A 288,358-nucleotide genomic window follows, 5' to 3' on the forward strand; every position below is an offset into this window, starting at 1 on the left:
CTGCTCTAAAGATATAAACCAAATTTTTCAAAGATCATTTGTGCATATATACACAGCCATAAGAATTATTGGGAACTATATTTCATTGTATATAGATTCAGTAGCTTATCTGGCTACTTCCTGAAAGGGAGGCTGTTGCTTTGGAAAAAAAATTGGAACGATAGCCTTCTCTAACCAAAAGCTGACCAACCAGAATCAAGAATTTTCCAATGCTACTATAGATCATCTCTGTAAATACTGGTTGACACAGACCCAAGTGGTTTCAAACCTGCAGTTAAAAAGGCAATTGACCCTAACTTTAGAGAAAAAATAATCAACAAAACCCCATTCAGCTCTGTAATATAACGCTGAGGTTACATCTTGTTTCCCCTGTTTAAATGAAAAATCTCAGTTGATAAATGATTTATTACATAAATGCTGCTGCAGTGTAAAACATAAAATACATGTACATCACAAGAAAATAGGCAGAAAAAATCTAAAAAATATATTGGTCTCTATACTATGAACATTAATTTGACAGCCATTTTATTAAGAAGAAATAAGACTATTAACTATAACATTATAAAGTAAAATGAAAAGCACTCATATTTCTTTGCAAAAATTTGGATGGAAATATAAAACTTTATAATTTGGTCATGTTTTAGTCACTGTACCTGCTAAGTCTATCACAAATGTAGTGTCGTTGCATTAATGAACAAAAGGAGATTCTTGTTAAACATCAATGAGACAGAAACCCAACAAAAAAACATAGATTGAACTCATCTAAGTCTCAAATTATACTTATAAAAATTTGTTTTTACATCTTTCAGTCATAATGTAGTTCTTGCCTGATTTGACCAACTGGTTAAAAAAGAAAGTAAATGGCTGGGATGGAAGTCAAAAATACTATAAAATACAGAAACAATAATGGTAAAATCTTGATTGGAAATGCAGAAAGAAATCAGGTCTGATAATGGAAAAAGGTTTTTACTATTTGTAAAAACAGTATATTATATTATGTTTTCTAAATTTACTTAGTTAGCATGAATATGTTCTAAGTCTTCTCGTTACAAAATATGGCACTTGCACATAAATTTTAACATATATGCAAACAGAATTGCGTAACAGTTTGTTTTACACCATAGTTAGACAATCAATCGTAAATTTAACTAATCACTGTTCAAATTTAACATTTCCATTCTCACATTTGAAATTATCAAAAATGATGCCCCACTCGCACTATCATTTTCTATGTTCAGTGGACCATGAAATTGGGGTCTAAACTCTAATTTGGCATTAAAATTATAAAGATCATATCATAGGGAACATGTGTACTAAGTTTCAAGTTGATTGGACTTCAACTTCATCAAAAACTACCTTGACCAAAAACTTTAACCTGAAGCGGGACAAACGGACGAAAGAACGAATGAACGAACAGACTCACAGACGGAAAAATCATAATGCCCCTCTACTATCGTAGGTGGGGCATAAAAATTAACTCTATTATCTAATGATTAACTACATCACAGTTTATATTTGTTATGCAGTCTTTTGTAAAAATAAAACAAGCACTAAACATTTCATATATACAAACAAAAATATAGAAAATAATCACAATTATTATCAAAGCACCTTACAACAATATAATTCTTTAATATACATCAACAATATTGTTCCTCTTTGGTGTTATTATGTTTGAGCAGTCAGTATTTTTGGTATCATAATTTTTATATTAACTTCACCATTATGATACCATTTGGACGTATACAAAATAATCATTCTCAAAAAGATGCTGCCCTACTATAATAGTTTGAAACTGTGGAATGTGTATTCTATGTATTGTACCAGTTTAAAATTGTGGCTGTTTCTCCAAAATATTCTTTTTTATCTCAAGAAAGTATATATCTATACCTTTTAAACATAGCTAATGCTAATATAAACAGCTACACATCATTTCTATATTCACAAGCATGAAAAATTCTGAAGAAGTAAAGTATACAAATGTTCATAAAGTATAATCTGAATCCACTAATGAAATCCTAGGCCTGTAAATATATCTGTTTGTAAAACGATAAAATAAAAGAAATAGTTTTATGGAAAGTACATTTAATTTTTTTTTTAAAACCCACTAATGAAAGCTGTTGTTAGAAAATATAGTGTTCAGAAAACCAGTCTGTTTGTCATTTCATGCATACTAATTTCAATGATAATTTCTACTAAAAGCAGAAATTGAAACACATCAGACAGGACCTAACAAACAGTTTTGTGATCTATAAATATATAGAAAACATGATTAAACTGTATGATTGATTTCTCTTAGAAAATATTTTCTTTCCTTTAGAAAATTTAGTTTTTGCATATACTTTGTAAACAAACAGCACAGTATATGTTAAAAATATCAGTGGTATAATATCAGAGGTACTTTTAAAGTACATCAACATTCTTGTCAAATTAAGACAATATTAACTCTTGTCTGAAATGCTGTCATTCTGAGCTTTCTCACTCCACATCTTCTGGCAAGGATTTCAGATACTCTTTTTCAATATACTGGCATAACCTCACAAGTTCAAACAACCTTTTACTGAGTAAAGTCAAACCCTCACAGTACAGACTTATATTTGCAAGCAAACATAATCCAAGTCGCACATGCTGATTCTGGATATGGGTAAATTTTGACACGAACAGCAAGTCTGACGTGATCTCCTCGACAGTTTACAATTTCTTCACAAACAGGTGATCTAAAATAGGAAAGTACATTTGTTTAATTTCTACAAAAAAGTTCTCATAGTAGTCTTATCCGAAAAATTATACCACATCTCCTTATTTTCATGTTTACAAGTATTTTATGTCAGTTACTGCTAGTAGTCTGTCGTTATTTATGTATTATTGTCATTTTGTTTATTTTCTTTTGTTTCCTATTCTGACATCGGACTCAGACTGTTCTTAAACTGAGTTTTACTGTGCGTACTGTTGTACGTTTGTTTTTTCTACATTGGCTAGAGGTATAGGGGGATGGTTAAGATCTCAAAAAAACATGTTTAACCCTGCCGCATTTTTGCACCTGTCCCAAGTCAGGAGCCTCTGGCCTTTGTTAGTCTTGTATCATTTTTAATTTTAGTTTCTTGTGTATAAATTGGAGTTTAGTATGACGTCCATTATCACTGAATTAGTATACATATTTGTTTAGGGGCCAGCTGAAGGACGCCTCCAGGTGTGGGAGTTTCTCGCTGCATTGAAGACTCATTCGTGGCCTTCGGCTGTTGTCTGCTCTATGGTCGGGTTGTTGTCTCTTTGACACATTCCCCATTTCCATTCTCAATTTTAAATATAAAAAAGTTTTATCAATACCACTAATAAACAGCTATGTCAGTCAGCTGTGCATGTTTCCCCAATTATCACAAATCAGTGAGCATGAACATTGTATGTAGATTAAATATGTATGACAGTGTCTAAAATATCACAAATTAGACATGCATAAACATAACTTCTTAAATAAACTGTTATCACAGAGATATGTCTCGCCTTTTTGTAATTTTGATAATACACCTTATCGCTATTTGTCCGCCATTACTGGACATCACACAGGTTCACGTAAAATTTTGACGTCACAATACAAAATATCTGACACCACAATGGAAAAGTGATTGTTGTATGACGTCAAAAGTTCAAGCGGGACAGATTCTCGGGTCAGCCGGGAATAGCGATAAGGTGTATACAAATGTTGAAATTAAAATAGCAATACTTTAACATGTAAGTTATGCAAATATTCAAAGTCGATGAACCATGACTGAAGGTACATGGCTAAACAATCTCCATGAAATGCTAATACAACTGCATACCAAATACCATTGACTTATTATAAGTCGTTCCTTTTAAACAAACCTTAAAACACAAACATTACATTAAACTATGTAAACTATGTAAAAGTTTCAAAGTCAATGAACCATGATCAGGGGTGGGGCTATATAATCTCCATGGAAACATAACTTGCAAAATGCCAATAAATTTGCATACCAAATATCATTGACTTAACATTAGCAGTTCATCTTAACTGATCTAATCACAAACTAATACATGTAAAGTAAGCAAAAGTTTCAAAGTAAATAGACCATGACTGAGGGGGTGGGGCCAAATATTCTCCATGGAAATGAAATGTGCTAATGCTTATACAACTGAACACCAATTAACATTTGCCTACCACTAATGGTTCCCCTTGAACTGATCTAATCACAAACTAATACATGTTAACTTAGCAAAATTTTCAAAGTCTATAGACCATGACTAAGGGGGCGGAGCCAAATAATCTCCATGGAAATGAGATATTCCAATGCTTATACAACTGCATACCAAATATCATTGACCTATCACTAGTGGTTCCCCATAAATTGACCTAATCACAAACTAATACATGTAAACTATGAAAAGTTTCAAAGTCAATAGACCTTGACTGAGGGGGCAGGGCCAAATAATCTCCATGGTAATGAGATGTGCCAATGCTAATACAACTGCATACCAAATATCATTGACCTACCACTAGTGGTTTACCATGAATAAGACCTAATCACAAACTAATACATTGTTGACGCCGCCGTCACCGGAAAGAGCATACCTATGTCTCACTTTTTGACTCCGTCAAGGCGAGACAAAAATGTAGATAACTTATCCAAATGTAAACTTGTTGTCCCTTTGTGTAATGAAACCCAAATATGAACACGTTCTGCTTATAACTCTTTTTTTTCAATTTTAAACATATTTTAATGATAATCACCTGTTACATTGACCAGGAAAGCAGCTTAGGGATCCCCTCGTTATTATATAATCTTATTTGTTGGGGGAAAATGCAAAGAAAGAGATAAAAAACTCCCATTATAAATAATATATATATTTATACATCACACCAATTATTTGGACAAAGTATTCATTTTATCTGTATATATACATTTTTTTTTTCTTCTTAAAAGCTACCTGTATATTAAACAATTCTGATTTCTGCTTATAACTTAAATCTATAATTTCTTACCTAAGGCAGGTAGCAAAAGCTCGTCTAGCATTTCGATGGGAAAACTGTATAGGATATCCCTTAAATGTGTGGCCATCAGGCACACACTGCTTCATAGAATCCTGGAACTCTTCATTTCCAGCAGTTATCCCTGAATAACAAAATATTACATTGTGCTTTTACTACGTCAACAGTACTAGTGTTGTGGACTAATGTGATGCACCTAAGGTTTAGAATTATTGTGCCTGATTATAGAATCCCCTGACACCTAATGTTTGCAGGATTAAATCAGGATAAATGTGTTATCCTTTGAAATTTTTTGTACCTTTTATTTTATATCAAAAATTTAGATATGTTCTTGAGGATGACACATCCCCCATTTTACAGACTTTCAGATAGTAGACTATTTTGACAAACCTGTTGGATTTACAAATCTTGTGGATAAACAACATGTACAGAATTTGTCCAACTACATATTTTGATCATTTTTTTATGACAGAAAGTCCTGTTTTTTTCCGTGTTAGTAATGTGGCACTTGCTTAACCAGTAACAGACTTTTCCTTTTGGACAAAGTTATATATAATGTGGCACTTACTTGACCAACCACAAACTGGGATGTGTAAAATGTGACAATAGAGAGTAGGTAGTCACTACATAAAAATTGTATCTCTTTACCCTACTACTTCAGGAATGATTGAGAAAAGTACACTGAGAATTAAACTGATGTATAGCAGAGTCCATAACAGGGGTTGGAACCAGAGACAATGTACATCATACCTGTTACTCTCTCTAATTCATAAGCAGCTAGGGCTGGTGTAAGTAGATAACTTAATTGGTCATCCCAAACTGTTGTCAATCCTAGATCCTGAATAAGATTTTATAAATATCAGATATTTTATTATTATAACAAGTTTTATAATAAATCTTAATCTAAGTATAATCAATGGTTTTTTCTCACTAATTCATTTTATGTCTTATTTGACAGTCAGGGGCATTACTTAAACAAGTAACTTTTAAAATTACCTATACAAGTAATTTTGAAAACGATGGCTATTTCAAAAATTACTTATATAAGTAACTTTTCTAAATATTATTTTTATAGGTGTCCAATTATACAGATTTTACTAGTTTTAACAAATTTTTACAGTCATCTGGTTATTTTTCCCATGAAATATAAAATCTTATTCTTCTGAAACACTAATTGCCTTTCTGGCGCACTTATCTTTCAAATCGACGCTTCTGGGTCAAAGATTGATCTCTTGGGACTATTAAAATATCGTTTTCCTTAAGCTTGAAAATCTTGAAGGTAGACAGATATAAAGAGATAGAAACTTGTGAATTAATTAAGACTTGAAGTTATTTATAATCTGTAACCCAAAACAACTACATATGTTCCTTAAATAAGTGTTATTACTTATTCTTTCAAAGATGTATAAAATAACTTATTCAAGTAACATTTTTGTCATTATTTTTAAAGTATCCCTTTATGTCTATACTCCTCTCAAATCTAATAAATTCTTAATTTTATGATATAAAATGATGTAAAAATTCATGAAAACTACATTTAGTCCATGCTTCTATTGAAATTTAAAAATAACTCTATTGAGTAATTTTATATTTTTTTAAAACAAAAATTACCTATATAAGTAACTAAAAAAAGTTACTTGTTTAAGTAACTCCCCTGACTGTTTGATGAATTAGATATTTGGCATGGCACATATGCCCTGCTTTAAATCATTAAAATTAGGGCAGGTGTAATTTCCAAAAAAAAAAAACAACAACAATTGTTGACTTTTGGTATGATCTTATAATGCAGTTATTAAGTAACAAGTTACAGATAGAGTTTGCATTTTTTTCATATTTCCTTTTTGTTAAGAAATTAGAACGAAAGTCAAGTCAAAGTAAATGACAACTTAATTTATGAACTTCACATTTTATTGTAAATATAAGAAATCAACTCAATATTGCAGGCAAAGTAAACTTATGTGCTGTAAAAAAAATCAAAAGTAGATCAATAGAAACAAAATGAAAACTGGATCAACAAATGTAGTGGGAATTCATACCCTTCTGTGTTCAAACAGTAGAACTCTCAACTGTTGTTCTAAATCATTGCTGACTAATGTAGGATCTAATGTGGAGGAACAGAGTGGAGGTAGAGTTGGCCATGATGGGCTTGCTCCAAGACCACACACAGACAGAACAGCATCCTGGGACATTGGTTTCCATCGAGATTCATTTCCAAGTTCAAAATGGCTGACATCTACATGTTCTGAAGGCTGAATCAAAAGACATAAGTTAGTTCTGAGCTTTTTAGTTTATATCTATAAAAAAAAACATTTTTTCATATTAACAAAATAATATATATTTCAATGAACACATATATTTTTGTTTGCAGAAAATGCATAAGGGTCCACTTATTTTTCATTAAATGTAAGCGACTGATATGTGATAGAATTCAGCATCAATTAGAGCATCCACATTCCAGATGAGCATATTGATGTCATTTAAAATAATCTTCTTTGTAGTTTGTAATTCATACTGAGTCAGATTTAAAAACAAGAATGTGTCCATAGTACATGGATGCTCCACTCGCACTATCATTTTCTATGTTCAGTGGACCGTGAAATTGGGGTAAAAACTCTAATTTGGCATTAAAATTAGAAAAATCATATCATAGGGAACATGTGTACTAAGTTTCAAGTTGATTGGACTTCAACTTCATCAAAAACTACCTTGACCAAAAACTTTAACCTGAAGCAGGACAGACGGATGAATGAACAGACGCACAGAATGAAAAACATAATGCCCCTAGGTGGGGCATAAAAACTTTAACCTGAAGCTGGACAGACGGACAGACGAATAAATGGAAGGACAAATGTACAGACGCACAGACCTAAAAACATAATGCCCCTAGGTGGGGCATAAAAACTACCTCAAAAGGCTACTGTTTGTAGAAAGTAATTTTATAGTACCTAGTATCATTGTCATGATCATAATGAATCTACGCCTGTATTCAATTTTACTCATAAATGCTGCATACAAGGGAAACACACTGCATTAAGACAACTGAGACAGTTTGTCTATTTTTATTTACAAGAATTGTAGATGATTATATAGCTGTTACCTTATACAACCAAGTTACATGATTGCAGTCACTAAACAATTGTTACATACTTCTGCATTTTATTGAACTCACATTGAACAGGGACATAATGCTTACTTGATTATTGCCATAAAATGACTGATGATTAAATACACAGCCGATGGTTTTATAAGGATATTTTGGTCGGTGAATTTTGTCCATTGGTGGCATGTCTGGATCTATGGGTTCATGGATATATCTGGAAAGAAAAATTGTCTATCAACTTTTTATGTCATAATAAAACCTATGTCTGAAAATACAGTATGTATGAGTGTTATATTTTTTCAAATATATAGTTAACTTAGTAAAAAGTAGATATTTTTAAATGAGACAAATTATTCATCAATATCTCTTCAAATTATAGTTTCTTTGTACATGAAGTTTGTCTAAGGCAGTGGACTACAAAGAAACATGTAATCTGTATTTCTTTATCAAATGATAGTGCAATCAAAGTTTTGGAAAATCTGCAGATATCAATATTTCGATCTGCAAGATCTTCTTAATACAACATAATTAAGGTCTCCAATTTCCATGATCAGAATTACTCTATCAAATATTTCATACTGTGTCCTAGCTTCGACCTGAGTTAAACTTTTTGAAATTGTGAAATTGAAGATGTTGGTATTGATGGAGTATTTGGTAGTCTATATTAAATTTATTCACAGCTGATGTAGGCTCAGGGTGATTAAGAGCCTCAGATATGGCATGGACAATTGTGTATTGTTGTAGACTGCTTTACCTTTGGAAGTAGTTTTTGGTTTGCCATCACAAATCATAATTTTTTTTATTTTAATGAGTGACATTTCCATTTTGCTTTGAAGTCTTAATAGAAATAAAATGCATTTAAACGTATTTGTCCATTTTGACTGCTACATCGATATATTTCTTTTATCATGCAAAATATATTCTAAATAGTTTTACCTCTCATTGAAGAAAGAACAAGTGAAACTGCGAGCTACTGCTCACTGATGATACCCCCCGCCGCAAGTGGATAATTTTAATAGTGTAAAAACATATAAGTGTTTGGTAAACAGGAAGTTGTTGAGTGATGAATCTGAAAACGCATCACACGGTATAGCTGACTTATATAAACCCTGAAACCAAATTTCAAAAATCCTTGTATTGTAGTTCCTGAGAAAAATTGGACGAAAATTTTCAACTCGGCTATCATGTGTAAAATGATACCAGTGTTCGGTAAACAGGACATTGTTGAGTGATGATTCTGAAAATGCATCACTTGGTATAGCTGACTCGTATAAACCCTGAAACCAAATTTCAGAAATCCTTGTAATGTAGTTCCTGAGAAAGATGCGACGAAAAGTATTCATGGGACGGACAGATGGATAGACGGATGGATAGACAGAGGTAAAACAATATACCCCCCCTTTTTTAAAGCGGGGTTATAAAAAAATTGTAATTTTTTAAATTGTCTTTACCCAAGGATCAAGCACTAGTTAGTTAAGCATATACACTTGTCAGCAGAATTTACAACTTTGATCATTCTAATTTTTGTTGAGATATCAATTTAAAGTTCCTTTCTGAAAAATCATATTTTGTTCAAATTGATGTCATAATACATTTTTCCATGAAAGGATAAAACTGGAATTCAAACTGTGAAATATCCATACCTGTGACCATTAAGACTTTCCCAGAAAGTAACTAAACCATCTACAGTAATGGTCATCACCCACGCATGGACCGATCCTTTAGATTTAGTCCCAATACAGACGTAAGCATCTAGACCAAACCCTAATAGTAAACTGCATAGTAATATAGCATGGTCTTCACAGTCCTGTAAATAACTAAATCCTTTTAGTAAATTGTGTAATACAGTAGTAGTAGTTTCACATGGTCCCCTACAGTATAATAAACATCTAGATTTAATTCAAGCACAAACATAGGTATCAAGACGAATCACTAAGAGTAAACTGCAGAGAAATACAGTAGGAACCTAAGTTACAAAACAGTCCTGTAATACAAAATATAATCTGGAACTGGTGGAGTGAACTCTGATATCATTTATTTTTATTGGTTGGTGAGTTGCTGTCTCATTGACATATACCCTCATCTCCCTGGAATTAGTCCCTAACATTAACAAAATCATCTGGAATTAGTCCCTGGCATTAACAACAGCATCTGTAATTAGTCCCTAGCATTAACAAATCCATCTGAAATAAAATTTAATGTCAGACTGTATAGTAGTATTGGTATTGTCTTCAATGTTATATGATATATAAATAAGGCCACACCAATTTGATTTGTAGTTCTTCGGACAAAAGCTCCAAAAAATATGGGGCGAGCGAGCGAAATTTTTTTGATTGTATTTTTTTCTTGAAAATGAGTTTTTATGAGGCGGGTGCTCTACAAGTAAACCGAGCGGTTTAACATTTTTTTAAATTGTGCGATTTAGAATTTATGTACATGTTAAAATAAAATGCTCCGCTGGGGCGCAGCTTGATACGACCGCAGAGGTCAAACCCTGAACAGTTGGGGCAAGTATGGACACAACATTCAAGCTTGATACAGCACGGAATTTGGATTGTAATTAAATATTTGACACAGCATAGGTTTCTGACACAGAATGAATGTGGTCTAAGAACTTAACATTTTTCAATTCCAGCTTTTCTTTTGTGATATGGAACCTTGTAGTACAATTTCATAAAGATCCATACACTTGAACACAAGTTATTGTCACGAAACTAGAAAAATGCTTATTTTTTGCCCCTTTTTGGCCCCTTATTCCTAAAATTTGGAGGCAATTACCCCCAAAATCAATCCCAGCATTCCCTTTGTGATATGGAACCTTGTAGTACAATGTCAGAGAGATCCATACACTTACACACAAGTTATTGTCATGAAACTAGAAAAATGCTTGTTTTTTGCCCCTTTTTTGCCCCTCATTTCTACAATTTGGAGGCAATTACCCCCAAAATCAATCCCTGCATTCCCTTTGTGATATGGAACCTTGTGGTACAATTTCAGAGAGATCCATACACTAACACACAAGTTATGTCTGGAAGTTACAAAAATGCTTATTTTTGGCCGCTTTTTGGCCCCTAATTCCTTAACTGTTGGTACCATAACCCCCAAAATCAATCCCCACCTTTCTTTTGTGGTATTGAACCTTATGGTAAAATTTCATAGAGATCCATTCACTTAAACTAAAGTTAGATTGCGAAAACCAATGTGTCTTCGGATGACGACGACGACGACGCCAACGTCATACCAATATACGACCTCAAAATTTTTTTGCGGTCGTATAACTAGGTTACTTCATACAAAAAGAAGAAGAAACATGCTCTAATGCATATAATTTGATGGATTGGCGCATGAACCATACCCAACTTTCTTGTCTAGCTGGGGTTTAGTTAATTTTGATTATTTTCATCAAATAAGCTTTGTCTGTGTAAATTTTCATTAAAATTCATACATGTGTATATATTAAGGAAGCATAGCAGATGCAGTTTAACAAGAGGAATTGTGTTAGTTAGGTAAATGACATATGTTGAAAAAAATTTAAATATGTGTATGTATCCAAAAAAATGCCCCTGCAAAATATTAAATATTTTTTTATATAGTTGTTTTCATTATATCAATATATGGTAATGATTGTTTATTGGCTACTTGATGTCCACTTTGAAACTATTTATCCATAAAAAGGATCAACATTCAACATAATGAGTGAGGTGAATATTTCAACAACATCATGAGTAAGATAGTTATATTGCTATGCATGTAGATCTCAATGTATTAATTTATTCCCTTAAAATACATGTCACAACATTCACATGCATTATTCTGACAGCAAAATACTCTTTCCTTTTACTCCTAAAAGCTGCAATGCATTTTAAACTCTTAAACTTGACTAGAAGTGGTTGAACCAATTACACATCCTTAATTGTTATGAGCATGCCAATCACAATACCATCACTTTGGTCTCGAACGTTGGAACTCTTAAATTTTCCCTTACAAAAGATTTGTCTCCTAGAACAGGTCTTCGTAGATAAAACAAGATGCATTTCGGATAACTGTGTGTTCAGTAACTATTTGTCCACGGCAATGAGCTGACACAACTACATGTTGGCATCCCGATTTTTGACCTTTTATTTACAATTCGATTTATCACACGTGCGTTTGAATCGAATGGAGCAATATATGCACAAGAAAAACGTCTATGTGAAAAAAAAAAAAAATCCAAGGAGAAACAAAATTTGGAGGGGCATGCGGCCCACAAATTTGCGGAAGCGGTAATTATTTTTTTTCATTGAAAAGTCAATTTCTCCAAAACAGGAGCGGGAAAATCCAAAGAACTATTTATCAAATTGGTGTGGCCTAAATGGAGAATGTGTCCCCATGGACACAGATGATGCCCCCGCTTGCATACAACATTATAAAGGGACATAACTCAAAAACAATAAAAGTGATGCTATCCAAATTTGTACTTGATTTTAGTTTTGTGGTAATAAGTATTGTGTATAGGTTTCATGTTTGGTTGGGGCAAACTTAAGTTACAGAACAGAAACTAAAAATTTTGCAATTTTTCGATTTATAAAGGGGCATAACTCAATAATGGTTAAAGTGACACTACCCAAATTCAACTTGATCTGCGTTTTATCAGTGGAAGGCAAAATTAAACGTTGCATTGCATAAAGCATTGATTGTAGTTGATTCAACTATAATCATGGACAAAGGAAGATAACTCCAATTTTAAAAATTACTTGAACAATGACATCATTTATATTTTTAGAAAAAAAATGAAAAATTTAGCAATTTTTCCATTTGAAAAGGGGCATTACTCTAGAACAGTAAAAGTGATGCCACCAAAATTCAAACTTGATCTGTGTATTGTGGTAATAAGCATTGTGTATAAGTTTCATAACATTTGGTTGAGGCAAACTTAAGTTAGAGAAAGGAAATGAAAAATTTTGCAATTTTTCCATTTATAAAGGGGCATAACTCTAGAACGGTTAAAGTGACACCACCAAAATTCAAACTTGATCTGTGTTTTGTGGTAATAAGCATTGTGTATAAGTTTGATAACATTTGGTTGAGGCAAACTTAAGTTAGAGAATGGAAACCAATTTTGGGACGTACGGACGTATGGACAGACAGACAAGGGTAAAACTTAATGCCCCCTCGGTTTCGGCGGGGGCATAAATTCAACAAATCAATTTTGTATTCTTTCATATATCATGTATATATTCATAAGAACTAATTGACAATAGCATGCCAATTATGAACCAGTTAATATTAAATTTTCAATCACAGTTTTTCTTGTTAATTGACTTTTGTTCTGAATATTAAAGAACTTCCATATCTATTTTAAATTAAATATTTATGAAAGATTTTTGAAAATAACATCAACAATTGAACACAAAACTGTATTTAAGATGCATGTATGATAAGATAATAAACCGTATTAAACAGAAAACTTGCTAACCAGTAAAAGTCATCATAGTTTAAAACATCATACGTATGTATTTTCTGGTGCATTCATACCAAAAAGATCATTTAACATTTCTTACATGTAATATGAATACATACCCCTCTATTGCGACATAAAAATCCATGTAGTGTTGTCCATTGTTCTAGTTTATTACCTCCTCCCACTGACTCCATTTTTTTATGATGCATTAGACTGACAAATCTGGCAGCATGTCGAGCAGAATCTAACAACCTTCCAGCACGTAATGGTTTAACAAAAGAACAAACTGGACGGGTCACTGAATTCTCATCCTGACAAAAATTGTACAAATAAATAGTACAAAATACACATCTAATAAGCAAATAATATATTGATTGCAATTAACCAAATGAATTTATGAAAGTGATATTGAAAGATGAAATCTGTAAAATTTAAATGACTAAAGTGGCTATTAATGGGACTTAAACTAGGCCTGTGTACTGTATAGAGGAATTTTGGATGGTGTATTTAAATACTTTTGATATAATTGAGGACTGTGTGGTTTCATAGGATAACATTTTAGAGAAAAGGGTTACAATTGAACAACATATTCCAGTGTTATTGTAACATGCTGACTCCATATTTCTTATTTCTTTTTATTAACACCCTAATTATTAACATAATTAAAGCTGGAAATTTAATGTTTCTGTCATTTTGCCATAATCCCCTAAAACATGAAGAGTAATATAGTAATGATATACCAATAACAGAGGTCTCTAAACACAGTAGCTCCAAATGGAAGGTTTGTTATTGGAAGCTGTGTTAATTATGTGAATCAGCGGAAAAAAATATGTAGCATATAAAATATAGGATATATGCCAAAACACATAATTAACAGCTCCTGGTGATGATTCATAGCTATAAAAACATTAAATTAGGAATATCAGCAATTTCTTTTAATACAGCAAGACTACATTCTGACTGTAATTAACATAATAAAGACACCATTAATTTTACCAGGCATAAAATCATATACTTGTGATCAAAATGCAGCATGAAAGATTCAAGTTATAACTACCTGAGCAAATATTTTGACTAGACGTTCCTGATTTGCTGGTCTTATCTGTAAATATTCCTTCCACCATTGTTTAGCATAGACAAGGAACAGTCTCTCTTTCTCTGACTGTCGGTTACGTTCCATATTGAGCTGTGTAGTCAGTACTTCCTGGCCAATGATCTTTACTGGTTTAGGAAACAACTCTAACTGGATTTCTATTACACCAGCTGGAATCTTACTCTCATCGCCTTAGGAAAAAAATAATATTAAAATAACTTTTAAACCATTCATTTATTTGTTATTGCAAATTTATGCTACCTTTACTACTTATTTTAAATAAATGCTTTTTTCAACACGCTTTTAAAATTTTATTCTAGAATAGGAAGCAAATAATTCTATTTGCATGATAAATATCATACAATATATTGTTTGCTTATTTGTATTATTATTTGTGCACCACCAATGTATCTTTTATAATTTGTTATGCTAAAATCATTGTGAAGTTATTATATTTTGAGTAAATGCCCCTTGAGGGTCCATGATTGGTCAATAAAAATCTTGAATTTTGATTGAGACAAAGGAAGGCCAGGTGACAAACTTTCAAATGCTGATTCAGCAGTTATCACATTCATTCATCACAAAATTATAATTCTTCAAAACGTACTATTGATAATTAGTTGGTTGGTTTATAAATGTTCATATAATACTTTCATCAAAGCTTGATATTGAGCATAAAGAACAAACCAAATTGAAAAAATGAAATGTTGTTTGTTTCGAAATACAGGTACCTTTAATTTTTATAATAGGTGAAATATACACTGTAGTCAGAAGATTTGTTGGCTGCCATCTTTTATTCAAAACATGGTAATGATTTAGGGTACCTGCCAAAACATGGTAATGATTTAGGGTAACTGCCCAAACATGGTAATGATTTAGGGTAACTGCACAAACATGGTAATGATTTAGGGTAACTACCCAAACATGGTAATGATTTAGGGTAACTGCCCAAACATGGTAATGATTTAGGGTAACTGCCCAAACTTGGTAATGATTTAGGGTAACTGCCCAAACATGGTTATGATTTAAGGTAACTGCCCAAACAAACATGGGTTCATTTTTTCCTAAGTTTAATAGTATACTGCATATGCAAGCAGAATTAATATTCTATGATTGATAATATTTTCAAGTAAATTTTGGTTACAAGCTAATGGATATAAGGGACATAACTCCTTAAATTTACTGGGGTGTTTGTGGCAACCATTTTCATGAAGATATGCTATGCTTATTAGTAACATGACTGCTTCGGTGGTCTCGTGGTAGTGTCTATGCCTCAAGTGTAGGAGATCATGGGTTTGAATCCGGGCAGGGTCAAACCAAATACTTTCAAATTGGTATTTGCTGCTTCTCCGCTAAGCACGCAGCATTAAAGAGTAAGAGCAAATACTGGTTGTCTCTTAGTCAAGAATAATGTGTCCGGGAAGGTGACATGTCTTCCTACAGACTGTTACCTTGTGAACTAGCACGTTTAAAATCCAGCTCAGCGTGTTGGTCTAGTTCAAAACAGAGTTAACAATATTCATATTAAATTAACAATCTTCACGTCCTGAATATGCATATTAATTTGCTGCTGGACATTAAGCAGCCATCCATCATCATCATATTACTAACACAGGATTATTTTTGTCTGTTTCACATGAATGCTGAATTAAAGAACAGAGTTCCAATGTCCCCTATGTTGCACATATTCTACCATGAACTTGAGGTCAAGGTCAGATGAACAGTGTTAGACCTTACAATCAGTAAATATGTCCAATAAAGTTGACCTGTTACTTATTGAATCTAAAAAACAGACCTAATAAAAAATAAATGTGGAATGTGTCCATGGGACACAGATGATGCCCCCGCTTGCATATCATATAAAATTATAAACAGACATAACTGAAGAACGCTAAAAGTGACCCTACCCAAATTTTAACTTGATCTGAGTTTTGTGGTAATAAGTATTGTGTATAAGTTTCATAAAATTTGGTTGAGGCAAACTTAAGTTATAGAACGGAAACGAAAAATTCGGCAATTTATCCATTTGTAAAGGGGCATAACTCTAGAACAGTTAGAGTGATACCACCATAATTCAAACTTGATCTGTATTTTGTGGTAATAAGCATTTTGTATAAGTTTCATTGCATTTGGTTGAGGCAAACTAAAGTTAGAAAACAGAAATGAAAAATTCAACAATTTTTCCCCTTGTAAAGAGGCATAACTCTAGAACGGTTAAAGTGACACCACCAAAAATTCAAACTTGATCTGTATTTTGTGGTTTTAAGCATTGTGTATAAGTTTCATAGCATTTGTTTGAGGAAAAACTAAAGTTAGAGAACGGAAACGAAAAATTCATCAATTTTTCCATTTGTAAAGGGGCATAAATCTGGAACAGTTAAAGTGACACCACCATAATTCAAACTTGATCTGTATTTTGTGGTAATAAGCATTGTGTATAAGTTTCATAGCATTTGGTTGAGGCAAACTAAAGTTTGAGAACGGAAACCAACTTTGGGACATATGGACGGACGGACGTACGTACGTACGTACGTACAGACGGACAAGGGTAAAACTTAATGCCCCCTCTGATGATGCACACCTTACAATCATTTTATACATCTGATATACACTGATATAGTTGACATAATACTTATAGTGTCTGAGAAACGGATTTAATCATGAAAACTTAACAATGACCAATGAATCTTGAAATGAGGTCACAGTTATATTGAATATAGTTGACCTACTTTTTATATCATCTGAGAAATGGACCTTGATATCTATATCTTTAATGGGAAGCTTAATACCAAAATTTATGATAAAAGAGATGATTTTTTCATTTCCTATTGTTAATTATCCATTTTTAGATGGTGACATTCCCTTGTCACCAACTTATGGTGTTTATATATCTCAACTTGCTCGACTCGCTCGTGTATGTAACAACGTATTTGATTTTAACGATAGAAACCTCTGTATTACTGAAAAATGATTACACCAGGGTTTTCGATATCACAAACTAGTCAAAACATTTACTAAATTTTATCATCAGTACAAGGACATCATTCGTAAATATAAATCAACATGCAGACATCTTATACGCTCTGGCCTTTGTTTGTCTTGTATGTTTTTTAATTTTAGTTAATTTATATGTTTTGGAGTTTAGTGTGACATCCATTTTCATTGAACTATTACACATTTTTGTTTAGGGGCCAGCTGAAGCCTGCCTCCGGGTTCGGGATTTTCTCGCTGTGTTGAAGACCCATTGGTGGCCTTGGGCTGTTGTTGTCTCTTTGACACATTCCCCATTTCCATTCTCAATTTTACTTATCATGTAAATTTAAGGTTGATCACTGAACTATGAAATAAGGTAAGATCTGGTGAACTCTGTCTGATTGACATACATACCATGTAATGAATCTATATACCAAAATACAGTTGTCCAATAATACAAAATCATCCAAAAAAATCTATTGATAAACAAAATATCCTTTTCTCAAGTGGTCATTTAACCTGGAAAATGAGATCAACGGCAATGGACATACGACAGAAACCTCAGACAATAAAGCATCTGTATAACAGACAGGGATTATGTACCTTCTGAAATTTGAAGTTTTATACAAAGTTGTTGCCGTATTAGAATCCCTATGTCTCTAAGGCAAGACAAAACAACAATTAAGTTTTTTCTAACCTGTTCCTTTCAGTTCTATGGATGTCTGAAATCTCCCAGTTTTGGCAGTTAAAACAGGTCTCCATTCTAGGAAATGTGATGACACCAGAGTTGTCTCCCCTGTTACATCTGTTTTTATCAAGGCTATATGTAGCTTGTCACAGATGGATAACATCCCAGATTCATCAACCATTTTAGCAGCTTCACCTAAGAATGACAGATAACAAGAAATCAATTCTCTTTGTAATAATTTTCAGTAAATAACATGATCAGTGTTCTTTATACAAATTTCATATTGCATCCTGGTAAAAAAGACTGAAATATCAACATGTTTCTATAAATGATAGCGTTACATCCATAATACAATTTATAAGAAATAATTTCCAAAAGCATCACATTCAAGCAATATAGCATCAGAATACCATGATGTTGAAGGAACCGGGGAAGGACATGATAATTGCTTTAAGTATATTAAACAATTGTAATTTAAAGAATCTCCCATCTTCATAAAAAATAATAATTTTTTTCAGCTTTAAAATCCTAGGTTACAGAAAATTGGATTATGGTTATTAAAATGTTGATTTTTGAAAATCCAAGAAATTCTTTACTTTCTATTTAGGTCAAACAACTAAAAAGTAGATTAATTCAGAAGATAATATTTTTTTTTTCAATCTGTGGTTTTTTTCTATGTGGAAAATTTCAAAGTATTGGCAAACAGGAGGTAGGTGTCAGACATATTTCACAAGTGATCACACTTTATAACTCATCATTGTCAAGCTGTTCATAATATGAGTTTGACGAAAAATATTAAGTTCATTCAACATATTGAAAATTTCAAAGTATTGGCAAACAGGAAGTAGGTGTTTGACTGACCTGAAAAGTGGTTACATGTTCCAACTCATCATTGTCAAGCTACTCACCAAATATGAAGTTATTATGTTTAGTAGTACATTAGAGAAGTTTGACTGAAGTATTTGTAGGATGAATGAACTAACAAAACAACAGACAAGGTGAATGAAATATAGCCCCTACTCGTTTAATTTTCATCTTACTAGAATTATATTAAATCACCAGTGGTATACTTTAGAGAGGAGTTTTAAAACAAATATGATTGTTAATAAAATAATAAACTGTTGCATACTGAATATCATTGACTAAACATTAGTGGTTCATCTTAAACTGACTTAATCACAAACTAATACATGTAAGCTAAGCAAAAGTTTCAAAGTCAATAAACCATGACTGAGGGGTAAGGACCAAATATTCTCCATGGAAATGAGATGTGCTAATGCTTTATATACAACTGCATACCAATTATCATTGACCTTCCACTAACAGTTCCCCTTAAACTGAACTAATCACACAAACTAATACATGAAAACTAAGCAAAAGTTTCAAAGTCAATCGACCATGAATGAGGGGGCGGGGCAAAATAACCTCCATGGAAATGAGATATGTCAATGCTCATACAACTGCATACCAATTATCATTGACCTACCACTAGTGGTTCCCCATAAACTGACCTAATCACAAACTAATACATGTAAACTAAGCAAAGTTTTTAAAGTCAATAGACCTTGACTGAGGGGGCAGGGCCAAATAATCTCCATGGTAATGAGATGTGCCAATGCTCATACAACTGCATACCAAATATCATTGACCTATCACTAGTGGTTCCCCATAAACTGACATAATCACAAACTAATACATGTAAACTAAGCAAAGTTTAAAAGTCAATAGACCTTGACTGAGGGGGCGGGGCCAAATAATCTCCATGGTAATGAGATGTGCCAATGCTAATACAACTGCATACCAAATATCATTGACCTATCACTAGTGGTTCACCATGAACTAGACCTAATCACAAACTAATACATTGTTGACGCCGCCGTCGCCACCATCGCCGCAGACGCCAGAAACAGCATACCTTTGTCTCGCTTTTTGACTCAGTCAAGGCGAGACAAAAATGTATCTAATTAAAAACTGTTCTTAGTGAAAGTGGGACCAATTAAACACTAACTGAAAATTCTGAAATTGATCACATGAAGAGTCATCATAAATGCATTAATACTTCATTATGTAATAACAATTATTCAAATTTTGTTCTACATGAATTACAATGGCCAGTTTGGGTAAATAAAACCTGAATTTACCTGACGACTCTTTATGAACTTCTAACAGAAACCCTTCATCAACATCTGGTTCACAGGCACATGGAACTGGTCGAGATTTGAACCTTTGTCCACGGAAATGTATGTGGAAGGTGAAATATGAACTGACTTGCCCTGGCATCGGGTCAGAGTTCTCAATGTGTTCCAGGAATGCTTTACCATTCTTTATATTGAAGTATAAGTATCTTCGTGTAGGATCAATGTTGGCTAAATTTAAAATAGAAAATAAATATATTTAATTATAATAAAAAACACAAAAAGAAATTTTCTATCAATCATTTCATTTCGATTCATGAAACAGCTTAAAAGTATGTGTAAAATTATTACTCAAATATATTTTTTCATAATCATATGCAGTAAATACTGCAGAACTATATATCTGGAGTAGTTCAAACCTTTCACAGGGTCAAATAAACTGTTGTGTTTTTAGTTTTCTGAATGACCTTCTTTTTAACCCCCTACTTGAATTGTTTGAGATACTGCAAATCTTAAATGAAAAAAAAATGAAAAAAAAATGCCAATAAATTGTCCAACCTTCCAATACTGAATCCCTTTTTGTTTGTTATAACTTCTAGCATTTAATTCCAAACCTTCCAGTTAGAATTCTATGAAGATGCTGCTATATACCCCTATTATATAACCTTTCACAAAGTTGTATGATTGTAGGTCACCTAGTATCTGAACTCTAATTAATGTAAACTTAATGTAAGTCAGTAAAGCATAAATGTAACTCAAAGTGAAATACGTTGTGTGTGTAGCTTACACTAAGATATGACTCTTGGTTTTTTAAGTATCTGAGATTAGAACTGGAACTATTGCTTACATGTATTGTCGGTAAAACTTAAAACATAGGTCAAAGTACCTGTTTTAGTTTTAGTATGATGCTGCTATACCTCCACAGATGCATCCTTAAAACTAAATTATAAAATTGTATGTCACATAAGTAGTATCGTGCAATCTTAACCCTATTAAACAAAGGAATATTAAAAGTTTCGAAGTTTCACAGTTGATAAGAAATGTACTCAAAGACTCATTTTGACTCTGGTGGATAGGTGTCTCATTGGCAATTGTAACCCATTTTTTATTTTATAGTTAAAGATAAACTAGCTATATATATATATAGTGTTACTGAATTCAACAATTACCAGTCTTATTAACACAATATATAAACCTTAAGCTAAGACAAGACAGCCAGATAAATCTAAGGACAACAAAAATAGACAGCCTTCAACAACTGACATAAATCAACAACCATAACAACATTTACTGACAATACAATAACATATAAGCTATATATATATATATATATTATTTCAAATGCTGAACATGTCAATATTTAAAAAATATTCTAATTAGAATTATTTTGATTTATTCTTATATTCTCATACCTCTTTTGACTGGAAGATTGGTGACCTTGTCATCTTGGTCAAGGAAATGTGTTGCTGGACGTCTCAGACTTTGTCCATCTCCTTGACTTTGAAACTGTAAATTCTGCATTAAATCATCCACCAAACCTCGTTCTTTTAACTTCTGCATAATTTCTTGTTCAGACACCTGTCCATTACTGTAATCTTCTGTGATAACCTCACTCATAACATCACGAATACGACTCTGCATGCCAATCTGTCAACAAATTATATAACAAGGAAATACAGGAAATAATATGAATAATACCAGGCAGATTTAGCATATTTGTCACTGAAACAGCAACTCAACAATTGAAGAAATCAAAGATCCATCTAGGTCAACATTTTGTCATACCAGAGTTTTTATCATATTTATAGCTTATTCTTATACGGTACAGTATGGAAGAGTACATGTAGCAAATTAAAAGCATATACTGAACAAGAACATGATTATTTGATATGAATATAAACCCTGCGTTGTACTAGACTAATATGCTAAGCCGTATTTTTAACACTGTGCTAGTCCACAGTCTGAAGGAATACATGTCACCCTACTGGACACATTATTCCGACTCCAAGCCAACCTGTCTTTACTCTTACTCCTAAATGCTAAATTGAAATCCTTGATCTCCTGAACTCGTAGCAAGCACACAACCACAAGACCACAGAGGTGGTACTACATGTATTGTACAGGTTTTCCCTTTGTTACATGCTGCAGTGTTTACATGCTTGACTTTTGGTCACTGGTGATATTTGTTAATAAACTGCAACATAATGATTTTCTTTAAACAAATTTATTTGTTTTAATAGTATGTAAACTTTCTTTACACTAAACTTTCTTCTTGTCACTAATAAGGACAACGACTCTATTTCACTATCTGCAGATCTCATTTATCCATCTATATCACTCTCTTCCTCTTTCTCTGATCTCATGGTCACTCTGGCATTCTATATCCTCTCTCTTAGCACTCTCAGTCTGCTTATAACCTAATTCAACATCTGTCTCACTCATTCTATCATCATTTCTCCTCTTTATGCTAGGTTTGATTGAGAAATGAAATTTGTATAGACCAAGAGGCCATGATGTTGTTGTTATCAGTCTGCACCAAAACTTTTCCAACTACTAGTTTGAAGACCAATAATCCGACACTTTTCTTATAAGTGTTTAAACAAAGTTTTGCAAATATTTACTAATCGGAATAAAATGTTACTACAAAAATGTAATCTAGGGCATCGGACTAGCGGCTAATGGTGCAGAGTGTGATATGCCGACCAGAATTTCCTGACAATATAAACTGAACCTGACTGAGAAGAAAATTCTTACTGAAAGTCCAGCCAAAAAAATGGCCTGCATTATGACGTTGTAGGAAGGCATCACAGCAAAAAATAAAATAGCTTTGAAGGCGGTACAGTGACCTATAGTTGTTAACTTTTATGTCATTTGAACTCTGATGGAGAGTAGTCACTTTGGCAATTATACTACACCTTCTGATTTTTATATTTCAAGACCTCATAACTAATTTTTCATTTGTCAAACCAAAACTTTTCAAGAACTGGAATCTGGGTGAACTGACTTCTTCTTTCCTCTATATCTTCCTCCAATAGATGATTATCGTAATATTATACTTCAGGAACTGTATTATATATATCACTAAATATTTTCGTAATAAAGTGTTTTTCTTTAAAATTTGCCATGCAGTGATGATAAGTACAGTTACTATGAATAAAATAGCAGACGAAATATTCACAGAAGTGACAATTACGTAAGTAATGGGAGTGGGCGGGTTTACCGGACGCGCGGAATTACCGGACACTACTGTACTATTTACAGGGCATGCTTTAGAATAAAAAATCTTTACATTCAATAAAAAATGAGGGAAACAGTGAAACAACTCTGGATGCAAACGGGAATCAGAAAAAAAAAAAAAACAGGATTCCTGCTAAGCAGCCACTACCATACAAAATAAATAAAAAATATGAGAATGATGAATTTGGTGTAGAAACAAATTAAAGCCATTGTAAGAGTAAAATACAAAAATGTACTGTGCATGCACAAATAGTTTTCGTTTCACGAGATATGCTTCTATTTGTATTTCGAGTTGCTTAATACAATTATAATGAAAACAAGATATAAACATTTATAAAATTTACATGTATCAGCACGTTTTAAGTTTTATTCTGTTGCTTGTTCTCCTTTATGTATATATTTACCTGAGACAATTGTCCATGGATAATTTGCTTTAATTCTGCGATTTTTTCAGGTGGAACAGACATTTTATTATGTTGTCTGAATTATACCTCGTTCAGGAAAAGCTATATTTTCGTTCTAGTAGAGCTTGTCACCATGCGGAATGTTTGAAAATGGCAGAGGGATATTCCGAATGTCATTAAACGGCCTTCCAAATTGAAGGTCATGTTATTATTTTTTCGGAATCCTGTGAGTTTTTCCTTATAGTATATTATAAGTTATGGGTGGTGGAGAAAGCAAAGCAGAGAGAAGAATTTTTAACGAGACTGAACAATCATATGTTAAACAATACTACGATTTATTAGTTAGTCAGGTAAACTGTTACGTGAATAGATTTAGATGAGTAAAATAGACTGTATCCTGATTTACAATCATATGACAATGCAATGACTAGTAATACAATTATAACATTGTTCACTCAAATACTTTTCTCTGTTTAAAATCACCAGATCACAGCATTATATGCAATTACGACTTTCTTGGGAAGTGGACATCAAGAAAAGATGAGTTTCCAATCTCAAATTTATGAATGAACTACCCCAGTTGATCTTGGGGGGAAAATGAGTCACAGGACATAATTTGTGACATGAAGATATTTGCATTGTAACGACAAATTTTTCTGTGAAAAAGCACCAGTTTGAAGATTTTGTATCGTCAACTAAAAAATTAAGGTTGTAAACCCAGGTTTTTAAGTCTGACTTAAGATAACTCTTGACAAGCTGACATTTCTTGATGTCCATCAACTAGATATATAATTATTTCACTAAACTGAACAAACCATGACCAGAATTTAAGAAAATCTGGGAAGAAAGCAGGAATGTGACTATCAGACATCTAAAATTTTATAAAAGTGACAAGCAATTAACGAGTGACATTGAACTTTGAGGAAAGGGATGAATATCTTCATGATCTTATTTGGGGTACATACAGCATGTACAGAGGCAGATTAAGAGGGTTTTTCAGGGGCCCGGGCACACCCCCCCCCCCCCTTTTGTGGGAAAAATTTTGTTGATTATATAGGGAATCACTGAAGCATGACTGGAGCGGCCCAACCCTTATGAAAATATCTGGATCCGCCACTGACATATACATATAGTTCCCATACAGCAACACAGATAAATGTGTACTTGTGGGGCCTTTGCATCAGAATTGGACATATTTATTCTAAGCTAAGGCCAGTTGTTGGCATGACACAGGTTGTGTTCTTCTCATATATTTTGTGATGTGTGATGCTAGACCCCAACAGGAGGGATTGTGCCTGATATTCATATGATGAAGACATAATCTTTCAATCAGTTTAATTGAGGTCTGGAGCTGGCATGTCAGTAACTGCTAGTAGTCTGTTGTTAATGTTATTTATGTATTATTGTCATTTTGTTTATTTTCTTTTGTTTCCTATTCTAACATCGGACTCGGACTTCTCTTAAACTGAGTTTTACTGTGCGTACTGTTGTACGTTTGTTTTTTCTACATTGGCTAGAGGTATAGGGGGAGGGTTGAGATCTCAAAAAACATGTTTAACCCCGCCGCATTTTTGCGCCTGTCCCAAGTCAGGAGCCTCTGGCCTTTGCTAGTCTTGTATCATTTTAAATTTTAGTTTCTTGTGTATAATTTGGAGTTTAGTATGACGTCCATTATCACTGAACTTGTATACATATTTGTTTAGGGGCCAGCTGAAGGATGCCTCCGGGTGCAGGAGTTTCTCGCTGCATTGAAGACCCATTGGTGGCCTTCGGCTGTTGTCTGCTCTGTGGTCGGGTTGTTGTCTCTTTGACACATTCCTCATTTCCATTCTCAATTTTATTGATTAAATTGATATAATTCTGTAGGTCATGTAGGTATAGGGTTGACCAGATTACGTAAGTAAAGTTTTTTGGCCAATTTCAGAATTGACCCAGTAATGACAGATCTATTTGTTCAAGTTGTTTCCCTTAGGAAGGTCATTCATTTGTATAATTGACATTGAAGAGCTTGCAAAAAGAGAAAATTTGTCTCTGTTAAATTTGGGTTATCTTTAAGTTTTTTTAAATATTTAATTACATTTAATCTTTTGTTAAGCTAAAAAGTTTTGATATCAGCGGTTATTTATCATTAAAAATTGGTGAACATGTCGTCTATAGATATATCACTTCAAAGTTATCATGCTTTGCATGGCAGCAGTTCTTTTTGTCCACTTTAGAACTAGTGTGCAATTGGCAAAGGGAACCATCTAAAAGTGTGTAATAATGGGATCAAACCGGCAAATAGACAATTCAGATGGATGCAGAGAGATCCAATTTCCCCATCAATAGTAATAAGATATGACATCAGAAATCAGTGAATGGTAAAAGAGATTTTATGCCCTCGCAACTACAAGTTGGGGGGCATATTGTTTTACCCCTGTCCATCAGTCGGTCTTTCTGTCCGCCCGTCCTGTCCGTCTGTCCGTCTGTCCGTCCATCCCACTATGGGTATATAGCTATTCCACATAACTCCTCCTACAGTTTGAATGCTAGGAAGTTTTCACTTTGCTGACTGTTTGTACATATATTGAAGGTGTGCATGGGGTCGGGGTTTTGATTATTATTGATATTTGCTCTTTTGGGAGATAGTTGAACTTTGTGTCATTTTTGGAGTATAAGAGGTGCATAGCGTTATAGTTATTCCGCATAACTCCTCCTACAGTTTGAATGCTAGGAAGTTTTATCTTTGCTGGCTGTTTATACATATATTGAAGGTGTGCATGTGATCAGGGTTTTTTATTAATATTTGCTCTTTTGGGAGATTGTTGAACTTTGTCATTTTTGGAGTATATACTTGCATAAGACATGTAAGAGGTGCATAGCGTTTCCGGATAACTCCTCCTACAGTGAACCATAGACCTATGTGCTCCCATGCTCAACTTTGTGTATTTTAAAATAGCACTATGCATCTGCGAGGTCATCATTTGTGTCTCCCAGACACAATTATATCTCAAAGAAAGTCCTACATTGACTTTGTTATAATAGAATTACTTCAGAGTGGAGTGCGGGGGCATCACTTTGTCTAGTTTTGGTAACGGAAATGATGTGAATCAAACATATTGTCAATGTCATGTGATAGTAATTTGGACCAAACAGAAGGATATTCTGCAGCAATTTATCTGTAGATTTCTTTCGTTTTTTGCTTGCATTATAAATTATCAAAACTGAATTATCTTTGATCACATTCGTGTTCAAAGCTACAGTTTGCATGTTTATTTACAAAATTTCAAGTGTCTATCCAATTTGTCAAACTCTAAATCAATCCCAGTCTAGTAAAATTGAATATAAATTAAATAGAGACTGTCCAAAATCTACCACCAATACAAAATGTACTTCTCACTTAGGTGAGTATCAATATTGTAAAATATTGTATCAACTCAGCCCAGATCTCATCATTTTATAGCAAGAGTTTAAAAATTAATCTAAATATGATGTTGTTCCTTGCTCTGTTTTGTCTTCAAGACTTGAATAATAAATTAGGCCTTCTTTTACTCTACATGCTCTAGGGCTTCCAACACATATAGAGATATACTTAATTAAATAGCAATATCATTTCCTATTCTTACTGTTGGACTCGCCATGGCCAAAAATAGCAAGTGCATGGACTCCCTTACAAAAGTTCTAAGTGAGAAACATGAATACCAAATTCCTTAAATTATTAAAAACATTTAGAATACCCATGTATGATAAAATACAGCCACTGACATTAGGTTCCTGACTTGGGAAAGGCACATAAAAATATTGTGGGGTTAAACTACAAATGTAGTTATTTAAAATCTCAACCCTTACACTTTTATACTCTATCAGGGGCCTCGGTGGCCGAGTGGTCTAAGTAGTACAACTACTGTATCACTAGCCTGTCAACACTGAGGTTGTGAGTTCGAATCCCACACATGGCAGGTGCGCTCAACTCCAATCGTAATTGACTAGGAATGTCAATTTTCCTACCGAAAGTTGGTAGTTCTCTCTGGGCACTCCAGCTTCCTCCAATAAAAACTGACTGCCACGAAATAGCACAATAGTGCTGAAAGTGGTGTTGAACACCAATCAATCAATCAATTAATCTCAATCATAACTGTTTTTAGTTTATTGTGTTGTTCATTTTAGAAGACCTTATGATGAGCTGTAGTTATTAACCACCTTGTCTTTGATCTTTCATGGATAGCTGTCTCATTGACAATCATACTACATAGCCATATTTTTTATAATGTTTGTACAAAGTGTATATTTATTGTTGACATGAAAGATCATTCACTTATTACTTGACCATAGAGTAATTAAGTAATTTTTCAAGTAAGATTTTTTTCTCATCTGTCACTGAATTATTTATTTTCCTTTCAGAAACCATTGAGATTCATTCCTGCAACATTAACTAACAGAATTTTTGAACATCTGAAGAACAGTCATAAAGAAAAAGTCAAAGGACATGTAGCTTTTTCACATTCTTCCTTTGAAGTATTTCTGGAGAGCACAGTCAGGGGTACAGTAACAGATAAATCCAACATTTTATTTAACTTGAGCAGCCCCAAAGATGATACAGTTAATGCCCAGAATTTATATCAAGTAGGTTTACAATATAAGTCTTGGGTATCTGTTAATCCATATGAGACGGGATTACATCATTGGATGTTATGTTTTTAAGTTGATGTTTATGGTCATGCCTAACCTGAATAATAATTCAGTTATTATATTCAGATGTTCTAAGATGGCTACATTAACAAGTAGGAGAGATCAATTACTGGAAGGGACTGAATTATTCAGATTAGCAGGTAGGTAATGTCAAGATTAATCCTACTTATTTTTGGATTGAAAAATAAACAAAAACTTTTGCTTAATCAAGTGAACATTATGAAAATTATTTCAGATTTTAACTGTCTTACCCTATGGTGTCTGCAAACTGTGTACTGTCTTACCTTATGGTGTCTGAGAATTGTGTACTGTTCTACCCTATAGTGTCTGAAAGTTGTGTACTGTCTTACCCTATGATGTCTGGGAATTGTGTACTGTCCTACCCTATATGGTGTCTGAGAATTGTGGACTGTCTTACCCTATTGTGTCTGAGAATCATGTACTGTCTTACCCTTTGGTGTCTGAGAATTGTGTACTGTCTTACCCTATGATGTCTGAAAATTGTGTACTGTCTTACCCTATGGTATCTGAGAATCATGTACTGTCTTACCTCATGGTACCTGAAAATTGTGTACTGTCCTACCCTATAGCTATGGTGTCTGAGAATTGTGTACTGTCTTACCTAATGGTGTCTGAGAATTGTGTACTGTCCTACCCTATGGTGTCTGAAAACTGTGTACTGTCCTACCCTATGGTGTTTGAGAATTGTGTACTGTCTTTCCCTATGGTGTCTGAGAATTGTGTACTGTCTTACCCTATGGTGTCTGAGAATTGTATACTGTCATACCCTATGGTGTCTCAAAACTGTGTACTGTCCTACCCTATGGTGTCTGAGAACTGTACTGTCTTACCCTATGGTGTCTGAGAATTGTGTACTGTCTTACCCTATAGTATCTGAGAACTTAGTACTGTCTTACCTTTTGGTGTCTGAGAATTGTGTACTGTCTAACCCTATGGAATCTGAGAACTGTGTTCTGTCTTACCTTATGGTTTCTGAAAACTGTGTACTGTCTTACCTTATGGTATCTGAGAACTGTGTACTGTCTTACCTTATGATATCTGAGAACTGTGTACTGTCTAACCCTATGGTATCTGAAAATTGTGTACTGTCTTACCTAATGGTGTCTGAGAATTGCGTACTGTCCTCCCCTATGGTGTCTGAAAACTGTGTACTGTCCTACCCTATGGTGTCTGAGAATTGTGTACTGTCTTACCCTATGGTATCTGAGAACTTAGTACTGTCTTACCTTTTGGTGTCTGAGAATTGTGTACTGTCTAACCCTATGGAATCTGAGAACTGTGTACTGTCTTACCTTATGGTTTCTGAGAACTGTATACTGTCTTACCTTATGGTGTCTGAGAAATGTGTACTGTCTTACCCTATAGTATCTGAGAACTGTGTACTGTCTTAACTTATGGTATCTAAGAACTGTGTACTGTCTTACCTTATGGTATCTGAGAACTGTGTACTGTCTTACCTTATGATATCTGAGAACTGTGTACTGTCTAACCCTATGGTATCTGAAAATTGTGTACTGTCTTACCTAATGGTGTCTGAGAATTGTGTACTGTCCTACCCTATGGTGTCTGAAAACTGTGTACTGTCCTACCCTATGGTGTTTGAGAATTGTGTACTGTCTTTCCCTATGGTGTCTGAGAATTGTGTACTGTCTTACCCTATGGTGTCTGAGAATTGTATACTGTCATACCCTATGGTGTCTGAAAACTGTGTACTGTCCTACCCTATGGTGTCTGAGAACTGTACTGTCTTACCCTATGATGTCTGAGAATTGTGTACTGTCTTACCCTATATATGGTATCTGAGAACTTAGTACTGTCTTACCTTTTGGTATCTGAGAACTGTGTACTGTCTTACCTTATGGTATCTGAGAACTGTGTACTGTCTTACCTTATGATATCTGAGAACTGTGTACTGTCTAACCCTATGGTATCTGAAAATTGTGTACTGTCTTACCTTATGGTGTCTGAGAATTGTGTACTGTTTAACCCTATAGTTTCTGAGAACTGTGTACAGTCTTACCTAATGGTATCTGAGAACCGTGTACTGTCTTACCTTATGGTGTCTGAGAAAGCATACTGTCTTACCCTATAGTATCTGAGAACTGTGTACTGTCTTAACTTATGGTATCTGAGAACTGTGTACTGTCTTAACTTATGGTATCTGAGAACTGTGTACTGTCTAACCCTATGGTATCTGAAAATTGTGTACTGTCTTTCCTTATGGTGTCTTAGAACTGTGTATGGTCTTACCCTATGATATCTGAGAATTGTGTTCTGTCTTACCCTATGGTGTCTGATAATCGTGTACTGCCTCATCCTGTGATGTCTGAAAATCGAGTACTGTCTTACCCTATGATATCTGAGAAATGTGTTCTGTCTTACCCTATGGTGTCTGATAATCGTGTACTGTCTCACCCTATGGTGTCTGAAAATCGTGTACTGTCTTACCCTATGATATCTGAGAATTGTGGACGGTCTTACCCTATGGTGTCTGAAAATCGTGTACTGTTTTACCCTATGGTGTCTGATAATCGTGTACTGTGTTAATTTATGGTGTCTGAGAATTGTGGACTGTCTTCCTATGGAGTCTGAGAATCGTGTACTGTCTTACCCTATGGTGTCTGATAATCATGTACTGTCTTACCCTATGATATCTGAAAATTGTGGACTGTCTTCCTATGGAGTCTGAGAATCATGAACTGTCTCAACCATGGTGTTTGGTGCTAAAAGATTATCACATCCTTGGAAACAAGGTGATAGTTAACCAATAACAGCATCAGAAACTGAACTTAGTTTCCCCCGTTTATAAAAAATTCTGTTTCCAACAAAGGTCCATCAAATTACAATAGTACATATATATGTTTTGTCCATTTTCCCCTGCTTTTACAATGTTTGTAGCTCATCATTCTTATGAAATGGTTAGTTTTTAATGTTTTAAATGGTAGAAAATGAATTTTAATGTTAATGAGATAAAAACAGAAAATATCAGAATGTAAGCTCTTTATTATTAGATTAACATTTTAATTGTAAAATTTTGTTAAGTTAATTTATTTAACTTGGTACACCCCAGATAATAATACTTACAACATAAACACACGTTTTAATGTAAATTTACACTTAAACTGAGCATCCAACTGTGTGAACATGGGGCTGCCATCTTGTATTCTTTAATATTATAACATTGTAAGTCAATACCATATGTTCTTAAAATTTCTAGTTTTTATATAATTTTATAATTTTTTTTGTCATATTTAATTTTTGTATGACACATTTCTTTTCTTTCAGACAGTTTATGAGTTTGTGTTAGGGTTCAAGGATATAATAAAAGATTTACCACAATGGAAGTATTGGCAGACAACAGATTACAAAGAACAGGGCACAGAAAGATTTGTTCTGAGTTTGTTTTTTGAACTTTATGCCAAAGGTGAGATTTTGAATAGTAAATACAATCTTAAGCAAATACATGTACTTTTTTTGGTATGGGAATTTAAATTGCCAATCCAAATTCACATTTGATTAATGTTAAAAATGTTCTGAAATCTGACAATATTTTGTCATCATGAATGTAACCTAAAATTATTTATTAATAAAAGGGATGTGGGGTATGCATCAATGAGACGCCAACCTGGCAAGTAAGAAAACAGAAAGTTATCTAGAATTCAACATAATGATGGGTGGGTACTTGTATATATCAATTAGACAGCAGCCAAGAAACACTGTCAAACAAAACAAAATTTCTCTTGGTGATCATTTCAATGATAGACTATTGTCTTTACAATATGTCAAGCTCTAAATCATCTGTAGTCTAGACAAGAATAAACTAGACAGAGTCTACCAAAGGGTCTATATATATATTGCTTGAATAATTGAATGGTTAAAATTTTTGTTATGGTTATTCAAAGATTTATATAGACATGTTTCAGTTCTTTGTACTCTTTCAAATATTGATGAAAACCATCAAAATGATTATATAATAGGGTGAAGTATAATGCAATTGTAAGTAAAAATGTATGTCATTTTCATGTAGAAATGCATATTATCACTTTAAAAGTACAGCTGTATGCTTTTTTTAGGAATAAGTAAAAAGTTAGCAGTTCCTACGCTTTGTGTTCCTAAAGACACAAGTTATACTGTGATAGATATAGAAGAATGGTTAACAAAGACTTCCATGATGATCTGGATATTAGATGTGGTTTTTATCAACAATTTTTGTTTGGATGAGGTAAAATTAACTTGCACATGCTTAGGATTAATATATTGGCTCGACATAGGGATAGTGATCCGCCGGCGGTGGCAACGTTAGCTTACTATTTAAAAGCTTTATATTTTAGAAGCTAGAAGACCTGGATGCTTCATACTTTGTATATGAATGCCTTATGTTACGAAGTTTCCGTCTGTCATATGTCCATTGTCCTTGACCTCATTTTCATGGTTCAGTGACTTCTTGAAAAAAAAGTCAACATTTTTTGTAATGTTAATTTCTTTCTTATTATGAGTAATAGGATAACTATATTTAGTATGTGCGTACCTTGCAAGGTCCTCATGCCCATCAGACAATTTTCATTTGACCTCGACCTCATGTCATGGATCAGTGAACAAGGTTAAGTTTTCGTGGTCAAGTCCATATATCAGATACTATAAGCAGTAGGTCTACTATATTTGGTATATGTACTGATTGTAAGGTGAACATGTCCAACTGGTAGGTGTCATCTGACCTTGACCTCATTTTCATGGTTCAGTGGTCAAAGTTAAGTTTTTGAGTTTTGGTCTTTTTTTCTAATACTATATGCAATAGGTCATTTATATTTGGTGTATGGAAATATTTTATGATGTACATGTCAGTCTCGCAGGTTTTATTTGACCTTGATCTCATTTTCACGGTTCATTTCTCAGAGTTAAGTTTTTGTGTTTTGGTCTTTTATTCTTCAACTATAAGCAAAAGATCAACTATATTTGTTGCACGGAAGGATTGTAAGGTGTATATGTCTGTCTGGCAGGTATCATCTGACCTTGACCTCATTTTCATGGTTCATTGGTCAATGTTAAGTTTTCTTGGTTAAGACTGTTTCTTAGAAACTATAAGCAATAGGTCAACTATGTTTGGTTAATTGAATGATTGTAAGGTGTACATGTATTTCTCGTTTGGTTTATCTGACCTTGACCTCATTTTCTTGGATCATATTAAGTTTATGTGTTACTTGTAGTAAAGGTTTATATTTAGGACTATCAACATAAAATCAATGGTTAGTGAAGAAGGCGAGACATTTCAGCGTGTGCACTCTTGTTAAGTAATTCACTGTGTATTTAAAAAATTCAAGAAATGTTTTAAATGCATGCCGCCTTGAAAGACAATTTTTCATGACAAAGCTTAATTTTGGTGGCATATACTAAAACATTATCATTGGCTTTGAAATATTACTTTGATTTTAATATAAAGTTATCCTTATCACATCTTTATTATTATATCCATGGCATACTCAAAGACAGCGAAAAACAAACTGGTACTGAAAGAACATAGCATTAACACATTATATCTAAAATAGAGTTGTTTCCCCTTTTATGTTAAGCAAAAATTGTAAAAGCTATAATATAGAGAACAGCCATTGCCCCAAAAGTTATTTACACAGTAATTGTATTTTGTATAAAACCAGGTTTAATCCACCATTTTCTACATTAGAAAATGCCTGTACCAAGTCAGGAATATGACAGTTGTTATCCATTCGTTTGATGTGTTTGAGCTTTTGATTTTGCCATTAGATTAGGGACTTTCCGTTTTGAATTTTTCTCGGAGTTTGGTATTTTTTTGATTTTACTTTTTTTGTATATTTATATTCAGTGGCAAAAATTGTTTTGGGCAACACTTGTGCAATATGTTATTTTAGTCAAAATAACCTTAAATTATATTATTTTGCTAAATATCAGAAAAATCTCACTTATGATGTCACTTTAATGAAGTCCCAGTCATATTGTAATAACTAAACTTGGATTATATTAACATTTTTTGAAAGTCTTTCTACTGAAATTAGAAAATATGATTAATATATAGTGTCATACAATTTTTTTTTTTTTTTGTGAATTTATAAGGCCAAATTAGTAGGGTGCCCAATGTCCAAAAAGTCCTCTAGTTAACGAGTTTAAGTTAACAGATAACACATGGCTGATTTTTTTGCACATTATAGGAAAATCTTTAACATGAAAAATAGAATTATTGTGTTTTTTGTTGGTAATTAAAGCAGTACCTATAATATAGTTTATATATTAAATATATCATATAAAGAAATGGGAAAGTATTTATGTGATTTTGATACAAGTATTTCAGCATTTTAGTAAGAGTAAAATTTTACCAGAAATTTACCCTATTTTCATCGAAAGCAAAATTATTAGGTAAAATTGAGAATGGAAATGGGGAATGTGTCAAAGAGACAACAACCCGACCATAGAACAGACAACAGCAGAAGGTCACCAACAGGTCTTCAATGCAGCGAGAAATTCCCGCACCCGGAGGCGTCCTTCAGCTGGCCCCTAAACAAATATATATACTAGTGATAATGAACGTATCATCACAATATTTTTTACTCTGATTTAAGCAATAAGACACAGTGCATGTGTGTGCCAAATTGCATGCGTGAAATAAAAATGGTTTTGAAGAAATTAGCAATTAAAAACACAAATTAAGTCAACATTTTGGTATTGATTAAACATAGATTATCTCGTGCCATGAATCATTTTGTTGCTTACACTATTAGGTCATTAACAAGGACAGAGGTCACTCAAAACATTTGTCTTTTTTGCTTGTTGTGTGGTTGATTTATTTGTTGTCAATAGCCAGCTAACTTTGTAGATTGTCACTTTGTTTGGAGAAATCTGTTTTGTGTCTGTTTTTCAAAACTTTAAACTTTTTATTGAATGCATATTTTGTTATAATTGTAGTATAAGAATCAAATCGGTCAGTTTTGTTTCACACCCGAAATATGGCACATCAAAAGTCTTGTATGATGTTTTAGACCTAAATCCCTGTCGGTGGGAACGACAACAAAAATATACCACCGTTCGTGCAACAAAAAAAAACACAGATACAACAGACAGCAACCAACGACAACCACTTAATTGCAGGCTCCTGATTTTGGACAGACATATACAGAATTTGGAGGGGATAAACATGTTTGTGATCCTTCAACCCTCCCCTGACCTGGACAATGGTATAACAACACAGCATAAGAAAAATCTGCCGAAAAAACAGTTTGAAATGGCTTGACTTGTCAAAATAGCATGAAGCACAAAAACAACTAACATGAAGACAAAAAAGACAAAGTACCGATATAATAATACTCGCCGTTAGGGTAGAACATTTTATATTATGAAGAAAGGGAGAGGGCTGGCAGTGCGAAAATTTATTTTCACTTTTGTACACTTTTGCCGCCACCACCATCAGATTGTATTCTGTATGCCTCGCATTCTGCTACTTGCGCCAAATGCGATTTAAAAAAGAACAACTGAAATTAGTTCTCTTACCTAAACCTAGTCGGTGGGCTTTCAACTTAACAGTAGACAATGAAACGTAATAGCTACTACTAGCTTCGGCAATTTTTCTATGTTGTTTCGCACTTATTAAAATTCTGATCTTTTTTAACTTGTGTGCTCTTATATATAAGCTCAAATAAAGATAAAGAAATCAGAGATCTATATTTTAATTAGATTGATGTTGTTTACAAGTGTTTGTAAGGGAGCCACCATTTGATTTTTATGGGGGGGGGGGGGGGGGGGCTAGGATGAAAAATTTTGTCCTGCCTTTTTTTTTAGTTGTAATCTCAGTCCTGCCTTTTTATTTTTCACTCTGGTCGGTCCTACCTTTTTTTATTAGTTTATCCTGACTTTTTTTACATAAATTGTCATCCTTTTTTTTTTTTATGCCAAAATACTCATCCTGCCTATTTTTTTTAACTCAAAACTCCTGTCCTGCCTTTTTTTCAAATTTCATCTTAACCCCCCATAAAAATCAAATGGTAGCTCCCTAAAATACAGCGATGCTGTACAAAACTTTCTTTTTGTAGATAATCTTTAACTTCATGTGTAGGCCAATTTATGTTCGATAAGTCATGTACATTACACTTGATATAAGTGTGTAAGATGGAGTGATTAGCCTGCTGTTTCTAATTCTCATTTTGTTTTCATAACTTGTAACATAAACCCTCCCCCTTTTTCACCATTTGCAGTTTTTTTTTTTTTATTTCTGTAAAGCAAATATATACTCAGACCTGCTAACTCAATAAATTCTGCGTTCATATTCATCAGTTTTGGAACTAAGTACTATTTTTACGTGCTTCCGCGTTCACCAAAAGAATATTGGATATTTACCCAGAAAATCATGACGAACACCTTCTATCAAAAGACGGAAAAAATAACATTTTGGGAGGACAATTTATAAATGTTAATATCTAAAAAACATCTCTAAAGATCACTTGTATCGAATCTTATGTAAAAATTCTGATTTTGGAACTTTTAAAAGGTCAAGGTCACTGTTATTTAACAGCTGAATGAAAATTGCAAATGTGCACCCTATAAGTACAAATGTCAATCTCTAACCATATTTGGCAACAGAAACATCAAATTAGTCCTAAATATAGAAACTATAGATATAATCATTTGAATTATTCATATTTATTTTGCTATAAACGCAAATATGTAGGGGTGGCCAGCTTTCTAAACATGACTCTACATTTTCCTTGAAATTTTAGATTTGACCTTTGACCCAAATTTAAGAAAATCATGACCACTGTAGACAATGATGACATCAATATTTCTACGAGGCTTGTTCTCCTCTTTCCAGTGATATAAAATATAGCCGTGTGTTATTTCGTTAACCCAAATCGATCAAATTTGTTGACTGGGCACCCTACTTAATATGCCCCAAAATGTACCCTCCTCTTTACCAGGTTGTGACAAACCTAATGAGCTCTTTGTAAGTCTTATTGATAAGAAAATAAATTTTATATTTCCTAAAAATGAAAAGAAGACAACAAAAAATAGACTTCATACAAATCAAAACAAACATTTAGAAATTTAAAGCACTTAAACTACAATAATAATAAAAAAAAATGGTTTATAAAGAAAATGTAGAGAGAATGGATAGGGAAGGTATTGCAAGTACGTAAATGTAGTAGTGTGATATTCAAAGCCTTTTTTTCATGCTTTATCAAATTTTGCAGGAGAATAGCAGAAAAGATGTTCTCCATTCATCTGTACACATTCCAGTGATAACAAATTCCAAGACTCTACCAATATCAACAATACTAGACAGAAATGCATTAGTTTATCTTAATAATTATAACTTACCAAAACATTTGACATCTGAATGGAGACTTTTGTTTTGTAATTCATTGTATGGTGACAGTTTTTCACAACTTGTGGGTCATATTGTTAACAAGGGACCTTCTATTATAATTGTTAAAGACAAAGACGGGTATATTTTTGGTGGATATTCCAGTCAAGGCTGGGAGTTAGGACCAAAGTTTTATGGTGAGTGTAAACACATCTTTATATTTCCACAAATAATGTGACTTGGATTTAATAGTTATGGGTAAACAATGTGAGTTTTTTCATCAGAATTTATCAGTCGTGAAAGTTAAGCTTGAATGTTTGAAAAGGTAAATATAATTGCCTTATTTAAGTCAATAACATAAAACGAAAAACAAATATCAAATTAAGACAATGACAACCATTAAAATACAGGCTCCTGACTTTGGACAGGAACATTAAATATGAAACAGGGTTATACATATTTATGAGTGCTGAACTCTCAATTAACCTAGATCAATAATGTTAAACCAAAGAAATTTAACAAATTTTAAAATCTTAATAGTACCAATATATGTATGTATCTTTTTAACATTAGATATGAAAAGTACTAATATCATTTTTACTGGATTCATTCAATTTGAGCAGTTAAAATATGTTGACTTTATAAAATTATTTTAACCAACACAACAAAGTTGCGTAGGGTATAATGCTTTTGACCCATCTGTCCGTCTGTCCATCCGTCAGTCAGTCCGACAGTCATTCCTGTCTTGTCATTGAAACATCTCTGTATAAATTATTGCATAATCTATAATTAGCCCCACTGTTTCATCTAACTGACTTCAACCATACACATTTTGAAACGTAACAAATTTATACTGCCATAGTAAAGGGCCTTTTAAACTCTGAAGCTTTAAAAACAGTTCTAGAAATATTTAAAAAGAACAAAATCAAAACACTAAATGGTTTTTGGTGACTTTGGCAAAACCACAAAATCTAATATCCATGAAAATACAATTTTTCCTTCAATCCATGAAAATAAATGAATCCACTGTATGATAAGTGTTTTTCAAGATAAACTTATTATCTGATTACAGGATCTGCTGACTGTTTCCTGTTTACAATAGCTCCACAGTATGGTGTATACACAGCCACAGGTTACAATGATAACTTTATGTATTTAAATCAAGGCCAAGAAACTTTACCCAATGGTTTGGTAGGTAGCAAACAGTCGAACTCAGAAAGGCTGCAAAAATCATTTCCACTTATATGATCAAGATATAGATTTAGATTTTTAAGTCCTGATAACTTTATGAATCATTATATGATCCATTAAAATCATTATATGGTCTGTTATTCTCTGTGAGAAACCACAGGGTAAACTTATTGACATAAAATGCTATAAAGGAGAGACAGAGTTATCAGGTTTTTACTTCTCCTTTTTGTGTTCATTGTAAAGATAAGCTGAACAATGTCTCTTTTACCAAGACTGTTTTAAATTAGTATGAATTTTTGCGTCCTTTTGAAAATTGAATCTATACATTGCAGTTTTACACTGTAATCCTAATCATGTAAATACCATCAAGTTGTCGATTTCATCAGACAATCAGGTTACCATTGATCATTGATAAATTTAGACACCATGGAATAAAATTGTCATTTTCAATCATGAAATAGATTCCAGGTCCCTTAGTGATAATTCTGTGAAGTACATTTTCCTATTTTTTGCAGGGTATGGGAGGTCAGTTCAACTATTTCGGGTTTTGGATTGACCACAGTTTTAATCATGGTCATAGTAAAGCTGGGCCTAGATGTACAACATATGGAAGCCCACAGCTGTCAAAATCTCCTGAATTCACTGTAGAAATGGTAGAAGTATGGGGAGTTGGTCCAGAACCAAAGTCTGAGGACAGTGATGATGAAGATAAGGATAAGGTATTAATGACGGACTGTAACTAACTTTAGAGATTGATGTGCATTTTATTTTTCATTATTTTATGGCTTGGCAGGGTGAATTTTGATTTATTCTAAGCTGTGGCAGGGTGGATTTTGATTAATTTATGGCTTGACATGGAACATAAAAGCTTGTTTGACTTTCAAAGTGCATAATTTTTATGCCCCCGCTGTAGCGGAGGGGACATTAAGTTTTACCCTTGTTATTCATAATACTGATATTATATGAACTGACACCAAATTAAATTCATGTTTTCCTTGGACATCTCCTGATAAATTAAATACTCTTTATTTTTGGGAATGATTTGTCACCTCTTGATAAATAAATTCTTGGTTTCCATGTTATGGTTGGTCACCACTTGATAAATAAATTCTTGGTTTCCATGATATGGTTTGTCACCACTTGATAAATAAATTCCTGGTTTCCATGTTATGGTTGGTCACTTCTTGATAAATAAATTCCTGGTTTCCATGTTATGGTTGGTCACTTCTTGATAAATAAATTCTTGTTTTCCATGTTATGGTTGGTCACCACTTGATAAATAAATTCCTGGTTTCCATGTTATGGTTGGTCACTTCTTGATAAATAAATTCTTGTTTTCCATGTTATGGTTGGTCACCACTTGATAAATAAATTCCTGGTTTCCATGTTATGGTTGGTCACTTCTTGATAAATAAATTCCTGGTTTCCATGTTATGGTTGGTCACTTCTTGATAAATAAATTCTTGTTTTCCATGTTATGGTTGGTCACCACTTGATAAATAAATTCCTGGTTTCCATGTTATGGTTGGTCACCACTTCATAAATAAATTCTTGTTTTCCATGTTATGGTTGGTCACCACTTGATAAATAAATTCTTGGTTTCCATGTAATGGTTGGTCACCTCTTGATAATTATACCCAAATGAGGGGTATACTGTATGACCCCTGTCACCCCTGTCCATTCATCCAATAAAATATTGTATTTTCTCAGGAACTGCAAATCACAGTTTCCTGAAATTTAGTGTCAAGTTTAAAAGAGCATGCTTTACTGTTTGATGGATACATTTTTACATCCATTGCTCATCTTTACACTATACGACCCTGTATGAAATATTTGTGATATGTACTTCAGAAGTCTTATATTTTAGAAACAGAAAAGTGTTTTACAAGACACAGAATCTAAAGCGATGTTAGAAATCCTAGGAAAACACCAGTACAGTGAAGGATTTAAGGAAAGAGAAGAAGATGAAATAATGTCAGAAGAAATGAAAAAGAAAATGAACGCTATACCAAAGATGTTGTGATATTTTAGTTCTATAAGTAGATTATATAAAGAGGAAATCCAGCTTTTTAAAAATAAGGCAATAAGATATGATTGCCAATGAGACAACTTTCCACCAGAGACTAAATGATGTAGAAAATTGACAGCTGTAAGTTGCTGTACAGCCTTTGTTTTTCTTAGGGCAATACACATGCAAGATGATGTTGTTCCTTGTATCTTTCATAGCATGGTTGTCAAATATTTATTTGTTGAGACAGAAATTGATAATGAATAAAAGACACCATTTGCAATGCTTATTTTTCAGTATACATACTTGGACAGTATTTCATATTTGTATGATATTTTGTATGCACTGAGGACACTTTGAACTGCATTTGAATATACAAAATATATAAAGTGTTTATATTTCCAGGGATACAATATAATCAATTAATAATTTTGTGGAACAGATCTTTAAATATATGGAATAGAATAGAAGTATCTAGCAAAAAAATGCATTTTATCATTTGACTGTTGATTTGTTATTTTACATTGGACACCTATTTTTGTGGATTTCGTGGGTATAGATTAACCATTAAATGATCAACAAGTTGTAGATTATTAATAGGATTATAAGGAAACTTTGGCTTAACCATCAAATCAAGTATCAACAAAAATATATTTTTTCATCAATACACGAAAATTGGTAACCACAGTATGCCATTTCTTGAAAACAGGTCTACAGATTTATTAAGTATTAAGTTTGATATGACAAGAAATTATGTGACTTATGAATATGTGTGTAATATTGAAAGAGCCTATACAAAGGAATATGTGTGTAATATTGAAAGAGCATATACAAATGAATATGTGTGTAATTTTGAAAGTGCCTATACCCAGTCAGGAATATTACAGTTGTAATCCAGACATTTTCTCTGAGGTATGTGTGTATTTTCCAAATAAAGCTAGTGAATTTGTACTTTAAGTTTTGAAATTATCTTCTGTTTGTTATTTCCAATAGTTAATTATTTATTTCAGCAAAATTTACCATTCATGGGAAAAGTTCAGTTTTTTATAATAACAAATTACTGTGACTTGACTGTAAGTGTTGCTCTCCACCTATTGCGACTTATACAAAATTCTGACCAATTTTGTTTTATAAAACCAAACTGTTCAACTGGTCAGAAATTTAAACAAATTGCTGTAGAAAACCACAGCCAAGTCATGAAAGTGCAAGATGATAAAATAAAGCATACTTACAATCCTTTAAGACTTTATTCCACTTCATTGATATTATGAAAAATCAGTCTAACAATTTTTATACTAATTTCATTGTCATTGTCATGCTAAAGGTGATAGATAGTAATTTTGAATTGCTATAAAAATGTCCAAACTAAGCTTTCATAAAATTTTCTTTTGAAAAGTCTTCTATATTCATAAGAATCAGACATCATTTGAATTAAAACATCTTACCTTGCACTTTCAAGTTTTTACTGCGGATTTTTACAGCAGTGTTCAAATTTCTGACCAGTTAAACAGTTTGGTTCTATATTGAAATTAACAAATTGCAATTTGGTCAGAATTTTGAATAAATTGCAATAGGTAGAGTACTATATACGTGCAACGTACACTAACAGTCAAGTCACAGTAAAACTTATAAAATTTGTATTTTGGTCAGTAATGAGACTTTTTTCAAACTATAATGTGCAATATTTACATTGAAACCATCTACTAAAGGGAATCTGAATGACTAATTGCAAATACCTATCAACAGTATTTTAAAATCTTAATTCTCTTTTGGTAATCTTTATTTCTTCATTCAGTACATCATCACTTTGAAAAAAAAACATGTATACAGTCCAAAATACTATACCAATGATCTTGTTTTATACACCAGAAAGATATAACATCTGTAGTTACTAAATAATTTGTATGGCTTTTGATAGCTTGTTATCTTTATTGAAATACTTCTTCCAAAAGTAAAGGATCATTGGTTCTTGATTTAGTTGTTGTGAATCATAGTTAATGGACCTAAAAATAGAGGGCTCTACCTAACTGGATTGGTTATTTAAGCATATCACCAACATAGTAGGGGTAAAATTAGGATTCCAATCACCTACAAAATATGAGGTACATTTGATCTACTGGTAGTTTCCTTTAACAATAGAACGGACTTCATCAAATGATATGAATGAATAGGAAGTAGGATTTAACACCAACAAACAATCAGTTTTAGTCAACCACATAATCATCAATACATTTTGTAATTGTATTTTTTTATATAAGTTACTTTACAATTATAGATATTTATAATTATATATTTTATTTCTGTTGTTTCTAAATAGAAATCCTATTTTGCATTTACCTAGAATTCCAAAAAAATTATTATAGTAAAATTTTACTTGTAAATTTTAAAATTGTTGACTTAATCTCATTTTATAATTGTGCACAATTCATTCCTTATTTTTTGCATTTTTGCCTTTATATTTTAAAAATTATAATAGATAGATAGAAACTTAAATAAGCAAAAATGATCAGCAAGACAAGATCTATAATTAAAACAATAATGAGGAAATGGTTAAATGACTCCTTATTGGAATTATTGCCCTTTGATGACAATTTTTACCGTTTTTTTTTTTTTGTGTTTTGCCATATATGTTGAAAATAATAATATATAAATAGACACTTAAATCGCAAAAATGATCAACAAAGCAAGTTCTTCTAACAAGTCAAATTTAGCCGATATAGTTAGTAGACTGTCACTCTTTGTAGGAGTGATTGCCCTTAAATTGAGAATTTTTTTACCCTCTTTTGTGTTTTGAGCAAAAACATAAGGAGAAAAAGGGACACTAAACAAACTAAACGATCAGCAATACAAGATCAACAAAACAGATTTTTGTCATGAATTCTGTTCTCGTCTACAATGTTGGAAAGTGTCCCTTGTTGAATATGCACATAGACCAAGGTGAGCGACACAGGCTCTTTAGAGCCTCTAGTTTGTTTTTATTTGTGTAGTAATATTTAGGTATAGAACTGTCTTTATTCTTAAGATTATTCAAACTTTAAATATAGATTCCTTTTAAATGAAAATAACATTACATTATGTGATTTTAGGAGAACTGAAATGTTATCATTGAGTGTAACGCTGGAGTTGGTGCAGAACTGTAGCTCTTATGTCTTTGTGATATTTTTGATTCAGACATGCTGGATCTTTGCGATCACTCTGGTTTTGGAGATGGTGCAGAATACTAAGTTGAAGACATATCATGAAACTAATTATGTGTTTTAATGACTTGCAGAAACTTTCTACACCATTTTAATCATCAACTGCCAACTTTTGACATGTTTTTTATTTGCCCTTAAATTAAGAAAAGATTGGTCGAACAACCCTTTTATTTTTGATATACACTTGCATAAAGTTTCTTTGTAAATCAAAATTTATAATGATTTACTATATATGAATTAATTTGAAAACGTATTTGTACATCAATTGAATCAGTTGATAAGAATTTTGAAAGTATTATATTAGTATCTTATGCTTGTGTACGTTGTTGTTCAATGAAATGTAGGTCAACATGTGTATTAATATATTTAAGTTGATTCCCACACTTTTTTGAAATGGTATTACTCCAATTCTTTCCATAGGCCAGTAAGAGTCAGTATGATTATCAACTGTCATGATTTTCAAATAATTACAATCAAAAGTGTAAGTATTAATTGGAAACAACCCCAGGCTTAATTCACCACAGTTAATATCTCATGACCTGTTACATAGTTAAATAGACACAATTTATTACACACCTAACTGAATACACAAATTCTTGACCTCAATAGTAAACCTACAAATGTATTATTTATTTTAATCTACACTACACTAAAAGATTCTGTTAATTTTGCTAGCTAGCTGAATGATTAATCAGATGTTGGTTTTTTTTTTTCAAAGAAAAGACAAAAAATTTAAAAAAATATGTATAAAAAATGCAAGCAAATTTTATTTCACTTGTGTCATTATCATCTGACATAAGTCAATAATCAAGTTCTAATTAATAAGTTATAATATTATCAGAAATTTGATTGAAATAATATACAAAAAAATTGCATAACTCTTACCTGAGCATTTTCTGCAATAAAATTTATTTGTTTGTTCTACATTTATATCCCATTATATTGCTATTTAACAGTAATTGGAAATATCTCATCATTAGGTATTTGTACATTTAAATTTGAATACAGGACATGTATTTTTTCTTAATGAAGAATGAACACCAATTTAGATAAAAAATAGTTATTATCTTTTTTAATTTTTGTTGTTGAGAATGTGCATTTCTAAGGCCTCTTTTTGGAAATGATTAAGCCAGTTATTATTAATGTCATATAAAAAAAAATATCACTTATTTGAAGATTTCCCTTTCCATTCTTGTAAAATTATCTCATGATTAATATCTCATGACCTGTTACATAATTAAATAGACACAATTCATGAGGTCAAAACACAGGTCATAGACACAATTCTTGAGGTCAAAACACCGGTCATGAGATATTAATCATGAGATAATACATGTCCTGTATTCAAATTTAACCAATCTTTTCTTAATATAAGGGTAAAAAAAAAATCTAAAATTGAAATATCTATATATATATATATATATATATCAATATTTGCATTAATATTCGGAAATTCCCTACCTTTGGACAATAACATAGAAATTTTACAGTAAGATTGGAAATGAAAAGAGAAAAAAATATTGAAAAAAGTATGGTCAGAAAGAATATCAGACTAGCTATAAATATGGCTGGATCACAACATCAACAATGCTTTGATTTGACAATTTGGGACCATTGGCTGCAAATTGTCAAAAAATATCATACTGACCTAAGAGCTAATGCTGAGGTACATGCAATCATTAAAGGCTTCACTTGTTGTTACATTCATTTCTAGTTATACAACTTTGTAATAAATGGAGAAAAAAAAAATGATATTTTTAGAATTAAAAGTATTTTTATTTATTCAAGCTCATTGTGTCTGGAGCGTACTGATCAATATTCTTGCACATCATCACATGTTATGACTAAAGTTGCTTATCTAAAGACAAGTACAGACACCAAAACCAGTTTAAAAATAAAAAAAGAATGTGTCTGAGGATACGGATGCTATTGCTCAAGCTTCGAAATTTTCCAAGTTTAAAAGGGGCATTACTCTAGAATGGTTGATGAGATACTGCCAAAATTAAATTCTGTCTACATGTTGTGGTTCTTAGCATTGTGTATGAGTTTATAAAATTTGGATGAGGAAAACTTAAGTTAGAGTGCGGAAACTAAAAACATTTGCAATATTTCAAGTTATAAAGGGGCAGAACTTTAGAACGATAAGTGACTCACTACCCAAATCGAACTCTGTCTGCGAGTTCTGGTTCTAAGCATTGTGTATGAGTTTCATTAAATTTGGATGATGAATACTAAAGTTAAGGAAAACTTAAGTTAGAGTGCGGAAACAAAAATTGGACAAACAGAAGGACAGCCAACACTTAATGCCCCCATTGCCTACGGAATAAAAATGAATAAATAACTAAAAAACTAACATGTCAGGTCCACTTGCACTTTTTTGTGTGAGGCACAGAAATTTTTTTTTTTAAACTGATACAAACAAAGCAAAACATGTTAATGAGGTATCAATTTTTCTAATTTTGACACCAAGAAATGAATCGGGATATCTTTCAGGTAAGTATCAAGTTTAAGTGCTTGGATTTGAACCAATCTATATATGGAAATATAAACTGTTGACACAGAGATGTGTCATGCTTTTCATAATTGAACCGAATAACTGTAGTCAAAGAACTTAAAATTGGTTATATGATTTGATATCATTTGAATTTATATTCAATTTTTTGCTTTTGTGCAATACACTATGCTGTTGCAAATTGACCCCTTGTGAAATACACCATGCTGTTGCGTAATGACCCCCCCCCCCCTTTTTTGGCAAAAAAAAAATATTTGAAGAAATTTTCTGAAATCTGAAATGAAAAAAAAAATTGCCCCCCACAAATTCTTTTTTAACCCCACTCCCCCCCCCCCCTTTTCCAAAAAAAAAAATCTTTCCCTCAAGATATGATCATTATCTCAATTCAAATTTCCAATGGAGTTTGCAACCATAATTACCAATTTAAATACACATCATAAAAGTCTTAAATAGATCATTTAAAAGCAGTGTAAGGGAGGTAATCTAACATTGTACAACATTGTACAATTTTGTTTTTGGATTACCTCCCTTATACTGCTTTTAAATTGTCCATTAACCAGGAAACCCTTGTTTTTTCCCCTTTGCCCCTAATTCCTAAACGGTTTAAGCCATTTCCCCCCCAAAGCCAATCCTAACCATCCCTTTGTTGTATGGAAACTTTTGGTATAATTTCAGAGAGTTCCATACACTTAAACACAAGTTATTGTCTGGAAGTTACAAAAATGCGTATTTTTGGCCCTTTTTTGGCCCCTAATTCCTTAACTGTTGGTACCATAACCCCCAAAATCAATCCCAACCTTCCTTTTGTGGTATTGAACCTTATGGTTAAACTTCATAGAGATCCATTCACTTAAACTTAAGTTATTGTGCGAAAACCAATGTGTCTTTGGACGACGATGCCAATGTCTAACCAATATACGACTGCAAAATTTTTTTGCGGTCACATAATAAAACCTGCCAGACTGATTTCTACATCGTAAAATATTTCCATACACCAAATATAGTTGACCTTTGCATACAGTATTAGAAAAACAGACCAAAACACAAAAACTTAACATTGAGCAATGAACCATGAAAATGAGGTCAAGGACAAATAAAACCTGCCAGACTGACATGTACATTGTAAAATATTTCCATACAGCAAATATACTTGACCTTTTCCATACAGTATTAAAAAAACACACCAAAACACAAAAACTTAACATTGAGCAATGAACCGTGAAAATGAGCTCAAGGTCAAATAAAACCTGCCAGACTGACATGTACGTCGTAAAATATTTCCATACACCAAAAATAGTTGCATACAGTAATAGAAAAACAGACCAAAACACAAAAACTAAACTTTAACCACTGAACCATGCATGAAAATGAGGTCAAGGTCAGATGACACCTGCCAGTTGGACATGTACTCCTTACAATCATTACATATACCAAATATACTAGACCTATTGCTTATAGTATCTGCGATATGGACTTGACCATGAAAACTTAACCTCGTTCACTGATCCATGAAATGAGGTCGAGGTCAAGTGAAAACTGTCTGACAGACATGAACTATAGTTATCCTATTACTCATAATAAGAGATAAATTAACATTACAAAAAATGTTAACTTTTTTCTCAAGAAGTCACTGAACCATGAAAATGAGGTCAAGGACAAAGGACATATGACAGACGGAAACTTCATAACATAAGGCATCTATATACAAGGTATGAAGCATCCAGGTCTTCTACCTTCCACCGGATCACTATCCCCATGTCGAGTTTTCTGCGACAAAAGTCGCAGGCTCGACAAAAACTAGAGGCTCTCTAGAGCCTGTGTTGCTCACCTGTATCTACTGTGGTTTTGGAAATCATGTAAAATAAGGTTAAAATCATAATAAATAGTATTGGATACCCTTATTAATAATGATTGAGACCAAGTTTGGTTTAATTTGGCCCAGTAGTTAAATTTATAAAAGCAGGTCAACCCATTGTAGTCTTACAATAGTTACTGAAGACCCCTTATAAATTTGTTTTCAAGTTGTGACCATTTGAAATTGTTTTTTTAGGCAGTTAAGCTGCCTTATGCGAGCACCCTAGATTTGTGTTCTACCCATTAAATGCTGAAATACGTGCCATTGTTATTATCTAGCTGGATATAATGTTATTTATAACTAATTGAATAGTTTTTTCATACTTTTAATTCTGGATTACAAAAATATGACCAGAAAAAACCTTAAATGATCGTCGAACCACCCAAAAGTTTTGAAGTTGCACATAGGAAGTAGAGCACATTAGGAATCCTTATGTAGTTTATTATCCCCTGTGCTTTTGGCTAAGATGTCAAAGAACAATTGTATGAAATATTTAATCGCCGAAAATCTTTAAAGACAAGTAGTTTAGATTTCCCAAATGGCAAAAGTCGTAGGAATATTGTTTGTCGTCAATACGTGTTACAACTACGTCAGTAGTCTATTAATAAGTTCCACTGTTCATGCTGTTGGCGGCAATTTCAAATTAGAAGACGAAATTTTCGTATCTTTTCAATTTGGAGGCAGGGATTCAAATTAGCGGTGGTCCGAGGTCCGCGACCTTCCACTTTTGCAATCGGACTCTCGACTTGGTTACTAGCTACGCCCGACGGACCTTTCACTTGAAAGAAAATTAAAAATAACTTTGCAAACCTTTTTACCAAAGTCTCTAAATAAACGATCTCAAAACGTATTTTCATCTTTATTATTCATGACAGCGATGTTCATTTTGTTCAACCGCTAGCTTTATACAGATAATCGCCTACAAGTAATGTGTAAATTCGAGTAAAATCGTATCTGACTGACAAAAACAACATTGAAAAACAATGGATGCCGTGTAGACAATTACAATATCGGGTCCGATTCCGGAAGCGGATAAGGGTAATTCCGGGTTTTGGAGATCAACTACAAAAAAAAATTTCAGGCAGGTGACAAAATACATCTATGCATGGTAAATAAATATAAACACTAGAAATGGAAACCAAAAGATATATGTAAAAGAAAGAAAAAGCAAAAAATATTTGATACAGAAACTCAAAATTACTTTTTGACAAATTTTAATGTCAAAATCCAATACAATGTGACAGCTGGGAACAGTATATCTAACAATATATATGTTCCTGGTGACAGTATAAATCTTCTTTATCAGTGATAAATGTTGATAATGCATGTAAGATGCTTTTAAAGTGTAAACATATTACTTTAATTTTTTTCTCAATTTTGAAGGGTCAGTTAACATAGCTGGAAGTTTCTTACTTTGTTTTCGCAAATAGTGCAACTAGATTTTATGATACCTGAATGTAAGCAAATCATATGATATATAGGTGGAATCCTTTGGGTCACTCTACCCCCTCCTGTTTGATAACTTTGAAACGGATGAGATCCCCACCCCTAAACCATATATATTCATGTATGGGACTATATAACTAATCAAATGAAATATAGGGGGAAGTCCCTAGGGTTACCCCACCCCTCCTGTTTGAGAACTTGGAAACAGTCGAGATCCCCACCCCTAAACCATTTATATACATGTATGGGACAATATAACTAATCAAATGAAATACAGGGGAGTCCCTGGGGTCACCCCAACCCTCCTGTTTGGGAACTTTGAAATGGTCGAGATCCCCACCCCTAAACCAAATATATTCATGTATGGGACAATATAATAAATCAAATGAAATATAGAGGGAGTCCCTGCGGTCACCCCACCCCTCCTGTTTGAGAATTTGGAAACGGTCAAGATCCCAAGACAAGACAAGACAATTTATTTAAACTTAAGCACACGTATGGTGCTACATGAGGATAACAATTATACATTAACAATTACATATATACTTATACATTTACAAGCAAGACACACAATAAATAAATAAGTGATATCATACAATAAAATTGAAATAAACCATAGTTTAAAATGTTAAAATTCTTAATTGCAACGTGGATATGAAGTTATTGTAACATGCTTTGTATTATGAAAATATTTTTTCAATATGTCTTAGAAACATGCACACTTTTGCTAGCAGTGGCACGTTACAGTGTGATAATAGACCAGTAAGTTTCAATTGGGAAGGATTTTGTGTGTAATATGTAGGTATATATCTTTCTCTTAAAGACATAATTTGTTCATTGGAGCATACAAAAAAATAATGATCCCATAAACCAGACCTATTCATGTATGTGACAATATAACAAATGAAATGAAATATAGGGAGAGTCCTAAGTTCACCCTACCCCCTCCTGTTTGATAACTTGGAAACAGATGAGATCCCCACCCCTAACCATATATATATTCATGTATGGGACAACATAAAAAATCAAATGAAATATAGGGTTAGTCCCTAAGGTCACCCCATCCCCTCTCGTGTGTGTTTTAAGAACTTGTAAAAGTTTGAGATACCAACTCCTAAACCATATTCATTCTTGTTCGTCATTTCAAACAGATTTGAATGACATACAAGGTCAATCTCATAGGCATCACATATGCATATCACTTTACTAGACCTAATCAATGTGTACTAGACTTTGCCCAATGTCAGGCGACCATGGGAATGAATAATTTTGGCAGCTTTGTTTGGGAGACTTCGTAACAGCATTCTGTTACAATTATTTCTTGTTTATTATAAAATTTTATTGATGCAAAAATGAGTAGGTTTAAAGAATTTACCTTACCGGTAATTATATTTTGAATAATTTCTGGTTCTATAAAAAATTTCATTTTAATATGGCTCATTTTAAAGAAAACATATCTTTCAAGCCCAAGAGTGTTTGACCAACTTTATTATAATCACCTGTCATTTTATTCCAAACTTAGACATCATGGACTTGGGGTGAAGGCGGGGGTCATTTACATTTACTATGGGCAGGTCAGTCAGACCTCACCTTTGATCCCCGTAGTAGTAAACATTTGTCTGATTTGTGTCTCATAACTTTTGCACTGTAGAACACAAACTCAGTTTTCTTTCCAGGGAAGCAAGTCCATGCATACTATTACAAGCTCGTACTAAGTCAACTTGAACTACTAACAGTCAACTAATACCAACGTTAACTATCAACTAGAACAACTGCAATCATTTCGAACTTGTACCACTGCAGACACATGACCATTAAAAATATACTTGATATATGCGTTGCTTTTGAAAACCTTGATAAAATATGAATTATTTGCCTTAATAATTAATTCATTAAATGAACATAAATGCACAATATATGAATGTTTAATGTTTATTCTTTTAAATCTTAAAACAAATGAAGCAACATAGCCACAGTTTTCATAATTATGTTTGCCTTGGTTTTTGGTTAACTGCCTACAGCGCTTACAGTGCTTTGATTACTGTTTTCCCATAGACTTCTATAGTAAACCCCTATGTTCTATTTTTAGCCATGGCGGCCATATTGACTTATTTGTAGATCGAACTTTGCTGAAAATTGTTGCTGTTTACAGTTTATCTCTATCTATAATAATATTTAAGATAATAACAAAAAATTGCAAAATTTCCTTAAAAATTACCAATTCAGGGGCAGCAACCCAACAACAGGTTGTCTGATTTGTCTGAAAATTTCAGAGCAGATAGATCTTAACCTGATAAACATTTTCACCCATTGTCAGATTTGCTCTAAATGCTTTTGTTTCAGAAATATAAGCCAAAAAAATGCTCCGCTGGGGGTGCAGCTTGATACGACCGCTGAGGTCGAACCCTGAACAGTTAGGGCAAGTATGGACACAACATTCAAGCTTGATACAGCACTGAATTTGGACTGTAATTAAATATTTGACACAGCATAGGTTTCTGACACAGAATGAATGTAGTCTAAGAACTTAACAAATTTTAATTTGCCTATTCAAACCATATCATTATTATTTGCTTTTATATATAAATCAGAAATAACCAATTTAAAATGGAAAATTTTAAAGAAAAAAAAGGAAAAAAAAAATCCCCCCCCCAAATTTTTTGAACCCCCTTATGATTCATCACCCCCAGCCTTCCCTTTGTGGTATGGTACCTTGCAGTACAATTTCAGAGAGATCGATACACTTGAACACAAGTTATTGTCTGGAAACTAGAAAAATGTTTGTTTTTTGGCCCCAAATTCTTAAACGTTTCGGGCAATTACCCCCAAACTCAAACCCAGCTTTCCCTTACCGATATGGAACCTTGCAGTACAATTTCATAAAGATCCATACACTTACACACAAGTTATTGTCCTGAAACTAGAAAAAGGCTTGTTTTTTTGCCCCTTTATGGCCCCTAACTCCTAAAATTTTGAGGCAATTACCCCCAAAATCAATCCCAGCCTTCCCTTTGTGGTATGGTTCCTTGCAGTACAATTTCAGAGAGATCCATACACTTGAACACAAGTTATTGTCTGGAAACTAGAAAAATGCTTATTTTTGGCCCCTTTTTGGCCCCTTATTCCTAAATGTTTTGGGCAATTACCCCCAAACTCAATTCCAGCTTACTCTTTGTGACATGGAACCTTGTTGTACAATTTCATAAAGATCCATACACTTACACACAAGTTGTGGTCATGAAACTAGAAAAATGCTTGTTTTTTGCCCCTTTTTTGTCCCTAATTCCTAAAATTTGGAGGCAATTACCCCCAAAATTAATCCCAGCATTCCCTTTGTGATATGGAACCTTGTGGTACAATGTCAGAGAGATCCATACACTTACACACAAGTTATTGTCATGAAACTAGAAAAATGCTTGTTTTTTGCCCCTTTTTGGCCCCTAATTCCTAAAATTTGGAGGCAATTACCCCCAAAATCAATCCTAGCATTCACTTTGTGATATGGAACCTTGTGGTACAATGTCAGAGAGATCCATACACTAACACACAAGTTATGTCTGGAAGTTACAAAAATGCTTATTTTTGGCCTCTTTTTGGCCCCTAATTCCTTAACTGTTGGTACCATAACCCCCAAAATCGATCCCCACCTTCCTTTTGTGGTATTGAACCTTATCGTATTAGAGATCCATTCACTTAAACTAAAGTTAGAGTGCGAAAACCAATGTGTCTTCGGACGACGACGACGACGACGACAACGACGCCAACGTCATACCAATATACGACCGCAAATTTTTTTTGCGGTCGTATAAAAACTGCATTTTACCCGTATGTTCTATTTTTATCCATGTCCGCTATGTTGGTTGGAATCTGGGTCATCGGACACATTTTTTAAACTAGATACCCTAATGATGATTGCGGGTTTGGTTAAATTTGTCTCAGTAGTTTCAGAGGAGAAGATTTTTGTAAAAGATAACAAAAATTTACGAAAAAATTGTTAAAAATTATCTCTAAAGGATTATAACTCCATAAGGGTCAATTGACAATTTTGGTCAAGTTTACTTATTTGTAGATCTTACTTTGCTGAACATTTAATCTGTTCACAGTTTATCTCTACCTATAATAATATTCAAGATAACATTGAAGACACATTGGTTTTCGCACTCTCACTTTAGTTTAAGTGAATGGATTTCTTTGAAATTTTACCATAAGGTTAAATACCACAAAAGGAAGGTTGGGATTGATTTTGGGGGCTATGGTACCAACAGTTAAGGAATTAGGGGCCAAAAAGAGGCCAAAAATAAGCATTTTCTAGCTTCCAGACAATAACTGTGGAACGGTGTATGGATCTCTCTGAAATTATACTACAAGTTTCCATACCACAAAGGGATAGTTAGGATTTGCTTTGGGGGGTTATGGCTCAAACCTTTTAGGAATTAGGGGCAAAAAAAGGGGAAAAACAAGGTTGTATTGGTTAATGGACAAAGACTTTAGTACAAAACATAATTTAAAGCAGTGTAAGGGAGATGAATCAAATACATCATTGAAATTACCTCCCTTACACTGCTTTTAAATAATGTATAAAGTAATGGTTAATGAACAATTAAGATAAATTAAAACAGTGTAAGGGAGGTAATCCAAATACAACGTTTTGGTTACTTACCTTACACTGCTTTTAAATTATGTTTAAAGAAATGCATATTTATAAAGGAAGACCAGTAAAAATATCTGCAAATGTTGCATCTTTTTTTTTACAAAAAAAATCCATATGAAAGATTTGACACTATATTTTAAATTCTATTATAAAATAGATTAAGTTAGCACTATGGTAAATTTAAATGGGTAATTATGGTTGCAAACTCCATTGGAAATTTGAATTGAGATTATGACCATATCTTGAGGGAAAGAATTTTTGGGGGAAAAAAGGGGGGGGGGGGGGGTAAAAAGAAATTGAGGGGGGTCAATTTTTTCTCATTTCGGATTTCAGAAATTAAAAAGAATTATTCTTCAAATATTATTTTTTTTTCAAATTTCAAATAATGAAAAATTTCAAGAAGTAATGTTTAATTGCACAGTATGGCGCATTAGATTTGTAAAATCTTTGACCACATTTATTTATTTGTTATGCCGAATCTAACCGTGTATTTAGATTTATAATTTTGGGTCCAGTTTTCAAATTGGTCTACATTAAGGTCCAAAGGGTCCAAAATTAAACTTTGTTTGATTTTAACAAAAATTGAATATATGGGGTTTTTTGATATGCTGAATATAAACATGTATTTAGATTTTTGATTTTGGGCCCAGTTTTCAAGTTGGTCCAAATTGGGGTCCAAAATTAAACTTTGTTTGATTTCAACAAATATTGAATATATGGGGTTCTTTGATATGCTGAATCTAACCATGTGTTTAGATTTTTTATTTGTGGACCCCGCTATCAAATTGGTTCATATTGAGGTCAAAAGGGTCCAAAATTAAACTTTGTTTGATTTCATCAAAAATTGAATTATTGGGGTTCTTTGATATGCCAAATCTAACCGTGTTTTTAGATTTTTAATTTTGGGTCCCGTTTTTTAAATTGGTCTACATTAAGGTCCAAAGGGTCCAAAATTAAATTTAGTTTGATTTTAACAAAACTTGAATTCTTGGGGTTCTTTGATATGCTAAATCTAAACATGTGTTTAGATTTTTGATTATTGGCCCAGTTTTCAAGTTGGTCCAAGTTGGGGTCCAAAACTAAACTTTTTTTTATTTCAACAAAAATTGAATATATGGGGTTCTTTGATATGCTGAATCTAACCATGTATCTAGATTTTTTATTTGTGGGTCCCGCTATCAAATTGGTTCATATTGAGTCAAAAGGGTCCAAAATTAAACTTTGTTTGATTTCATCAAAAATTGAATTATTGGGGTTCTTTGATATTTCAAATCTAACTGTGTATTTAGATTTTTAATTTTGGGTCCCGTTTTTTAAATTGGTCTACATTAAGGCCCAAAGGGTCCAAATTTAACTTAGTTTGATTTTAACAAAAATTGAATTCTTGGGGTTCTTTGATATGCTGAATCTAAACGTGTGTTTAGATTTTTGATTATGGGCCCAGTTTTCAAGTTTGTCTAAGTTTGGGTCCAAAATTAAACTTTGTTTGATTTCAACAAAAATTGAATATATGGGGTTATTTGATATGTTGAATCTAACCATGTATTTTGATTTTGGACATTGGACCATAATAGGTAAATTAAAAAAAATCAAGTTCTTAGACCACATTCTTTCTGTGTCAGAAACCTATGCTGTGTCAAATATTTAATCACAATCCAAATTCAGAGCTGTATCAAGCTTGAATGTTGTGTCCATACTTGCCCCAACTGTTCAGGGTTCGACATCTGCGGTCGTATCAAGCTGCGCCCAGCGAAGCATTTTATTTAAACTTGTTAACATAATGATGACTGTGGCCAAGTTTGGTTAAATTTATGGCTCAGTAGTTTCAGAGGAGAAGATTTTTGTAAAAGTCAACGGACGACGGACGCCAAGTGATGAGAAAATCTCACTTGGCCCATTGGGCCAGGTGAGCTAATAAAAATTAACATATCTAAGGCTAAAATATGATTGGGGGAGGAGCAAGGAAATAAAATGTGCCAATGCTAATACATCTGCATACTAAATACCATTGACCTACCACTTATGGTTCCCCTTATATATTTCCTAATCATGAAATTATACATGTAAACTTAGCAAAACATTCAAAGTCAATAGGCCATGACTGAGGGGTCGGGCCCAAATAATTTCCATGGAAATTGATGTGTCAATGCTAATACAACTGCATACTAAATACCATTGACATACCACTAGTGGTTCCCCCAATAACTGACCTGGCAAAAGTTTCAAAATCAATAGATAGACCATTACATAGGGGGCAGGTCAAATAATCTCCATGGAAATGAGATGTGCCAATTCTAATACAACTGAATACCAAATGTCATGGGCTACCACTAATGGTTCCCCATAATCTGACCTAATTACAAATTAATACATTGTTGATACCATTGCCAGAAACAACACGCCTAAGTATTGCTTTTTTAACTTCATAGAAGCAAGACAATAAAAGAGAAAATGGAAAAAAAACTTTAAACAACTTAAAACAAGTCTAATGAAAGGTGCACAAATTCAATAGCTTTGCAAAGTTTGAAGGTTCTAAGATCTGGGTATAACACAATAAAATGCTCCACAGGGCGCAGCTTGATACGACCGCAGAGGTCGAACCCTGAACAGTTGGGGCAAGTATGGACACAACATTCAAGCTTGATACAGCTTTGCATTTGGATTGTGATTAAATATTTGACACAGCATAGGTTTCTGACACAGAATGAATGTGGTCTAAGAACTTAAAAATTTTAAATTGGACATTCACCTATTACGGTCTAATATCCAAAATCTAAATACATGGTTAGATTCAGCATATCAAAGAACCCCAAGAATTCAATTTTTGGTGAAATCAAACAAAGTTTAATTTTGGACCCTTTTGACCTCAATGTGGACAAAGTTGATAACGGGGCCCAAAAATCAAAAATCTATATACATGGTTAGATTCAGCATATCAAAGAACCCCATATATTCAATTTTTGTTGAAATCAAACAAAGTTTAATTTTGGACCCCGATTTGGACCAACTTGAAAACTGGGCCCATAATCAAAAATCTAAATGTTTAGATTCAGCATATCAAAGAACCCTAAGAATTCAATTTTTGTTAAAATCAAACTAAGTTTAATTTCGGACCCTTTGGACCTTAATGTAGACCAATTTGAAAACGGAACCAAAAATTAAGAATCTAAATACACGGTTAGATTCGGCATATCAAAGAACCCCAATAATTCAATTTTTGATGAAATCAAACAAAGTTTAATTTTGGACCCTTTGGACCTCAATATGGATCAATTTAAAAACGGGGCCCAAAATCCATAAACTAAATACATGGTTAGATTCAGCATATTAAAGAACCCCCAGATTTCAAGAATAAAACCCCATTGAAATTGGTCAAGAAATAAGCAATTTATACGAAGTATCTTCTTTTGCACAATACTGTGCAATTAAATATTTCTTGCTATTGCGCAATACTGTACAATTGACAATTTCTTGCTATTGCGCAATATTGTGCTATTGGATATTTCTTGCTATTGTGCAATACTGTGCAATTGAAGATTTCTTGCTATTGCGCAATACTGTGCAATTGAGGATTTCTTGCTATTGTGCAATACTGTGCAATTGAAAATTTCTTGCTATTGCACAATACTTATTATATAATAATTTACACATCCTATTTGGTGTGTATCTCCTACCATATCATTATTATTTGCTTTTAAATATAAATCAGAAATAACCAACTTAAAATGGAAAATTTTTAAAGAAAAAAAAAAAAGGAAAAAAAGAAAAAAAATCACCCCCCCCCCCCCCAAATTATTTGAACTCCCTTATGATTCATCACCCCCAAACTCAATCCCAGCCTTCCCTTTGTGGTATGGTACCTTGCAGTACAATTTCAGAGAGATCTATACACTTGAACACAAGTTATTGTCTGGAAACTAGAAAAATGCTTATTTTTGGCCCTTTTTTGGCCCCCAATTCCTAAACGTTTCGGCAGTTACCCCCAAACTCAATTCCAGCTTTCCCTTTGTGATATGGAACCTTGTAGTACAATTTCAAAAAGATCCATACACTTAAACACAAGTTATTGTCATGAAACTAGAAAAATGTTTGTTTTTTGCCCCTTTTTTGGCCCCTAATTCCTAAAATTTTGAGGCAATTACCCCCAAAATCAATCCCAGCATTCCTTTTGTGATATGGAACCTTGTGGTACAATGTCAGAGAGATCCATACACTAACACACACGTAATGTCTGGAAGTTACAAAAATGATTATTTTTGGCCCCTAATTCCTTTACTGTTGGTACCATAACCCCCAAAATCAATCCCAACCTTCCTTTTGTGGTATTGAACCTTGTGGTAAAATTTCATAGAGATCCATTCACTTAAACTAAAGTTAGAGTGCGAAAACCAATGTGTCTTCGGACGACGCCGGACAACGACGACGACGACAACGACGACGACGACGACGATGCCAACGTCATACCAATATACGACCACAAAATTTTTTTTGCGGTCGTATAAAAATTGTTCCCATTTTTTGAAAACTTTACTGAAGAAATGACTAAGTTCCGAAGTCTTGAAAAATGGGAAACAATTCTGTAATTGCAGGTACCCACTTGCAATCTATGTGCAATCACTCTGTGAAGTTTCAATGATCTGGGTTGATAACGCAGAAGTTAATTACACACAATTGGCACTGTCTTGTGTAACTTTGCTGTAAAATGACTAAGTTTTTTTAAAAGATATGTATGATATGTAATTGTCTAAGTCACAAAGGACCATTTTGGTATTTACAGTAGTAATCAAAGTGCTGGATAGCACCTGTGCAAAGTTTGCAACGGTAGATGTGTATTATTTCAAATAGGTTGTAGATGTGTATTATTTCAAATATGTATTTAACCACAGCTTTGATGTTTTTTACTAAACCATTGTCTCATCAGCAATTATCAAAAATCACTTTTTTTCATACGTTTGTCATGTAAAATTTTGATAATTTCTATTGCAACCTTCAACTGTAGATTTAGAATAATCTAATATACAGAAAGCTCTGTTAATTTCTTTCTGTGCCCATCCCATGTAAAGGGCCTGTGATTAAGTATTTTTTATTGATTTAGGTCCTTAATTCATATTTGTTTTTAGTAATTTGTATTATTACAAATTAAGCAGTTAGTTTTCTTGTTTGAATTGTTCCACATTTTTTTTATATCAGGGCCTTTTATAGCTTACTATATGGTATGACTTTTTCTCATGGTTGACAACCGTATGGTGACCTATAATTGTTTATATATCTTTCTCCTTTGAGCTCTTTTGGATAGCTGGTTCATTCGCAAAAAATACCACATTTCTTAATTTAAATAAAACAGCAAACTTAAATCAATACAACTGTAATGAAAGTGAATTTATACGTATATGTAGACAGGAATAAAAACTTAACATACACATGATTCATAGAGGTACTTAAGTTTATAACCAAGAAATACATTTTAGTTGCTGCTGTGAAATTCAGCATTGAGGCGATGACATTATGAGATTTTTGGTTTTCAGCCATTCATTTGATATAATCTTTGCCTCTGTGTTGAGTTGACACATTGTTAATTACATGTATATGTCAATCTTAAAGAATCATACTGACCCAGGAACAAAGTGTGAGGTTCATACTGTAAATTCTGAAATTGAATGTCAAGGTCAGTATGATGCTTCTGCGTACAACTTTTTGTCAATGAAAGGGCTACAGTTCAAAACGTATAAACCAAACACAAACCAGACACTGTTTAACTATCAAAGGGGTCAAATGATATATGATACACCCCAAGCCCAAAATGCAACAGCATTTTAAGGTACAAAAGATATGACCCAGACACGAATTATACAAGGTTTTATTATCATAGGTATCCAAGGACAAAGTCAAGGTCAAATTGATCCGACTTTGGGATATGACATGTCCAAAGACCATGATGCAAATGCCTACTGATTTTGATAACCCAAAGTTTAAAGCACAAACTTTATGAAACGGGCGCACATTGGATAAAAGTCAACTATCATGACTATCATAATCATTTCAGATTCTATGACTTAACCTTTTCTTTGATTACTTATAATTAAATTAGAGAAAATTTAAGTATAGTGTTTTATTCATGCATCCATCTGTTTTATTAGTATGCAATGTCAAAAGCATAGATATACATGTATATAAAAAATTATTTGCTATACATATTTAAAACGTTATAAGTGAAGAAACTAACAATAATCAAAGTTGTGTATGGTTTTTAAGAAAGTAATTTTACTGGATAACTTAAATTAACTCATTGTGTTAAACACTTTGAAATATATTAGGTAAAGCCTGTGACTATTATACTAATAGTATAATAGTCCCAGGTAAAGCACTGTCTATATTATGGACACATGTTATTTAATAATTTCTACAGCACTTGTCTTGACACACTGGGTTATTCAAAGAAGTAGAAGCTGACTTGGCTGCTTTTAATACACTTGGCTGTACTAAAGTTATCCTTATCCTTGTAACAATTTGTGTAGTTGTTAATCCTAACACTTATAATTAGGAGGCTGTGAACTGTCGTTTAGGCAATGTTTTTCTGTTGTTATTTGGATCCACTTAGTCCTTCTATCTGCACTGAAATGTTAAATAGCTAGTATTTCTTTGCTGAATTGAAAGTTTATAAATGTTTTTTGTCATCAAAACCTTCCGATCTATGTTTTGACAATTTTCTATCAAAACCGGTATTTACCTTTACTCATCCTTGACCTGTGACATAGACAGAAGCAATATGAGTATCGAGTATTTAATTATCCTGTCACCTGTTTATTGTTCAATCAAACTATTATTACTTGTTAATTTATAGCCTTCGGCCTGGTCGGGGGGTCTTCATTTCTGTATTCTTTATTTTTTTATGCCATTTTTCTCCATTCTTTATATTTTAACACCTCATTTTTCTCAATTCTTTATTTTTTGGTCAATATTTCTCTTAACAAATATTCTTCATCTTTTTTGTCCATTATTCTCTATTCTATATAAACGACCTCATAAACCCCTGTCAACACCCTTCTTCACTTTCCGTAATTTTGTTTGAAATATAAACAAGAGGTTCTCAAGAGCCTGAATCGCTCACCTGAATTTTTTTGCTTAAATCTTTCATCAATGATTATTTTTCCTTTTTAATATATATTAATGAGTGGCTTCAAAATTCCATTGAGATGTTGTTTGTATCGGTCATATTTTCCCCAAAAGCAAAGAAATACATTTTACCCCTATGTGCCATTTTAGCCATAGTGGCTATGTTTCTTGACGTACAAAAAAATAAAATACAAATTTATACTAGATACTCTGAAACTCATTCAGCCCAAGTTTGGCGGAAATTGATTCAGCAGTTTCAAAGGAGAAGATTTTTTAAAGTTAGAAAACATGATAAACTAATTGTGTAAAATTGTCCTCAAAGGGCAATATTCCTTAAGGGGTCAATTGACAATTTTGGTCATATAAACTTATTTGTAGATCTTACTTTGCTGAACATATTTGCTGTTTACAGTTTATCTTAATCATTAATACTATTCAAGATAATAACCAATAAAATGCTCCGCTGGGGGCAGCTTGATACGACTGCAGAGGTCGAACCCTGAACAGTTGGGGCAAGTATGGACACAACATTTAAGCTTGATACAGCTCTGAATTTGGATTGTGATTAAATATTTGACACAGCATAGGTTTCTGACACAGAATGAATGTGGTCTAAGAACTTAAAATTTTTTAATTTACCTATTATGGTCCAATATCCAAAATCTAAATACATGGTTAGATTCAGCATATCAAAGAATCCGATGAATTCAATTTTTGATGAAATCAAACAAAGTTTAATTTTGGACCCTTTTGACCTCAATGTGGACCAATTTGATAACGGGGCCCAAAAATCAAAATACATGGTTAGATTCAGCATATCAAAGAACCCCATATATTCAATTTTTGTTGAAATCAAACAAAGTTTAATTTTGGACTCCAACTTGGACCAACTTGAAAACTGGGCCCATAATAAATAAAATGCTCCGCAGGGCGCAGCTTGATACGACCACAGAGGTCGAACCCTGAACAGTTGGGGGAAGTATAATCACAACATTCAAGCTTGATACAGCTTTGCATTTGGATTGTGATTAAATATTTGACACAGCATAGGTTTCTAACACAGAATGAATGTGGTCTAAGAACTTAAAAATTTTAAATTGGACATTCACCTATTATGGTCCAATATCCAAAATCTAAATACATGGTTAGATTCAGCATATCAAAGAACCCCAAGATTTCAATTTTTGATGAAATCAAACAAAGTTTAATTTTGGACCCTTTTGACCTCAATGTGGACAAAGTTGATAACGGGGCCCAAAAATCAAAAATCTAAATACATGGTTAGATTCAGCATATCAAAGAACCCCATATATTGGATTTTTGTTGAAATCAAACAAAGTTTAATTTTGGACCCCGATTTGGACCAACTTGAAAACTGGGCCCATAATCAAAAATCTAAATACATGTTTAGATTCAGCATATCAAAGAACCCTAAGAATTCAATTTTTGTTAAAATCAAACTAAGTTTAATTTTGGACCCTTTGGACCTTAATGTAGACCAATTTGAAAACGGAACCAAAAATTAAGAATCTAAATACACGGTAAGATTCGGCATATCAAAGAACCCCAATAATTCAATTTTTGATGAAATCAAACAAAGTTTAATTTTGGACCCTTTTGACCTCAATGTGGACAAAGTTGATAACGGGGCCCAAAAATCAAAAATCTAAATACATGGTTAGATTCAGCATATCAAAGAACCCCATATATTCAATTTTTGTTGAAATCAAACAAAGTTTAATTTTGGACCCCGATTTGGACCAACTTGAAAACTGGGCCCATAATCAAAAATCTAAATGTTTAGATTCAGCATATCAAAGAACCCTAAGAATTCAATTTTTGTTAAAATCAAACTAAGTTTAATTTTGGACCCTTTGGACCTTAATGTAGACCAATTTGAAAACGGAACCAAAAATTAAGAATCTAAATACACGGTTAGATTCGGCATATCAAAGAACCCCAATAATTCAATTTTTGATGAAATCAAACAAAGTTTAATTTTGGACCCTTTGGACCTCAATGTGGACCAATTTAAAAACGGGGCCCAAAATCCAAAACCTAAATACATGGTTAGATTCAGCATATTAAAGAACCCCATGAAATCAAGAATAAAACCCCATTGAAATTGGTCAAGAAATAAGCAATTTATAGGAAGTATCTTCTTTTGCACAATCCTGTGCTATTAAATATTTCTTGCTATTGCGCAATACTGTACAATTGACAATTTCTTGCTATTGCGCAATATTGTGCTATTGGATATTTCTTGCTATTGCACAATACTGTGCAATTGAAGATTTCTTGCTATTGCGCAATACTGTGCAATTGAAAATTTCTTGCTATTGTGTAATACTGTGCAATCGAAAATTTCTTGCTATTGCACAATACTTATCATATAATAATTTACACATCCTGTTTGGTGTGTATCTCCTACCATATCATTATTATTTGATTTTAAATATAAATCAGAAATAACCAACTAAAAATGGAAAATTTTAAAAGAAACAAAAAAGGAAAAAAAGAAAAAAAAGGAAAAAAAAAAAAATTCTACCCCCCAAATTTTTTGAACCCCCTTATGATTCATCACCCCCAAACTCAATCCCAGCCTTCCCTTTGTGGTATGGTACCTTGCAGTACAATTTCAGAGAGATCCATACACTTGAACACAAGTTATTGTCTGGAAACTAGAAAAATGTGTTTTTTGGCCCCTTTTTGGCCCCAAATTCCTAAACGTTTAGGGCAATTACCCCCAAACTCAAACCCAGCTTTCCCTTTGTGATATGGAACCTTGTAGTACAATTTCAGAAAGATCCATACACTTACACACAAGTTATTGTCCTGAAACTAGAAAAATGCTTGTTTTTGGCCCCTTTTTGGCCCCAAATTCCTAAAATATTGAGGCAATTACCCCCATCATCAATCCCAGCCTTTTCTTTGTGGTATGGTACCTTGCAGTACAATTTCAGAGAGATCCATACACTTGAACACAAGTTATTGTCTGGAAACTAGAAAAATGTGTTTTTTGGCCCCTTTTTGGCCCCCAATTCCTAAACGTTTCGGCAATTACCCCCAAACTCAATTCCAGCTTTCCCTTTGTGATATGGAACCTTGTAGTACAATTTCAGAAAGATCCATACACTTACACACAAGTTATTGTCATGAAACTAGAAAAATGCTTGTTTTTTGCCCCTTTTTTGGCCCCTAATTCCTAAAATTTTGAGGCAATTACCCCCAAAATCAATCCCAGCATTCCTTTAGTGATATGGAACCTTGTGGTACAATATCAGAGAGATCCATACACTAACACACAAGTTATATCTGGAAGTTACAAAAATGCTTATTTTTAGCCCCTTTTGGCCCCTAATTCCTTTACTGTTGGTACCATAACCCCCAAAATCAATCCCAACCTTCCTTTTGTGGTATTGAACCTTGTGGTAAAATTTCATAAAGATCCATTCACTTAAACTAAAGTTAGAGTGCGAAAACCAATGTGTCTTCGGACGACGACGACAACAACGACGACGCCTACGTCATACCAATATACGACCACAAAAATTTTTTTGCGGTCATATAAAAATCTAAACACATGTTTAGATTCAGCATATCAAAGAACCCCAAGAATTCAATTTTTGTTAAAATCAAACTAAGTTTAATTTTGGATCCTTTGGACCTTAATGTAGACCAATTTAAAAAACGGGACCCAGAATTAAAAATCTTAATACAGGGTTAGATTTGGCATATCAAAGAACCCAAATAATTCAATTTTTGATGAAATCAAACAAAGTTTAATTTTGGACCCCAATTTGGACCTTGAAACTTGAACTTGAAAACTGGGCCCAATTAAAAATCTAAATACATGTTTAGATTCAGCATATCAAAGAACCCCATATATTCAATATTTGTTAAAATCAAACTAAGTTTAATTTTGGACCCTTTGGACCTTAATGTAGACCAATTTGAAAACTGGACCCAAAATTAAAAATCTAAATACACGGTCAGATTTGGCATAACAAATAAATAAATGTGGTCAAAGATTTTACAAATCTAATGCGCCATACTGTGCAATTAGAGATTACTTCTTGAAATTTTTCAATATTTGAAATTTGAAGAATAATTCTTTTTAATTTCTGAAATCTGAAATGAGAAAAAATTGACCCCCACAATTTTTTTTTACCCCCCCCCCCCCCTTTTTTCCCCCAAAAAATTCTTTCCCTCAAGATATGGTCATAATCTCAATTCAAATTTCCTATGGAATTTGCAACCATAATTTCCCATTTAAATCTACCATAGTGCTAACTTAATCTATTTTATAATAGAATTTAAAATATGGTGTCAAATCTTTCATATGGATTTTTCTGTAAAAAAAAAAAGATGCAACATTTGCAGATATTTTTACTGGTCTTCCTTTATAAATATGCATTTCTTTAAACATAATTTAAAAGCAGTGTAAGGGAAGTAATCAAAATGTTGTATTTGAATTACCTCCCTTACACTGTTTTAAATTGTCTTAATTGTTCATTAACAATTACTTTATACATAATTTAAAAGCAGTGTAAGGGAAGTAATTCAAATGATGTATTTGATTTATCTCCCTTACACTGCTTTAAATTATGTTTTGTACTAAAGTATTTGTCCATTAACCAGGACAACCTTGTTTTTCCCCCTTTTTTTACCCTAATTCCTAAACGGTTTGAGCCATAACCCCCAAAGCAAATCCTAACCATCCCTTTGTGGTATGGAAACTTGTGGTATAATTTCAGAGAGATCCATACACTGTTCCACAAGTTATTTTCTGGAAACTAGAAAATGCTTATTTTTGGCCCCTTTTTGGCCTTAACTGTTGGTACCATAACCCCCAAAATCAATCCCAACCTTGCTTTTGTGGTATTTAACCTTATGGTAAAATTTCATAGAGATCAATTCACTTAAACTAAAGTTATAGTGCGAAAACCATTGTGTCTTCGGACAACGACAAGGACGACGCCAACATCATACCAATATATGACCGCAAAAATTGCAAAAATTTTTTGCGGTCGTATAAAAACTGCAAAATTTCCTTAAAATTACCAATTTAGTGGCAGCAACCCAACAATGGGTTATTAGATTCATCTGAAAATTTCAGGGCTGATAGAACTTCACCTAATGAACATTTTTACCCCATTTCACCCCTAACTCCTTTGGATTTTAGATATAAGTCAAAACTGCATTTTACCCCTATGTTCTATTTTTAGCCATGGTGGCCATGTTTTTTGACGAAACAGAAAATTAAACACAAACTTTATTCTAGATACACTAAGGATCATTCAGCTTAAGTTTGGTTGGAATTGGTTCAGTGGTTTCAGAGGAGAAGATTTTTTAAAGTTAGAAAACATAAACAAATTGTGTAAAATTGTCCTTAAAGGGCAATCACTCTTAAAGGGGTCAATTGACAATTTTGGTCATATAAAACTTATTTGTAGATCTTACTTTGCTGAACATATTTGCTGTTTACAGTTTATCTTTATCATTAATACTTTTCTTTTTTTGTTTATTCTAGATACCCTAAAGATCATTCAGCTTAAGTTTGGTTGGAATTGGTTCAGTAGTTTCAGAGGATACATAACATAACAATGTGTACCCCCCAAATAGATGGCCAGAAATACAAGTTTTATTTTTATTTATGCATTTCTTTATTTTCTGAAGCAGGATACAACAACACATTTTATTAATAGAAACTACAGAAATGTTTAAAACATACGTCAATTATTACCAACAGGTACTTTAATGATACAAAAACAATGAAAATCAAAACAGTATACTATTTGTTTCAAGTAATTTTCAGCAGTTTGATGAAAGATGAAAATGACTAGAATATGATCAAACTTAATAGAAATAACTATGTATTAATTGTTCTGTTAACAGATCTAAGGTGTTTACAGTCAATATTATGTGATATATACTAAATCATACTTAACACTAAAACAGATGCTTCTAGTTCTATTTCTTCAACATATTTGGATATCCAAACCAGAAACAAAATGGTGGTCAAATATCAACAATTTATAAGAAGAAAATCATAAGTTAATAATTTTTTTTGACAAATGTATTGTTCATGAGTAAGAAAACTTTATAAATAAATTATTGACAGAGACTTGTCTCACCTGAGGTAATTTTGATAGTTAAATGCAAAAGTTGAAATTAAAATGGCAACTCTTTAATATGTAAACTATGCAAAGCTTTCAAAGTCATTGAAAAATGTCTGAGGCTGCAAGACAAGATAATATCCATGGAAATGAGATGTGCTAATGCTAATGCAACTTCATACTAAATATCATTGACTTATCATTAGTGGCTCAATAGCGGTTCCCCTTTAATTAACCTCATCACAAACTATAACAAATTGTTGATGATGCCGCTAAAACAGCATGCCTAAGTCACCCTTTAAAGACTTTGTCACAGGTGAGACTTTTAAAAACACTACACCTTATTCTTGCTTCTACAATTCTATGTTAGGCGAGACAAAAACCTGCTTAAATCTTCAAAGATTATTACCAGATCATATGGGTTTCTGAAGTTGTCCAATGTTTGCTGGAATCATAATATTTGCTAAAAAATTGCATAAAACATCCAGGTCTTTTTAAAAATCATATGGTCCAAATACCTTCACAGGGCAAACATTAAACAAACTGTCATCACTTTCAAAGTGAACACACATAAATATTTCTTGTTCCACAAATATTATAAATTATCATGTCTAAATTACTAATTACTACAACATACACGAATATATGAACTAGGCTAAACTTTTTAATAATATCCTCTTGAACAATATTGTCAATAACAAGTCTTTTTAAAATAGCCTATTTGTCGATTACTAATTTAATTCTGTTATAGCACACTTCTAAAACAAGTTGTTTCCCTTTGTAAGTTGTAGACTGGTTGTAAAACAGACTAAACGGGATGCTGACCATACGAAGCATTACAGGTTAAAAGTGATGTACAGGCAATTTAACCAATTTTGAATGAAAATAACTATTTATATCAGAAGATTTTACCTCGGCAAAAGATTAAATGTTATTAAAAGATTTAAATATCTTGGATTACACACAATATGCACTGATAAATTTCCTCTTTTCACTACCTCTTCATATATGTTGAAAGTTATGTCCCTCTTTCTTAAGGGAAACAACTTTTACAAATAGATCTCAAATAACAGGGTCAATAACCATTGGCAAATAGGCTATTTACATGTGATCACATTCAAAATTCAAAACAAACATAGATAACAAACACTTCTAACATTGATGTATATGCCAGCATAGATGTATATGCCAGAATAGATGTATATGGCAGAACAGATGTATATGCCAGCATAGATGTATATGCCAGAATAGATGTATATGGCAGAACCGATGTATATGCCAGCATAGATGTATATGCCAGCATAGATGTATATGCCAGAATAGATGTATATGCCCGAATAGATGTATATGCCAGAATAGATGTATACGGCAGAAAAGATGTATATGCCAGAATAGATGTATGTATATGGCAGAAAAAATGTATATGACAAAATAGATATATATGCCAGCATAGATGTAAATAATAATACAGCAAATATAAAACAACAACAACAAGAAAGCTGATTTACTTTTCACTCAAAATATCCATATCTTCCAAAAATTGGAATAAACATGTAATTGACACTGTTAATAGTGGCCCTAAAATAATTCCATTATATTTAATGGCAGTAATAATATTAAATATTTGAACACAAAATATTTTAAAATATCTGACAAATACAAAATCAAATGACACATTAGAACATTTATGATTCTATAATGACATCATAATTGTGCAATGTTGTGAAGTAAATCATAATTTGACTAATGTTCTGCATTAATTTCAATAGTTATTGCAACATGCATGAAACACCAAAAAATGTTTAGGTGTGCATCTGTATCTTTTTATAACCATTTGTTTTTTATTGAAGGATAAATGGCCAGTGTTTTTCAGAAGAAAACAGACCTTAAGATGAAAAATAAACGAGGAATGTGTCCATGTGACACAGATGATGCCCCAGCTTGCATATAATGTTAGAAAGGGACATAACTCAAGAACTGTAATATTGACACTACCCACATTCGTACTAGATCTGAGTTTTGTGGTAATAAGCATTGTGTATAAGTTTCAAAACATTTGGTTGAGGGAAACTTAAGTCTGAGAATGGAAACAAAAAATTCAGCATTTTTTCCATTTGTAAAGGGGAATAACTCTAGAAAGGTAAAAGTGACGCCACCCAAATTCAAATTTGATCTGTGTTTTGTGGTAATAAGCATTGTGTATAAGTTTCATAACATTTGGTTGAAGCAAACTAAAGTTAGAGAACGGAAAATAATTTCAGGACGTACCGATGTACGGATGTACAGATGGACGTACAGATGTACAGACAGACGTAAGGACTTACGTACAGACAGACAAGGGTAAAACTTAATGCCCCCTCCGCTACATCGGGGCATAAAAAGGAAGCTAAAAACTTGTAAATTATAATACTCTTGAAGCTGTCAACACTGTTGAAACAAACTGCATACAGGAAAAGGGTCTAGTTTATCTAAATTTGCATATTTAAGATCATAAAGATACTGTGAAAGTACTTTTATTCGTTGGTATCAATTTGCGTGGTTTGAGCAAAAGTAACATGTTTGTGGGTTCTTAAATTCATCGATTTTAGTTTTCTGAAAAATATTCAAAAACAACAAGATTTATGCCAGACACTTACTGTAATAAGTATTAATGTATAAAAATAACCTCTTATTTCAGTTTCAAATTTAAAGCTAGAATGACATACAGTGAAAAATTTGGCATTATATTTCTTAAGTTTAAGTTTAATAATACACCTTCAATATATTATGCAAAATTAACAGTGCATATTTTATCAGGGAAAACACTTAAAATTTAAAAACTGTATTGGCAAAAATTCTTGCCAATATACATAACACTGACTTTCTATAATTCTAGTAGATCAATCATTCCCTCTAAATGTCAATGATTTATATATTAGTAGTGTATAAGAACTAGTAATTTTATAATACACATTAGCTTAACTGATTATAAATTCATAAATAAAAGTAAGCACCATTATGGTATATTTTTTGTTAATAACAAATGAACAATAAATTATTAGCTACTAATAAGTATAAGTAAATATAGACATGCATCATATATCAGATTTTAAATCTGAATGTAACAATCATCCGAAAAAACCCCTGATTTTTAACATCTATATTTCATATTTTAACATGCGCCATTGTACGTAATTGTTATATAAAAATAAAATGATCACAATGAAGTCATATATTTTAATCAATACAAAAGAGTCCATAACTACAAATGTAATAAAGCAATATTATTGTTTCTCAACATAAGAAACTGGAACTAACAATTTGACATTACAACAATTCAAAGTTCTAAATACAGGAGTAAATTTTGATAACAACTGTGTTATATAGATAGATAATAACTGATATCGTTCTGGATGATGGTAATACTTTTAGGAACTTGATGAACTAGTGTTAATTTTTTTATTGTTCATTTGTTTTAATCTGGTATGGCAATTGGAGACAATTGAAAAACAGGAATTGAGAGCTGTTCTGTAGTTAGTGAAAAAACCATTGCCTCAATTTTTATATAAATAGATATTAAACAAAACAAATGTTAAACTTTCAATATATTAGACAAACTTGTTTACCATATAACAAATTTGGTAGTCAGATACATTCTCTTAAATATTTTGGACCAAAGTTCTTTTTAATGCCTTATTCTGTATTTTGAACCTTATATGTTCTACAAGACTTTTTAGTTAAAAAGAAATCAGTAACTTAATTTTTCATATAGTTCTGAACTAAATGATTTAAAATGAGGCAGGATAGGTACATTTGTAATTATTTCATTTTGGTATTTTTACCACAGTTGCAGAACACTTGTGATCATATTTCAGCTATAACATACCCTAAATAAAAAATGTCTGAATAAATAAAACTTTTATTCAAGGTTTAGACATGTGTGGAAAGGGAAATCATTTGATAAACAATAGATTTTCCAAGAAAATTATCCTACAGAACCTATTCCATTACTCTGATAGATTTAGATCACATTTTATTATATTTTGGCACGTCTTTGTTCTCAAGGTTAAATGTCTATTGATCTTTGTTCAAGAAGCAAAAATCACATGATTTCTTTCTTTAAAATTAAATGAATTTTTGACATATAATTTTTTATCTTTCAATCTAATAATGTAAAATGCCTTTTGCTAATTAGTTTTCTACAAAATTACAATATCTGCTCTCATAAAGGAGAAATTTTCATAACAACAAATAGAAATAAGGATTACACATGTACAGCGTAGATATAAATGTATTTCTATTTACAAACATCAATGACACATCATGCACACTTTTTTCACTACATTTCTATATAAAGCTTAAATATAAAGTCGAAAAACAGTATACTACTTGTTTCTAGATTGAAATGTTAGTTTCCCTTGTTCCCGTTGAAATAGTTGTAACAAATAAGTCGGAAGTCTAAATAAACATACAGGGTAACTACGCTGATTAAGTGGTGGATTCGGTGATATACAGTGCCATATACCAGTATGTATATTGTAAGCTCTTACACAATGGAAAGTACCTTCCATGTCCAAATCCCCAACAACCAGTATTTCCTCTCCATCATAAAGAGCCCCATATACCTGTGATGAGTCTGACATTGTACAAAGCCCTGTTCCACGAGTAGGTAACTGTGCCCAATAGTCATTTCTAGTAGAGTATAATTCTGTTCCACAGAATTTTATATTGTGTCCCCCATGCATTGCACTTGGACATTCAATTCTTCTAAAACCACCTAAAACATAAATATCTTTATTCACAGCAACAGCTCGAGCATCACATCTCTTTTCCCTCATTGGAGAAACTGAGGTCCAAGTTTCTGTGCGAGTGTCAAAGCATTCTACAGCTTCAAATAACTTTCCGACAGCTCCACCTGCCATAACATAGATCTTCTTGTCAACATTACAATATGATGACCACACCCTTTTTAGATTCATGTCCGGGAGTGCTGACCATTTGTTGGTATATATGTTATAGACTTCCATAGATGTTAATGGTTCAGTCATGTCATTGCTTCCTCCTATGGCATAAATGTTGTGATCGATAGCCAACAGTCCAAAGCCAACACGACCATGATTCATTCTAGGAATCTCACACCATTTATTAGCCAAGGGATCATACTTTTCACAAGTGTTAAGAATGACACAGTTCTGATCTCGTCCCCCACAAGCATAGAGACATCCTCCTATAAGAAATAATAAACAACTTGAAATGACTAGTTTACATCTCATACTGAAACAATTTAACCACTATTACCATATTTACCTTTCCTTAAATAATTCCAAACTGTATGTTGTATTTTTCAGTTTTGACATGATTTATCATTAATATGGTCATAACTATAAATTAACCGTTTGAAAAACTTAAAAAATTTTGAAATACTACTATTTTTCTACCCCAGGAATAGATTACCTTAGCTGTATTAATAAAACCTTTTGTACTTTGGGGTCCTCAATGATATTCAACTTTGTACTTTATTTGGTCCATTCAACTTTTTTTATTAGAGCGTCACTGATGAGCCTTTTGTAGACAAAATGGGCGTCTGGCGTACAAAATTTTAATCCTGGTATCTATGATTTTATTCATTGATTGACTTTATTCCTGAATGACAAGTTTTCATATAAATAATATATCAATATTTAATTATTATATTATATATTATGAATGCAGAGGACATCTACCATCATCTAATTAGCATAGAAAATGTATTTCATCCTGAATATGCATGAAATATTTGCCACTGAACATTATAGAAACAACAATAAATCAGTATTTTATACCCTGAATAATCACATTAATCTTTTCCATTTATACATGTTCAACATGGTTATATAAGCTTTTGATCAAAAGTATATGCCTCTAACATCATTTAAGAGTTTAAAACATATTTATGAACATTTTATAGGACCCAGGGATATTCAAATCCAAATTGGGGCAAAATTAGATTTTGTTGATATATCACAAAAAAAAAGATAATGTAAAAATTTCCCAGTTTACAGTATACATATGTATTTATAAGAGATGTATCACTATGAGAATAAGCAAAGATAAATAAATAATATATTTTAAATATATACTACAATGGTGTGCAATACATACTATTTTTGTCCAGAAATTTGCATTTCAACCAATTTCAATTGTAATTTTTTGTTAATCCATGCCCAAATTCGAACTCTGTCTGCAAGCTTCAGTTCTTAGCATTTTGTATGAGTTTCATAAAATTTGGATGAGGATAACTTAAGTTAGATTGGTAAAACGAAAATGGGATGGAAAAAAGGACAGACAGAAAGACAGACTGATGGTAAAAGGTAAGACTTAATGCCCAAATCCCCTAGTGGCAGGGGCATAAGGTCAGGTGTTCAAAGTAGCAGTGGTCCGAGGTCCGTGACCTTCCACTGTTGCAATCAGACTTTTGTTTTGGTTACTAGCTACGCCCGACGGACCTTCGATTTTAAAGGAAATACAAAATTATTTTTGCTGACCTTTTTAACCATCTGTATCGTCATTTTTAAGTCATATTATTATTGAAATTGAGATAAAAATATGTTTCATCCCTGACCTTGCCGACGAGTGATAAAAGTTATTTTTAACCTTGTATTTCTTGGAAACACAAGGTTATAAATAGTTGCGAGAAGTCACGTGACAAATCATTTAATCGAACAAAATGAATCCGTTTCACTTTGGTGTCACATCTTCCAAGAGAAAGCCTGAAGATTATGAACGGTCTTCAACCACAAACACTTGTTTCTATCCATGGGAAGGTCGACCATCCATAAATATAGAAGGATATTCAACCTTCCCATGGATAGAAACAAGTGCCTGTGTCTTCAACGTCTTCAAAAGAAATCAAATGAAGATCTCACTATATACCAACAATGCGATCGTGAAAAACCGGAACGGACATTTAAGCCCCAGTGGAAAATCGAGCAAACCGTGGCTATATTTTGATGAATCAACTGGCCTAATGTCATGCACATACTGCCTGAAGTTTCCCACCCATTCAGAAAAAGAAAATTTGTAATGGGAACACAAAATCTTAAAATAGACCCAATAAAAATATACGAAGTGACACCCCAGCATTTATCTTGTTTAAAGCAGTGGATCCATGAAAGTGACCCAAATTTTAAGTCTAAAGATTAATTGTCAGACACTAAACTTGGACAATGTATTCTCAAGCAGCAATGCAAGCCTGATCAGTTAAATAGATATAAGGTTCTTTTCACCACTGCATACAGTATTGCAAAAAAGGGAAACCCTTCAGTGACTATGAATTTATTCTTGAAATCCAGTGCAAAAATGGTGTTGATGTGTAAGCAGTAGTTCAATATTGAAGGTTGTAAACTGTTTATTCGCTGGATAGCCCATTATATGAGAAACGAAACATCACATGCAGTTCAAATATGATGAAACAAACTAACCTTACTCCAAAAGTACATTAATTTTGTATCTTATTGAGTTATGCAATATTTCATATAAAAGTAGGACCTGGGATTTAGGTTGTGGACCTTTCAGTTTGGAGTGTCAAAGGTCCTGGACCTTCCAGTACCAAATGTTAATTTGAACCCCTGAAAGTTAAAGAAAACACTTAATGCCCCCATCCAATCGCCTAGCAGCGGGGGCGGGGGGCAGAAAAAATCAAAGCATCATTGGTGATGTGATCCAGCCATTTTTTAGCTTATGGTAGTCGGACATAACTTTTATCTCATTTTCAATATTTTTTTCTTTATACAAACTTCTGTAAGACATTTATATTGAAACAACCATCAGAACTTTGGATAATTGATTTTAGCCCAAAATGTTAACATGTGTTTAAACACTTTTCACAGAGAAGAAACCAAGGGACAATCAAAATCATAAGTTTGAAACAAAATTTGACTTGTTAGTAGATCTTGCCTTGCTTATCATTTTTGTGATTGAAAGTGTTTATTTATCTATTATAATTTTTATCATATAAGGCGAAACCCAAAAAAATTGGTAAAATTCGTCATTAAAAGGCAATAACTCCAATAAGGAAACGTTGGACAATTTTCAACATTTGCCTTAATTGTAGATTTTGTCTTGCCGATCATATTTGCTTATTTTAATTTCTATCTATCTATTATAATTTTTAAGATATGAGGAAAAAACGCAAAAAATTGGTAAAAATCGTCATCAAAGGGCAACAACTCTAATAAGGAATCGACTGACGATTTCGACCATGCAGACCTATTGGTAGAACTTGTCTTGGTGATCATTTTTGCATTTTAAAGTTTCCCTCTATCTATTATAATCTTTAAGATAATAGACAAAAATGAAAATAAACTGTTATCACAGAGATATGTCTCGCCTTTTTGTAATTTTGATAATGCAAATGTTGAAATTAAAATAGCAATACTTTATCATGCAAGTTATGCAAATATTCAAAGTCGATGAACCATAACTGAAGGTACATGGCTAAACAATCTCCATGGAATGAGATGTGCCAATGCTAATACAACTGCATACCAAATACCACTGACTTATTATAAGTTGTTCCCTTTAAACAAACCTAAACACAAACATTAACTTGTAAACTATGTAAAAGTTTCAAAGTCAATGAATCATGATCAGGGGTGGGGCTATATAATCTCCATGGAAACGATATTTGCAAATGCCAATACATTTGCATACCAAATATCATTGACTTAACATTAGCAGTTCATCTTAAACTGATCTAATCACAAACTAATACATGTAAACTAAGCAAAAGTTTCAAAGTCAATAGACCATGACTGAGGGGGCGGGGCCAAATATTCTCCATGGAAATGAGATGTGCTAATGCTTATACAACTGAACACAAATTAACATTGGCCTTCCACTAATGGTTCCCCTTGAACTGACCTAATCACAAACTAATACATGTTAACTTAGCAAAATTTTCAAAGTCTATAGACCATGACTAAGGGGGTGGAGCCAAATAATCTCCATGGAAATGAGATATGCCAATGCTTATACAACTGCATACCAAATATTATTGACCTACCACTAGTGGTTCCCCATAAATTGACCTAATCACAAACTAATACATGTAAACTATGAAAAGTTTCAAAGTCAATAGACCTTGACTGAGGGGGCGGGGCCAAATAATCTCCATGGTAATGAGATGTACCAATGCTAATACAACTGCATACTAAATATCATTGACCTACCACAAGTGGTTCCCCATAAATTGACCTAATCACAAACTAATACATGTAAACTATGAAAAGTTTCAAAGTCAATAGACCTTGACTGAGGGGGCGGGGCCAAATAATCTCCATGGTAATGAGATGTGCCAATGCTAATACAACTGCATACCAAATATCATTGATCTACCACTAGTGGATCACCATGAACTACACCTAATCACAAACTAATACATTGTTGACGTGGTCATTGATGCCGGAAACAGAATACCTATGTCTCGCTTTTTGACTCCGTCAAGGCGAGACAAAAAATGGTAAAATTTGTCATTTTAGGGCAATAACTCCTGAAAGAAGTCGTCTAACAGTTTTGAAGTATAATTGACAATTGGTAGAGCTCAACATTCTGAACATTTTCGCCCTGTCAGATTTTCTCTATTTATAACGGTTTTCAAAATAATAGACAAAACTTGCATTTTACCCCTATGTTCTATTTTTAACCATGTCGACCATCTTGGTTGGCAGGGGGGTCATCTGCCATATTTTAAAAACTAGATACCCCTATGATGATTGTGGCCAAGTTTGGTTAAATTTGGCCCAGTAGTTTCAGAGGAGAGGATTTTTGTAAAAGTTAACAGAAGATGACGGACGATGACAGACAACGGACAACGGAATCCAAGTGATGAGAAAAGCTCACTTGGCCCTTTTGGCCATGTGAGCTAAAAAGTGTGGGAATCAACTTTGATATCAATACATATATTGTACCAAATTTTAATCCATAATTTACACAAGCATAAAATACTTATAAAATACTTTCATAATTCTTTTCAAATGATTAAATATTATATATATTATTTTTTCACATTAATTCATAAAAGTAATTTAACATACATTTTGATTTACAAAGGAGCTATATGTAAATGTATATCTTAAGAAGCGGTTCGACCAATATTTTCTTAAATAACATTTTTACAAGTTAACAGTAGATGATTAAAAAGTGTCTGCGAATCATAAAAAAATAAATAATTAGTTTCATGATATGTCTTCAACTTAGAATTCTGCACCATTACTAAATCTGGAGTGATAACATAGATCCAGCATGGCTGAATCAAGATTGAATCAAAAACTGAAGACAAAATTATGAACAAATAAGTAAATATACTTTAGACAATTCTGCTTCTATAGGCACCAAGTTAATTAAAATCTAACCATAACTGCCTTCAAAATATTTTTTTGAAAATACCTAGTTTGTATATGACATATATAGCAAAAAAAAAAAGGATTGTGAGTAATACTTATTGCATAACACTGTATATTCCTCAGCATTTTTCAGTTTTTTATACATATATATATATATACAGGAAGAGTTGACCTGGGATAACCTTTGTATGACATTCAGTAATGAGTACAAAGATTGCTACCTATTTTGATACTAGGAACCCAGTCTGGTGGAAAGTGTAAGATATTGATTTCTTGATAATGAAACTTTTGTGAAAAATTTACAGCAATATTAACAGCATAGTATGATATGTATCTTACATGCAGTTCCCCCTCAATATCCTTATAATACTACTACAGAAAATATTTCAATCTTTCAAATATGTTCCATACATAAATTTGTGATACAGTTTCTCTTCTAACCAATCACATTTCTTATCATTCTTTGCTGTTTGGTATTTAGAAAGATGATTTTTTTTAATTTAATACTGTATTTTAAACTGTATATAAACAAATGTGTAAGTATTTAATTCTCTCCCCTTACCAACATCTACAACGCCATGGCCTGTCCTTCTCCCATTCAAACACGGAAGATCTATCCAAACACCTTCTCCTTTTTGGTCCAAAAAGTTTGGTAAAAGACATCTAACACATGATTTAATTTCTACATCTTCTTGTTTTCTGAAATAGTAAAAAACAAATGTCTATGGACATGAATGCCATAGCTAACCACAAATGACTGGCTTCAGTAAACCATTGCAAACTGAGCAATTTCATACTTAAATAAAAGAATAATGTGTCTGAGGACACGAATGCCCACACTAAAGCTTTGCAATTTTCCAAGTGAAAAAGAGACATAACTCTAGACCAGTAAGTGACTCCCTGCCCAAATTTGATCTCTTTCTGCTTGTTGCGGTTCATAGCATTGTGTATCAGTTTCATAAAATTTACATGAGGCACTGAAGTTCGAGTGTGGAAGCAAAACAATTTGCAATTTTCCAAGTTTAAAAGGGGCATAACTCTAGAACGGTAAGTGACTCACTGCCCAAAATTGACTTTCAACAGATTTTTATAGTTTGTTCTTATGTTGTGCTGTTACAACACTGTCCAAGGTTAGGGGAGGGTTGAGCGCTTACAAACATGTTTAACCCCCGCCACATTCTTTATGTGCCTGTCCCAAGTTAGGAGCCTGTAGTTCAGTGGTTGTCATTGGTTCATGTCTGTCATACTGTAAACCAACTTATTTTCGCGGATACTTTATTTCGCATTTAGCCATTTCTCTCCTACTTTGCGGTGATTAAATTTTACGATTTTCAAAAATATTTGATGTAGTTAAAAAGGAAAGATCCAAGTTTTGCGTATTTGAGGTGATTTATATTCGCGTTATTTTTCTTCTCACGAAAGTCGTCAAAATAAATCGCAAGCGAAAATTAGTTGGTTTACAGTATTTGTTTTTCTTAAATTATTAGTTTCTCAATTGAACTGTTTCATTTTTTTCTTGTCTGGGCCTTTTATAGCCAACTGTAGGGTATGGATTTTTCTCATTGTTGAAGGCTATAGGGTTGCCTTTAATTGTTTACATCCACTTCATTTGAACTTTGGTGGCTAGTTGTCTCATTGGCAATCATATCACATCTCCTTATTTTTATATCTGTCTGCATGTTTTGGTTTTAAGTATTGTGTATGAGTTTCATAAAATTTGAATGAGGCAAACTTAAGTTAGAGAGTGGAAACAAAAAAATTTGCAATTTTCCAAGTTATAAAGGGGCATAACTCTGAAACAGTAAGTGACTCACTACCCAAATTTGAACTGTCTGGGAATTTTGGTTCTTAGCATTGTGTATGAGTTTCATAAAATTTGGATGAGGAAAACTAAGTTGGAGTGTGGAACCAAAATGGGACAGAGAAATAGAAGGAAGGACAACCAAGGGTAACACTTAATGACCCCTATACCTGCTGGTGGGGGAATAAAAGCACAAAAATATTACATTAAAGAGGGAATCACTCAGGAATGACATATGATTGTACAATGTACCATGATATCTTGTGTTATACAGTCCACAACATTGTGATAAACTATATTCATTTAATCATACTCATGCTTTATCATGTTTATTGGAAATCTCAAAGAAGAAATTTCTTTTTTTTTCAATAATATACATGTATTTTCAATCTGTTCAAAATAAACACCGAGTTAATCACAAAAAGTTGATTTCTGACAAAATTTTTAGCATTGTTTTGTTGAAATTTGCATTTTTTTGTGTGTTTGATAAGTCATAAAATACATTTAATAGGGCCTTAATTTAAACATTGTCATTTTCCAGTTTTTATTTGTCAAACACACAAAAAAACAAATTTCACTAGGAACAATGTCAAAAATTTTGTCAAAAATCAATTTTTTAATATTTGAATCAAGTGTTTATATTGAACATACTGAAAATACATTATTGATATTGAATAAAAACAACATCACATGCAGTTTTGTGAGTTGATACATGTATTTTCATTTACTTTTTTCTTCAGGTTAATTAAGCATTGAGTGTTGGATTTCTCTTTAAACAATGTTTAAGAAATTTCAAGGTCCTAGTGAATAAACTACACAGATACAATAGCTATTATATTTATTCAATGGGACAATAGAACTGACAAAAGTTTAAATACCTTGACCAAGAGGAGATTACTCAAAAAAGTTTCATTTGGTTCACAATAATTGATTGATTGATTGATTGTTGGTTGCTTAACGTCCAGTGGCAAATATTTCATGCATATTCCGGACGAGACACAATAATTGAAATAAATTATTTTTAAAAATAGATAAAAATAACATTGAAAAAAAATATTTGGAAACAACTAACAGTCAGGGGTACTACTTGTACAAGTAATCTTTATTTACTTGAAGAAGTAAATAATAATATACTCATATGAGTAAATTATAATGTTTGAATAATCTCCCCTTAATTTTCTCAAAAATTTAAAATTTACTTTTTTTACAATCCCGAAAAATTCTCAAGTTTTGAGATGTAAAAACAAGCCTTTAACAATTTTTCTCAGGTTAGCTCATAATTTTTTATTAGAGTTCAATGTTTCATCTCATTAATTCAACAAAGAAACTAATTGCGCAAAGATCTTAAGTATTTGCCCATGGCCAAGGCCTTCAAAAATTGCCCCTTGGGGGCTTATAAATGAGCAGTGTTCTGAAGATAACAGACAAATGAGATTTTCATTGTCCATGAAATTACACTTAAATGATTAGTAAAGACATCTGCAAAAGACAGACGATTAAAAATTCTATTAGAACAAAGAAGTCCTAAGAAATTCAAGAAAAGAAGATAGGATGACTTTTTTACTTGTATAAGTAAAAAATCTGAATGTTTTTATATAAGGGACATAAATAAGCCAAAATTTTTTTACCTATACAAGTAAATAAAATACACTTGTATAAGTATCCTACAAATATACTTATATAAGTATATTAATATTTACTTCTTCAAGTAAATAAAAATTACTTGTACAAGTACAAGTAGTACCCCTGACCATAGATGTATAAACCCATAGATAAAGCTCGTCAAAAGTTCCCTACTGTTCTCTTTTCTTAGATAAAAAGAACCATGACCAAATTGACTGTCTTTGATGTTTCATGTGTGTTGTCCTCAATCAAGTAACTCTAGCTACATTTCTTATCTGTTGATCTGTATTGACCAGTACAGCAGAATAGATTTTCTTAATTGTCTTCTCGAGTTATGTCCCTTCTGTTGTGAGAGTATGTCTAATTTTATCGCACTGGACAGACAAATAAAATGGTGAAAAAATGGATGAAATCGGTCAGAAAATGCGCATTTTACAAGGGAAATATTGAACTAAATTAAAAAATGTTTTTTTAAGGCTTGTATCTTTATATTTTATAAAAACTATGTTTCTGTTAGTTCCTGAAAATGGGAATAGCACGTTGTTGAACTTCTAAAATAAACCTTTTCTTTGATATGCTTCAATAAGGTGTCGAACTGCGTCGAATTTGGGAAAAAATTAATAAGAAAGTACATTTTTTTCTTTATTTCATCAGTTTTTCTACATTTTTAGAAGAGATATTGTCTTTTTAAATCATTTAGGCCTATATATTTTTACGTATAAGTTACTAAATCAAAGATGTATTTTATACATCTATGGCTAAATTAGTAATAGTTTCATTCATGATCTTTATTAAATAAGTTTAAGCAGCTTTATACATCCATGGTTTAAGTAAAGAGTTTTAGTTTACTACCAAAACATTCCATGTAAAGCATGGTAAATAAATATTATGGAGAATATATTCAACTTTTTCTATGTTTTCTATTAATTATATTTTTAATAGACTTGTTTATAATAGTAAACATACATGTACATTGTTTAAATAAAGTTAAATTGTGATAAAAGATATAAAATCTAAAAATGTAAATATGTAAATATGATGAAAAATATTAGTTCTGGCTAAAAAAAATAATATCCGCATTTATTAATTTCTTTTCGAGAATAATTTGTAATATTGTATTACCTACAAGAACATTATTTTTTCATAACCAAGTCATTCTAAAATATATAATTTGATTTTATTTATTTCCTATTTTTTAGCATGTTTAACTGCTAAGTAGCATTTGATTGTCAGTTTTCTATTGTCTAGATTGTCAATTGCCATCTCAATGACCAACTGGTTCATGTCATTGTCAGATAAGTGTGAAAGCCATTACAACGCACATAGAACCTTTGAAGTCAGTGTTGAGCTTCATCTATGGGTTTATACATCTATGCCCTGACTGACTAAAGAATAAAATAGCACTGAAAATGTAATCATGGTAATCAAGTGTTAACGGTCAATGACAGTAGCTAATTCTCTACAAGTTTGCAACATACAGGTATTTTAGCCATCCTAGTTGCCAGAGCCAAACAAATAAAAAAAGGAGACCAGACATGAGGATCACTGTATAACCTGTGTTGCCATATATGGGAACAAAAAGGGTAAAGGGTAAAACAGTTCCTGCTAATTTAAAAAAAAAATGGTTGTGATTCAGTTTTGCCAGTATGCACTATATAAGTTAAGCTACATTGAAATTACAAAGGTTGACAGGGATGTCAGGTTGAAATTGCAGGGGTTGACACGGTCAACACAACAATTTAAAAGGGGTCCACAGGTTAATAGGGTTGACAAGTTCTGCAGGGTTGACATGGGTGATAGAAATTTCCATGGTCGACAGGAATGACAAATAGAAAGGGTCCACAAGTTTAACAATATTGATGTAAATTCTAACATTTCATGGATGGTTTTTCTAAAATACATAAAATGTATCAACCCAGTTAATCCTGTTGACCCAGTCAACCTGTCCATCCAGTTAATCCTGTTGACCCAGTCAACCTGTCCATCCAGTTAATCCTGTCAACCTGCCAACCAAGTGAATCTAACCAGTCAACCTGTCAACTCTGTCAACCTTTCAAACTGGTCAACCCATAGACCTTTTCAACAAGAAGGCCCAGCTCCATGTCTATATATACTATAAAATCCCTTAGAGATAATTGGCGTAGTAATCTAATTCGATACCCAGCAACTTTTTTTGGTCTATATCCTACTTGAGCCTTCCTTTAATAAATTTTAAGCAAAAAGTAATACTGATGTGATTCAAATATCTTTCCAAATAAATTCTTTCTGTGCCTAGACTACTAATATTAAGTTTTACCAATGCAAAAAATAAGCATTCAGTTATTTTATTAAAAAAATAAAATGCCAATAATGGCACCTACATAATCTACTGAATTTTTTTAAAGCAGTAATAAAATAGACAGATTTTATCTAAGCATCCACTTAGCATACTTAGCAACCTTATTCTCATATTAAATTTGTTTTTAATTCTCTTGTTATTCTAAAGGTCCAATAAAGACTTTGACTTTTCTACATGCTATAATTTTTTCATCCACATGGTGACTGACAACTTGTATGTTTACTTACATAGAAATAGGACCTTCCCCTCCAGCAGCCAAAATGACATCAGTAAATCCACGACAACGGTCATCCTCCTCTTTCTTTTCTTGACTCTGATTATGTGTACTAAGACAAGCATAAAACTCTGGATCAGATGTACAAATTCTTTGGAGGTAATTGTCTGGTAACTGCTTCACTCTTATACAATCCCTGATAATCACCTTTGAATCTTCTTTCCTGCTTTTCTCATCAAATTTATTCCATCTAAGAATGCTGTTGAAGATATCCTCTTCAGATCTTACAATCAAGGTGTCCCTTTTTAATATCTCCCTCAAATCTTTGGCATGTAGTCTTAAGAATTCTTCACAGTGACTGATATCTCTGTCGAAACACAATAAAAATGTGGTCTTGATATTTTTTTTTTATTCTTTTATACGTTGAACTTCAAATGAAATCGGAAAAATAGTACATTTATTGCGAACAAAATGAAACTTTTCCACAGAGTCATCTCCTACATTGTCCTATTGGTCAATCTATTAAAACTTTTGTCAGTTCTATTGTCCCATTTAATAAATACAATAGCTATTGTTCTATGTGTAGTTTATTCACAATGTTTAAATTAAGGCCTTCTTTAATGTATTCTATAATTAAACAAAAAATAAAAAAATGCAAAATTTCAATAGGAATAATGATAAAAAATCTGTCAGAAATATCAACTTTTTATGATTAAATCAGTGTTTATATTGAACAGATTGAAAATATATTATTGATATTGAAAAAATACAACATCACACACAGTTTTTTGAGTTGAAACATGTATTTTCATCTATTTAGAAGATATTTTTTTTTACTCTGGTAAATTAATCCATGAGTGATGGATTTCTCTAAGAAAACATTTAAAGGTCCCAATGAATAAAGTTAAAAACTACACAGAAAACAATAGCTATTATTATACCTTACATTGTATAGTAATTATTTGATTGGCTGATACGGAATCAAGTGTTATAGTTTAATTTGGATGGTTTTTCAAAAATTGGCAGGAGCGATGAATAACCCAGATAAATTGAAGCCTCCATCAAACAAACCTATTATTCCCTGTGAATAACCTTTTCAGCCCTTTGATTTTTTCAAGAGTTATCTCCCATAAAAATGACACCATTGACATCCGTAAACAAAATGGCAACGGCCAGGTAACAAGCCCATCAAGTTACAAGGAAACAAGATCAAACAAGGCTTGGAAAATCATCTAGTTCCAAGGATATTTCTCATAAACTGCCCTTTACAGGGCCATCAATATTTTACAGAAAGAGTCTACCTTTGTTGTACATACCAGAAATTCTAAGACACAAAATAATTACCTATTGTTAGTGTTTTGACAATCTTATTCACTCCGGTAAGGCAATATTTTACTTTTAATAATTGTTTCTTCGGTATGACAAAACAGTTATGGCCCATTGAGTCGGTGAATACCCAAAATTGTTAACCCAAGTATGGGTTGACAATTTTGGATATTCAACTCCTCAGCGGACCATAATTGTATATTGTATTTATTCACTGGGACAATAGAACTGACAAATGTTTAAATAAATTGACCAATAGGTGATGACTGTGGAAAAGTTTCATTTTCATAAAGCCGATTTTCTTATTGTTGTCGCCCGTGCATTTTATTAAATGGCATATTATCAATTTATTGTAATATTATTATAACAAAGGTTACATATTATTAGATATGGAGCAGGAGGAGTATCAGGCGATTTTGAATTAAATAAACCTGAATAGAAGGTGTGAAATTGTTGTTTTGAACCAAAGTTTTCATATTCAGAGATTATCATTCACAAATGTATAGAAAAGTTGAAAAAAAACTAAATTTTTGCAAATACTATGGACTCATAATAGAGTAATTAAATAAAAGCTAAAGGAATCATAAAAAATACCAAACAATCATTTTGTTACAGGAAATAATATCACAGATGGTAATTGTAAAATATTTAAAACTAAAAATTTTAATTTCATAATCACAATATCCATGATATCAAAAAGGAAAACAATTATCATAAAAAATATGTAACAAAACCAGAAATAATTTCACAGATCAATAAGAAATTTAAAAAAGTAAAGGTAGAAATACAAAATGTCTAGTTACATGACTACAGTGATGGAGGAATCAGAGTATGATGAATATATTTCACAACTGGATAATGTGTAATAATGGTAATTTTTTATAAACCTGTGAAATATTTTCTGTTTCTAATTAAACATGTTAAAGTCATCAGTTTATACTTAATAAATTAAGAAATAAAATGCTTCGCTGGGGCGCAGCTTGATACGACCGCAGAGGTCGAACCCTGAACAGTTGGGGCAAGTATGGACACAACATTCAAGCTTGATACAGCTCTGAATTTGGATTGTTATTAAATATTTGACACAGCATAGGTTTCTGACACAGAAAGAATGTGGTCTGAGAACTTGATTTTTTTTAATTTACCTATTATGGTCCAATGTCCAAAATCAAAATACATGGTTAGATTCAGCATATCAAAGAACCCCATATATTCAATTTTTGTTAAAATCAAACAAAGTTTAATTTTGGACCCCAACTTGGACAAACTTGAAAACTGGGCCCATAATCAAAAATCTAAACACATGTTTAGATTCAGCATATCAAAGAACCCCAAGAATTCAATTTTTGCTAAAATCAAACTAAGTTTAATTTTGGACCCTTTGGACCTTAATGTAGACCAATTTGAAAAACGGGACTTAAAATTAAAAATCTAAATACACGGTTAGATTTGGAATATCAAAGAACCCCAATAATTCAATTTTTGATGAAATCAAACAAAGTTTAATTTTGGACCCTTTTGACCTCAATATGAACCAATTTGATAGCGGGGCCCACAAATAAAAAATCTAAATTCATGGTTAGATTCAGCATATCAAAGAACCCCATATATTCAATTTTTGTTGAAATCAAACAAAGTTTAATTTTGGACCCCAACTTGGACCAACTTGAAAACTGGGCCCATAATCAAAAATCTAAACACATGTTTAGATTCAGCATATCAAAGAACCCCAAAAATTCAATTTTTGTTAAAATCAAACTAAGTTTAATTTTGGACCCTTTGGACCTTAATGTAGACCAATTTGATAACAGGGTCCACAAATAAAAAATCTAAATACATGGTTAGATTCAGCATATCAAAGAACCCCATATATTCAATTTTTGTTGAAATCAAACAAAGTTTAATTTTGGACCCCAATTTGGACCAACTTGAAAACTGGGCCAAAAATCAAAAATCTAAATACATGTTTAGATTCAGCATATCAAAGAACCTCATATATTCAATTTTTGCTAAAATCAAACAAAGTTTAATTTTGGACCCTTTGGACCTTAATGTAGACCAATTTGAAAACTGGACCCAAAATTAAAAATCTAAATACACTGTCAGATTCGGCATAACAAATAAATAAATGTGATCAAAGATTTTACAAATCTAATGCGCCATACTGTGCAATTAAAGATTACTTCTTGAAATTTTTCAATATTTGAAATTTGAAAAAAAAATAATATTTGAAGAACAATTCTTTTTAATTTCTGAAATCTGAAATGAGAAAAAATTGACTCCCCACAATTTCTTTTTATCCCCCCGCCCTTTTTTCCCCAAAAAAAAACTTTCCCTCAAGATATGGTCATAATCTCAATTCAAATTTCCAATGGAGTTGGCAACCATAATTACCCATTTAAATTTACCATAGTGCTAACTTAATCTATTTTATAATAGAATTAAAAATATAGTGTCAAATCTTTCAAATGGATTTTTTTGTAAAAAAAAAAGATGCAACATTTGCAGATATTTTTACTGGTCTTCCTTTATAAATATGCATTTCTTTAAACATAATTTTAAAGCAGTGTAAGGGAAGTAACCAAAACATTGTATTTGGATTACCTCCCTTACACTGTTTTAAATTATCTTTATTGTTCATTAACCATTACTTTATACATAATTTAAAAGCAGTGTAAGGGAGATAATTTCAATGATGTATTTGATTTATCTCCCTTACACTGCTTTAAATTATGTTTTGTACTAAAGTATTTGTCCATTAACCAGGACAACCTTGTTTTTCCCCCTTTTTTGCCCCTAATTCCTAAACGGTTTGAGCCATAACCCCCCAAAGCAAATCCTAACCATCCCTTTGTGGTATGGAAACTTGTAGTATAATTTCAGAGAGATCCATACACCATTCCACAGTTATTGTCTGGAAACTAGAAAATGCTTATTTTTGGCCCCTTTTTGGCCACTAATTCCTTAACGGTTGGTACCATAACCCCCAAAATCAATCCCAACCTTCCTTTTGTGGTATTTAACCTTATGGTCAAATTTCAAAAAGATCCATTCACTTAAACTAAAGTTAGAGTGCGAAAACCAATGTGTCTTCGGACGACGACGACGACGACGCCAACGTCATACCAATATACGACCACAAAATTTTTTTGCGGTCGTATAAAAAGGAAACAATTTCACTATGAAATTTATTCCGGAATATAGTATCCATAAAATGGAAATCTCTCATAAGTATCTCCCTTTGATTGATAAATGATGATGATGATGATGATGATGATGGATGGCTGCTTAACATCCAGTGGCAAATTAATATGCATATTCAAGACGAGAACATGTTAATGTTATATGAATATTTACCCTGCTTAGTACTAGACCGACATGCTGAGCTGAATTTTTAACATGCTAGTTCACAGGGTAACAGTCCGCAGGAAGAAATGTCACCTTACCCAGACACATTTTTCTGACTCCGAGCTGACCACTCTTCGCTCTTACTCCTTAATGCTGCGTGCTTAGAGAAGAAGCAGCAAATACCAGTTTTAAAGTCTTTGGTTTGACCCTGCCAGGGTTTGAACCCATGACCTCCCGTACTCAAGGAGAACAAGCTACCACGAGACCACCAAGGCTGTGATAAATTATGCAAATATGTTCTACCTTGGTGACACATTTATCATAATAATTAGGTATATATAGATTTTGAAAACCTTATATGATGGATAGTGGAATTGTCTTTTCACAAGCTTATGTGAAATTTTAATCTGAAATGATTTACTGAAAAGAGTGTTTTGGATACACATCTAACATAAGGGTTATAATTTACACTAGGCTTGGAAAAAGTATCCTAGTGCATTAATTCCTCTGGAAATTATACTCTAGTGTAACTTGCCCTCTGGAAAAAATACAGTGGTGGAAGGAATACACTGTGTACATATTATACTACATCTTTTTATCCTTATATATGTATGTACCTAGCAGCCAATAATTCAGTTGTTGTCTTTTGTTGCTGGTCTGTCATATTTGTTTTTCGTATATTTTGTACATAAATCGGGCTGTTGGTTTTCCTGTATGAATTGTTTTACATTTTGTCTAGTCGTGGCAATTTGTAGCTTTCTTTGTGTTATGGGTTTTGCTCATTGTTGAAGGTCGTATGGTGACCTATAGTTGCTAACATATACGTCATTTGGTCTCTGGTGGATAGTTGTATCATTGGTAATAATACCACATCTCCTTGGTCTCTGGTTGATAGTTGTATCATTGGTAATAATACCACATCTCCTTGGTCTCTGGTGGATAGTTGTATCATTGGTAATAATACCACATCTCCTTGGTCTCTGGTGGATAGTTGTATCATTGGTAATAATACCACATCTCCTTGGTCTCTGGTGGATAGTTGTATCATTGGTAATAATACCACATCTCCTTGGTCTCTGGTGGATAGCTGTATCATTGGTAATAATACCACATCTCCTTGGTCTCTGGTTGATAGTTGTATCATTGGTAATAATACCACATCTCCTTGGTCTCTGGTAGATAGTTGTATCATTGGTAATAATACCACATCTCCTTATTTTGTATTGCTAGATTTTCTTACCATAATGTTACATGCAGCGGCAAACAATATCTAAAACAGGTGATAGGTGTACCAATACATATATCTAGCATATAAGCATTCAAATCAAATCCAGAAATTACTGTATTGTATTTCAATATTTTCCACCTTATCAAAACGTACAAGTACTAAAAATCTGTTTTGCTACTCTGCTAAGAAAATATAATCACAATATAAAAAAAAAGGTTAAATTAATAATGATTGAAATCATTTTTCTTTATACCTGTAGTGTTCATCCAAGTAACTGGAAGCTTTGTGGTGTACCCATGGACAGGCATACAGAGCTGAAAATTCTCTAATGCCAATACAATTCTGTGGACTGATACATTGTTCTATATATTCACAACAGAGTGCCTTTAGATCTATCAGTAGAAGTAGATCTGATGCTTGTAATATATCTTGTATGTTTTCATCACACAAACTGATGTTTGAAGTGTAAATATAGTCTAGAATTGTGCCAAATGTTTCCTCACTGATACCTAGAGATGTTAAATCCACAACAGAGGGGTCTGTAGTGTGAGTATGTGTAGAGTCATCATAATTAAAGACCAATCTGAAACAACAGGAAATTTCATTCTACTATGTGCAAATTTAAGTGAGACTGAAATCAGTAATTCTAAAAAATAATTTTAGCTTGCAGGAAGTAGCATTCATCATTACACATTACCAGTCTTTCACAACTCTACCAAATGAGCTTTACTAATTTTTAAACTGTTTGTAATTACCAAGCTTCTCACAAACGATATCAAAGTTATTCAATTTTATTATATACAATACAAATAAGTTTCTCAACAATAAATTTCAAATGTGAGCACTGCGAATGCCAAAACAAAGAAATATATATAAAACTCAAATATTTCATGTATGGTTTGAACTATATATACAACATATCCACAAACTTTTGGTTTCCTTTCACTAAGTGTTTTATTCATAACTTGCTTTATGCTATGGTTTCTATATTTTTTTTAAAATTAATTATTTTTTAATTATTAATTATCAGTATGCATGTTTATATTTTTGCTTTGTTGATCATTTAAAAGCGTTTGATTCAGTTGATCGTCTATGTTTGTGGTACAAGATTTCTATATAAGAATTCAGCAGAAAATTGCTTACCGGTACTATTTTAAAATCCATGTATAGCAATGTTAGATCTTGTATTAGAATTATCGAGAAATTCAGGACATAGCACTTTGTTTATTAATGTATGCCGATGAAATGATATTGATGTCAGAATCAATCCAAGGCTTGCAAAATATGTTTATAAATATTTTATCAGGTTATACTGAGAAATGGGGTCTTTCAGTTAACACAAAGAAAACCAAGATAAAGGTAGAAAAATCAGACTAAATGAGACATGGATTTATAATGGTAAAACATTAGATCATTTCTGTTATCTTAGTGTGTTATTTCATTATAACTGTAAATTTTATATTACTCAAAAACACTTGTGCTAAACAAGGCAGGAAAGCTATGTTTAGTATGAGGAAAAGGACGTCATCCTTATACCTGAACACGTTCTTTCTATTAGTTTTTTTGACACATATGTATGTAGTATCTAATGTTTGGGGTGTTCATAAAGCACCAAATGTAGAAAAAGTTCACTTGGACTATTGTAAAACATAACTAGAGGTCAAGGGGTTGAATTCTTATGTAATGGTATATTATGAATTAGGAAGACTTCCATTGTTATATGAGCAAAATTTGTCCGATACCAGAGGAAAAAAAGTTCGGACAAGTAAATGCCATACCAAGCTTGTCCAACGGGACAAATAGAATTATTTTGTAGAAAATAACTTAAATCCAACTTTGATGATCAAAGTCCATAATAAACAAATAAAAAAGAAAAGAAGATAAAAACAAATATTAATTTGACATGTTTACTTGCGATCGATACTTTAAAACTGGTTCTTTGTCAGATACTTTATAACAAATAAAAGGCATACTTTTCTAGGGAACAAGTCTTACCAATCAGAATCAGCGGTGCGCTTTGTATATTAGGTAACAAGACAGTTTGGCACCGGCACGGAAACAAATCGGCTCCATGTTTAATAGATAGTTCGGCACTGTTGGAGACATTTCGGGACCAAGACAAACCAGTACCTGTTTCCCTACCTTATTCTGTTGCTTTATAATAAATATATGATAAATTTTATGTAACAAAAATATTTTAAAAATGAAAAGAAGAAACTATTGACCATAGAATTCAGAAAATCATATTTGATCATGTTTACTATTTAGACAAACAATATTTGAGTGTGTTTGAATAAACATTTTAATATATTTAAAACAAAGCTGATAGTAGTAAGACATTAATAATAATAATCAATATTTTATCAACATAAAAGACCAGGATACAAACCAAATGAGTGTAGACTGACCGGCCTACCAGACTGTGCCTGATATGCAGAATCTGATGAGACTTTGGCTTTGATGAAAACTAGAACCTTAGTCCTGTGACTAGAAATGACTAGATTTAGTTGTTCTTGACTCATATTTTTGAAAAGGATACCAAGAGATATAAATCAAATTCTGTTCTATTGTTTTAATTCATTTTGTTCATTGAATCAACATAAAATGAAAAAAAGTTTCTCGCTGCATTGAAGACCCATTGGTGGCCTTCGGCTGTTGTCTGCTCTATGGTCGGGTTGTTGTCTCTTTGACACATTCCCCATTTCCATTCTCAATTTTATAATATAAAGGATTTTTTTTTTGACAAGTTACAATTCCATTCGGACAAGTAAATTTTGGTATGTACTTGTCCTATTGGGGAAGTTGAAAAATCAGTTATTGTAGAGGCCTGACCGTGTTAGATTGCATGTGGTGTTTGTGAGGATATTGTATGAACATGATGAACTTTGTGATTTGTATTTATGTATATGCTCTATAAGGGTCCTTTAATTAGGAATAAAGAAATTTGATTATTTGACCATAATGTTACTAATGTCAGGGTAACTGAGTTAATAATAGTCCATTGACTCTGGTATTAATTACAAATTGATTGAAAATTTATGTTATCTTTTCTTATCATCTAACTTTGTTTTGCTTATCTACAGGGCCTAATCTAGGATTTTGAAGAGGGAGAAGTGACTTCTCCTTCCATGAGAGAGAAGGGAGAAGTGGTCAATTTCTTGGAGAAGTGAGATTCCATTACCGTTTCGGTTGCATTCGTGTTCTTAGACTAAATAAAATTTGTTGATTGGGACATAAGGGAGTAGCCTAGTAATATTATCACGATTTTGATGCATTAAATTCATGTGCATCTGCCTCAATTTATTTTTAAAAGTACAGAAAAATATGACTCCCAGTTTACCTGATGAATTTCACATGACTGGGAATTTAATTCATATCACCATTTGTCATTATTTTGTAAAACATTATTGAATGTCCAGGACATTATGTTAGTTGTAAATTGAGATTATCGTTAAAAATTGTAAGTCTATAAATGAAAAAATCTTTCAATCGCATATTAATTATCCAATAAACATGATAAAGAGTTAATTTCTATCATTTTTTAAAAATATCATCCATATCAACGAAATGGTCGTGAGAAAAAAATCCACTGCTGATCACAAATTATCTGGTCGAGTGTCGTATGTTTGCAATCACATTATCCATCAGCTGTCTTTCTACCTTTTATATTTCAATTTTTATTCAATCAATATAATAAATCTACCGTGAATTCCAACCCTTTACCTACCGAATAGTAAAATTGATCGACTCGTGTAAGTAATAAAAATAAAACAAATCAGCTGAGTGATTACGCAACATCCTCAGATGAAAATTATCGTAAAATGATAACTTAACCAGACGGTCAGTTTTCCGTTTGAATAGTTTTGAATGTTATATCCGAGGATGTTCAAAGTCGCCGTTGTATTTATTTAATTTGATCGTTGACAGTATAAGTCCTGGGTCGTTTCGAAAAATCTCGATTTTTCCTTGTCAGCCGCCATTTTTTTACCTGTGAGATTTGTCAATTACAAGTTGTCTCCCTTTTTCCTATTTTGATAGCGATTTGACTTCGCTATGAAGTCAGTCGGCCGGCGAGATTTAGCGATTTTCTAAATTCTTTGGTGACTTAAATCGTCATTTCGCCGGCAAGAATATGGCCTGTATCTATTATTTTTTTTTTTTGCTACCGTTATTTATGTTCATATCCGTCATGAAACCGGGTCCCTTCGCCCAAAATCATGTTCGCTCCCATTCACGTTCGCCCCATTTCACGTTCGCACTTCACACATTCGCAACCCTGGGTCCGTTCGCAACCTTTATTAGTTTAATGTTGAATACATTTATAATCATGTTTAAGTAAGTGTATTGCTATAAATAAGTTTTTTTTCTATTGTTTCCTCAAAATAAAGTCAAGAAAGTGACATTCTTATGATGTAAACAGGTTTCCTTTAGTGTTTTATATGGGACTATTCTGCAGACTAAGGTTAGTATTTATTTTGACAAAATGAATCATGAATAAAAGATTGTCATGAAGATTTAGGCAGAGTTCATTCATCTAAGACTTGTATTTTAAAAAGAAAGGCGGTAGATACCAAATCTTCATTGAGTTTACTCATACCAAGCTAACTGCATGCAGTATTTACATCAAAGCTAGTTACAACAACAATCATGATTTTCAAACTCAGAACAATTATAACAAATTTGGCTTTGTAAATACCAATTAACAGTAATTACACGAAATTAACATTTAATAACTAATCATTAAATCACAAAAAAAAAGTTTTTCATTTAAAAATTATCGAATTTTATTGATGAAAATTTAGATATTTTGATAAAACACCTTAAAACATCTAATAAATGAACCAGTATTTGAAAAAAAAATAGGGTGCTAACGAACCCAGGGGGCGAAAGTGTAGGGTGTGAAAGTGTATTGGGAGCTCGAGATTGTGAGCAAACGGACCTGATACCATCCAGGGCTGCCAAGTCTCACGCATTTTCATGCTTCTTTGGCGGCATTTTCTTTGATCTATTGTTTTTTCTCTTTGATCTTTACGATTTTAGCCAAATCTCACGCATTTGCATTATTAAAAGTTGGCAAGACTGTACCATCCATCATTTAAACTTCATGTGAAGTGACTATGCATGTTGAAAAACAACACAAACCAATCATTCTTTTGAGTACTTTAGGTGACAAATGCTTATCTATTCTCTGGAATGTTGGGGAGATACAAATTTATAAAAAAAAGTACCGAAAATAGTGACTTGCTGCAGCAAGAACATTCTTTTGAACAGGTATTTCTGAACCATTCAAAACAACAGTGCCATCACAGAATCGTAGTAACTTTCTATTTTCATTTAAAGCTGCTAAAATTTTCTTTGCATGACGGTCAGTTGAAAAGCTATGTGAAGTATTTGTCGAAGTTCCAGCTTCGATATCCATTTCTTCTCAGCAGTTACAAAGCTGGTTTCACTATATTATAGACGATTGGCTATCTACGATAATCAGTTATTTACAAACCGAAAACCAGTTTAAGGTTTTTCTACAGTAAAGTGATCAAACAAATCGGCAAAGTTAAAAACCTCAAGACGACGGTGTTGGTGATAATACGGGATTTGCTTCCCAGTTCGCCTTTATTGTACTTGTTCGAAGTTTTGGAATCAATAACAATTAAATGTATATATCAAAATGTACGTAATTAAAAGTAGAAATGGAACTATGATATGCCTAAAAATCAATACTTTTTACATTTTGTAACTCCGCCTCTCGAATGATCCCTTATAACACTGATTTTGCGCGTGTGGACAAGTAACACCGTACCATATGACCAGCGTTGTGTTCAAGCTATTCTCGTCTTTGTTGAAGCTTTAAAAAAAAGAGGTATTCATAGAAAGAGCCGTCTTCGGTGTTAATGACGTATGTTTTATTCATGACGTCATCGTTAACTTGACAGAATTGTATACTATCACAGGCACTTGTATTAGAATTTTTTCCCCCCTATATACCTTAATATAACATTTCTGAGACAAGTGCCTGTGTATACTATGTACTGATTTATCTGACATGTACAAGAATAGGGATCATTCGTAATATTTCTTCCTGTAGACGTCGCTGGTGTTCCATAAGTGGTTGTCGGAAACGTTTTAATCAATTTGACGCTTGAATCGCATTACGTAGCACATGTTTACATTAGTAACCACAATCGACACTCGCTAATTTCACCAAACTAAGCTCCAAAATTGTTGTGTCCCCGGCTGCAATTATTCTGAAGGGGGACCACAGATTCCCAAAAGACCATGAAATTCTTTTAAAATGGAGAGAAGGCACCAAGAGAGTTGATCCACCCATCAAAAATATCTAGGGAAACCCGGCGGAAAATATTCGACCAAGTTTGCCATAACCAGGTCATGCCAGGAGATTATATAACAACAGGATTAGGTTATTATATGTATTTATATTTTTCTTATATTTAGTACAGTATTTAACCTCTTTGTTTTATTTTTTCTCGATTAAACAGCCCAATAATTTGACAGGTTATTATTTATTAAAATAGGGGGATGACACAGGGATGTATTTTATTCTTCAAATATACCCTCACACTTTGTAAGTTTTTTCCTAGTCTTCACATTTTTTTCACCCTTTTACCTTTGTTTGCATTGTAAATAAGAAATTATAATTATGTTGTGCACTTAATTATAGCAAGTGAAATATATTTCCCTGACAAAACAATGCATGAAAGGAAGAGAACTACATGTATTGGGAAATATGACAATCCCTATACATGTATTGCATTCTAAAAAAAACCATGGTACATATGAGCATAATTTTTCTATTTGTTTGTCGCAATAAAGTCTGAATTTTCTAAGGACTTTACATTAAACTTATGGCAAAAGCTGTCAGAACAATTTTTTTTAATTCTTCAAAGTTGGAAATCAAGAGTATTTTTGTGAGAAAAAAACATCACACACATCCCCGCATTAAACGCTTGTCCTTTATGAATGATAAGAAAAATTTCTGAACCTGCAGTTTATTAAATAACATGATGCTTTGTGTTTTCTTGTTTTAATATTTCAGAAGCCATCATGGATAACAGACTTTTTACCCAACCATGAAGTGATGAATGGGATACATCTTTATGTTTGAAATGAATTCATGATTAAAATCCAAGTGGCTGCAAGTGCGAGGATCAATACTTCTGTCAGAACCAGATGTAAAAAAAAATTTGACAAAGGTGACAACAAATGGCAAATAGTGGAATTATGGAACAGGATTTATTTACTAGCCAAGACAGTTCCTTATATTAACACACAAACTTTTCTGAAAGGGAAATTCCAACTAGATCAGAAGAAAGTAGTTTGTGATAGAAAAGTGTCGTCCAACCGAATTCACATTAAAAGAGTCCTTGTATTGTCTAAAAGTTACACAAGGGTAAAACTTAATGCCCCTCCTCCGCTGTGGCAGGGGAATAAACAATCTGAAACATGTAATTCCACGTGAAAACTTCTAATTCAACTTGGTTCCAGAATTATCTGTGTTTGCTGTGTTCTTTCTAATTTCATAAAAATACATTGTAAATAAATATGCATAAAAGATGAAATGGATTTACATGCAATTGATTTTATTATTTGTTCTAATGTGGTGCTGTTTCACCACTGCTTTCCCAGTTAGCACCAAAAAAAATAGAAAAATGTTGAAAAAATATTGTAGAAAAATATCAAAATCATGCACAAATGTATGGCGTTAAAAATATTTTCAAAACATTTTCATGATACTTTTAAAACATCATTAAAATGTTACTGAATTTTGACGACAATGTTTGTAAAATGTCTTATAAATGATTTGAATGTGTTTGTTAATCAAATATCCCTGAAACATTTTTAAAACATATAAAAATTCATTTCTGCAGGATAAAATGTTTTGAAAAAGTTCAAAAAATATTTTTTAACAAAATGTTTTAATAATCTTCATATTCTCAAAAATCATTAAAAAATCATTTAAATGTTCTTCGAAATATCATTATAAAAATGTTTTCTAACATAATCTGTCAAGTCTTTTTATAAAATATTCAGAAACATATAAACAATGTTTAATATCAGAGACAGATTTAGGAGTGGGGTGCCTGGGTCCCCCCTTTATGGCCCTTATGGAGCTACATTTATGGTAAATCCAGATTTTTTTATTACTCTCAAAACTTTGTCTAGTTTGGGGCCTGATGACCCCTTTTAATGCCCCCGCAACTGAAAGCTGGGGGCATATTATTTTACCCCTGTCTGTCCTTCTGTCTGTCTGTCCGTTCGTCCCATTATGGGTATATAGTTATTCAGCACAACTCCTCCTACAGTTAGAATCCTAGGAAGTTTTCACTTTGCTGTCTGTTTGTACATATATTGAAGATGTGCATGTGGTTATGGTTTTCATTTTTATTGATATTTGCCCTTTTGGGAGATAGTTGAACTTTGTCATTTTTGGGGTATAAGCGGTTAAATGTTATAGTTATTTTAAAATAACACTTTGCATCTACGGGGGCATCAATTGTGTCTCCCAGACACAATAATATCTCAAAGAAAGTCCTACATTAACTGTTTTAATACAGTTACTTCAGAATGGAGTGGGGGGGGGGGGGGGGGGTCACTTTATCTATATTCAAAATCCTGGATCCACATTTGAGAAAACAACCGCCGTAATACTGATCTTTACCCCACATCTCCTTTTACATTTGTCTGCATGCTGTTGATGCCTGCTTAATCTATATATATTTTGTCTATTTTTGTCGGGTTAATGTCTCATTGACAACCCCAATATTTCCTGTCTTAGATATAAATTTTATTGAATAGTCCCTTTTTTTGTATTTAGCACTGAACACATATGAAAAAGAAGATGTGGTATGATATATTTCCTGTCTTTGATATAAATTTTATTGAATAGTCCATTTTTTTGTATTTTGCACTGAACACATATGAAAAAGAAGATGTGGTATGATTGCCAATGAGACAACTCTCCACAAGAGACCAAATGACACAGAAATAATTACAACTATAGGTCACCGTACAGCCTTCAACAATGAGCAAAGCCCATACCGCATAATTTGTTTCACTTACATATAGGTATTAATTTTTATACGACCGCAAAAATTTTTTTGGGATCGAATAATGGTATGATGTCGTCGTCGTCTGCGTCGTCGTCCGAAGTCACATAGGTTTCCGGACAATAACTTTAGTTTAAGTGAATGGATCTTTATGAAATTTTTTAAGAAGGTTCAATATCACAAAAGGAAGGTTGGGATTGAGTTTGGGGATGATGGTCCCAACCGTTTAGGAATTTGGGGCCCAAAAAGGGGCCCAAAACAAGCATTTTTCTAGTTTCAGGATAATAACTTGTGTATAAGTATATCGACTGCTCTGAAATTGTACCACACTGTTTAATACCACAAGTAGAAGGTTGGGATTCATTTTAGGGGTTATAGGGCCAACAGTTTAGGAATTAAGGGCCAAAAACAAGCATTTTTCTAGTTTCCAGACAATAACGTGTGTGTAAGTATGGATCTCTCTTGACATTGTACCACAAGGTTCCATATAACAAAGGGAAGGCTGGGATTGAGTTTGGGGTTAATTGCCCCAAACATGTAGGAATTAGGGGTCAAAAACAAGCATTTTTCTAGTTTCCAGACAATAACTTGTGTGTAAGTGTATGGATCTCTCTGAAATTGTACTACAAGGTTCCATACTACAAAAGAAAGGCTGGGTTTGAGTTTTGGGGTTATTGCTCTAAGGGGGGGTTCAAAAAGTTGGGCCGGGGGGGGGGGGGGGGGGGGGCGGGAATTTTTTTCACAATTCTTTTTAAGGGATTCATATTTTTTTTCAAAATTTTTTAAATTTCGAATTTTTGAAGTTTCAAAAAGAAATCTTCAATTGCACAGTATTGCGCAATGGATTTATAAGATCTTTGACCACATTTATTTTGTGTCAGAAACCTATATTATGTCAAAAATTTGATTACAATCCAAATTCAGTATCAAGCTTGAATATTGTGTCCAAATTTGCCCCAACTGTATAGGGTTCGACCTCTGCGGTCGTATCAGGCTGCGCTCAGCAAAGCATTTTATTTCAGATTATAAATATCCTCATGCATTTCATTTGGTCCAGCATTGAACAAATTTGTTCTTAGAAGTGTTTTTTTATCTTTTGTTTGATCATGTGTAGCATCTGTCATTTTCTGTCTGAACAGCTTTTCGATGGTTTTCTCTGCTGTCTTGGTCAACAATACACAAGATACAATGGAACAACAATAAGAAATGCAAAATTTTTATTTAATTTTGTCATTTCACTGTTCTTTTCAATTTTTCTTTTGTTCCATTCTTTTTATTTCTCTTGACTTCTGCTGGCTTCTGTAAAGATAATGTTAACAGATTAGTCCTGTTGTTTAGTGAGTAAACTAGTGGAGATAATTTAAATTTCAACAAATTACACAAGAAAATTTTATTTTAATCCAGTCTGGATTCATAAAAATTTATATTGAAAAGCGACATCTAATGAGTGTGGCTGGATTCGGAAGATATACACGTACATCTGTGGAGTTTCAAGTGTATTATTATCATACGAGTCTGTAACGGTAGAGTTCACCAGTACTAAAATAAAACTGTACAGTACCATTCTCCCAACTGAGATTAGGACCTGTAACCTTTACTTGGTCTTACAAAAAATCAACTCTCTCAATGGTAATTGTATATTTTAACACAAATACATTTTTGTGATATAGATTGAGGCTATAAAAGGATAAATACCTTCACACAATCTGCTCCTCCAGAATGTCTTGAATCTAAGCTTATAAATTTTGGCTCTTCTAATTGATTCTACAAAAGATAAAAAAAAGTCAAAATATTGAATAAAATACAGTCAAGAAAAAATCACATACTAGTACTAGTCAGCTACAAAGGTCACAGTGTTATATTAAGGTATATAGGAAATTTTTTTTTGAGACAAGTGCCTGTGCGATTAATCATGAAAACTGTATAATGAATATATTGTCTTTCATGGTTACAAATATCTACCAGTAGAAAATGTCTGCAATATTTCACTATTTTATATTACTTTACTAACTAATACATTGTTGATGACGCTGAAAACAGCATACCTAATATATGCTATGTCTTGCTTTTGGACTCTGTCAAGGCAAGACAAAAAGGAAAGAAATCAATGTTCAAGTTCAAATATATTGATTGATTGTTGGAATCTTAATGTCCAGTGACAAATATTTAATGCATGTTCCAGCCAAAGTTTAATTAAACAAGCTAAGGAATGGTTTGAATTTTTTTAAAACATGTAGGTAAAGATTTTTTTAAAGTACTATTACATAGATTAAATTCTGCTTGCCATGAAATATTTGAAAAACAAGATATCATGTGGATTTAATGGTATAACTAATGAAATTTTGAAAAATTTTTGTATGCTGAATGTTGGGCATGATATGTATATAAAATTATAAAACATTACTTTTTTCTTAAGGGCCTTTATATTTTTTTTACAGTGTATTTTTTTAAGTTGAAGCTGAGACATATTAAAAGATTTAAAGCTTAAAAATGTAGAATCATGTCTTAATTAACTTTAAAAGTGGTATTGGGAGGATTTAATACTTTCCTTGTGTAATTGTCCCATTTTCAAAAGTAATAAATTGTTTATATATAACTGGGACTAATAGACTATTAGTATCGATAATAGTCCCAGTATATAACAAGTTAAATTTAATTTTCCCTTGCCCAGTCTGCATGGTTTGTATCACATTTCATGGCCAACAGATAATATCTGTATAGAACCCCTATTTTTAATTATCTAGATTATGTTTTATATTAAAAAATAGCATTTAACTCTTCAACGTGATTCTGGAAAAGGATAGACAATTTATGAATATGACGAATACATAATCTTTCAATCAGTTTAATTGAAGTGTGGAGCTGGCATGTCAGTTATTGCTGTAGTAGTCCTTTTAGTTAATTTATCATGTATCATTGCCATTTTGCTAAGTGTCTTAAAAGACTTTAATTATCTATTCTGACATCGGACTCGGACTTCTTTTAAACTGAGTTTTACTGTGCGTATTGCTGTGTTTTGTTTATTCTACATAGGCTAGAGGTATAGAGGGAGGGTTGAAATCTCATAAAACATATAAATAAAAGCTACAGAAGGCAATATCATAAATATGACAAGATGTACATTTTTTTACTGTCAATTTTATTTTATATGGGTAGGTCACATGTATTCGACATTGACATTGTATAAGCCAGATGTATACTCCATGCTGAATTTTATTTGATCTAGGTAACACGTAAACTCATTAACACCTGTGGAGGAAATTGTAATATTTTCCTGTCCTCTAGGAACATAAAACTTACATAATTCACTACCCTTAATTAGACATAGATATCAGTAAATAAAACCGCAGACTTTCTCCTTAAAGTTTAGTGGTTTGTACATATATTGAAGGTGTGCATGTGGTCATGGTTTAATATTTGCTCTTTTGGGAGATAGTTGAAGTTATTTTAAAATAACACTTTGCATCTGCGGGAGCATCATTTGTTTCTCCCAGACACAATTAAATCTCAGATAAAGTTCTACATTGTCTTTGTTATGATACAGTTACTTCAGAGTGAAGTGCGGGGCATCACTTTGTCTAGTTAATTTTATAATTATTTTTTTGTTGTAAATAATCTTATTTGAAAATATTCGTTCATATTTCAACCGTATCTCAATTTTTTTTTACTTTATAAAATTAGTTTATATGTATTATCCTATATTCTTATGTGTAGAATACTCTTAAACATTTAAACATAAGAATAGAGGGTAAATACATAAATTATTATTGTTAAATCGCATTGATAAGAGTTTGAACACTTAAGACAAGGTAAAAAAGTTGATGTGAAAAGACTATTTTCAAATTATAAATTAACTGCAAAAAATTAAAAAAGGGGGTCTCCCAACAATCTCTTTTGCATGGACTACTATATTTTCAATATAATACTTCAATGATAAGATAAAATAGTAACATATGGTATTGAATAGTGATACCGCACCGGAAAGGATTTGCCGTGGCACCATGGGACGCTTAAACAATATATACTTTATAGTACAGCCCGAAGAATGCCCTCAGATTTGAGGGAATCTCAAATTTCACAACTGATTAGCTTCACAGTTTGAAGTACTTGTAATTTATATATCACTCTTCCCAATAAACTGACCACAGATGTTACACATAGGTTATCTGATAAGAAAGTCAACATTTTGGCATTTTCTGTCTTTACTTGAAATATAAATATAAATATTCTTCATAAGATTTTGACAATCTAGTCAGTGTTTTTTTTTATTAATCATGTTCAGATACAGTTAAAGGAATGTAATATAAAGTTATGATTTTTTTTTATTAATTTTCCATTTTTTTAAAATTTAGAATAGATCCATAATCTGTTGTCATTTTGAAGATTAATTTTCATTAGAAATGAATATTTTTTGTAATTTTCACATTTATTTTGATTAAATGTCATTAAATGATAAAAGGAAATTTCCTAAATATTTAAAAGAAATTCTTAATAGAATATTCATTAGGCAAAGTTTAAGACAATTTGGAAAAAGAACCCTCCTTTTTATACGCCCGTTTATGAGAGGTATTATGGTATACCGTTGTCCATCCGTCCATCTGTCTGTCTCTCTGTCGTCAACATGTTGATATAATTTGAATATGAACTCAAAAACGCTTAAACCAATTTGCATGAAACTTTGGTAAATTGTTTATATCTATTGACGTGAGCTCCATTTAGTCTTTTTTATAAATTTTAGATTTTACATTTCCGAGTTATGGGGTTTTATTCATAAAAAAAGTGATTTTCTTATTTTCGGACTGTAACTCAAAAATGCTTTCACCAATTTGCATAAACTTTGGTGAAATGTTAATATCTATTGACATGAGCTCACATTCGATTTTTATAAATTTTAGATTTTACGTTTCCGAGTTATGGGGTTTTATTCATTAAAAAAAGGTGATTTTCAAGTTTTTGGACAATAACTCAAAAATGCTTTTAGCAGTTCTCATGAAGCTTTGGTGAATGGTTATATCTATAGACGTAAGCTCCCTTTCAATTTTTTATTGATTGTATATTTTACATTTCCCAGTTAAAAAGGGGTTGATTTTCCAGTTTTCGGACAATATCTTTAAAGTGCTTTGAGCAGTTTTCATTAAACTTTAATGACTGGTTTATATCTATTAGGATAACCTCCTTTTACTTTTTCATAAATTTCTGATACGACATTTAGAAGTTTATATTAAACGTGACAGGCGCAGCTGTTTATTATTTTTGTGTTTAATTTTCATTTCATATTTCAACTTATTTTCTCTTATTCTAAGCATTTGATCTCACTCTTTTCAATGCGATATAACAAAAAAGTGTTTTATATACATATTGCCCCTATATTCAGTTGAAAATAAGGGGGAGGGTCCACTCCTCATTTGCATATGAATAGAAGTAGGTAATATTTGAACCTTAAAATTGAGAATGGAAATGGGGAATATGTCAAAGAGACAACAACCCGACAAAAGAGCAGACAACAGCCGAAGGCCACCAATGGGTCTTCAATGCAGCGAGAAAATCCCGCACTTAGTTTAAAAGAAGTCAGAGTCCGATGTCAGAATAGGTAACAAGAGAAACCAAGCAAAATGACAATGATACATAAATGAACAAAGGACTTCTAGCAGATACTGACATGCCAGCTCCAGACCTCAATTAAACTGATTGAAAGATTATGTCTTCATCATATGAAAATCAAGTACAATCCCTCCCGTTAGGGTTTTAGTATCATACCATCATAAAATATATGAGATATGAGAAGAACATAACCCGTATCATGGTTTTAGAATAAATGTGTTTATTTCCGATGCAAAGACCCTATGAGTGAATCAATATTAATACCAAAATATGCAATCCTTAATGACTTGACAACAGTATCGTAACTATATCCTTTCCGAATAAGTCTGTTATATACTGAAAAAATGCTGAATATATATACAGTTTATATATGGATTGGTCCTGGACCCAATTGATTTTAATATAGTTATTTGAGTATCCCTATAAGTGAAATCAAATTCGAACCATTCTAAGTATAACTAACCCGAATAATTCAGTCGTTATATTCCGCTGATCTACGAAGGCTACATTAACGTGTGGGAGAAAATCGGACACGGAAAGGGCTTGAATTATTCGAGTTAAAGTATAACAAGAAAGGAAACATATAGGCTAGGGATACCTGATGAGGATAGTTCCAATTCTACTTGACCGAAATACAGACCAGATTTGGATTTCTAGTCTAAAAATACACACACAATAATTATACTACAAGCATGCAAGTCGGAAATTCTAAAAAAAAAAAAATTAAGTTAAATACTGAAAAATGTATTCCATAACAATAAATATTTATCCAACACCAAAATGCCAGCTCTAAATATATGCACATAAAAAAATGGAATTAAATACAAAGGGTTATAATAAGATACAATGGATTGGTCCTGGACCCGTTTGATTTTAATATAATTACATTGACACGTTTTATTAAAACATATAAAATTTGCTAAATGAGCAAATCTAAAATTTTTATCATAGCATTTCCAAATAAGCAGCAGAAATCCTATTTTCATCAATATTCAAAGAAACATTAAAATTATATATTTTTTAATTGAATTTTTTATGAAAACATTGCAAAAATGAGAAGAAAAAAAAATAAAAGCACCTTGTCTAAGAGAATATTTCGTAGATAAGAATATATAATGTATTTAGTGTAGGTGATATTGAAATTAAATAATCTTGACCAGCTAACCATCTGTGTTTATTTGATAACATCAGTGGACACCAACTGTGAGAGAAGCACTTAACCTAATCATTTAATTGCTTGTATAAACAATCAATTACAGGGTTTCAATGCTGAATATCAGGAAAATCGGGGCTGTTCTATAAAGTATATATACTATGTAAATATTGACACATTCGTGTTTATATGTTAGCTGAGATCGATAATTATGGAGCTTTTCTTAAAAAGGACTTCCATGTTTTTCGTCATTTGTATTATTAAACGACATTTTATGAATATACTAAACAAGGATTTGTATAGTACTATACAAATCCTTGTACTAAACAATAAGATTAATGTATGACGGAGAACATAAAGATAGCATATCCTAACAATGATTTTGATGCTATGATATCTTACTGTATACATTCAAAATACTTGCATTTACTTCTCTGATCATTTCTTATAATGATAAGAATAATATTCCCTATACCTTTTCATTATACAAAACTTGTATAAAATTTTGTATGTTTTGAATAACATTAAAAATTGCACGTTGTCATCTTTTCTATTTCAATTTAGTTTTTCAGATTTCGTAGACATTTTTTTTCAATAATACAATCATGCAATTTCGTATTCAAATATTTGATAATAATAATATAATTACTCAAATCAAAATAAGATTAATTAGACAGAGCCTTTAAAAAAACGAAAACAAAACCAACACTTTTTGCATATTTTTCTTTAAGATGTCAACAAAACCACACTACTTTTAAAATTTTGATGTTTAAAGAACTCTTTGGTATAATAGAAATTAATATATTGTTTAAAACCTAACTAGATATTTAAAATGATGGATGTAATTAGAAAAGAAGTTCACATCATAAAAATGAGAATTCAACTAAATAACAAGACCAATTTGTCTTTGAATACGGTCAATCTTAGTTGAATGAATATACATCGTATTCATAAATAATGAAGTTTCACTTTCAAATGCTTAGGGACAACAGTAAACATTACTTTAAAATGACGATTCTTATACCATTTGATAGGAAAATTATTTGCCAATACTGTATAATTTGTTAATTTGATTTACAATAAAAAATGAATTTAATATGATTTTTTTATAAAATATGTATACCTCGTAATTTAACATATCTCAACCAAAAGAGAACCCGACGTTTAACATGATAGGGACACCAGTAAATATCAAGATAAAGTGGATTTTATTACACCATTTCAAAGCTAAAAAATTGGTGAGATCTCTATAATTTATTAATTTTATATGAGATTTATAAAATAGACATAGTAATCGTTTAATTAGCTAGTGGTCATAATTCCCCATAGACAATAACGTTAAAAAAATTTCAATGATTACGGTTCTCTGTGTGGTAGCTGATAAAGCCATCCAGCTGAGCTGTCCGCAATTCTTGTGTATGATAAAACTTAGTATTTCAGTTTAAACTAACCGGACGCGCCTTAATATTACCATGACGAAACGTTCACTTTGTTTTGTGGACAGGCCTGAAAAAGTAAAAAACTGATATGGATAGGGGAGAAGGTAAGAGTAAATTTTAAAAATAATTCAAATATATTATTTCGAAATTGATATATAATTTTATTCCGTATATATGACAAGGGAAAAAAAAAGTTTGTTACAATATTTCAAAAGATCGTCGCAGAATTTACGAATATTTGAAATTTTTATTTCTGTCACAAAACCCAATTTTCTCATTTTATAAAGCGCTCTTAAAAATTCGAATGAATGTTGCAGACACAAATCACAATTTACCTATCCACCTTTCTTTTCCTGTTTCAAAATTATACAATAAATATATTATAACTTTCTATGTCTTCCAGTGGAAAATATTGTTTAAATTATGTCATATGCTGTTCAATAGATTAAATCCGTTGAAATGTCACACTTGCAGTTTTTGACGTTTTCGGCGTTTTAGTTTAGTGTCTAACGAAAAACAATAAGCATTTGCGGTCTTTTTTACAATCTTAAATTTTATATAAACATGAAAAGATGTCTTTTTAAAGTGTATGAAAGCAAATATGTAGAAGTTGCAAGGGAGAATATTAAAAAGAAAAAAACACTATCTTTTTGATTGTGTCTAGTGAAAATGTCACAAAACACCGTTTTTTTACATTTTAGTTTATAGTATGATAATTCAAATAAAACCGTTTGTGAGGGGGGGGGGTTGAAATTATGGCACAAAAAATACTACATAACATAAATATCTACATTTCAGGGATTTATTTGAACCCATTTTCGACTATATGTCGAAAATATTAACGACACAGTCAGCGACTACTTTTGTCTAGTCATAATGTCACATCATGCCTTTTTACTTGTTTTGACGTTATACGTTCTGTATAACTTGACATGTATTTTTCTCTGATTATTTCATGCAAAACCATGATTTTTACTGATCCGTTTACTTGTTCTTAGTTGAGATTAAATTTCCTTTTATTTGCAGTTTGCAAATTAGATTTAATTATTTTTGTTGTTGTGAATTTTGAATTTGCTTTCAACAATTGATACTTAACGTTTAATACAGGTGATGAAATAATCTCTTCAACTCAGTGGTAATGTTATCCAGAAACTATCAAAAACAGATAAAAGACAACAGCAGAAAAGAGAGTGGTTTGAAAAAAATAGAAATAAACTGTTACAATCAAAGAAATTTGAAAAAAGGCAGGACAGAAGTTTTGAGTAAAAAAAAAAGGCAGGATGAGTAACTTGGCAAAAAAAAAAGGGCAGGGTGACAAATTATGTATAAAAACTCAGGATAAACTAATAAAAAGGCAGGACCGAATAAATTGAAAAATAAAAAGGCAGGACCGAGATTACAACTAAAAAAAAAAAAATGCAGGACACAATTTTTCATCCTAGCTCCCCCCCCCCCCCCATAAAAATCAAATGGTAGCTCCCTTACAAAAAATCGGTAATCCCGCGTCACGCTTAGACCCCAAATGAGCCCCCACCTAGCAGTGTATCAAACATGCTCAATACACTCAACTGGCCACAATTAACACAACGCAGATTACGTGCACGCCTGGTTATGATGTACAAGATCACCCATCATCTTGTTGCTATACCATCTAGCACAATTCTCAGTCATCCCATCAGACCCAAGAACCAGAAAACATCATACTCACACATTCAGACATATTCATACATCTAAAGACTCGTACAAATTGTCATTTTTCCCATACACAATAACGCAATGGAATCTATTACCAACTACAGTTGTTAATACACAGACAGTCGACTCTTTCAGAGAGCAGCTTACATATGCTGTTCTCTTCACTCTCATTTAAATAGCTTCATCTCCTATACATAGTTTTAATCACTACGTCTGTTCTCTGTACCGTTTTTAGATATAACAAAAATATTATTTTGTTTTAAATAAATAGGCCTCGTATGCACCAGCTATTAATCATCTTTATTTATAGATGGAAGACTGGAAAACTTAAAGAAAAAAAAAAGAGAAAAAGGTAACATTAATGAATGCGAAAACACAAACATTATAGGAAAATTTTCTCCTATACCAATTGTCTCGGAAATCGGAGCGGTTGACGACGACCGAAATGATGACACTGATATCGAAGTTTCAATTTATGAACTAGTATCTAAATCTACCATAGTTGCTGTCCTTTGTGAATATATTTGATTTTAAAAGTTCAAACTGAATTGACCAATTACAGAGTCGTGAAACAGATAGTTGGAGATAGTCCGAGATTATTCTGACTAAGTTGGGGAGTTTCTTATCAACCTGGAACTAAAGTTATCAAATGGAACTATTTTATGCAAGATGAAAATCCACTACATTTCAAATTGATTTAAAGAAAGTATTAGGGTAGCAATGCCCTTTACCGTCAGGCGTCAAACGGTCATTTTCGGCTACCGTTAGGGTTAAAATTTTACCGTGATTCGTCAAAATATCCGGCCTTAAATTATCGTGATTCGTCAGAGGTCTCAAATAATTATCGTTACCGTTATTTTTGGAAAAATATTAACGTGATTCGTCAAAATCAATCGATTTTTTTATCGTCTATAAGAAAGTGTACATTTTATCGTCATGAACCAAAAATTACCATTAATAATTAACGTCATTTGGCAAGAATTTTTACCGTTATTCGTCTTGAAGGTACCCCCATTACGACCCTCAAGTATGGCCTCGTTCCTTCAAATTCATTCTTATATATATGCACTGATATTTGTGTACGTAGTGGTGAAGTTAAACTTCCTGAAGATATTCAACAGAATATACTTATTTATGTCGCTTCTTATTTTATTTTGCCTGCGAATATGACACTTTATGACGCTGTAACGACGTTGCTGCAGCTGTGACATGTAATCAACACTTCAATGTTAGAAATTCCGGCACTGGTTCTCTTTTTGGACCCGATGATTAAGTATGCGGTTTCTTGTAACTTAAATGTTTACTCTTGTTCTAATTTATTTTTAGAGTTGATAATCAAAGCAGAGCAAAGACAAGACACGTTTACTAAAACCTATCAAGGTGCCTATTAATGGCATACTTTATGATGTTGCAAAACCAAAGAAAGATTGTCTAATACCGCCTTATATACTGATATTTAAGATCATATAACTGGGGACAGTGTTTTCTCCGTAATGCATAACAGATCTTATTTGTACACATTCTTCTAGTAATGGACTTCTGATACATGTAGTACTAAAAAAATCCATGTTTTGATCACTGAATTTGGTACTCTGTACTCTGTCTGGCTATCCTATACACCTTATCGCTTTTTTGGAAATCAGTTGACCTGAGAATCTGCGTCAGTTGAACTTTTGACGTCATACAACAATCAATTTTCCATTGTGGCGTCAGATATTTTCTATTGTGACATCAAATTTTACGGGAACCTTTGTGATGTCCAGTAATGGCGGACAAATAGCAATAAGGTGTATTAAATGTATGGCCAGATCATATGTATTAGTATGTCATATGAATTCGTACTATGCATGCTTTTTCAATGGAAATTGTGACGTCACAATGCATTCTTAATGGCACAAAAACCCATGAGACGAGGATAAATATACATTTAATTTCTGACCTGCAGACATTTTAACACATAAAATATATAATACAGAAGTGCCGACTTGTACCTCTTTACTTATTAAATTATAATACAAATACTTATCTATTTTAATAAGTGCCTACCTATTTTCAAACATATAAGAAAGAGAGTAAATTACACTCAATTGCAGAGTCTGGCTTGTAACGGGGAAGAAGAATTATTACACCCACTTTAATACAGTTAAGTGACGATCTTCCAACCCGTCAACCAAAGTATAACAGCTAACAGACTGACTACAATATTTGATAAATCCAACTAGTTTACTTTATATTTTTGTGCATACAATATTTTAAAAACATTTGAGTGTACAAATTTTTAATCATAAAGGAACTATTTGTCCCTATATCCGTGATATCCTACTTGAGCCGAAAAACAAAAATCAAGAAGAACAGACAACACAATGGCCCCATATACCTTATCGCTATTTACTCACCTTAACTGGACATCACAAAGGGTCCTGTAAAATTTTGACATGACAATAAAAAAATGTCGTCGTAATACATCATCAATAATTCAAGTGTCGCAAATTCTCAGGTCAAGTGTCACAGATTCTCAAGTAGCAATAAGGTTCTGTAGAAAAAACAACAAAAAGACTGTTCACAAACACAGCAGAGAAAATTTAGACTGAGCAACACAAATTTATCCAAAATGGGGATGAATAATCACCAGTCTATTTGATAGAATACCAAAAACCCTAAAAGAAGAATAAAAATATGTTAACAAAAATACCAAAGGCCAACATAAACTAAAAATAGTCAATAAGACCTGACAAAACCAAATACTTGACTATATCAAACAATTGGAAAACAACTGTCTTGTTCCTGACTTAGCATGCTTAAGTACAAGCCTCAATATACAACACCCAAATTTGACCACAAAGCCTAGGGCTAGGGTTAAAAGCTTTTGCAACTACAATTTGCTTAACAGGAAAATTCAAAATTTGTATTACCACGACTTTATTTGCTTGTGATCATGACTGTCAGGATTCAGGAGGCTGCACATATATGAGTTATTTAGCTATATGATATTCACATGATATTAGGGAGCAACCATTTAACTTCAAAGGGGGGGTTATGGTTTTTTGTCAGAGACAGAAAAACATTTTTATTTAGTTTTTCTACACTATCAATCAAATTATTTTTTTCAAAATTTAACACTATAAGGTATGGGGAAAATCTGGATTCAGAATATTTTTCTTTGTCATCTACTTGACCACAATTTTTTTTTTCATCAAATTGGGGATCAGAATGTTTTTTTAGGAAAAAAACATAACCCCCCTTGAAGTTAAATGGTCGTTCCCTTAGACAATAGTTCTGTTTGTCCCATAAGTCTGTTCTTTAGACAATGGCAAAATAAAGAAAGGATTTTCTAGAAAAAAAATTGTACTTAGTATGTCTGTACTTACAAGTGTTATAATTAAAATTTTGACATTTGGATTGTTTTATCAGCACAAAAAAAAGTACCAGTATTTACTTTTCCACTAAACTGCCCGTATCAAAAATCCAAATTTTAAAAATCTTTCTTATTTTTAGCTCACCTGACCTGAAAGGTCAAGTGAGCTTTTCTCATCACTTTGCGTCCGTCGTCCGTCGTCCGTCGTCCGTAAACTTTTACAAAAATCTTCTCCTCTGAAACTACTGGGCCAAATTTAACCAAACTTGGCCACAATCATCATTGGGGTATCTAGTTTTAAAAATGTGTGGCGTGACCCGGTCAACCAACCAAGATGGCCGCCACGGCTAAAAATAGAACATAGGGGTAAAATGCAGTTTTTAGCTTATAACTCAAAAACCAAAGCATTAAGAGCAAATCTGACATGGGGTAAAATTGTTCATCAGGTCAAGATCTATCTGCCCTGAAATTTTCAGATGAATCTGACAACCCCGTTATTGGGTTGCTGCCCCTGAATTGGTAATTTTAAGGAAATTTTGCTGTTTTTGGTTATTATCTTGAATATTATTATAGATAGAGATAAACTGTAAACAGCAATAATGTTCAGCAAAGTAAGATTTACAAATAAGTCAATATAACCGAAATGGTCAGTTGACCCCTTTAGGAGTAATTGCCCTTTATAGTCAATTTTTAACCATTTTTCGTAAATCTTAGTAATCTTTTACAAAAATCTTCTCCTCTGAAACAACTGGGCCAAATTAAACCAAACTTGGCCACAATCATCATTGGGGTATCTAGTTTTAAAAATGTGTGGCGTGACCCGGCCAACCAACCAAGATGGCCGCCACAGCTAAAATAAAAAAAAGGGGTAAAATGCAGTTTTTGGCTTATAACTCAAAAACCAAAGCATTTAGAGCAAATCTGACACGAAGTAAAATTGTTTATCAGGTCAAGATCTATCTGCCCTGAAATTTTCAGATGAATCGAACAACCTGTTGTTGGGTTGCTGCCCCTGAATTGGTAATTTTAAGGAAATTTTGCTGTTTTTGGTTATTATCTTGAATATTATTATAGATAGAGATAAACTGTAAACAGCAATAATGTTCAGCAAAGTAAGATTAACAAATAAGTCAACATGACTGAAATGGTCAGTTGACCCCTTTAGGAGTTATTGCCCTTTATAGTCAATTTTTAACAATTTTTCGTAAATCTTAGTAATCTTTTACAAAAATCTTCTCCTCTGAAACTCCGTGGCCAAATTAAACCAAACTTGGCCACAATCATCATTTGGTTATCTAGTTTTGAAAATGTGTGACGTGACCTGGTCAACCAACCAAGATGGCCGCCACGGCTAAAAATAGAACATAGGGGTAAAATTCAGTTTTTGGCTTTTAACTCAAAAACCAAAGCATTTAAAGCAAATCTGACATGAAGTAAAATTGTTTATCAGGTCAAGATCTATCTGCCCTGAAATTTTCAGATGAATCTGACAACCCGTTATTGGGTTGCTGCCCCTGAATTGGTAATTTTAAGGAAATTTTGCTGTTTTTGGTTATTATCTTGAATATTATTATAGATAGAGATAAACTGTAAACAGCAATAAAGTTCAGCAAAATAAGATTTACAAATAAGTCAATATAACCGAAATGGTCAGTTGACCCCTTTAGGAGTAATTGCCCTTTATAGTCAATTTTTAACCATTTTTCGTAAATCTTAGTAATCTTTTACAAAAATCTTCTCCTCTGAAACAACTGGGCCAAATTAAACCAAACTTGGCCACAATCATCATTTGGTTATCTAGTTTTGAAAATGTGTGACGTGACCTGGTCAACCAACCAAGATGGCCGCCACGGCTAAAAATAGAACATAGGGGTAAAATTCAGTTTTTGGCTTTTAACTCAAAAACCAAAGCATTTAAAGCAAATCTGACATGAAGTAAAATTGTTTATCAGGTCAAGATCTATCTGCCCTGAAATTTTCAGATGAATCGGACAACCCGTTGTTGGGTTGCTGCCCCTGAATTGGTAATTTTAAGGTGATTTTGCTGTTTTTGGTTTTTATCTTGAATATTATTATAGATAGAGATAAACTATAAAAAACAATAAATGTCGGCAAAGTAAGATCTACAAATAAGTCAACATGACCGAAATTGTCAGTTGACCCCTTTAGGAGTTATTGCCCTTTATAGTCAATTTTTAACCATTTTTTCGTAAATCTTAGTAATCTTTTACAAAAATCTTCTCCTCTGAAACTACTTGGCCAAGTTAATTATAGATAGAGATAATTGTAAGCAGGAAAAATGTTCAGTAAATTAAGATGTACAAACACATCACCATCACCAAAACACAATTTTGTCATGAATCCATCTGCGTCCTTTGTTTAATATTCACATAGACCAAGGTGAGCGACACAGGCTCTTTAGAGCCTCTAGTTTTAGTAAACAATTGGTCACAGCAAATTTTCTATTGAAAAATTTGTCCTCTTCTTTTGAAAATGTGGAATTTCTTTAATTTGATCTGTTTAGAGTCATACCTCATTCTATAAGATTATTGTCATTATATTTGATGTCTCACTAACTTTCAAATGAATTTTGATGTTAACATTTAATCATCAGTTTCAAGATACTAAATATGATAAAAAATAAATTATTTTTTCATGTCATGCTCTATATATGCATGACATAAACATGATATTAGTTTGGTTCTTATTTGAAAAGCCTGAACTTTTTAGTTTGAATGAACCAAAAAAGTCAGCAAAACCAACTGTTCTATTTAAAGATGAACAAAAACATGAAAAACAAACATAGTTATTTTTTTGAAGATTTAATTGAATTTCATGACGAACAAATGTACATTTTTTTCAGTTGAAGAATGGTTGCTGCTACTTTAAAGTTTGGAGGGATTCTGACTCCTTCAGACCCACAAAAAAATTCAGTACTGATTATTGGACAGCCTAGATATTTATCAAAGATAAAATATAGTGATGTGAAAGTAAAGTTAGAACCAAGAGTTGATGAAGAGGTATAAATTGTACAATGTAAAACATTAAAACCAATGTAAACTGTAAACCAACTAATTTTCACGACTTTAGCGAGAAGAAAAAAAACGCGAATATAAATAGTCGCCAAAAGTTAAAACTTTAATCTTTCCTTGTCTAACAACATCAAGTAAATTTGAAAATCCCAAATTTAAATCGCCGCGAATTGGGATAGAAAAGGCTAAACGCGAAATAAAGTATCTGCGAAAATAAGTTGGTTTACAGAATATCAATTAGCCGTAGACAACAACTCAACAACAAAAATATCTAAAAAGACATCTAGAGGGCACATACAGTACAATAAACAGGTGTCTAAGCTATATTGCAAGCTCTAAATCATTACAAAGGGCCATTGTGAGCTATTTTTATACGACCGCAAAAATTAAAAATTTTTTGGTCGTATATTGGTAACACGTTGTCGTCGTCGTCAGCGTCATCTGAAGACAAATGGTTTCGGTATAATAACTTAAGTATAGGTGAATGGAAATCAATAAAATTTTAACACAAGGTTTATAACCACTAAAGGAAGGTTGGGATTGATTTTGGGGGTTATGGTCCCAACTGTTTAGGAATTAGGGGCCAAAAAGGGGCCCAAATAAGCATTTTTGTAGTTTCCAGACAATTACTTGTGTTAAAGTGTATGAATCTCTCTGAAATTATACCACAAGTTTACATACTACAAAGGGATGGTTAGGATTGATCTTTGGGGGGTTATGGCTCAAACCAATTAGTAATTACGGGCAAAAAAGGGGAAAACAAGGGTTTTTCTGGTTAAAGGACAATTGAGAAAATTTAAAAGCAGTGTAAGGGAGGTAATCCAAATCAATTAAAAGAACACTGTGTTATTACCTCCCTTACACTGCTTGTAAATTATGTATTAAGAAATGATGATTGTCTTGAGCTGTCAATTTATTTTTAGCAGTTACTATTAATTAATATTAATTTTAGCCATGACTATGTATGTCATTTTATATTTTAAAACTTTTATGATGTATTTAAATGGGTATTTATGGTTGCAAACTCCATTAGAAATTTGAATTGAGATACTGACCATATCTTGAGGGAAAGATTTTTTTTGGGGGAATAAGGGAAAGAAGGGAGGTGAAAAAAATTGGAGGGGGGGACAATTTTTCTCATTTCAGATATCAGAAATTAAAAGAAAATTTCTTCAAATACTTTTTTTTGGGGGTTAATATTCAACAGCATAGTGTATTGCACAAAAGCAAAAAACCAGGTAAATTTATTTTTTTTGGGGGGAGGGGGGTGTCAATTCGCAACAGTATAGTGTATTGCACAAATGCAAAAAATTGAATATAAATTCAAATCATATAACCAATTTGAAGTTCTTTGACTACAGATATTCTGTGTCAGAAACTTATTATGTGTCAAAAAATTAGTTACAATCCAAATTCAGACCTGTATCAAGCATGAATATTGTGTCCATTTTGGCCCCAACTTTTCAGGGTTGGACATCTGCGGTCGTATCCAGCTGCGCTCAGCGAAGTAATTTATTGTCACTTGGCGTCTGTCGTCTGTTGTCGTCAATTGCATCATCCTTTATTTTTACAAAGATCATCTCCTCAGAAACTACTGGGTCAAATTTTACGAAACTTGGCTACAATCATCAATGGGATATGTAGTTCAAAAATTGTGTCTGATAACCCTGCCTGTCAAGATGGCTAACATGGCTAAAAATAGAACATAGGGGTAAAATGCATTTTTTGTCTATTATCTTGAAAACTGCTATAGATAGAGAAAATCTGATGGAGCAAATGTGTTTGGAATGATAAGAACTATTTTTTGTCTATTGCTATCAAAACTGTCTTACAACTTCTTATAGGAGTTATTGCCCTTTAAAGCATTTTTTTTTGCATTTTTGCCTATTATCTCTAAAATTATAATAGATAGACAGAAACTTTGAGTAGCAAAATTGAGCAGTTAGATAAGATTTGCAAATTAGTTAACATGACCGAAATCATCAGTTGATACCTTATTGAGGATATTGCCGTTTAATGAATATTTTTTGCGTCTTTTTTTGCATTTTTGCCTATTATCTTGAACACTATAATAGATAGATAAAAACTTTAAATAGCAAAAATGATCAGCAAGACAAGACTTACAAATAAGCCATCATGGTGGAAATCTTCAGTTGACTCGTTATTGGAGTTATTGCCATTTAATGATAATTTTTACCATTTATTGTGTTTTTTCCTGTTATCTTGAAAACTATAATAGATAGATAGAAACGTTATAAAGGAAAAATTATCAGCAGGATTAGATCATCAGCATGACTGAAACTATCAGTTAACTCTTAATAGAGTAATTCTCCTTTAATGATAATTTTTACTAAAAAGTGGCCATTGTTGAAGATGGAGATGAGGGAAACAGGTTCTTTAGACTTTAGAAATCTCAGCCCTCCCCTTTTTATACGCCCGTTTACGGGACGTATTATGGTATACCATTGTCCATCTGTCCGTCCGTCCGTCGTCAACATGTTGGACATTAACTCAAAAACCCTTTAACCAATTTGCATAAAACTTTGGTGAATTTTTTATATCTATTGACGTGAGCTCCCTTTTGTTTTTTATAAATTTTAGATTTTACGTTTCCGAGCTATGGGGTTTTATTCATTAAAAAAAGGGGGATTTTCCAGTTTTCGGACAATAACTCAAGAATGCTTTCACCAACTTGCAAGAAATTGTGGTGAATTGTTTATATCTATTGACATGAGCTTCCTTTCGATTTTTATTTATTTTAGATTTTACGTTTCCGAGTTACAGGATTTTATTCATAAAAAAGGGGGGTTTTCCAGTTTTCGGAGAAAAAATCAAAAATGCTTTCAAACTTTGGTGAATTGTATATATCTATTGATGTAAGCTCCGTTTAGAATTTTATAAATTTTTCATTTATCATTTCTGAGTTATGGGGTTTTATTCATTAAAAAAGGGGTGATTTTCCAGTTTTCGGACTAGAATTTCAGCAGTTCTTATGAATCTTTGGTGAATTGTTTATATCTATTGATGTAAGCTCTGTTTAGAATTTTATAAATTTTTCATTTATCATTTCTGAGATATGGTGTTTTATTCATTAAAAAAGGGGTGATTTTCCAGTTTTCGGACAATAACTTCAGCAGTTCTTATGAAACTTTGGTGAATTGTTTATATCTATTGATGTAAGCTCCTTTAAGAATTTTATAAATCTATTGATGTAAGCTCTCTTTACATTTTCATAAATTTCTTATATGACATTGAGAATTAATTGAACTTTATTTGTTTATAGTCTGACAACAGATTTGCTAAGTATTGTGCAACAGCACAGTGTATTGCACAACAGCAAGAAATCTTTAATTAAGTCTCCCAAACGAAGTTTGGGAAGACTTATTGTTTTTGCTCAGTTCTTATTATTATTATTATTCTTCTTCCTCTTCCTCTTCCTCTTCCTCTTCCGCCGCTTTTAAAGTTGAACTTGTCCGCACCCGTTCTCCAAAACCGCTTGTCAGATGAACTTGGGGTTTCACAATATGTTAGACTAACATGTCTAGTGGTGCAATCAGGGTTTTGTTTGTGCAATGGGGTTTATTAAGGGGTACTTTGTGGGGCAAAAAGAAAAGAGGGTTTTACTATAGAACCCTATGGGATTTTATTTTTTTAAATTTTCAAATGATTATAAATTGAAAACCGTTTGTAATAGACACAATCTTTTTAATTGAAAATGTTCTAAATGATAAAACCCATTAAATGAAATACAGGGTTAGTCCCCAAGGGTCATCCCCACCCCCTGCCATTTAAGAAAGTTCTAATACCTTGTAAGTGGTCAAGATCCCCACCCCTAAACCATATATATTCTGGTTTGTCATGCTAAGATGGTTTGAATGATATACAGGGTTAGTCCCCAGGGGTCATCCCAACCCCCTGCCATTTGAGAAAGTTCTTATATCTTGTAAATGGTCGAGATCCCCACCCCTAAACCATATATATTCTGGTTTGTCATGCTAAGATGGTTTGAATGATATACAGGGTTAGTCCCCAGGGGTCATCCCGACACCCCTGCCATTTGAGAAAGTTCTAATATCTTGTAAATGGTCGAGATCCCCACCCCTAAACTATATATATTCTGGTTTGTCATGCTAAGATGGTTTGAATGATATACAGGGTTAGTCCCCAGGGGTCATCCCGACCCCCTGCCATTTGAGAAAGTTCTAATATCTTGTAAGTGGTCAAGATCCCCACCCCTAAACCATATATATTCTCGTTTGTCATGCTAAGATGGTTTGAATAATATACAGGGTTAGTCCCCAGGGGTCATCCCGACCCTCTGCCATTTGAGAAAGGTCTAATATCTTGTAAATGGTCGAGATCCCAACCCCTAAACCATATATATTCTGGTTTGTCATGATAAAGCACATGAAATGAAATACAGGGTTAGTCCCCAGGGGTCACCCCCACCCCATGCCATTTAAGAAAGTTCTAATATCTTGTAAGTGGTCAAGATCCCCACCCCTAAACCATATATATTCTCGTTTGTCATGCTAAGATGGTTTGAATAATATACAGGGTTAGTCCCCAGGGGTCATCCCGACCCCCTGCCATTTGAGAAAGTTCTAATATCTTGTAAATGGTCGAGATCCCAACCCCTAAACCATATATATTCTGGTTTGTCATGATAAAGCAAATCAAATGAAATACAGGGTTAGTCCCCAGGGGTCACCCCCACCCCATGCCATTTAAGAAAGTTCTCATATCTTGTAAGTGGTCAAGATTCCCACCCCTAAACCATATATATTCTGGTTTGTCATGCTAAGATGGTTTGAATAATATACAGGGTTAGTCCCCAGGGGTCATCCCGACCCCCTGCCATTTGAGAAAGTTATAATATCTTGTAAGTGGTCGAGATCCCCACCCCTAAACCATATATATTCTGGTTTGTCATGCCAAGATGATTTGAATGATATACAGGGTTAGTCCCCAGGCATCACTAATGCATATAACTTTACTGGACCAAACTAATTTTCACTGGACTTTGCCCAATGTCAGGCGACCCTGGGAATTACGAATTATGGGAGCTTCGTTTGGGAGACTTCGTAACAGCATCCTGTTACAATCATTTCTTGTTGAATATAAATTCAATTCATATAACCAATTTCAAGTTCTTTGACTACATTTATTCAGAAACCTATAGTATGTCAAATATTTAATTACAATCCAAATTCAGACCTGTAAGGCTGTATCAAGCTTGAATATTGTGTCCATCTTTGCCCCAACTGTTCAGGGTTGGACCTCTGGGGGCGTATCCAGCTGCGATCAGCGAAGCAGTTTATTAACTTTGTTTTTGAAACTACAATATAAAATTAAGAAGATGTGATATGATTGTCAATGAGACCACTCTCCACTAGAGACCAAATGAAGTAGAAAGTAAGCAGCTATATATCACTGTTCTGCAAGCACTTTCATAAGTCAGGGGAATTCCTGAAATAAGTGATTTTTAGATCACCTGTTTAAGTAGAAAAAATCGAAATGCAGTGATTGTGTAGTTTTACCTAAATTTAAAAAATACAGGTTTAGATTATATCTAATTATTAGTAAAACTGAAAAAAAAATGGACCTTTTTCTTTTAAGTAGCAAGGTTTATGCCTTTGATGCAGTCATTCATCTGTAAATTCTAAATTTGTTGAAAAAAATGCTATAATGAAGGCTTTACATAATGATCTAATACTTTCTTAATAGATTTTTCCCAGCAGTGGGAGTATTTTTCTGTAAAATTCTTGGTTTCAGCTTACATATAGGTGTAATACCACCAAATCATAGTACCTCACATATGGTTGCATACGAAAAAGGGTTGAAAAAAAATATTCCCTTGAATTTGACAGTTGTAGGAAATTAATCCTACATTTCATTGCAGTAAAAAAATTTTGAGTCATGAACATATATCTTGGGTGTTTCAAAGCACCATTCTTTTTAGTCCCCTACCGACGAAGTTTTCACTCCGTCTGTCTGTCTGTCTGTCTGTCTGTCTGTCAGTCCGGCAAATCAGTTTTCCAGACTTTTTTTCTTCGTGCTTGAAGATATTGATTTGATATTTGGTTTATTATGACAAGTTACAGGTCAAGTTCAATTTTCACGATTTTAGCTTTTCTCTTTGTTCAGTTAAAGCCCTTTCCCTAGAATTAAATTTTTGATGAAATATTTATTAATTAGTAGATTTCTGTTCAAAGGGAAATAACTCATTTTTTAAAAGATTTTTGAAAGACAAAATGACATTTTGGATTTTTTCCTTTTCTTTGGTAAATTGTTTGACGAATTTAGTGGTAGGTTTGTTTGTCATTCTTGAAGATATTGATTTGATAATAAGTATATAGTTTTATCATGACAAGTTACAGATCAAGTTGGAATTTTGTTCCAGTCTGATAATTTTGTGCAGAGTTATGGTCTTTGGACATAAGAAAATTAGATAATCAGTTTTCAACAGTTTTTTCATCATGCTTGAAGATTTTGACTTGATATTTTTATGTAGTTTACACCATGACAAGTTATAGATCAAGTTAGAATTTCATTCCATTACAATGAATTTGTAACCGGTAGGGGACTATGTATTGCCATGCAAAACTCACAGAATGCTTGTTTGATTTGGTTTTTCTATGAAATATTTTGGAAACTTGAGGTTACATGGTTACTAAAGCTTGTAAACAGGAAAGAAATGGGTCGAAATTTGATTGGTTAATTTCCAGTGATGGTTATTTTCTTATATGCAATTAAATGTTATGTGAAATTTTGTCTGTAGTACTGGACAGGATAAAACTTTACTCATGCCAAGTATTTCTTTATTTGAAACAAAGATAACTTCTGCACAATTTTTTGAAAAGTGAAAAGGCAAATTTTACAAAGACTAATAGGGGAAAAACAATAGTGGTATTACACCTACAGATTATGTAATAAAATTTTACTGTTCGGGGGTATTGAAAATATTTGGGGGTAGATACAAATGTGATTTTTTGAAGAAAATGGAGGTTTGATACTTAAACAAGTGATTTTCATGTTATTATTCAAGATTCAATACAGGGTCATCACCTGACATGACTGGTGACTTGATGTTGGTTCTGATAATTTTAGCATCATAATTAGTCCCAGGATCATTGATTTTATATATCATGTATATTTAAAGCTACAATAAAATTTAATCACTTAGTCTAGTGATAGATTTGTACTACTTAAAAAGGTGATTATTAAAGAAAGACTACTCTTACATGCAACACTAATATTTCAGGACAAAATGTTACTTGAATAAGTGATTTAAGTAATCACTTATTTAAGTAATTCCCCTGACTGTTCATGTTTACATTTTTTCATGTATTGTAACTATACAACATGTAGCAAAAAAATGAAATAAACAACTTCTTTAAGGTGTAATACCACCATTGATTTTCCCCTATTAGTCTTTGTTAAATTTGCACTTTTCAAAAAATTGTGCAGAATTTATCTTTGTTTCAAATAAAGAAATACTTGGCATGAGTAAAGTTTTATCCTGTCCAGTACTATAGAAAAAATTTCACATAACATTTCATTGCATATAAGAAAATAAACATCACTGGAAGTTAACCAATCAAATTTTCCCCCTTTTTTAACCTGTGTACAAGCTTTAGTAACCATGTAACCTCAAGTTTCCAAAATATTCTATAGAAACCCCAAATAAAGAAATAATGGTGCTTTGAAATACCCAAGATATATGTTTATGACTCAGAAATGTTTTACTGCAATGAAATGTAGGATCAATTACCTACAACTGTCAAATTCAAGGGAATATTTTTTTTCGACCTATTTTCGTATGCAACCGGATGTGACGTACTATGATTTGGTGGTATTACACCTTAAGTTAGCTGGGGTGTCTTAATAACAGAAGATAGATTTTTCTTATACTCTCTTTAAAGGCTTCTGGGTCAATGTACTTTTAAATTTCAGTATAAAAACCTGGGGTCACGGATCTCATTTTTTCTTGGAAATACATTGAAATGAACAAAATCACAGTTACCGGTATTTTATTTAGGTTATGTAGGGGAAACTTTAATTTTTCTTACTGAAAACACATTACAAGATAGAATTGGTTAAGATACAATGAGAGAATTGCTTTTGGTAACTCTTCCTAAATATCAACTAAAAATGGTCACAGGCCTTAATTTCTTCAAAATTTAAAAAACACAAATTTTCCTATCGAATTCAGTATATTGATCTGACCTTGATTGTTTAGGGTTTTTTTTCGAAAATTTTTATTACACTAAACTTTTTTTTTTTTATAGTTTAATCTTTGAATTTCAAGATTTAGATGTTTCTGTTGTGTATTGAATGATACTTGGTAAAATATTTTTGAATATAAAAAGTATATTTGCAACATGCCCAGAAGGGATTCTCAGAAAAAGTCACCTGATCTACCTTAAGCATGATATCAGTTTATTTCACAAATAGATTCTGCTGCAACATTATGAGGGTAGGAATGCCCATTACCGTCAGGCGTCAAACATTCATTTTTAGCTCACCTGACCTGAAAGGTCAAGTGAGCTTTTCTCATCACTTTGCGTCCGTCGTCCGTCGTCCGTCGTCCGTCGTCCGTAAACTTTTACAAAAATCTTCTCCTCTGAAACTACTGGGCCAAATTTAACCAAACTTGGCCACAATCATCATTGGGGTATCTAGTTTTAAAAATGTGTGGCGTGACCCTGTCAACCAACCAAGATGGCCGCCACAGCTAAAAATAGAACATAGGGGTAAAATGCAGTTTTTAGCTTATAACTCAAAAACCAAAGCATTAAGAGCAAATCTGACATGGGGTAAAATTGTTCATCAGGTCAAGATCTATCTGCCCTGAAATTTTCAGATCAATCGGACAACCCGTTATTGGGTTGCTGCCCCTGAATTGGTAATTTTAAGGAAATTTTGCTGTTTTTGGTTATTATCTTGAATATTATTATAGATAGAGATAAACTGTAAACAGCAATAATGTTCAGCAAAGTAAGATTTACAAATAAGTCAATATAACCGAAATGGTCAGTTGACCCCTTTAGGAAAAATTGCCCTTTATAGTCAATTTTTAACCATTTTTCGTAAATCTTAGTAATCTTTTACAAAAATCTTCTCCTCTGAAACAACTGGGCCAAATTAAACCAAACTTGGCCACAATCATCATTGGGGTATCTAGTTTAAAAAATGTGTGGCGTGACCCGGCCAACCAACCAAGATGGCCGCCACAGCTAAAAATAAAACATAGGGGTAAAATGCAGTTTTTGGCTTATAACTCAAAAACCAAAGCATTTAGAGCAAATCTGACATGAAGTAAAATTGTTTATCAGGTCAAGATCTATCTGCCCTAAAATTTTCAGATGAATCGAACAACCTGTTGTTGGGTTGCTGCCCCTGAATTGGTAATTTTAAGGAAATTTTGCTGTTTTTGGTTATTATCTTGAATATTATTATAGATAGAGATAAACTGTAAACAGCAATAATGTTCAGCAAAGTAAGATTAACAAATAAGTCAACATGACTGAAATGGTCAGTTGACCCCTTTAGGAGTTATTGCCCTTTATAGTCAATTTTTAACAATTTTTCGTAAATCTTAGTAATCTTTTACAAAAATCTTCTCCTCTGAAACTACGTGGCCAAATTAAACCAAACTTGGCAACAATCATCATTTGGTTATCTAGTTTTAAAAATGTGTGGCGTGACCTGGTCAACCAACCAAGATGGCCGCCACGGCTAAAAATAGAACATAGGGGTAAAATTCAGTTTTTGGCTTTTAACTCAAAAACCAAAGCATTTAAAGCAAATCTGACATTGGGTAAAATTGTTCATCAGGTCAAGATCTATCTGCCCTGAAATTTTCAGATGAATCGGACAACCCGTTATTGGGTTGCTGCCCCTGAATTGGTAATTTTAAGGAAATTTTGCTGTTTTTGGTTATTATCTTGAATATTATTATAGATAGAGATAAACTGTAAACAGCAATAATGTTCAGCAAAGTAAGATTTACAAATAAGTCAATATAACCGAAATGGTCAGTTGACCCCTTTAGGAGAAATTGCCCTTTATAGTCAATTTTTAACCATTTTTCGTAAATCTTAGTAATCTTTTACAAAAATCTTCTCCTCTGAAACAACTGGGCCAAATTAAACCAAACTTGGCCACAATCATCATTGGGGTATCTAGTTTAAAAAATGTGTGGCGTGACCCGGCCAACCAACCAAGATGGCCGCCACAGCTAAAAATAAAACATAGGGGTAAAATGCAGTTTTTGGCTTATAACTCAAAAACCAAAGCATTTAGAGCAAATCTGACATGAAGTAAAATTGTTTATCAGGTCAAGATCTATCTGCCTTAAAATTTTCAGATGAATCGAACAACCTGTTGTTGGGTTGCTGCCCCTGAATTGGTAATTTTAAGGAAATTTTGCTGTTTTTATACGACCGCAAAAAAATTTTGTGGTCGTATATTGGTATGACGTTGGCGTCGTCGTCGTCGTCGTCGTCGTCGTCGTCCGGCGTCCGGCGTCGTCGTCGTCGTCGTCCGGCGTCGTCGTCCGAATACACATTGGTTTTCGCACTCTTACTTTAGTTTAAGTGAATGGATCTTTTTGAAATTTGACCATAAGGTTAAATACCACAAAAGGAAGGTTGGGATTGATTTTGGGGGTTATGGTACCAACAGTTAAGGAATTAGGGGCCAAAAAGGGGCCAAAAATGAGCATTTTCTAGTTTCCAGACAATAACTGTGGAACGGTGTATGGATCTCTCTGAAATTATACTTCAAGTTTCCATACCACAAAGGGATGGTTAGGATTTGCTTTGGGGGGTTATGGCTCAAACCGTTTAGGAATTAGGGGCAAAAAAGGGGGAAAAACAAGGTTGTCCTGGTTAATGGACAAATACTTTAGTACAAAACATAATTTAAAGCAGTGTAAGGGAGATAAATCAAATACATCATTGAAATTATCTCCCTTACACTGCTTTTAAATTATGTATAAAGTAATGGTTAATGAACAATAAAGATAATCTAAAACAGTGTAAGGGAGGTAATCCAAATACAACGTTTTGGTTACTTCCCTTACACTGCTTTTAAATTATGTTTAAAGAAATGCATATTTATAAAGGAAGACCAGTAAAAATATCTGCAAATGTTGCATCTTTTTTTTTTACAAAAAAATCCATATGAAAGATTTGACACTATATTTTTATTAATTCTATTATAAAATAGATTAAGTTAGCACTATGGTAAATTTAAATGGGTAATTATGGTTGCCAACTCCATTGGAAATTTGAATTGAGATTATGACCATATCTTGAGGGAAAGAATTTTTTGGGGGAAAAAGGGGGGGGGGGGATAAAAAGAAATTATGGGGGGCCAATTTTTTCTCATTTCAGATTTCAGAAATTAAAAAGAATTATTCTTCAAATTTCAAATATTGAAAAATTTCAAGAAGTAATCTTTAATTGCACAATATGGCGCATTAGATTTGTAAAATCTTTGATCACATTTATTTATTTGTTATGATGAATCTTAGCATAGTCAAGATCTATCTGCCCTGAAATTTTCAGATGAATCGGACAACCCGTTGTTGGGTTGCTGCCCCTGAATTGGTAATTTTAAGGTAATTTTGCTGTTTTTGGTTATTATCTTGAATATTATTATAGATAGAGATAAACTGTAAAAAACGATAAATGTCGGCAAAGTAAGATCAACAAATAAGTCAACATGACCGAAATTGTCAGTTGACCCCTTTAGGAGTTATTGCCCTTTATAGTCAATTTTTAACCATTTTTTCGTAAATCTTAGTAATCTTTTACAAAAATCTTCTCCTCTGAAACTACTGGGCCAAGTTAATTATAGATAGAGATAATTGTAAGCAGGAAAAATGTTCAGTAAATTAAGATGTACAAACACATCACCATCACCAAAACACAATTTTGTCATGAATCCATCTGCGTCCTTTGTTTAATATTCACATAGACCAAGGTGAGCGACACAGGCTCTTTAGAGCCTCTAGTTTCGGCTACAGTTAGCGTCAAATTGGTTAAAATTTTACCGTGATTCGTCAAAATATTGTTAACGTGATTCATCAGAGGTCTGTAATAATTATCGTTACTGTTATTTTTGGAAAAAAAATTAACATGATTTGTCGAAATCAGTCAATTTTTTCATTGTCTTAAAGAAAGTGTACATTTTATCGTCACGTAATTACCGTTTCGTCATTTGGCAAGATTTTTTTACCGTTATTCGTCATGAAGGTACCCCCATTACACCCTCCATTATGGCTATGTTTATTTAGATATTATTAATCTTATGCAATTTATATTTTCCATTCTATTTAATACATATACCGGTACCAATTGTGAGCGTATTATATTTCTCAAAAATTTGTAAAAATGCAGTTTTACTTTTCCTCTTAAATGTAAAAATTAGAAGATGTGGTATGATTGCCAATGAGACAACTATCTACCAAATTCAAATGAAGTGAATGTAAGCAATCATAGGCAACTATATGGCCTTCAACAATGAGATAAACCCATGCCATATAGTCAGCTATAAAAGGCCTGACATGAAAAATATTAAACAATTCAATTGAGAAAACTAACTGCCTAATTTATAACAAAACATTTTACGAAAAACTAATATGATAGACATTCACCAATGACAACCACTGAACTACAGGCTGCTGACTTGGGACAGGCACATTAGAATGTTAAGGGTTAAACTGGTTTGAAGGCGCCAACCCTCCCTTAACCTGGGACAGTGGTGTAACAGTACAACATAAGAACAAACTGTAAAAATCAGTTGAAAAGGGCTTTACTCACAGATCCATACAAAGCAGAAAACATCTTACAAAAACACAGACTGGACTCAGTTACTGACAGCTAGTTCAAAGCTTATAAAAACTAAAGTATATATTACTTTGCTGCAATGTACCTGGTCGATTATTGCAAAGGAAAAAAATGCATGATTATATCTGATCTGTTTAAAAAGCAAGACATTGTCTACATGCACATGTCTTGCATTTGAACTTTATCTACGTTCCATACCTGTCAACTGACCCATATCCTGCAGGTGACACCTGTAAATTTCACCTCTCACACAGGATTTTTATACAGCCGCAAAAAAATTTTGTGGTCGTATATTGGTATGACGTTGGCGTCGTCGTCGTCGTCGTCGTCCGGCGTCGTTGTCCGAAGACACATTGGTTTTCGCACTCTAACTTTAGTTTAAGTGAATGGATCTTTTTGAAATTTGACCATAAGGTTAAATACCACAAAAGGAAGGTTGGGATTGATTTTAGGGGTTATGGTACCAACAGTTAAGGAATTAGGGGCCAAAAAGGGGCAAAAAATAAGCATTTTCTAGTTTCCAGACAATAACTGTGGAACGGTGTATGGATCTCTCTGAAATTATACTACAAGTTTCCATACCACAAAGGGATGGTTAGGATTTGCTATGGGGGGTTATGGCTCAAACCGTTTAGGAATTAGGGGCAAAAAAGGAGGAAAAACAAGGTTGTCCTGGTTAATGGACAAATACTTTAGTACAAAACATAATTTATAGCAGTGTAAGGGAGATAAATCAAATACATCATTGAAATTATCTCCCTTACACTGCTTTTAAATTATGTATAAAGTAATGGTTAATGAACAATAAAGATAATTTAAAACAGTGTAAGGGAGGTAATCCAAATACAATGTTTTGGTTACTTCCCTTACACTGCTTTAAAATTATGTTTAAAGAAATGCATATTTATAAAGGAAGACCAGTAAAAATATCTGCAAATGTTGCATCTTTTTTTTTACAAAAAAAATCCATATGAAAGATTTGACACTATATTTTTAATTCTATTATAAAATAGATTAAGTTAGCACTATGGTATATTTAAATGGGTAATTATGGTTGGCAACTCCATTGGAAATTTGAATTGAGATTATGACCATATCTTGAGGGAAAGAATTTTTTGGGGGAAAAAAGGGGGGGGGGATAAAAAGAAGTTGTGGGGGGTCAATTTTTTCTCATTTCAGATTTCAGAAATTAAAAAGAATTATTCTTCAAATATTATTTTTTTTTCAAATTTCACATATTGAAAACTTTCAAGAAGTAATCTTTAATTGCACAGTATGGCGCATAAGATTTGTAAAATCTTTGATCACATTTATTTATTTTTAATGCCGAATCTAACAGTGTATTTAGATTTTTAATTTTGGGTCCAGTTTTCAAATTGGTCTACATTAAGGTCCAAAGGGTCCAAAATTAAACTTTGTTTGATTTTAGCAAAAATTGAATATACGAGGTTCTTTGATATACTGAATCTAAACATGTATTTCAACAAAAATTGAATATATGGGGTTCTTTGATATGCTGAATCTAACCATGTATTTAGATTTTTTATTTGTGGACCCCATTATCAAATTGGTTCATATTGAGGTCAAAAGGGTCCAAAATTAAACTTTGTTTGATTTCATCTAAAATTGAATTATTGGGGTTCTTTGATATTCAAAATCTAACCATGTATTTAGATTTTTAATTTTGGGTCCTGTTTTTATACGACTGCAAAAAATTTTGCGGTTGTATATTGGTATGACGTTGGCGTCATCGTTGTCGTCGTCGTCCGAAGACACATTGGTTTTCGCACTCTAACTTTAGTTTAAGTGAATGGATCTCTATGAAATTTTACCATAAGGTTCAATACCACAAAAGGAAGGTTGGGATTGATTTTGGGGGTTATGGTACTAACAGTTAAGGAATTAGGGGCCAAAAAGGGGCCAAAAATAAGCATTTTTGTAACTTCCAGACATAACTTGTGTGTTAGTGTATGAATCTCTCTGACATTGTACCACATGGTTCCATATCACACAGGAAATGCTGGGATTGATTTTGGGGGTAATTGCCTCAAAATATTAGGAATTAGGGGCAAAAAAGGGGCAAAAAAAAGCATTTTTCTAGTTTCATGACAATAACTTGTGTGTAAGTGTATGGATCTTTCTGAAATTGTACTACAAGGTTCCATATCACAAAGGGAAAGCTAGAATTGAGTTTGGGGGTAATTGCCCTAAACGTTTAGGAAAAAGGGGCCACAAATAAGCATTTTTCTAGTTTCCAGACAATAACTTGTGTTCAAGTGTATGGATCTCTCTGAAATTATACCACAAGGTTCCATATCACACAGGGAATGCTGGGATTGATTTTGGGGGTAATTGCCTCAAAATATTAGGAATTAGGGGCCAAAAAAGGGGCAAAAAACAAGCATTTTTCTAGTTTCATGACAATAACTTGTGTGTAAGTGTATGGATCTTTCTGAAATTGTACTACAAGGTTCCATATCTCAAAGGGAAAGCTGGAAATGAGTTTGGGGGTAATTGCCCACAACGTTTAGGAATAAGGGGCCAAAAAGGGGCCAAAAATAAGCATTTTTCTAGTTTCCAGACAATAACTTGTGTTCAAGTGTATGGATCTCTCTGAAATTGTACTGCAATGTACCATACCACAAAGGGAAGGCTGGGATTGAGTTTGGGGTGATGAATCATAAGGGGGTTCAAAAAATTGGGGGGGGGATTTTTTTTTTTCCTTTTTTTTTCTTTTAAAATTTTCCATTTTAAGTTGGTTATTTCTGTTTTATATTTAAAAGCAAATAATAATGATATGGTAGGAGATACACACCAAACAGGATGTGTAAATTATTATATAATAAGTATTGTGCAATAGCAAGAAATTTTCAATTGCACAGTATTGCACAATAGCAAGAAATCTTCAATTGCACAGTATTGCGCAATAGCAAGAAATCTTCAAGTGCACAGTATTGTGCAATAGCAAGAAATATCCAATAGCACAATATTGCGCAATAGCAAGAAATTGCCAATTGTACAGTATTGCGTACTAGCAAGAAATATTCAATTGCACAGTATTGTGCAAAAGAAGATACTTCGTATAAATTGCTTATTTCTTGACCAATTTCAATGGGGTTTTATTCTTGTATTCTTGGGGTTCTTTAATATGCTGATTCTAACCGTGTATTAAGTTTTTGGATTTTGGGCCCCGTTTTTAAATTGGTCCACATTTAGGTCCAAAGGGTCCACAATTAAACTTTGTTTGATTTCATCAAAAATTGAATTATTGGGGTTCTTTGATATGCCGAATCTAACCGTGTATTTAGATTCTTAATTTTTGGTTCCGTTTTCAAATTGGTCTACATTAAGGTCCAAAGGGTCCAAAATTAAACTTAGTTTGATTTTAACAAAAATTGAATTCTTAGGGTTCTTTGATATGCTGAATCTAAACATGTATTTAGATTTTTGATTATGGGCCCAGTTTTCAAGTTGGTCCAAATCGGGGTCCAAAATTAAACTTTGTTTGATTTCAACAAAAATCCAATATATGGGGTTCTTTGATATGCTGAATCTAACCATGCATTTAGATTTTTGATTTTTGGGCCCCATTATCAACTTTGTCCACATTGAGGTCAAAAGGGTCCAAAATTAAACTTTGTTTGATTTCATCAAAAATTGAATTCTTTGGGTTCTTTGATATGCTGAATCTAACCATGCATTTAGATTTTGGATATTGGACCATAATAGGTGAATGTCCAATTTAAAATTTTTATGTTCTTAGACCACATTCATTCTGTGTCAGAAACCTATGCTGTGTCAAATATTTAATCACAATCCAAATTCAGAGCTGTATCAAGCTTGAATGTTGTGTCCATACTTGCCCCAACTGTTCAGGGTTTGACCTCTGCTGTCGTATCAAGCTGTGCCCTGCGGAGCATTTTATTTAAATACCCACGGGTTGTTAAATAACCCGGGAATTCGGAAAATGACCCGTTTTCACCCGAATTCTTGAGCCTTTAGACTGATTTCATAAGTGATTTTCCTTTGAAATACCTGCAAATTTGTAATTCTTCCTGGACAGGAAGTTCAACTAGCAGTGTTAACTGTCCAATTAAGTGACCCATTAAGTGCATGGCTTCACTTTACAGCTTTGGTGTCAAACACACTGTTAATTAACACCAATTAACTTAGCTTAAGGTCATAAATAATTTGTGTATTTCAAAGTTGTTGACAAAAAATTGAGTAACTCTCCCTTTTCTGCCACCTTTCACAATATACTCCTTTAATTGATGGTTTTTATGCCCCACCTACAATAGTAGAGGGGCATTATGTTTTTCGGTCTGTGCGTCTGATCGTCCGTCCGTTCGTCCTTCTGTCCCGATTCAAGTTAAAGTTTTTGGTCAAGGTAGTTTTTGATGAAGTTGAAGTGCCAAATTAGACTTGATCCCAATTTCACGGTCCACTGAACATAGAAAATGATAGTGCGAGTGGGGCATCCGTGTACTATATGGACACTGTACTATATGGACACATTCTTGTTTTTTTTATAAAAAGATTAAATCTAAGGCAAATTGAATGCAATAAATATCAGAATATTACTTTCTATTATTTTTCTTCCATAGAACAATTAAAAAATTAAATATTTTGAAAATTATTTTTTTCATCTCTATTTCTTTAAATGATCAAATTTTAAGTGATATATTCTAATAACAGCTCCCTCCACATGTGACTGACCATGCAAGACCCTTATGGGTAGTCAAGGATGTTAAAAAAACCCATAATGATAATTAATAAAGCAAAAAACAAGAGTAAGTATAGCTTGGCTTGAGTCGATATAGTATAATACATTAATATTTCAATAGCTTAAAAATGCAATGAAAAAATAAATTTAAGTTTTAAATAATTTTCAGTTAATACTTAACCATGTCAACATGTTTTGGAAACTGTTAGATTTAAAATATTAAAAAAATGTCCCCTAAATACTTAAATTCAGCTGAAAAAAGTTTGTACGCGTTATAACCTGAAATTTTCTTCTTCAATGCAGGTCATGACCATGCATTTTCATGTTCATAGGTTGACAGGTATGACATTCATTTTATTAGATTCAATTTCAAAGTACACAACACTGTGTTCACAAAAAGAATTCACATAAAATACTTTCAAAGATAATTGAGGAAAAGAAGGCCATAAATTTAGAGAAATTAAATATAAATTTTTCATATCCATTAGACATGCAGAAAAGTAATGCTATTTTGGGAAAACCATAATGGCTGATAATCAAAGAGGATGTCAACTTGGGATTAGCCAACATGTAGCAGTCATTATGTTCTTTCACTCTTATCATTATTTCATTTAGCATGTAAACAGTTTGACACAAAACAGACTTAAAGCAACAATAAAGAAGAGCATTCTGTTTGACTGTCAAACGTAGATGTCTTGTTGGATATATTGACAGTTTTTGTTTGCACATCAATACAATGGGTTCATTGATATTTGTTCACAGTGTATTAATAATTGATTTTGAGTGAATAGTTCATGCTTGCCATGTTCAACATATTTTCTGTTTTCAGACTTTCAAGAAAGCTTTAGACTCGAATTCAGAAATATGTGCCTTATGGTTGAACAATGCCACTTTAGCCCAGCTGCCTGTCAAATGTAGTCGTCATAACACACCATCAAGGGCTCATGCTTTAACTAAAATGGTGAAGAGCTGTCTACGTGGAGGAGATGAATTTGTAGTGGTAGAGTAGTCTTTAATGTTGTTTAGAATTATTATCTATTTACTTTATACAGGAAAGGGTTCGATTTTAAAATTAGTGTAAAATAATGTGACCTATAAAAGAATTTTGTTTTATCTTGAAGTGACCACTCTTTTTTATTCAGAACAAAATATTTCCTTTTCATTGTAATACACACCCTCAAATGATAAATGAGGTCCCTAAATCTATGATATAGAATCCAGATGTTATCCATTATCATTTGATGGATATTGACCACATGAGATTGACTGTTAACCATTGCTCGTAAATAACACTTTAGTTGGATTTTGCCCATCATGGATTTTTCCTATTCTTTTTTCCTTTACAGATTTTAACTAATTACATGTTTCATCTTCTCTGTGTGTTAAATTCATTAGCATCCTGCTGTTGGTTTCTTTATTTATGATCCTATGATATATTTGAATAATAGTCAAAATGGTTTTTATTTTTTATAAAGTATTGAGATCTACAATCCAGTTTCACTGAAAAAGTAAATAGAATTTATCTAAGACATATATACGGCATGTCATTGAAGATGTACTTCTTTTACATTTGGGCAAAATTGAGTCCAGGGATTTCATTGAAGATTTTCATTAAAAGATTAACCATCTAAGTTGCTGTGGCCACTTATTTTTAAGGAGCATACTTAAATAGATTTATATGTAACTTCCTGTTATTTTTCAGATTGTTTGTGAGAAAAAGGATGTAGTTGCAACAGGTTGTGCAGTTGCTAGAGCACTGCCTCTTTACCAGGGCAAGTCAGCATCTATTTCTCCACAGAATGTCACTGTACAGTTTCTTTTGGCTAACGAAGACAGTCAGACACCACTATCACAATCAGAATTAGACTGTCTTACAGCTCAGGCTCATGGTATAAGGCTCTCTGCAAAGATAGTGGATATACCATGTAATATTATGCATACTAATACATTCCTAGAGGTAATGAATTAGCATTAGAACTTATTAATATCAGGTTATGAAATGAGTTGATTTACTAACTATTTATTTTTGCCCTAAAAATCTGAAAAAGTTTAACTGCAATGGTGGTGTGAAAATTTTATGAAAACATATGTTAAAATGCCTAACTGTTTCAGTTCAAAAAGATGTTGACCTATTGCACCATCAGTGATGTATTTTTGACATTATAAACATAGGTGAATTTGTTAATGCATGCTTTTTTGCATAATTTGGCAAAATAACTTGACAGTTTTTTGAAAAATTAAAAGTGGTGCCACCACTCGCCCACAAATTTTTTTGCTAAAATATTTTAAATATACCATAGTCTTTACTTTGCAACCAAAATTTCTATAGGTGAGGGGTAGCGCCACATATAAAATCATCAAATATGGTAAAAAAATATGACAAATTTCCAGAAAAACGAACTAAAATGAAATATATTTCTGTTTCAGGCTGATATATTTATAATACATAATATATATATACTGTTTGATACAGGTAATATGAAATGCCAGATTGTTCAACAATATGACCCCTAAAGCTAACCTTTGTACTTGCTGTTTTGAACAGATATATCATGTTAAGGAAGGGTATTTGCGAAAAATACCAGTCGAGAGAATGTTAAATTTCGCGAGCCGAAAGGCGAGGGAAATTCATTCTGAAGACTGGTATTTTTCGCAAATACCCCTCAAGAACATGCTATATCTGTTTAATTACACTGAATGTTAACGTACAAAACGCATTGATGATCGTGACATAAAATGCATTGATGATCGTGACATTACAAGCGTCCAGTCGGATAGAGTATTTTTTGGCAAATACCACGGCAGAGAGGGTGAGAAAGGCATATCCTTTTTGCATATACCCCGGCGCTGTTAAAAATGAACGATATTCATTTGATAAAAGTAAATTGGTGAAAAATACACTGGCTATCAACCAATCAAAACCCAGGATTCTTACATAAGGTGTAATTAATACAGAAATGCGGCTCAAATGTAACAGCATATTCTTAATAGCCAATAAACACATCTCCTACCATAATTGTAGTCATTTACCATTTTAACAAGTAGTATTATTAACTATAATTACTTTCGAAGTTATTGAGATTCTTGATAAATATTATAAAATACTACTCAAAACATATACAAAAATTAACATTAATTTAATATGAATTAATAAAATAGAAATCCTAATAAGATAATTATAAACCAGCCACTCCATTTACTCCTTCATTTTCCAAGAATTTTTTGAAAAGCTCAGGGGAACTCAAGACATGTATTCACTATTAATTAGAAATAATATTGTTTCAGTGGGTCAGAAAAATTGGAATCAAATTTAAATTCAGATAAAAATGAATGAAGACTTATATTCAAATTACCTTTTATAGTCACAAAAAAATTCAAAATGTAGTGGTTACAATATAGAATAAACCAGCATATTTTAGGAACAAATAAATTTTTGAATAAAATTAATGTCATTGATAATCCAAATTGTACTTTTTGCCAAGAAGAAGCAGAAACAATTTAACATGTATTTTGGAATTGTGAGATTGTTCAAACATTCATTGATGAAACTGACTCTTAGTTTTTGTCTAATGGTATACGTGTTCAATTTACCATAAAAAGTTTTCTGTTTGGGAATATTACAAAAATCATTTAGGGGGATGCTTTAAATTTGATTTATCTTCAAATAAAACAATATATTTTCAATTGAAAATATTTAAAAAAAAAACTTTAACATTGCAGGCAGTGCAAAGTAAAATAAAATCTATACAGCATTGAAAAATTAATTGCTGTTAAAAATAAAAGAGTAGATATCTTTGACAAGAGTTGGAATGTTTTTGCCATACTTTTAAGTGATTGATCAGTTATTTTTATGCCGCCACCACTGCTACCAAAATGCTTATTACCACAAAACACAGATCAAGTTTGAATTTGTGTGGCGTCACTTTTACCGTTTGAGAGTTATGCCCTTTACAAATTGAAAAAATTTCTGAATTTTTCGTTTCCGTTCTCTAACTTAAGTTTGCCTCAACCAAATGTTATGAAACTTATACATAATGCTTATTACTACTAAACACAGATCAAGTTGGAATTTAGGTGGCGTCACCTTTATCGTTCTGGAGAAACTTCCCTTTTTATTGATATATGGAAGCAGGAGTACATGTATCATCTGTGTTCCATGGACACATTCTCCATTTATTTACAATGTGTATGTGTACATAATTTAGTAGAAATAGAATTGTCATATGATATATTTGCTCTTATATGTTGAAATACTATATAATCATCTGTGCAAATGAAAAACCAAAACAAACAAAACAACATTTAACTGAAAAAAATAACAATTCTCTTTGATTACCTTTTTTTTTTCAATATATTTGTGTTTCATTTTAAGACAATTATGTTTGATGACTAAGAAATCTACAGACATACTCAAAATAGATATCTTTACATTTTACCACCAAAACTACACACGCTCTATATTTTTCATAACCTGTGCATTTGTTAAAGTAGATAATTATGTTTGAAAATCTAAATGGTAAGCTTCTTATTTAATATAACTGACAATTTTTTTCAGTATGTAATATTGTATGTATATTACTAACAAATACTAACTGCTGTATAAATATGTTATTTTTTAATCATTATGCACCTGCCGTAGCGGAGGGGGCATTAAGTTTTACCCTTGTCCGTCTGTACCTTCGTACGTCCCAAAATTGGTTTCCGTTCTCAAACTTGAGTTTGCCTCAACCGAATGTTATGTTACTTATATACAATGCTTATTACCATAAAACACAGATCAAGTTTGAATTTTGGTGGCGTCACTCTAACCGTTCTAGAGTTATGCCCCTTTATAAATGGAAAAATTGCAAAATTTTTAGTTTCCGTTCTCTAACTTAAGTTTGCCTCAACCAAATGTTATGAAACTTATACACAATGCTTATTATCACAAAACACAGATCACGAAATTTGGTGGCGACACTTTTACTATTCTTGAGTTATGTCCCTTTATAAACATAAAAATTGCTGAATTTTTTAGTTTGTCTAAACCAAATGTTTTAAAACTTAAACACAACTGTTCTAGAGTTATGCGTGTTTACAAATAGAAAAATTGCTGAATTTTTAGTTTCTGTTCTCTGTTTAAGTTAGCCTCAACCAAATGTTATGAGACTTACACACAATGCTTATTACCACAAAACTCAGATCAAGTTCAAATTTGGGTAGCGTCACTTTTACCGTTCTTCAGTTATGTCATTTTATAACTATATGATCATCTGTGTCCACATGTGGACACTATCCACATTTATTAATGTTAATGAGGCCGAGATAAGGTCTTTGATGTTTTTCAACTAACAAATGCACAGATTTCAATAAAATATGAAAAATAAAAATATATATACATGTACTTTAAAAAATAATACATTTTATTAATAGCAATACTTGCACAGTAGATTTACTCAAACAATTGAAGTTTAAAAAAAGACACATTTACAGGGCTGTTTATTGGGGTAACTACTGGCTTTAATCCTTTATACATATTTGATCAGAAGGTAAAATTTAGGATCAGCTACTGGTTATGTGGGTACCAACAATCACTTTATACCATTCCTAATAGAGAAGGGGCCATTATGTTTTCCAGTCTGCCTGTCTGTCCTCATCCTGTTTTGGTTTCAGGTAGTAAACCATACATTTGTGGTCAAAATCAATAGTACACCCGGTCATTTAGGTGTGCTAATAAAAATATATATGCCAAATTAGGATTTAGACTCAGTTTTTATTGTTCAATGAACATTGAAATTATGTGATGGAGTGAACTGGGCATGGTGGCATTTGAATCACATGTATTTTTACTTTTATTATTATTATGTTTATAGTATTAAAGAGTTTTAATCAAATTTGTTTTATATAGAAGAGTTGAAATACAATCTGATACATGCTTTTAGTTTTAGTGTTCTTATATTTTTCCTTAGTACACATGTAATATTTTTATTTTTCCTGTAAATGTGTTTCAGGAAATTAATGAAGTAGGTAAAGAATTAGGAATAAAGCCAATGGTAATTTCAGGAGAGTTATTAGATGAAAGAGGATTTGGAGGTATGTTGCTGTAGTTATTTGTAGCTAAATATTGTTTGATCTGAAAGGAAAGTTGATGGCAGATCTTCAGTTGTCTCTATCACAACTCATCTAGGCTTGGGTTTATTTAGAGCTTGACATCTGGTAAAGAATCATATTTATTATGGAAGACGTCATGTTAATCTGTAATTTCTTTTTTTTTTAATTTATACTGTAAAGTGATTGTCTAATTGAAATATATATCATATATATAAATAAGAAGATGTGGTATGTGTCGAGAATACGTGAATAAAGGAAGAAAACGTTCTACATGTTATAATTTGTAATCGATCTATAGAATGCCCACGTATACAAGTGACACGTCACAAAGTCTTTACGTTACAATATAAGAAATAAGTGACTTCCCCCGTTGTGTTCGCGCCGTATTTACAACATTCTGGGGGGCAGCAAAAAGATAAAATTTTATATACTATACAATCTCAAATGTGAATAAGAAATTTCAAATTAAAAATATCTTTACGCTTGAAAATTAAAGTCTCTATGTATAGAAAATAATTACTGTCTCTGTAAAGTGGTATTAAAATTTGACACTTTAACACTTAATAACGATTTACAGTTCATAAAAAGGGGGTTGTTAACAGTTCACATCTGTCCTTTAACATATCTCGTTTTGATGGCAGATTCATCCTCATCAGCTTTTAAACTTGCTTGACGTCTTGGACAGTCGAATGTCTTGTACGGTACTTTATTTACACGCATCTTCTTTTTTTCTAACTCGGTGGTGCGGTATGTAATGTTTTATTTTTCTGTTACATCCCTCGTTATCAATTCTTCCAACAGAACTTCTATGTTCTTTGGAGTTGATTCCCACGGAGTCTAAGTTCCAGAATGATGGGATGTCGAACTCCTCGGTCTTATGCGAAATAAGCATGTTAACAGGGCTCACACTAGCAGGCGACTGGGGCAATAAAGTCGCTTTCCCGTCCGTCAAAAGCGAAATGTAGTCGCCCTGTTGTTCACCATACTCGCTTTCAGTCACTTTCATCATCGGACATTTTCAATTTTTACCAAGTCGATGAAACATCAATCTTTTATTGATAATCAAAGAAATTCAGACATAAACGATTCATTATCTAAAGAAAAGAGGTTTAAGCATTGACCTTACAGTGTGTAGCAGGTTATTTAATAAAAAGACAATTTTTTATCACTTCATGCACTTCCGGTACTCGAGAGCGTACAACAATCTAAGTTTCGGTGGCAAAGTAAGTTTGTTACTTCATTTGAACGTGATAAAAGTTTCATCCAGTAAATGTTTAATCCATTTATTGCATTAAAAACGTCATATTCCTTTCCAAATAGCTTGTCCAACATCGTTTATTTTTGTAAATTTTCTTCTCCCGTCATTAACTGTTTACTAACTACGGATCCGAGACGGACCAGCTATGACAGAAATCTGTATTTTTTACAATAATAACTACGGACGCATGAATGGATCAACTGACAGAAGAATATTGATCCCAAAAGGAAAATTACGCATTCCACACGCATAAGCAGACTTTTGGTTAGATCTACTTGATTAATGTATATAATTCCATACATATGGATTGTTTCAAAATATTGATTAAAGTTGCATAACTCTGGGACTATAATACTATTATATCAATATATTATGATCCAGCTTAACTTTGTATATCTTTTGATGAGAAACACTGAATTTCATAAACATGATAAACATGATAAACAAGATAGTTTTTTAACTGAATTGTAATTGATATATTATAATTTCTTTACCTTTTTGACATAAAAAAAAAAATTTTAGTGCTAGATTATTTAGTTGGTAGTTTCTCACAAGAACCTAAACTTAAACAACTTTGAATTTGAACTGTTACTTTAATTGTATACTCAGATATGAATTGAACAATATAAAAAGAACATTATTTACATATGACCCTTTGTACTTTAGGAAGTAAAAACCAAACATTGTAGCGCAGCGCTCGAAGGAACACTTCTCTTTCAAATCTCACCACTTCTCCCTGTCAGTTTCAAAAAGAGAAGTCACTTCTCCCTATGATTCTGAAGTAGTGTGAGCCCTGTGTTAAGTACTGATAATGAGTGTGTAGCTGACTCCTTTAACGGACCGGATAGAAGGTAGCCTAGCTTTGATTTAACTGCAGTAGGTCCATCTTCGCGGATGATTTGGTCTTCAATAAACTGCCAATAGTAATCTGCTCCTATTAAAACTGCAATTTCAAACATATTTTCGTCGGTGATTGGATGGGCTAGATTCAAGCCTTGTAGATACATGTACTTGTTTTTAAAGGCAGTGCTTTAATGCCTTTCTAGTTGCCGGGTTAATCCTTCCTTCCGCGATATCCAACTTATCTACGTGGGGGGTCATTAAACTCTAAGTAGATCCGGAAATGTTGAATTCTCTCCTCTTCTTATTGCGATATAAAATGTTTTTTGTTTCATTTCATTTACATTGGGAAATAGAGAAACGATCATTGTGTTTTGTTAGTTTTAAAAACTTTTGATATATTAGTATTTTGCATTATAAGCAGTCAACCGATTGACAAACTAGAATTATTTGAATTCCGTGTGGAAAGAGCTCGGGTTAATTTCGAGTGTTATCTGCAATCTAGATGTTTATAAATCATTTCAGTCGTTGATATAATAATTAAAGGTCGACTGAACATGAATTATATTATACAATTTAAAGCGCATTTCTGTTTATGCACGTGAACCCGTCTAACGTTATTTTCGCAGTTATATAAAGTATCAAATTATCGATCCTGAATAGGTGGCGCCGTGGTAGCGGATCCTGTTCCTCTTCTTCCGGTTTCTGCACTGTGCAACTATTTCAGTTATATTTTTAATTAACGATGCCAAGTACTTGTTGTTGTGTACCTGGATGTCATTTAAGAGGAGGACATGCATTTCCAAATGACTTAAAAAGAAGGAAAAGTTGGATCAACGCCATGGCCCATACGCAGATTGGACGAAAACACGATGATATCGTGGAGTCCATCTCAATCAGCTGTTGTTTGCAAGGCACGTTTTACTGAAAAAGACTACGTGCAGGAAACTATTCATGGTAAAACTCTATTTTCTTTGTGAAATATATAGTTATATATGTAATCGCCATGCGAATAAACCAAAGTCTGTTTACAACCGCAATTATCGTTTTAGAATAAAAGGGGGTGGGTAATTCAAGACGTCATAATTTTTTGGATTACGATTCAATGTGATCTGTTTGAGATTTTTTGGTGATTGCTACAATTATAATGATTTCTTACAAGAGGTATATCATACTGAGAATTATTTTAGCAGTAATTATGCTAATGTAGTAATGACAGGAATGCATAAGCTATGCCTCATAGACTTTCTTGAAAAATATCAATGACAATGTTAACAGGAACAAAACAATGACATGCTCTCATCTATATTATAGTTATTTAGGTACAAACAATGTACGTTTGTTGCATAAGTCTCTCATTGTTTGTCCTTTGGATTTACATAACATACATTGAATCAGGCAAACATAGTTTTATCCAGATTGTAATGAATAAATCTAGTTAATATTTCGCCAGGTAGTACAAAGTATACATTGCTAATGGAAGTTCATTTAATTATAAAAAAACTAATGTTTTATAACCTTTTTCAGGGCGCAAACCCACCATACAGAGACTTAAGTCTACTGCAATTCCCAGCCTATTTTCCTGGACCAAGCAAGAGACTGAATCGTCCGCTAAAAGAAAAATCAGGGCAGTTTCCTGTGAAAACAAAAGAACTAAACTTGATGAATATTGTAGTAGAAATCTAGAGGAAAGTTTTGATTGTAAAGTTGGTTTTCCTGAAGAAGTCATTCATAATGCAGAAAGGATTTATGACTGTCCACCACCAACTGCCGAGCTAATGTTGAGCTTCACAGATGGAATTACGCAAACACCATCAATGCCTATGTTTTTAACAGAGAATTTTGAAATGAATACACGTGACACAGCCATGCATTTTTATACCGGTTTAGAGTTGTATACTAAATTTTTATTTGTTTTGACCACACTTGGCATGCTTGGTCCAGCAGCACATTGTTTGAGATACATATATTTTCAAATTGATAGGGTGTCAGTTGAAAATCAGTTTTTTTATGACTTTGATGAAATTGAGGCATCATACAACCAACTTTGAACTGTCTAGATTCTAGATTGAATCTAGTGTTAAGAATATTGTGTATACATGGATTGTTTTTATGTCTAAACAGTGGTGTGAGGCTAACACTTGGCCATCTAGTGGTTTAGTCAGGTATTTTTCACCATCCAACTTCAAATTAAAGTTTCCTACGACTTGGATTATTATTGACAGCACAGAATATCCCGTGATAAAACCTAAAGCTCCTAGAGCTCAGGCAACCTTTTCATCAAATAAAAACAGAAACACTGAAAATTCTTGAATGTTCGACACCTGGTGGTTTAGTCAACTATGTCTCTATGTCACATAGAGCGAATCATTGGACTTGGCAAAACATACAAAATTTTAATAAATCCTATGAATGGAACTGAAACAAAACTTTCATCTGAAATAACATTTAGTTGTTTTATGTTGTGTAATTTTAGAACTTGTATTGTGCCAAAGGATGCATAAATAAAAGTGACGCAATGAATTTTGTTCTGATATATATATATTTACAATTACATGCACATGTAAATTGTAATGCATATAAAAATAAGGAGATGTGGTATGATATTCAGTGAGTTTATCAAACTAAAGTGCATAAGAAATGGGTTTAAGCAGTTACAGGTGTTACTGTCACCGTACAATCTCCAACAATGAGAAAAACTCGTACCCTGTAAAAAATTTCAGAGATCTTACAACTAAGTTTTGTTGTCTCACCTTGACTTTGGTGAATTTTTTATATCTGTTGATGTAAATATAAAAAAGAAGATGTGGTATGATTGCCAATGAGACAACTCTCCACACATGCACAAGAGACCAAATGACACAGAAATTAACAGCTATAGGTCACAGTACGGCCTTCAACAATGAGCAAAGCCCATACCGCACAGTCAGCTATAAAAGGCCCAGAAATGACAATGTAAAACAATTCAAACAAGAAAACTAACGGCCTATTTTATGTAAAAAAATGAACAAATATAACAAATATGCAACACATAAACAAACGACAACCACTGAATTACACTTTTATAGGCTTCTGACTTGGGACATGCACATACATGTACATACAGAATGTGGCGGGCTTAAACATGTTAGCGTGATCCCAACCCTCCCCCTAACCTGGGACAGTGGTGTAACAGTACAATATAAGAAAGAACTATAAAAATCAGATGGATAAATACAAATACAAGTGGACGTGGTCAGGTAGTTGTACATCCAAACAACAAAAAGACACTAAGTACAAATCTGAGAGTACTCGCAGTTACTGACAGCTAGTTCAAAGCCACTAACAACTGATAAAAAAATCTTGCATCTAAGACTAAATTATCAATCCGTAAGCTCCCTTTAGAATTTTATAAATTTTAGATTTTACATTTCTGAGTTATGGGGTTTTATTCATTAAAAAAGGGGGGATTTTCCAGTTTTTGGACAACAACTCAAAAATGCTTTAAGCAGTTCACATGAAACTTTGGTGAATTATTTATAGCTATTGATGTAATCTCCCTATTGATTTTCATAAATTTCAAATATGACATTGAGAAGAAATTGAACTTTATTTGTTTATAGTCTGGCAACAGATTTATTAAGTATTGCACAACAGCACAGTGTATTGCACAACAGCAAGAAATCTTTAATTGAATATAAATTCAATTCATATAACCGATTTCAAGTTCATTGACTACATTTATTCAGAAACTATAATATGTCAAATATTTAATTACAATCCAAATTCAGACCTGTATCAAGCTTGAATATTGTGTCCATTTTTGCCCCAGCTGTTCAGGGTAGTACCTCTGCGGGTGTATCCAGCTGCGCTCAGCGAATCAGTTTATTTCTTAATTAAGAACTCCTTTTTATACGACTGCAAAAAAATTTTTGTGGTCGTATATTGGTATGACGTTGGCGTCGTCGTCGTCCGGCGTCGTCGTCCGAAGACACATTAGTTTTCGCACTCTAACTTTAGTTTAAGTGAATGGATCTCAATGAAATTTTAAAATAAGGTTCAATACCACAAAAGGAAAGTGGGGATTGATTTTGGGGGTTATGGTACCAACAGTTAAGGAATTAGGGGCCAAAAAGGGGCCAAAAATAAGCATTTTTGTAACTTCCAGACATAACTTGTGTGTAAGTGTATGGATCTCTCTGACATTGTACCACAAGGTTCCATATCACAAAGGGAATGCTGGGATTGATTTTTGGGGGTAATGGCCTCCAAATTTTAGGAATTAGGGGCCAAAAAGGGGCAAAAAACAAGCATTTTTCTAGTTTCATGACAATAACTTGTGTGCAAGTCTATGGATCTCTCTGACATTGTATCACAAGGTTCCATATCACAAAAGGAATGCTGGGATTGAATTTGGGGGTAATTGCCTCCAAATTTTAGGAATTAGGGGCCAAAAAGGGGCAAAAAACAAGCATTTTTCTAGTTTCATGGCAATAACTTGTGTGTAAGTGTATGGATCTTTATGAAATTGTACTACAAGGTTCCATATCACAAAGGGAAAGCTGGAATTGAGTTTGGGGGTAATTGCCCAAAAAGTTTAGGAATAAGGGGCCAAAAATAAGCATTTTTCTAGTTTCCAGACAATAACTTGTGTTCAAGTGTATGGATCTCTCTGAATATTGTACTGCAAGGTACCTTACCACAAAGGGAATGCTGGGATTGATTTTGAGGGTAATTGCCTCCAAATTTTAGGAATTAGGGGCCAAAAAGGGGCAAAAAACAAGCATTTTTCTAGTTTCATGACACTAACTTGTGTGTATGTCTATGGATCTCTCTGACATTGTATCACATGGTTCCATATCACAAAGGGAATGCTGGGATTGATTTTTGGGGTAATTGCCTCCAAATTTTAGGAATTAGGGGCCAAAAAGGGGCAAAAAACAAGCATTTTTCTAGTTTCATGGCAATAACTTGTGTGTAAGTGTATGGATCTTTATGAAATTGTACTACAAGGTTCCATATCACAAAGGGAAAGCTGGGTTTGAGTTTGGGGGTAATTGCCCTAAACGTTTAGGAATTTGGGACCAAAAAGGGGCAAAAAAACAAGCATTTTTCTAGTTTCCAGACAATAACATGTGTTCAAGTGTATGGATCTCTCTGAAATTGTACTGCAAGGTACCATACCACAAAGGGAAGGCTGGGATTGAGTTTTGGGGTGATGAATCATAAGGGGGTTCAAAAAATTTGGGGGGGGGGATTCTTTTTCCTTTTTTTTCTTTAAAATTTTCCATTTTAAATTGGTTATTTCTGATTTATATATAAAAGCAAATAATAATGATATGGTTTGAATAGGTAAATTAAATTTTTTTAAGTATCTTAGACCACTTTCATTCTGTGTCAGAAACCTATGCTGTGTCAAATATTTAATTACAATCCAAATTCAGTGCTGAATCAAGCTTGAATGTTGTGTTCATACTTGCCCCAACTGTTCAGGGTTCGACCTCTGCGGTCGTATCAAGCTGCGCCCCAGCGGAGCATTTTATTTCATTCATAAATTACTTTATGCTTGGAAATATAATTTTGCTTGGAGTTGAAAGAGTTGACATGTTGCAATGTACATTTACTCTACATAGTTCTATGGTACCAAATCAAAAGTTTATATAAAGAAAGAAGTCAAAGGTTTCCCATCATAGTTTAGTTACATACATTTTTTTTGTACCTGAGGTCGTTGAATATAGATCATTATATAAATAAGGAGATGTGTTATGATTGCCAATGAAAAAACTAAGGATTTTCTTATCCAAGGAATAGATTACCTTAGCCGTATTTGGCACAACTTTTTGGAATTTTGGGTCCTCAATGCTCTTCAACTTTGTACTTGTTTGGCTTTGTTACTATTTTGATCTGAACGTCACTGATGAGTCTTATGTAGACGAAACACACGTCTGGCGTATTAAATTATAATCCTGGTACCTTTGATAACTAATTTGACTATAAACATAGATAAAAAAGGTACAAACTGGACATAATGCACTAGTTCATAAACAAGTGAGAACAATCGCCTTCATATAGTGCTCAGAATATGACATTCATAAAACTTATTCAATATCATTAGAGAACTCTAAATCTTAAATACTGAAAGCCACCTCTGATAAGTACACTGTACTATGCAAGATAATGATATAACTGGACTTAAAATACACACAACCTGTAATTAACTGCCTTTACAGCGCTTTCGTGCTTTGATTCAAGTCTAGTTTTCGGACATGATTCTGTAACGGAATGGCTATTTTCTGTACAACAAGAACATCAATAGGTATTTTCTGTCTCGTATCTGTTTCTACCAATAAAGTACACTTACCTAAGTGTTGTATGTTATTATCGGTGTCTCCGAAACAGGACAATTGTATTGTTTCTGTGTTGTAGATTTTAAGTTTTAGTTTCATAGCAAGGTCTTCTGTAATGAACAAAAGTTGGGCACCTTCATCAAAAAGAATATTTGCGTCGATACCTGTACTATCGGACCAAATGGGAGCAACTGCTGTTTTCAATAATACGCTTGAATGTGCCTTATGCAATGTGTGAAGAACTTTTGTGTCATCTTCTGTTTTTCCCTCTTTTTCATTTACAATGTTAACATTGACGGATTGTGATGGTTCAGTAGAATGTTCGTGTCTATGTTCTTCATTTTCGTTACGATTGGCGTTACTATTCATGTAATTTTGGTTTTGGACATATGTACTTCTGTTATCGACCATTGATTCATTGCATAAGCTACCGGTAGTATGATGTTTTTTCTTGCAATGAAGGCATACATGTCTAGAGTTACATTCATTGACTCTGTACATACCGAGACAATTAAAGCAAAGATTGCTGCATTTTACGATTTCCATTCGTTCGTTTGTGTCTGTAATCCGTGTACAGTTCACCGGTGCGTGAATTTCTTGACAGTATATACATGGTCTCGCGGTTAGAACACATTGGTTAATGTTTACATAATTGACACTTCTTGGCATATATAACTGTTTTCCGTAAGATTGTGTTTCAACGAGAAACGTACATGTAGGCGAGATAGAATAGCTTTGTCGGATACTGTAATCCTGACCTGCTTCAATAATATTGAGATTTGCGTAAATCTGATGAAGTCCAAGTACTTGATCCATGTTCTGGTTCTAAATGATGCCTTACTTCTCCTGGAAGCTTACTCAAAATTATTGGGACTAGTTATGTGTCGTAAGTGTCTTGTGATTGCCCTAAAGCTTCTAGTACACGCACGGATGCTTCTAAACGGTCATAAAAGACGTGTAAACTAGCTAAATCAGTACTTGCGGGTGTAATGTCAAGCAATGCTTTCATGTGTGCTTGTGTAATCTTGCTCGATTGTCCGTATCTTTCTTTTAATACGTTAACTGCCTCCTTATAATTAGCGTTTGTCAATGCGAACCCATCAATAGTATGAGATGCTTCACCTCCAAGTTGTGATTTTAAATAATTGAATTTCTGAATGTCTGGTAGACTTGGATTCATATGTACTACATACTGATTCGAAAGAGTCCCAGAAAGATTGCAATTCGAGAATATTTCCACTGAAATTGGACAAAGTTAATTTCGGTAGGTGGTGTGTTTGATTGCTAAACGTTGACAGTGATGGTGCGATATAACTATGTTGTTGATTTTCAATGCATGAAGTTGGAATAAAAGGCGGTGCTTCATAATTCAATGTTTGATAGGAAGAAGTAGACTGTTGATTTGTATGATTGTTCGAATTGTCTAAACTCTGTATGAAAATATGCAAGTGTTTTAGTTCTGTTTCTAAGTCTAAAGTATACTCATCTGTATTCAGAATTTCATCTTCAATATCCTCCGAATCGATTGCATTAAGAATTTGTTGATTCAAATCGTTCAATAGCTTCTTCTTTTCTTCTACACTTTCGTATGTTGCTAAAAGATCCACCCTGGCTAAATGAGATGGTTCATCATATAAGAAAGTAAATTATGAGGAACCATCTCAACCAAATACGAGTGCAAAGGAGGAAAAGAACTGTGATAAGATTATTTTTCTCCTGCAGTATTTTTTGGCAATTATATGCACCAGACTTCTTATTAGTCCCCTACCGCGCAAGTCGAAGGGGACTTTAGGTTTGCACTCCGTCCGTCTGTCCGTCTGTCTGTCCTTCCGTCAATCCGGCAAATCAGCTTTCCACACTTTTTGTCTTCGTTCTTGAAGATATTGATTTGATATTTGGTATATAGTTTTATCATGACAAGTTATAGATCAAGTTCGAATTTTGTTCTGGTCTGATGGTTTAGTCCAGAGTTATGGACCATAACTCTAGACCATATCTAATGTTAGAGTACTATGTTAAACCATATTTCTGTACAAAGGGAGATAACTCATTTTTTAAAAGACATTCTTTGTTAAATTATTTGAAGAATTTTTTGACAGGTTTGTTTGTTATTTAGTATAAACTAATTTTCTGAATGCTATATATATAAAAAAAATTATGAAGAGAAATCCTTTAATCAGATAATAATCTATTTTTATTAATGTATATATTTCCATACATTACATTGTGTAGATAAAAGTTGTTGACATTTTATAGATAAGTTACAAATCTATATTAGTTTGTGACAAATGAAAGAAAAAATATTTGGAACTATTAATTATATTTGATTATAATTTGAAAATAGATATACACTGTATTACATCATATCTAATTTTAGAGAACTATTAATCATATCTAATGTTTTTTTCACTCATATAATCAGTTTTCCACACTGTTTTTAGTCATGCTTGAAGATATTGACATGATATTTATGACAAGTTATAGAACAAGTTAGCATTTTGTTCCAGTAAAATGAATTTTTACCCGGTAGGGGACTATGTATTGCCATGCAATACTCTCAGAATGCTTGTTATGAAATTCACTTTGAAGTTCCAGAAAATACGTTAATCAAACATACTACCAACTTTACCAGATTACCAGCCACTTCCGATAGTTTAATGAAGGAACACAGCATTAACATTCAGCATAGACTAGCGATATTTTATTTAGTTTTCCCTATACCTTCGGCGGTCAAACACTTTACAGCATTCCCGACGCGATTGGGAGTAGTACCTCTGGCCAAGGGAGGCCAGTCGATATGGTACGGAATTGCTTGTAAAAAGTCGTCTATATTTGGAAATAAAGACGTTAATTGAACACAAAGTTTACACAGAACACAACTGACAATAATTTATTGTATAATTCGTTCCACTGTGCAAGAGTGCTAACACACGATGGCAGAATAATTTTAACAAACATTTTATCAACAAAAACATTACCGGTATATTTTTATTTTATTTTATTTTATTTTAATAGTTTACTTCCATATATACTTACTTTCACTTTCTCTTTCAATTGCTATTTATAACGTTACTCACCATAGCAAAATTGTGATGTTTTAATTTTCTCAACCCGATATTGTACCTCAGCATGATTTTATATATTGTTTTCTATCCTGATGACGGTGGCCTAGCCACCGAAACATATCGATCTCAATAAATTACTGAACATTCCTTAAAGTGTTGTTGTTACTGGATCTTCTACATTTTATGTTTTTATCGTAACGACTCTGCATACCTGAGGTATCCACTTTATGGAATCTACTGACAGAAGATTTACCAGGCTTTGGTTCACTTGTGTTTAAATTATATATTTATTATTATACCCCACTTTAAATATACCCCCACCCCCACTTTAAAAAAAGTGGGGGTATACTGTTTTACCTCTGTCTGTTCGTCCGTCCGTCCATCCATCCGTCCGTCTGTCAGTCCATCCATCTGTCCCATGAATATTTTCGTCACATTTTTCTCAGGAACTACAATACAAGGATTTCTGAAATTTGGTTTCAGGGTTTATATAAGTCAGCTTTACCGTGTGATGCGATTTCAGATTCATCACTCAACAACTTCCTGTTTACCAAACACTTACATATTTATACACTATTAAAATTATCCAGTTGCGGCGGGGGTATCATCAGGGAGTAGTAGCTCGCAGTTTCACTTGTTTTATATATTGGGGGCATGTATGAATTTTTTGTTGCATATTTCTTAGGAACTACAAATCAGAGCTTCATGAAATTTTGTATCAAGCTTCATGTGAGCATGTTATACCATGTGAGCATGCTATACCATGTGAGCATGCTATACCATGTGAGCATACTATACCATGTGAGCATGCTATACCATGTGAGCATGCTATACCATGTGAGCATACTATACCATGTGATGCATTTTCACATTCATCTCTCTTCTAATTACTGTTTACCAAATACTTAGATGTTAATACACATGATGGCTTTGTATGATACTTTCTTTACTTTTTCTCAGGAAGCAGGAGTTATAGCTTCCTGTAATTTAGTATCAAGCTTTTTATGAGGATGCTGTACTGCAATAGCTCATAGCTCAGCTTGTCTTGACAACTTCTCTAGCAATGAAAAAATGTCCATCAAAATCAATTTAGTGTTACTCTTGTCTCTCAGTCCACCCATACATTAGTACCTCCGTACGTTCCAAAATTAGTATCCGTTCTCTTACTTTAGTTGCCTTAACAAAATGTTAATCTGTCCCATGGACACATTCTCTATTTATTTTATCAAAAGTGATTGTATTGTTAATGTCATCACGTCGACAAGTTAAAAGTTGAAGTCTATTGAGGTGAAATTTAATATCTCTTAATTAGTATGTACCACCAGAAATGGAAAGTTGACAGATGGCGATATGAAATTATTGTTGAATATTTTATTGGCTCAAATCGCAAGCAATTGTTAGAGGGTCAAAACTAAATCCTGTGATTTTTGGCTAAAAAACTCATCTTACCAACTTTCACAAAAATATTTGGTTTAGAATAACTTTTCCTATACAAATTATACAGTAAAAATTTATAAAATGAAATATAAGTGCTTGATAAAATGTTATGTTTGCTTTGATTCTATCAATAGGAATATATAATGTGGGGAAAGCTGCTGTCAATGCACCAGCATTAGCTGTACTCAGTCATAAACCGACTACTGCCACCAAAACCATTGCTTGGGTTGGAAAAGGGATAGTTTTTGATACTGGTGGATTATGTATAAAAACAAAGGTAATATTTCAGTCATTATATAATAGCCCTGTAATTTTCTTTAGTTTAGCAGACATGAAACAAGCAAGGCTCCATAATTTTTCCAAGGACATGATAACGCTATAAATCTATGTCACTTTTTGTGTTGCATAAGGTGTGTTATAACTTTGCCCCCACCCCTCTTGTGAAGACTTTTTAAAGTAATTAAATAAAATAATAAAAAATGTGTTGTCATTGTAAGGCTGTGTTCAATATATATCCTTGCAATACTTTTATGTTGACTTATCCCCCTGAAGTTTAGTGTTCTTTCTCTTAAAACTAATACTGTATCAGTGTTTAGATTTTGTGAATGCTCTTACTTTTAAAAGAATAATAATAAAAAGGAAGAAAAATCATAGACCTTTTATTCTAAATCGGAATTTGGTTAGGTCCTTTTTTTTCTAGTTCTAATGCAAGTTAGTTTTCTATAACACTAGAATTAATTTTTTTAATTAAACAGTTTACTGTATTTCATAACATGTATTTGCCACAAATAGCAATAACTCCCTTCTAATGCAGTTTATAATGATTGAAAATAATAAATTGAATTCTTTATTTTTTGAATCAAATAGGTAATGGATCTTTTTTGTTTGTTTAAGATTTCTTTTTTCATACTTTTTGGTTGAGCCTGCAAAATTTACTTCACAAAAACGAGACATAGCGATCCTAGATTCCGTCAGCGGTGTTGGCTGCGGGTTCGGTGTTGGTGGCATCAACATTTGGTTCAGTCTGAGGTTGAAAGTTTTTCAGTCATCAATAACTTTCTCAAACCTTCATTGAATTTTATGAAATTTGGACAAAAGCTTGTTTGTGACCAAAAGACAGTATCCAGAGTGAAATTTTGAAAATATTTATTTTCATTTCTCCATATTTTACTGATAAACGGACTTAGTTTTTTTTATTATGCCCCCGCCGTAGCGGTGGGGGCATTAAGTTTTACCCTTGTCCGTCTGTATGTACGTCCGTCCGTACGTCCCAAAATTGGTTTCCGTTCTCTAACTTGAGTTTGCCTCAACCAAATGTTATGAAACTTAAACACAATGCTTATTACCACAAAACACAGACCAAGTTTGAATTTTGGTGGCGTCACTTCAACCGTTTTAGAGTTATGCCCCTTTATAAATGGAAAAATTGCAAATTTTTTTGTTTCCGTTCTGTAACTTAAGTTTGCCTCAAACAAATGTTATGAAACTTATACACAAGGCTAATTACCACAAAACACAGATCAAGTTTGAATTTTGGTGGCGTCATTTCAACCGTTCTAGAGTTATGCCCCTTTATAAATGGAAAAATTGCAAAAAATTTAGTTTCTGTCCTCTAACTTAAGTTTGCCTCAACCAAATGTCAATAACTTTCTCAAACCTTCATTGAATTTTATGAAATTTGGACAAAATAAAATTGAGAATGGAAATGGGGAATGTGTCAAAGAGACAACAACCCGACCACAGAACAGACAACAGCAGAAGGCCACCAACAGGTCTTCAATGCAGCGAGAAATTCCCGCACCCGGAGGCGTCCTTCAGCTGGCCCCTAAACAAATATATATACTAGTTCAGTGATAATGAACGCCATACTAAACTCCAAATTGTACACAAGAAACTAAAATTAAAAATAATACAAGACTAACAAAGGCTAGAGGCTCCTGACTTGGGACAGGCGCAAAAATGCGGCGGGGTTAAACATGTTTATGAGATCTCAACCCTCCCCCTATACCTCTAGCCAATGTAGAAAAGTAAACGCATAACAATACGCACATTAAAATTCAGTTCAAGAGAAGTCCGAGTCTGATGTCAGAAGATGTAACCAAAGAAAATAAACAAAATGACAATAATACATAAATAACAACAGACTACTAGCAGTTAACTGACATGCCAGCTCCAGACTTCAATTAAACTGATTGAAAGATTATGTCTTCATCATATGAATATCAGGCACAATCCTTCCCGTTAGGGGTTTAGTATCATACCATCATAACATATATGAGAAGAACATAACCCGTGTCATGCCAACAACTGGTTTTTAAATAAATGTTTTTAGTGCAGATGCAAAGACCCTATAAGTGAATCAATATCAACGCCAAAATATGCAATCTTTAATGACCTGACAACAGTATCGTAACTATATCCCTTCTTAATAAGTCTATTTAAAGGTTTTGTTAGTTTCAGAGGTGAATACTGACATTTTTGTGCTTTATAAAGAATATTTCCATAAAAAATTGGATGTGAAATACCTGAACGTATAAGAAGTCTGCATGTTGAGCTATATTTACGAATGATGTCCTTATACCGATGATAAAATTTAGTAAATGTTTTGAAGCTTGTTTGTGACCAAAAGACAGTATTCAGAGCAAAATTTCGAAAATATTTATTTTCATTTTTCCGTTATTTACTGATAAATGGACTTAAAATTGAGAATGGAAATGGGGAATGTGTCAAAGAGACAACAACCCGACCATAGAACAGACAACAGCAGAAGGTCACCAACAGGTCTTCAATGCAGCGAGAAATTCCCGCACCCGGAGGCGTCCTTCAGCTGGCCCCTAAACAAATATATATACTAGTTCAGTGATAATGAATGCCATACTAAACTCCAAATTGTACACAAGAAACATAAATTAAAAATAATACAAGACTAACAAAGGCTAGAGGCTCCTGACTTGGGACAGGCGCAAAAATGCGGCGGGGTTAAACATGTTTATGATATCTCAACCCTCCCCCTATACCTCTAGCCAATGTAGAAAAGTAAACGCATAACAATACGCACATTAAAATTCAGTTCAAGAGAAGTCCGAGTCTGATGTCAGAAGATGTAACCAAAGAAAATAAACAAAATGACAATAATACATAAATAACAACAGACTACTAGCAGTTAACTGACATGCCAGCTCCAGACTTCAATTAAACTGATTGAAAGATTATGTCTTCATCATATGAATATCAGGCACAATCCTTCCCGTTAGGGGTTTAGTATCATACCATCATAACATATATGAGAAGAACATAACCCGTGTCATGCCAACAACTGGTTTTTAAATAAATGTGTTTAGTGCCGATGCAAAGACCCTATAAGTGAATCAATATTAACTCCAAAATATGCAATCTTTAATGACCTGACAACAGTATCGTAACTATATCCCTTCTTAATAAGTCTATTTAAAGGTTTTGTTAGCTTCAGAGGTGAATACTGACATTTTTGTGCTTTATAAAGAATATTTCCATAAAAAATTGGATGTGAAATACCTGAACGTATAAGAAGTCTGCATGTTGAGCTATATTTACGAATGATGTCCTTATACCGATGATAAAATTTAGTAAATGTTTTGACTAGTTTGTGATATCGAAAACCCTGGTGTAATAATTTTTCAGTAATACATAAATTTCTCTCGTTAAAATCTAAAACATTGTTACATACACAAGCGAATCGTACAAGTTGAGATATATAAACACCGTAAGATGGTGACAAGGGAACATCACCATCTAAAAATGGATAATTAACGATAGGAAATGAAAAATCATCTCTTTTATCATATATTTTAGTATTAAGCTTTCCATTAATGATATAGATATCAAGATCGAGGAAAGGGCAGTGGTCATTGTTAGTATTAGCTTTATTTAAAGTAAGTTCAACAGGATAAATTTCTTTAGTATACACACTGAAGTCGTCATTATTGAGAGCCAAAATATCATCCAAATATCTAAAAGTATTATTAAATTTGTGTATCAGATGTTGTTTCGATGGGTCTTTGCTGATTTTTGTCATAAATTGTAACTCATAGCAATACAAAAAAAGGTCCGCAATAAGTGGTGCAGAGTTAGTCCCCATTGGAATTCCGATAACCTGACGATATACGGAATCTCCAAAGCGAACAAAAATGTTATCTAGTAAAAATTCAAGGGCATAAATAGTATCAAAGCATGTCCAATTGACATAGTTTTTTTGTTTATTGCTACTAAAAAATGACCTAAAAGAGTTTGAACATATATATTCACATTCTGACTTTTTAAATGCCCATTTAATTAGGTGTGTGAATTTTTTCTTAATGAGAATGTGAGGCAATGTGGTATATAGGGTAGAAAAATCAAAACTTTGAACAGATTCAAAATCACCAATATATGCATGTAATTTATCAAGTACTTCCAACGAGTTCTTGACACTCCAAAATTAATTAATTCCACTATTTTCGAAGGCCTTATTTGAACAATTTATTATCAGGTTTTTGATTGTACCAAGTGTACTGGTAAGAAGAATAGACAATTTAGTAGTGGAACAATGGCTTGAAGACGAAATGAATCTATATTTGTAAGGTGTTTTGTGTAGCTTCGGAAGCCAATACATAATTGGGACTTTCATTGTATTTGGTTCTGCTTGTAAAGCGGTAGCTAAAAGTTTATGTTTGTTACAGATGTCGTTTTCTGAAAATGGAGTCAGTTGGAATGTTGGTGAATTGGTGATTTCTTTTTTCAGAACCTCAATGTAAAATTTACGTCAAACAATAATAATATTATAAGCAGCTTTATCGGCCGGGACAAAAACAAATTCCTTGGCTAGTTCTTTTAGTTTATGTTTGATACGAGAAATAGGTTTATTGTGGTTATTGTTAAGAGTAAAATGTTCTTTAAAATGTTGAATACATATATCAACTATGTTCATTACTGAATTAAAAAAAGAGTCCAAAGATTTTTTTGTCAGCTTTTTCCCGTTTTATCCATTTAAAACAGTAAGTATGGAGTGAGTCGTGGATGATATTACGACACTCATTCCAAGTAATAATTGACGGGGGACGATATTTAGGTCCTTTACTGAGGAATGATTTTAACTCTCGGTCTTGAACGATGTTAAGATCTCCTGTTATAACATGGGAAATGGGTCCATAAATGTATTCGGAATTACTGCAATTACATGAAGTAGGTGTATTTTCACTGATATTAACATCTTTACACAATTGGCTATAATTAAACACAAATTTCCGGGTAGATTTCTTGTAAATATAACAAATAAGAGGGAGCTCAGTATTATCAAAATATCCCGGAATTTGTTCTTTAACAGAATGGTCGTTAAAAATACCGGCAATATTTGCAAAATCAAAACCTTTATTGACATACTTTATTTTAATAAACTGTTTTGTATGATCTTCAGGGCGATCAATTTTGGGAAACAGTTTAGAATAACAATATGCCATTATAATTTGAACGATTTCATACTTAGGACTGCTATATGAAATTGTGTTGCAATCCTCTAAAATTTTATTTAACTTATTAACCGGTAATGAACAGAGCTTTGCTAACAGATAATGTCTGCTGTTGTTTTTTGAAATAGAAATTAGGTCCGAAATTGTCGGGGCTAACTCAACTATCGTTATACAGAAAGAACACAACCATACAGTTTAACGTTTACTTCATATATATTCGAGCTGCTAAGGCTACGTCCCGCATTGACGTCAACCCTAGATACAATTGGTAAAACGCGACGTCTTAACTCCCGCGGTATTCTCAACATTCTCCGGGCCGCTAAAAGTAAATATTAAAATTAAATTACAATAAAGTAAAAATGAATGAAAATTACTGTCTATCAAATCTAAACTTGACTTTAACTTAATAACTTTAGCACAGTCATTAACTTCCAGATTAGTTATCTTCGAATTAAATCACAATGAGTCTATCTCGTATACACAAATCACAGTATGTCTATATTTTCCGTGCACCTGTTCCTTCTTTCAATGAAATAGTATCATATTATAGGTTTTTGAAAGTAAGTCAATAAATCAAACATTTTCGTGACAGGCCATAATAAGTCACAACAGTTCATTAGATACGTATCATTCAGTCCATCTTTTAATATTTTCCCTGTCGGTCCTGCTTCCTCATCTCTCTCGATAAATCCGCGACGTGTCTGTTCCTTTATCATTTCTTTTAAGCAAAATTCCTCTGATTTATTCGAAACCAGTACGTTCAAGATGCTGGATGTCGTAGACGAATGTACCCTTCCTGGTTGTAAGGGTCCTGATAGTAAGTATCCAAGCTTTGACTTAACCGCGACCGGTCCGTCTCCTCTTATTACTTTGTCTTCGATAAAGTTCCAATAGTAGTCGGCACCAATAAGTAACGATATCTCAAAAGAATCGTCCTGAGTAACTGGATGAGCGAGTCTTAATCCTTTGAGATAATCCATATTTCGGTTTACGTACCGCATATGATTATGTATTGGAACTGCTATAGTAGGAACAATAAGGACTTCAATAGGAAATTTACGCCTATTCTCTGTTTCAATGTGTACGGTGGATTTACGTAGTTCGCTCGTGCTGGTGTTATCCTTTCCAAATGCCGATAAATGTACAATTTCAACTCCTTCAGTTTTCAAATTCAATTTTTTCGCTAGATCATCAGTTAAAAAAGATCTTTGTGCACCCTCATCAAATAAAACATTCGTATCCATACATATATTACCTGACCATACAGGAGCTACAGCAGTCTTCAATAGCACATTTGTACGCATCTGTGTCGATGAATGCAAAACTTTAGTATCTTCCTCGTTTTCAGTGTCATTTATAAGATTGACGGGTGTAGATTGAATCTGTTTATCGGTATTGCTTGTAATGAATGCTAAACCTTCGCTGTTAACATTGCTACTTGCACTACATAGGCTGGAATGATGTCTCTGGTTGCAGTGTCGACACGTTCGTTTCGATTGACACTCATTAGCATGATGATTACCTAAACAATTAAAGCATAAATTATCACGTTTTACGATAGACATGCGAGCTTTATGATTACTAACATTGGTACAGTGTGCTGGTGCATGTATCTCTGTACAAAAAACACATGGTCTTTCTGTAATATTCCGGGGTTGGCTCTTCGCGTTGTGTGATGTGTTTTCTCGCGGTGATTCTGTTCCTGTATGAAATGTACATGTAGATGCAGTTGCGAACTGACGGTCTAAAGACTCGAGATATGTACCTGTATTTTGTCCTGCCTCCATGATTTGAATTTCATTCAATATGCTCCTTCTCAGATCTTTCAAATTCCAACTGGACGGTCCGTGTTCTCTGGCTAAGTGTTGTCTGATTTCACTGGGTAACTTTCTCATGATAATCGGTACCAGTAAAGTTCCATATGACGTCTCAGGTTGTCCGAGCGAATCTAAACCTCTTACGTAGGCTTCACATCGGTCATAAAATAATATTAAGCTTGTTAAGGTGTATCGTGGTTGGGCAATATCTAAAAGTGCCTGTAAGTAGGCTTCCGTAATTCTGTGTGTTTGTCCGAACCGTTCCTTGAGTACATTTATAGCCTCCATGTAATTACCATTTGTAAGCGCAAATCCAGTTATGGTATTTAATGCCTCGCTTTCAAGTTGCGATTTCAGATAATTAAATTTCTCAATGTTTGTCAAAGTAGGATTAAAATGTACAGCAGATTCGTACGAGTCCCAAAACGTTTGCCAATCTAAAATGTTGCCATTAAACTTCGGTAGTGATAACTTGGGTAAACGATGGTTACTAGTACTAGCTATATTTTGTGGTGCAATATGACCTGTATCAGAGCCATTGTAGCTTGTCTGTGGTTGAGCGGCGAATGAAGCATAGAATGGTGTTGCGTTTTGAAAGTTATCAACATTTGCCGGGCGGAAAGGAGGGCTTTCTACATTGAGTACTTGATATGAAGATTGTGTTACATTGGAACTTGGTGTACGGTTTTGACCAATTTGTATAAAATTACGAAAATGTCTAAGTTTAGTGTCTAAATTATTTGAATACTCATCTGTATCTACTATTTCACTTTCAACGTTGTCTGAATCCGTTGCTTCCAATATCTGTTCGTTCAGTTTTTCCAACAATTTCTTCTTTTGCGTAAGATTATCGTACGTTGCAAGTAGTTCATCTCTGTCGAAGTCCGTGTTTTCCTTCGCCTCCTCGAATTTTCGGAAAAGTCTCGTCACTGCACTTCTATTTCCAGTCCTAATATTCTTTAACTTCTCCATCGATGTAATCCTTTGGTTACGGCACCATAAATGTCGGGGCTAACTCAACTATCGTTATACAGAAAGAACACAACCATACAGTTTAACGTTTACTTCATATATATTCGAGCTGCTAAGGCTACGTCCCGCATTGACGTCAACCCTAGATACAATTGGTAAAACGCGACGTCTTAACTCCCGCGGTATTCTCAACAGAAATATTGGTATGATTGGTCCGAAATTTTCTTTGATTGCGATTTTTTCTACGACCATGAGAACGGTTTTTACGAACAGTTCTAGAAACTATATCCAAAATGTTAACAGAATCGGTTCTTGATATATTACCAATTCCCATGATATTATCATTAAGACCCAGAGGGTAGATTGTCTGTAATTTTTTAATCCAATTTAATTCAATTATTTTCCGTGATCGTACAAACTTTGAATGAGATTCACCAGGCTGCTTATTTACTACTTCTAAAGGTTGAACTGCTAAATATTTAATAGGATGATTGTGCTTCTTAAGGTGTTGATAAATGATACTTTTGAATTTATTGGGTCTTTTAAAACGATACAGATGTTGTTTAGTGATTAAAAGATAATGTCTGAAGCAAACCTTTGAAAATATATTTTTTTCATTTTAGTATTTTCCTGATAGATGGACTTAGTTTTTTTTACAGTTAACAATAAGATACAGTCTGGGGTTAAAGTTTGTAACACATCAATTATTTTGTCAAACCTTCATAGAGTTTTATGAAACTTTGGCAGAAGCTTTTTAGTGATTAAAAGATAATGTCTGAAGCAAACCTTTAAAAATATATTTTTTTCATTTTAGTATTTTCCTGATAGATGGACTTAGTTTTTAACAGTTAACATTTACAGACAGTCTGTGATTAAACTTTTTTGACATGATTAATTTGTAACCTTCATGGATTGATATGAAACTTGGACAGAAGCTAATCTTCCAAGACCATGAAATAGCATCCAAAGTAAAATCTTGATTCTTTTTTATCAATTTTGAATTTCACTGATAAATCGTCTTACTTTTTAAGTCAACATAACACTTTTACCTTGACAGCAGCAATCATAGGCGAGACACAGGGTTCCGCGGAACATCTTACAATTTTCTAATGAACTTCCAAGTGTTGGTTAAAATTGCTCAGTTGATCAATTTATGAATTAAATATTTCTGTACATTTCAGACAGGCATGTGTGGTATGAAGAGAGATTGTGGTGGAGCAGCAGGAATACTTGGGGCTTTCTATGCAGCAGTTAAACTGGTAAAATTCTTATACATGAATAAGGTCAGATTAGGAAATTAGAAAATAGATACAGAAATATTTACAAAAACAGCTGGTACTGCCAGGAATTTTGATTTATGATTATTGATATCCGTTTACCTTTTTCCAGATGAAGCTTCGAATTACAGAACTTTGATAAATGTAATGATACTTGTTGCTTGATCAATTTTATCAAATTGACATGAGGAACATTTTCTATGTCTGCAGTTTGAAAAATGGGCAAATAAAATACAATCTTTTTACTGTATAAATGCATTATTTTTGTAGGGTTTTAAAGAGAACCTCCATGCTGTGTTCTGTCTAGCAGAAAATGCTGTGGGACCTACAGCGTTCAGACCAGATGATGTATTTACAATGTATTCAGGACTGTAAGTCTTTTAAAAAGTTAAAGGACAGATAAAACAAAAGATGGAAGAAAAGAGACAAACAATAACAAAAAATACAGCTAACACTACACAGAAAGAAATAGACAGAGGAACATGAAACCAATTAAGGGAATTTGATACAGTTCCAGCGTAGATAACTATTAATAGGCTAATCTATGTTCAATGTCCTGTTTTTAATGGACTCTAAATCTGAAATTAAATTATTTTGCATATATACCCATCAAATCAGATACAAAAAAAAATCTCTCTGTTTTTAAATGAAACAGAAGACAAGATTTTTGTATTTTTTTGGCAGAACTTTTAGTAATTTAGCTCTCCATTTATAGTGTTTCTAATAGGTTGTTATGGGAGGGTGTGGCACCCTACCACGTTTGCTTAAAATTAAAGTAAAGAGATTAGCTGTTATAGTTTTGATTACATCTACAACACCACTACATGCATGCATGACCAGGTGTCCGAAATTTGGTATTCTCTATTTTTCATGTTTAATAATTTATAGTAATTTGATTGGTATAAACATGTCAGATCCAAAAAGTATTTGTCACTAATTCTTTGATGCAGCTAAAAAGCAATGCATATGCTCTTGGCCATGCAAGTCTTGACACTTTCACAACACATCCTTAGTTAATCAGGGATCCATTATCAAAGTTTATAACTAGAGTTATTGATTAAAATGAGGCAGTTGCACTATCAAGATTCTATTAACTGAGTAGCAGTAATAATTTTATTACAAAAGGAATTAAATAAGTAATCTTATACACATACATGTATATGTTTATTTCTTAACAGTAAATATGAAACGATAATATATTTCGATTAAACCCCTATCCATAACAGTGCCTTTAAAGGGTGCCCTTAAAGTGAAGTCCATTACATAAATGTGTCTTTAAAGTGTAGCCTATTGTGCTAAAGTGCCCTCTGAGAGGGGAAACTGTTTTTTTAATCTCATTTTTCTGGAAAACAAACATGGTAACAAGTTTTCAATTTTTTTCCATGAGCTTATTACGATATACAAAAATCACAAAAAGTGGCACTAAAATTTTAAACTGTATCGATTTTCTTCAAAAACAGTGTTTTAATTGTCAGTGTTTAGATGGGTAGGTAGTTTCTATTCCACAAGCTGCACCTCTCTTGTTGCTCATAACCCCCAAAAAATCTTGTAATTAGTGGTATTTGGTTATTAGTCTTGAGGTGGAAATGAGGATGTAATTGCATTTTAAACACACAAAACATTTCCCTGAATACAAAGATGTTCTTCAACCGTCCACCAAATCATGATGCGATTTTTATATGCATTCTAAGCTGAAGATTTAAACTCAATTCAGATAAAATAAGTGTAATTGAAATGCTTTCCGCATGTCATAGCTTGAAAAGGCAATTAGTTATTCGTCAATAGATCAAGATGAGGCCCCTTTTAAAATGTTTTCTGGCTTTACAATCATTTATTCCATATATATTTTTGATATATTTAAAATGTCTTTGCAGAACAGTGGAAATAAACAACACTGATGCTGAAGGTAGACTGGTTTTAGGAGATGGGGTAGGTTATTTATTCTGGGATTGAAAAGGGGTACATTTGGAAAAGTCCAAATATTACACTCTCCTTTTAATCAGGATGTCCTTTTTAAGTGGACTCTCAAATATTCACTGACCAGTGGGCATAATATCTTAAGTTCCTATATTCTGAATTCATTAGGGAAAATACATATTTGGTATTGTTATCAATACTTGGCTTTGCTGCAGAGAGTTAAGATGTTCCATCAAATTTTCATGAATGTTTAACCAAGGATTTATATCGTGAGAAGGATTGGAATCTCACGGTAAATCGACACTTCTTTATTACTTGCGTATCGTGAGATGTCGCGTACTCGCCACTTTAAATTTATATGCCTCTGTAAGTGAACTGCGTGTATTGGAAGATAATTATTTCCGATTAGTTTATGGTTAGGGTTAGTTTGTTTTAGCATCTTTGATAAATATTTTGTTTAAATTTGTGAAGATAACACGATTCTTTCTGAGTATGTCATATTGAGGACCACTCCCAAGACGGGAAATAAACTTTGACAGTTGTTTATAATTGGCAAGTTGTCGAATCAAAAATTCATGCAGAAAGGCTTAACAATTATCGTAATTATATTGTTGTTTTTCTTGTGAACGTAATTTGAGTAGCCCAACACATTTTTGTGATACTAGTAATAGCTGTTTAGATAATCTCAAAGAGAAGGTCAAAACAATAATATATTTTCGCAGCTTGTTTATTTGTCATTTTTTCTAGTACTGTGGATTCATGTATTTTCGTGTGTATCAATTTTCGTGGATTGAGGAAAAGTTGCTATTTCGTGTATATTTGATTTCGTGGTTTTGACAGTCTGCATCCAAGCATATATAGAATTTGTAATTTGTTGAAAATTTAAATTCGTCGTTCACCTACATCCACGAATTCCACGAAAATTGGTATCCAACGAATAATGATGAATACACAGTATATGAAACTGACCCTACTACCACAAGAACATAGACAGAGGGAAACATAGTCTTCAAGAATAGTCGTTCCCCATATAATATATGTATGTTGATATCTTTATCATCCCAAGTCTATGAAAGTTAAGTAAAGTTAAAGGAACTTCTGCAACAATTGAGAAAAAAAATGAATTCATTGATTTTGAAGGATTCTCGTTTGTTCAAACTGCAAATGCATGAGTGTAAACTGGTACTATAGAAGCTTGGCTTCATTGAAGGACTGGCAGGAAGTTAAAATAGGTTCATGATTAAAAACAACAGTAAAAGTCTTGATTTTTTTTAAATCAATGGTTGTACCCATGGCCAGTACAAGTAAATGTGCCTTGTGTATAGGAAAACATATCAGTAACACAAAGCAACTAAAAGCATTTCTGGAATAACTTTAATGGGTAACGTGCTTAATGTGTCATACACCCTACTCAATTGAATTGTTTCACATTTTCCCCTCATGGCCTTTTATAGCCAACTATACGGTATGTTAATTTTTCTCATTGTTGAATACTGTGCAGTTGCCTTTAATTGCTTACATCCACTTCATTTGAATTTGATGGATAGTTTTCTCATTGGCATTCATACCACATCTCCTAATTTTTATATTGGTGAAGATTGGACATTTTTTTATAAACATTAAGAGCATAAGTATCATTTAATTTTTCTCGGACAGAATATTCATAATATTTCATTTTCATCTGTTGCTAAGTCAGATTGTTTATTTCGCATAGCTTCATTTTCACTTCTTACATAATTTTTCATGCCTAATGTGAGGCAAAAATGCAGCAGTCTATTCATTTTCATCTTGAATGGCAGCAAGTTCGCTTCTAATTCTCACCAAGCTAGAATATACATTCCCAAATCACCCAACCACTCATCCCAACAAATCAATTGGTTTGTCCACTTACAAAGACAAAGTACCTAACTAGAAAACCTATCTTAGTGAACACTGACCTGTCTTAGTGAACACTGACCTGTCTTAGTGAACACTGACCTGTCTTAGTGAACACTGACCTGTCTTTGTTTACATCCTGGTCCTTTAATCTTTCTTGATAGTTGTCATAATAGCAATCATACCACATCTCTTCATTTTTATACCAAAATGAAATATCTTTTTACATTCCTTATGAACCAAGCATGAAAGACCAAAAAAATGGAACATTGTTAAAAACTAAACCATACTCAGATTAACTTCCGCATGTTCCGTCTTAACTTGTCAAAGGAGCTGACACATTTTGTATTAGACTTTTGGGGAAATAAAGTATCCTCTGCCATGTGTACTTCATAGAAAATAAATTCTACAAATGAATGTCTTCTAGAGACTTGGTTTGACACCTTACCCTGTATGGCATGCAGTATGAGTGATCATTTTGTAAGTCAGAAGATGGTGTTATTTCTTGCACTTTCACTACAAAGAAACTTGTCCTCTTTCTGCAACTTTGGTTGATATCCTGAAAATAACAAAATCAATTTTTTTGCCCCCACCGATTCAGTTTTACGGTTGTCTGTCTGTACGTACGTCCCAAAATTGGTTTTCGTTCTCTAACTTGAGTTTGCCTCAACCAAATGTTATGAAACTTATACACAATGCTTATAACCACAAAACACAGATCAAGTTTGAATTTTGGTGGCCTCACTTTAACCGTTCTAGAGTTTATATGCCCCTTTATAAATGGAAAAATTGCAAAATATTTAGTTTCCGTTCTCAAACTTAAGTTTGCCTCAACCAAATGTTATGAAACTTATACACAATGCTTATTACCACAAAACACAGATCAAGTTTGAATTTTGGTGGCGTCACTTTAACCGTTCTAGAGTTTATATGCCCCTTTATAAATGGACAAATTGCAAAATTTTTATTTTCTTCTAAATATCAAGTAATTTTTAAAATTGGAGTTATTGCTTTGTCCATGATTATAGTTGAATCAACTACAATCAATTCTTTATACAATGCGATGTTTAATTTTGACTTCTACTGTTAAAACACAGATCAAGTTGAATTTAGGTAGTGTCGCTTTAACCATTATTGAGTTATGCCCCTTTATAAATCGAAAGTTTGCAAAATTTTTAGTTTCCATTCTGTAACTTAAATTTACCCCAACCAAACATTATGAAACCTATACACAATATTCATTACCACAAAACTAAGATCAAGTACAAATTTTTTGTTTCTGTTTTCTAACTTTAGTTTGCCTCAACCAAATGTTATAAAACTTATACACAATACTTATTACTACATAATACAGATTAAGTACGAAATTTGGTGGCAACACTTTTACCATTCTTGAGTTATGTCCCTTTATAAACATAAAAATTGCTGAATATTTCGTTTCCGTTCTCTAACTTTAGTTTGTCTCAACCAAATGTTACAAAACTTATACACAACCGTTCTAGAGTTATGCGTGTTTACAAATAGAAAAATTGCTGAATTTTTAGTTTCTGTTCTCTACTTAAGTAAACCTCAACCAAATATTATGAGACTTACACACAATGCTTATTACCACAAAACTCAGGTCAAGTTCAAATTTGGGTAGCGTCACTTTTACCGTTCTTCAGTTATGTCCCTTTATAACTATATAATATGCAAGCGGGGGCATCATCTGTGTCCACATATGTACACTATCCACATTTATTTTTGTAAGACTAAGATAAAAAAATATAATTAGGGTTTCCCTGACATTTCCCATATTGTAAAATTATAATTTTAATCCATTTAATTTTTTAAGCAAAAAAATTTTAAAAAATCAAACATTAAAACAAAATACACCTGCCTAGTACAAATTAAAAAAGAATAAGACACTTAGAATTACATTTTGAGGCACTACTAGTACTGAAAGCTGGAGCAGTGCTAAAGGCTAGAACTCAACCAATAATTTCTGTAAAAAATATAAAGAGATGTGGCACACTGGTATGATTCTTGCGCAAATTCTGAATATAATAATGATTTTAAAGTAATTCTGGTATCAGTATTATTTTATATTAATGTAGTTACCTGATTATTATCCACAGCCACAACTATTATCTTCAGAGAGATGTTCTATTAAAACACAAACTATCTTTTACATCTGAAAGTAAAAAAACTTAGTGCAACTATGATGTAAAACATTTATAAACAGTAACTGACATTACTTATGTATCAAGAGTAGGCTACTCTCCTAGCTGTCCGTATATAAAAGCTAAATAATTATTTTTAGGGATGTCAACGAGTACTCAATTACTCGAGTATCGCTTGGTAGTATCGAGTACCGATTACCAAAATGATACTCGACTAATCGGTTTCCTGTTAGAATGCTGTTGCTTTCTTAAGTTAAAACAGATAATATTTTTATTGAGAGTGCCTCCCGGGAAATTAAATATTAATAAAAAAATTAATAAAAGTTAAAATACGATTCGAATGGCGTTTAACTTTCATTTAAAATACCTCCAAACAGAGGTAGCTATATAGGATATATGAACAAGAACACCTTTCCAAGGCTTACACTTTTAGCTAATCTTAGTCATTCCCCCACCCCTGTTCTGTCAGAGCATATATTTCCATCAGCAGGGCTGATAGAAAAAATAGTTAGTTACCTAACAAAGTTGAGAAATCGCCTCGTCCCACAAAATAATATTCTTAATATAAGAACAAATTCGTTGCACCCTGTATCGACCCTCATGAAATGATTAAAAGCATCAGTAAATTCTAATCATCACCCCTTTGTTGAATGTGTTTTTTACGGTTCTCAAATACTGTTGTTTGAGTAATCATTTTTCTTTAGATATTAATTAATTACTTGATTAGAGTATTGCCAGTTTACAAAATTAGTTCATGTAATAAATGAGATATTGATTATGGTATAAAATTTCCTATTATCTAGTCCTAGGTAATCATGTTGAGGGTTTTAAGTTCATAAGACAACGCCCCACAATAAATAAAATGAGTATGAATTTGTGTTTCCATTTTGTAAATGTTTTACCGAGGGAGTACTCGAGTATCGCTCGATAAATCCAACGAGTAATCGATTAGTAAATCTTCACCAAGTTGACATCCCTAATTATTTTTAATCAAATAACATTTAGAGAATTTTGTAGTAATCTAAAAACTAATAATTGCAAATGCGGATCCAGGATTTTGAAAAAGGGGGGCCCCAAACTGGACAAAATGTGAAGTGGAACCAGTAAAAAATCTGGATTAACTTCTAAAACACACTGAACATTTTGTATATTTATATCCAATCATATGTGTACATGTACATGTAATTGTAATTTTTGACCTACCAATAATTATCATCATTTAATTGTTTACTAACCATTAATTTCTGTATTAGGCGATAACTATTTTGAAAAAAAATACATGTATTCTAACCCATAGATTTTGTTATGGTACCAACAGTTAAGGAATTAGGGGCCAAAAATAAGCATTTTTGTAACTTCCAGACATAACTTGTGTGTAAGTGTATGGATCTCTCTGACATTGTACCACAAGGTTCCATATCACAAAGGGAATGCTGGGATTGATTTTGGGGGTAATTGTCTCCAAATTTTTGGAATTAGGGGCCAAAAAAAGGGGCAAAAATAAGCATTTTTCTAGTTTCATGACAATAACTTGTGTGTAAGTGTATGGATCTTTATGAAATTGTACTACAAGGTTCCATATCACAAAGGGAAAGCTGGAATTGAGTTTGGGGGTACTGGCCCTAAACGTTTAGGAATAAGGAGCCAAAAAGGGGCAAAAAATAAGCATTTTTCTAGTTTCCAGACAATAACTTGTGTGTAAGTGTATGGATCTTTATGAAATTGTACTGCAAGGTACCATACCACAAAGGGGAGGCTGGGATTGATTTCGGGGGTAATTGACTCAAAAGTTTAGGAATTAGGGACCAAAAAGGGGCAAAAAAACAAGCATTTTTATACGACCGCAAAAAATTTTTGCGGTCGTATATTGGTATGACGTTGGCGTCGTCGTCGTCGTCGTCTGGCGTCGTCCGGCGTCGTCCGAAGACACATTGGTTTTCGCACTCTAACTTTAGTTTAAGTAAATGGATCTCTATGAAATTTTACCATAAGGTTCAATACCACAAAAGGAAGGTGGGGATTGATTTTGGGGGTTATGGTACCAACAGTTAAGGAATTAGGGGCCAAAAAGGGGCCAAAAATAAGCATTTTTGTAACTTCCAGACATAACTTGTGTGTTAGTGTATGAATCTCTCTGACATTGTACCACAAGGTTCCATATCACACAGGGAATGCTGGGATTGATTTTGGGGGTAATTGCCTCAAAATATTAGGAATTAGGGGCCAAAAAAGGGGCAAAAAACAAGCATTTTTCTAGTTTCATGACAATAACTTGTGTGTAAGTGTATGGATCTTTCTGAAATTGTACTACAAGGTTCCATATCACAAAGGGAAAGCTGGAATTGAGTTTGGGGGTAATTGCCCTAAACGTTTAGGAAAAAGGGGCCAAAAAGGGTGCAAAAATAAGCATTTTTCTAGTTTCCAGACAATAACTTGTGTTCAAGTGTATGGATCTCTCTGAAATTGTACTGCAAGGTACCATACCACAAAGGGAAGGCTGGGATTGATTTTGGGGGTAATTGCCTAATCTAACCGTGTATTTAGATTCTTAATTTTTGGTCCCGTTTTCAAATTGGTCTACATTAAGGTCCAAAGGGTCCAAAATTAAATTTAGTTTGATTTTAACAAAAATTGAATTCTTGGGGTTCTTTGATATGCTGAATCTAAACATGAACTTAGTTTTTTTATTATGGGCCCAGTATTCAAGTTGGTCCAAATCAGGGTCCAAAATTAAACTTTGTTTGATTTCAACAAAAATTGAATATATTGGGTTCTTCGATATGCTGAATCTAACCATGTATTTAGATTTTTGATATTTGGGCCCGTTTATCAAATTGGTCCACATTGAGGTTTAAAGGGTCCAAAATTGAACTTTATTTGATTTCATCAAAAATTGAATTCTTGGGGTTCTTTGATATGCTGAATCTAACCATGTATTTAGATTTTGGATATTGGAATACCACAAAGGAATGGTAAGAATTGTCTTTGGGAGTTATGGCTCAAACCGTTAAGGAATAAGGTGTAAAAAAGGGGGGGAAAAGGGTTTCCAGGTTAATGGACAATTACCTAAGTACACAACATAATTTTAAAGGCAGTGTAAGGTTGGTAATTGAAACTCATTTGAATATCTCACCTAAACTGCTTTTAAGTTATGTATATTGGAAATTTGCCAAAAACTTTATTATTAATAAATTCCATTGGAAATTTGCCAAAAACTTTAGTTTAATGAACTTCATTGGAAATTTGCCAATATAAAATGTTGCTGATGAAGCGTTTTTGTTTATCTCACCTAAACTGCTTTTAAATTATGTATATTGGAAATTTGCCAAAAACTTTATTGTTAATAAATTCCATTGGAAATTTGCTAATAACTTTAGTTTAATAAACTTCATTGCATTTTTTCTAGTTTCCAGACAATAACTTGTATGTAAGTGTATGGATCTCTCTAAAATTGTACTGGGGGGGGGGGGGGGGGGGGGATTTTTTTTTTCCAATTTTTTGGGGTTCATATTTTTTTTCTTCAAAGTTTTTGTAATCTTCAATTGCACAATATTGCGCAATAGCAAGAAATCTTCAATTGCACAGTATTGTGCAATAGCAAGAAATCTTTAATTGCACAGTATTGCGCAACAACACAGTATTGCGCAATAGCACAGTATTGCTCAATAGCACAGTATTGCACAATAGCACAGTATTGCGCAATAGCAAGAAATCTTCAATTACACAGTATTGCGCAATAGCAAGAAATCTTCAATTGCACAGTATTGCGCAATAGGAAGAAATCTTCAATTGCACCAGTTTGTGCAATAGCAAGAAATCTTCAATTGCACAGTATTGCGCAATAGGAAGAAATCTTCAATTGCACCAGTTTGTGCAATAGCAAGAAATCTTCAATTGAAAATAAATACAAATCTTTTAACCAATTTCAATGGGATTAATTTAAAGTCTTTAATTTTTGGGGGTTCTTACCTTGTATTACTTTTTTGGATATTGGGCCCCATTTTTAGATTGGTCTACATTGAGGTCAAAAGGGTCCCAAATTAAACTTTGTTTGATTTCATCAAAAACTGAATGATTGCAGCTGTATGATATGCTGAATCTTATTGTGCATTTAGATTTTTTATTTTGGGCCCTGTTTTCAAATTAGTCCATATTAAGGTTTGAAGGGTCCAAAATTAAACTTTTGATTGATTTCAACTAAAATTAAATTTTTGGTGTTTTATTATATGCTGAATCTAACCATGTTGTTAGATTTTGGATATCAGACCATTCTAGGTAAAATGAATGTCCCATTTCAAATTTTTAAGCTCTTTGACCACATTTATTTTGTGTCAGAAACCTATATTATGTCAAAAATTTGATCACAATCCAAATTCAGACAGTATCAAGCTTGAATATTGTGTCCAAACTTGCCCCAACTGTTCAAGGTTCGACCTCTGCGGTCGTATCAGGCTGCGCTCTGCGAAGCATTTTATTGGAAAATATTAAAGTGATTTGTAAAAATTTGTTAAATTAGGATATAAACTTACTGTGCACAATTTTTGTTTGTTCAAGGGAAATTATAAGAGGGTAGGAATGCCCTTTACCGTCAGGCGTCAAACGGTCAGAAACCTATAATATGTCAAATATTTAATACAATCCAAATTCAGACCTGTATCAAGCTTGAATATTGTGTCCATTTTTGCCCCAACTGTTCAGGGTTGGACCTCTGCGGGCGTATCCAGCTGTGCTCAGCGAAGCAGTTTATTCTAGTTTAAGGACAATAACTTGTGTGTAAGTGTATGGATCTTTATGAAATTGTACTACAAGGTTCCATATCACAAAGGGAAAGCTGGGTTTGAGTTTGAAGGTAATTGCCCCAAACGTGTAGGAATTTGGGGCAAAAAACAAGCAAGTCTTAACATAAATAGAGTAGTAAGAACACGCCTTCAACGTGTAAAATGATAGTGTCCCTCTATATTCACTTACTGCTGCCAAAATATGCTATGTGCAGTACGACTGTATGCATATACTCAGTTGATGTGGTGAACTTAAGCAAGGTTCTGTAAACCCTTGAAAGCATAAAGGAATTTCCCAGTACATTTTCATATAAATTCCATAGGAAAAACGGTACCTTTTGATGTAAACATCGATGAAACGACAGATGCAAACTATGTAAACATTTTTCATTACTTTCGAGGGATTACAGGAAGTTTATTTATGTTAATTTGGTCCCGCCCATAATGACGACTTTTGGATGCATCTAGTGACCATAGCGCTATTTTGAGACAATGATAATATCACACGTTATCATTTACAAGCCAAATTTTTTAGAAAGTACAACTAAATACTGTAATTTATGGATATAATTACGTTTTATTGTTGAAATCGACCAATTGTGGCACTTTATTGATATTTTATCAGTCCACCCTAGTTTGCACTGATGTGGACGATTTTGACCTGAAATAATCATTAAAATAACAACAACAAAATCATCTTTCACTATGATTTATCAGGGATCACTATGACCTATTTAAGCGTGGCGGTACGCTAAAATTCCCAGCGCCACGCTCATTTTATTGTCCGCCACACTTGCAAATTCAATAAATTGAGGTTAAATCCGGATATTTCTAATCCAATTATCATATATGTCCCCAATTATCATGTCAGTGGCAATTAAAAAATCTAATTAGTGTTTAATGGTGTGAACACCGCCTCAAGGGACGTACATTGACAGCTTTGTTCACATTGTCTCATGTGTTTGAAGAAGGTAACATCCAATGAAGAATCATGACCCAGTTTCGTCAAATTGAAAAGTATAATTGTTTCCAAACTATTCTTTAAATACAAATGCTTGACTGTACCTTAAATGGAATGCAAATATATCCAAACTAAATTAATAAAAGCAGTATAATCCAGAAATCAAATTAGTTCCCTGACCACATGTTTTCTTTTGTTGACATGAACCATGTCACATGTGCACTTTTGGCACGAAAATACTGGGAAACACCTAAATAACAGACAACACTGTCTGATTATTGTAGACATTTAAATAAATCTACATCATTTTAATTGAAAAAAAAGGGGGGGGGGCTAATTTGTAATATTGTCATTATATATAACAAATATGATCAGATATGCTTGATAGACTTGTTGGTTAAAAATGACTTTGAAATTCTGTAAGACTAGTTATGTTTTTTATCATTAATTCATTTATCATTTATCTTATAATGTAGTTTTCCAAAAGACAATTAAAATCAAATCAAAATTTGTCATGAAAGAAAGCTCTTTAAAATAATAAAATTGTATAATGAATACTTTATCACTTGAAAAGCAGTATGTGGATCCCTCACTTATTCCTGAAATCTGGGAAGCAATATAAGGGTTTTACTTCTGTAATAGGTTTTTTAAAGTGTGGTGACCCAAAATGTATGTGACACCCTATTTCCATATTAGCTATATATGAAAACAACTTGTAAGGCATAAAATAAACAAATAAGGAACGATTCGACAACGCAACACACCATCTCTGATTTGATGAACTTTCTCCACCACCCTTGATTTTCATTCTGTGGTGAACCCTGATTTATAATATCCACGTACCAAACACATTTATTTCATATAATTCAAGTTTCTCAACACAAATCCTTATTTTGAAGGAGGAGATTAAAGTTGTGGTTTGGTACGCCTATTTGGGATTCTTACGTTGACCAAGTGATAAAATGCATAGTAAATTTAGATGTAGATAATGTGTATTGCAACGATATAAACTGTTTTTTAAATTAGAACTATCATAAACTTATACTTAAAAGTATCACATGATGTAATTTTATTTGATGATACTTACAAAATGGTGAGTTTATCTTGAAGTGACAAAACTACAACTTAAAATGGTGGACTAAAAACGACAAGCGAGATGCATCACTGTAAATATCGTAAAATCTCAGCATACGCAGCTTATTTCTATTAAATCTATGCAAACAGTCCACGAGATTCCAATCCTTCTCACTTTACAAATCCTTGGTTTAACATAGTTAGTTTAATATACCTTAATTTTTTTTCATACAGTAAGAGATAATACTGTTGGAAACTGGTATATGTTGTTCTATGACATATACCAGTTTCCTACAAATATTCAAAATTGTGAAGTATTTGCTGAAAATTATCTGAAATTTCAATTTATGCTTTCATTTTAATTATGTGCTTATTAAATATTTAACTATTAATCAAATATCAAATATCAATATAAAGTAATGCCCTCTTATTGTTTCATTCACACTATTTTTATGCCCCTGTCACAGCGGAGGGGGAATTAATTGTTACCCTTGTCTGTCTGTCTGTATGTCCATCCATACGTCTGCCCATCCGTCCATCCGTATATACGTCCCAAAATTGGTTTCCTTTCTCTAACTTTAGTTTACCTCAACCAAATGTTATGAAACTAATACACAACATGCACAATGATTATTACTGCTAAACACAGATTAAGTTTGAATTTGGGTGGCGTCACTTTTACTGTTCTAGAGTTATGATTGATTGATTGGTGTTTAACGCCACTTTCAACACTTTTGTGCTATTTCATGGCAGTCAGTTTTTATACAACCGCAAAAATTTGCGGTCGTATATTGGTATGACGTTAGCGTCATTGTCGTCGTCAGAAGACACATTAGTTTTCGCACTTAAACTTTAGTTTAAGTGAATGGATCTCTATGAAATTTTACCATAAGGTTCAATACCACAAAAGGAAGGTGGGGATTGATTTTGGGGTTATGGTTCCAACAGTTAAGGAATGAGGGGCCAAAAAGGGGCCAAAAATAAGCATTTTTATAACTTCCAGACATAACTTGTGTGTTAGTGTATGGATCTCTCTGACATTGTACAGCAAGGTTCCATATCACAAAGGGAATGCTGGGATTGATTTGGGGGTAATTGTCTCCAAATTTTACGAATTAGGGGCCAAAAAGGGGCAAAAAATAAGCATTTTTCTAGTTTCATGACAATAACTTGTGTGTAAGAGTATGGATCTCTCTGAGATTGTACCACAAGGTTCCATATCACAAAGGGAATGCTGGGATTGATTTTGGGGGTAATTGCCTCCAAATTTTAGGAATTAGGGGCAAAAAAGGGGCAAAAAACAACCATTTTTCTAGTTTCATGACAATAACTTGTGTGTAAGTGTATGGATCTTTATGAAATTGTACTACAAGGTTCCATATCACAAAGGTAAAGCTGGAATTGAGTTTGGGGGTAATTGCCCAAAATGTTTAGGAATAAGGGGCCAAAAAGGGGCCAAAAATAAGCTTTTTATAGTTTCCAGACAATAACTTGTGTTCAAGTGTATGGATCTCTCTGAAATTGTACTGCAAGGTACCATAGCACAAAGGGAAGGCTGGGATCGAGTTTGGGGTGATGAATCATAAGGGGTTCAAAAAATTGGGGGGGGGGGGGGATTTTTTTTTTCCTTTTTTTTCTTTAAATTTTCCATTTTAAATTGGTTATTTCTGATTTATAGACCGCCAAAAATTTTTTGGGATTGTATAATGGTATGATGTCGTCTTCGTCTGCGTTGTCGTCCGAAGACACATTGGTTTCCGGACAATAACTTTAGTTTAAGTGAATGGATCTCTATGAATTTTTTTAAGAATGTTCAATACCACAAAAGGAAGGTTGGGATTGATTTTGGGGATGATGGTCCCAACCGTTAAGAATTAGGGGCCCAAAAAGGGACCCAAAACGAGCATTTTTCTAGTTTCAGGATAATAACTTGTATATAAGTATTTCTATTGCTCTGAAATTGTACCACAATGTTTGATACCACAAGTAGAAGGTTGGGATTCAATTTAGGGGTTATGAGGGCCAATTTTGGGGGTAATTGCCTCCAAATTTTAGGAATTGGGGCCAAAAAGGGGCAAAAAACAACCATTTTTCTAGTTTCATGACAATAACTTGTGTGTAAGTGTATGGATCTTTATGAAATTGTACTACAAGGTTCCATATCACAAAGGTAAAGCTGGAATTGAGTTTGGGGGTAATTGCCCAAAATGTTTAGGAATAAGGGGCCAAAAAGGGGCCAAAAATAAGCTTTTTATAGTTTCCAGACAATAACTTGTGTTCAAGTGTATGGATCTCTCTGAAATTGTACTGCAAGGTACCATAGTACAAAGGAAAGGCTGGGATTGATTTCGGGGGTAATTCCCTCAAAATTTTAGGAATTAGGGGCCATAAAGGGGCAAAAAACAACCATTTTTCTAGTTTCATGACAATAACTTGTGTGTAAGTGTATGGATCTTTATGAAATTGTACTACAAGGTTCCATATCACAAAGGTAAAGCTGGAATTGAGTTTGGGGGTAATTGCCCAAAATGTTTAGGAATTAAGGGCCCAAAAGGGGCCAAAAACAAGCATTTTTCTAGTTTCCAGACAATAACTTGTGTGTAAGTGTATGGATCTCTCTGACATTGTACCACAAGGTTCCATATAACAAAGAGAAGGCTGGGATTGAGTTTGGAGTTAATTGTCCCAAACATGTAGGAATTAGGGGCCAAAAAAGGGCCAAAAACAAGCATTTTTCTAGTTTCCAGCCAATAACTTGTGTGTAAGTGTATGGATCTCTCTGAAATTGTACTACAAGGTTCCATACTACAAGGGAAAGGCTGGAATTGAGTTCTTGGATTATTGCTCCAAGGAGGGTTTCAAAAAGTTGGGGAGGGGGGGGTAATTTTTTTCCCAATTTTTTTAAGGGATTCATATTTTTTTTCAAAATTTTTAATATTTCGAATTTTTGAAAAGTTTCAAGAAGAAATCTTCAATTGCACAGTATTGGGCAATGGATTTATAAGATCTTTGACTACATTTAATTTGTGTCAGAAACCTATATTATGTCAAAAATTTGATCACAATCCAAATTCAGACAGTATCAAGCTTGAATATTGTGTCCAAATTTGCCCCAACTGTTCAGGGTTAGACCTCTGCGGTCATATCAGGATGCGCTCAGCGAAGCATTTTATTATTGGAGGAAGTAGGAGAGAACCACTGACCTTCGGTAGGAAAACTGACAATCCTAGTCAATCAAGAGTCGAGTCGAGTTGCGGAGGGTATAATGTTTTTGACCCGTCCGTCTGTCTGTCCATCCGTCTGTCCGTCCGTCAGTCCTGTTTCTTGTCATCGCAACTGCTCCCAAACCACACAACAGAATTTCACGAAACCTTTTTAGATAATAAGGACATACTATGTAGTTGTGCATATCGACAGGAAATTACGATTCAATTCTTTTTCTAGGAGTTACGCCCCTTTGAACTTATTTACTTTAATGTACTACTGCAACAGTTTGTCATCGCAACTCCTCTCAAACCACACAACAGATTTTCATGAAACCTTTTCAAATAATAAGGACATACTACGTAGATGTGTATATCGACAGGAAATTACGATTCAATTTTTTTTCCAGGAGTTACGCCCCTTTGAACTTATTTACCCAATATACTACTGCAACCTTTTGTCATCACAACTCCTCTCAAACCACACAACAGAATTTCATGAAACTGTGCAGATAATAAGGACATACTACGTAGATGTGCATATCGACAGGAAATTACGATTCAATTTTTTTTCCAGGAGTTACGCCCCTTTGAACTTATTTGCCCAATATACTACTGCAACCTTTTGTCATCACAACTCCTCTCAAACCACACAACAGAATTTCATGAAACTGTGTAGATAATAAGGACATACTATGTAGATGTGCATATTGACAGGAAATTACGATTCAATTTTTATACGACCGCAAAAAAATTTTTGTGGTCGTATATTGGTATGACGTTGGCGTCGTCGTCGTCCGGCGTCGTCGTCGTCGTCGTCGTCGTCGTCCGGCGTCGTCCGAAGACACATTGGTTTTCGCACTCTAACTTTAGTTTAAGTGAATGGATCTTTATGAAATTTTACCACAAGGTTCAATACCACAAAAGGAAGGTTGGGATTGATTTTGGGGGTTATGGTAATAACAGTAAAGGAATTAGGGGCCAAAAAGGGGCCAAAAATAAGCATTTTTGTAACTTCCAGACATAACTTGTGTGTTAGTGTATGGATCTCTCTGACATTGTACCACAAGGTTCCATATCACTAAAGGAATGCTGGGATTGATTTTGGGTGTAATTGCCTCCAAATTTTAGGAATTAGGGGCCAAAAAAGGGGCAAAAAACAAGCATTTTTCTAGTTTCATGACAATAACTTGTGTGTAAGTGTATGGATCTTTCTGAAATTGTACTACAAGGTTCCATATCACAAAGGGAAAGCTGGGTTTGCGTTTGGGGGTAATTGCCCTAAACGTTTAGAAATTTGGGGCCAAAAAGGGGCCAAAAAACACATTTTTTTCTAGTTTCCAGACAATAACTTGTGTTCAAGTGTATGGATCTCTCTGAAATTGTACTGCAAGGTACCATACCACAAAGGGAAGGCTGGGATTGAGTTTGGGGGTGATGAATCATAATGGGGGTTCAAAAAATTTTGGGGGGGGATTTATTTTTTTTTCCTTTTTTTTCTTTTTTTCCTTTTTTGTTTCTTTTAAAATTTTCCATTTTAAGTTGGTTATTTCTGATTTATATTTAAAATCAAATAATAATGATATGGTAGGAGATACACACCAAACAGGATGTGTAAATTATTATATAATAAGTATTGTGCAATAGCAAGAAATTTTCAATTGCACAGTATTGCACAATAGCAAGAAATCTTCAATTGCACAGTATTGCGCAATAGCAAGAAATCTTCAATTGCACAGTATTGCGCAATAGCAAGAAATATCCAATAGCACAATATTGCGCAATAGCAAGAAATTGTCAATTGTACAGTATTGCGCAATAGCAAGAAATATTTAATAGCACAGGATTGTGCAAAAGAAAATACTTCCTATAAATTGCTTATTTCTTGACCAATTTCAATGGGGTTTTATTCTTGATTTCATGGGGTTCTTTAATATGCTGAATATAACCGTGTATTTAGCTTTTGGATTTTGGGCCCCGTTTTTAAATTGGTCCACATTGAGGTCCAAAGGGTCCAAAATTAAACTTTGTTTGATTTCATCAAAAATTGAATTATTGGGGTTCTTTGATATGCCGAATCTAACTGTGTATTTAGATTCTTAAATTTTGGTTCCGTTTTCAAATTGGTCTACATTAAGGTCCAAAGGGTCCAAAATTAAAGTTAGTTTGATTTTAACAAAAATCGAATTCTTAGGGTTCTTTGATATGCTGAATCTAAACATGTATTTAGATTTTTGATTATGGGCCCAGTTTTCAAGTTGGTCCAAATCGGTGTCCAAAATTAAACTTTGTTTGATTTCAACAAAAATTGAATATATGGGGTTCTTTGATATGCTGAATCTAACCATGTATTTAGATTTTTGATTTTTGGGCCCCGTTATCAACTTTGTCCACATTGAGGTCAAAAGGGTCCAAAATTAAACTTTGTTTGATTTCATCAAAAATTGAATTATTGGGGTTCTTTGATATGCCGAAACAACCGTGTATTTAGATTCTTAATTTTTGGTTCCGTTTTCAAATTGGTCTACATTAAGGTCCAAAGGGTCCAAAATTAAACTTAGTTTGATTTTAACAAAAATTGAATTCTTAGGGTTCTTTGATATGCTGAATCTAAACATGTATTTAGATTTTTGATTATGGGCCCAGTTTTCAAGTTGGTCCAAATCGGGGTCCAAAATTAAACTTTGTTTGATTTCAACAAAAATTGAATATATGGGGTTCTTTGATATGCTGAATCTAACCATGTATTTAGATTTTTGATTTTTGGGCCCCGTTATCAACTTTGTCCACATTGAGGTCAAAAGGGTCCGAAATTAAACTTTTGTTTGATTTCATCAAAAATTGAATTCTTGGGGTTCTTTGATATGCTGAATCTAACCATGTATTTAGATTTTGGATATTGGACCATAATAGGTGAATGTCCAATTTAAAATTTTTAAGTTCTTAGACCACATTCAATCTGTGTTAGAAACCTATGCTGTGTCAAATATTTAATCACAATCCAAATCCAAAGCTGTATCAAGCTTGAATGTTGTGTCCATACTTCCCCCAACTGTTCAGGGTTCGACCTCTGCGGTCGTATCAAGCTGCGCCCTGCGGAGCATTTTATTTTTTCTTACACTTATTTTATTTCTCTAATGACAATGTGGGGACGTGGGGTATATGAGCATGCTCACTAAGGTTCTTTCATTTATGAATGAATTTTATAAACCCAAACTAAGAATATAGATAATGTGCTCCTATACATAGGAGGAAGATCAAGAGAAAGAATAATTTTCTGTTGTTTACATTCTGTGCAGTCCCAGGTAGACCACATATAAATCGGGACATAAAATTGTTAGTCAAGCTTGACTGGCTTCAACCTTTCTGGGGTACAAGTAATGAGGTAATTAAGGTATTGTTATTACCTTTCAATCAAAAGAGTGTCAAAATTATGTTTTGATAGCTGTAAATCATTCAATTGAATGCAAATTATCAAACTTCCTGTCCAGGAAGAATTTCAAATTTGCCGTTTTTTCAGAAGAAAACTTAGCATTTTAGACATTGGAAGTCCCATAGCAGTAGAATAGGGTGAAAACGGGTCATTTGATGAAATCCTGGGTTATTTCATGACTCGACCGGGTTTGAAAAGTCTGGCTAAATACGGGTCAGTTGACAGGTATGCCTTGACCTCATTGTCATGAATCAGTGATAATGTTAAGTTTATGTAATACTTGTAGTAAAACCTTTTATCATTAAGACTTTCAACATAAAATCAATCATGGTCAGCAAAGCAGTGGAGACATTTCAGCGTGTGCACCCTTGTTAGTTTAGATATAGAAACAACTATTTTCCTAGTGTTCCCCCTTTATGTGCTGCTAAGTCGACTTTTATATCCTTCCTACTAACAATACTTTGAAGGATGGTGTTTTCTGGAAATAAAGCTGGGGTGATTAGTTTTAATGTTTAACATGGCAAAAGGTTGATAAATGATCGAAATCTATTTTACATTAGACATTTTAATATTTGTTATTAAATAAGAATGCATATACTTCTAATTATTATAGGACCCCTCTACTACTTTGCATTAACAGAAACAATTGAGGTCAATGAAACAGTGTTGCACATTATACTAGTGGAAAATATTATGCATATCAAAGGCTTAGAAGTCCAATTTTTATTATCAATAAGATGATTAACTCTGTGTGTAATGTTGTACAGTTTTCTTAAACTAAGCAGTATGAAGTTTCATTTTACGTACTGGTCATACAAAACAAATTTATATATAGATCAATAACAAGTGGTTCTATTTTTATTTCATAGATAAAGGAAGTGTCAATACACAACAAACTCAACAATATTTGCTTATGATATTTATTGAAAGAAGTTAGAAAATGATATATCATCAAGCATATATATTTTATTGGAATTCAATAGTGTATATGTGGATAACAGCTCTTCATCTTTCTTTACTTCCTATCTGGTTTGACTCCGTTATTGCTGAAATGTGATTTAAGCGTACTCCATTTAATTGCATATTTTTTTCTGAACTAGTAGGCTGTGCGAACTACCAAATCCCCCTGTAATACTTTAATTGTAATTATAGGTAGCATATGCAAGGAAAGATTTAAAGGCAGATATCATTGTAGATATGGCGACATTAACTGGTGCTCAGGGAATTGCTACTGGTAAGTTCTTTAAATTTTGATGTCAGATTGTACAGCATTAATATTTTCTTAACACTGTCAGAATGATGTAAATGATGAGCAGTGAGTCTGTTGTCAGAAGCATGGAATGCCACCGTAAAATAAGGATATATTTGATAGGGACAGAAATTTAGCATTGCAACAGGCCACCTACAAACCCCTCAAAGATTTGTCTCAACGTGCAGAGAGCATGGCAATCTTTCTACACGAGGCATGGGATTTAACGTCCCATTTCTGACTGGACATGGCAGCAAATTTATACATCCTGCACAGCCAAACGGATGCTTCTCAGGAAGAAAACCGAGGGATGACCATATTTTTATACCCCAGACAACCCTTGTGCCAGAGTTTTTTAATTTGTTGATTTACAGATTTTTTATGTGAAAAAAAGGGGTCGGTCAGGAAAAAACAACTTATTGTAATAGGCTTTTAACATAGGTTTGGTACTGCAATATTATTTGCACAAACAATATTTCAATATAAAAAAGAAGATGTGGTATGATTGCCAATGAGACAACTCTCCACAAGAGACCAATTGACACAGAAATTAACAACTATAGGTCACCGTACGGCCTTCAACAATGAGGAAAGCCCATACCGCACAGTCAGCTATAAAAGGCCCCGAAATGACAATGTAACACAATTCAAACGTGAAAACTAATGGCCTAATTTATGTACAAAAAATGAATGAAAAACAAATATGTAACACATAAACAAATATGTAACACATAAACAAACCAAAAACAAATATGTAACACATAAACAAACGACAAGTTAGTTTGATTGGTTATTTTTAGGAGCAAGAACATTACAGATTATTTTAGAACATAATGTGTAATCAGTTAACATGCAAAAATAATGCATTTAATTTCAGGAAAATGCTACTAAGCAGATATTTTTATTCATATTTCAGGGATACTGTATTTGTTAGGGTCAGTGGGAACAAAAAAAACATGAAATTAATTTTTTTCTGAAAATCGAAAAAATAGAGTGGACAGATCTTAAAAGCCACAAATTAAGAAAAACTTGCCTTGGGGTTGTATGTATATGTAATAAAATTTTATTTGTTAAGTGAATATAAAGAATTGAAGAAGAAAAAACTAATTAATTGGTAACTATAGAACATCCATATATCTTCATTGTAGGCAAATATCATGCTAGTATACTAACAAACAACGAAGATTTAGAATTAGCCTGTATTAGTGCTGGAAGAATTTCTGGTGACCTTGTCCATCCAGTGCCATATTCACCAGAACTTCATTATAGTGAATTTACCAGTTCTGTTGCTGACATGAAAAACTCTGTAGCGGTGAGAATATTTTTTTCTTATATCTTTTGACATAATATGTTCATATTATTGGCAGATAGCACCTCATGATTGAAGGGAAGTATGGCTTTAGAAGAATTTTTTCAGAAGTTTCTCGATGTCCAAACCATTAAATATAAAATGTGTGCCAAAGAAAGCAGCACAGTACCTAGTTCAGATAATAATCCTTACTCAAGGTAATCTGATTGTTCCATAGCGATTAACTAACAGATAATAATCCTTACTCAAGGTAATCTGATTGCTCCATAGCGATTAACTAACAGATAATAATCCTTACTCAAGGTAATCTGATTGTTCCATAGCGATTAACTAACAGATAATAATCCTTTCTCAAGGTAATCTGATTGTTCCATATCCATTAACTAACAGATAATAATCCTTACTCAAGGTAATCTGATTGTTCCATATCCATTAACTAACAGATAATAATCCTTTCTCAAGGTAATCTGATTGTTCCATAGCCATTAACTAACAGATAATAATCCTTACTCAAGGTAATCTGATTGTTCCATAGCCATTAACTAACAGATAATAATCCTTACTCAAGGTAATCTGATTGTTCAATAGCGATTAACTAACAGATAATAATCCTTTCTCAAGGTAATCTGATTGTTCCATATCCATTAACTAACAGATAATAATCCTTACTCAAGGTAATCTGATTGTTCCATATCCATTAACTAACAGATAATAAACCTTTCTCAAGGTAATCTGATTGTTCCATAGCCATTAACTAACAGATAATAATCCTTACTCAAGGTAATCTGATTGTTCCATATCCATTAACTAACAGATAATAATCCTTTCTCAAGGTAATCTGATTGTTCCATATCCATTAACTAACAGAAAATAATCCTTTCTCAAGGTAATCTGATTGTTCCATAGCCATTAACTAACAGATAATAATCCTTACTCAAGGTAATTTGATTGTTCCATAGCCATGAACTAACAGATAATAATCCTTACTCAAGGTAATCTGATTGTTCCATAGCCATTAACTAACAGATAATAATCCTTACTCAAGGTAATCTGATTGTTCCATAGCCATTTACTAACAGATAATAATCCTTACTCAAGGTAATCTGATTGTTCCATAGCCATTTACTAACAGATAATAATCCTTACTCAAGGTAATCTGATTGTTCCATAGCCATTAACTAACAGATAATAATCCTTACTCAAGGTAATCTGATTTTTCCATAGCCATTAACTAACAGATAATAATAAATAATCCTTACTCAAGGTAATCTGATTGTTCCATATCCATTAACTAACAGAAAATAATCCTTACTCAAGGTAATCTGATTGTTCCATAGAGATTAACTAACAGAAAATAATCCTTACTCAAGGTAATCTGATTGTTCCATATCTATTGTTCCATATCCATTAACTAACAGAAAATAATCCTTTCTCAAGGTAATCTGATTGTTCCATATCCATTAACTAACAGAAAATAATCCTTTCTCAAGGTAATCTGATTGTTCCATAGCCATTTACTAACAGAAAATAATCCTTTCTCAAGGTAAACTGATTGTTCCATATCCATTAACTAACAGATAATAATAAATAATCCTTACTCAAGGTAATCTGATTGTTTCATATCCATTAACTAACAGATAATAATCCTTACTCAAGGTAATCTGATTGTTCCATAGCCATTAACTAACAGAAAATAATCCTTACTCAAGGTAACCCGATTGTTCCATAGCCATTAACTAAGCTGTTTTAGAAAATTTTGTTTATTCTTGATCATTTCTATGGAATAGACTACCATACTAAATGTGTAAAGTGCAAAACACTTTTACTTTTAAATAAAGTAGTTGACATAGTCATGACAATTTCATATATGCTTGTAACTGTTTGTGAAATGTATTATTTTGATTTGTTTATTATATTTTTTATTTTTGTTACTACATGCACCTCTTTAACTGTATATCTTTTATAAAGATATATTAAACTATATGATTGTAAATTAACTATGTTTGAATATCTGTTTTAGATTTTATTGTATGTGAGGAACTCAGGAAAGATTAGTTTGTCGTAATTAATTGTACTGTGTTTCTTTCTTTAAGAATAAAGAATTTATTATTATTATTAATATTATTGTCATACAATTTTTGTATTACAGGACAGAGGCAATGCCCAAGTATCTTGTGCTGGACTATTTATTGGTTCCCATTTAGGTTTTACTTATCCAGGAATGTGGTTACATATAGATATGGCTGCACCTGTGCATAACGTAAGCTATTTACCAATCTTATTTTTGGTCATTGATTTTCTTTACTGATCAGAAAGTAAGTTAATCATTAGTGCTTAGAATTTTTTGATTTCAAGCTGTAAAGGTAATAGATCAATGTGAATATATATATGTGTTTTGGGTATTAAGTTGTTGATTGTAGTGAACCACCATAATATATACATGAGGAATAATCATATTTATTCATCCAGTCAAACACTTGGCTGCTAGCTGTTAAGTTTTTGGGTGATTTATTTGATTTGGGGGGAATCTGTTGTTTTATATAAGTTAAGAAGACATACTGATCCTACATTCCAGGAGGGCAGCAATCCAATGACCTTATAGGATTTAATTCCTCTTCACTTTTTTGATAATTGGCATGTTGATGTAGCTTATAAACTATGAGCTGTATAGAACTATGATCATTTTATTTGAGATCCTATGGCCATAACATAGAAATTAAAGTCAAAGTCAAATTTCTAGGTTTTTTTCTAAATTTTGAATATTGCTTGTGTTCACATCTTCTCTGAAAGTATATGGTATAAAAGAACTTGTGCAAAATGTTTATGTTTTTGAGATGTAGATTTGGCACAAAAGGTCCAAAGCAATCCCATAACTTTAAATAAGAGTTATTGTCCCTATTATTTGTAAATTTTTGGTTACTGAATTAAAGCATCAATCCAGGACATGATAAAGCCATTGGCAATATTACATACTGATGGGAGGCATCTGACCTTGACAAAGGTCAATTTGAGGTGACCTTGTGTCAAATGGAAGCACTCGTGTTTTGCACTTATTTCTAAGAAAATTGCCTTGCAACTATATATTTTTGGAATCAATGTTATATAAGATAGCTATCAAATGACACCACTAGTAACTTTCAGTTAACTATCTTATTGTCTCCCTTATTTCTGAGAAAAGTACCTAGAGATGATGAATGTTTTGAATCAGTATATAGTCCACTATCATATGACAAAAAAAAATCAAACTAGTTTCATATTTTTAGAATCCTTGTAACATAAACTATCTTTCATACTGGAAGTGGCTTTTTTAACCCATAGTTACTATTTCACCTCCTCCTCACTTTATCACTAAATTTTAACTGACAATAATTTGTGCATTCAGTTTTAATTTCTCCATATCTTTTTAAAAGTAATTAAAAACAGACTGGCCAACAAAAAGTAATTTCAAGGTGGAAAGACCTCAATTTATCTTTTAATTATATTTTTATTTTGATGCAACATAGACAAAATGCATCTCTGTGTAACCTGAGTTTAATATATATCTGTTGTTTTATATGTAGGGAGAAAGAGCCACAGGATATGGTGTTGCATTACTCACTACCTTATTTGGCAGTCAATCCCAGAATCCTTTGCTGCAGTTTATAGCCCCATCTATAGCAATTCAGGAAGTGATGGATGTTGATTGTGAAGAAAGTGATTCCAAAAAACAGAAATCTTAATGGAATAGTTTTTGACCAAAAAAACCAGTCAGTTTATTTAACAGACACATTATATGTTTGAATATGCACGTTGAACAATTTATTACTCAGAGAAATATAGAAGTGTAGAAAACAAGTAGATAGAAAATACCAAAAAAATATTCTGTTTAATTTTAAAGGAAATTTGTACAAGCTAAATCATCAGTATAGTTTTTGTCTTTGACTAATAATTTATATATAAAAGTGTTTTTATTTTTCCTTGTAAAGTTGTATATTTTTTCTCAATAGAAGAAAGCATCACTTAGAATTTCATCTGTATTGTCCATACAAAACAGACTTGACTTTGGTGACAAATATGCATTTTTGACTGAAAGATTGCTCAAGTTAATATTAGAAGAAATGCCAGAGGAAAACTCAATATGTGTTGCAAACAATTCAAACAACTGAAAACCTAATATTACACAACACACACAATCACAAAGTGGCTTTTCATGCACCCTGCATGTTTTTCTATAAAAATTAAATGACAAAACAAGATTGCTTCCTCATGAGTTGTACCATCTGATATCCACTATGGATTAAACCATTGTCACACTTTGATTATTAGCCAAAGTTTAAAGTTGAAACCTTTTAGGAGAACAGCTAGACAAAATTATATAGATTGACCATAGTTAAAAAACCACAGAAAATTCCTATGTTAAAGGTAAATTTGAGATTTATTTTGCCCTGGAAATTAACCCAAAAAATAAAGAATCACAAATATTCAGACATCCGAATAGAATCTTACATGAAATGAAAAACAAATAAGTAGAAAATACATGTCATGTAACTCATCGCAAGTACCTATAATGGTTTACTTTTACAAATTGTGACTTGGATGGAGAGTTGTCTCATTGGCACTCATACCACATCTTCTTATATCTATATAAGATGATAAGCCACACAAACTTTAAATTGTAAATCATTCCTGTATTTATGATGTCTGTTCATTTTACTTTAACCAGTTTGGTTTTAATGATACAAAACCACAAACAAGTTCATTAATGATATGGTATTGTTTTGTAGCAATTTATTTCTTGATTTAATATAAGTTATTGTGTGATTGTTTCTAAAGGCTACATTTGCAATTAAGTATTGATTAGTATTGATAAAAACTCAGGCTATCTGGGCTTGAAATCATAAAACTTTGCTCAGTACTGGGAGTACAAAAATCGTACTGACAACATTAAATCCAGCATTCTGATTGGTTGATATTGGAGTATGAGTACAAAAAACGTACTCAAAAGTTTAATGACTTCAAGGCCGGAACCATGTGTTGTTTGTCATTGTTTATTTTTGAATGAATCAGGTGTTGGTGGTAAGTTTGGTCTATTGTTCTGTCCATATTTTATGTGATTTCTGTTTTCTATTTTATGTATTATCATGTTGCCTTATCAATCTTTTGATGTAAATTAATTTGATAATTTTCAATTATTTTGAACCCTTTAACCACATGAGTATACTTGTTTGTATGTTTAAAAAGATACTATTATGCAGTCACAGTTAAACAATATTGTATCAGCGCTTCACAATCCCTGAAATGAGAACTAATTGAAACTTTGAAAAATTATCTTGTCTTTTCTTTAAAACATTTTAATAATATGAAGTTGGTATCTGAAAAAAATTGGAATATGGGTACATTTTATAGATAGTTAACAGCAGCATTGTTATTCAGATATAAGGTGCTATAGTATCATTAAGAAGTATGTCACCTTACAACTCACCAAATAGCATGCTGAATATAGAATATCACATTATTGGAATAAAAAAAGTATAACAAATACTGAACTCAAAGGTAAATTCAATAAGGAAAAGTCCATAAAAACTGACAAAATCAACCGCTATCAATCAACGGAACAAGTGAAAAACAACTACCATATTCCTGACTTGGTTCAGGAATTTTCTGAAGAAAATGGTGGGTTAACCTGGTTTATAGCTTCAATGTAGCTAAAAAGATAAAATTATTGACGAAAATCTGACACCAAATTTCCACTGTGAAACATTATAGGAATAAGAGCAAACATATTTTTATCAAGGAATAAGCTTAACTATTGAATGATAGACATTTTCAGATTTTGTTAAAATTAGGAATTCCATTATCAGTAGGAAGGATTATATTGAATTTATGTCGATAAACTGGCCCCTTACATTTCTGAATGAATGAATGGTGTTATGTACAAAATGCACACAATCGCTGTAACTTTGATATATTGGACATAAAATACTTCCTGATCACTTCATTAAGTTATAATTTGATTACATTGACTAGTATTTGATAAGTAAATTAAATGTTGTCATTTATTTTGTTACATGCTTTTCAATTTCGGGAGACAGCATCATTCAAAAGATTGAAGTTACAGTTCAGGCAAATGACAATTATCGCCTTGACATTGGTAAACAAGTATAATGCAATTTCTTTTATATACGACAAACCTTGATTTTGATTCGTTGGCAGTCATTTTATCTTCTGCTTTCATATATGCTTTGTTTGTTTCCCCTTAATCCTGCCAAGTAGAATACTTAATGTCTTCGAACTATATTTGCATTGCAGCAATCATTCATATTTGAACATTACGATTTATTTCATGCAATGGATACAGTTTCATTTAATCCAAAAAATGTTAACAATTTTTCGAAAACAACAAAGAAAAAAATAAATCAAACTCTAAACAGTTACCCTTGTTATATTAATATAGTCTTTCAAATAAATTATTTGTAAAATATTTGCAGAGAGAGATAGAGAGATTGGAAATTAATAATAAGATTATCACCCTTAAAACAAAGTATTAAGTATAAATGTTTGGCTGGAAAATAATACCATCATTAAGAAAGTATTAATAACTGCACGTGAAAATTCAATTACATTTAAACCCCTTCACATGCTATGCATTTGTATGTGCCTGTCCCAAGTCCGGCACCTATAAATCAGTGGTTGTCGTTTGTTTCTATATTTCATATTTGTGTTTTCGTTTAATTTTTTTGACATAAATTATTTTTCTCGTTAAAATTGTTATACATTTGTCATTGGCAATCATACCACATCTTCTTATTTTTTTATATCATCACATATAAAAGTATTTTCTTGAAATCATTTCAAAAGAAAAAACCTAGCTGTAGGAGTAGTGTTCAATAAGTGTAAAGTGTTGCTATGCGAACACATTTTTAACGCTCAAAATTACATTTTCTTGTTTACTGGTTGTATAAATGTATGTCATAGAAATGCACCAATGCTTTCAATATAGATGGCATTGCAAAAAATTAACTCTTTAAAGATATCAGGCTGATAAATTGGTCTACATAAAAAAATTACTCCATAGAATTCAGGCTATTAATTTGGTCTAAATAAGAGAAATCACATCAGAGAATTGAAAGATGAAAGAATTGTAGCAAAGAGTAACACTTTTCAATTTAAAGTACATGAAAAATATACTAGGCGAATTCAAATGGAAATAAATCAAACATAAAACACAATTTAACCATAAATAAAACATAATCGGAAAGCCGAATCTAATTTAAAAAAAAAATAAAAAACAATTAATCGGATATTCTTTTTAGTCAACTATATTCCCCCTTTAAAACATAAACAGACATGACTAAATATTTTAATTTAAGAATTACTCGTGTAAAGAGACAATATATGTATGCACCGCCTACTATAGTAGTAGGTCATTATGTTCGTTGGTTTGTTCTTCCGTCTCAGATCAGGTTAAAGTTGTTAGTCAATGTGCTTTATTATGAGTTAAAGTGACACTGATTATGGACATGTGGTATTCTGAATCCAATTTATTCCCAGGTTAAATTTTTTGGTTAGTCAAGTTAGTTTACCATGAAGTTGTAGTCTCATCAACTGAAAACTTGAGTACACATGCATTGTGATGTGACCTTTTAAATTATATATTGAATAATGCTTTCACACTTATTGCACGGTTCATTGACCATAGAAATGTGAAACTGCCAGCAGGGCATTGTGTCCTATTCGTTTTTGTAATAAATTGAAAGTTCCTGTGAAAACAAAAAAAAAATGTGCGTGAAAACTTTGTTGAAAATTGAAATTGTTTTGGCAATTAAAGTATGCTGCTTGTGGCTATGCGAAACACTATAAAAACTTATGTATAAAATGAGTTTCAGATCCTGAATGTATTCAGTTTTTCTTGAACATTTCTTACAATGAGTATAAATTATAATTTATTCTAATAATCTATTAAACTATTAAATTTGTAGCATACACTCATTCAAACGAATACTTCCCTACTTTATTATTTACCTAAACAATGCATATTTAGAAGCTTATTACAAAATTTTTGAATGAGTGTATGCTATAAATTTAATAGTTTTATAGATTATTAGAATAAATTAAAATTGTAGCCTCGAAATAAAAAATAAATTATTGCGTTTATTTATTATGAAGTAAATAAACGAGTCACTGTTCTATCGTAGTTGCTTGAATGGCTACCTTTCCATTATTTTTAGCTCAATAGATATTTTTTTGAAGACATACTAGAGATGCCGAGAAAACCATAGATTGAAAAAACGTAAACAAAGGAGATTGCAAAACAAAATAAACCTAGACACAAATAGCTATTTATAGTCAAATGATAAAAAAAAATCAATCCAAAAGAGGACGTTTGTTTATTATTGTTTCCTGGATTCAAAAACCTCAAAATAACTTCATCAAGCTTTATATATGCCGATATTTTTTTCTCTCAATGTAACATTAAAGGGGCACTATAGCTACAAGATATAAAAAAAATATAAAATATGATTTTTTTGTTCAATCATTAATGAAAGTGAAAAAGTGAAATAATAATTCGCTTTTAGCAGCTAGTATTGTCTAATTTTGTCAAAATAAGCAAAGAAATATTGATGATGAATTATTCACTTGCAAGTAAATAATTCGACCTCATTGAATCCGTATTCATGTGAACTTCAATTTAACCCTTAAGCTAGAGATGGAAAACGCATGAATTGTGTGCATGTTTGATTATTTAAAGGAAAAGAATGTCAACATTGAAAGTGAAACAAAGGTTAATCATTTAATTGACTGATTCGATCTTCAAGAACATCATTCTTATACAGGTAAAAATGATGATTAACATATATTTTTAATCTATAAATGAAATTAATTAGACCTAGAAGAATCCATTTGCACGAGTTGCGCTATCTATTTATATCTTTTTTTATATGTTTATATACCTTATATGGGCATCGGTGGTTTTCGGGAGGTCAACTCGACAGTTAATTAGATGGCGTCTAGACTAAAATACACACAAAATGAGGCTTCATATTATCCACCCTTTGCCCTGTAAATTGTTTATTTTAGACTTTTTTATAATTTGTATAAATGTTTTACATTGTTATACATTACATATGAGAATTTGAGTCAAATCAGTGAACATGAATTTGACAGCTAGTGCCCCTTTAAGTCATACTAGGATAATTGTTATTGACATGTAAACAAAGCAAATCAAAACACACACCCAGTGTTATGTCAATTTCCTCCATCTATATTTCTATGCGACTGTATCAAACCATGATTCAAATAATGAATGAATATGTAAATCATAAGAAAATAACTATCATATCATTAGTCAATATAACGACTCAATTCGATAGAATATGGGCAACATGAAAACTTAACTGTTTGAAATCATCATAGAATGTCTTCACTGGAATAAGTTCTCATATAGATGATTTAAACTATTAAACTATTAAACACTGAAATGATAACAATTTTTAAAAGAATAGACATGCTTCTGTTAAAATATAGTCAGCATGAAGATATTTTATCCTCACTAGAAATCATTTAAGGATGCTACTCGACCAGTCTTTCCCTTTGAACCTGAAGAACAAAAACAAAAAACTGAACCCTTCCATAAAAAATTATGTAGAGGCTTTTCGACCAACCGGTTCATTCTTAAGTTTCAACAGATCTGTTATGTGTATTTCCGCATTCATATGGGACCCAGGGAAATATTGTAGAGCTTGGTGCAACTTAGGAAACAATCAATTATTTTTCTTAGGAAGAGACAATATTTGCAATTCTTTTCGTTTGAAGATACCGTCAAACAAAGCTTCTGTCGATAGAAAGCAAAACAGCTAAGTTCGAGTTAGAATAAGGGTACAAAGAAATCAAAATGTGAATATTTCACTATTTTCATTAATTTATAGTCCCAATAATATCTGAAGAGTAAATATCTGTGGAGATCGATTCAGTGGGCACAATAAGGATAACATTAACCTATTTGTTGGTGAAACAAATGGCCAATATCCCCATTTTTTATCGCTCGTCTGATCTGTTATACACATTATTATGTTGTAAGTTGGGCGTCTATCCTTTTTAATGTATTATCGATAGATATAATTATTATTTCTTTTATTATTTGAATCTAAATAAAGTGTTGCATATATATCAATAGTGAGAGCAACTGATCGACACAAATACGCAGACACATAAAACAAGTAGAATGTTCCTTCTGATTATAAAAGAGTATTTGTATTGTTATCGCTTCTCAACCAATATTTGTGCTACATCGTTTTTAAAATGTGAAGTACAATTAATATAAATTAGAAAATCTTCCTTCCACATCATGTTTAGATATGTCAAATAGTTATCAAAGTTACCAGGATTATAATTTAATACGCCAGACGCGCGTTTCGTCTACATACGACTCATCAGTGACGCTCAGATCAAAAGAGTTATAAAGCCAAACAAGTACAAAGTTGGAGAGCAATGAGGACCCAAAATTCCAAAAAGTTGTGCCAAATAGGGCTATGGTAATCTATTCCTGGGATAAGAACGACGGCAATCTTCATAAACCCCAATTATGACATGTTGACGTCTTTCAAAGGGTAGTATGATCTGACTTGTGGTTGTCTTCCTGGTTGCACGCACCTTGTACATGAATCATTTGCCATTAGATTTTATACAATCATCATTCTATTTATTATGTTGAGTACATTTGCAATTCATTCTCATCGCTATACAGTTCATAATGTTATATATATGCTTGATGTAAAAAGCAAGAGACCCGAACATGATGTTCTGCTCTTGAAATTGTTTTTATGATTTATATTATTTACTATGTTGAATTTTCTTATCGATAAGAAAAAAAAAACAGGTTTCCTATTCGAAATGTGTTTATCTCTTAACACACATTTTGATTAAGTCATTATTGTTTTGGTATTTTTAAAACATCATTAATTGAAACAAATTACGAAACAAATTCTAAAACGACTGAAAATCATTGATATTGTTTTTATCACCAATTGAAATAGTTAGGTCAAAATTGTTATATTCAAACAGTGAAGCTGAATTTTATTGACATTTGCCATGGGAAACTCTGATTAATCGATTGAAAATGTTAAAATGATTGAGATAATTGATTTGCGTCAATTATGGATGCATATTAGTTGTGAACCGTTCGAAAATATGAAATATATATTCTGAGTTGACTCTTTTAACTCGTTTAGTAAATTTCAGTAAGAATTATGCCAATGATTGTATAAGCAAAGATTTCTCCCACGTTGTCATGTGCATGTGAAAGCAAGAAAATATGATGAAACAAAATAGTCATTAAACGATAAGTCAACATTTCTTTAAGTAAGTGTTGAAACCTGTATAAACTATCAGTCTGAAGAATAAATAAGTACATATAGGCGACTGATTTTTTTCAAAATCCTATCATTTAACGATTTTAATGCACACACAACATATTGTTACATAATATATACATATAAATCATTCCAAAGCTTCTGTTTTATTCTAGTCGCTTAAAACTCGTGCTCTAAAATGAAAATATATCTCGCGGGATCAATATTTATAAGCCCAAAATAAAGCGAATTTATCATTTATAGGTAAAGGAAATTTTGTCATCAATTTAAACTGCAACTTATGTATATTGTACTGGAAGCAGCATTATGTTGAAGCTTTTACATGTGCTCAAAATACCGCCTTCTGAAAATAGGCATCATTATGTTTTCGTTTGTTTTCAATATCAGGAAGAAAATAATAATAGAAAATGATATAATTTATGAAGTGGTAAACAAAGTACCGAAAGGAATATGCTTGTTATATATCAGTAAAATAGGCTTTTAGATGCCTAACCTATATCCTTTTTTTGAGTTTTGTGGACTTGTTCGTCTTTTCGGCAATTTTCGTTTTTTTCCATGGCGTTGTCAGTTTTTTTAGCAGTGTTTTTCTACACGAACAACTTTCGATGGGTAAAAGGATGGATTTTTTTTTATCTTAAGACTATAAACTTTCTGTAAAAGTTTATGATATATCAAAGATTTTACATTCTAAACTTTGAACACTCAAATATACCTAACGAATATATCTAAGCTTAAATTACCTAGTTTTGTAATACTTCAATTTTGTAGGCAAAAAAATTTACCTGAGCGCACCTTCCCCTTTTGTCTCGAAATAGTCCAAATAATCATTTTTCAGCAAACGTTTCATTTATGCAGATTTGTTTGAGTTATATTAAACAGAAACATCAAAGGCACTACGGTTTGTTCTACAGAGTAGGCTTATTTGTACACAATAATGCTGATACTGACTGGTTGAATTTGTGGTTTGGAACCTACGCAATAAACTTCGTCTTTATAATACTGATATTTTAACAAGATTTTAATAAGACTAATTATAGCAATAATGTAAGTGTATCATTATAAAATAAAGACTAAAAGTCCATGTAACGGCTACATTTCATAAACTACGTATTCTTATATGGTTTCCTACTACAAACAGGCAAAAGTGACATAACATTTTCTATTATTTAATAGTTTATCTTCCTTTTTAGATAAAGTTATATTATGTAATGAATGATGGACGATGCAGTGAAAGCACACATGGAGACTTGCTTTCTTATATGTACAAGAAAATTCTTAAAATTTATAATTATTGATTAATTTATTTTTTGGCTGACTTTATATGGATTAAATTCTTTTATTTCTTTTAATGTTGAAACTGATATCACAAACACATAAAACAAAATCTAAAGATTTATTTACGTCGACAGTTACAATACACATTGAAATATCAAAGTTTCGATCCCTTTATTCCCTCCTAAAGTATGAATCTCTCATGTTTTACTTCATTTAAACTTTTCAACCTTTTCAAGAGCTGTGTTTCTTGAGCCTTATATAGACTACATTCAATTTTAATATTTATGTTTATATCGGGTCATATGACCGTCAGCAGTGTTCGGGGGTAATCTCGGTGGATAATTAGGTGGTATCTAGCCGTACATACGCACAAAACGTTGATACAGTTTACGACTCCATGCACTGTTAATTGTTTTTGTGGACTATGTGATTGTTATAAAAATTAAGGAGGAAGTATATTTCCGCTATTTTGCACTGCAATTATATTTAAAAATATTGCAGTATACAATATTCTCGATGCCTCCTGACAATATTCCCCAGTATAAGTGCCATTACCCTATATTTTGTATATACTTCTGTGATGGATTCTGTCATGTGAGGTAATATTTATATGTTCTGTTTATATTCATGTACTGATAAGCATTATCTGAATATTACAAATGTTGCATGTAAAACTGATATTAATACTCTTATTACTTTTGATACATTGCCTGTGGAATTCACTTAAACAAAGTTAAGTTGGTATTGTATATCTATGCAATGTGCACAATAGATGTGCCTGTACTTGGAATCATACATCTTTATTATAATTGCAAATTACTCCCATAAGAGCAGGACACGTCAGAGGAGTACCGAAATATCAAATAAATATTAAGTAATTCTGTTTCATAAGAGTGTGACAATGTCCCTAACTGCAAATGTTGGAATGCCAGTCACGATAGAAAATTTTCTACCTTGAACATTCTTCTTTTTTCTGAAGAATATTTAACATGACTAAGTATTTTTGTTATGTGAAAAGCATTATTTTTCATGCTTTTGTATTGCAAGTAAGTGTTGTTCTATATATAAAATGGGCTATGCTCTGACAGATTTATAACTAATTATGATATCAGAAATACACTTTTTTTCAAAATTGCATGTTTTTTTTAATAGATTCGAAGATGAGAAAATTATGTCCAGATTTTCTATTGTTTGAAATTATGTACGGCATTTATAATTTGCCTTAAGTTTACCATTTGTTCATGGTGAAGCAACTTAGTAAAATAAAAACTGTGAAGATTGTTTTTGCATTTTTTTTAAAATCCTTATGCATAAAAGGGCAAATATTATTGATATATAATCATCGTCAGTCATGATACATGTCTGTACAATATATATAGCTCACCTGATCTTGACCTCATTTTCCTGAATTATTGTCAACGGTAATTTTTTGGGGGTAAGGTTGCTTTCTTTCATCAGTCATCATTGAGTTTTGGTGATAAAGGTTTTAAATTATAAGGTGATAAATTATAAGTATTAGGTAATTAAATTTAATGTACAGAAAGATTTTAAGCTGCATATGTTATTCTGACTGGGTTCATCCTACCTTGACCTCATTTTCATGGTTCATGGTAAGCCCCTATGTAAAGATACCTGAACAAATAAAGAAATGAAACACATAACCCAATTATAAGAATGTGTGGCCATTTATCCTATAAAATGTACTAACCTACTTTTTTTTTGGTTTGACTCGATTCCTTTTGGTATTGAATGTTTTCTTTGATATAGGAATAGGAATTGGCGACATTAACATAAATCCATATAAACAATTATATAATACTTGAAATATATTCCCATAGAAGCACATAGACCATAGAGAGTACAGTACAATTGCAATTTATAGCAAGTTAAGGTGGTGTTCGTGTTGCTTAGTCTTTAGTTTTCTATGTTGTGTCATTTGTACTATTATTTGTCTGTTTGTCTTTCTATTTTTGGCCATGGCGTTGTCAGTTTGTTTTCGATCTATGAGTTTGACTGTCCCTCTGGTATCTTTCGTCCCTCTTTTTGAGGGACCCTAAAATTCTAGGGTGTGTTCTTGATAAGGTCTGGTGTTGAAGCCCGCTCAGATGATGAAGGTTGTGTGACTTGATGACAAGCCTATAGATTAGTTGTCTAGACAATTGACTACCTCGAGCGGCTTCATTTAACTTAACTGATATTAGTTCCAAAACAAGATCGATATATTCATATGTTTAAATAAAAGCAATGTTGCTCACGTGTTAATGTGTATTATATATTGAACTATAAATTATTTACCGGTATATATGTGATTTGCATATTTATACATTTGTATATATAAAAAAGAAGATATAGTGGTTTAGTTTATTACAATGTCCCCAGTGTGAAAGTACGTGAAATCATTTAATGGTATATGTAATTTGCAAATGTATTTCACTAATGTATATTATTCTGAATTCACAACCTAACATAAAGAACTAAGCCTATAGGCCTATAGCAAAATGATACAGGTTATTTCAAACTATTGATTAATTTTGTAATACTATCGATGCTGTTGGGACTGTTAGGTCAACATTTATTTCCCTGTTTTAGAATTCGCATATAATAGCATTGTGTAGCAAAGCATAGTTGGAGCTTTCATTACTAGTATGTTAAGAAAAAATTGTTGTATACTATGAGTATTCAAACATGGTTTTGTAACACATCTTCTGACTAAAAATAAATATCGATTTATCTTTCAAGTTTATTTTTTCTGAATCTTCAATTATTTGTGTATTCAAAAGTACTATAGTTATGTTGGTGAAATTTCAAAAAGCTACAAAATGTACACTGTTGGAAAACTTTGAGGGAGTTGTCAAAATTGAAAGTCACAATTTTAACAGTTTTTGGCAAATGGTCTAGTTAAGAAATGCATAGAACGCACAGAATTGATGAAGTGGTGAATTGATTACATATGAACAGAAATAAACATTTCTTCACTAAAACTTTTTTTTTCAAATCGGAATAGCACCTAAATGTGTATCGTATTTATTTTTCTTCTTCAAACTTACATTGCCATGGACAAAAAGTAAAAATACGAAAAGACAAACAACAGTACACAAAATACAACATAGAAAACTAAAAACTGAGCAACACAAACACCACCAATAAACCGGGGTTGATCTCAGATACTCTGGAAGGGTAAGCAGATCCAGCTCCACATATGACATCTGTCGGGTTAATACGTTGCTCATGTTAGTACAGACCCGGTCATAAGTCTTATTCGGTAGGTCTCATTTGAAAAAATGTGGATGGGAATGTGGTTACAACAGTTGGTACATATACGTTGTTCTCTGTGAAACAGATACTCCTTAACGGTCAACCAGGTCATGATGGCGTTCATCGAATTTTCGAAGGAATGATTTCAGCTTCACCACTTGGAACTCCTGGTTCAACAGCTTCCGTTTAAACAGCAATCCTCTATTAAGGAAATCATAATAGGAAATGCAAGCTCTAGAATATAGTAACACTGGAAGATATATACTCAACATGGAGGCGCTTCTGGAATGTTGCTACATAGAAATGGAAAGTTCAAAATTGGGAAGTTAAAATCATCTCTTTTGTCGTGAAGTTTTTTTCTTAAACGACCCTCATTGTAAATTTCTAGATGTATGTCCAAATTTGAGGCAAATTTAACTATATCTGTTGTATCTTTTATTTTCAGTTCGATTGGATAGGTGCGTTTAACATAGTCAACAACTTTTGAATTATTTAGTGAAAGGACATAACCGGGAATGATGTTAATTTCAGATCATTTTGAGTATTTTCTACAAAGATATTAGCTCCTTAAAAATTTTGCCCTTATTAATCTCTTTGGAACTTTCTTTGAGTAGTATAAATACCTTTCATTTATGTTAATCAATTTGGAAATGTTAAAGAGAGGCAAAAGATACCAAAAGTATATACAAACTCATAAGTCGAAAACAAACTGACAATGCCATGTAACAAAAATCAAATCAAAGTGCTTGTAAGCACTGAAGGGTAAAGATTGCTTTAATTTATCAGTGGGAAGTAAAATTAAACATTGCATTGTATAAAGCATTGGTTGGTTGTAGTTGATTCAACTAAACTTCTGGACAAAGGAAGATAACTCCAATTTTTTAAGATGACTTTAACAATGACATCATTGATATTTTTAGAACAGATATTAGATTCCTGCACCTTGCAAAAGTTATGTAATTTTCTTGACAAAGTATAACATCATTTTGTAACTTGAATATCTGAGCATGTATTTCATTGATAAATTTCTGGAAATGTTCATGGATAGGACGTATAGAATGTTATGATCAATGCACTATATTTTGTGTATCTAAAAGGTAGTGATAAAACTTGGAAGATTTAGATATCAAGTCAGTACCATAGGGTTTTGATGGCATTTCATGCAATCTTTACCCAAAAACGACCAAAAGACAACCAACTATACACAAAACACAACATGGAAAACTAAATAAAATTGAGAATGGATACGGGGAATGTGTCATAGAGACAATAACCCGACCAAAGAATAAACAAGAGCCCAAGGCCACCCAAGGGTCTTCATCACAGGGAGAAACTACAGCACCCGGAGGCAGGCTTCAGCTGGCCCCTAAACAAAAAAGTGTACTAGTTCAGCGAAAATGGACGTCACACTATACTCCGAAACATATAAATGAACCAAAATAAAAAAAAAAAACCTGCAAGATTAACAAGTGCCAGAGGCTTCCCGTTAAAGATATAGATATCAAGACCCAGGAAAGGGCAGTGTTCATTGTTAGTATTAGCTTATTTAAAGTCAGTTCAGCAGGATACATCTCTTTAGTGTACATACTGAAGTTGTCAATATTGAGAGCCAATACATTATCCAAATATCTAAAAGTGTTATTAAATTTTGTAAAGACTGCGCAATACAAACCAGATCAAAAACCGGGGTTAAAAGTTTTATCATTATTGAGAACTTATGTCATTGCATGTAATATTGTCCATAAATGCATATGATGCATAGTACTATTTTAATCGTCACAAAAGTAAAGACATCGGTTGTTGCAAAAGTTTAGACTAATAACTCTGAAAATTATGGCTGTTTTCGAATGACTTGAATACACTATCAATATCTTACCTTTGTTAATGGACCATTAAGTCTACTTTGAAAACTCGCATTTATGTCATGATGTATGCTCAACTTAGCATGGGTAGGCATTATATTTGTAAAGATCTTTATACCGACCGTTAGCCAGGTATAAAATGTTGACAGCTGTTATACATACCAAAGTCGGACCTAGTACAGCCCAAAACTCCCTTTCAATGCTAAAAATTCCCCAGACTGCATTTTTGTCAAACTAAAACAGAAAGAAAATATTATAATAAAACACACAGAGAAAACTTCGTCATAGAATACCATACAATATGTACATGTATACTAGCCTGTAATTCAGTGATTGTCGTTTGTTGCTGTATAGCATATTTGTATATTTTTTTTATATAAATCAGACACTTGAGTTTTCTCGTTTGAATTGTTTTACATTTGTCATTTCGTGGTCCTTTATAGCTGACTATGCTGTATGGATTTTGCTTATTGTTGAAGGCTGTACGGTGACCTACAGTTGTTTACTTCGATGTCATTTGGTCTCTAGTGGAGAGTTGTCTCATTGGTGATTTTACCACATCTTCTAATTTTTATATAAATACAAGATATGTACATGTATACAACACAATGCAATACACGACATGTCCAGTACACACATGTAATTGGTGTTGGTTTCCACTGTTGATAGATCAAATGTGGCATCCTGATCTGTGATTATGTTTTTGATGCTTTAACATTACCATCAGTTCTTCAATTTATAATATATATATGAAACTATTTCAAAACATTCTAGTAATTCAGTAAATTCAGAAATTAATACAAGCACCTCATAGTCCATTTATATGTCTTTTAACTATAATTTCAACCGATTTTGTATTCGAAATGCATTTCGAAATTAAAAAAAAAATGCTGGTGATACATATACATATGAAAAAGTATCTAAGTCGCTCCACTGACAAATGACATGTTCAATAAACAGTACACGCATATAATGTGTGCATTGAATAATGCAATGTACATGCAGTCTTTGTCGAATAATATATATATATATATATATGAATCCTGGATAGAACATTTTAAAGCGGATAAAGATTTGAACTATTTGATGTATTATTTTGCTGTTCTCAGTCTGGTTGTTAATTTTTGTTGTTGTGTGAAGGTAGATTTAATTAATAAATCTGAAATCAAAATACCTTTTGCTCCAAATACTCATTGACATTGTGCAATATTCTAAAAAAAAAAGTGTGAATAACAAAGTATCAAAAAAAGGGGGTGAGAAAATATTTAACGTATTTGATTATTTGTTTGTTTTTTTTTTATTGGTGGTGCAATTTTGATCATAGGGACTTGACTACTATCCAACACCCACAAGGGGCATACGTTTGTTTTTTTATAATGCACGTAAACGATTAACGGGCTATATATCTGACCTGTAGTCAAGTCCATATGATTTTGATTGTACGTTTTATAGAAGTATAAATCTGTTTAAAAAAAAAATATATTGATTCCTAATAAAAAGTTTATTTATTCATTCAACTTTGTTAGAAAAACAAAAATATCTTAAAATTACAAGAATTGTTGACAAGTAGCAAGGCTGGTGACGTTTTATTTGCCAGTGTTGACTGCAGTAACTCGTCGTCGGCGAGGAGGATACAACGTCTTACAAGAGTTGTGTTTGCTGGTGGTACTTGTCCTACACGCACCTTTACGTTTATACTTGAACAGTCTCTCAATTGTATAGTGTAAACATTATTATCAATAAAGAAAAGCCAAATTCCAGAGAAATCTAACCAAGTGCTTGTTGATGTTGATACTTCGACAGCCATTTTTTAACTGACAAACCGATCGATAATATAGTTTGAATATGCGTGCCGTGTGCAAAACGAAACAACAACAACAACAACAATACTTTGTTTTAAGAAGGTTACACAGTTATCTATATAACTAATCTTCCCTGAGGCCCCCATCATAAAAAATCAAACAAAATGCAAACATATACATTGCATACATTAGTATAAGAAGACAAGTATGATAATAATGTTCAATACAACTTGATAAAATGTTATGAAAAAATAAACGTGATGACATAATCAGTTTTCAATATTTTTTATACAGCTAGGTTGATTTCAATAAATGATCTGTTATTTTGTATTTGAAAGAATTAACATTTGTAATATTTCTTAACGGTATTGCCAAATTATTCGACAAGAATGGTCCAGAATACATACAAGATTTTTTGAACAATTCTAGCTGTTTTTGGTTTAGGGAGTAAACACCTCCTCTGAATCGGACCTATAATATACGTTCGAAAGGCAGTCATCTCGATCTAATGAAACCAAAGTGTTATAGAAATTCAATCGTTTCACGAAACAAAATGAATAGAAACATGTTAATTTACTTTCAAAACGATTTTCCTTAATATCCAAGCGAGCAACACTGCATATATAGCAGAACGTGCAATATCTTTACTTTTTGATTTTACCTTTTCATTGTAAGTTTTTAATGGATTTTTATAATTTCAACATCAGTATACCACCTTTAATTTGTAACCCAATTTTTTCTATGAATGTGTTATTTTCCTGTGATGTCAAAATAAATATCGGATCTAAAACTCAATTATTATTTTGCTTTGTATAGACAGGCATATAGTGAATAATATCTAGGAGTTGTTTCCTTCTTCTAAAAACACTATTGGAAACGAGACTGGGCATTTGTATCATTACTTTTTCCATTACAAAGAATGTGTATATTCTTGTATGAAATGATTGGTAAGTTTGGTGTTATTTTGTTGCATTTAGATATATTGTGGGCGCTTTTGTTCGGATATGTTTTTGTTATCATATCTGTACTGAGGACGGAAGTATACTACTCGGAATTTGAACGACAATTTGACATTTACAATAATCAAATAACGAGAAGTCCATTTAGAATTCATCGCTTTTCTAGATTCTTCCCCATATAAAGCAAGCTAAAGTGAAGATAACTAACTATACTGTGCATGTTCACCCCATGACATATTGTCATACTGATTTATCTTATCTGATAGACGGAGAAGGGAACACAGCGTATGTCTCATTATTTAATATTTATTTATAGCAGTTTTTAGATAAGAATATGAGTATGCTTGAATGGGCAAATTAGTTTATTCACGTGCTATATATGAGCGCGAATAAACCATTTTTACAACAGATGATTGTTATTTATATAAATAACAAAGGGACTGGCGGAACTGGCACAGTATTGTAATTTGTATTTATTAATACTTTAACTAATATTTAATTTCCGAGTTACCTGCAATGCTAATCTTTCAGTCATACTAACCATCAAATTAAAGGTCAGTTTATCAATAGTCAAAGTTCTTGAATGAATTTGTTTTATAACAGGAACATGTTTAAAACGTATTTTTAACTTTTCTGGAAAAAAATATGACAGCTTTTTTAACGTGTTACCAAATTATAATTGTCCAAAATGGTTTACATTTACAATTTTGATACATTGTGACAATTTGTAGAATTGAAATAAGATGATTTAAAAAAGATATTATTTGATTTAAGTTCCTTATTGTTAAAAATTTAATTATTTCTGTGTATGGTTATGAGTTGAAAATAAAAGGTATGACTAAACAAATTTCCCAAAAAATTGATTAAGTTAATATGAAATTTTATTTGCATTTGGATGGTAAAGCGAACCAAGTAGACCGAAGGGTATGTTGTTTGGATGTTTAAAAGGGGCATGGGGATGGTCAATTTGAATTACACAAGCTGCATGTTTACTAGCTGGAACGCAATAGGTAAATTTTGGTTAAATATAATGCTAAGAAATTTAGCGATAAACTTTTTTTTTGTAGATGTTCCGACCTGTCAGGTCTTGATAATAAAACATTTCCACATTATTACAAAAGTACGCTTTAAAATCGTGGTCCAAGTTGACAACATTCACATATACACAAAACATAAAATGAAACTGCGATTATTTGGGAACTCAAATATTTTATTTCAAGCAGTTCTTTATTTTATTCTTCCTTTTGAAAAATCTAATAAAAACCATTGGTGATATATTGGACGTTAATAATACAGATTTTAAATCATGTAATGTTATATACGACCAACTTACAGACAAACGTAACCATATTTTGAAATACTCACGAATTCAAAACAAACAAACTTTAAAAAGTCACAAAATCAAAATTTCGGAAATCTTTGAGTGTCTTAATACAGATAACATTAACATTTCACATCAAAAATCTTCTATTAAAATCTGCAATCGTGCAAACCTTATACCTATAAAAATAGAATGGACTTTTTTCAAATTAAAGGTATGCCACAGTTGAAGGAAATCTAATAACACGCAAGTTCACCGATTTTATGAATGCCCAATTTGAGATGACAGTTAAGATCAGTGAAAAGTGTTACACGGAGTTTATTTTGTTAATTCTATTGAGAATTATATGTACCGTCTTGCAAGACCATGGCTTCAATAGTAGTCCAAGTATACATTTACGACACACTACATAACAATTGACAAACGAATAAATCTATTATTACATAACTATCATAACAAGAACGTTTATTTGGTGATAATTTATTCAGACGTCGATTTGTCGTTTGCTTCATTTGTTATTTATTTTCTTCATGTTTGCACAACGGTTTCTAGTATTTTGTATCCGATTTATTTTCAACATTGGTACGCGGTTACTGATATTTCCAAGGGTTTCATTTCTGTTGGAGTTTATGAAGATGTCCTGTTTCTTTTACCTTCTTTATTTCAATCTGATATTACGCCGGTTTTCTTTTGCATACGCACAGCGGTTAGTTGTTATCTTGAAAATAAGATTTATTTCACTTCTCATTTTGGATGACATCGCGATATAGATGATGAAGTTGGATAAACATCCTATAATTGTGAATAATTTAATTCCCTCCACGAGGAAAGGAAAGATGTTGAGATCACCATTCATTGTATTTGAATACAATGCAAGTGAGATAGACATCGTAATATCATAACGTTTTGTAAGCCACAAAGAAACAGACTGTCTCGAAAATAAACCACTGATGAAGCTGTAACACCACCAAAAGTTCAAAATTACCTTGGGAACTTCTGTCACGAGGAATAGTACAAGAACTAAAAATACCATTATAATTGATCTTCTTTCATTCCTTGTTGTTCTTTGTTTTGTAAGAAGACTTCGGAATTTGTTGGTGATCAATTTGTAGCTAATAAATACTGCAGACAGTAGCATGAACAGGCAACAACATGTCATGAAAATGGTTTGGATCATCAAGTAATACAGAGAAGAATATTCCGATATTACTTCACCTTCGGAAACAAAAACACATACCGGTATTAAGTGGTAGCCTGGCTGATTACCTTTGTTATTTAAATAGCTAAAATGTCGAGGAATGCTAATTGTAATGCATAACATGAAGCACAATACACAAACAATTAAGGCTTTCTTGTTGGTCAGCTGATTATTAGTCCATATTGGAAAGATAATGGCTATGACCTTCTGTATGCCGATGCATGTTGTGATAATGTAGGAAACGTTGTGGAACATGAAAGATAATATCGAGAGATGAGAAGCCAAAGAACAATATGGGTATGGTAACCTACAAGACGGAAATTCTATTTCATTTTCACAATGATATTGTGACTGGAATATTGGTTCAAATCCGTAGCTTGAAAACGCTGTTAAAAAGTCAGCTGCAGCTAAACCTTGCATAAGAATTGTTGCAGGCGAAAGCAAAGATTGGCGAAACAGTATACCAAATACGACAATGTTTAGTAACATTGACATATACGATAATACGGAACCTGCTTTGTAAACATCTAGTAAATAATAATCTTTGTCAACTTAAAATAAATCAATATTATCCATATATGACATTATAAACTTTAGCAGTTTACTTGCTTAGTATACGAAAACAAGACTTTTGTAGACACCAGTTTCGTCAGATTATTCTTCCATATGTATAACACGAGGCGAAGCAACTTTTTTTTATGAAACATTAATTAATAACCTTCGAAAAGTAAGAAATGTAAATCCTTAATTATCATAGATATGCTTCTCAATATACCCAAACACAAATGAAATTGCTCTATGCTTAGAGATTCAATTTAAATTGTTTGATATCATTAATTATGTATATATATAGGATATAATAATGTAATGTTAAATAATAGGCCCGAAGGTATATCAAATATGACATCTTTGATAGTAGTACATGAATAAATACAAATATAGTAAATTACTCGAATGTTATGAGTTTGAATCCCTTTCGTATCTTTAGTCTCTCTTCTTTAATAATAACAGTAGGAAGTCTAGTGAAAAAATATAACCTTCCATGTAAACAATGAAAACACTAGATCTTTTCAATGTTTGTCCTATTTGAGCAATAGTGCTAAAAATTACAAATTCACGGGAAAACGTTGTGATTTATTGTAAAAATAGAAATAAGTTGAAATAAATACAATATTCTAAAACCAGTTGTTGGCATGACACGGGTTATGTTCTTCTCATATATTTTATGATGGTATAATACTAAACCCCTAACAGGAGGGATTGTGCCTGATATTCATATGATGAAGACATAATCTTTCAATCAGTTTAATTGAGGTCTGGAGCTGGCATGTCAGTAACTGCTAGTAGTCTGTTGTTATTTATGTATTAGCTGAAGGACGCCTCCGGGTGCGGGAGTTTCTCTCTGCATTGAAGACCCATTGGTGACCTTCGGCTGTTGTCTGTTCTATGGTCGGGTTGTTGTCTCTTTGACACATTCCTCATTTCCATCATCAATTTTATTGTCATTTTGTTTATTTTCTTCTGTTTCCTATTCTGACATCGGACTCGGACTTCTCTTAAACTGCGTTTTACTGTGCGAACTGTTGTGCGTTTGTTTTTTCTACATTGGCTAGAGGTTAGGGGGAGGGTTGAGATCTCAAAAAACATGTTTAACCCCGCCGCATTTTTGCGCCTGTCCCAAGTAAGGAGCCTCTGGCTTTTGTTAGTCTTGTATCATTTTTAATTTTAGTTTCTTGTGTATAATTTGGAGTTTAGTATGACGTCCATTATCACTGAACTAGTATACATATTTGTTTAGGGGCCAGCTGAAGGACGCCTCCGGGTGCGGGAGTTTCTCGCTGCATTGAAGACCCATTGGTGGCCTTCGGATCATGTCTGCTCTATGGTCGGGTTGTTGCCTCTTTGACACATTCCCCATTTCCATTCTCAATTTTAATACTTCCATTTAATGTTACCATTTCCCTCCTTATCTACCAAGAGGTCCAAAAATAATCTCATTTTTCCATAAAATTGATCAAAATTGAATTGAAAAGTTCGAGGGTCAAATCTTTGTTGAAAAAAACTACCATAATTTCTGGACCTATGGGTGGTACGGATGTGAAAATACGGACTGTCAAACAGAAAAATGGCCTATAAGACATGCAAAAAACAATTTTAATGTTCAAATAAACCCACTCGGAAGACTATGTTATTCCTCAGCTATCTTAAAATCAATTTTATTGTACAAAAACTTTCATATTTAAAAAATTCCAAAATGCGAAACTAAACTTCTAACTGTGTATTGCTACGCACGAGGATAAAAGCTTATGTGAAGGGTTACTACCAGTCACCAACGTCAAAACCGTAGCACTACGAATATTGTATACGCAAGTTAATGTAGTTCCAACCAAAAAGGTTGATCTAAATAACTAAAGGGAAACATTGTAATTGATCATTTATTTGCAATTTTAGTGCAATCTTTCTTGATTATCAAATTAAATAGAATAGCCTGTGATTTACAAGTAAGATTAATTCCAGTAAAACATTGAGATTAAAATCAACGATGTTATTACATGCAACGTGACTCAGTTGTTGCTAAATATCATAAATTCTGTCAGTCTCTATACTTTGCATTTTGTGTCCTTTAATTTTAACTTAAGGTTTCAGATATTCTGTTTTTATCTTTTGATTATCCTCTTTGTATTACGTTGACGATTGCCGTTTATTGGAAATATTTAAAATACCATTAACAATCATATCAGGCAAAATTGTAGGTGACTGCAGGTCACATTTACATATAACTAACTTTTAAAATGTTGTAACTAAGATCTGTTCACGTAGGGTATCATTGATTTACAATTATTCATATGAGAGTCAAAGAGGAATTTGAAGGCAAGACCGTGGGCCTAATTTTCGAAAGGATCTTATGACTAAGACATGTCCTACGATGGTTATAGGACATTTCATAGTCGTAAGATGTCTCAAGTTATAATATGTAATAACTTTTATCGTACACTTAAGACACCTCGTGACATGACTTATGATGGTCTTATGATTGTCATAAATGTTACGACATCCCATATTTGTTTCTAAGGTATAAGTGTCATTTACTGCATCTTTATTTGCTCATGAAACATGCAGATCAAGGATTTTGAAAAAGGGGGGCCCAAACTAGGCAACGTCTGGAGTGGCATAATATGTTAAAAGTCTATTATACATAAACTATGTATGTAGCTCCATAGGGGGCGAGGCCCTGCCTCTCCTACTAAATCCATTTCTGCATGCAGCCTCCCTGGTTCTCTTTTCGGAACTGTTTGTTGTGTTGTTTAATCTGCTAAATAGTAAAGATTTTTTCTTTTCCATGCACTTCGTCATTTAAAATTTGAATCTTCTGCGACGTAAAATTTGGAATCCTTTTCATAGTCATGATAATTTTTAATAAATATTTATTATATTTCTCTTTTGATATAGTAGTTCATTAACGTATTTGCACGGGCATTTCTTTAAGCGGGTACTCGATGTACCATATCTTAAAGGTATTCCCAATTAGATAACACTTCATTATAATAAAACATGAACGGGAAGTTCTAACTAAATTTAAACAAATTATGAACTCAGATTATTAGGCGAGTGACTTATTTCAAAAAGACGCTTAGTTAACGACTTTAATGCACCTACCTAACACACGGCTGTATTATATATCATTCGAAAGCTAATAATCTGTACTTTCTGTTTTGTCCGGTCGTAAAAAAATCGTACGGTGCATTTTCTGTTAAATCAAGGTCAAAGGTCATGAAAAAACATTCCAATGTTTGCGATTACTAAACAAAAAGCCATTTTCTAATTCTTGTACCATAAAATTTTTCAAAAGATCATTTTATAAACTTTATATAACATAATACATTGATTCCAAATCAAACAAAAAATTAGAGGTTATATGCGCAATATTTCCCGAAAATTGAAATTCATCACAAATCCTAAAAAAATGAAAAATTGTTCCAAAAGCAAAATATATCTTGGGGGATCGATATTTGTATGCTAAAAAAATAGATAAATAATATGTTTTAGGTCAAGGAATATTTGTTTTGTAATTTTAAGATGCAATTATTGATTATTGTTCATAGAACAGCCTTCTAATGAAGTGTTTGCAGTTGCCCAAAAATCTGCCATCTGCAAATAGCGATCATTTTGTTATTCCATGTTAAGATAGCACATCGCTAATTGTCAATATCAGGGAGGAGAATGATTTTCTATAATAAAAGAAGGGGTATTTAAAGTTCGAAAAGAATATATACGAGCTAATTGAGGTAAAAATATGTTTTTTACGAAGTCAAACTTATTTACTTTTTTAATCATGTTTAAATGCAAACATGACTTTGCGACTAAATCGTAGGCAACATTGAAATAAAAAAACCTTGTTTAGAAATACTTGGTTGTTTAAAGCGGGATGTAAACGAACTACATATAATGCTGCTGCTTCTTATTTAGTTTAAAATCGTGTTAGACATGTTAAATGGGTTTAGAAGTTAAATCTCTTTAATTATTTGAATAAAAGTTGCTTCTATATATCTTTATTCTCACAAGCCAAGTTTCAAAGGTATAGAAATAGGATTGAGTATTTCCAACATAAGCTTTTAAAATACAAATGCAGGTCATTGTGTATGTAAAACACTATAAGCAGTTGTGAAATAAAAAAATGAAAAAGTTGAATACCTTCCTGACCTCATAAAATCATACGCTGTTTTAGGCAGTGATCGTTTTCATGCTGTGCTGTGTTTTGTGGACTGTTGTTCGTCTCTTGGACTTTAATTTTATTTTGTTCATGGTTTTAATTAAGTTTATTTGATTCATGGTTTGAGATGTTGATTGTCCCTTTGGTATTATTTCACTTTAAAGATATTAACTTACAGTAATGAAAATAGGCAAAAAAAAAAGTGAAGAAGATTAACGCAATAAGACAAATATCCGCGAAAATAACTCAATTTGCTCACGGTGATATATATATATAGAACTAAATCGTTATCATGATACATTTAACTACAATGATCTACAATTTTTAAAACTTAAACTACTTGAAGAGTGACGAAATATATCAAAGGGACATCAAACTCATAATTGAAAACGAACTGACAAAGCCGGGCAAAAAACGAACAAGACAAGCAACAGTATACAAAACACAACATATAAAACTACAGATTGAGTAACACAAACCCCCCCCCCCCCCCCCCCCCAAAAAAAAAAAAAATATTTTGGGTGAACTTAGGGCTCCAAAAGGGTGGGCAGATCATGTTCGACATGTGACACCCGTCTTGTGGCTCGTGTAATTCCTACCTCGGTGCCAAGCCTTATTCGGTAGGTGATATTCAAGGCAGAAATGACGGTATTTTGGTTACGTCGATTGGAACTTATCAGTCGTCATCTGGCAAAACAGATATTTCATTATTGTCAACCAACTCGTAGTGGCGTCCATAAAATTTCAAAGGGTTGATTTCAACTTTGTTCAAACCACCATTTTTCTTCAAATGTCCTGTACCAAGTCAGGCATATGGCAGTTGGTATCGAATAATCTGTTTCTTTGTATGTTAATGTTTGTTTTTGTAGCAGTTCAATGATTCTGTTATTCCGTTGTGTTCCTCTTATAGTTGGTTTTGGTTTGTGACCCGGATTTGTTTCAGTTACTAGTAAATCGATTGATGACTTTTGAACAGCGGTATACTATAGTTGCCTTTATTTAATATCTTCATTGTGAGCAGTTACGCACTATCACGACAATCGTGAAAGTAAATACAAGCTCTGGAATATTGTATCAACTTGGAGATATATACTACACAAGAAGATGCCGCGAAATCGCGTTACAATTAGGCAAGTGTTTAAATAAAGAGTTTTATCTAAATTTGCGGGCAGTACGTCGGCTAAGCATGTAAAGACAAATTTAGGAAATGCAAAACCCTACATTTATACGTCATATCATAAATATTCCGACTTGTTATTGTTTCAGAGGATTTGAGGCTCAATGAAATCGGTCTCCTCCTTTAATAGTATAGATATGCAGGTGTTGCTATAATGTTGCTACATAGAAATGAAAAGTTTATAATTGGTTAGTAAGGAGTGTTTTTATGGGTTGATTTATGCTCATCTCTTTTGTCGTAAAACTTGTTCTCAACCAACCCTCATCGTCGATTTCAAGATAAGTGGTAGAGTAAACTATATCTGTTGAGTCTTTTTTTTCAATTTCAATGGAAAATACGAGTCCAACATTGTGAGAAATTTGGCACTATTCAGCGAGATGACACCATCTATATAGTGGAAAGTGAAGTTTCAAGATAACGGTAGCTTCTTTTCAGTCGTCATCAGAAGCTCTTGCATGAAGTCATCCTCGTATGAAAAATGAACTAGTCATTCAAGCTATTCAGAAAGTCTAGTTGTAGCTAGAATCGTTGCGTATTAATGGATTTTTTTTCTTCAAAATTATTCTTATTTGATGAATTAATGCATTTAAACAATGAACAACGCAATTAAAGCAATCAAGAAGTCAAGTTTTATAATGTGTTTACTGGTTTTTAAATTCCTTTAAATTTCAATTTTCATCAATTTATTTTTTATTTATTTTTGTCTAAATTTTCAATTTATTTTTTATGGTTCACATTAAATAAATAAAAGGTCTTTTCACTACACCAATATTTATAATGAAGCTACAAATCAAACAATTAGAAAAGTCAAAAGATGTTTATTTCAGTCTGGTAGTTACAATGCAGATTGCAATCGCTTAGTTTCGCCCCCTTTATTTCAAGCAATAGTATGATTCGCACACATACTTTTTTACTTTAAATTTTTCAGATTCTTAAGAATTTGTTTATTAACTCTTATTTTGACAACATACAATGTTTAAATAAGAAGAAATGCTTAAAAGCTGTTTTTTCGCAGATGGTGGTATTTTGGGCAACTGCATGAGTTGTTATGATTTGCTGTTTGATTAGAAGTAATCATAGTTTTAGGAAATTTATGATGTCAAAAACTTCTTTGATAGTTATTACAAGGTTTTATTTAGTTTTAAGTGATTAGCAGTTGCATCAGAAAGAAAAATTTGGGTTTTCTCACATCTTGTTAACTTTTACTCGAATTTCAGGAAACATGTGTTGTCTATCAAAAACACGTTTTAAATATTTTAAAATGCATTTGATTAATGACCGTTAATCTCTCTGCTAAAAGTTTATATGGTTTGCATATGTGAATTTAGTATATAAAAGTCATATTATGCAATCAAGCTGAAATCTTAGAAAATATGCACTTATTCGTCCTTGGGCTTTGATCTTGATTCGACGGAAATTGCACCGTACGATTTTTTTTTACGACCGGGCAAAACAGATAGTACAGATGTGTAGCTTTCAAATGATATATAATTTAGCCGTGTGTTAGGTGGGTGCATTAAAAATTTAATTTTATGGTTAAAGTCACTCGCCTATATAACTCGTTTTCATATATACTTTCATATTCATCGTGTTCATTATAATGAAAAATATGAAATATTCGTATAAGATCAGAATAGTAATAGTTTTTCATACTTATATATTTTCTCTGTTGACTGTCATAAGAGCATAATAGGTATGACTATCGTATGACAGCCATGATTTACGTTCTACGACATATCATATGATAGTCATAAGATGTCATAAAATTTGTCCTAAGATGTATCTTATGACATATATTAGGATACTTTCGAAAACCAGCCCATGGACTTTTGAAAATCAACAAAATTAAATGTCTACTTATTAGTTCGTGAAAACATAGGTATTTACTGTACAGCAACCGAATTTGGAATCCAGAAAATATCTACAGGGGCATATCTTGGAAGTTACTGAATCAACAGGTGAACTTCGTCATAGTTCAAATGTTGTTTTAGTTGAGTCTAGTTTCCATTCCCTTCCTTGAGTGTTGCAGTGTTTTTCCCCTTTTTGGGTAATTCATGATGTCAAAGAGTGGTGTCGTGTTAAAAGACTTTAAAATTTAATTAAATGTTATTTCTGACCGTTTTACATAGACGATCAATTACAAACCCGCAGGAGTTTCACTTAAACGGCCTGTAGGTCACCCTGTTATTGATCTGTACCACAATTATCTGAGGTACCTGTATGTCACCCTGTTTCTGATCTGTACCTTATCATTTCAAACGTGCCGGTATGTAACCCTGCTATTGATATGTACCATATCAACCCTGCTATTAATATGTACCATATCATTTCAAAGGTACCTGTAGGTCACTCTGCTATTGATATGTACCATATCTTATCAAAGGTGCAAGAGGTCACATTGCTATTGGTCTCTCTCTACCATATCCTACCATAGCTGCTGAAGATTAAATTCCTCTTTATCTTTACCATTTCCTATCATAATTATCAAAAGTACCTGGAGGTCAACCTGCTATTGATCTGTACCATAATTATCTGAGGTGCCTGTAGGTAACCCTGCTATTGCTCTGTACCATAATTATCTTAGTTGCCTGTAGACCGCCCTGCTATTGATCTGTACAATAATTATCTGCGTTACCTGTATCACCTTGTTACTGATTTTTGCCATATTTATCTGAGGTGCCTATATCTGTACCATATCATTTCAAAGATGCCTGTAAGTCAACCTGCTATTGATCTGTACCATATCATTTCAAAGATGCCTGTAGGTCACCCTGCTATTGATCTGTACCATATCATTTTAAAGGTGCCTGATGGTAACCCTGATGTTGATATGTACCACATCCTATCAAAGGTGCAACAGGTCACATTGCTATTGATCCGTATCATACCCTTTCAAAGGAGCTTGAATGTCACCTTCCTTGTGGTTGATCTGTACCATATCCTAATGGCTATCAAAGGCGCTTGTAGGTCATCTACTATTCGTATCTACCATATCCTTTACCAAGTCAGGAATATTTCAGATGTTATTAAATATTCCGTTTCTATGTATGTTGGCGTTTGTTTTTGTTCCATTAGTGTTTCTATTGTTCCGTTGTTTTCCTCTTATAGTTGACGTGTTTCCCTCGGATTTAGTTTGTAACCCGGATTTGTTTTCTCTCTATCGATTTATGACTTTTGAACAGCGCTATGCTACTGTTGCCTTTATCTATCATAGCTGCTGAAGATTATATTCCTGTTTATCTTCACCATAGTATCCTATCATAATTATCTAAATTGCCCGTATGTCACCTCGTTATTGATTTGTACCATATTATATTCTAGGTGCCTGTATGTCGCACTGCTTTTGATCTTTACCAATCATTTGAACGGTGCCCGTACGTCACTCTGTTGTTAACCATGTCATATAATAGATGCACGTAGTGCACCTTGTTATTTTCCATATCACATTATAGGTGGATGAAGGTCATCCTGCTATTTATCCGTACCATAAGTGCCTGCAGGTCACCATGGTATTTATCCATATCATATTATAGTAGCCTGTAGGTCACCCAGTTATTTTCCATATATTATAGGTGTCTGTAGGACACCCAGTTATATAACATATCCTTTCATAGGTGCCTGTAGGTCACCATAGTATTCCTCCATATTAGGTGTTATAGGTGCCCGTAGGTCACCATAGGTGCCTGCAGGTCATCATGGTATTTATCCATTTCATATTATAGGTGCCTGTAAATCACCCTGTTATTTTACATATCCTTTCGTAGGTGCCTGTAGGTCACCCAGTTATTTTCAATATCATATTATAGGTGTCTGTAGGACAGCCAGTTATATTACATATCCTATCATAGGTGCCTGTTGGTTATCATGGTATTCATCCATATTAGGTGTTAAAGGTGCCCGTAGCTCACCATATTATTTTTTTATTCTATCATAGGTGCCTGTAGGTCACCCTGTTAATTTACATATCCTTTCATTGGTGCCTGTAGGTCACCTTGATATTTTCCATATCACATTATAGGTGCCTGTAGGTCACCATGTTATTTTCCATATCATATATATTATATGTGTCTGTAGGTCACCTTGTTATTTTACATATCCTACCATAGGTGCCTGTAGGTCATCATGTTATTTTCCATACCGGTATTATATTATAGGTGCCTGTAGGTTACCCTGTTATTTTACATATCCTTTCATAGGTGCCTGTAGGTAAACATGGTATTGATCCATATCATATAATAGGTGTCTGTAGGTCACCCTGTTATTTTCTTTATCCTATCATAGGTGCCTGTCAGTCACGATGGTATTTATCCATATCGTATTATAGGATTCAACCTTCATGCATCTACAATACAGATCTATATAGTGATTGGATTTGCAGGCTCCTATAATGCGGAAAAGTATAGATAAATATCAGTGTGATCTGCAGGCACATATGATAGGCTATGGTATAGACAAAAAGCGGTGTGACCAACAGGCACCGATTATAGGCTATGTAACATATACATATGCAGGCTCTTATGATTGGCTCTGGTAAAGATATATGAGGATACGACCTGCATGCACCTATGATACAGATCTATGGTGACGTGACCTGCAGGCTCATGTGATGGGCTATGGTACATATCAGATCATATCAGTGTGACCTGCAGGTAGCTATAAAAGGATAATGTTACATATGAATAAAAGTGTGACCTTAAGGCAATGATGTTAGAGATAAATTTTAGTGTGACCAGCAGGCACTTATGATAGGATATGGTACATAAAAAGCGGTGTGAACTGCAGGCACCTATATAATAATAAACCTGTAGCACTATGATAGGATATGGTACTTAAAATAGCGGTGTGACCTACAAGCACCTATGATTGGATATGGTACATACAAAAAGCTGAGTGACCTACAGGCACCTATGATGGAATATGGTATATAAAAAGCTGTATGGCCTACAGACACCTATGATAGGCTATGGTATAAATAAATAGCAGTGTGAACGGCATGCTCCTGCGAAAGGCTTAGGTACTGACAAATGGCGATGTGACCTGTAGGCACCTATGATAGGCTATGGTACAAATCTATAGTGAAGTGACCTACATGCACCTATGATAGACCCATGATAGATTATGGTACAGATCTATGGTGATGTGACCTGTAGACACATATGCTATGATATGGTACAGTTAAAATGTTGTATGGCCTGCAGGCACCTATGGAAGGCTATGGTGCAGATCTAGGGTAATGTGACCTGCAGGCACCTATGATAGACTAAGGTACAGATCTATGGTTATGTGACCTGCAGGCACCTATGATAGACTATAGAAAAGATAAATATCAGTGTGACTTGCAGGCATCTATGATAGTCTATGGAACACATAAAAAGTTGTATGACCTGCAGTCACCTATAGACCATGGTACAGATAAAACGCTCTGGGACCAGCAGGCACCTATGATAGGCTTTGGTGCAGATATATGGTGATGTGACCAGCAGGCACCTATAATAGGCCATGGTACAGATAAATAGCAGTTTGACCCATTATAGGGTATGGTGCAGAAAAAACTTGTATGACCTGCAGGCACATATGATAGGCTATAGTGCAGATCTGTAGTGAAGTGACCGACAGGCACCTATGATAGACTATGGTGCAGATCTATGGTGATGTTACCTGCATGCACCTATAATCGGCTAAGGTACAGATAAATAGCATTGTGACCTGCAGGCACCTATTAAAGTCTATGGTACAGATAAATAAGCAGTGTGATCTGCAGGCTCCTATGATAGGCTATAGTGCAAATCTATGGTGATGTGACCTGCAGGGACCTATGATAGTCTATGGAACACATAAAAAGTTGTATGACCTGCAGTCACCTATAAACTATGATACAGATAAAACGCTCTGGGTCCTGCAGGCACCTATGATAGGCTTTGGTGCAGATATATGGTAATGTGACCAGCAGGCACCTATAATAGGCCATGGTACAGATAATTAGTAGTGTGACCCATTTTAGGTTATGGTGCAGATAAAAAGATTTATGACCTACAGGCACATATGATAGACTATAGTGCAGATCTGTAGTGAAGTGACCGACAGGCAACTATGATAGACTATGGTGCAGATCTATGGTGATGTAGCCTGCATGCACCCATAATAGGCTAAGGTACAGATAGATAGCAGTGTGATCTAAAGGCACCTATTATAGTTAATGGTACAGATAAATAAGCAGTGTGACCCGCAGGCTCCTATATGATAGGCTATAGTGCAGATCTATGGTGATGTGACCTGCAGGCACCTATGATCGGCTATGGAACAGATAAAAAGGTGTGAGATCTGCAGGCACTCATGATAGGCTTTGATCTATGAGGATGTGACCTGCATGCATCTATGATAGGCTATGGTACAGATAAATATCAGTGTGACCTACAGGCTCTATGATAGGCTATGGTGCAGATCATAAGTGAAATGACATACAGGCACATATGATAACTGCGAACACTCTCAGATCTGTACTTTTTTTTTGTTATTCGCATGTACAAGTACCCATCCACGTCAACTTTTTGTTAGATTTATTTCTGTATGTATCAATCTGGTGAGTTAAGCCTTTTTCAACTGATTTTTATAGTTTGTTCTTATGTTGTACTGTTACACCACTGTCCCAGGTTATGGGAGGGTTGGCGCCTTCAAACTAATTCTGTTTGTGCCTGTCCCAAGTCAGGAACCGGTAATTCAGTGGTTGTCATTTGTTGCTGTGTTACACATTTGTTTTTCGTTCATTATTTTGTACATAAATTAGGCCGTTAATTTTCTAGTTTGAATTGTTTCACATTTGTCATTTCGGTGCCTTTTATAGCTGACTATGCGGAATGGGCTTTGCTCATTGTTAAAGGCCGCAAGGGGACTTATAGTTGTTAATTTTTGTGTCATTGGATCTATTGTGGAGAGTTGTCTCATTGGCAATCATACTACACCTTCCTTTTATATATATGGTGCTAATCTATAGGGATGTGCCCTACAGGCACCTACCATACAGATATATAATTAAGGTGTGACCTGCAGGCACCTTTAATAGTATATGGTGCAGATCTATGGAGATGTGACCTGCAGGCACATAATATAGGCTATGGTACAGATAATTAGCAGTGTGACCTGCAGACTCAAATGATAGGCTATGTTACAGATCTTAAGTGATGTGATCTGCAGGCACCTATGGTACAGATAAATTTTGGTGTGACCTGCAAGCACATTTAATACAGATAAATTTTTGTGTGACCTGCAGGCACCTATAGTTTTGTTTATGATAATACGCGTAGGTATATGCAGCACTACTTTTTTATAAGTGGTGACTGGCAGTAACCGTTCACATAAGCTTTTATCCTCGTGCTATTGCTACCTATGACTTAAAAGTCCGTCCGATGACGGAAACAATATCCGGACGCCTTTATTTTCGTTTTCCTTCCAAAATAACCCAAACGGAATAATCAGAAACGAGGATGACAAATGCGACTATGCATGGTACGTATAGGACACAGAGGCATGATGATGATTAATTTATTGTGGAAGGAAGAGAAGCAACACACAAAATGAGGTATTCTCATTTAATAGTATAGATATGCATGGAAGAAAAATAGAAAAGGTAAAAAACCAAAGCTATGTCCTGAAAAGGGGAAGGGTAAGCAGTTCTCGTTTCTTGCAAGACACACGAAGGTAATTTTTCGGGAACAGGGAAAGGAATCAACGACAAAGGGACAAGGTATGTTGTTTTTCGAGACACGGACAACCTATAACGGGCAATCAGTTCGGTACTGTCCAAAAAGACACTGCAATGACAACAAGTTCTGTTGAGATATAAATACCATACGCATCACTGAAGAGACATTAATTATCAAAATGCCATGTAGCGCAGAAAAAAAATGGTGCCGTTAATGTTTCCAGTTCATTAAGGAAACATCTCAACTTTAACATGGTATCTTGAAGCGGAGAAGTCCCTCGTAACTAATTTATCGATGTGGCCCTTTTCTTTGACCTTTAAACCAAGGTTAGGCTTTTACCCCTCCCAAAATTGAATGTGTACAACAAGTGACGTGAAGATCGGTTGAAAAAAACAAACTCTAGCGGACGGACGGCAGTCCTGTTACAATGTTCCTTCCGCAAATTTCATAAATAGCATTACGAAAACGAATTAATCGCTATTGGCATGTGGAACAATCTGCATTGACAGACTCGCTTATCTAAATACTCACATAATCATAAAATTTAAAGGGGTACTAGCTAAGAGATACATTTAAAATTTAAATTATGATTTTTTTTGTTCAGTCATTAATGAAAGTGAAATAGTGAAATAATAATTCACTGTTAGCTGCTAGTATGGTTCAATTTTGTCAAAATAAGCTAATAATCATCGATGATGAATTATTCACTTGCAAGTGAATAATTCGACCTCATTGAATCCGTATTCATGTGAACTTCAATTTTAACCCCTTAGGTAGAGATGGATTATGCATGATTGATGCGTGTTAGGCTATTAAAAGAAAAGAATGTCAACATTGAAAGTGAAACAAAGGTAAATCATTTGATTGACTGATTCGATCCACAAAAAATCACTCTTATACAGGTAAAATCGAAAGTTAACTTATTTTTTTAACCTTAAAAATGAAATCAAACAGACACAGAGAAATCCATTTGCACGAGGTCCATATATCTATTTATATTTATGTTTATGTTTATGTTTATATCGTGTTATGTGACCGTCGGTTGTTTTCGGTGTCATCTCGATAGTTAATTAGATGGCGTCTAGACTAAAATACACACGAAACGAAGCTACATATTATCGAGCCCATGCCCTGTAAATTATTTATTTTAGACTTTTTATAATTTGGATAAATGTTTTACATTGTAATAAATCTAATATGAGAATTTGAGTCAAATCGGTGAACATAAATTTGACAGCTAGTGCCCCTTTAAGAAGAAAAAAAGGCAGATTACGATGTGAAATGATTGCAGTAATTATTTACTTGAAGGTTTAATAAATTCAATATAAAATGTCGTATGAAAACATGTAATTATAATGTTATACAAAAGAGAGAGATATAATTCATATTTGTTTGAAATATGTTCTTTCGTCAGAATAGTGTAAAACGATAAATCGAAGGTGTAAACGTAATACTATTCATGAATGATTTTTTATTTTGAGACGACCCATTCATTTTACCTGTAAATTGTAGGTGTCATTAGTCGGTGTCGAGAGTTGTTGAAAAGGTCTATTAAGGGATTCATAATTTCACGATTCTCTAGATTTTTCATAAATTAAGTATACAGTTTGATATGTTCCCAAATTTCATTATCCATGTGTAGAAATTGTATTCCACAAAAAAGTCCATAGAGAAAGGACTAAAGGTTTTGAGAAATGTTTATATATGTAGATATTTTGACATGCTGCATTTTTAATGTTAAATTTTGAATTTAAGCTAAAAATAAGAAAAATCATCGCCCTGGTAAAAGTACCATAATGATAATTACAATAGAAAAAAGATACAGAAAACGTTAGGAAGATGGTGATGATGATGATGGTGATGGGTGTCTGCCTAACGTCCAGTGGCGAATTAAATGCATATTAAGGACGAGAACATTTAAATGAAATGGGTCATATTAACCTTGATTTGTACTTGACCGATACGCTGAGCTGGATTTTTAATGTGCTTGTTCACAAGATAACAGTCCACAGAAAGACATGTCACCCTAGCTGGAGAAATTATACTGACTTCGACTGACTAGTGATTGCTCTTACTCTTCAATGCCGATTGCTAAGAGGAGTCTTTGGTTTGACCCGGCCGGGGTTTGAACCCACGACCTCCCGCACTCAAGGCGAACAAGATACCACGAGAAAACCCACACCGTTTTAAACATTTAGAAGATAAACATATGAACCAATATCCAAAGAAACTTTGACATTAATAATTGAAAACTATGACAAAGTCTTATACAAAAGATAATACAAACTAATAATTTCAATGTTAATTTTGCCTGGATAAACATTTGTGTACTCTATACGTCTTGTTCTGTGTGAATAATTCAAGTATCAAATGGAATAATGACTTTTGTTCATAATAAAATCAGATGTATACGGATAAGTAAGAGAACGACATACAGCATATATAATTAACCAAACGAAAAGTACGGTGAAATACAAATAACAGTCCACAGACATCAGACACGTTTTAGCTGACAGGCATATAGTAGGGTGCCCAATGTCCAAAAAGTCCTCTAATTAACGGATAACACACGGCTAATTTTATTTGCAAATTATAGGAAAATTATTATATTTTACGATCATGATTGTCGTCGTAAGTTCCCGTTGGACACGATTTTATAAATTTCATGTTTTTACAGGGTACCCCAGATACCATATTGTACTGGGAATCTTTAACACGAAAAATAAAATTATTGCGCTCTTTGTTGGGGATTAAAATAGTACTAATAATATAGTTTATATATTAAATATATCATATAACGAAAGCGGAAAGTATGTCAGTGATTTTAGTATAAGTATTTCAGCATTTTAATAAGACTAAAATTGTACCCGAAATTTACCACATTTTCATGGGAAGCAAAATTATTACGTGTATCAGGAACATATATATTCAAGTTGTTAGATATACTGTTCCCAGCGTGTATCATCACGATATTTTTTTACTCTGATTAAACTTGAACAAAAAGACACAGTGCATGTGTGTGCCAAATTTCATATGTGAAATAAAAGTAGTTTTGAAGAAATTAGCAATTAAAAACGCACATTAAGACAACATTTTGGCATCGATTAAACACGGATTATCTCGTGCCATTAATCATTTTGTAGCTTACATTATTAGGTCATTAACAAGGACAGTGGTCACTCCATACATTTCGCATTTTGCTTGTTTTGTGGTTGATTTATTTGTTTTGAATAGCCAGCTAACTTTGTAGATTGTTATTTTCTTCAGAGAAATGTGTTTTGTCTTTTTTTTTCTTCAAAACTTTAAACTTTTTATTGACTAGATATTTTTGTTATAATTGTAGTATAAGAACCAAATCGGTCAGTTTCGTTTCACACCCGGAATTTGGCACATCAGTTCTATGTTATGGTCTTGCATGATGTTTTCGACCTAAATTGCATTCGGTGCGAACAACAACAAAAATGTACCACCGTTCGTGCTATAAATTATACACCAGCAGACACAACTGCAGTAATTTCAAAGATGAATTGGCAATTTGTTTGTCCGAGCAAACCACTGAAGCCAATGACCTACATGTGCCAAGCATACATGTTCAATCTACCTATCATGTTTCAAATAGGAATGGTCGGGTTTTTTCTATGATAATGATACACGAAAAAAGATCGGTAGTTTAAAATTATAGGATCAGCTATAAAAGGCCCCGACAGACAAATTGTGAAACAATCCAAACGAAAAAACTTACGGTTTCATTTATGACAACAACAAAAAAATCAACAGACTGCGACAAAAGACAACCACTGGACTGCAGGCTCCTGATTTTGAACAGACACATACAGAATTTGGAGGGGTTAAACATGTTTATGATCTTTCGACCCTCCCCTTACCTGGACAGTGGTATAACAACACAACATACGAACAATGTGCAAACAACAAACATTTGGCAATGGCTTGACTCATCAAATCGGCAAGAATCACAAAATTAACTAACATGGAGACAAAAACACAAAGTACCGATCTAATAGTACTCGTCGTTAGGATACAACCATTTTATATTCGGGGAAAAGGGGTGGGTGCTGGCGGCAGGAATGTTTTTTCCTGATTGACCTTTTTTCATCTGTTGCTACGCATGCCTTTTTTCCTTGATTTTTCTATACAGTTTTTTTAGCAGTCACTAAAAAATGAAAATGAGGTCAAGGACAATGATTATATGACAGACGGAAACTTCTTTATACAAAGTAAGAATCATCCAATTCCTCTGCCCTCTAAAATATGAAGCTATACAAATAGTTTACGGTGTTGCCACTGCCACCATCAGATTGTATTCTGTATGCCCCGCATTCTGCAACTTGCGTCGGATGCGATCTAAAAAAGAACAACCGAAATTAGCTCTCGTATTTTAACTTGGTCGGTGGGCTTTTAACTTTACAGTAGACAATGAAACGTAACAGCTACTGCTTGCTTCGGCAATTTTTTGTTTCAATCTGATTAAAATTCTGATCTATATTAACTCGCGTGCTCGTATATATATAACCACATATGAGGATAACGAAATCAGAGATCTATATTTTAATTATATTGATGTTGTTTACAAGTGTTTGTAAAATACATCGATGTTGTACATAACCCTCTTTTTGTAGATAATCTTTAATTTCAACTCAATTGTAGTCCAATTTATGCTAAATAAGTCATTTACAATACACTTGATATAAGTGTGTAAGATGGAGTGATTAACCTGTTTCTAATTGTCATTTTGTTTTCATAAATTTAGCAGACACCCTCCCCCTTTTTCATCGTTTGCAGTTTTTTTCTTATTTCTATAAAGCAAAGATATACTCAGACCTGCTAATTCAATCCATTTTTAGCTAATATTACACCAGTTTTGGAGTAAATTTTAGTTTGATGTGCTTCCACACTCGCCAAAAGAAAATTGGATATTTACCCAGAAAATCATTACGAACACCTTCTATCAAAAGACGGGAAAATAACATTTTGGGAGGGTAACATTTAAATGTTACTATATAAAAAACTTCTCTAGAGGTCACATATATCGAATCTTGTGTAAAAAGTCCGAATTGGGAAATTTTAATAGGTCAAGGTCACTGTTATTTAACAGGTAAATGAAAATTGTAAATGTGCACCCTATAAGTACAAATGTCAATCTCGAACCATATTTGGCAACAGAAACATCTAATTAGTCCTAAATATAGAAACTATAGTTATAATACTTTAAATTATTCGAATTTATTTTGCTATAAACGCATATATATAGGGGCGGCCAGCTGTCTAAACGTGACTCTGCTTTTTACTTGATATCTTAACTTTGACCTTTGACCTGAATTTAGGAAAAATTGTGACCACTGTAAACAACGCCGACATCAATATTTCGATAAGGCTTGTCCTCTTTCCAATGATATATTATACAGCCGTGTGTTATTCCGTTAACCCAAATCGATCAAATTCGTTGACTGGGCACACTACTAATAGTAATGTTTTAAATAAGCTAGAAAATAAATGCATATTATAAGGGCATTACAGATTGATGCGATGTATCCATTATTCTGTGTCAGCTGATTACTGACAATACATACGAAATGTTTGCAATGTTTATTGTCAATTATAGATAAAGTACATCGATAAAAGAAGTAGTTCAAACTTAGAATTATTTTGAAATATGAAGTTTTCGTATGATACAGTGCATGTAAGTTATGTTAACTTGGATTTAAATATACCAACTGTTGACATACAAGGGCATCGTTTGGTTCATCGAAGACACAGTCCGTTGATCCACATTTGTAAATATTAACATCGGAGAAAAAGTCCGTTAATCTGAGTAGTATGAGTTCGTTGATCTGAATTTATCGAAGATACGTGTCAAGGTTAGTTGCACTACTTACGTCATTAACATTTTTCTAATTTATTACATTTTGAAATATACATGCGGTTTAGGTTTTGCTCATTGTCGAAGGCCGTATAGTTGTGAACTTGTAAAGGTCTCTGGTGTAGGGTAGTCTCATTGCCAATCATACCACATCTTATAACTTTATATGTAGCAAAATGTTAACGGTTTGTGTACATGTATATCACTTTCACAACAAAATCTTTTAAAATACAGAAATTCAGTGAAAACATTATTTAAACGACTCTCGTACAAACACCATCAGTTGAAATGCACGTTTTCACTTACATAAAGAAATGGGTCGGTAAACAAAACAATTGCAATAGGTGCTGACTTACGATGCAAATTTTGATTAATTATAAAAAAAAATCTACATATATATCCCTCAACTACCCAAGATCACTACTGGTTTTCATAGACCCAATAGTCTTAAAGTATTATAATAAGAGCTGGTTATCTATCTTAACAAGAATCTTACCCATGGCCAGAAGTAATTTTTATGTGATTTGGGGGGAAAATGCATAGTTACCTAGAATTTAACAGCAAAGCTGCAAATTAAATACTTTGTACCTCATACAATCAAAATGTGATTGATTGGCAGAACAGTCATTTCAAAACATATGGATGGCCTCTTTGTGAATTTTTATCGGATAGGAAAATAAAAAAAGGCTTACTATTGTATCAAAGACTCAAAACGCCAGCCCTGTGTACAGTGACCTAAACATCAAGCCATAAATAATATAGCTTATGTAAGAGAATAATGTTTACCTAGGCTTGTAATTAAACTTACCATAGTGCATGTTGTGTTGTTGCATGTAGATTGAATACGTTGCAGATCACCTATTGTGTTGTCGGAAGATACTACTAATCATGCAGTCAGACCACTAATTTGTTTGCCTTTAAAGTGGGTGCCGTATTGACAGACTTATAAGATAATTGCTTTATTGCGTCACAAAACAACATTGGTCTCTCGTGAAGAGTTGTCTCATTGGCAATCATACCACATCTTCTTTTTCACATTATTAATTAGTACAGATATACAAATGTCCTATTGGGCTAACTGCATCCCATGTGATAACTGTATTTTGAATGTTACGTAAGTGAATGCAATAATTTAAAAATTCTAAATCTGCAGCACTTTTTATGACTATTGTATCGAAGACTCAAACCGTTCATTGTCGTTTGTATGAAGTTACATAGAGTTCGTTGATAGAGTAGGTGGCTGGTTCGTTTAAAGTGATTTAAAAAAAGTTCCACAACTTTGCTATATTTGTTTTTCATTCTCTCGTATTTATATTGTTTTTACAAATTTTTTTGAATATCTAGCAAAACAGTTACGCATTTTAAACAGATCAACAGTACATCAAATACGTGTTGTCTCTTAAGAAAACTGACTGGTGATAAAGGACTCCTTCTTATCATCAGTACTGTCTGTTAGTAACTTTTAAGATAAAAATAAAAAGGGCCAATCAACATAAAAAAAAATTGTAAAAACAATATAAATACGAGAGAATGAAAAACAAATTAAACAGTTAATTCGTATCAGAGCAAGAAAAAAATAAAAAGGGAGGGATTAAACAGTTATTCCTATCAGAGCAAGACAAAAACTCTAAGGAAACGCAAAATCTGGAGAGTAAAGTTACCAACGACATAGACCAGTTAAAAGTAGATGTAAAAAGGGCCTTTCAGAATGTAAAGAATGAAATATCAAGTTTGAAAGACTCTTGTGAAGAACCTGTGATCAGACCCGAGGCTGAGACAGAGAACGACAAAAGAAACAACGCTATAATTCGAAACCTGGCAGAAAGTGAAAATGAAAATCTTTTCAGCAAAGTAAGCGGACTGTTAAAGGACGGATTAAGATTGAAGAATATCAGCATACACTCTGTAGAACGCAAGAGAAGCTTTCAAGAGGGTAAACCGGGTTAAGTTATTGTAAAGTTCCAAAACGCACAGGACAAGCGTAAAGTAATGGAGGTAAAGAAAACGCTCCTCGAAGCAAGGAATTATAGAGAAGTGTTTATTAAAAATGACTTACCAAAGGCTGAAAGGATTCTCAATGCAAACCTTCGTCATATAGTTAATACTATCGGCAAGGATAAATTGGAAATTCGGGGGTCGAGAATCCAAACAAAACGAAATGTCAACGAATTAAGAGAAAGGACAGATTTAAGCCGGCAGTCATACGAACAAAGAGGACGACTACATGAGCAAAACATACCAATCAACTGAAGAGGCAGTTACCGACGAGAAAACAGACCAAGAGACTCCGATAATTTTTGACAGTCTATTCACCGTGGCAGTTTCAGAAATGAGCGGCATTATTAGTGGCGTTGCGGGTTTTGCAATGTGAAGAGATGGGCCACTTCGGACGTTGATGATGGACATAAATTACGTGAAATGTGTATTCAAAATAAACGTTTAGATATTATAGGGATTGCCGAAACACAGCTGACTGGAAAAAATGAAATCCGTATGGATGGTTATAAATGGTTTGGTCATAACCGGACAAAATTACATGCAAGAGCGAAGAAAGGTTCGGGAGGTGTCGGATTTCTAGTTAGCGAATACATTGCATCACGCTATAACATCGAAATATTATATAAAACTGTTGAAGAAATTTTATGGATTCATATACAACAAAGCGATCGGCGAGATTGCTTCCGAGCATGTGTGTGTTATTTAACGCCTATTGAGTCGACACGTAACATAGATGCGAATGATTCTTCTGACTCGTTATTGAGCCAAGTGCATGTGTATGGAAATGCATCGATTTTCTCTTTGTGTGGCGATTTCAATAGCAGTTTTGGAGATATGGAAGATTACATTGCAGGAGTCGATACGATACAGGAAAGAAATGTTGTTGATTTTAAGCCCAATGCGCATGGAGAGTTATGAGAATATCTTATAAGTTAAATTTACACATTTTTTTCCCTCCTGTATTTAAATGATTGAATCATCAATTTTTCGATCATTTGCCGTCTGTACAAAAATGACTAACACATTTTATAATACATTCGATTCATTGATATAGGTATATTCCAAAATGCAATTTTCATATTCATTGCTTACTTCGGAATAGTGTCACATAAAATTCCACCATGAAAGCAATTGAAGCATGCACTTAGAATAATCTACCATTTCCTTTGTGACAAGTAAGTAGAAATATAAAATACATTGTATCACCATGAGTAGAAGGAGGTGTGAGGTATAAGCAAATAAGACAGCAATAAAACGACAAAACAAAAAGTAAAAGACATCAAAAGTGAAGCATACAGTCTTCAACAATAAACAAGTGTCTTATGCAATTAATATGGCAAGCTATAAATAGTCCCGAGTTATATAAAGATGTGTACTTTAACGGAGTTACTTCTACATATATGTTGTTATCAGGACCAGACAAATACTGTTTGATTGTATATAATTCAGTTTTAATATCTAATTAAAATCAATGTCTTGAATTTAGTACAAAATGAATTTTATGAGTTGAAATGACAATAAATGTATCTAGCATATTTTTAAGTGATAGATCATTATTAAGGAAACAATTAATCGTTCAGCATTTTTACATTATGACATAAATTCGTCTAGACCTTTTTTCAACTATCAGTTCTAAGCTATGTCTTAAATATAAGGCAAACGAGGTTTTGTTTTAGATTATACATTCAAAGTACATACACTTTTGATTTAATATAACAAGTATCGCATATGACATTGAAAGAAGAACAATAACCACACATCAAAAGACATGCTAGTGTTAAAACCATTGAAAAAACACCTAAAATGTCGAATCATTTTGAAATGTCTTAAGTCTACAGCTGTAGGAGTTTAAAAACATATTTATTTTATAATTCGTATTGATACATAAAAATTGATACTGTTAATTCCAAGAAGTAAAATAACAAAAATACCGAATTCCAAGGAAAATTCAAATTGGAAAATCCCTAATTAAATGGCAAAATCGAAAGCTCAAACACACTTAACGAATGGATTACAACTGTCATATTCCTGACTTGGTACAGGCATTTTCTGATGTAGTACATAGTGGATTAAACCTAGTTTTATAGCTAGTAAAACCTCTCACTTTTATGACAGTCGCATAAAATTCCATTATATTGACAACAATGTGTGAACAAAACAAACAGACATAATAGCTACAAAAGTCAAAAATAGGGATACAGCAGTCAATGATATCTAAAAATTTTTGATTCAACAAACCACTCTGATTGACTCTAGCTAGGCGTTTATCGATATCTGTACTGTCATTGATAAATGATCCTGACCATTCTCTATTTGATGTCAAAATACCTTTTCTTTTATAAATTTAATCTATTCTATGAATTATGTTAATAAGATTATTAAGGATTATTGCCTTTCCTTTCTTTATCACGATTAACCTTACGTACTATCTATTTAATGGGCTATCTCAAAGTAAACTAACGGACCCTTTATGTCATTACGATTTTAAAACAATTATATCAAATGGTACAATAATAGGAAAATATGATCTAACGTTAAAAAAAAACCCCAAAACAATGTAATAACTTATGGCAATTTGAACGATTTTTATAACTAGTTCAAGCACTGTATTTATATTTAATGGTTTCTTTCTTATATGTCTACTTACGGCAATGTTGAAATCAAACTGTAATAACGTAGTCAGCGAACGATGAATGGTTGAAGTGAAGGACATTATTCCTATAAATGACTCATCTTGTGTTAAAATCTTAAGTAAAATGTACTTCAACTTAATATGATAGAACAACCGAGACATGTGTACCGACATAGGTCCATACAAAATGAGATACCAGAATGGATAAAACTAGGGTTTCACTTTATTAGCTTATTTGTAATACATGGTTCTAATATCTTTATGTTTGTCAGTATGATATAATAACTCCTATCATGAAATGCGAAATACAATACTGATAATGCCTTCCCTAGATGAAATATCAAATTACGATTTGATCATTTTAATTCCCCTCATTATAATTCCTTTCGTTGAATTTTCGAAATTCCAATATGGTACAGTAAAATAGGTGCCGTTTGATGTTCTTCCTATAACTGGTCCCAAAGGGTATCAGTGCCATGAAATAGAAGTTCCTTAGACTTTAAATTCCAAATGGACGCAGTATACTGTAATGTTATTACTTCTGGAAGAATAATTAACAAACTATATATACTTGTCTGTTTATTGCCATATCATGTTATTTATGCTTTTGCAAATAAAGTATCTATTCATTCATTCATTCAAACAGTATTTGTTCCTGACGGAAGAAACATCATGGAATATTTATTCCAACACCAAATCATCAAATGACGTAGAGGTTAACAACTACATGTATAGGTAAATTTACGACCTTCAACAAAGAGCAAACCAATACTGCATAGAATGATATAAAAGGTATCGAAATGACAAATGTAAAACATTTCAACCTAAAAAAAAATAATAACGGCATGATTTATGTACAAAACAATAATAAGAAAGATGTGATATACAGCAACAAACGACGACCAGTGAGTTACAGTGTCCTGATTTGGGACAGGTGCATACAGAATGTGGAGTAGTTAACCAAGTTTACTGGCATCAAACCAACCATCCTAACCTGGGACAGTGGCGTAACAATTCATTATAAAACAGACTATAATTTCTGTTTGTTTGTCTAGGTTTTTTTTGTGGGGGAAGGGTGAATATTTTAATAATGTATTCAATCTTGCCATGGAGAATAAAAATTAAAAACAATATTTGCATGATTGCTAATTATAACCAACATTTTAATACCATTCATTTTACTCAATACTTGAGAGTGAACTGTTTCGAAGTCGTCCTGTTAGCTTGTAGTGATAAAATTTTGAAACATAGATTTAATGGCAGTTAAAAAGCTGCATTGGCTATTGGAATAATTTGGAATAGCCAATCATCCTTTCTTTATATCAAACACCTAAAAGAGGTAACTAGTTGAAAATAGATTAGAAAACACTGCCTTAAATAATCTCTTAAAGTTTAATGACAAGTTTGACCCTCAAGAAAAGGCATTTCAGATTAAAAATGCATAAAAATTAGGGATGTCAACTCGGTGAACAATTACTAATCGAGTACTCGTTGGTTTCATCGAGCGATACTCGAGTACTCGCTCGGGAATATATCTACAACACAGAAACACAAAAATACGTATTTTACATTCTGTGGTTTGTTGTTCAACGAACGAAAAACCATCTACATATTAAGTATCTGGGACAAGGAATTACACACCATAATTAACAGCTCATTACCTACAAGTACTAATTAAGTAAAAAACAATAATCTAATCAATATAATTTAATGAACACTTATTTAAAAATTATAACAAGGAAAAACCATATCAAACAATAGTATTTGGTAATCGTTAAGAAAACACATTTAATGTTTACAAGGGCGCAAGGATTAGAAGTTTAACTATTAACTGAGGATCACCAGAGGATGCAACGAACCTATTTTATTTGGACAGATTTTCTTGTCAACTATTATTGTGGACAGTCGGTTTTGCAACTTTGTAAATAACAGTCTTGCAGACGAAAATATTTGCTCTGACGGTACCGATGTGATGGAATAGAAGACATGTTTAGTTTAAAGTGTTAGACTAGGTATAGCCCACGTATTTTTGGAGGCATTTTAATTTAACACAAGCATTCGAAACAAAATGTATTATATTTACTAGTATGATTAATCAGTGATGCCTATTTAATTCTCAAGAAGATCAATTTTATATAAAGACGACAGCAATATTCTAACAGGAAACCGATTAGTCGAGTATCGTTTTGGTATTCGATACTCGGTACAACCGAGCGATACTCGAATACTCGAGTACTCGTTGCCATCCCTAATAAAAATGCATAAAATATCCGACATTTTTTTTCAAATATAGAAGAAGAAGAAGAAGAAGAATTTATTATAGTGCAACCTGAATAAACAAATAAATACATGTTTTGAAATACATAAAAATTCAGCCAGCCAAATAGGCTTATGATGCACTTTCTGATAATAATAGTCTATTCTAAATCATGAAAATGATTTTTGAAGTCAAAATTTAAAGATTGTTACTAACATGAAAGAAAAATTTAACGCATTTACAACTTGAACAGATGTTATAAGATAGGTTTGGTAATTTATATACACACTATGTTGATTGATTTTTCACAATTGAACAGTCAATAATAAATTTTGCCACCTTTTTACTCTTATTACTATTTAGGAGTTCTTTTAGTTTATCCATTGATGAAAGGTCCGGGAAGTCATAGTCATGTAAAGTTTGAAACTCTCGAAGGAGTTCGTTACGAATATTGTTATACAATGTACAGTTAATCATGAAGTGGAGCTCATCTTCTACTTCGCCACTGTCACACATTTTGCATAGTCATTGTTCAACGGGAATATTTTTGATACGCTCCTTTTCAAGTTCTAGGGGAAACGTTCCACATCGCATTCTCGACAAAGCTGATCTTTGGTTTCTGGTGAGACATTTTTTCAGATATTCTTCCGTCGTGAATTGTGATTTTATATGTTTGTATGTTCTGAGTTTTGGCATATTTTGTACACTTTCAATCCATAACAAATGATGACGTTCTTTTAAAGAGTTTTTCATAGTGTCCAACACATGAGGGATTGAAAAACTGAAAGCGTTTTCGGGTGTTATAATATAATTAAGTCCACAGGATTATATAAGTGTTTTGGCGTTGTTGAACCAGGTATTCTTGTATCGTTTAGAAATTTCCTGGTCCCACAGAAAAACTTTGTGGCACAAACGAGAGTCCGGTATTCTGATCAACCTGCACAGTAGCCGCATAACATTGCATTGTGTACTAAGGAAAACGGATACCATCCCATCTCTCCCGTTATAGCCGGTAGGGGAGTAGCCATAGCAACACTAAGAAAAGTTCGTATCGCACGATATTGAAGCCTCTCTAATGAATCATACCATTTACAGCCCCATACGCCGGATGCGTATTCTATTATTGTAGAAACTGTTGAAAAAACATTTTCGTATATGAAGCATAGTCCATACCGTCCATTTCATAGTAATTCGAAGTAAGTGGACCTGCTCCCTGCTGACACCAGTTCATCAACTGATTCTTTGTTATAACTAAGCCGAGGTATCTGTATTTTGGAACAATTTAAAGGACCATGTCATTGAAGTAGAATCTGAATTCACTTTCTGCTTTAGTAGCTTTTCGCACATGCATAACTTTAGTCTTGTCCGTATTGATTTTTAGGTTCCATTTTTTACTCCATTCGCTTAAGCGATTTATCTGTGTCTGCAGTCCTTCGCAGCTATCCGATAAAAGAACTATATCGTCCGCATAGAGAAGACAGCTCAGACACTCATTCCAAATATCAATTCCTAAGCATAGATTATTAATTTCTGGAACTCAGTCATCAATAAAAAGTGTGAACATTGTAGGAGCAAGATTATCCCCTTGCCTTACACCAGCCTCTACAGCGAACCAGTCAGTAAGTTGATCGTTTAGTCGTACGGCTGCTTGCAATTTTGAGTATGTTGCTTTAATTGCCCTGTAAATATTACCACGTATTCCAATTGACAGTGACTTATAAAAACATTGTGTGATCAACTGAATCAAAGTCTTTACTGAAGTCGATAAAGCACAAATATGTATCTTTGTTCATTAGTTTTCGGTTTCTCAGAACAGTACATAGGCTATAAATGTGATCAAGACATGACCGCAATTTACGAAATCCATTCTGCTCGTCAGATATAATATTGTTATCCTATAACATATAAGACATTTAAGCTCCGTTAGCGGGACATAAGTGTTTTTCTTTTTTTTAATATAAAAGGTCCATAAATAACAAACGTAAAACAGATAAAAGAAGAAAAGTAACGGCCTGATTTATTAACAAAACAATTAACGAAAAACAAATATAATATACAGCAACACACGACAACCACTAAATTACAGGCTCCTGACTTGCGACAGGAACATACTGAATGTGGTGGGGTTACACTTGTTTGCCGGCGCCAAACCTGGGACAGTAGTGTAACTGTAAATCACAAGAACACACTATTATTGTTTGTTTGTTAGACTGATTTTTTTGGGTGGGAAAGTGTATATTTTAATAAGGTATTCAATCTTGCCATGTAGTAATTAAATGGAAAAATCAATGTTCTGTCATTAATACGCTTCATTGGCTTTAGGAATAACTTGGAATAGCCAATCATCATATCTTTAAATCATACACCTGATAGAGTTAACTAGTTGATAAAAGATTAGAAAGAACTACCTTTAATTGATCTCATAAAGTTTAGTAGCAAATTCGAACCTCAAGAAAAGACATTTTAAATTTTAGATATGCATAAAGTATCCTACTAAGGAACATTTGTGCGGCCTCACTTTTATTTTAATTAAAAAAGACTTACTAGACATCTAAGCTGAGCTGGCGTAAAATAAGATAGACATTAATGCCTTTTCGAGACGTTGAACTCAATTCCATTTCAAGGTATAGTTTATGAAGCATTTGACATGTAATATCTATTTTATACAATATATCTCATCAAACTTGTTGGGTAATTGTCTTCTGTAACATAAACCCTAAATCAAATCTGTGTCTAGCTTAATTTTAGAGTGTGTTGTTTTTAATTTCTATTGCGAAATATCAAACGTTCATCATTTTCCTTTATGATTTTACATCAGGTAAAACCAATAGCGCATATAGCAAGCTATAAAAGCACCGAAATGACAAATGTAAAACAATTCAAACGGAAACACTAACGGCCAGATTAATGTAAAAACAAATAAACAAACAAAACACATATATGATATACAACATCAAACGACAACCACTGTAACCACTTTGGACAGGTACATTGCTGGTGACAAATCCTCTCCCTAACCTGAGACAGTGGTGTAACAGTACAAAATAAAATTATGCTAACAAAAAATAAATGGAAAAGAGCTTAACGCACATCAGATCGGCACAAAGCACGTAAAAACCATAAAAACACATAAAAACACTAAGAAATGTAAATTAATTATTCAGTTTACCAGTAATGAAGTTTATAAGCCATTTTACGCATTGTTGTCCTATTTTTGATCCTACAATTAGGATAATCACGTTCCCATATTTGTACAAGAAGAAAACGTCGTTAAACACTATTTCTAGTTCATTTAATTAACTTCCTGACCCCATTATTAACTAATTCCCTCAAACCGTTATAACAATAATACAATTAAGCACCACAATAAATTAAATTTGAAAAAAAATAGTACGTTCGTTTCCGTAACACCATTAGTCTAACTTTTAGACTTTTTATAAACAGCTTACGCTTGTTCGCTTAAAGTCTGGAATAATGAACCGTCATTTTCAGTTAAAATAACCCTTGTTTGTGGACATGCGCAGTCATGACAAAGGCTGTACATTTTTTGTTTGAGAATATTATTGATCGTTTTGGCAAGATTATGGTTTTGGCACATTAAGTGGTTAATGGAACTAGCACATTATTATTGTGATTCTTCATAATTCATATTACAAAAGAAAGGCGAAAGATACCAAAGGGACATTCAAACTCATAAGTCGAAATAAACTGATAACGCCATTGCTAAAAAAGAAAAAAAAGACAAACAGACAAACAACAGTACATAAAACATGACATTTAACTAAAGACTTAGCAACACCAGCCCCACCAAAACAGGGAATGAACTCAGGTGCTCCGAAAGGGGAAGCAGATCCAGCTCCACATGTGGCACCTGTCGGCTTGCTCATGTACAAACCCGGTGATAAGTCTAATTCGGTAGGTCACATTCGGGGGCAACGAGACGGGATTATAGTTACGACAATTGGAACACATCCGTCGTCATCTGCAAAACAGATATTTCATAAACCATAACGGTCAACAAACTAAAAAAATGTCAGCTCCGCCACCATTTGAAGTATATGTCACCCCACTGATACGATATTCTAGTGCATGCATTTCCAATCATGATTACGTTTACTTGATGTACAGTTCTTGATTAGAAGTGTGTTATTGGACCAGGGGCAAAATTATAGTAATCTATTCAAAAGTCTTACAAATGCAGTCATGATTTGGTTGACCGGTGTGGCATATATGGTGAATGGATGACCGGGGATATGCTTCATCTGTCTTCCTTGATTTTTTATATAATTACTTACCAAATATGATATTTTTTTAACTTGTCAAGAGAAAAATGACGGGAGCATCGAGAGGATCAAGAGCTGTTTACCAATTCGGATTCACTTGGGTTCACCACGCTTTATCTTGGTTAAAAGTTTTTTGTTCATGCACTCAGAAGCTCATACAAACTCTACAATGTACAATGAAACGGTTGCCAAGAATTCCTTGCTGTGAATGCGTCATCATTTGTTCACGATAAATATGGTGTTGTTCCAGCAGACAAAGCCTCAAACAATATTGTTTTTTTAATGCATAAATCATTATCAAGATTGTCTGATCTAAAGAACTTGGAATTCTCAACAAAAATGGGAATATCACATAAATCCCTACAACATTCACGGAAGAAGAGATTTTAGAAAATAACAAATGCGCCTTTCTCTCTTCAGCTATAAACATATAAACAAATGACAATGAAAAATCTTTCAAAAGAACACTATATATTTTAGGTCTTTCTTAAAGAGAGACAAAAGACACCAAAGGGACATTCAAACTCATAAGTCGAAAATAAACTGACAACGTCATGGCTAAAAAAGAAAAAGAACAACAGACAAACAACAGTAAACAAAACATGACATAGAAAACTAAAGACTGAACAGCACGAACCCAACCAAAAACTTGGCGTGATCTCATGATTTCCTGAAGGGTGAGCAGATGCTGCTCCACATGTGGCACCCGTCGTGTTGCTCTTGTGAGTACAAACCTGATAATAAGTCGTATTCGGTAAGACACATTTGGGAAAAAGGGGAAGGGATTGTCATAACGACAATTGGAACATATCCGTTGTCATCTGTAAAAAAGATATTCCTGAACGGTCAACCAACTCGTGATGGCATAGGTAAAATTTACGAAGTAATGATTTTAATTTCACCACTTGGAACTCGTTAATAGCAACCCTCTGTCAAGGAAATTATGATAGGAAATACAAACAATTTCGTATCAACTGGGAGATATATACTTCGTATGCAGACGATGCGGGAATGTAGCTACATAGAAATGGAAATTTGGCAATTGGAAAGCTGAAATCGTATCTTTTGTCGTACATTTTTTTTCAACCGACCCTAATAATTATTGTCAATTTTTAGATGTAAATCAAGTTATGAGGCAGATTTAATTTTATCTGTTGTAACTATATCTGTATCTGTAAAGTGTTTACTCCCATTCTTTCTACCATCAAATATATCCTCAAAAATATTGTATTGAAGTATTTTATTCCAACGATGTCAACATGGTCAATCAGGTATGGATTCTTACAAATTCTAAAGATGACAAAATGTGCAATGAGATTACAACCTTTGATTTTCTACGCTTTAGACTGTTTATTCTAATGCTCGATTGAAGGCCAACTTCATCGTCTTATATTATTAAACAGTGTGTTCTACAAAAACAGGATTCGTAAATACAAATTCCTTCTTTCTTTTTTATATCATGAAAAATATCACTTTATGAATAACCACTATAATTCCAACTTTTAATATAAGATGATATCATCAAAATGCTGGTCTTTTTGTTTGCTCGGTTCACATTTTAAAAGACAAGTATACTAATTGTACAACTCTACTGGCCGACATGTTTTGGGTATTGATATGTAGCAATATTCACAGACAACCTCCCCGAAGACAAAAAGAAACAACAAAATCTTGCATAATGATGTCCTGTGCAACCCTCTTTTCAGTGAGTGCTTGCATCTAATATATTCATGTAAATTTGCATTGCGGTTGATAAATGCATAGTAGAAGACGCTTACATTGTCGACGCACTTGGTCTTGCTCTTTTGTTGAGTTTACGGAATTCCTTTTGTATTTGTTTGTTACCATGATGTTTATATTTTCAATCGGTTTATGAGATTTGAACATTAGTAAACCATTGGTGCTTAATTTTGAAGAATGTTGGTTGTATTTCTAACGCTTGAACATGACAGTTTTTGTGGACTTTTTTAATTTTCATTTGGTATTTTTGTTATTCTTGTTTCCTTGTATTTTTGAAGAAAGTGTTGTCATTTTCTCTCCGACTTAAAGTTTCCATTGCTCCCTTTTTCTGAATGTTAACATCACTAAGTTCGATTTTCCGTCAGATTGGTCTATTATATATAGCGTATATCTTTTTTACTGTCTGAATATTATGTTTTTAAATATTATCTTTTCTAGTAAAAAGACATTTATCAAAAGTACAAAATGTACATTTTTATTAGTATCTTAGTTATTAGCTAGATTTTATGTCAGATATATAAATTTGAAACTTCCACCTGCTGTACATCATGAAATATTAAACAAAGACTTCGACATTTTTTTTTCGTCAAATCAGAGAATAAATCGGCGACAACTCCCATGCTGCTACTATGGTTTAGCATCATTAAGGTAAAAGTTTACCAATTTGGAACTGCACAGACTGCCCCGAAAAAATGGGTTGCAAATAAGCCGAAACTGTTCGATTATAGTTTAAATACCACCAACTTATAGTACGTCACATCCGGTTGCACACGAAAAAGGGTCGAAAAAAACTTTCCCTTGAATTTGACAGTTGACGGAAATTAATGCTACATTTCATTGCAGTAAAAAAATTCTGAGTCATAAACGTAAGTTATAAGTCTGTTCAGTAATTTTTAAGGTACAGTGTATAAATCAGCATGTTTAGTATATTCATATGACTGCCAAGGCTACGAAAACCATATAATAAGTCTTCTATAGAATAAGAAAAAAAAAGAAATCATAAAAACTTACCAAAGACATAATGCACAAAATGATATATAGTTTTTTTATATATATACTTTGATTTTTGAGAAAGATTAATTCGGAAAAGAATTTAATATTATGTAGTTGCTATGAAACAATACTTAAATCAGGAATATTGTAACAGAAATGCAATGGTCTTTTCATAAATGTATTATTGAATCGTTAATCGTGTGATTAAATTACTGTCATTTTGGTGTATCAGCTTAATATATCAAATATGATATCTTATATAACTTTTTATATGGATTATATTTCTAATTACAAAGTACTAAGGAAGCTAGGTTAGAGATAGGTTGATGCTTTCGACATTGTACTTTCATAATCAAGTCATGTAAATGCTCTTAATTTTTTAAACGTAAACTTAATTACTGACACTTATAAAAAATTGTGCACTGTAACAGTTTCTTTCTAACTTATTGAAAATATGAAAACTTGACATTTTAGTTACAAATTATATTTTACATGAAGCGTCCTAAAAAATACTTATCACAACAATGTTGAATAGATGTGCATTTTCATTTATTTATTTACACATTTGACAAGAAAAGGCTTCGGTCAACAATTGAATATATTTAGTAGCTAAGAGTGGTTCAGATATAGAAACATGTTCATGATGTTGTCAAGTGTTTTATATAGAATATATTCCTGTAATTTAATTCAAAATACATGTTACCGAAATTTTTAACTGCATAAAACAATTATAGCTTTAAATAAATAAACCAATCGACTGGAAATATTTATTGTTAATTTTTTTAATTTAATGTCCCCAATCCAGACATTTTTAAACTGCTTCGTAGCAATAACATCAAATAAAATTGAATTGTCAACAATTTGAATTTTTAAATTTTTTTTACTATGAAATCTAAATCGGTTTAGGACAAAGCCAATGCTAAATACTAAACAGGTAATTAATTGCACCGTAAGCCAAATGCCAGCTATTGACCAGGCGGTCATCGTCTCAACAGTACTGTGGCGTCAAATTGATTTGTGTGGTAGATTTTAAAACGTAACATGATTAAATGTACACCAAAAAACTTACTTAGATCTGAGATGAAATAAATCCTGAATTTTTTGTCATATTATTAAATCAGATATGTTTTGACCTCTAGGATGTTTCTATGGATATATTTTGTATTCTATGCATTTTTATTGGAATCGTGATATATACATCACCCACACTTGAGTCATACACAATATATCAGAACATTCAAGACGTTATTTAGAGCCGACATCTTACTATGTGGATGATTAAAGATTGCTTGAAGTATTTGTTCGTCCAGAGAAAAATATTTAGAACTGGTTGGTTTGTTTGGTACGTTGAAAGTTTTGTTAACCTTTAAGTTATACCAAAATCAAAATAAGCAAATAGGATTAACAAAAAAAATCATCAAAGATACCAGGTTTTTAACTTGTAACGCTAGAAAAAAGTAAAATAACAAAAATACCGAGGAAAATTTTAAACGGAAAATCCTTAAGCAAATGGCAAAATCAAAAGCTCAAACACATCAAACTAATGGATAACAACTGTCATATTCCTGACTTGGTACAGGCAATTTCTTATTTAGAAAATTGTGGATGAAACCTGGTTTTATAGCTAGCTAAACCTCTCACTTGTATGACAGTCGCATAAAATTCCATTATATTGATAACGATGTGTGAACAAAACAAACAGACAAAATATTTAGTCTTAGATGCATGATTTTTTTTTTATTAGTTGTTTTTGGCTTTGAACTAGCTGCCAGTAATTGCGAGTACTCTCAGATCTGTACTTGGTGGCTTTTTGTGTTGGGATTACAAGAACCCGGCCACGTCCACTCTGTGTTTTTGTTAGATGTATTTCTCATTGTATCTATTTGATGAGTTAAGCCTTTTTCAACTGTTTTATAGTTCTTTCTTATGTTGTACTGTTACACCACTGTCCAGATTAGGGGGAGGGTTTGGATCCCGCTAACATGTTTAACCCCACCACATTCTGTATGTATGTGCCTGTCCCAATTCAGGAGCCTGTAATTCAGTGGTTGTCGTTTGTTGCTGTGTTACATACTTGTTTATCGTTCATTTTTTTGTACATTAATTAGGCCGTTAGTTTTCTCGTTTGAATTGTTTCACATTTGTCATTTCTCTAAATAGCTGAAATGAGGTCTTTGATCCTTCAATTATTACGTAACGTTTTGTTCAAGTCTGATAATTGCTAGTCACTAGGGGTATATTCAGCTCAGTATTCAGTGAACACATGAAGAAGAGCGGTGAAATATACCAAAAGGACATGCAAACTCGTAAGTCGAAAAAAAACTGACAACGCCATGGCTTAAAAAGAAAAAGACAAACAGACAAACAATAGTACACAAAACACAACATAGAAAACTAAAAAAACTGAACAACACGAACCCCACCACAAACTGGAGGTGATCTCAAGTGTTCCGGAAGTAAATGCAGATCCGATCCTGCTGCACATATGGCACCCGTCGTGTTGCTCGTGTTAGTACAAACCCGGTAAGTCTAATTCGGTAGGTCAAATTCGGGAAAAGGGGACGGGATTGTATATAGGACATTAAGAACATATCTGCTGTCATATGTCAACGGATATTCCATAACAGTCAACCAACTGTGGTTCGATCGTAGTAGACTCGTATTGAGATCGAGAAGGTCTTATTAGAAGCATAAAGAGATCGTGTAAGTCGTGGTAAGGTCTTATTAGACGTAGCAAGAGCGTAACAAGATTGTAACTAGAACGTGTTACTGTCGTAGCGGAATTGTAGCAGGATCTTATTAGGACCATAGCAAGGTCGTAGTCTGAACGTGAAAACTATAAAATATTGAATATTCAAGCCGACCATAACACGATCTCACCGCGATCTTATTTTTTTATAGATCATAGTGGGATCTTCATGGTCTTGGTCTTGGTCTTGGTCTTGGTCTTGGTCTTGGTCTAGTGTAATGGGGGCTTAAAGTTGTATGAGTGATGGGCTATATGGCTAAACGGTACCTAAAATAAAAAAGCGTAGTCTATCTAAGCCCAACTTTACCTTAAAAAAAATTACAAATCTGCCAAATAACACGCTTTTCTATTTATGACCTGCTGTTGATACGAAAACCATTAGGTATTCATCACATTCGCATGAAGCTTTATTCATTATCCCTTTCAAAACGTCATTCTGTGTATAAGTTATGATTAGAAACTACTGTTACAAACCCACATTTAAACCAATACAAACTTACAGCTATCGTTTCGGATATTGCAAGTCACAGACTTTTCAAATGTCTCGATGCCATCAACTTGGGCAATATCCTTCATCATAAATCAGTTCACTCGAAAATACCTCCCTATTTTAGTGATCAGTCTGTACCCATTATTTTTTAAACATATACCAAACAAATTGAAACTAAATTTTCAGTTACAAACACGTGTTGCAGAATCTCATTATTGACGACTTCAAGTTTAAACCTCCTGATTGCTAGTTCCCCATTCATATATAATCCGTCTGGCCACGTTATTACTAGTGACCTAAACATTGTCAATAACACTAGTTAGTACTTCTCTGCGAAATGTGATATCCAAAGGCCCGAAATATCATGAGCCAAAATCCATCAATTGGAAACACAACTTCAAAAGACTGGTGGATTCAGTCGAGGATTATGTCAGGCAATTGGTTGAACGCGCGAGAAAGAAGATGTAGATACTCTTCCGAATGGATTAATGCTGTGAGGTCGTTGATACAAATCAGAATTAAGAAACTGAATGGGTCTATTAATACCCATGCTACATCAGTCTTCAAAGACCCAAATGTTGCTAAACACTTGTCCTAGCTTCATGACAAATATGTTGTTGTCCCCGCAGATAAAGCCCCATCGTTTTAGTGTGTAAATCACATTACATAATCTGCTTGATAAATTAATTAGTTATATTGACAATTCACTTAGAAACTCAACATATACCCTCACGAAACCTACTAAAGAGGAAATCCTGGGTAATGTCTGTTCTATATATATGTCCCTTTGGAATTTCAACCAAAGATGAAGTACTGGATCTTCCATCACTGTATTAGATACCTAAACTAAATAAGTGTCCTTACAGACAACATTATATTGCTGGGTCTTCCGAGTGCTTCACGAAACTTCTTTCTAAATTATTAACATCAATTTTATCAGCAATCAAAGCCAGGCTTCAAAGTTATTGTGAAACTACCTATTCTAGAGGTGGTGTGAATCGTATATAAAAATTTCAAAGATCTTTTAGGGTACATACAATTTAAGACTCTTTCATCTTGCAATAGTATTAAAATATTTGACTTTTCTACACTTTACACAAGTATTCTCCATTTCAAACTAAAAGACAAATTGAAAGAGTTGGTCCTTCTTAGTTTCATAAAAAAGAATGGCCAACGTAGCGACAAGTATCTTGTCTTAGGGAGGGATACATCTTTCTTTGTAAAAAATAACTCTGATTCTAACAAACTTTTTTCTGAAACTGACATTATCAAATGCTTGATTTCTTGATTGACAACAAATTTGTTACGTTTAGAGGACGTGTTTTTTTAGCAAAAACTCGGCATTCCCATGGGAACCAACTGTGCCCCTCTTCTTGCCGACTTGTTCCTTTGTTAAAAAGAAATAAAAGAAGTTAGCAGTATCCTTTAACTTTACTTTCCGCTATAAAGATGATATTCTTTCACTTAATATATCAAAATTTGGTGACTATGTTGAACGCATCTATCCCATCGAACTTGAGATAAAAGATACAACAGATACAGTCATATCTTGACAAACATCTAGAAATTGTCAAGCTGGGTCGGTTAAAAACAAAACTTTCCAACAAAAGAGATGATTTCAGCGTCCAAATTGTGAACTTTTGATTTTTATGTAACACCATTAAAAGTACTATTTCCTTGATAGAGGGTTGCTGCACACAAGGAAGCTACTAAACCAAGACTTCCAAGTGGTGAAGTTGAAATCATTCCTTCGTAAATTGTACGGACGCCATCACGAGTTGGTTGACTGTTATGGAATATCCGTTGACATATGACAGCGGATATGTTCTTAATGTCGTACATACAATCCCACTATTGTTTGTCTGTTTGTCTTTTTCTATTTTTAGCCATGGCGTTGTCAGTTTCTTTTCGACTTATGAGTTTGAATGTCCCTTTGGTATATTTCACCTCTCCTCTTCAGATGTTCACTGAATACTGAGCTGAATATACCCCTAGTGACTAGCAATTATCAGACTTAAACAAAACGTTACGTAATAAAGGAAGGATCAAAGACCTCATTTCAGCTATTTAGAGAAATTGACATTGATATGATAATAATTGAACTAAACAATCCCGAGTGAGGACATGGAAGTTCAGAGTTTGAATGGTGTTGAATAACTTGCAAATAAGCACGGGGTTGATGCAACTGCTTTGGACGTTTCACCATGGCATAAACAGCCTTAGCCGTATTTCAAAATGTTTGATTGTCAACCCTCTACAACATCGGTTTTATTTGGTCTTTTACAATTTTCAAATCGAGCTCAACGTTTGAGCGTCATGCTACACAGAGGAACAAGTGATCAGTATACTTGAGTTTTATTGATAACATATTTATTGAATTTGGAGGTAGAATTTTTCAACAAGTTGTCTGCATTCCTATAAGAACGAACTGTGCGCCACTCCTTGCCGACCTCTTCTTGTTTTCATATGAGTCGAAGTTCCCTCAGACACTTGTCAAAAACAAGAAGATCAAAGAAGCCAGATCATTTAATTTCACATTCAAATATATTAATGATGTTCTTTCCATTGACAATGCAAACTTTTCTGGTTGGGTTCCATTAATATATCCTCCATCACTAGATATCAAAGAAACAACAGACACGGCTTCCTCTGCCTCATTTTTAGACTTACATGTATACCACGAATTCGACGTAAGCGGTCATCTCAGTACAAGAATCTATGACAAACGAGACGATTTTAATTTTGAAATTATCAATCCCCTCCCCCCAAACCTTAGTAGCAATATACCAACTTCACCTGCGTATGGGATATACATTTCTCAATTCATTCGGTATTCAAGAGCTTGCATCTGCTACACAGACTTTGTAAAACGTCACCAGTGTCGGAGCAGAAAGTTGATGAACCAGGGGTAAGTCAAAGAACGTTTCGTCCTTTTTCTAAAAAAAGTTCATCGGAAGATACCAAGACCTTGTTAATAAATATTCCGTATCAAATTCACAAATAATACACGATGGTCTTGAAGTATAAATTCTAGTTACTGCCGTTGTTTGTCATCTTAATAACGTGTTATAGTAAATTTACTTTTACTGTTTTGTCTATTTTTTGTTGATATCATTTTAACATGGCTCGGTACTTAGACATCCCGTCATTGTGTCATTGTGCTATGGTAAATTTTTGTATTCTTGTCTTTCGGTTTTGCTAATGTGTTTTGTCTATATGCCTTTTTGTTTATCTTTGTTGACATATTTGCTTGTTTTTATAGTGATTAAGATTATAACATAATGTTGACTATTGTAACCCTATTTTTGACATTTTTACCTATTAAATAATGGTATGATTGCCAATGAGACAACTCTTCACAACAGACCAAATGACACAGAAATTAACAACTATAGGTCACCGTACGGCCTTCAACAATGAGCAAAGCCCATACCGCATAATCAGTTATAAAAGGCCCCGAAATGACAAATGTGAAACAATTCAAACGAGAAAACTAACGGCCTAATTAATGTACAAAAAAAATGAACGATAAACAAGTATGTAACACAGCAACAAACGACAACCACTGAATTACAGGCTCCTGACTTGGGACAGGTACAAACATACCGAATGTGGTGGGGTTAAACATGTTAGTGGGATCCAAACCCTCCCCTAATCTGGGACAGTGGTGTAACAGTACAACATAAGAAAGAACTATAAAATCAGTAGAAAAAGGCTTAACTCATCAGATGGATACAAAGAGAAATACATCGAACAAAAACACAGAGTGGACGTGGCCGGGTTCTTGTACATCCCAACACAAAAAGACACCAAGTACAGATCTGAGAGTACTCGCAGTACTGGCAGCTAGTTCAAAGCCACAAACAACTAATAAAAAAAATCATGCATCTAAGACTAAATATAATGTCTGTTTGTTTTGTTCACACATCGTTGTCAATATAATGGAATTTTATGCGACTGTCATACAAGTGAGAGGTTTAGCTAGCTATAAAACCAGGTTTCATCCACAATTTTCTACATAAGAAAATGCCTGTACCAAGTCAGGAATATGACAGTTGCTATCCATTCGTTTTGATGTGTTTGAGCTTTTGATTTTGGCATTTGCTTAAGGATTTTCCGTTTAAAATTTTCCTCGGTATTTTTGTTATTTTACTTTTTTCTAGCGTTACAAGTTAAAAACCTGGTATCTTTGATGATTTTTTTTGTTAATCCTATTTGCTTATTTTGATTTTGGTATAACTTAAAGGTTAACAAAACTTTCAACGTACCAAACAAACCAACCAGTTCTAAATATTTTTCTCTGGACGAACAAATACTTCAAGCAATCTTTAATCATCCACATAGTAAGATGTCGGCTCTAAATGACGCCTTATATGTTCTGATATATTGTGTATGATTCAAGTGTGGTTGATGTATATATCACGATTCCAATAAAAAAATGCATAAAATACAAAATATATCCATGGAAACATCCCAGAGGTCAAAACATATCTGATTTAATAATATGAAAAAAATTTCATGATTTATTTCATCTCAGATCTAAGTAAGTTTTTTGGTATACATTTATTCATGTTTAATTTTAAAATCTACCACACAAATCAATTTGATGCTACGGTACTGTTGAGACGATGACTGCCTGGTCCATAGCTGGCATTTGGCTTACGGTGCAATTAACTACCTGTTTAGTATTTAGCATTGGCTTTTTCCTAAACCGATTTAGATTTCATAGTAAAAGTAAAAAAAAATTTAAAAATTCAAATTGTTGGCAATTCAATTTTATTAGATGGTATTGCTACGAAGCAGTTTAAAAATGTCTGGATTGGGGACATTAAATTAAAAAAATTAACAATAAATATTTCCAGTCCATTGGTTCATTTATTTAAAGCTATAATTGTTTTATGCAGTTAAAAATTTTGGTAACATGTATTTTGAATTAAATTACAGGAATAGATTCTATATAAAACACTTGACAACATCATGAACATGTTTCTATATCTGAACCACTCTTAGCTACTAAATATATTCAATTGTTGACCGAAGCCTTTTCTTGTCAAATTTGTAAATAAATAAACGAAAATGCACATCTATTCAACATTGTTGTGATAAGTATTTTTTAGGACGCTTCATGTAAAATATAATTTGTAACTAAAATGTCAAGTTTTCATATTTTCAATAATTTAGACACAAACTGTTACAGTGCACAATTTGTTATAAGTGTCTGTAATTAAGTATACGTTTTAAAAATTAAGAGCATTCACATGACTTGATTATAAAAGTACAATGTCGAAAGGGAAGCAAGTTAACTCGTTAAAAAAAAAAAAAAAAAAAATATAATAATTTATTAGATTTTTAATTCTAGAAATATTTTACAAATTAATATGCAGTTTATTGTATATATGTACATGTATGTTTTTAAAGTGTCTCATAAGTCAAATGTTTGGCTGGGCATTGATTGAATTTTGAAGATATTACTTAAATTCATTTGTATATATGTACTGTATCAATCAATGTGTGACACTCAAATAAAATAAAATATATTTATCGTACCATTGTAAACTCGTACCAAAAAAGTTAACTCGTACCAACGTAAACTCGTACCACTGGGAAGTCGTACCAATCAGAACTCGTACCACTGCAAACTCGTACCATAATAAAAAAAAGTTGAATTACTTGAATTTTATACTAGATTTTAATGAAAACTTAGATAAAAAAACGAATGTTTTATGATTTTTTTTTTGGTAAACTTAATAAAAAAAAGTTGAATTACTTGAATTTTATACTAGATTTTAATGAAAACTTAGACAAAAATACGAATGTTTTATGATTATTTTTTTTAAGATTTATACAAAAAATTGAAATATCTTTGAATTTTATACCAGATTTTAATGAAAACTTAAGACAAAAATACGAATGTAATTTCTTAATCACCATGCTAATTAATATATTAAATTCCTTTGATTGTGTGATTATTGGTTGATTATAAACTAATCAACTTGTTTCATCATATTATTAAATTTTGATTGTTGTTATATAATTTAACAGCTTGGAATTAAATGTATAATGTTTATTATTAAATGAAATTCCTGATTATCAAAACACAAGCTGACATGAGTTGTCTCAAAGCCCACTTTCCTCATAAAATGGGGCATGTTTGTGCGGCTCCTCATAACCACAATGGAAGACGACAACTGTATATGGTGCCACTCTCTGGTTAGGCCCCGACAAGAAGCAATAGAGTGTGATGTATGTTCTAAATGGCAACACAGAAAGTGCGGAAATATATATAAGTTATTTTCATCATTTATTACTTAAAAACCCACAGAAGAGTAAATCAAAATTCTAAAAAGATTTATTATATACTGACTGAAACGCATATCCAAAAAATGTAACATGCAGAATTGTAAAAGTGGCACTTTGTTATATGGAATAGCCACATTAAACATAAGCTATTTTCTTTATTGTATCTTAAGAACTGTCCACATTATTGTATTTAACTGTACATAAAAAAGAAGAGGTGGCATAGTTGCCAGTGAGACAACTCTGTATATATTATCGAACTAAGCAGTTAAAATTGGTTAGCTCTGAGAGTTATTTATCTAGTACAATACAGTCTTTTAGTCTGTTTTTCGTTCAAATCCCCAAATGTGTTAGAAAATGTTACTGTACATCAAATAAAGTTGACGATGAGATACACTTTGTGACTGTATGTCCACTATATGTTGATAATAGGAATGATTTTTTTTTACAGCAATAATTTTCAATCTTTAGACAATTTTTCAAAGTGTTCATGGCTATTTACAGAAGATACTAAAAAAAATGTACATTTTGTACTTTTGATAAATGTCTTTTTACTAGAATAGATAATATTTAAAATTTCGATTTTAAACAAACTATTCTAAAACGCACCTTTCGTCTTGTGTTTTGAGCAGGGTTTTAGAAAACATAATATTCAGACAATAAAAAAAGATATACGCTATATATAATAGACCAATCTGACGGAAAGTCGAACTTAGTGATGTAAACATTCAGAAAAAAGGAGCAATGGAAAGAGAAAATGACAACACTTTCTTCAAAAATAAAAGGAAAAAAGTATAACAAAAATACCGAATGAAAATTAAAAAAGTCCACAAAAACTGTCATGTTCAAGCGTTAGAAATACAACCAACATTCTTCAAAATTAAGCACCAATGGTTTACTAATGTTCAAATCTCATAAACCGATTGAAAAAATAAACATCAGGGTAACAAACAAATACAAAAGGAATTACGTAAACTCAACAAAAGAGCAAGACCAAGTGCGTCGACAATGTAAGCGTCTCCTGCTATGCATTCATAAACCGCATGCAAATTTACATGAATATATTAGATGTAAGCACTCACTGAAAAGAGGGTTGCACAGGACATCATTATGCAAGATGTTTTTGTTTCTTTTTGTCTTCGGGAAAGTTATCTATAAATATTGCTATATATCAGTACCCAAAACATGTCGGCCAGTAGAGATGTACAATTAGTATACTTGTCTTTTAAAATGTGAACCGAGCAAACAAAAAGACCAGCATTTTGATGATATCATCTTCGATCTATTAAATGTTGGAATTATAATGGTTATTTATGAAGTGATATATTTCATGCTATAAAAAAGGATGAAGGAATTTGTATTTACAAATCCTGTATTTGTAGAACACACTGTTTAATAATATAAGACGATGTAGTTGACCTTTAACCGAGCATTAGGAAAAACAGTCTAAAGCGTAGAAAATCAAAGGTTGTAGTTTCACTGCAAATTTGGCATCTTTAGAATTTGTAAGAATCCATACCTGATTGACCATGTTGACTTCGTTGGATTAAAATACTCCATCACAATATATTTGAGGATATATTTGATGGTACATTTGTAGAAAGAATGGGAGTAAACACTTTACAGATACTGATATCGTTACATCAGATAAGTTTAAATCTGCCTTATAACTTGACATACATCTAAAAATTGACAATAATTATAAGGGTCGGTTGAAAAAATGTGTACGACAAAAGATACGATTTCAGCTTTCCAATTGTCAAATTTCAATTTCTATGTAGCTACATTCCCGCATCGCCTGCATACGAAGTATATATCTCCCAGTTGATACAAAATTGTTTGTATTTCCTATCATGATTTCCTTGACAGAGGGTTGCTATTAACGAGTTCCAAGTGGTGAAGTTAAAATCATTACTTCGTAAATTTTATCTACGCTATCACGAGTTTGTTGACCGTTTAGGAATATCTTTTTTACAGATGACAAAAGATATGTTCCAATTGTCGTTATTACAATCCCTTCCTCTTTTTCCCAAATGTGTCTTATCGAATACGACTTATTATCAGGTTTGTACTCACAAGAGCAACACGACGGGTGCCACATTTGGAGCAGGATTTGCTCACTCTTCAGGAAATCATGAGATCACGCCAAGTTTTTGGTTGGGTTCGTGCTGCTCAGTCTTTAGTTTTCTATGTCATGTTTTGTTTACTGTTGTTTGTCTGTTGTTCTTTTTCTTTTTTAGCCATGACGTTGTCAGTTTATTTTCGACTTATGAGTTTGAATGTCTTTTGGTGTCTTTTGCCTCTCTTTAAGAAAGACCCAAAATGTATAGTGTTCTTTTTAAAGATTTTTCATTGTCATTTGTTTATATGTTTATAGCTGATGACAGAAAGGCGCATTTGTTATTTTCTAAAATCTCTTCTTCCGTGAATGTTGTAGGGATTTATGTGATATTCCCATCTTTGCTGAGAATTCCAAGTTCTTTAGATCAGACAATCTTGGGAGGGTTAGGCACCCGTTTCATTGAACATTGTAGAGTTTGTATGAGCTTCTGAGTACATGAACAAAAAACTTTTAACCAAGATAAAGCGTCCATTTGTTAAGTTCATTTGTCTCATGCTGGTTTTTTGTAGACTGCTGTTTGTCTTTTGTCGTGTATTTTAAAAAAAAAAAGTTCCTGAAGATTTTTTACAGCAGAACAAACCTTCAAAAGACATGGTGTGAACTGCAGGTGGTGTATATTTTCGATGAATTTTCGCTTATTGCGTTAAACATCAGAAAACTGAACTAGAGATTGAAAAGCTAGTTCAATGATCAAAAAGAATGTTACCCAGAATCAAGTTTCAGGAGAAAGAGAGAATCAAAGAAATAAAAATGCAAATGGAGGATTTAAGCAAAGCAAATGAAGAAAAAAGCAAGACAAAAAAAGCCAAACAACTAGAAAAGAAAAGAGAATTACTGGATGTCATCTTTGTACAAGGGCTTTGGAAGTCAAGGCAAGAAATAGAAATGAAACTGCAACAGAAGTAAAAGAAAAACTGAAAAGAAAGATGTTGACTAATCAAATAAAATTTAGACAGTTAGTGCTAGAACAATCAGCTGACAAAAAAAAACTTTCCAAATAAGCAGATTTGAAGGCGAACCAGTTACAATAGATATGCTGATTTTCGAACTTGGAGATCTAAATAAGATTGGAACATGTATCAGGTAAGTCGTTACAACTCACAAAGCAAATATATGTTATTAACAACACATTGAATTTTGGTATATATTGGTGAGACAGCAAACAAACAACACAGTCTAATCAAAATAGGAAATAGATAACTTCAAATTGGCCTGAACATTTACTCAGTAGATTTATTTATTAATCTTATTGAGTTATGCTGATCTAGTTTTACAAGTGCAATATTACAACAAGTTTAATTGCATGAAAAAAAACCTTGTCAAAGATACTATATTCAGCTCTTCATACAAAAATTCTTGTTAGTAAAAATACTCTTTTTTGTGAAAAAAAAAACTTGCAGGCTTCTATTAATTAGAAGTCGAGTTTCAACAGACCAGCACCTGTGATAATTGACAAACAAATAACCAGATAGCAATTAAAGAAAAAGTTACAGTTACAAACACAATTGAGAAAAAAAAATGAAAACAGCTGACTGAGTACTTATAACAAATTTTTTTTTAATCAATTTGAATTTTGTTATATAGATTTCAAACTACGAATAAGCTATATGTAAATATACACATTAAAATAGCATACATTAATTCAAAATAAAAAAGTAGAAGTAGATGTAGAAGAAACAGTGATAGAAGAATAAATGGCAACATATGAAAGAACATAAACTTAAAATTGAAGTAGAACACATTTTCTTTTTGACGTATTTTAAATACGAACAATTGGAGATGTTGGATAAACTTTAATGAGACAGCAAAGCCAGCAGCACAATCACAATATATATATGGAGGTCATGTCAAACTGGATACAAAAATGAAGATTGTGGTTTACGTTGAAATTTTAATACATATAATATAGTTTGGTTGAAAGTTAGCTACTCTTTTAGGCTTTGATACAATTTGCCAAGTTTATTTAGATTTATTGTTTAAGAACTTGTTAATGAATAATTTCTGTATTCTATGTTTAAGATAATATATCTGTATAAAAATAAGGAGATGTTGTATGATTGCAAATGAGACAACCATTTTTGAATTTTTTCTGATATCTTCTTTTCTTGTCTGGTTAATGTCTTTCATGGACACTTCATATGGACTTCCCTCTGTGATAAGTTTGCATGGTAACTCTGTTACATTTTTTTTTCTTCATTTCTTGCATATTTTTATTGAATAGCATTCTTTAAATGAGTCATGACAATAAACGTGATATGCATTTTTTAGAAGTTTTCCATGGTATGAAATAACGTTATTTTCTGAACTTCAATTTTTGCTGAAATATGATGTTTAGGTACTGCTATGACCTTCTCCATGCTCTCAGCAGAACTTTAAAATCTATAATGATTGTTTGATAGTGATTCATTATGTATATGTTAAATTACTAAGGTATTTCAAACGGGCAATATGACAATTATTTAGTCCAGTGCCATAAGATCAAAACGAGCATATTCCTCCAGGGTAGAAAATGCGCCTAAAGGGGAGACAATGTCCTTGAAAAAAAATGCCGCAACCTTATGACCAGAAATAATGTCATTTTTAAGAGGTAATAAGTATGCTTCAAATTGGGGTACACAAAAATTCCTCTTCTGTTAAAATGGTGAAAGCTGCAGAGTCACTTAATAAGGTCATCCCTTGGTCTTTTTACGACCGACAGTAAGTGGGGCGCTCGTTTTGCTGTGCGGAATGTTTGAATTCGCAGCCACGTCTGGTCAGAATGAGGACGTAAAATCCAGTGCCTCCTGAAAAGAGTCTCTTTGCACATTAAGAACCCTTACAACAACTTTTTGAAATGTCCATATATGACCTGTGGAAAGGCTAATTCTTTCCCTTTCCAGTATACCTTCATTTTCCAGTAGCATTCTAAATTTCCTCGACCTTCATTACGGGCGATCCCTTTTACAGGACTTACCTATTGTATTTATTGCTAATTAGTTCTCATCCTGAAAATTCATAAAATATTCTCCACAAGACGTAAACCAAACACCAGTCAATCGCTGTTAGTTCTTTCTTTAACTTCATACATATAAGGTGAAATGGCATGTTCCTGTGACATATGCAGCTATCTAAGAATAACATAGTAGTTGGTCCGATAGTATTTTTCATACCAAAGAAACATACTGATTTTATACAAAACTCCAATAACCTTACAATCTCATATTTGTCATGTCGAGGAAAAGTTATGATATCATTTATATGATAACTCTATTGTATTGTTATTTTACCCAATAACTATTACTATTTTCTAAAACATATTTTGTTAACTCATATAGTCAATAGATTTCTTACGGGAAGCGCGGCAAACACTGAAGGGTTTTACTTGGAAGGGAGATACCCATTGAACCAATTAACCCACTGTTTGAAAAAAGACCAAACTTACGACAGAACACTTAAAGACAAATGTTCTGTCCGAATTTCATTTCTTTCTTTAAATATTGGTGCCCATTCGTCAAACTAAACCAGTGTTTTTCTTTTAATAATGGCATTACTTTTAAATTTTAGCTCCTCTTTATGAAAAATCAATTAAATCAGAAGTTCTAAATTTAGTTAACCGTTATTGCTTTTTATGACTTTATGAGATTTTACTAGAAAAACGTGCCCGTCTTTTCACTTGAGCCATATTCACACACATTATCCTTTATTTTCTTAATGCGCCCCCTTTATATATGAGAGAAAGTGTATCCTGATATATCTAGTTAATTAGACCAGTGGCGGATCCAGAGGGGGGCGTAGAGGGCGTACGCCCCCCTCCTTTGCTTTCACTTTTTTTTTGATTTTTTTTGTTTTTTTTTTTTGGTAAAATTATTAATCAGACTATACTTCGTGAACTGTGCAATTTCCCGTGTATTTAATTTTTATGCGACAATTCTTTACTTAAAAATATATTTTTCGCTCGTATTTACTGTAATATATTATTGATTATGTCAAAGTCATGTGATTCGCTACGGTGGAGTTGACCAGTACGTCGAAAAAACGTCGCTCAGTTATTTTGAAATTCAAATTACAGTAACACATTGCTTAGGCTGAGGATGACAAGCATGACGCCTTCAAAGCGACAAAGGATTGATCAAGAACGTATTGACTTCTATTTCACAATTCCACCCAACAAAAAGTAATACTCTATTACACTCTCGTGAAAAAAAGTTCCACAGCAATATTGTTTACCTACGAAAAAATGTTTAACCCCACACGCCCAAGCCCGTTAATAACATTGCTGAATAATGATCCCCAGTCAGTAAGCTCTAGATAGATTTAAAGTCTAATGTACGGACCATTTGATTTGAGGGGGCAGTCTGAGATATTTTAGACACCAAATTCTGACCCTGATTTTTGCATTTAAACAAAAATTCTGGCCGTATCTGGATTGAAAAAAATCTTGTCCACTTTTTTGCTATAAGAAAAAAAATTTCCAACAGAATTTTTTAGCATTAAATGAACATGATGAATAAAATCGGGCGTATTTTTTTTTTTTTGGGGGGGGGGGGGGGGGGGGGGTTGCATGTTGATTTGGAACCCTCACTTCCCTTGCCAGTTGGGTGAGACATTTCAACCAAACATTTGGATAAAAATTGCTTGCTTGTCTTTCTTCGTGTCGGTCGTATTGTAAATTTCATTGAATAGCCGTATATCTTGTTTACCACAAGAAATCTGTGAGGTTATGCTAACTAACCATACAACAAACGAGAATTTTCCATGTCCATTTTTTACTGACAAATCCCACATCAAATATATTAGTATATAGCTTTGGATCCATCCAATCATTTTATAATAGACAATAAATGGGGAGAATACGTCATCAAAAATTTCCAACCTTTACACTTTAACTATAAAATATACATTTCAGGAAAAGGTCAAAAAAAATTTTCGCCGAGCGAAGCGAGGCGAACTTAATATTCTACGCCCCTCCTTTACAAAATCCTGGATCCGCCCCTGTACTGTAGCCAACACTTTACAAAGAGTTTTTGCTTTTAATTACGCTGGTGATGAAGTTATTCTACTTTAGCACTAATATACCGACCTATCTTGATAACTTGCATCGCCTGTTCCCACGAGGGACAAGGTCCTCCTGACCTCTTAACATTAAACAAACCTTTTATTTTGGCTTTCTAATGAAACAATAAATACTTTTTAGAAATATTTCCTTGTTGGACTAATGAGGCGTCGGACTATTAGGGTGTCGGACCAATAGGGTGTCGGACTATTTGAGTGTCGGACCAATGATTTGTCGGACTATTGGGGTGTCGGATTTAGAGACGTGTGCCCTTAAAAAAGATGAACCGGACTAGACTTAATATAAACCGGAAGTAGCAATTTTTGCACTTAATTCATGCAAAAGTACATAGAAACAATATATTTTTGTATTCAATGTAATGTAAGCTTTCATGATACCGGAAGAAATTTTTCTTTAACCGGGAGTAGCAAAGTATCTATGTTATTTCAAGCAAAATGCAAAGAAACCCTAGATTTTTTTGGAATCCGCGTAATGTCACCACAAGTAGCAAATTATCTCGATTAAAAAAAAATATAGAAGCCTCTGGAAGAAGTGTAAGCTAAGCTTTCTCCTTATGCTTACAGTTACTTCTTATACTGGAAGTTATTATTTTTCTCCTATATATATAATATTTTTTTTGTATCTTTATTAAAGTTAAATCCAAATTTAAATACAACAAGTGTGATTTTTTTGGTGGAAAGACCTTCAATTGTTTCTGAACAATATGTCACAATTTTATTTTTTAAAGATGTGGTGTCATAACACAAATTTACATTTTGAGCCAAAACTATTTATTACAAGTTTTGATGACAATCTTGAAATGTTTTTTCAGGAGTTAGTATAATAAACAAATGTTGTAAATAAGATCAGAAAAGTGTCGGATTAGTTGAAACAAATTGGCTGGATCACAGCACCGACGATGCTTGATTTATCAGTTGTAATTGGCTTTGAACTAGCTTTCAATTTTCAGCTTTAACTTAAGTTTGCCTCCTGCAAATTTAATGAAACTTAAACACAATGCTAAGAACCAAAACTGGCGAATTTGGGCAGAAGGTCACCTACCGTTCTAGAATAATGCTCCTTCATAACTTAAGTTTTCCTCATCCAAATTTTATGAAACTCATACTAAATGCTAAGAACCACAACACGCAGACAGAGTTCTAGAGTAATGCCCCTGTTTTACTTGGAATATTGCAATGCTTGAGCGGGGGCACATTCGTGTCATCAGACACATTCTTCTTTTATTTTTTACATAAACCAAACCGTTAGTTTTTTCGTCTGAATTGATTTTTACATTTGTTATGCCGTGGCCTTTTATAGCTTACTATGCGGTTTTGGTTTTGCTCATTGTTGAAGGTTGTACGGTGAACTGAAATTCTACGTCAATTGGTCTCTAGTGGAATGTTGTCTAATTGGCAATCATATCACATCTTCTTATTTTCATATTCAAAGAATTTTACCAAAATTTGAATCACATCATTTAAATAGTAAAGGCAATGAAGTTTGCCAAAATATTATATTCTAGGTGATTTTCTAAATAAACATTTTTACAACTGACTTTTAGGAAACAGTGGCGGATCCAGAAATTTTCATAAGGGGGGCGGGGGGGGGGGGAGGGGGGGGGGGGGGCACTGACTGCCTAAGAGGGGGCCCGCTCCAGTGATGCTTCAGTGATTCCCTATCTAATCAACCAAATTTTTCCCACAAAAAGGGGGGGGGGGGGGGCCGGGCCCCTAAAAAACCCTCTAAATCCGCTTCTGGGAAATTTACAAAAATTGGAATCGCATCGTTTTGAAATTTGACTGTTCGATATTAATGCATGGGACAATCTTTTTCCACTTTTTTGTTGTTAAATAAGCAGGTCGAGAGTCTTTCAAGAAGATATCTAAAATTTAGGTCCAATTGATGCAGGAATAACTAGTTATATTGTTTAACAAATTGAAAAAAGCCTCTGAAGGCACAAAACAGGTAGTAGTAATTATGTCAATAATCAATCATTAAACACATGTTTTAGAGTTATAAACTAGGAAAAAATCATTTCCCTGTTAAGACCTTCAATCCTGTAAGTGGACCTCTGAAATATTTGGAACAGAACTGGATATAGATATTTAAAGATATAAAACAAAAGCTGAAAATTTCTCCTGTTTGCCTCTCAAACTGCAAGTGGATCTATTATTTGAATGAATAAAGTTGGATGCATAAATAGGATCAAGTCTCTTGTATGATACAAAACACGAAACCTTTGCTTTTTCTAGATTGTATAGTCCTGAGACAAGTGCTCTAGGTCCTTCCAAGAAAATACATTAATAGAAAATGGTCTGATGCTATGAAATATTTTTTTAAATATGAATAAGAGGAGATGTGGGGTATACGTCAATGAGAGAGTGAGCCAAAATAAGAACGCCAGGACACATCTCGAGCTACGTTATTCTGATCTGTAAAGCAGGAGGTATGTTAAGAGCCATTATTTTGCCCCAAAAAATGACAAAAATAGTAAAATCACTCAAGCCTTGGAAAGTTATCTTAATTTTATTGATAGATGAACACGCTGATATTATCTGAGGTATTTTTGCAGAAATGTCACTTGTGCTGTCGCTATGACGTCATAATCATGATGAAATTGACATATTTGACCTAAAATGGCAATTTTACATCAAGTTTTTGATAAAAATAGACATATAATGCCAACAGCATATTTGCATATTGGTAAAGTACATCTTGTAGCAAACTCCTTTTGGGTAAAGCTGTGGCACATATCAAAATATTGAAGACAGGTACTCAAAATGAGGATATTTTGGCATTTTTTCCCCCAGTTTTTCACAAAAAGCAAGAAGTTTGAAAATTTCATGCAAATATGTAAGACAAGGTTCAAAATATGAATACTAATGTTGATTGATAGTCTGATGTCTTATGCACATCTGAAGTAAAATTTGGCAGATTTAATATGATTTTTGATTTTCGAATTCAGGAGCCAAAACAGGGGCCTTATCATACCTTGTCCTTTTGTTCTTTACCGAGTGTGTCGTATTCCCTATCGAGACATTTACGACAGAGTCTGGGATTTTTATGGCGTACATAGTAGGAGATGCATACCTTGTTGACGCACCATGTCTAGCTCAAGGTTTTTTCGCCAAGTAGTTTCAATATTTTAAATGGAATAACGAACTTTGAACATCGCTAAACTATAATTAATGTTCAAGAATAGACAATAGATATGTTTCAACTTTAATGAATAGCATAAACTTGAACCTCAGAAAAACTCAAAATACGAACGCCTTTCATCTGTAGCTTGACAAATTTTCCGTTAATTGGCCCTTTACAATTGAAAGTTATCAATTGTGACCTTGTTGCTGGTCCTTTGAAAAAGCCACATTCTTTCATATTTCTCTTATCAGTTCCAACTAAAGCTGTTACTTCTTTGAAATCCTTGTAAGCACCTGAAATGACAAAAGAGATGAAATCATTTAAATTGAAATAAGAAAATCAGTTACAGATCCTTATTTTTTTGAATTTCCATCTAAACTTTATGAAAACGACATCTTTATTCATAAAATAAATGTCTTACTCTATTTGTTAAGTTATTAGTAAGTAAAATGGGATCAATGACGGAAATTACTTGGCTGCACAGACATTTTCTAATGCTGAAATAATGTTTGAAAATGAAGATTAAAATATGGGCGAATATAAAATCCCTTCTTTTTTCTTTTTTTTTAATATAAAAAAAATACTGTCCTGAAAATATTGTTAGAAACTAATTTACAACCTGGGAAGAGGATAACAAGCTGGGAAGTGTATAACAACAACATAATCAGTGGTTTAATGGATCTGGGTAAAAAACTGTTAGAATTGATCACACAAATAAGTAACCTTTTATCAAAATTTTGCAAAAGAAAGTTATCAAAGGTGTAAAACAAGAGTGAGAAAAAAGCAATTCCAAGATAGGTGTTAATTTTCAAGTCTCTGATTATGTATGGTTTCAAGAATAAACTGTTTATATAGAGATATGTCTCGCCTGTAAGTTATTTTGATAGTATAATGCAAATGTTGAAATGACAATGGCATCAATTTAGCTATGCAAAACATTAAAAACCAATGATGAGGGGAGCGGGCCAATAATCTCAATGAAAATGAGACGTGCAAATGCGCATACAACTTGTCATAAGTGCTTCATCTTAAACTGGACTAATCACAAACTTTAACATGTAAATTATGCAAAAGTTTCAAAGTCAATACATCATGACTGAGGAGGCAGGGCCAAATAATCTCCAAGGAAATGAGGTGAGCCAATGCGAATGCAGATGCCAACAATTGTTTGAGTACTCAAACCATCACATGGTTTATTGCAAGGGCATACAAGATGTGAAATATTGGGGAAAATGATGTATTTTTTCCAAAGATTTTTGTAATTAGCTTGAAAACGAGTACATGGGAACCTGTTGTTTAAATGACATTTTATTTAATAAAAAATCGCCGCTTTTTTCTTGAAATTGAATAGATATAAAATATTTTCTAAGAACTGTTACACAAATTCAGAGCATACTTTTGTTAAGAAGATATTCTTTATTTTTTTTTTTTACAAAAAAAGCGCTTTTGTTTATCTTTTTTAACAAAAAAGTTGAGTATTTCTTTATGGCCAAAAGGATAGAAGTATCACAAGAATGAATATTTTTAATTTCATGTTTGAATTTATCAGGTAAATAATAATTTTGTTAAGTTAAGTCAAGAAATTAAGGTAGGATAAAAATTGTATGGTATTTTCCTACATCTGTATTATCCCCCTTATGTTTAAAAAAAACAACAAATGAAAAAGCATGGCGTTGTAACAATAACATAAACCAATCTGATTAATTGATTACATGAGTTTTCTTGTATTTCTATTGTAAAATATCTGTCATCGTATTTTGTCAAAAATATCAAATAACTGAACAATCGGAGCCGCTTTTGATAATATTTAAAGAAAACATACCAGACTTTGTGGGTCTACTTAGTACTTTGATTTTCTTGACCTTGTAGTTCTTGGTAAGGTCCACAATCCACCATGGATTTAACTGTTTTTTAGTATGAACAATAGTTTTGATATTGCCATCAACTCCTTTTTCGTCTGTTGTATGCATATTTAGAAATGAAATTTGTTCTGTGGTGTATCCATCAGCTGTAAGACATTTAAAGTTAACTCTATATAGGATGGGGCAATACAGTGTGTGTGTTTGAGAGAGAGAGAGAGAGAGAGAGAGAGAGAGAGAGAGAGAGATGCAAAGACTTGGGTGTGAAATTTGATTTTGATATTCTCATGAATTGAACGTAATATTGAGAAATATTCTCACATTAATGTCCCTGTCAGCTGTCACAAAGAAAGGACATTCGCAATATTACCAGATGACAACATTTATATTGTGATTATTATATATAATTAATGTTATCGGTTAAACTATCAAGGTCATATATATATATTACGAATTGTTGAAATTATAAATAGACTATTTGGCCGTGTAGTCTATTCCGCTGGAAACTGTGCTGTGATGTTGCCACGATGTCACACAAGCATGGGTTAGAATATCGCTGTGGGAAGACCCAAATTCTGCTACCGTTAAATTTTCAGATCTAACATTGTGGAACTAATTTCAGGTAAATGTTTTGTAATTTATAATGTTAGCCCTGTACAGCCCTAAGTTATGCGATTGAGAAAGACTGTCGTAAAATTGACACATATATTTAACTTATATAATAAAATGGCATTGATTTTGTGTGACTGCATGGTAAGATTACGACGAATATCTAACATGCAAGGCATACCATCCACATGCCACAATACACCAAGCACTCTGTTACAACCATAGATGATGCTAACAAGGAAAGGCATTACTCGACTTACGAAAACTATCTTTTCATATAGCATAGTTCTTTTATTGGTCTTAGGCGATGGACACAGTGAAGGTGTTGACAACATGTCCCAGGAGCATGGGTCCTGCCGAGGGAAGAGCAAACATTTGCTTCTACGAATGTAAATATAACATTTTTGGGATAATTTTCGGACGAAGTACATACAATAAAATAGTGTTCTAAAGATCTTTATGAGCATATATATTATTTTTGCTGCCCACAAATGCAGGAATGCAGATGGAATCTTTTAACTTATTTAATACCTACCTCTTAGCGGAACTTTCTTTAAACCTATGTTAATAAAAAAAATAATATTAAGTAAAATATTCTATACACAGTAGCGGACAGTTGCATTCTCATCTTTCCAATCAATATCGTAGTACATTTGAATAATTTATTCTACTCTATTGTCCATCGACACCTAAAATTGGTACCAATACAGCGTCTAAACGTAGAAATAAACAACAGATTTTCAAACACTGAAACTATTTCTGCCGATAAACTGAGGTTAAATGCTTGGGTAATGATTTCTTTTGTATGCTGCTTTAAAGGAGTAGGCCCGGTAAGACCTTTTTTGGCCCCAACATATAGCATTTTTACAAATTTGTTGAAATGCAAACTTTTAGCTATTTATTGGAAAGTAGCATACTTATGTTTTATGAATATGGGCTGTTTTTGACAATACAATACACATGCATCAGGTACTAGCATCATAAATTCATGCAAAATTACTAAAATCTTCATAATTTTAGCATTTGTGCTAATTTTAAGATGGTTTTTGTCTAAAATGGAAGTTGCTGCATTTGTGTTCAGTCTTTATATTTAAATATATGTTGTATTTGATGATAATACATAGCATATATAAAGGTTGAGACTGAACACTAATGCGGCCACTTACATTTTAGACAAAAAACATCTGAAAAGTGACGTTTTATTGCATATTTGATAGATTTTTCATATTAAAGCTTGAATTTGAGCGTCTTTAATGACCAAAATCAGTTAAAATCTTCTACATAAACTAATTGAATCGACTGAAATAGACACTTAAGCGTTCAAAAATGTCAAAAAATTTTCATCAGATGTACTTCAAATTTTAGGCCAAAACTAGCCCTTACCGTAACTTCTCCTTTCCTTGCAGACAACTAAAATTCAGACAAGATTTTGTTCCATACTCATAATATCAACTTACTTTATTTGAAGTTTGACGGTACGACAACATGCTCTCATTATGTATGGCGTATTTATAGTAATATACTTATTTGACGTCCTTTCTAAAAAAAAACTATGTGCCAAAATATTTGGGTAGATCAAACCTGTAGTATAAACAACGTCAGATGCGGGTTGGCTTAATAAGTATTTATGTGTTAGGTTGCTAACACAAAAGTCGGCGTAACTGAAGCTGTCCCTCGTTAAAAAAAGATCTGCACAAAAAGAAGATCGCAGTTCTAATAACATGAAAATCTCTCTTTGGATAACCCCAAATTTGGCAAAGGGGCCTCTTATCTAAGTAATTTAGAAAAAAACCAGGATAGTTTGCTTGCATTACATGGTACTCATCAAGTTTATATCACCTATAGTTTTGGAGATGTAAAAGAAAAGCCAAAAATATTCTCCTTTGAGTTTCTGTAAAAATGCAACTGGGCCTCTTGATTGAATAAAAATAAGTAAATGCATGACCGAGCTTTTGTATCTTGTGTCCTTCAGACATGAAGCTTCTATACTGCCATGTAATAGATATAATTTTGTTATTACCCATCCCTTTATTGGACCCTCAAATTATAAAAAAAAGTACTCCATTGTTTTAATACAAAATATTAAACGCACATCTAGTGATGCTGAACCAACACAATACCTATATAAAGTTTCAATCCTTAATAATTTCTAAGAAAACTGTCAAGTTCAGAATTAAGAAAACGGGAAAAGCACACTAATTTTTCGGTTTGGGTGACTTATTAATAGCCGGAATCAACACAATAAGTATCCCATTATAAGACCTGAGCAAACAACTACGTTTGGGAGACTCAATAAACAAGTTAAGATTTTCATTTATTCAAGCCATCTCTATCGAACAACTTGTTATAGCTTTGGTTTTAAAACAAAAGTCAAAATTATCCTCCTACGAGCCTCTAAAACTGCAGCTGTCCCACTTGATGAAATAACAACCAGTGGATGCATAACCATGCATGTGTCTCTTGTATCATTCAAACATAATGATTTTTTCTTATTTTCATTCAACAAAAAGAGGAGCCATGCACACCGTTCATAGACTACCCCGAACATTTTTGGCTTACAGTTAATTGCAAAAATGCTGTCTAGAAAACAAGTTGTTACTCCACAAAACGACATGCATCGACGTGCAATAAACATAAATTGTTTTGATCCATATCCATCCAAAAATCATTTTTTTGTTCAAGAATTTCAGGGAATATGAAGTCACACTATCATGTTCTTGAAATTTATCTAAAAAAAGAGGGAAAACTGTCGAATTTAAGGCCTGCAAACAATTTTAGACGACCTACCTCGAACTTTTCAGGTACCAGGTGCACAATTGTTGTCCCCCGAGAAACGCAGTGCGAGAGACATAGAAAAACAAGGCGTCAGTCCATCCGTGTGTCCGTCTGTCCATCTGTGCGCTCTCACGTGAACAATTCTAGTTAGATTTTTATTAAATCTATATCAAAGGTTTATAAGAGGAATGTCTCGGACGAGATAGAAAATTAGAGCCATACAACTATTTTTAAAGGAGTTATGCCCTTTGGAAATATAAATTATATGGAAAATTGCATTTGTAAGTTCTCTCTTGTCTACATTTCGTGTGGGATTCTTTTCAAATTTTATGAAAGGTTTATATAAGCAATCATTTATGACTTGTACGAGTTTCAAAATCAGCGCTCATCAATTATTTTCACATGAGTTATGTCCTTTGGAAATGGAAATGATATATATGTATTATTGTAATCATTGTTAGTATTCTCAATTGTATAATTTCTGCCAGATTTTGATGTTATTTAGATCAAAGTTTATATTAGCAATGTCTGGGGTTCGAAAATCAGTGCCGATCAAATATTTTTACAGGAGTTATGACCCTAGGAAATTTAATTATTTGGAAAATTCCATTGTTAGCACTCTTACACTTACATTGCTTGAAGAATTGTTAAGAAATTTATATCGAATGTATATACCAGTAATGTTTGGGACGAATTCAAAAATCAGCGCTGATCAAGTATTTTTACAGGAGTTGTGTTCCTCTGGAATGTAATTGATTTTTAACATTGTACTGTAAGTATACACAAACATACCTCCATTTCTTGTCGGATTTTTGCGAAATTCATTTCAAAGGTTTATATCCGTAAGGCCAACGAAGAATGTTGACCAACTATTTTTATAGAAGCTATGCCACTTGGAAATATAAATTATAATTAAAATAAATAGTTATCGATCTTATGTCTAGGATATTAATGAAAAAGTTTAAAAGAACCAAACATTTTTTTTTAGTTTATTGTTCTGGGCAGACAAAATATGTACAACGGCTGGGTACAATGAAATGCTATTATTTTATTAATATAAAACAGAATCGTGATTTTGTATGGTACTTGTTGACATAATTAACTAATGCAGCATCAGAAGCATTCATAAGAGTTAAACCTCATCAAATCGTTAGAAATGGTTCAAATGCAGGACAACCCGCTAAACTTGTTATCTATTTCGTCCTCCCTCTCCACTACCTTGTTACAAAATTTCCGGTTGCAATATCATCATATACTATAATATTTTTTTAATTGTACATGTGTGATAAAGCGATAGTAATTCTTATTTCAATGCCCGACATTAAACAACCTAGCATTAGCATTTGAATGTTAAATTATCTCCTTCAGGTAAATTTAAAATGGAATTTAAAAATGTAACTGCAATCTAACTGTCAGACTAATATAATGCCAATTCTTACAAATGAATGCCACATTCAAATTGACTACTCGCAAACGTTAGGCATATATCAGTGGTGTGATCAAATCATGATGTTGACAACAACTCTGTGTATCTGTTGATGAAATAATCTCTAAATGTATTTTCGAGTTGATAACTACACTTTTGTAGATCTCTTCTTCTATTGGTGCACATTTCGACAAACTATAATATCTCTTCAGTAATTTTTAGGACAATATTTTAGGGGTTCCAAAAACTATAAAGACCTAAAAGTAAAGATAATTCCCAGGATCGAATCCAAAGTGGGTCCAATCTGTATTCTAACAGATATAGAAAAAAATATTGAGTAGATAAATGCATTATTAACTTAAATAAAAACCCATAGTCAGCACTAAATATGAGTGAAAATAATGAACAATGAATCAATTTGACTATAAAGAACTTAAAATTGACCGAGGCCTTTTTTTATGAAAGGAACATATACGGTAGGATTGCCAATTATACAATACCATGGCCAATAACAATTCAATAGAATTTAATGTACAAATGTAAACAACTTAAGGTTTCCATATGGAATTCAAGAATGAGCAGGGACCCATACTGCAAGTAAATCTAAGTTAAGTTAAGTGATTACAAGCACAGGAAGCAATCTGACACAAATCAAGAGTAGCAACAAAGCATAATCATAAATGAATCATATTCAACAATTTAAAAAAAAGAATATAAAAACACGGTAGGTATAGTGTCCGGCTAGGATCGTGGTTTTTCGAGTGAATCTGTCCATTTTTTTTCGAGTGTAGATCGGGCTTTTTCGAGTGAAAAAACATGCGATTAGGTCAATTAACTGCTAATTCGTATTTAAAATAGCCTTTTACATGACTACCCATCTTATTTTGAATACTATACATGTTTTGAGTAACAAAGAAGCACAATTTCCTTGTATTTAACCATTAAAATTCAGTATTTGTTATTGTCCGGGTTTTTTCGAAAGCAACTGTGAAATCGTCCGGGTTTTTAAACAAATGGTCCGGGTTTTTTTACAGAAATTTGAAAAAGAAAAAAGAGAATTCTTGACTTTAAAAAATGACTTTCTGGTTTATAAATGTAATTTAATGAATGACAATATCATATTTTTTTTCAATAAATCACCAAAACATATTACTACGTTGATCAAAATTAACCATTTTCAATTTAATTCTGTTCGGAAAACGTTCTACCACAACTTTCCAGTATTAAATTAGAAATTATTGGATTATTCATTAAAAGGTCATTAGAACATAGTGCAGGGGACTCATAATCATTTCAACTTCATTTTATGGTACTTTTGTTGTCACAGTTAATAATATTTTTCGAGGTGAACCCCGGAGTTTTTATACGGGACGTATTATGGTGTACCGTTGTCCGTCCGTTCGTCCGTCGTCAGCATGTCGGAAAATAACTGAAAAACGCGGTAACCAATTTACATGAAACTTCGGTGAATTGTTTATATCTATTGAGGTAGGATTTTAAAATTTTTAGATTTCACGTTTCCGAGTTATGGGATTTTATTAAACAAACTAGAGGCTACAAAGAGCCTGTGTCGCTCACCTTGGTATATGTGCTGCAGTGCATATTAAACAAAGGACACTCTTCTATTTTAAAGACAAGAATAAAATTCATGTCTAAATTCTCTGTTTTGGTGATGGTGACTTGTATTTAGATATTACTTTACTGAACATTCTTGCTGTTTATTCTATCTATAATGAACTTGGTCCATAAGTTTCAGAGGAGAAGATTTTTGTTAAAAAAATTGCGTTGCTCATGATCCGCTATCCTTAACATTAAAATACAGTTATTAAGCTGCTCAGATTGTGATCTGTTAAACAGCAATTAAAACTCTAGACGTATAATTCCGAGCATCACGGGACAACACAATGAAAAAGTTAACGGACGAAGACGACGGATGCCAAGTGATGAGAAAAGCTCACTTGACCCTTTGGGGCCAGGTGAGCCAAAAAGGGATGATTTTACAGTTTTCGGACAATATTTTTAATGTGCTTTGAGGAATTTTCATGAAACTTTGGTGACTGCTTTATATAGATTAAGGTAACCTCCCTTTTAGTTTTTGTACATACATTTTTGATATGACATTGAGAAATTATTTATAGGTTTCATAACGAGTGAGAATGGATATCGCTTGATATCAACTCGAATTATTTAATTTCAATATAATAATAAACGAGCCTCCGGTGAATTCAATATTACTATTTGAATAAAATAACGAGAGAAAATTACTTACTTACTTACTTACATGAATTAAATAACGAGAGTTGATATCAAGCGATATCCCATTCTCACAAGTTGTTAAACCTATTTGTCTTATGGTCAGCACCACATATGCAACTATTCCAGTCATAATTACGTTCGATAACTCTGCATGTTACTGGTTTAATTAGGATTATGTAAAATTTACTGGTTACCCGTGTGATGAATGATTTAAAGAAAATTTATTATTATTTCACCTCGGTTAACATCCATTCGAGGTCTTCTTTTATAAATATAAAATATTATCGTAATGAATTTCATTGAGAATCAGACAACGCTACTCTACATAGGTATTGTCAAAACTTACATCTACATAGGTATTGTCAAAACTTACATCGTGATTAGGTGCCATGTCTGTTTTCTTTGATCACGTTGATGTTATGACTTAATATCTCCTTAATCTAGCTATGTCCTTGGGTATTATTATAGTGACAATAACATGTCATATTTAATTGCAATATAAACATTGAAATTAAATTGAATTATTTGCATGGACAAAATAAGTGTCAAACATCGTCTACGTTTGACAATTATTTGGTCGCCATTTTTTCAAAATTTAATAAAAAAAACAACAGCATTTATCAGCTTTATCAAAAGGAACCAATGTTTGATTCTATACTACTTTAAGGTAAGACAAGGACTGAAAACGGGAGCATCCAACAGTTATTTGATTTTCATCGTAACAATCTTACAAAATATATTTTTACCAAGTCGGCCCACGCTGTCAATGTGGTCGCCATCTTGAAAAATAATACGAGATATTCTGAAAATAGCTAATTTTCAAATCAATTTGGAAGGGACATAATAAAAAATTAAACTATTGCATATACGATATTTCAAATATTCATGAATATAGTAATAAGCACATATTTCCACAATTTTTCCATCTGTTTTGTTTAAATCGCAATATTAGGTTTAACACGACAGAATATCCAATATTTATCGGAGTTGGATGATTAAACAGTGTGAACTTATCGAGGCAACAAGACAAGTTTTCAAAAGCATTTGGAAGGGAGAAGACCAAAATTTAAACTTTTCCAAAAGGCATAAATATATTTCTAAATATATGAGGAATTAATATATATTTCCACACTTTTTGTATCATGAACTTAAAGTAATTTATTTTATCGATTCCTGAAAGCCCCTGTGCATTTCTATACATTTTACTGGGGCATTATACGGGTGATGTGTGACGTCACCAAAGTCACGTGATGACTGCTATAGTTGGATATGTCACTGTGTTAAATTAAAATTTCCGCGAATCGTTGGTCTAGTGTTTTGCACACGAAATGTACATAGTCGTAACCTTTGATGGTCGCCAATGACCTAACGAATAGCCAATGGAAATGCCGTAATTTCGTCTTATGATGCTGGATAAGCAAATAAAATTAACGCAGATTTTCGTATCACATTTTAGTACCACACTCCGTGCAGTGTGATATTAGAAATGTCTATTCATGCAAGAAATATATAATAAGGCACAACCATAAGAGAATGAACTTTATTCTTAGAAAACGCGACGGGCGTATCATGCGCCCATGGCGCAGCTGTTATTATAAAACGGAGTAAGAAACCTACTGGACAGCAGAGAAGAATCAGAAAAATGCTATGTAATAAAAAATATTCTACTAAAAGAGGTATGCCCCCTCATTCACACACATTCACAGATTTAATCCGACCAGTTTTTATTCCCATTGTAAGTAAAATCTGAATAAAATTTCATATATAGTTAACAATGAAATGAATAATTCATCAGCTTAATTCACTATTTGTACGTACGTCTCAATCCAAATTGTCTATGCTTACATTAGATTGTTGACATCATGAATATATACTGTACATGTAATTTATAAGATGTGAAAAAAAAACAATATATACAATGAACGATACTTGTTTATAAAGTGTAAGTGTTAGTACACTTTTATCAAACTGATGAATTCATTGGTTTCGTGCCTTAAAAAGTGCACAATTTGAACCTTTTTTTTTATTGTTTATAAACGCAAATACACTGACACATAACATTCTAAGCTATAGGAAATTTGTATAATCACTCGATAAAACACAGACGCACTCGAAAAAGCCCAGACTGCTCTCGAAAAAACCCGAACACATAGAAATGAATTTAGTCTCAAAATGTCGTTTTCAATGCAACACCAAGAATTTATGTAAAGTGTCTGTATATCTAAGGATATATGGATTCCATGTATGCATTTCCATCGACATTTGCATTGGTATGTGTATAAAATGGCTTTATTCTGTTTTTTGGAATAAAAGCATTGTAAGGCTAAATTCAACTTTTTTAACGAAAAATAATGTCGGATTGATAATATCTTTTTATCTCAAATACTAACACACCTTGTATATCCTTGTATATTAAACTTAAGCTTCTATATCACGTCTTGTTAGAAAGGAAGTCTGTTTGTTTACATTTTTGATCATAATTACTCGAAAAAAAAGTGGTCACAGTAAAAAAAACCCGATCAAATCACTCGAAAAACCACGATCCTAGCCGGACACTAAACCTACCGTGAAAAAGAGTACAATGACAACTATTGTATCATAGTCATCTGGTTTAGGTAGTGGTCAGGAGCCTGTAATTTAGTGCTTGTCGTGTGTTGCTGTATATTATTTTTTTCTTTCGTTTATTGTTCTGTTCACACACCAAGCCGTTAGTTTTCTCTTTTGAATTGTTTAACATTTGTCATGTCAGGGCCTTTTATATCTTTCTATGCGGTATTGGTTTTGCTCATTGTTGGAGGCCGTATATATACGGTGATCTATAGTTTTTAAAATTTTCGTCGTCATTTGGTTTCTGGTGGACTGGCAATGATACCACACTGTCTTACCTTTATATAGGGCTAACAGTGTTTGTGAGGTTGCTCTTTACAATAACTTTTGAAAAACTCCTCGTTGTGTTTTGCAAGACTTCATACAGTGTTAAATAATATGTGACACATTATTTTTGTGCTAAATTTTATATTCAAAACTATCTAAATATGTTGATTTCTATTACAGTTTATTAACATGTACATTTCGTGTGCACCAAGCATAAATAATTTTTTCAATAGTAATGATCTCGAAATTCACAATGAATTGAAAATGTCCGAAATATTTGCTTACACCTGAAACATGTTAGATTATAAATATATATTTGCTAATACTTATGGTCAAGATTGAACTTAAATCTTACGGTTATTCAATATTTCTATTTGGTCAATTATCTTTATGTTCAATACAAACGTGTGTAAATAGTTCACTTTGAAAACCGAATCAATCCGTTATCTTATTTTTGTTGACAAAATGACCATTACAAACTTTGTTAGCAACGCTATTTGATATTTGAAGAAGGTAAAATTGTTATTAGGATATGCAAACGAGAGCACATGAACTGCGTTCGGATTTTCAAACGCAAGAAGATGTATTTTCTTTTGGTTTAAAATTACTGATTTGTATCACTGTTATTTTATATATTTGGACTCTATTAAAAGCATTTGGACTTTACCAATTCATTTATGTTTATTGAATTGGACTGCCGACTTGGATGTGAATGAAGTGGGATCTAGATTACAATCCATTATCTAAAACCCAATATCTCATACATTGGTACCGAAACATCTAACCTGATGTTACAAGTTCGTATCTTGTAGTACAATAACAGCCGACTACACATACAAAAGCTAGTTTTCCCCAGCTTCAACACCATTCCACAGACGGGATCCCACTCAAAGCCATTTCGACAATGTTTATCAAAAATCTTTCTTGATAAATATAACAAATACAAATAAATAAAGGAATAATCTATACAACAAATATAGATAATGAAAGAATACAACAAATATATATAAATAAAACCCCAAAAAACTAGCAAGTAAACATTATAAAAATATTATGAAAAAGCAGTATGGATTTATATTACTTGACAAAGGACATAGAACATGAATATTCAAGTACAAGAAGGTCACGTAAGAACACTTATAATGATGCGGAATCCTATACTGAAACGTTAGTTATTAACAAATATGAACAATTTTATATAAAATGGGGTGTAAATGAAATAATACGGTACAAATTTCGTGTGTCCGAAGCGCGTTTCTGTAAGATGTTTACAAAGAAAATTTTATGGGACATCACTTTTATATGTTGCCTTTTGACAATGGGATTTAAGAAATATTTCAATTAAAAAAAATTGTTCACAAGGTTCCACGTCTTTATAAATTTTGACCTGTCCCTTTATATTAGAACAATTTCAATGAGTTTTTATCAAGTTATACTATAAAAACAAAGGTATAACAAAAATACTGAACTCCAAGGCAAATTCAAAAAGGGGAAGTCCATAAAAACTGACAAAATCAAACGCTATCAATCTACAGAACAAGTGAAAAAACAACTGCCTTATTCCTGACTTGGATATAAACATGTCTTATTTCAACCTTTCTTTTTTTATTGGTGATTTTTTTCTGAAAACTTTCCCATATAATAGACCCCAATATAGGCATCAATACCAAATATTTTCCCCGTCTTGCATAAAAAATGAAGTTGTGAAAGTTTTTTTGGGAAAACAAATCATCAAAACAACTACTTTTTCAACCGTTACATTACTATTCATACATACCGATCTTTTGATTTTCTGTTCTTTCTAAAATGAAAAATAGAAAAACAAATAATGGTGTGTGTGTGTGTGTGTGAGAGAGAGAGAGAGAGATAGTTGATATGTTTTATTTTACCCCCACGTTCAAAGTCATAGCAATTCCTTTACAAACATAATTTTAAAAACGAAAAGTTTTCCATAAAAATATGTTATCTGCAATAAGTTGTACATATCATATATAAATTCAAATAACAGCTCTGGTGATAAATCGTACTTACCGCTTGGTTTAACATCCTTTCCTAAAACTGCATAGAAATCTTCAAAAAGAACATGAATATTTTTTATAGAACATATTTAATGAAAAATAATTGCACCAATGAATGTATATGCTTTAAATGTTTTTATTTCAATGTATATTGTTTTTTTTTCTCTTAATAACCCAAGGAATATTTAGATTGAACAAAAAATGCAATTAAAAAGTCGAAAAGACCAAATAATTTATATGTTCAGAATAAATCAGGTAACGTATGTCACAATATAGATTGACTGTAGTATTGATATTTACTGCTCTGATCTTTGTGAACAGGCCTATCGTGAGTAACCTTTGAACTTGCAACCCGTAGTTTATATGCTTTAATGAGCACAAACACTTGCTATTTAATTACCACTAATGAAAAACAATATTTACCGACTTAAAATTTTATAACAAACTACAGTCTCCTATGCGATAATGTCGACCAAATAAATGAATAAATAGCTATGTTAAAAATAAATTACAGATAAACAAATAAATACACAAAACGGTCAATCATTCTAAAATCCTACAGAAAAATTTATAATTTCTGTATTAAGGAAATTCTACAAGCATTATCTAATTGTGTTTACAAAGTGATTTGTATACAAACAATCAAAAGAGTTTGAATGATCTAGGTTGTAAATTGAAGGAGTCGATACACAAAATGACAACCTCATTCAAAAATGTTGCTGAGAGTTTACTACAGCTGCAAACATTATCATAATTTGAACACAATGAGACGCACATCTTCAATGCATTTACAAACATTTTAAATGGTTGTAAAACGGAAACTTTAAACTGTAGGCAGAAATCGTTACTAAGTTACTGTACAGAAAAAAATCTGGAATGCTAGTCATTTAAAAAAAATCATTTACTTCTTTATCTATAACTTAGAATTTAGAATGAAACGGGGAATGTGTCAATGAGACAACAACCCGACATAATAGCAGAAAACAGCCGAAGGCCACCAATGGGTCTGCAACGCAGCGAGAGGCGGGATTTAGCTGGCCACTTAACAATAATGTATACTAGATCAGTATAACTATGAAAATCAAGCACAAACCTACACGTTACGGGTTTAGTATCATGCCATCATAAATTTTACGAAAAGAACATACCCCGTATTGTATGAGGAAATTCAGAATATTTGTTTTGTGTAGTTATATGCACTGAATCAACGTCTTTGCGGTGCAAAAGTTTTATACTGACCGTCTGGCTTTAAATTTTTCTGAAAAGCTTGCCTGACCAATTTGTCTGTTTCAGCATCTAAAACAGGAAATATGATTATGTACAATTGTGTACGGATCTTTTCTTTTCTTGGAAATTAGTATTTAATATCAAATATAGAAAGCAAGAAGCAAAGCACGTGTTTACAGAATCTGATTCAATATTTTAGTAAAATCTCACCTCTTGTATAACACATTATGATATATAACATGATTTATATTAAAACTAACAGTAAAACATCACAAATGGAAGTGATATTTCTTCTCAAGTCATAACAAACTAGTTATATTTCCTGCCTATTAAACTACCCTACATTTCCATGCCAACCTTTACACTTTATACGGAAAGTTTTGGTTAAGCACTGTTAAAGTAGGTTAAATTTTGTAAAAATCAGCCGAAAAACATGTCTGTTATATCATTGCCTTGCAGGACCATAATTCGACATCATTTGGGTCTGTATGCATGTATTTATTTTACCCTTAGTGTCTTATGAGTCAAGCGCATATGCTCACAATGATCAGTTTAAAAAAGAGAAAAGAATGTCAAAATTAAAGAGTGAAACAAGGGAGCTACCAGGAAGAACTTTTTCGTTGACTGATTCGATTCACAAAAAATCTTTCTTAGTACTATACCATGGTTCTTACGAGTTAACATATTTAAACAAACGAATCCGAATGATGAGTTTGTTTAAATATGTTAATGAGTAAGACACGTGGTATATATAATTTGTAATTGTAATATGAATAAAGTGATTGACAGCTTGAACTAATATTGGAAATTAAGCACGTTGCCATTTTATCCAATGAGATGAAAGCTCGCGCAAGTCAGTATTGCGCCCCGTGAATGATCGTCTGCGTAGTTCATTTCATTAAGCCACCAGAAACTCAAAGTAAAGAAAAATGTTGGATTTTCCAGATTTATTAGAATTGGAGGAAAACGAACTCATTCAAATGTTAGTTGAAATGAAGACGATGTTCAGTTATCACAACTTGTGGCCGAAACAGAGGAAGATATTCAATTATCTCAAGTCGCGACCGAAATCGAAGTTGATATTAAGTTGGCAGTCGATTCCCAAGAGATTGAGGATGATTATTTTGACAATCTGGCTATTTCACAAGCAGCTAATATTATGGATGTTAATTTAACACTTTCGCAAGCAATGAACATTTACGATGTTGAAGGCGATGAGAATTTTGACTTTGGAACCTTTGAATTTAATTATATGGCGCGGGAACCAAATACCAGCGGAGTTGAAAAAGGGGCTAATCGCTTTTCTACATTTGTTTCTGCTGACGAGATCGATAAACTAATTACTTCACAAACCAACCCGAATACACAAAAGAACACGAAGTGGGCTATAAAGGTGTTTAACGAATGGCGGGCAGCGAGAAGACAAAACGGTGTTGAAATTCCAGAATTGTTGTCAATGGATGTTGAAACTATGGATTATTGGCTTCAGAGAAGGCCGACGCAATATCGGAGGAAGATGTGGTCATCTGGTGTCCTTGGACAATCAAATTCAAAGACTCTTCAGTATACTGTATTTTATTATGTCTGCAAAATGTTTTGCTTGAGGGGTAGGGACGAACATCTTAATTTACAATGTTCTCACTTTAAACCTGGAGAAGACGGAAAGAGAAAATACATAAGATTTATCGGTCGAAACAACAAGACATTAAACGGTGGTCTGGCGCATATGAAAATTAGCAACAAGGATATAAAACATTATTCTAATGACGATAAGTTTTGTTTTATTGTTAGTTTTCAAGATATCGTACAAATAAAGTTTATATTTTACAGGTTGTTCATTTCATTGATAAAATGCTTAAATTTATACATTTTAGGTTTTCCTACAAACTGCTTTAATTCGTTACTTTATTAATTTGACTAATAAATTATTTATTAAGGTAGATGGGGTGTCTTAATTATAATCCATAGAAGTTTTTAATAATTTGCCAAAATGTAGTTTATATCATGCATTTTTAAAAAAAATAATAAAAAGAATGGGTCACGGGGCTTATTTTCACGCTATAGGTTGTGCAAAATTGACAGATTTTGTATAGATTATGCATGGAAAACCCAATTTTCTGCCATAAAACGAAAACTACACCATAGAATTTTGAGATCAAATATGAGAAGATAGCTCTAATAGTATGCTTTCAGATAAGAAAAGAAAAAATGGGGTCACGGGACCCGTTTTCTTACTACATAATAAAATAGGTAAATTCCTAACCTATTCTATTGTAAAAGTAACTTTATCTGAATTATCTGCCCTTAAATTTGAGTTGCCTCCCCTTATGTGGCAAAGTTGGAAAAAATAGAATCAAACAAAAGTATTCTGTTTTTTTTGTAAAATAAAACCATAAATATGATGAAATATGTCATTTTCTATATAGAAATGAAAATTCTTACACATGAATTACCAACTACTCTCAAAATTTGCACCTTTTATTAAAGATCTAGACCGATTGCTTTCTGGTATTTCAAAATCCAAGATGGAGGAAGACACCCTATCTACCTTAAAACACAATTTCAAGGATTATTACCAAACATTAAACAGTGGCGAATCCAGGGAGCGTAGATAGTGTACGTCCTCCTATTTGATCGCTAAAAAAAATCTTGTGTTTTTTACGATTTATATGAATTTTAGAATAAAATCGTTTAAAAATGTGTTTGTCTTGTCCCGCTGGGTTGTATTTATTCCTTTTACTGGAGTTACGCCCCCCCCTCCCCTCCATTTTAATTTCTGAATCCGCCCGTACTAGCTAAAGACAACAAAAATATTACAAATAGATTTGTGTTTGCTCTCAGATAATCTCGACTGAGGAAAATCTGCATCCCTTACAAGAGTTATATCCCATCTCCCATAAGTTAGTGAAAAGGAAAATTCAAAGCGGTAAGAACAGTCAAATGCCAAAATCAAACAAATGGAAAACTACTGTCATATTCCTGACTTGTTATAGGCATTTCCTTATGTAGAAAATGGTGGATTAAACCTGGTTTTATAGTTAGCTTAACCTCTCACTTGTATGACATTGCATAATATGCATTATACTCAGAATAAAAGTTTACCAACACATATGATTATTATCACAAAAAGTCACCATAAAATATTTGTATTATTTCTAGTTTTATAATCTATTTTCAGGCCAAGGTGTATGTACAACCTTTTTGAGACATATCTTAACACGCTTGGTAATGATGGATGTTTTTATCGGAAACCTTTGCTTGGAAATACGTATATTATACGGTATGGAAAGAATCCGCTATGTGTAAAACTAGAAGGTTTAATGAAAGAAATGTGCCAAAAAGCGGGCTTAACTGGAAATTACACAAACCATTCTGGGAAGCGGACGTGCGCAACAGCATTGTACAAAGCCGGATTAGATGATCAAACTATAATGAATCGTACTGGACACAGGTCGTCAGCCGTAGGGGCATACAAATAAAAAAACGGATGAAATAGAGCAAAAAAGTGTCTGCTGTGTTAAATCTACCAAGTAACGATACAGTTTCTATTACCTGATTTGAAATTTGAGGAACCACCTTTGGAGTGTACAAAACTGGAACCAGTCAACAGTGAAACTTCCGCAAATTGCCATGAAATTTCAATGCGCCGAAAAATGCTTGAATGATATTACAAACGCGAGTGGAACTGTAAATATTAACAACTGCGAATTTTCTTTTACACGAAATTTAATTGAATTTTCGCAAAGGAACAATTTTTTATTTATTTTTTTCAGAACTGAAAGAAGAAACATTTAGTATTTTTTTCCAAACTAAAGGGAACTCGTAAAAAATTCTATTTAACTTGAAAAAATGTTTCTTAATGTGTGTTGTGTTTACAAATGATTTATTGCTTTTTGTTATAAAATGAAAACATATAAATGTTCATGACCTTTACTTTTTTTCTGTTCCCTAAATATTTCAGAGGCGGATATCTTTCAAAAAATGGGTGGAGCTTTAGCCATGGAATAACATGAAAATGAATATGTTGTACCATAGCTAAGCTCCACCTTCTTTCCTTAAGATTCTAGTTGAGTTTCATATTTAGTTATCAAAGTATGGTACAACATCAAATTGCAGATAATATACCATGGTTTTCTCTCAACACACTTTTAAAGAAAATTATTTCATTAAAACATCAAAAGAAAAAATGCAATTTATATTACAATACAGGTAAAGCACTGATTTACAATTTCTTTCACATTAATACTTATGACATGAAATTCAACAGACCTAGAAAAATCGACATTTTCTATTGCACGTGTTTGTCCCTCTATTTATATTAATATATATGCTTATATCGGGTCACATAACAATATGCAGTCTTCGGATAATATGTCAACGAAGTGTATATGAATTATGGTGTGAGCCCTGTATAACTATTAGTGGAGTGACAAATCAAGAAAAATGTGCTTATTTTACGACTTTAATGGACCGGCCTAACTGCAGGCTGAAAATTACTTTTTTGCAAAACCAATACCTTAATCTTACTCTTTTGCCCGGTCGTAGCTATTTCCTGCGGTGCAGTTTTCATAAAATGGAAAGGAAAAGACATGTTGAGTTTTTCATTCAAAATGCAATTCGACTAAAATTTTACTTTTGTGTCTTTTTTATAGTCCTCAAACTCTTGATTTGGCATTTTATGAGGAGTTTAAGTGCTTATACATATTGTAAAACAGTAATTTCCTCTATTTGTCCTTATTATGTTCGTTTTCGCTCAGTTTTAAAAATATGGACTCTGTTTTATTTCAACGGAGTGGTTACAACATTTGTAAATTTACATTACATCGATATCTTTCAAATTTTCAAGATAAAAAGTAATAACACTTCATTTTGTAAAGTTATGAGACCACTTCGGCTCAGTTTTTCAAATAATTTCACGTTTTTCGACATATTTTTAATAGAAATTATAATTCAGTGAATTTCGGATTTATTTCTCTAACCGATACGAAGAACATTTACTTTTTAATGTCGAATGCACCATACCATAGTTCGTGTTTGTGTCAATTAAATATAAAAGTATGGATATTTATTTATCACATGACTATTGAACAATGTTTTTCAACGTTTTTGACTGATATTTTTTTGTCAAAAAGACATTTATCGTGTTTTTCAAAGTTAAAAATAGATTTTTTCTAACAGTAAAAGTCAAATTGGGGCGAATAAGTGGTATTCCCGAAATATATCTACTTTTAGTAGTCTGATAATACTGACAGTTTCGCAAGCTGAAAGAAGTCGTGCTTCAAACAATGGGAATTTTTTAATTAAACATCCGATTAAAACAAGTAAAAACCTTTCCTGTCTACATGTAACTGCAAAAGGAACCCTTTATAATGCTGTGAATATAAGAAAGTAGGATGTGTACCACCGACTCCATAACGTTAGTCTAGTTAGCTTGATAATGTTGATTTATACATTTTAAGGTATCACAAATCATATAACAAATCATTCATACTAGTACATGTATGGTAAATTTAGAAAAGGTAACACAGCCTGATATTTTAGATGCTCATATAGATAAATTTTTGATCGTTGATCAACCATGTTGTTCTTAGTCTTTTCTGACCAGATCATTGTTCACTCCTTTTGACTGCACTGCTAGTACTTTCTGCAAGCACAATTCGTACAAACGCGACAAACATCTACGTTATACTGAAACTGATGAAGGACTCCAAAAAATTGTAAAATTATCGGACAAAAACGAGATTTAGAAATAAAATCACTCTCTTTTCGCAAGAATTTAAAACCAAGGCAATTCACTACATGTCTTGCTTGGTTATGACCTTACTTAGCATTCCAAAGATACAAGTAATTTAACGATGACTTGGATGTTTTACGAGAAGGCTTCTCATTGCCTGAATGGTTTCATCCATGAAGACGTGCTTGTTCACCAACATCCTTTGTCATGTCTTTTCTTTATGAAATCTTCTGTTGCTCCCTATTACACGAATTGACAACATTAAAAAAAAAAGTAAACAAAATTAATCGTTATACGGCAACAGAAAAGGGAAGGAGGATCAAATGTTGGGTTCAGTAGTTCAATCTAAATTTTTGAAGCCGTTCGAGCAGCTAGCCATTTAAAACCTGAAAAAAATACCGTTAAAATTGAAGCAGAATTTAAGACAATAACTATAAATGAAGACTAAACATTACATGCAGCCTCTTCAATAGTTCCTAGTTGAACGCAGTCCTTAGATATATCCTATATCATCGCTACATTGAAAGAAGGTAGTCATATAATACAGGAGGAAACATTTAATGTTGACATCAATGCTGAGACAATTCATGGTTAAAAAAAACTTTCACGTCATTGCTACGGTTGTCTCACAGTATAAAAACACACAGCAAACGCTATTCTAAGTTCCTTTACTGTTAAACTTGAACTAGAAAGATCTGTGACGCTTGATGATTCTAATACCAAACTTATGGAATGCTAACCAATCGATAAGATACAAAAAACTCCTTGCTAACGGGGACATTGAGTTTTATTTGAAGGAAAACATAGATACAGCTGACATATCTTGGATATTTCTCCGACTCATTTTAAGACAAAGCTTAGATCCAATTCCCAATTTTTTTGCAGAAAATACTAAAAATAATTGTCCCAATTGTTGCCGGCTTTTTCAAAAGGCTATCATAATTCAAATTTGAAGATACGTTTCTAACCTTTTCTCCGGTCATAGACACAAAACCTAGCAACATGGCAACATTTATTGTATATACCACTATGAAACAATGTTTAGATATGTTCAGCAAAATGCGTTATAAGCTTTTGACCAGCAATTGTATATTGTTGCCCTACAAGAAAAATGGTCTATGGCAGACGTTATTTACTCCCAGTATTAACACTGCCATATGAGGCCCTCGTGGTTCCTTTATTCAAAACATTTTTCAATTGACGCATATACATAAATTGTATAAAAAGTATTGAACCAAACGTATGGAAGGCGTTCACATGTGTTTGAAGAATTGAGAACACATACCGGTTTTCTTCGGGGGACCTATTTCATCGGAGATTCTTCAAGACAATATTTGTACATGCAAAAGTAAAGAGCTTGAAATAAAAGCTGCGTATGCAACACATAAATTTTGGCTTGTACTTGTAAGTATTTAATCGTGTGCATGGTATGTGGGAAGTAGAAATCATCTTACTTATTTCTGAAGAAGACGATGATGAAAACAATGTCTGAACAATATATATTAAGTCGGAAATCTTGGGAAAATTATTGTACAAATGTACTACTGTAAATAACTCATGGAGTGTGGATACCACTTTGACTGTTCGGAATGTTTAAACCCAAGGATTAATAATGAGAAGCCCAGTGTTCGAAAAATGTTGTGCACTTTGCACATTTTACATTTTAATGCACCCTTGCAGCAACTTTTTCTGAGGGGGTCCATAGGAAGTTGCTGATGTCAGAATTCCCACCCATGCAATCTCAATGTTCATAACAGAAAAATTATATAATCTAACCAATAGTACTTCATTTAAATGATTTTATTCAGTTACCTAGTGAAATATTTGCCGCTGGCAACCAGTATATAATTAAACAGAAACAAAATTATCTTCGATTCCTTTTAAGAAACCGTTAAGTTCAGAAATATATCTTTAAATGTACATGTAATGTAAAAAATATCAATTAAAAGCAATTTCATGTTTCGTCTTTGCATTTTTCTTGTTGCCCATCTGACATGTCTGAATTTCAATAAAAATGGGCATTTTGTTATTACATTTTTTTCGAAATGACTCGAAAATGAATTGCTATTATATACCTTTTCATTAAAGGAGTAATTTCTTGCCTATTTCACAATTCAGATATTATTTGCTTACTTTTTATAACCCCCCGTAATTTTTTTTAACACTAATGAAAATCTCAATTACCGAACTTTGACCTCAAATTTAAAAAAAATGCACCATTTTTCGACTCTACGACCAGGCAAAAACTAAAGTTTAAACATTTCTCTTAACTAAAAATCTAAATTTAGCCTGCAGGTAGGGTGGTCCATTAAAGTTGAAAATGTGTTGGCTTGGTCACTCCACTATATAGGTTATCTGATGGAGAACGTCTGTCGTAACTTTGTGACATATTTAGGCGTATATGATAAAATTAAGACGGTTGTGACTACATGGTAAGTAAAATGATCATCCTTTAAAGCTGACAAGAAAGGCTTTATCCGACTATAGAAAGCTATATTTTATGACCGTGTTGGTCAAGTGGTCTAGGGCGCTGGACACAGTGCAGGAGGTATTGCCATGATGTCATAGAGCAGGGGTTTGAATCCCGTGTCCTAACGCAAATTTGCAGATCTAACATTTTTGGGCTAAATTTCATACGAAGTATATACAAATTATGATGTTTGCCCTGTATAACCATAGGTTATTCGAATGGAGAATCTGTCATAAAGTGTAATATATTTACACGTACATCAAATTAAGATTAATGTGACATGCATGTTAGGTAAAATCATCATCCTTTACGACAGACACAAACAGCTGATCTGCACGGTATGTCTTCTTGCAGTTATACAACATACAACCGATTAACGAAAGCTATATTTATAGCCTAGTTGGCCGATTTGTCTTATGCGCTGGTAACAGTGCAGACGGCACGTGTTGCCACGATTGCACAGAAGCAGGGGTTCAATTTCAGACATAGTATATGTAAATGAACTCATCATAGATACCAGGATTGAAATTGTGTACGCCAGACGCGCCTTTCGTCCACAAAAGACTTATCAGTGACGATCGAATCAAAACAGTTAAAATGGTCAAATATGTACGAAGTTGGAGAACATTGAGAATCCAAATTTCCGAAAGGTTTTGTCAAATACAGATTAATTAATCTATACCTGGGGTAAAACATCCTTAGTATTTAAAAAAATTTCAAACAGGTAATTTATAATTATGGCCATATCAATGATAATTCATGTCAACACAGAAGTGCTGACTACTAGGCTAATTATGGTGTTAGCTCTGTAACCATGCATAGACTATCCGATGGAAAACGTTTGTCACATATTTAGACGTAGATATATAAACATATATATTTATCACATTCTAGTGACAATTTATTGGGTTTTGAATTTCTAGTAAAAAATGAAAACAACACTTTGTATACTTCATGCGCCCGAAGTGCTTACTGGATTAACTTTCATCAGGAACACGCAAAGCCGAATATTTGTAAGCCAAGGATGCACAAGAACCGATCTGAACAGTTGAACAGCTATATAACCAAAAAACACATACACTGAACTGCAGTCAAGTTTAGCGTTTGATAATTTATTGATAACATTCTGGCATATCATAAACAAACAACTTGTAACGTCTCATTTCATTAGACGAACGATTCAAATACAACAACAATCGTAGTGTGCACGTGAATTGACACAGGTGACCGACAATGGAATGTACTTTTACTACGAACATAAAAATAACTGTTTTTGTAATGCTGTGTCGTCGCCTGATTTTAAAATAGTGGGTCGAAATATTAAACTTGTGATATTTTTATATTTAGTAATGTTCTTTATGCAACAACACAATTATCATGTACCGGATTATAAAAAATATAAAGATAAATACATGTGCCACTTTTATACAGATGAATACATGAACCATTTTTAATTTTCTGTCACTCTGACGGGATACAATCATATCCTAGGTTACTATCCTGACAATGTCGTAGTTACATGTAAGGATCTAAATGACATAATAATAATTTATTATGGGTTGCACATTTCTGTTTTGTTTACATACAGTAGCTAATCGTTTGGTCATTCAGAAATAACGTATTACAAACGAAACAAATTTTCCCTGAAAGATAGAAACAAAACAACAATAATAGTATTGTGCACGCGAATGAAAACAATTGACTTACTATGGAATGTACTATCATGGTTATTACGAAAATAAAATGAATTGAAGGCCTGTTTATGTAAAAAGGACCGAAATGTAACATCGGCGAGTATTTTCTTTTGCATGTGTGGAACTAAAATAAATAAATAAATATTTGTGAAAAATGTCGTAGTTTATAAGGAACAATATAAATGTGCTATTTTGATTTTAATTGGATGCAAATTTGTCTTTTGATTTCATACTAAGATGAACCTACCGGAAGAATAGAGATTTGCATAACATTTTTGAGCCCGTGTTGTTTTGTGCAAATACAGAAAAGATGTGCATAATTACACAATTGATTATGAATGAAATTAATTTATTAAAAGAAACATCCACATTTTCTTTTAATGTCTCTAAGTAGTTTTTACCTAATAAATCATATTTTTTATATGCCTTGTTTAAAACGTACAAGTCACAATGTTATCAAGACGAAGTATTTAAAAAAATATTGTATTAGCGGATTCAGATGTAGAATACTGGTAATACATATAGAAAGAAATTTTATTCTCCAAAAACTAAGCATTATAATTTTACCAAGAAACATACAATATTGATAATAATACAATAAACTTGAAGGTAAACAAATGCAGTATATATAAAAATAAGGAGATGTGGAGTGATTGCCAATGAGACAACTATCCACCAAAGTGACATGTAGTATGCTTATTTAAAATAAAGTACAAAATCACACATTTATAATAAACTGTTAAACGAAATATTAAGAAATTAGAATGATAAAATACATGTACAAAGAGGGATTCACCTTTTTATTAATACATTTAACGAATAAACACACTTTTTAAAACTGATTGTTTTTCAATACCAAACAGTGACTTAATTGACATGATACTTGGTCTTCTATGTCAATATTTACAATATATAATTTACGTTCGTTTTTCAACTGAGAACAGCAAACCAAATAATTATAAATTCAACAACTATATCGTCGGAGTTACATAAAGTACATTTCCTTTCACAGTGCCAATGTTTTGCCGTATCCAATTTTCCCTAAACAAAGTATGGTTACCTGCTCTGATTTTACTTAGAATTTCGGATTTTTTTTTTAAATCAAGTAAACTGAAACAGAAATAAAATCACACTATCCCATGTTGTATCCCTAACACCCTAAGACTCCACTTAAAAAATTTACTGGATTATGCCATGAAATGATGTAAATTTAAGTAGTCATTTTTAACTAATCATTGGGATTCCATTTTCTATTTCTATGTAGTTTCATATTTGAAAAAAAGTTAAGTATAAGTTTAAGGGTCGATGAGGTGTCTGTGATATACTGGCGATTTAATATGAATACTGAACGGTTTATTTCACAAACCTATTTACTGTAGAATCATGTTACAGCAATTTGGTTATTTTTGTATTTTAATACTTCGGTCTCATTAACGTTTATCCAACATCATCGAGTCATTTCATTCATATTTCCTAATTTGGTACACATAATGATGTAACGTAACAAATAAAAAAGCTGCACGGGGTTAATCCAGAACTATTTTAGAGGAGACAGTTGGATTCAATATTTCGCTGTGAAAACCGTTAAGAGTCTGTTATCAAATTCAAAAATTTAAAACAAAAGAACCTTATTATAACTATTGCACAAAATTATAATATCAATAATTTTTACATGCACATGTTTATAAGTTAGAATTGCCATGAAATAATCAAGTACACAATCCTGTACGTGATCAGTCCATTCAACTTTCGATCGTTTATAGTACGCGTGTTCTATTTTCTTAGGTGTGCTTGGGCGGATTTTGAAAGTTTATGAGAGGTCAAGGTTTGAATTGACCAATGACAACGATCGTACCTTAACGAGTTGATCTAATAAAGTTTTTTTGACTGATTATGTCGCAGGGCCTTTCGCTAAGCTTGGCCGCAGTTAAGTGTAAGTATAGTAACTAAATCCATCTAAGCACAACTTTGCCTGAGGGATATGAACCGTCAGTTTTCCTCTGATTTGAACTTGTCATATTTGTGCCTAGGTCAAATTATCGGCCTGTAGCAGGACCAATACTTTCAATTAAGTCCGTACACAAAATTGCCAGATATTAAGCTAATAACGTTAGAAAAAATAGTAATCATGCATGAGCTAATTACACGTTTGATAACATATCCTGTTATAAACAAATGGTGGATAAAATGGGAGTACGCACAGCTCTCGTTGAAAAATGAAATATAACAACCTTTATTATGAAAATGATGCATTTATTCAGAAGGATTGTACAGTCCTCATTGATGATTTAGTAAAATAACATGTGACCATGATGAATTTATTCTATTCCTACTTCACGGAGACATCGTTTGATATTTGAGATTTAATATGGCTTCTCAACAAAATATAAACAATAATGCGATGGAACCAACTTTCACACCAGTTGGGAATAGCATTGAAGATGCAAGGCAGAGAAAACATGAACCATACTGTTTTATGTACAACGCCGGTAGCTCCAGCTAAACAAAAGGGCCTAGAAACATTGCTTCAAGACATTTGTGCAAAGTTCAATTAATCTGGTTCTTAGACGAGTCTTTTAGGTAGTCTAGAAATTAATGTCACCAATAGTCAATCTGATTCTTGAACGCGTCTCTAGGGTAATCTAGAAACGTTTGTCATCAATTATGTAACACCGAACACATAGATGTTCAATAAGAAAGCGAATTTTAACCTGCAAATAATGGAAAGTAAAATCGATGGCTCTGTACACTATGCCTGAGATATTTCGAAGAAAAATAATCTTATTCAGAATAAGATGAAATAAGCCATGAACACGTTTAATTTAAGGAACGGTTGCTTGAATACAATCACGATCTAAGTGTAATAAATTTTCGGTAGTATCGAGGACATTCGAATGACGGAAAGAAAGACGCAGTTCTGAAGGCCACCCTTGTATACTATACGACAATAATTAATATAGCATTTTTGAACAATGTTCTAACAAAATAATATAAATGCTCTTCTTTAAAGGGGCATTAGCTGTCAAATTCATGTTCACCGATTTGACTCAAATTCTCATATTTGATTTAAAACATATTAAAAAGTATTTCCAAATACAAAAAGTCTAAAATAAACAGTTTACAATGAACGGACTAGATAATATGTATCAGCATTTCATGTGTATATTATAACTAGATTTAGAGCCTGTGTCGCTCACCTTGGTCTATGTGCATATTCAACAAACGACACTCTCCAACATTGAAGACAAGAATAGAATTCATCAGAAAAATCTCTGTTTTGTTGATCTTGTATTGCTGATCATTTAGTCTCTAGTTTCTCTCTATCTTCTTTAG

The 288,358-nt window shown here is 32.8% G+C and overlaps 4 protein-coding genes and 4 long non-coding RNA genes across 16 annotated transcripts; 5 read left to right on the forward strand and 3 right to left on the reverse strand.

The window, feature by feature from the left end:
* Nucleotides 1-387: 387 nt before the first annotated feature.
* On the reverse strand, nt 388-24,238 carry LOC127700312 (centrosomal protein of 76 kDa-like). Its single transcript, XM_052203728.1, has 12 exons — nt 24,076-24,238; nt 21,847-22,081; nt 20,441-20,665; nt 18,309-18,494; nt 14,603-14,829; nt 13,665-13,856; nt 9,749-9,912; nt 8,199-8,319; nt 7,042-7,254; nt 5,756-5,843; nt 5,000-5,129; nt 388-2,717 (listed from the first exon to the last, which is right to left on the reverse strand). The coding sequence occupies exons 1-12, from the start codon at nt 24,136-24,138 to the stop codon at nt 2,579-2,581; spliced, it is 1,983 nt and encodes a 660-aa protein (XP_052059688.1). The 5' UTR covers nt 24,139-24,238; the 3' UTR covers nt 388-2,578.
* A 77-nt stretch (nt 24,239-24,315) lies between these two features.
* LOC127700316 (MTOR-associated protein MEAK7-like) lies at nt 24,316-46,261 on the forward strand. Its single transcript, XM_052203733.1, has 8 exons — nt 24,316-24,425; nt 28,456-28,677; nt 32,050-32,188; nt 32,838-32,986; nt 37,971-38,280; nt 39,156-39,274; nt 39,790-39,993; nt 41,142-46,261. The coding sequence occupies exons 1-8, from the start codon at nt 24,333-24,335 to the stop codon at nt 41,295-41,297; spliced, it is 1,392 nt and encodes a 463-aa protein (XP_052059693.1). The 5' UTR covers nt 24,316-24,332; the 3' UTR covers nt 41,298-46,261.
* A 21,526-nt stretch (nt 46,262-67,787) lies between these two features.
* LOC127700314 (gigaxonin-like) lies at nt 67,788-95,881 on the reverse strand. The gene is made up of 5 exons (XM_052203729.1): nt 95,643-95,881; nt 90,668-90,997; nt 84,526-84,879; nt 79,099-79,235; nt 67,788-73,381 (listed from the first exon to the last, which is right to left on the reverse strand). Exons 1-5 carry the CDS (start codon nt 95,831-95,833, stop codon nt 72,540-72,542), a joined length of 1,854 nt encoding a protein of 617 aa, XP_052059689.1. The 5' UTR covers nt 95,834-95,881; the 3' UTR covers nt 67,788-72,539.
* A 585-nt stretch (nt 95,882-96,466) lies between these two features.
* On the forward strand, nt 96,467-97,996 carry LOC127700325 (uncharacterized). The gene is made up of 2 exons (XR_007981553.1): nt 96,467-96,829; nt 97,466-97,996. It is a non-coding gene; the product is annotated as an uncharacterized LOC127700325 (long non-coding RNA).
* Nucleotides 97,997-110,491: 12,495 nt separating this feature from the next.
* On the forward strand, nt 110,492-187,824 carry LOC127700315 (probable aminopeptidase NPEPL1). 2 transcript variants are annotated; one of them, XM_052203731.1, is made up of 13 exons: nt 110,492-110,637; nt 115,583-115,739; nt 134,164-134,334; nt 135,037-135,291; nt 139,325-139,406; nt 152,485-152,627; nt 161,804-161,881; nt 162,170-162,270; nt 163,774-163,828; nt 182,455-182,536; nt 183,700-183,863; nt 186,010-186,120; nt 187,421-187,824. In XM_052203731.1, exons 2-13 carry the CDS (start codon nt 115,590-115,592, stop codon nt 187,577-187,579), a joined length of 1,551 nt encoding a protein of 516 aa, XP_052059691.1. In that variant the 5' UTR covers nt 110,492-110,637; nt 115,583-115,589; the 3' UTR covers nt 187,580-187,824. The 2 variants fall into 2 exon arrangements, with proteins under 2 accessions (XP_052059691.1, XP_052059690.1); XM_052203730.1 differs by lacking the exon at nt 110,492-110,637 and adding an exon at nt 110,726-110,744.
* Nucleotides 141,701-144,045, forward strand: LOC127700324 (uncharacterized). The gene is made up of 2 exons (XR_007981552.1): nt 141,701-142,479; nt 143,050-144,045. It is a non-coding gene; the product is annotated as an uncharacterized LOC127700324 (long non-coding RNA).
* On the forward strand, nt 183,870-185,998 carry LOC127700320 (uncharacterized). 8 transcript variants are annotated; one of them, XR_007981546.1, is made up of 5 exons: nt 183,870-184,110; nt 184,323-184,428; nt 184,482-184,534; nt 184,588-184,799; nt 184,853-185,998. It is a non-coding gene; the product is annotated as an uncharacterized LOC127700320 (long non-coding RNA). The 8 variants fall into 8 exon arrangements; XR_007981548.1 differs by lacking the exon at nt 183,870-184,110 and adding an exon at nt 184,130-184,163; XR_007981545.1 differs by lacking the exon at nt 183,870-184,110 and adding an exon at nt 184,242-184,269 and having other exon boundaries at nt 184,853-185,988.
* Nucleotides 187,825-262,053: 74,229 nt separating the features above from the next.
* LOC127703062 (uncharacterized) lies at nt 262,054-273,953 on the reverse strand. Its single transcript, XR_007982647.1, has 4 exons — nt 273,914-273,953; nt 273,660-273,683; nt 263,087-263,110; nt 262,054-262,091 (listed from the first exon to the last, which is right to left on the reverse strand). It is a non-coding gene; the product is annotated as an uncharacterized LOC127703062 (long non-coding RNA).
* Nucleotides 273,954-288,358: the final 14,405 nt, after the last annotated feature.

The sequence above is a fragment of the Mytilus californianus genome, unplaced genomic scaffold, assembly GCF_021869535.1.
Source record: "Mytilus californianus isolate M0D057914Y unplaced genomic scaffold, xbMytCali1.0.p SCAF_5, whole genome shotgun sequence".
NCBI classification, from domain to species: Eukaryota; Metazoa; Mollusca; class Bivalvia; order Mytilida; family Mytilidae; genus Mytilus; species Mytilus californianus.

Coding starts and splice junctions, on each gene's coding strand:
- LOC127700312 (XM_052203728.1), bottom strand. CDS start 24,138: ATGTCTGTTCCACCTGAAAAAATCGCAGAATTAAAGCAAATTATCCAT. Junction 20,666..21,846: donor CAATCTTCCAGTCAAAAGAG/GTATGAGAATAT, acceptor TTTTAAATTTAG/CCAACATTGATCCTACACGA. Junction 13,857..14,602: donor TAGTCAAAATATTTGCTCAG/GTAGTTATAACT, acceptor AATTTTTGTCAG/GATGAGAATTCAGTGACCCG.
- LOC127700316 (XM_052203733.1), top strand. CDS start 24,333: ATGGGTGGTGGAGAAAGCAAAGCAGAGAGAAGAATTTTTAACGAGACT. Junction 32,987..37,970: donor ACAATTTTTGTTTGGATGAG/GTAAAATTAACT, acceptor CAAATTTTGCAG/GAGAATAGCAGAAAAGATGT. Junction 39,994..41,141: donor ATGATGAAGATAAGGATAAG/GTATTAATGACG, acceptor CTTATATTTTAG/AAACAGAAAAGTGTTTTACA.
- LOC127700314 (XM_052203729.1), bottom strand. CDS start 95,833: ATGGATATCGAAGCTGGAACTTCGACAAATACTTCACATAGCTTTTCA. Junction 90,998..95,642: donor GCAGCAAGTCACTATTTTCG/GTACTTTTTTTT, acceptor CTGTTGTTTCAG/ATTGGTCTTTAATTATGATG. Junction 79,236..84,525: donor GGGGAAGGTCCTATTTCTAT/GTAAGTAAACAT, acceptor TTACTATTTCAG/AAAACAAGAAGATGTAGAAA.
- LOC127700315 (XM_052203731.1), top strand. CDS start 115,590: ATGGTTGCTGCTACTTTAAAGTTTGGAGGGATTCTGACTCCTTCAGAC. Junction 134,335..135,036: donor GAGGAGATGAATTTGTAGTG/GTAGAGTAGTCT, acceptor GTTATTTTTCAG/ATTGTTTGTGAGAAAAAGGA. Junction 161,882..162,169: donor TCTATGCAGCAGTTAAACTG/GTAAAATTCTTA, acceptor TTATTTTTGTAG/GGTTTTAAAGAGAACCTCCA.